The sequence below is a fragment of the Coregonus clupeaformis genome, chromosome 31, assembly GCF_020615455.1.
Source record: "Coregonus clupeaformis isolate EN_2021a chromosome 31, ASM2061545v1, whole genome shotgun sequence".
Lineage (NCBI taxonomy): Eukaryota > Metazoa > Chordata > Actinopteri > Salmoniformes > Salmonidae > Coregonus > Coregonus clupeaformis.
In genome coordinates, this window is record NC_059222.1 from 26437072 (window position 1) to 26725429 (window position 288358).

General features: G+C 42.4%; 11 protein-coding genes and 1 pseudogene across 21 annotated transcripts; 4 read left to right on the forward strand and 8 right to left on the reverse strand.

Moving 5' to 3' along the window:
* Window positions 1-14960: 14960 nt before the first annotated feature.
* hectd2 (HECT domain containing 2) lies at window positions 14961-50138 on the reverse strand. The gene is made up of 21 exons (XM_041858517.1): window positions 49635-50138; window positions 48469-48586; window positions 47363-47507; window positions 47096-47198; window positions 46123-46212; window positions 45963-46027; window positions 45772-45817; window positions 43771-43880; window positions 43271-43419; window positions 41474-41597; window positions 39805-39901; window positions 34665-34772; window positions 32669-32801; window positions 32181-32269; window positions 28130-28288; window positions 26128-26202; window positions 25916-26003; window positions 25654-25760; window positions 19864-19979; window positions 16469-16612; window positions 14961-16309 (listed from the first exon to the last, which is right to left on the reverse strand). The coding sequence occupies exons 1-21, from the start codon at window positions 49728-49730 to the stop codon at window positions 16189-16191; spliced, it is 2283 nt and encodes a 760-aa protein (XP_041714451.1). The 5' UTR covers window positions 49731-50138; the 3' UTR covers window positions 14961-16188.
* A 25991-nt stretch (window positions 50139-76129) lies between these two features.
* On the reverse strand, window positions 76130-96340 carry LOC121547321 (polycomb group RING finger protein 5-B). Of its 4 annotated transcripts, none has more exons than XM_041858518.2 (10): window positions 96170-96340; window positions 94624-94949; window positions 92704-92800; window positions 86779-86834; window positions 84458-84517; window positions 83674-83819; window positions 83497-83568; window positions 82362-82460; window positions 80430-80519; window positions 76130-76746 (listed from the first exon to the last, which is right to left on the reverse strand). In XM_041858518.2, exons 2-10 carry the CDS (start codon window positions 94733-94735, stop codon window positions 76699-76701), a joined length of 780 nt encoding a protein of 259 aa, XP_041714452.1. In that variant the 5' UTR covers window positions 94736-94949; window positions 96170-96340; the 3' UTR covers window positions 76130-76698. The 4 variants fall into 4 exon arrangements, with proteins under 4 accessions (XP_041714452.1, XP_041714453.1, XP_041714454.1 ...); XM_041858519.2 differs by having other exon boundaries at window positions 96119-96340; XM_041858520.1 differs by having other exon boundaries at window positions 96102-96176.
* A 20418-nt stretch (window positions 96341-116758) lies between these two features.
* LOC121547323 (ankyrin repeat domain-containing protein 1-like) lies at window positions 116759-122213 on the forward strand. Of its 2 annotated transcripts, none has more exons than XM_041858523.1 (9): window positions 116759-116839; window positions 119331-119480; window positions 119773-119901; window positions 120056-120163; window positions 120271-120369; window positions 120549-120647; window positions 120740-120838; window positions 120968-121066; window positions 121454-122213. In XM_041858523.1, exons 1-9 carry the CDS (start codon window positions 116816-116818, stop codon window positions 121550-121552), a joined length of 906 nt encoding a protein of 301 aa, XP_041714457.1. In that variant the 5' UTR covers window positions 116759-116815; the 3' UTR covers window positions 121553-122213. The 2 variants fall into 2 exon arrangements, with proteins under 2 accessions (XP_041714457.1, XP_041714456.1); XM_041858522.2 differs by lacking the exon at window positions 116759-116839 and adding an exon at window positions 118825-118946.
* Window positions 122004-128903, reverse strand: LOC121547324 (ribonuclease P protein subunit p30-like). Of its 3 annotated transcripts, XM_041858524.2 has the most exons (11): window positions 128781-128903; window positions 128520-128575; window positions 128354-128410; window positions 127013-127078; window positions 126848-126916; window positions 126647-126736; window positions 126436-126552; window positions 126312-126341; window positions 126165-126202; window positions 122782-122861; window positions 122004-122534 (listed from the first exon to the last, which is right to left on the reverse strand). In XM_041858524.2, exons 1-11 carry the CDS (start codon window positions 128860-128862, stop codon window positions 122413-122415), a joined length of 807 nt encoding a protein of 268 aa, XP_041714458.2. In that variant the 5' UTR covers window positions 128863-128903; the 3' UTR covers window positions 122004-122412. The 3 variants fall into 3 exon arrangements, with proteins under 3 accessions (XP_041714458.2, XP_041714459.2, XP_041714460.2); XM_041858525.2 differs by lacking the exon at window positions 128354-128410; XM_041858526.2 differs by lacking the exon at window positions 127013-127078.
* A 114-nt stretch (window positions 128904-129017) lies between these two features.
* LOC121547325 (ribonuclease P protein subunit p30) lies at window positions 129018-131475 on the reverse strand. The gene is made up of 11 exons (XM_041858527.1): window positions 131343-131475; window positions 130993-131048; window positions 130845-130901; window positions 130658-130723; window positions 130499-130567; window positions 130295-130384; window positions 130040-130156; window positions 129916-129945; window positions 129752-129789; window positions 129544-129623; window positions 129018-129298 (listed from the first exon to the last, which is right to left on the reverse strand). Exons 1-11 carry the CDS (start codon window positions 131422-131424, stop codon window positions 129183-129185), a joined length of 801 nt encoding a protein of 266 aa, XP_041714461.1. The 5' UTR covers window positions 131425-131475; the 3' UTR covers window positions 129018-129182.
* A 76-nt stretch (window positions 131476-131551) lies between these two features.
* kif20bb (kinesin family member 20Bb) lies at window positions 131552-159254 on the forward strand. Of its 5 annotated transcripts, none has more exons than XM_045209821.1 (28): window positions 131553-131633; window positions 131738-131786; window positions 131877-131991; window positions 132186-132275; window positions 132564-132701; window positions 132813-132951; window positions 133170-133354; window positions 133465-133519; window positions 133667-133876; window positions 133974-134157; window positions 134242-134388; window positions 134499-134661; window positions 134758-135039; window positions 139953-140092; window positions 140184-140313; window positions 140440-140644; window positions 142439-142491; window positions 142597-142716; window positions 142874-143024; window positions 143139-144296; window positions 144394-144521; window positions 144666-144833; window positions 148947-149102; window positions 149980-150168; window positions 153606-153671; window positions 154088-154223; window positions 157383-157516; window positions 158615-159254. In XM_045209821.1, exons 3-28 carry the CDS (start codon window positions 131881-131883, stop codon window positions 158696-158698), a joined length of 4722 nt encoding a protein of 1573 aa, XP_045065756.1. In that variant the 5' UTR covers window positions 131553-131633; window positions 131738-131786; window positions 131877-131880; the 3' UTR covers window positions 158699-159254. The 5 variants fall into 5 exon arrangements, with proteins under 5 accessions (XP_045065755.1, XP_045065756.1, XP_045065757.1 ...); XM_045209822.1 differs by having other exon boundaries at window positions 131555-131633; window positions 131738-131749; XM_045209820.1 differs by lacking the exon at window positions 131738-131786 and having other exon boundaries at window positions 131552-131633.
* Window positions 159255-186271: 27017 nt separating this feature from the next.
* LOC121547003 (5-hydroxytryptamine receptor 7-like) lies at window positions 186272-191354 on the reverse strand (the record flags this gene model as incomplete). Its single annotated transcript, XM_041858114.2, has 3 exons — window positions 190924-191354; window positions 189650-190410; window positions 186272-186291 (listed from the first exon to the last, which is right to left on the reverse strand). Coding segments are annotated over exons 1-3 (1212 nt in total), but the record flags the coding sequence as incomplete, so codon positions are not given.
* A 2342-nt stretch (window positions 191355-193696) lies between these two features.
* LOC121547328 (pantothenate kinase 3) lies at window positions 193697-203542 on the forward strand. The gene is made up of 7 exons (XM_041858533.2): window positions 193697-194276; window positions 197146-197498; window positions 197817-198076; window positions 198599-198775; window positions 198891-199014; window positions 201286-201411; window positions 201603-203542. The coding sequence occupies exons 1-7, from the start codon at window positions 193979-193981 to the stop codon at window positions 201660-201662; spliced, it is 1398 nt and encodes a 465-aa protein (XP_041714467.1). The 5' UTR covers window positions 193697-193978; the 3' UTR covers window positions 201663-203542.
* A 5811-nt stretch (window positions 203543-209353) lies between these two features.
* LOC121547960 (monocarboxylate transporter 12-B-like) lies at window positions 209354-232911 on the forward strand. The gene is made up of 7 exons (XM_041859361.1): window positions 209354-209423; window positions 212597-212819; window positions 218986-219089; window positions 229660-229803; window positions 229971-230559; window positions 231574-231833; window positions 232656-232911. Exons 2-7 carry the CDS (start codon window positions 212692-212694, stop codon window positions 232856-232858), a joined length of 1428 nt encoding a protein of 475 aa, XP_041715295.1. The 5' UTR covers window positions 209354-209423; window positions 212597-212691; the 3' UTR covers window positions 232859-232911.
* A 3794-nt stretch (window positions 232912-236705) lies between these two features.
* LOC121547004 (interferon-induced protein with tetratricopeptide repeats 5-like) lies at window positions 236706-237804 on the reverse strand. The gene has a single exon (XM_045209701.1). It carries the CDS (start codon window positions 237728-237730, stop codon window positions 236858-236860), a length of 873 nt encoding a protein of 290 aa, XP_045065636.1. The 5' UTR covers window positions 237731-237804; the 3' UTR covers window positions 236706-236857.
* A 19506-nt stretch (window positions 237805-257310) lies between these two features.
* Window positions 257311-260084, reverse strand: LOC121547329 (interferon-induced protein with tetratricopeptide repeats 5-like). Its single transcript, XM_041858534.2, has 2 exons — window positions 259978-260084; window positions 257311-259312 (listed from the first exon to the last, which is right to left on the reverse strand). Exons 1-2 carry the CDS (start codon window positions 259980-259982, stop codon window positions 257863-257865), a joined length of 1455 nt encoding a protein of 484 aa, XP_041714468.2. The 5' UTR covers window positions 259983-260084; the 3' UTR covers window positions 257311-257862.
* Window positions 260085-268706: 8622 nt separating this feature from the next.
* On the reverse strand, window positions 268707-270228 carry LOC121547330 (annotated as a pseudogene).
* Between the last annotated feature and the right edge of the window lie 18130 nt (window positions 270229-288358).

Sequence of the window (288358 nt, forward strand, 5' to 3'; positions counted from 1 at the left end):
CCAAGGTAACCTGTCTAAATGACTATCGCCCCGTAGCACTCACATCTGTTGCCATGAAACACCATCATCCCAGACACCCTGGACCCACTCGAATACCGCCCCAACCATTACATAAAAAAAAAACATTTTAGTCATTTAGCAGACACTCTTATCCAGAGCGACTTACAGTAATGAATATACATTTTTGTACTTATTCCCGCACCAGTCCCCTGTGGGAATCGAACCCATAACCCTAGCGTTGCAATCACCACGCTCTACCAACTGAGCCACACGGGATCCACAGATGACCCTGTGACTGAACCCCTCTCTCTGCAACTGGATCCTGGACTTCTTGACGAGCAACCCCCAGGTGGTGAGGGTAGGCAACAACACATTTGCCACGCTGACCCTCAACACGGGGGCCCCTCAGGGGTGCGTGCTTAATCCCCTCCTGTACTCCCTGTTCACCCATTAAGTTTGCAGACGACACAGCGGTGGTAGGCCTGATCACTGACAACAAGGGAGAAGGTCAGAGACCTGGTAGTGTGGAGCCAGAACAACAACTGCTCCGTAAACGTCAGCAAGACAAAGGAGCTTATCGTGGACTACAGAAAATGGGGCTGTAGTAGAGCGGGTCGAGAGCTTCAAGTTCCTCGGTTTCCACATCACTAAGGACCTATCATGGTCCAAACACACCAACACAGGCGTGAAGAGTGCACGACAATACCTCTTCCTCCTCAGGAGGCTGAAAAGATTTGGCATGGGCCCTCAGATCCTCAAACAGCTATACAGCTGCACCATTAAGAGCATCTTGACTGGCTGCATCACCGCTTGGTATGGCAACTGCTTGGCATCCTACTGTAAGGCGCTAGAGAGGGTAATGCGTACGGCCGAGTACATCAGTGGGGCCAAGCTCTCTGCCATACATGACCTCTATACCAGGCGGTGTCAGAGGCAGACCCTAAAAAAAAGACTCCAGCCACCCAAGTCATAGACTGTTCTCTCTGCTACCGCAAGTTAAGCAGAACCAGAGCGCCATGTCTGGGACCAAAAGGCTCCTGAACAGCTTCTACCTCCAAGCCATAAGACTGCTGAACAGTTAATCAAATGGTTACTCTGACTATTTGCATTGACCCCCTCTTTACTTGCACTGACTCTCTTGCACCGGCTCTATGCACACTCACTGGACTCTACCCACACACCGACAATCCAACACTGATAGATTAATTATTAATGACTAATTATTACACCCTGAAACTGTGTGAAATATGTTAGAATGTGTGAGTGTAGGACCAGTAAAGACTATGACATTGAGCTACTATTTAGCAATGTGAGTAAGAGTTAGACCAGACAACAAAGGACAAGGAGAACTGTCTACAGACAACTGAGAAACCAAGATAAAGGGGCCTCCCAATTTAGGGAGGAGAGAAACTGTTAGGCTTTTTAAGGAGTATGCAGGATATTGTGAGGACGGCGATAACTAAGGAATGCATGTGTGTGTGTATGTATGTGTGTGTGTATGTATGTGTGTATGCATGTGTGTGTGTGTGTATGTGTGTGTGTGTGTGTATTTATGTGTGTGTGTGTATGTGTGTGTGTGTGTGTGTGTGAACTGATGGTCAGGAGAGCAGTTTTGTATGACGTGTGAGTATAAAAGATGGACTCTGAAATTGTGATGGGAGAATTCTCAATGAATACATCTCTGACTATGCAGACCGGGACTCTGTCCGTTTCTCGATTTTGGGAGACGCACAGAGACACTGAAATAGTTTGTTAAATAATTCACATAACAGCTTGGTCCTTCTGAGCCGGAATCCAATACCTGCCTCTGTCATTCCAGGTAACTCTGAAAACCGTTGACGGGCGAATGATACATTCGTAAATAGAAAGTCCTGCCCTTTGACATTAAGGGTTAAGACAGGCCAGAGGACACCTGATTAATGACAGAGACGGTGACGGAATCCAAACCTACATTGAATCTCGGCTGCAAGGATAAGGTCAGTAGTCTTTATTCATTTATTGGGGCAATCTGGGATTGCTCAGGGTGGGTCCGTAACGATTCACGGTAATAGGCCATTACCAAAAGGAACTACCCTGTATTCAGAGAACCTGTAGTAGATTATAGAACAGTATTGTTCAACAAATAATCCGGGATAAAGAAATACAGTGAGGGGTGTACACCAGAAGGAATTAAAATAGCATGTGTGAGAAATAGAATATTAGTAAAGTCAAAAGTCACAAACAACTGTAGATTTTGCCGTAACTCTATCAGTTTCATGAAACTGGAGCCTTACAAACTCTGGGTTACCGATGGTGTTAACCAATAATCATGTAAGGTTGTATACGTGTGAGACCTAATATTTGCTCAAAAGTCACATCTATGAATAATTCCAGGTGGTTGTATAGAGAAGAGGGAGAACCCATTCCTGTTGTATGGTACTGTCAGGAATTATCAAGATTAGGAGATAATTCTGGGGGACTAGTCAACCTGTTGTACCTATACAGGAAGGGGTGATTCCAGGTGTGGTGTGAAACTGTTTTGAATAACTTGTTATATAGAAGAGGTGGCTAAGGGATTTTTAACAGTACCAACCATGGGAGGCAAATCCTCACAAGAGGTCCCAGAATTTACTGGGGACGAGAAATACATGGAAATTAGAGACAAACGAAATGTGTATTATTTACCTAATTGGAGAAAAAAAAATGGCTTTACTGGGCGACTTGATGTAATTAAACTGGAATCCATGATTAAACAAATGCATGTAAATTGTGGTAATGATCTAAAGAAACAGAAAAGAGAGGAACAGGAGGATTCAGAGCTAAGCTCAGGAGGGAGTCAGTATGAGTCAGGAGATGAGAGAGTAGGAGGGGGCCAGTACCCACTGATAGCCTTACCTAATCTATTGGCGGGGAATGAAAGGGGCCCCAGCAGCCTTAGATGTATACAGTAATAATAATAATAAAATGCCATTTAGCAGACAGGCCATGAACACAGAGGACGTGGCCAGAGCGGTAGAAAGAATGACCCTGAATGCCGTTAGAGGGCAGTGGGTTTCAGGGGATGCCCAGAGGGCACTTTTGCCATGGGCCGATCTCGGAGAGTTGGGAAAATAACTGAAATGTGTAATAGCCTCAGAGAACATTACCATCGTCATGCAGACTTCTCTAAAGTACATAAGTGTAAACAAGAGGATAGTGAGACTGTCAGCCAGTACTTAGAGAGGGTTAAAGATGTGTTTAACGCAAACAGTGGCATTCCCGAGCCAGACCAGAGACAGGGGAATGATACGCCCTACCATCAGCAATTAAAAATATAGCGTTCCTCAGTGGAATGAGACCAGAGATAAGCAGGACCATTAAACATACTTTGATAGGGTGGAGAAAAGCACAGCAACACATATTGAGGTTAAAAAAGTATGCAGTTTACCAAGAGCAGATTGGGAGAGAGAAAGAGGAGTAAGAGAGACCTTAAGGGAGTGCCAACTCTCGGAGAGATAGTGAGGCCAGAACAAAGGAGCAGTGTCCTGGAAATCACAGTCTGTTTTTTTCTTCTTCAGTTCTGCTGGGAGTATATTTGATGATGGGAATTTGTGTTGAATGAGAGGCTAGAGACTTCATAAAATAATAATTGGAATAATAATTGTATATTAACTTGCTCACCCAAACGTAGACATTCGTCATGCGTGAGACATAATTAATATAATATTGCACAAAGCCAATTTAGGGTTTCCATTAAGGAACGTCAATCACTACATTGGATATTAATACTATGGAGATAAATTAAATATATGCTGGTCAACTACGGCATGTGTTTGGTGTTATTTGTAGCCTACTTAGAAAGGACAGTTACCTATATCTGCTGTATTCTAAACAATGACAGATTGGGGGTTTCATAAGAGGTGGCTATAATTTTAGTTGATAACAGAGGTAATTAGATTTGAGAAATGTTGAAAAGTAATGTTAGATGGAAATTCAGCAATAGAGGATAGAGATTGTACAGGGTTTCCTGTGTGAAAAAAAATTAGTTATAGAAATTGGGTGATGAGAAATGTTGAATTGCATTGTTTAAGCAAGAATGGCATTACATTCATGCTTTCTAGTTATGTGTATGCAAATATGTGATTCGTTTTGGATAGAATTGACTAATGCCAGGTTTAGTAAACGAAGCAGAGAGATGTAGTGAGAGCAGTGGAAGGGATACCCCACCCTAAAACGGGGGTACACCAGTTCAGAAGAGATATGGAAGGGCTGACCGCCAGCTTTAAGCTGAATACAGGGTAACTAGAGAGGGCAGTCAGACAGTGCTAAAGGACTGGGCGGCAGTGAGAGGAAACTGGGTTCCCGGAGATGGGAATGTGCCGGTTCTAGAGTGGGCAGCAGGAGGGGCTTATGGAGATAAATTGGCACAACTCTGTGATAATCTGAGAGAATATTATCACAGACATACCGACTTCTCCAAAGTCCACGAGTGTAAGCAGGGAGACAGTGAGACTATTAGTCAATACCTAGAGAGACTGAGAGATGTGTTCAATGCAAACAGTGGATTTATTAAACAATAGGTTTATATTTTTAAAACATAAATGCAACAGGTTGCGATGATTAAATTAATAGAAAGGGGTTATAGGTTTATATTAGAAGGTGTAGTGAACTTAATGAAACGTGGCATTATATAGTGTCTTCCAGGATTGATGGAAGTCTCCTATAGCATTATGTTAAGGGAATGCCTGGGATAAAATATAATGTCTTACTTACACGGAGTTGTGATTGTATTGGCTAATGAATTAAATATTACATTTACAGGGGCGACAGGAACAATAGAAGGGGAGACAGATTTTCCTATGGTGTTGATCAAATAATTGATAATGGATCATTTGAGATGAGATCACATGGAGCAGATTTAGGGGTTCAATAATCATTGTGAGATTTAAAGAGGATATGATCTGAAGGGTAATCAATTAAACATAATCATTGTATACTCGAGGAATTTTGAGTGGTTTTATGGATTAGTTATGAGGAATTAGATTGATACAAACGATTATTGATGAGTTAGGACTGGGGATATCTGTATCATGTTTTGTGTGTACTTACCATCTTTAGATTACTGATGGTAATTGAAGGTTAACAAAATGAATAATTTCTCTTCCAGGAGAAAGAGATTCGCTTATCTAATTGGAATGTTGCCCAGGGATAGGGGGAGCAGTTTAGTGGAGTTAGGCAGTATTTAGGTCGTAAAAGTGAGCTACCAAATTAAGTGGGGCCTGGCTATTTTTGGTTGTTGTTTTTTAATTGGGGTTTTCAAATAAAAAACAACACACCTAGTATGATGTTTATAAAGCCTTGTTATTTTGATTTTAGAGGGTTTTCAACAGGTCAAAGGTGATAAGTCTTTAAGGAGCACACACAGTGAATTTTATGGAGTTTTTCTGTTTTGACTGAGTTTAGGGTATACATGATTTCTTATGAGAATAAATGTCATGAGGACTTAATGAACACCTGGGATAAGTAACATTTATGAAATATTTAGAATGATGGTAATGTTTAGTATACTATGGGATGGAACAGTTTGTTGAATGATTTCAATTGCCTCTGAACTCTGTTTTGACTTTCTGGTGTTAATTGATCATCCACACTGGTAAATTCTAAAGGCATGAGAGGAGGACTTTAAGATAGTTTATTTTACCAAGTTGAGGGTAATTTATAGTACTGTGAAAAGTGTGAAGAAATTTATAATTTGGTAATAATATATATGATTCAAACCATAAAATAACAGAAGAGAGGGAGAGTGTTCCCTGAATGAGGGATACCTGTTGCTAGTAAATTGTACTAATCTTGGATTACTTTTACAGGATAGAAGTAAGTTGAGGTATTATCAAATGTTGTCAGCAGGGTTAAAACACTTCTCTGGTCCCAGTCAGCTGTCAAAAGAGGAAGTTTCGATAGATAGAGTTCTACTTATAGTTCTACAGTAGGGCCCCAATTAAGGAAGTTCACAGATGGGTGAAGCAAGGCGCAGTAAATAAGGAAGGAATATGGGTCAAAGACAGCTTACCAATTCTCCCGAAATTACTGTTTAGATATGCTGCAATATTGACACACGGGCAGAGCCATGTGTCAACGCGAGGGATGGATGGTAGAGCAGATTAGACAACACTTTGTTGCATATGGGATTACTAATTATAAATAAATAAACTTTTGTTCAAGATGTGTTATCTGTGCTCAAAATAATCACCAGGGCAGACAAAGGGCACCTCAGGGTGAGTATCCTCCGGCTAAGTACCCCTTCCAGCAATTGGAAATGAATTTTATAGAGTTATCACGGAGTGAAGGGAAGAAATTTAGAGTAACCCTAGATAAAGATGGGTTATCCCCCTTTGAGAAAGGTTTTGGGGGCTTTGGTAAGAAGGGGGCGTGTACAAGAAAGTTAGGTCCTAGAAGGTATGGTAAATACATTTGCACTGGGGAACGCTCATGTCTTTGGGCAAGGGTGTTTAAACATACCTGGGGAACATACTATGAGAATGGAATGGACGCAGTACACCGATGGGGAATTAAACAAACCCATGATAAATGTAAAATGGAACTGGTGATAACGGTAAAGTCAATTATGCAAGATGACATAGCAAGGAACTATTGGGCCTGTGTTGATGATTTCGGGGCAGATATATGTTTGAGGTTCATTTTTCAGGAGATAAATGAATCTTCCACCCCCGAGACAGAACAGCAGGTAGATCTAATGTTATCACCAGAGGTAAAGACTATGACATTGAGCTACAATTTAGCAATGTGAGTAAGAGTTAGACCAGACAACAAAGGACAAGGAGAACTGTCTACAGACAACTGAGAAACCAAGATAAAGAGGCCTCCCAATTTAGGGAGGAGAGAAACTGTTAGGCTTTTTAAGGAGTATGCAGGATATTGTGAGGACGGCGATAACTAAGGAATGCATGTGTGTGTGTATGTATGTGTGTGTGTATGTATGTGTGTATGCATGTGTGTGTGTGTATGTGTGTGTGTGTGTATGTATGTTGTGATGTCACGAGAGGCTACACAGCTTTCAGCGGGATTGCTCAAGTAGTGTAAGGAGACCAGGTTCAACCAAAACAAGGATTTTATTAAAGGTCTTGGGAAACTAACGAAAGTATAACACAATTCTGTTCTCTGGTGGCTCTTTAAGGGTTAACAGTTCAGGGATGTCTCTTCCACATCCAAAATCATAACTCTCCCTCGCTCAAATAACTTTTCCCCAGTCTTACTGTATTCCACGTTGCAGCTAGTGGCCAACCCAGCAAAACGTCCTTCCAAATGTCCCACACGTATTTCCACAGGTGCATATATCCAAAGGTGAGTATTTCCCAAAGGTAAGTATCTCCAAATCCTTATATTCCTCATGGAAGTGGACGTGCAGCACTCTTGTCCTCCAGAGAGCCCAGGTTGGAGACTGTGTCTCTTCCCTTCCCCAACCTTCAGCTCATCAGCTCCTCATTTGTTTCAGCTGCGTGGGAAGATTGGCCATAGAGGGGTGGAGTTCCCGACCATACCAGCAGATGGAGCCATAGCTGTCTGGGTTTGCAGCCACCTCAGGGGGATGTAACGTCCCTCCAGGACACAGCCTCTCGTGACATCACAATGTGTGTGTGTGTGTGTGTATGTGTGTGTGTGTGAACTGATGGTCAGGAGAGCAGTTTTAAAGTGGAAAACTACAGCCCGCCTAAAGAGGGGAGGGATTTTTGTATGACGTGTGAGTATAAAAGATGGATTCTGAAATTGTGATGGGAGAATTCTCAATGAATAAATCTCTGACTATGCAGACCGGGACTCTGTCCGTTTCTTGATTTTGGGAGACGCACAGAGACACTGAAATAGTTTGTTAAATAATTCACATAACAACACACATACACACACATAGACTACATACGACTATATACACTCACACACACAAAACACACATGCATGTTGACTCCACGCACGCACACACACACACAGACTCGCACACACTCACACTCACATATAGACACACTTTCACACTTTTTCACACTCTTCTCATATGCTGCTGCTACTCTGTTTATTATCTATCCTGATTGCCTAGTCACTTTTACCCCTACCTACATGTACATATTACCTCAATTACCTCAACTATCTCGTACCCATGCACATTGACTCGGTACCGGTACTCCTTGTATTTAGTCTCGTTATTGTTATTTTATAGTGTTACTATTTCATTTTTTAACTCTGCATTGTTGGAAAAGGACTCGTAAGTACGCATTGTATGGTAAAGTCTACACCTGTTGCATTCGGTGCATGTGACAAATACATGTTTATTTTATTTTAGTAACAAGGAAGGAGGAAGTAAGGATTTGATGGACACATCCAGTCTCTGTTAGGAGCCAGAGCCTGTAACCTCACAATCTATGTGGAGCAGATCTCTGTGAAAAAAGTAAGAAAGGGTCAAGCCTACGCATATCCAAAAGTGCAGGTGTTGGATACCCCAGGAAGGGTTAACTTACTGAGAAAAGAAGCTGCCCCGTTTAAATACTGCAGGGAATGCATCAAATAATATCTTATCATGGCTATTAATTTTACTTTTGATCTGTTTAACTGTGAGAAACTGATTTGTGCCCTATCATGCCCAGAAGAATGGATGACTCAGCTAGCAGTGAAACCACCAAATGTCAAATGATAACGCCTGATCATGCAAACATCACCTGACAAATTGACCTTACTATCCTTTAAAGACGCATCAAAAGTGGCCAATGCCAAATACAGTTTATTACCAATATGTTGTAACATTTCCATTACCATTTTTCATTTAGAGACTGTGGTTAACTGACATATTAATGCTTGAGCAATACTACAGCATTAGATTGAGCAAAATAAAAAAATAGTGCCACCAAGACTCAGTATAAACACTTTTTTGACCCTGAAACGTTTACATTGCAGTAAAGGCATGTAACTTATGGACTGGAAAGTGGAAACATTCATAATTTACATCCTATTGCGCTGGCCCTTCTCCTTAATTTAGGAATTCTATTTTGGAATAAATTATTTTTGTAAAAACTGTTAAACTATGGTCTTTCTCTCTCTTTGAGTCAACTACTCACCACATTTTATGCACTGCAGTGCTAGCTAGCTGTAGCTTATGCTTTCAGTACTAGATTCATTCTCTGATGCTTTGATTGGGTGGACAACATGTCCCCACAGTGACCGTACGAACATATCCCAACCAGAAGCCATGGATTACAGACAACATCCGCACCGAGCTAGAGCTGCCGCTTTCAAGGAGTGGAACACTAATCCGGACGCATATAAGAAATCCTGCTACGCCCTCAGACGAACCATCAAACAGGCAAAGCATCAATACAGGACTAAGATTTAATCCTACTACACCAGCTATGACGCTCATCGGATGTGGCAGGGCTTGCAAACTATTACGGACTACAAAAGGAAACCCAGCCGCGAGGTGCCCAGTGACGCGAGCCTAACAGATGGGCTAAATGCCTTTTATGCTCGCTTCGAGGCAAGCAACACTGAAGTATGCATGAGAGCACCAGCTGTTCCGGATGACTGTGTGATCATGCTCTCGGTAGCTGATGTGAGCAAGACCTTAAAAAAGGTCAAAATGTACAAAGCCGTGGGGCCGGACAGATTACCAGGATGTGTACTCAAAGCATGCACGGACCAACTGGCAAGTGTCTTCACTGACATTTTCAACCTCTCCCTGACCGAGTCTGTAATACCTACATGTTTCAAGCAGACCACCATAGTCCCTGTGCCCAAGGAAGCGAAGGTAACCTGCCTAAATGATTACTGCCCTGTAGCACTCACGTCGGTAGCCATGAAGTGCATCAACACTGTCACCATCATCTCAGAAACTCTAGACCCACACCAATTTGCATACCGCCCCAACAGATCCACAGATGATGCAATCTCTATTGCACTCCACACTGCCCTTTCCCACCTGGACAAGAGGAACACCTACGTGAGAATGCTATTCATTGACTACAGCTTAGCGTTCAACACCATAGTGCACTCAAAGCTCATCACTAAGCTAAGGACCCTGGGACTAAACACCTCCCTCTGCAACTGGATCCTGGACTTCCTAACGGGCCGCCCCCAGGTGGTAAGGGTAGGTAACAACACATCTGCCACGCTGATCCTCAACACGGGGGCCCCTCTGGGGTGCGTGCTCAGTCCCCTCCTGTACTCCCTGTTCACCCATGACTGCATCAGGCACGACTCCAACACCATCATTAAGTTTTCCGACGACACAACAGTGGTAGGCCTGATCACCGACAACGACGAGACATCCTATAGATAGGAGGTCAGAGACCTGGCCGTGTGGTGCCAGGATAACAACCTCTCCCTCAACGTGATCAAGACAAAGGAGATGATTGTGGACTACAGGAAAAAATTATAATCGACGGGGCTGTAGTGGAACAGGTTGAGAGTTTCAAGTTCCTTGGTATCCACATCACCAACAAACTATCATGGTCCAAACACACCAAGACAGTCATGAAGAGGGCACGACAAAGCCTATTCCCCCTCAGGAGACTGAAAAGATTTGGCATGGGTCCTCAGATCCTCAAAAGGTATGGCCCAGTACATCACTGGGGCCAAGGTTCCTGCCATCCAGGACCTCTATACCAGGCGGTGTCAGAGGAAGTCCCTAAAAATGGTCAAAGACTCCAGCCACACTAGTCATAGACTGTTCTCTCTGCTACCGCATGGCAAGCAGTACCAGAGCGCCAAGTCTAGGTCCAAAAGGCTTCTTAACAGCTTCTACCCCCAAGCCGTAAGACTCCTGAACAGCTAATCATGGCTACCCGGACAAATTGCATTGCCCCCACACCCCACCCCAATCCCCTCTACGCTGCTGCTACTCTGTTTATTATTTATGCATAGTCACTTTAACTCTACCCACATGTACATATTACCTTAATTACTATTTTGTACTTAACACCTTTTTTTTTCTTTTTTTTAAACGGCATTGTTGGTTAAGGGCTTGCAAGTAAGTATTTCACTGTAAGGTCTACACCTGTTGCATTCGGCGCATGTGGCAAATAAAATTTGATTTGATTTGATGTGACAAATACAATTTGATATGATTTGATAGGTTGGAGGACGTCCTCCGGAAGTTGTCATAATTACTGTGTAAGTCTATGGAAGGGGTGAGAACCATGAGCCTCCTAGGTTTTGTATTGAAGTCAATGTACCCAGAGGAGGACAGAAGCTAGCTGTCCTCCGGCTACACCATGGTGCTACCCTAGAGAGTGCTGCTGAGGCTACTGTAGACCTTCATTGCAAAACAGTGTGTTTTAATGCATTATTTGGTGATATGTGAATATATTTAGTATAGTTTTATCTAAAACGGATAACTTTTTTAATGTTTCACTATTTTGATTTTTATGAAATTCACTGAGGTCCTCCTCTTCCTCCTCTGAGTTTTGTTGAAAAGGAAATACGTCATATAAAATATTTCATATTTGTATCATATTTGTACTATGTACTTGAGCTTGTGTCCTCAAAAGTGAGTACACCTCAGAAATGTATAACTATTTTCACCAGAACGGTTTGATTGTAATCTTTCTGGCAGTATAAACATTGCTAGTTATTGTTTATGGCCCTCTCATGATAAATAACTACTTTTAGGTATGTCTATTTAGGTGGAAATCTACATTTTAGATTACATCTAACAAGTTTAGTCAATAAAATGGCTAAAAATGAGCTATTGTGGAGAGCTGGGACACAGCAGGCTATACAGTAGGACTACAGTAGCAGGCAATAAGAAATTAAAACAGACACTTGTGGATATACTGATTTAAATAAGACTATTTTTTTGCATGATGTGGAGAGGTTTCAGTGACCAAACTTCAGACATATGATTCTGATACTCTTCTCTATCTGAGCGCAATCAGTGTTTTTAAATTAATCTACAATTTGTGGCACTTGGGAAATGTATAGTGCTGTCCCAGCTAGCAAATTTGGTTCACTGGAAGATGTAGGAATGTACGTTTTTGATTTCCCATTGGTTCTGGGAGTGAAGCCATAAGTTTCCCCTGACTAGTAATGAATTGGTGCAGGATACCCAGTCAGCACATAACGTTCTGAGAACCATATGTTTCTTAGGTGGGAATTTCAGTACTTTCAGTGAGAACGAAAGTGAACATTTCACATGTTCTGGGAACATACATTTTTAGGTTGCAGGGAGGTTCTGAGAACGTTTTACTATGATTCCCTGAAAGTTTTCCTGGGAGGTTTTATTAACATTCTGAGAACGGAATTTATAGGTTATTTGAAGGTAATTAAATAACGTTCTGAGAACATGTTTCAATAAGACTTTTAATAAAACTGCTAGCTTAGTTTGGGTTAACTGTTTTGAACTCCAAGCACAGATAGGACATATGGAAATCAATTTGCTTATCATGCAAACACATTTCTTTTTTATTGTGGCACAGCATCAGTGAAATTCAAACCTATGATCTTCTGTTCTCTAATCCATGGAATTAGTCCACTGCACCAACAGGATGGAGGTAGCATGCTATACTTTTTTAACTGATACAAAGCTGTTCATTTGAGTCTATTCAAACAGAGCCCAAACAAGCACTCATTAAGAGCAGGTGTGGCCAATTAGTGGGCGCGGCCAACATACCTGAACACACATAACAAGATAGAGGAGAGAGTTTTGTTGACGCTAAGAATGGAATGTATATGTTTTTTAAATACAATTCTTAGAACGTTATTTGAATGTTACTAATGTCTTCTTGTGGTTTTATGGAAAGTTTTCTTCATGTTCTGAAAATATGACTTTAAATAGAAGCAGAAAACATTATGCTGAAGTACTGAAATTCCCACAGAAGAATGTCGTTTCTTAACGTTCTCTGCACGTTCTGAGAACATTACTTTAAATAGAACCATGAGGAAACCTGTAGGAAACTTTATGCTGAAGTACTGAAATTCCCACCTAAGAAACATGTGGTTCTCAGAACGTTATGTGCTGTCTGGGTTAGGTTTGCCAACCTGTGCCAGTAAAGTGGGTTATGAGAGCCAAGGAACCACAGCTGAGATATTGAACAGCTATTACGAATGGGCATACCTAGGCCTACAGTAGCTGCCCTACTGTGACCTCCATTACTGCTACTGTACGTCTTAGTATTTTATTAGGATCCCCACTCTTCCTGGGATCCAAACAGGAAACAAAACACAACAAAATACATAAATACATAATATACATGACACTACAAAATACAATACATAATACAATGCAAAAGACAATACAAAATATATAAAAATGTATGCGTCTCTTCACAGTCCCTGTCATGCTGAAAGGTGTTATTTTATCTTCTTTTTTATCTGGTTTTATTGCTAGCTTCAGTTACCTGGGGTGGCAGAGAGTTCCATGTAGTCATTGCTCTACTTAATATTGTGCGTTTCCCAGCCTCTGTTCTGGACTGTGAAGTGACTTCTGGCTGCATGTCTTGTGTGATGCCGAACTGTGTGACAACTGCTTGAACAGACAGTTCAGTCCCTTTAACCCATCAACACCTCGCACAAAGACCAATAGTGATGCAGTCAATCTCTCCTCAACTTTGAGCCAGGAGAGATTGACATGCATACCACTGACATTCGCCCTCTGTGTACATCTAAGTGCAATATGTGCTGCTCTGTTCTGGACCAACTGCAATTTTCCTATGTCCTTCTTTGTCGCACATGACTACACAACTGGGCAGTGGTCCAGGTGCGACAAAACTAGGGCCTGTAGAACCTGCCTGGTTGATTCAGATGCCAAGGGTGGCAGTATTTTTGGACCTGACTGTCCATGTGTCTAAAATCACCAACAGGCCACATTGACTTGGGCTCACATGATTGGTACGTTTTCTACAATTCAGGATATGACTAAATCCTCAAATGTGTCCAACTTATACATTCAATTATGAAATGTTAATTTTATCTACACACTATGCGTTCAACCTGGACTCAGGGGTAGACATAACATAGTATACGAAAATCCGGGCCACTCAAATTAGTATGCTATGTTAACGTTTGGTAGGGTATGTATTAATTTATGATATGTTACAAATTGCAATTCATACCATATGTTTCACATTTGCAATATATATTATATGTTACGAATTTCCAATTTGTTAAGACTAACGTTATCTAGGTGGCTAACTCTAACATTAGCTAGGTGGCTAACGTTAGCTACTGTAGGCTAGGGCTTAGGGGTTAAAGTTAAGGTTAGGAGCTAGGTTAAAGGGTTAAGGTTAGGGTTAGGGGAAGAGTTAGCTAACATGCTAAGTAGTTGCAAAGTAGCTACAAAGTTGTAAGTAGTTGTAAAGTTGCTAATTAGCTAAAATGCTAAAGTTGTCCGTGATAAGATTCGAACATGCAACCTTTGGGTTGCTAGATGTTTTTGTTATATGCCCAGCCATCCACCCCCCTTTTGTTGTTGCCTTAACTAACCTTCTGTCTTATGTAACCATACCAAACGTAACATATCAAACTAATTTGAGTGTCCCAGATTTGTTTACTATGTTAGTCTAAACCAAGCTGATACTTTAAACAACGTCCATTACATCACAGTCGGTGGTATGCATTGCAACTTCACTTTCTCACTGTTGGGGAGAACTATAAACAGCTGACATGGGCCCATAAATCAAAATAACAGCTTGCTCCTATGATAGAAGCACAGGTAGTCCATTCCCGGAGGAGAGAGTGATGAGGGAGGCCTCAATGTATGGCAAGATCTTCTAAGCCTGGTAACCTTGGTTACTATACATTTACATGTACATTTACGTCATTTAGCAGACACTCTTATCCAGAGCTATGACACTCCATGCAACAGGAGCGACACTTACATAACAGATCTGTTTAAACAAAGCCCTTTTTTTTCTTCAAATATATTTTATTTTATATTTGATCAACAATACAAAATATACACATACAAACGACAACATCATACAAACATCCACGACATCACCCCTGCCCAGACCCACTAGCACACAGCCCCATCTCCAGCGCCCGCATCACTTTCTGTCACATGGCCTCAAACTGCACCATTTTGATTCTCTCCGTCGCCCACTTACTTTCAATTTTTAGATAATAAAGCAGTTTACCTTTTCATTGTGTTAACAAGGACCACATTTTTATTATCAAGATCATCATTTCAGAAGAATCGTACAGTACATGCAATGTGGACATCCTGAGAGTGAGCTAACTACTACAACACAAGAGGTGTCACTTTACAATAACGATCATTTTACAACCGCATTAAATTATATAGTTCCCGATACTGTACAATTCATACACCCGTTTTATCATTCTAACCTGCAGGTGTGTGAGGTCCATAGAACTCTTATTTGCCTTGATATCAATCATGATCTTATTGGTGTTTTGTAACTATTTCATACCTCTCCATACAATATGCCAATTGTAACAAGAGTATCAAGAGACGTAATCTGTATCGAGAGGCATCACCGACAATTGGGGAGCAAAAGAGGTATACCGTAAGTTCTCACATCAATAATAGTCATATACCAGCACAACTACTGTAACATGATAAACCCTAATGAAGCTTGATTCCCTTTCAGGCTCTACATTAAAACATCCTGAAAGGGTCGTCTAAAAACTCTGCTCACAAACATAACAGAAACTTCTTCCAAACCACAGAGACCTCTGAAAACAAAATATATTAGTATAAATACCAACGAGACAATCTCTGTGTTCATAATTTACATCAGCCTCAGAATGAGTTAAATCTTAGGCCTGAAAAGGCCTTTGTCAAAGAGAGACAGTACAGGGACTCTGTTCAGGAAGAGAGATGGGCTCTGTCACTAAGAACCTACACCTCAGTACTGACAGACTGTCTAGCTATTTTATCACAGTCCAAACCAGCCCTAATCTAACCTACATTAAATCCCTTACTTTAATTAACTACTTAATTGTTACTGGACTGGGCAGAACCTTTTCCATGTCCATTTCGATATCCAAAAGGCAAAGGTATTTAGAGCACAAACACAAGTGCTCTGAAAGCTTGCTTGTAATATAACTTTTCATTCATATTTCTACAGAAACAGATTGGCTAAGTTAATTGCTAAGAACATTTGAAGCGGAGAGCTTACTGGTATACCAATAGCATGTCTGAACATGTCTAAATGTACACACCCTAAAACAAGATAAATTACAATTTCACCATTGTGGTTTGTAGATCAGAGTTCACTCCAGTCCAAACCCCTCTGCGTTTGAAATGGCAATAGTTAACTTCTGCTTCAGTTCTTTTTTATTTTTGTATGGTGGCAGGCAGATCTGGTTGAAACAAGTGTGAGATATAGGCAACCTGGAGAGGAAGAAAAGGTAAATGATAAATTCACATTTGTTCACAGTTGCTGTTCTGTCTAAATCAAATGGGACAATAGCAACTGATTAAAGGGTCTGCTTTTTTCAACATGTTTAAAATGAATAAGAAAGAACACTGAGGACATCTGCAGTATCTCACCAGTCGGTGGATGCATCAATCTTGGAGATCTTGAAGTTGAGGTCGGCCATTCCTCCCACGGGGACGCGGTCACTTCCGGTTGAGAAATGTAGCAGCTTCTTCTGGAGCTCCAGAGGGAAGGCCAGCACCACATCCCAGAATGCCCTGACCACAGAGACAGACAATTGAACTCATTAGGTGCATTACTTTAGGGTTAGGCACAACTATTATTAATTTGAATCAGGGATGGGCAACTGGCGGCCCTCCTTTTGAAGGCCCTCAGATCAATCCCCCGAAAAAAGATCTATCTATCTATCTATCTATAGTGCCTTCAGAAATTATTCTCACCCCTTGACTTTTTCCACATTTTGTTGCGCTACAGCCTGAATTTAAAAAGGATTAAATTGAGATGTTTTTGTCACTGGCCTATACACAATACACCATAATGTCAAGGTGGAATTATGTTTTCAATTTTTTTTAAACAAATTAATTAAAAACGAAAAGCTGAAATGTCTTGAGTCAATAAGTATTCAACCCCTTTGTTATGGCACCCCTAAATATGTTCAGGAGTAAAAACTTTCTTAACAAGTCACATAATACGTTGCATGGAAATAGTGTTTAACATTATTTTTGAATGACTGCCTCATCTCTGTACCCCACACATACAATTATCTTTAAGGTCCTTCAATCGAGCAGTGAATTTCAAACACAGATTCAACCACAAAGACCAGGGAGGTTTTCCAATGCCTCGCAAAGAAGGGCACCTATTGGTAGATTGGTAAAAACCCTTGAATGAGTAGGTGTGTCTAACATTTTGACTGGTACTGTATACTGAACAAAAATATAAACGCAACATGTAAAGTGTTGGTCCCATGTTTCATGAGCTTAAATAGAAGATCCTAGAAATGTTCCATATGCACAAAAAGCTTATTTCTCTCTTTCGCTCTATTTTGTGCACAAATTTGTTTAAATCGCTGTTAGTGAGCATTTCTCCTTTGCCATATCCACCTGACAGGTGTGGCATATCAAGAAGCTGATTAAACAGCATGATCATTACACAGGTGCACCTTGTGCTGAGGACAATAAAAGGCCACACTAAAATGTGCAGTTTTGTCACACCACACAATGCCACAGATGTCTCAAGTTTTGAGGGAGTGTGCAATTGGCATGCTGACTGCAGGAATGTCCACCAGAGCTGTTGCCAGAGAACTGAATGTTAATTTCTATACCATAAGCCACCTCCAATGTCATTGTAGAGGATTTGGCAGTACGTCTAACCGGCCTCACAACCGCAGACCACATGTAACCACGCCAGCCCAGGACCTCCACATTCGTCTGACACCAGCCACCCGGACAGCTGATGAAACTGAGGAGTATTTCTGTCTGTAATAAAGCCCTTTTGTGGGGAAAAACTAATTCTGATTGGCTGGGCCTGGTTCCCAGTGGGTGGGCCTGGCTCCCAAATGGGAGGGCCTATGCCCTCCCAGGCCCACCCATGGCGGCGCCCCTGCCCAGTCATGTGAAATCCATAGATTAGGGCCTCATTAATTTATTTCAATTGACTGATTTCCTTATATGAACTGTAACTCAGTCAAATCGTTTTGGGGAGGGGGAGGGGGTAGATCAGCTTTAATACTGCAGATAGATTGTAGCGTCCATCAATGTAATTGGCTGCATCATTTCCAATCCCCCATATATATTTTTGTAAATATATATACAGTGCCTTCGGAAACTATTCAGACCCCTTGACTTTTTCCACCTGTTGTTACGTTACAGCCTTATTCTAAAATGGATTAAATATTTGTTTTCCCTCATCAATCCACACACAATACCCCATAATGAGAAAGCAAAAACAAGTTTTTAGAAATGTTTGCTAACTTATTAAAAATAAAAATGGTAATATCACATTTACATAAGTATTCAGACCCTTTACTCAGTACTTTGTTGAAGCACCTTTGGCAGCGATTACAGCATCGAGTCTTCTTGGGTATTACACTACAAGCTTGGCACACCTTTATTTGTGGAGTTTCTCCCATTCTTCTCTGAAGATCCTCTCAAGCTCTGTCAGGTTGGATGGGGAGCGTTGCTGCACAGCTATTTTCAGGTCTCTCCAGAGATGTTAGATCGGGTTCAAGTCCGGGCTCTGGCTGGGCCACTCAAGGACATTCAAAGACTACATCTCTCTGTACTTTGCGTCGTTCATCTTTGCCTCGATCCTGACTAGTCTCACAGTCCCTGCCGCTGAAAAACATCCCCACAGCATGATGCTGCCACCACCATGCTTCACCGTAGGGATAGTGCCAGGTTTCCTCCAGGCGTGACACTTGGCATTCAGGCGAAAGAGTTTATTCTTGGTTTAATCAGAACAGAGAATCTTGTTTCTCATGGTCTGAGAGTCTTTAGCTGCCTTTTGGCAAACTCCAAAGGGCTATCATGTGCCTTTTATTGAGGAGTGGCTTCCATCTGGCCACTCTACCATAAAGGATTGATTGGTGGAGTGCTGCAGAGATGATCGTCGCTCTGGAAGTTTCTCCCATCTCCACAGAGGAACTCTAGAGCTCTGTCAGAGTGACCATCAGGTTCTTGGTCACCTCACTGACCAAGTCCATTCTCCCCCGATTGCTCAGTTTGGCCGGGCGGCCAGCTCTAGGAAGAGTCTTGGTGGTTCCAAACATCTTCCATTTAAGAATGATGGAGGCCACTGTGTTCTTGGGGACCTTCAATGCTGCAGACATTTTTTGGTACCCTTCCCCAAATCTGTGCCTCGACACAATCCTGTCTCTGAGCTCTACGGACAATTCCTTCGACCTCATGGCTTGGTTTTTGCTCTGACATGCACTGTCAACTGTGGGACCTTATATAGACAGGTGTGTGCCTTTCCAAATAATGTCCAATCAATTGAATTTACCACTGGTGGACTCCAATCAAGTTGTAGAAACATCTCAAAGATGATCAATGGAAACAGGATGCACCTGAGCTCAATTTCGAGTCTCATAGCAAAGGGGCTGAATACTTATGTAAATAAGGTATTTCTGTCTTCTAAAAACCAGTTTTCGCTTTGTCATTATGGGGTATTGTGTGTAGATTGCTGAGGATTATTATTTTTTAATCCATTTTAGAGTAAGGCTGTAATGTAACAAAATGTGGAAAAAGTCAAGGGGTCTGAATACTTTCCGAAGGCACTATATATATATACAGTGTGTGGGGGGAATGTGGGAATGTAGACCCGCGAGCAACTGCGGCCCCTCAGATTTTTTGTGGCCCCCATCAACATTGTCCATCCCTGCTTTAATGCACCATCTCGAATATTTCCTGCTCTTCAATGGTCATTTAGAAACTCAGGATTATGACTTTAATATCTATGAGAAATCAGGCCTTTTTACAAAATGAATGACATGATGATGGGTTTACAGTACCTGATGGTGGGATCAGCCTTGCTATAGCCTTCGTACTGTGCTGCCTTCTGCAGAGTGTTCATGTCCAGGTTGGGACTGCCACACACCAGGATCTCCACCTCCTCTGGCCTCAACAACTACAACAAGAGGGACAAGACAAGGAGTCAATATCATGGTAGTCTGACAAGTAAAACTACAGGATATGAAACTACAGGACACATGGGATTCCAGTGAAACTACAGGATTTCACAAGACAACCAGTCACTACCATCCTACTTGGCACAGACGTCAATTCAATGTCTATTCCACGTTGGTTCAACATCATTTCATTGAAATGATGTGGAAACAACTTTGATTCAACTAGTGTGTGCCCAGTGGGATGGGATTTTGTCCATTAAAGAGCAACTGCCCCTTAAAACCAACTTCTCATTTACAAAACAGCCTGGGTGGCATCAATATGAGTCAGAAAGAGTTATTCTACTGTCAAAATTGACTACAAAGTGTAAATAGGATAATTCTGGTCATAAAGTCACTCTTGTTTTGGACGAGCGTAAATGAAAGTTGAGTTTGAAAGTTGAGTTTGTTTAAATTCTGCCCACATGCCCACAGCTGGCAGCACACAAGTAATCATCAATTCGGAGTACAGCTGCACGCGACCTGATCGTAATGCTTGTGGTCAATTTGGGTTAACTTTGGATATCCCTATAGGGCTGGTTAGGGACCATCTGTAAAATTATACAATGTAAATGGAAAATATGTTTAAAAAAATCCAATAGCTCCACATTTCAATGACTTAAAAACCTCAAACCAACTATAAATTGTAGAAATTCATATACAAATATTGAAAGCAATTCATGAGAAAACTAAAAGGTGTGCAACATGAAAATATTGTCTCATTTACATTGTGTAATTTATTGACGGTCCCTAACTAGCCCCAGAGCTAGGCTATCCAAAGTCAAACCAACCTTGCCACAGTTGCCTGAAACTAATTGCTAGCTTTTCTTATTAATGAACCAAATATAAAACGAGGCGAAATCAGGAAGTGCAGTTGCCCTTTAAAACTAACCTACTGCATGACACAAGACAATTAGTTACTACCATGGTAGTCTGAATCATGAATCCCTGTTCATTGCACCAGTGCTGCACAAAAATGTTCACTTAAACAGTAAGGGCATGGGGTGCATGATCAGAGTGCCATATGCATGGTTCATCGTGTCACACACTGTCTAAACTGTATTTATCAGATACAGTATCCAATCTGTTGCTAACTTGATACATTGGTCCTCATTTTGCAAACCCTATTTGACATAGTTGCATATTTTCTCTGTATCACTCTGTCCTTGACCACTTTCACTCCCATGCACTCTTCACATCCGTGACTCCACCTTATCAAAACACACCCAGACGGCTGTGTCAGGCAGTGCACGGAGTGCAAACAGAAATACAACCCGGTGACTAGCTAGAGCAAGCCAAGCCAACGGCAAGATCCAGCTGGGATATAGAGTTACAGAAGAATCTGGGACGATCCAAACCTTGTCTGCCACACCCCCTCTTCCCTCACCCCACCAGGCAGCCAGTGAGTTATAACTGTCACAGCAGCGTTGCATAACCAATGAGAGGGTAGACAACTGTTGCATAACTGTCACAATGGGCTGGTTTGAAAGTCGATTGCTTTCGCTGTCGTGGGGCCATGTGGTGGGCTATAGCTGACTTTTCCTACATGTACATTACATGTTTCCATCCCACTGTCACACTATCATTGACCAGCATGAACATACATGTATAGTATGAGCCTGTTTATATGAGAAAACACTGCCTTGGAAAGCAAAGAGGGAAAATCTCCTGATTTGCAAGAACTGAGTGGACTAATACAGATGTAGGATCTTAATTTGAGCCAGTTTGCTACAGCAGCAACATAATCCTGCAGCAACAGGAAATGTGAATTATTATGTGGATGATAATTTATGGATATGTTTGTAGGGGTTGATACATTTTTTGTGATGGAAAATCAAGTCTGAAATTTTAAAGTGGAAATTACAAACTTCAGATGCCTTTTTAAACCTCAAATACACTTCAAGTTTTTAAATGTCCTGCATTGCAGGAAAGTTCTCCTGCAACAGGTTGATCAAATGTAGATCCTACATTTGTAGATAGCACTACTAGAACTAAAAATAGAACCAGGTCTGCACATATCTACAGTGGGGAGAACAAGTATTTGATACACTGCCGATTTTGCAGGTTTTCCTACTTACAAAGCATGTAGAGGTCTGTAATTTTTATCATAGGTACACTTCAACTGTGAGAGAAAATCCAGAAAATCACATTGTATGATTTTTAAGTAATACATTTGCATTTTATTGCATGACATAAGTATTTGATACATCAGAAAAGCAGAACTTAATATTTGGTACAGAAACCTTTGTTTGCAATTACAGAGATCATACGTTTCCTGTAGGTCTTGACCAGGTTTGCACACACTGCAGCAGGGATTTTAGCCCACTCCTCCATACAGACCTTCTCCAGATCCTTCAGGTTTCGGGGCTGTCGCTGGGCAATACGGACTTTCAGCTCCCTCCAAAGATTTTCTATTGGGTTCAGGTCTGGAGACTGGCTAGGCCACTCCAGGACCTTGAGATGCTTCTTACGGAGCCACTCCTTAGTTGCCCTGGCTGTGTGTATCGGGTCGTTGTCATGCTGGAAGACCCAGCCACGGCCCATCTTCAATGCTCTTACTGAGGGAAGGAGGTTGTTGGCCAAGATCTCGCGATACATGGCCCCTTCCATCCTCCCATCAATACGGTGCAGTCGTCCTGTCCCCTTTGCAGAAAAGCATCCCCAAAGAATGATTTTTCCACCTCCATGCTTCACGGTTGGGATGGTGTTCTTGGGTTGTACTCATCCTTCTTCTTCCTCCAAACACGGCGAGTGGAGTTTAGACCAAAAAGCTCTATTTTTGTCTCATCAGACCACATGACCTTCTCCCATTCCTCCTCTGGATCATCCAGATGGTCATTGGCAAACTTCAGACGGGCCTGGACATGCGCTGGCTTGAGCAGGGGGACCTTGCGTGCGCTTCAGGATTTTAATCCATGACGGCGTAGTGTGTTACTAATGGTTTTCTTTGAGACTGTGGTCCCAGCTCTCTTCAGTTCATTGACCAGGTCCTGCCGTGTAGTTCTGGGCTGATCCCTCACCTTCCTCATGATCATCGATGCCCTACGAGGTGAGATCTTGCATGGAGCCCCAGACCGAGGGTGATTGACCGTCATCTTGAACTTCTTCCATTTTCTAATAATTGCGCCAACAGTTGTTGCCTTCTCACCAAGCTGCTTGCCTATTGTCCTGTAGCCCATCCCAGCCTTGTGCAGGTCTACAATTTTAACACTGATGTCCTTACACAGCGCTCTGGTCTTGGCCATTGTGGAGAGGTTGGAGTCTGTTTGATTGAGTGTGTGGACAGGTGTCTGTTATACATGTAACGAGTTCAAACAGGTGCAGTTAATACAGGTAATGAGTGGAGAACAGGAGGGCTTCTTAAAGAAAAACTAACAGGTCTGTGAGAGCCGGAATTCTTACTGGTTGGTAGGTGATCAAATACTTATGTCATGCAATACAATGCAAATGAATTACTTAAAAATCATACAATGTGATTTTCTGGATTTTTGTTTTAGATTCCGTCTCTCACAGTTGAAGTGTACCTAAGATAAAAATTACAGACCTCTACATGCTTTGTAAGTAGGAAAACCTGCAAAATCGGCAGTGTATCAAATACTTGTTCTCCCCACTGTAACTACTGGCAAAATTATATGTTAGTGCTGGTGCAACAAAAGCTGAGAAGACCATATAAAGTAGCAAGTCCTACCAAGATTGACACAGGGATTTCTGTTTTAGTCTCAAGGCAAAAAGAAAAAGCTCAGGGCAATTTGTAATTGGAGACCCCATTCAGTTTAGTCATCGTGACAAATTATATTGTATTGTATGCTGTTGAAAATGATATTGCTGGTTTCTATTTTTGTGTTTCTTTTCTATCTACAGTATCCAAAATGGATGGAATCAGCATGCTAAACTTGCTGCAAAGGGAAAAGCATTTAGGATAATTAATGTTTAACTGTGGTTTGTGGTGGGGTTGGTTAGGTTGTGGTGTACAGTAAATACCAACTCTGGCATTCACTGACACGTACACCAAACAGATAATTGAACAGTCAAATATTTGTTTTTGCTGGTGCAGCATAATCCTTGTCCAGACAGATACTAATGACAGCAATAAAACAATGAGGGAAATGTTCATCCCTGAGCTCACTGCTGTCAGCTCATCTGACAGTTCACTGCACAGTTAATTGCAGTACCCTAGTCTATTTTAATCTTGTCCATTTTAATTGATTCTAATTGATTGATTACTCCAGGGGTACTGAAATACTATTTGAAAGGGTCCATTCACACACATTTCCTAGGTGGCAAAAGTCTGGATGTATATTGCCAATAATGGAAACACTTGAGTAAATGAGGGATACAAAGTATATCGATAGCAGGTACTTCCACACAGGTCTGGTTCCTGAGTTAATTAAGCAATTAACATCCCATCATGCTTAGGGTTATGAATAGAAATGCTGGGCAGGCCATTATTTTGGCTACCATGGCTGAGCCCCCATACGATGACAATGCCCCCATCCACAGGACACGAGTGATCACTGAATGGTTTGATGAGCATTAAAAAGGTTTAAACCATATGCCATGGCTGTCTCAGTCACTAGATCTCATCCCAATTGAACACTTATGGGAAATTCTGGCGCGGCGCCAGAGACAGCGTTTTTCACTACCATCAACAAAACAACAAATGATGGAATTTCTCATGGAAGAACGGTGTCTCATTCCTCCAATAGAGTTCCAAACACTTGTAGAATCTATGCCAAGGTGCATTGAAGCTGTTCTGGCTCGTGGTGGCCCAACGCCCTAGTAAGACGCTTTATGTTGGTGTTTCCTTTATTTTGGCAGTTACCTGTATATATTTCACTCCTTGCTAGTTACACAGTACGTTGATAGGTTTCTGTCAGCAGATCAGTGAGGATACTCACAGGGCTCACAGAGTCTAGCAACAGTTAAGGAACTATTGGGAAACCAACTGACAACGACCAGAGTGATCCAGCTCCTCCCATGTTAAACCATGCAAATCTAACCCTAAAGCTGGGCTGGTTCTGCATCAATACAGCAGCTTTGTGGTCTGTCTGATTGATATTCATGGTGTATGTCAACCCTGCCACTGTGGTTCCCTACGTACTCTTTATATAGGCCACTCATACGAGCCTCCCCCTTTTGGCCCAAAGAGCTCTGGTCACTGAGTGGAGACAGAGCACACACACAACACCCCCGTTAGGAGGCCTGTGCCAAGAGAGGGGGTGGGGAGCTCCTGTGAACAGGCAGCGAGGAACAGTAGACTCACTCACACACATGCATGCACTCACAGTTGTGTGTGTGTACACACACACACACACATCACACGTGCACACACAGCTGAGGTTCCAATCCTGCACTCCTCGTTGCCTCTCTGGGCCTCACACTCCCTATGTTGCCTAATCAGGAACTTTCTACAAGAGTTGACTAAACTATCGGCTCCTGACACTTCAAACAGGACCAGCTGGCACTGAACTGCAGCACAATAAATGATGTCCTCTCACTTTCTCAGTGATAGTGATATACTGTATTCCAAAAACCTATAATGACAGTTGGAATTCATAATGTTTTTCTACAGTTGGTCACACCAATTATAACTAATTTATTCATTCATTTTGACAGTAAAAGTCTTGACATTCTTACCATCAAAGCGTCGGAGGCACACACACTGTGGAAGCCATAGTAGAAGGCAGCAAACTGCCTGTAAATGGACTTATTCAGCAGGAAATCTATGTACAGCTGGACATACTCTGCAAAGACAAGAATAATCAAACAATCATTCAACTATGAGAGAACAAACAAATGCCACATAGTCTGAAAGGCAGTGTACTGTTAGATATCACATGCTACTGCAGGACAGTTGTCTTTTCTCTGGTCTTTGGCAGTCTGTCTACTCCTCACTTACCCTTCCTGTTCTGGTTGGTGACAGGAATCTTATCTCCTCCTGGTTTCAGATTGTAGGACTTCATCACACCTAGTTCTTCCTGCGACACCTAAAATGATCATCACATTAGTGGAGCACTTCCCTTGTGCTGTGACAGTATGTATTATGGTGACGTCAAAGATATTATGTTTCAAAAGTGTTATTGTGAACAAGAATGAGTGTGTTTTCCCAACCTGAAAAGTTGTGCAGAAGTCCTCCTCCACGTTGCCTTCATAGCTGAGAAGTTCTGCCAGCCCATGAGCAAGATCCTGAAACAGACCAAATCTATAAGCATTGCTTTTTATATAGATTGCAACCAATATTTATGAGGTATATGTCTTCTTCTAAATCTGTGAAGGACTAATAGAAAAAGTGCCAAGGTGGGAACGTCTATACAGCACATTACACTATGTTCATAGAATGTTTTATGGAGGAAAATCTGACTTCATTTTATTATTGACATCTAATGACTGACTTTTCTTTACTGAATTACTGTAATGGCATTGTAACACAAAACAACAAGAAAATCATGTAAAGCCTTTGCCACTACACAATCTAGGAAACGTATTGAGGAAACAAAATAACCATTGTATGCTATATGTATTGTACATGACATCACTGCGATTATGGTTTTCCAATCCATACCTCATCAAATTAAGTAAATTTTACAATGCAAAATCATTTGAAGAACAATTGCATGTGTTTGACGTCAGTGCTGGGCACTCCTGGCATGTCTTTTTAAAGAGTTGCAGTAGCTTTTTCCCTGTCCTCCACCAATTTAGGAAAAAGTATTCAACAGGGACCAAATAAACTCCCAGAGGCTGTTATGTAAGCAAAGAGAAGGCCAACTGCCCAGTAAAAAACAACATCTGGCCTCAGCAAGGCTGACTCGACAAAACGCAGCGCAATGAGATGCATACTGCATAAAAAGCTATACAATTACACCAAAAGCAGGTAAATACTAGTCTTAGTGACAGTAATGTATTGTATGTGCATAAAGCATTTTTATATGATTAACATACATTTGGTTTGTTCTTTTGAATTTGTAGAGTTCAAACATGCAAGTGGCGATGTGCAAAAGTTAGGCTTAACAGCCCTCTGCTGGTGAATATTGGAAAATGTCAATCACTGACTAGCAAATGAAAAATCAACATATGAGGAACTACAGGATGATATAAGGAAATATTATATCAACAAAGCATAACTTTGATGGCAATTGCAGAATATTAATTTGCAGTTCATCAAAAAAGATAAAGAAAAGCATGTTATGTCACGTGAACTGTATCTCTCCTCTCCATCTCTCCTCCTAGACAGGTTACAAACTACAGCTAGCCTGGCATCCTTGAATCTTCCTGTTCAATAAAAAAGCTGCCTTCACCAGGAGATCTTAATAAGCAGTGTTGGGCTGCTATGTGTGACATCTATGGGCAGGGATCTATCACTGGTGTGTCTGAGGTGATGATGGGAGTAATGACACCTCTGAGACCTAGCTGCAGCTGCAGCTCAGTGCCATCTCACCTTGGCTGCAGCCATACTGTTATAATTAGACTGGTGGCAGGGTGAGACTCTGGGACTGTATGGAGTGTGAACCTGGTTGATTATTTCACACTCCTGTGACGCACAAGCATTTCCTTAGATCCCATGCATCAATAGTGCAATGTATGCACTATGACTCCCATAATTAGAAGTACATTATTTATGTTTATTGCATGTATTCCTGTACATTTAGCTATAAGTAGGAACAATAGCATATTGCAGTTAATTCTAACACAGTCTATATAACATCTTAGTCTAGCAACCATACATCCCCCACTAGGTACAGACATCAATTTAACGTTTATTCCACGTTGGTTCAACGTCATTTCATTGAAAACTAAGTGGAAACAACATTGATTCAACCAGCCATATTCATATACCGATCAACACTATACCCTTCAGAGACAATGTTAACCTTTCTAAAACAGGGCAGTCCTCTCATAAGCATCACATCCATTAATTTGATTGTATAAATTATTATAATTGAAAAGCGGAGTACTTTGCAAGTACAAAAATGTTACTTTCCCATGGTTTTTGACCACTGCAAGCAATATTCTTGTACTTGTGATCCTTACAAGAAGAGTGCAGTGTAATTGGAAAGAATGCCAGTGAGAGAGGGTAACTAAGACAGCTGAGTCATAGCTTGTGTTGTGTACATACAGGCATGACCTGCTGCAGGTCGTCCAGGGTGAGGGTCGCCATGCCAACGGGGGTATCGGGGTCACACGGCACCACGGGCGGGGTCAGCAGCTTCTTGTAGACACAGGGGGGGAAGCGGATGTCCAGGGTGATGCTGTTGTACACGGCCAGGCCCATGAGCTGACACACATACAGTTAAGTGTGTAACAAAGTCTGTATAGAAAGCAGCAGATCCTTTACAATAGAAAGCAAGTATCTTAAACACCAAATAACTCACGGTTATAATCATATACACCACTAGAAGAACAGATTAAAATGTGGTTAGTTATATTCATTTAATGTAGCATAGCATTCAGATGAAAACCTTTTCACATCATTGCTACAGTATTCTGCTTCTGAGCTCTCCATACTTCGTAACAATGATAGCATTTTATATCAGCTTCACAGACCCTGCAGCATGTGTTAATGATCCCAATCATTACTCTATTATCACTGCATTTTGCCATGTACTGTATATTGGCTTGTAGCAGATCTGAACAGGGAATATAAACAGTAGGTGTATTATGCATTTAGAATGAAATTGGAGGGAGCCTGAACTCCTAAAGTGCTACCAGCTGCTTTTGGCAGATCTTACTCCACGTGTCGTCCATATGGAACTTCTGTGGGAGAGGCTGAGCTGCAGAGCTCTCTCGCTCTCTCTATGAGCTCCCTAGCTTGCTAAATAGATAAATAGAGTTTGGAAAAATGCTTAAAGTTATATTGGCGAAGGCTTGGGGAAAATTCCATGAGAACTGACAGGCGGAGGATGAAACGCAGTCCGCTCCAGACCTGCAGCTCACAAAATAAGACAACAAAACCTTCCGTTTCTATTACCATTTCTCTCTTTGTCTCTTGCTCCGTTGTGCCACGCCATTTTTCGTCACCCTGCCCTCCCTGTGGTTTTCGCTTCAGATAGAGACACATAGCCACTTCAGTGTGTCAGCGTGCTGTAATTCTAGCCGAGTGGCAGACAGACTGGTGAGGTAGAAGGTGTGCGAGTGTGGGGGTATGTGGGTGGACTGACTCAGGCTGTCAGTCCACCCACATAACATACAGTGCATTCGGAAAGTATGCACTCATCAATCTACACACAATACCCCATAATGACGAAGCAAAAACAGGTTTTAGACATTTAAAATAAATAAAAAACTGAAATATCACATTTACATAAGTATTCAGACCCTTTACCCAGTACTTTGTTGAAGCACCTTTGGCAGCGAATACAGCCTTCGAGTCTTCTTGGGTATGACGCTACAAGCTTGGCACCCCTGTATTTGGGGAGTTTCTCCCATTCTTCTCTGCAGATCCTCTCAAGCTCTGTCAGGTTGAATGGGGAGCGTCGCTGCACAGCTATTCTCAGGTCTCTCCAGAGATGTTAGATCAGGTTCAAGTCCGGGCTCTGGCTGGGCCACTCAAGGACATTCAGAGACTTGTCCCGAAGCCACTCCTGCGTTGTCTTGGCTGTGTCCTTACGGTCGTTGTCCTGTTGGAAAGTGAACCTTCGCCCCAGTCTGAGGTCCTGGGCGCTCTGGATCTCTCTGTACTTTGCTCCGTTCATCTTTCCCTCGATCCTGACTAGACTCCCAGTCCCTGCCGCTGAAAAACATCTCCACAGCATGATGCTGCCACCACCATGCTTCACCGTAGGTATGGTGCCAGGTTTCCTCCAGACGTGACGCTTGGCATTCAGGCCAAAGAGTTCAACCTTGGTTTCATCAGATCAGAGAATCTTGTTTCTCTTGGTCTGAGAGTCATTTAGGTGCCTTTTGGCAAACTCCAAGCGGGCTGTCATGTGCCTTTTACTGAGGAGTGACCATCGGGTTCTTGGTCACCTCCCTGACCAAGGCCCTTCTCCCCCGATTGCTCAGTTTGGCCGGGTGGCCAACTCTAGGAAGAGTCTTGGTGGTTCCAAACTTCTTCCATTTAAGAATGATGGAGGCCACTGCATTCTTGGGGACCTTCAATGCTGCAGAAATGTTTTGTTACCCTTCCCAAGATCTGTGCCTCGACACAACCCTGTCTCGGAGCTCTACGGACAATTCCTTCGACCTCATGGCTTGGTTTTTGCTCTGACATGCACTGTCAACTGTGGGAGCTTATATAGACAGGTGTGTGCCTTTCCAAATCATGTCCAAACAATTGAATTTACCACAGGTGGACTCCAATCAAGTTGTAGAAACATCTCAAGGATGATCAATGGAAACAGGATGCACCGTAGCTCAATTTCGAGTCTCATAGCAAAGGGTCTGAATAGTTATGTAAATAAGGTATTTCTGTTTTTGCAAAATGTTCTAAAAACCAGTTTTCGCTTTGTTATTATGGGCTATTGTTTGTAGATTAATGAGGAAATGTTTTTATTTAATCAATTTTAGAATAAGGCTGTAACGTAACAAAATGTGGAAAAAGGGAAGGGGTCTGAATACTTTCCGAATGCACTGTAACTACCCACTGGGAACAAAATGGTTAAATTAACGTTGTTTCATTGTAATTTGTCAACGTATTGTGATGTGGAATCTACGTGGAAAATACATTGGATTCAAAAAAAGTCATCAACGTAGTAAACTGTTGTTTTGAGGGTAAAATTTCAACCACAGGATTATGTCATCATAACCAATTTTCAACATAGACAAACCTTGTATAAAATATGTTGAATTTGTACATTTGAAATGTCAGATCTTCACCTACTACTGGAGAGTTGATCTATCTACATCTATTAATTTGGTCTCCCATCCAGGGTTATAACCAAGCCCAGCGCTGCTTAGCTTTGATATTTGTCACTGACTATTAACAATGTACTATCATGAGAAAGATTTTTGAGAAATCTCTGCTTAATAGATTCACTGTTGCTATCGAAGTCATTCCAAAGGGTAGGTTCAACAGAGCAAATTAAATGTAACCATACTTGATCAATCATATATCATCAATGATGCTATTTAGGCCTTTCAAATGGAATCTACAAGTTAATAATAAATATGTTGGATTCACGTCTCCATCTCAACCAAAAATGTAAGTTAAAGAATATAATTAAATCAAATCAAACTGTTTAAAGTTTGCTTTGATTTGATTTAGTCCTATTCTTTAACTTCGCTTTTTGGTTGAAATGGAGACGTGAATCCAAAATATAAATTATTAATTTGTATACAGACTGGAATTAAAGCCAGACTCAGTGGCACAGATGGAGCTATCCAAGCAGAAGATATATCTCCTTCAAAAGTTGATATTTAGTTGAGTTGACAACCCAACACAATTCCATATCACTTTTGCAATACGGTAAATAACCTATTAACTTGTCGACAAGTTAACAAATTATATGTTGGATTCACGTCTCCATCTCAATCAAAAATCTATGTTAAAGAATAGGACTAAATCAAATCAAAGCAAATGTTTAATACAGTTTGATTTGATTTAATTATATTCTTTAACTTACATTTTTGGTTGAGATGGAGACGTGAATCCAACATATTTATTATTAACTTGTAGATTCCATTTGAAAGGCCTAAATAGCATAGGATTAAGCCAGTGGCTCAGATGGAACTATCCATGCAGCAGATACCGTAAAACTCCTTTAAATGTTGATATTTGGTTGCGTTGTCAACCAAACACAATTCAATATTACTTTTATAAGACAGTAAATAGCCTAATGTTAAGGCTATCTTACAAACTAATATAACAGTATTTCAACCTTAAAATGAGTAACACATCCATGGCCACATTTTGAGGTTCCTGTAACAATAAATGTATTCTTATGTAATCATAGAAAGCATTCAGGGTCTCAGGTCTGTGGAAATATTTACAATTGCTATAATAATCTGCACAAAATCTCAAACGGCATTGATCACTTGCACCATGTACTTTAATGTAATCTCAACTAACTGCAATCCAAGTTATTTGGTTGTGCTACGTGACCTGACTAAAACTCCAGGCACCAGTTAAAGGGTACAACATGAGGACTGCTGCTGTACGTTGAGAATCTGTTTACAGTTCACCACAGGCTACATGGTACCATAAATCACGGTATGGTACAAAAGGATACGGCTCCGACCAATCGGAACTCAGAGTAGTTGTCACACTTCCAGCTGCTGAACCAGTGACAGTGGGAATCCTTGAAGAATGTAAACATGCCTTCAGAGAGTAGACACAAATAAACTCTGCTTAAACACAACTCCGGCCCAGAATAGAGTACATGGGAATTTCCTTTTTGGACTGCTAGGTCCCAGACTAAATGGGAGTTACTGTAATTGAATGGTTATCTATTATTGCAGTGCTATATGGCCCAGAACATGAACACGTTTGAGTTTTTTTCTTAATTCATGGCTAGGTCAACATTCTTAGTCTGGGTACTTGTTGAAACTTTAGGATGAGATATAGAGAGCTAGGGCTAAAGGAGAAGTAACTCCCATAATCTTATACTGTTATCTATGGAGAAACATATTATTGTTGCAAACAAAACAGCTGTAACATCTGTATCTCTATGGCTCAGAGCAACACATATGCCTGATCTGTTTGTCCCATATGTCTCACCGTAGTCTGTATGAAAGATCTGTCGGATGAGAAGGAGAAACCACTCCTTGGTCAGACCGCCCATGTCTAAACCAGCCTCCCCCACAAACGTCACTTTCAGCTTCTTCTTCAAGTCTGCACGGTTTCTAGCAAGCTAAAAGCAAGAGAACAAGTTAAGCTGTGGCCAACTTTCTTGAACTCATCAGACCTAGGCATGCTGCATGTCTTAACTTATACACTGCTCAAAAGAATAAAGGGAACACTAAAATAACACATCCTAGATCTGAATTAATGAAATAATCTTATTAAATACTTTTTTCTTTACATAGTTGAATGTGCTGACAACAAAATCACACACAAATTATCAATGGAAATCAAATTTATCAACCCATGGAGGTCTGGATTTGGAGTCACCCTCAAAATTAAAGTGGAAAACCACACTACAGGCTGATCCAACTTTGATGTAATGTCCTTAAAACAAGTCAAAATGACGTGTGTGTGGCCTCCACGTGCCTGTATGACCTCCCTACAACGCCTGGGCATGCTCCTGATGAGGTGGCAGATGGTCTCCTGAGGGATCTCCTCCCAGACCTGGACTAAAGCATCCGCCAACTCCTGGACAGTCTTTGGTGCAACGTGGCATTGGTGGATGGAGCGAGACATGATGTCCCAGATGTGCTCAATTGGATTCAGGTCTGGGGAACGGGCGGGCCAGTCCATAGCATCAATGCCTTCCTCTTGCAGGAACTGCTGACACACTCCAGCCACATGAGGTCTAGCATTGTCTTGCATTAGGAGGAACCCAGGGTCAACCGCACCAGCATATGGTCTCACAAGGGGTCTGAGGATCTCATCTCGGTACCTAATGGCAGTCAGGATACCTCTGGCGAGCACTTGGAGGGCTGTGCGGCCCCCCAAAGAAATTCCACCCCACACCATGACTGACCCACCGCCAAACCGGTCATGCTGGAGGATGTTGCAGGCAGCAGAACGTTCTCCACGGAGTCTCCAGACTCTGTCATGCCTGTCACATGTGCTCAGTGTGAACCTGCTTTCATCTGTGAAGAGCACAGGGCGCCAGTGGTGAATTTGCCAATCTTGGTGTTCTCTGGCAAATGCCAAACGTCCTGCACGGTGTTGGGCTGTAAGCACAACCCCCACCTGTGGACGTCGGGCCCTCATACCACCCTCATGGAGTCTGTTTCTGACCGTTTGAGCAGACACATGCACATTTGTGGCCTGCTGGAGGTCATTTTGCAGGGCTCTGGCAGTGCTCCTCCTGCTCCTCCTTGCATAAAGGTGGAGGTAGCAGTCCTGCTGCTGGGTTGTTGCCCTCCTACGGCCTCCTCCACGTCTCCTGATGTACTGGCCTGTCTCCTGGTAGCGCCTCCATGCTCTGGACACTACGCTGACAGACACAGCAAACCTTCTTGCCACAGCTCGCATTGATGTGCCATCCTGGATGAGCTGCACTACCTGAGCCACTTGTGTGGGTTGTTGACTCTGTCTCATGCTACCACTAGAGTGAAAGCACCGCCAGCATTCAAAAGTGACCAAAACATCAGCCAGGAAGCATAGGAACTGAGAAGTGGTCTGTGGTCACCACCTGCAAAACCAGTCCTTTATTGGGGATGTCTTGCTAATTGCCTATAATTTCCACCTGTTGTCTATTCCATTTGCACAACAGCATGTGAAATGTATTGTCAATCAGTGTTGCTTCCTAAGTGGACAGTTTGATTTCACAGAAGTGTGATTGACTTGGAGTTACATTGTGTTGTTTAAGTGTTCCCTTTATTTTTTTGAGCAGTGTACATATCTTGGATGTTTCAGTTTTGAAATGCACTGCATTAAAAACAGTGAAACAACTGCTGCAAATTAATTGGCTCTTGTGTGATTCAAAAACACAATAACAGAAATAGCTATCAAGCCACTCTACCAGGGCTGGGCTGTCTTCTTAAGTAATGCTTTTGTGTGTCTGTGTGTAATGTGCCCAGATTTAGATGGGAGATGGTATTACCTCATCCAGTGAGTCACTGACCAGCTGCGGCCGCCTGACTTTGATGTTGAGAAACAGCAGGCTCATGTCAACTCGCTGTCTGCGAGACACTTTGTCCACTAGGCTTTGCTGCAATAAATTACAAGAGGCACTCTTTATTTGCAGTTGCTCCCACAGTACATGCTGTTGGCATTAGACCACTGCTTGCTGTCAGAGTGGGAGAGTGTATGTTTTCAGGCTGATGCCGTGAGATACACACTGTAAATATTGTATACTTATAGATCTGGGTTATTCCTGACTACAAGACCTGACTGGGAAAAACTCTGGGTCCAACAAACTTCAATTATATAAAATAATAATAATAATAGTAATAATAATATTATATATATATATACAGTTGAAGTCGGAAGTTTACAAACACTTAGGTTGGAGTCATTAAAACTCATTTTTCAACCACTCCACAAATTTCTTGTTAACAAACAATAGTTTTGGCAAGTCGGTTAGGACATCTACTTTGTGCATGACACAAGTAATTTTTCCAACAATTGTTTACAGACAGATTATTTCACTTATAATTCACTGTATCACAATTCCAGTGGGTCAGAAGTTTACATACACTAAGTTGACTGTGCCTTTAAACAGCTTGGAAAATTCCAGAAAATGATGTCATGGCTTTAGAAGCTTCTGATAGGCTAATTGACATCATTTGAGTCAATTGGAGGTGTACCTGTGGATGTATTTCAAGGCCTACCTTCAAACTCAGTGCTTCTTTGCTTGACATCATGGGAAAATCAAAAGAAATCAGCCAAGACCTCAGAAAAAAAATTGTAGACCTCCACAAGTCTGCTTCATCATTGGGAGCAATTTTCAAACGCCTGAAGGTACCACGTTCATCTGTACAAACAATAGTACGCAAGTATAAACACCATAGGACCACGCAGCCGTCATACCGCTCAGGAAGGAGACGCGTTCTGTCTCCTAGAGATGAACGTACTTTGGTGCGAGAAGTGCAAATCAATCCCAGAACAACACTAAAGAACCTTGTGAAGATGCTGGAGGAAACAGGTACAAAAGTATCTATATCCACAGTAAACGAGTCCTATATCGACATAACCTGAAAGGCCGCTCAGCAAGGAAGAATCCACTGCTCCAAAACCGGCATAAAAAAGCCAGACTACGGTTTGCAACTGCACATGGGGACAAAGATCGTACTTTGTCCTCTGGTCTGATGAAACAAAAATAGAACTGTTTGGCGATAATTACCATCGTTATGTCTGGAGGAAAAAGGGGGACGCTTGCAAGCCGAAGAACACCATCCCAACCGTGAAGCACGGGGGTGGCAGAATCATGCTGTGGGGGTGCTTTTCTGCAGGAGGGTCTGGTGCACTTCACAAAATAGATGGCATCATGAGGAAGGAAAATTATGTGGATATATTGAAGCAACATCTCAAGACATCAGTCAGGAAGTTAAAGCTTGGTCGCAAATGGGTCTTCCAAATGGACAATGACCCCAAGCATACTTCCAAAGTTGTGGAAAATGGCTTAAGGACAAGACAGTCAAGGTATTGGAGTGGCCATCACAAAGCCTGCCTCGCCTGGTTCACCAACTACTTCTCAGATAGAGTTCAATGTGTCAAATCGGAGGGCCTGTTGTCTGGACCTATGGCAGTCTCTATGGGGGTGCCACAGGGTTCAATTCTTGGGCCGACTCTTTTCTCTGTGTATATCAATGATGTCGCTCTTGCTGCTGGTGACTCTCAGATCCACCTCTATGCAGACGACACCATTTTGTATACATCTGGCCCTTCATTGGACTGTGTTAACAAACCTCCAAACGAGCTTCAATGCCATACAACACTCCTTCAGTAGCCTCCAACTGCTCTTAAACACTAGTAAAACTAAATGCATGCTCTTCAATCGAATGCTGCTGGCACCCGCCACCCGACTAGAATCACTACTCTAGACGGGTCTGACCTAGAGTATGTGGACAACTACAAATACCTAGGTGTCTGGTTAGACTGTAAACTCTCCTTACAGACTCACATTAAGAATCTCCAATCCAAAGTTAAATCTAGAATCGGCTTCCTATTTCGCAACAAAGCCTCCTTCACTCATGCTGCCAAACATGCCCTCGTAAAACTGACTATCCTACCGATCCTTGACTTCGGCGATGTCATTTACAAAATAGCCTCCAACACTCTACTCAGCAAATTGGATGTAGTCTATCACAGTGCCATCCGTTTTGTCTCCAAAGCCCCATATACTACCCACCACTGTGACCTGTATGCTCTTGTTGGCCGGTCCTCACTACATATTCGTCGCCAAACCAACTGGCTCCAGGCCATCTATAAATCACTGCTAGGCAAATCCCCGCCTTATCTTAGCTCATTGGTCACCATAGCAACACCCACCCGTAGTATGCGCTCCAGCAGGTATATCTCACTGGTCATCCCCAAAGCCAACACCTCCTTTGGCCGCCATTCCTTCCAGTTCTCTGCTGCCAATGACTGGAACAAATTGCAAAAATCTCTGAAGCTGGAGACACTTATCTCCCTCACTAACTTTAAGCATCAGTTGTCAGAGCACCTTACCGATCACTGCACCTGTACACAGCCCTTCTGAAATTAGCCCGCCCAACTACCTCATCCCTATATTGTTATTTATTTTGTTCATTTGCAACCCAGTATCTCTATTTGCACATCATCTCTTGCACATCTATCATTCCAGTGTTAATACTAATTGTAATTATTTTGCACTATAGCCTATTTATTGCCTTACCTCCATAACTTGCTACATTTGCACACACTGTATATATATTTTCTGTTGTATTTTTGACTTTATGTTTTGTTTTACCCCATATGTAACTCTGTGTTGTTGTTTTTATCGCACTGCTTTGCTTTATCTTGGCCAGGTCGCAGTTGTAAATGAGAACTTGTTCTCAACTGGCTTACCTGGTTAAATAAAGGTGAAAAAAAAAAAAAGCCCTGACCTCAATCCTATAGAAAATGTGTGGGCAGAACTGAAAAAGCGTGTGCAAACAAGGAGGCCTACAACAAACCTGACTCAGTTACACCAGCTCTGTCAGGAGGAATGGGCCAAAATTCACCCAACTTATTGTGGGAAGCTTGTGGAAGGCTACCCGAAACGTTTGACCCAAGTTAAACAATTTAAAGGCAATGCTACCAAATACAAATTGAGTGTATGTAAACTTCTGACCCACGGGGAATGTGATGAAAGAAATAAAAGCTGAAAGAAATCATTCTCTCTGCTATTATTCTGACATTTCACATTCTTAAAATAAAGTGGTGATCCTAACTGACCTAAGACTGGGAATTTTTACTAGGATTAAATGTCAGGAATTGTGAAAACCTGAGTTTAAATGTATTTGGCTAAGGTGTAAGTAAACTTCCAACTTCAACTGTATATATACATACTGTATACACTACCGTTCAAAAGTTTGGGGTAACTTTCCTTGTTTTCGAAAGAAAAGCAAATTTTTTTGCCCATTAAAATAACATCAAATTGATCAGAAATACAGTGTAGACATTGTTAATGTTGTAAATGGCTATTGTAGCTGGAAACGGCTGATTTTTTATGGAATATCTACATAGGCGTACAGAGGCCCATTATCAGCAACCATCAGTCCTGTGTTCCAATGGCACATTGTGTTTGCTAATCCATGTTTATCATTTTAAAAGGCTAATTGATCATTAGAAAACCCTTTTGTAATTATGTTAGCACAGCTGAAAACTGTTGTGCTGTTTAAAGAAGCAATAAATCTGGCCTTCTTGAGACTAGTTGAGTATCTGGAGCATCAGCAATTGTGGGTTCGATTACAGGCTCAAAATGGCCAGAAACAAAGAATGTTCTTCTGAAACTCATCAGTCTATTCTTGTTCTGAGAAATGAAGGCTATTCCATGCGAGAAATTGCCAAGAAACTGAAGATCTCGTACAACGCTGTGTACTACTCCCTTCACAGAATAGCGCAAACTGGCTCTAACCAGAATAGAAAGAGGAGTGGGAGGCCCCGGTGCACAACTGAGAAAGAGGACAAATACATTAGAGTGTCTAGTTTGAGAAACAGACGCCTCACAGGTCTTCAACTGGCAGCTTCATTAAATAGTACCCGCAAAACACCAGTCTCAACGTCAACAGTGAAGAGGCGACTACGGGATGCTGACCTTCTAGGCAGAGTTGCAAAGAAAAAGCCATATCTCAGACTGGCCAATAAAAAGAAAAGATTAAGATGGGCAAAAGAACACAGACACTGGACAGAGGAAGATTGGACAAAAGTGTTATGGACAGACGAATCGAAGTTTGAGGTGTTCGGATCACAAAGAAGAACATTTGTGAGACGCAGACCAAATGAAAACATGCTGGAGGAGTGCTTGATGCCATCTGTCAAGCATGGTGGAGGCAATGTGATGGTCTGGGGGTGCTTTGGTGGTGGTAAAGTGGGAGATATGTACAGGGTAAAGGGGATCTTGAAGAAGGAAGGCTTTCACTCCATTTTGCAACGCCATGCCATACCCTGTGGACGGCGCTTGATTGGAGCCAATTTCCTCCTACAACAGGACAATGACCCAAAGCACAACTCCAAACTATGCAATAACTATTTAGGGAAGAAGCAGTCAGCTGGTATTCTGTCTATAATGGAGTGGCCAGCACAGTCACCGGATCTCAACCCTATTGAGCTGTTGTGGGAGCAGCTTGACCGTATGGTACGTAAGAAGTGCCCATCAAGCCAATCCAACTTGTGGGAGGTGCTTCCGGAAGCATGAGGTGAAATCTCTTCAGATTACCTCAACAAATTGACAACTAGAATGCCAAAGCTCTGCAAGGCTGTAATTGCTGCAAATGGAGGATTCTTTGACAAAAGCAAAGTTTGAAGGACACAATTATTATTTAAATTAAAAATAATTATTTCGACTACATTTCCTATTCATTTGGCTATATTTCCTATTCAAACTCATTTCATGTATGTCTTCATGGAAAACAAGGACATTTCTAAGTGACCCCAAACCTTTGAACGGTAGTGTACATACAGAAGGGTAAGGGTTAGACTGAGACTGTGAGGCACTGTCTGTGCTGTCTTGCAATACAATGACACTGTCATAGATGGACGACAAGGACCTATGTGAGCAGTGACCTCTGTCTCACCCTGGCCATGCTGATCATCTGCTGCTCCGAGTCCTTCTGGATGATTGCCTTCTTCACCACCGTGGATAGAATGAAGGGGAACTGGCAGAATGTAAACCTGTGGATGGGGAGGAACCGGTAGGAACGGGGATGTTTGGTTATCATAACTTATCACATGGAAAGAATGTTTTGGTTTAATCAGGGATTGTGTTCTCTTGGTGTATGATACTCATTGGAGATTGTATCGTAGCTGGATGCTATGATATGTCTGGGTTTGAAATATACACTACATGACCGAAAGTATGTGGACACCTGCTCGTCGAACATCTCATTCCAAAATCATGGGCATTAATATGGAGTTGGTCCCCCTTTGCTGCTATAACAGCCTCCACTCTTCTGGGAAGGCATTTCACTAGATGTTGGAACATTGCTGCGGGAACTGGCTTCCATTTAGCCACAAGAGCATTAGTGAGGTCGGGCACAGATGTTGGGCGATTAGGCCTGTCTCGCAGTCAGCGTTCCAATTAATCCCAAAGGTGTTCAACGGGGTTGAGGTCAGGGCTCTGTGCAGGCCAGTCAAGATCTTCCACACGGATCTCGACAAAACCATTTCTCTATGGACTTTGCTTTGTGCACGGGGGCATTGTCATGCAGAAACAGGAAAGGGCCTTCCCCAAACTGTTGCCACAAAGTTGGAAGCACAGAATTGTCTAGAATGTCATTTTATGCTGTAGCGTTAAGATTTCCCTCCACTGGAACGAAGGGGCCTAGCCCAAACCATGAAAAACCGCCACAGACCATTATTCCTCCTCCACCAAACTTTACAGTTGGCAGTATGCATTCGGGCAGGTAGCTTTCTCCTAGCATCCGCCAAACCCAGATTAGTCAGTCTGACTGCCAGAGGGTGAACCGTGATTCCTCACTCCAGAGAATGTGTTTCCACTGCTCCAGAGTCCAATGGCGGCAAGCTTTACACCACTCCAGCCAACACTTGGCATTGCGCATGGTGATTTTAGGCTTGTGTGCGGCTGCTCGGCCATGGAAACCCATTTCATGAAGCTCCTGACGAATAGTTATTGTGCTGACGTTGCTTCCAGAGGCAGTTTGGAACTCGGTAGTGAGTGTTGCAACTGAGGACAGACGATTTTTACGCGCTACATGCTTCAGCATTTGGCGGTCCCGTTCTGTGATCTTCTGTGGCCTACCACTTCGCAGCTGAGCCATTGTTGCTCCTAGAAGTTTCCACTTCACAATAACAGCACTTATAGTCGACCGGGCAACTCTAGCAGGGCAGAAATTTGACGAACTGACTTGTTGGAAAGGTGCCATCCAATGACGGTGACACGTTAAAAGTCACTGAACTCTTCATTAAGGCCATTCTACTGCCAATGTTTGTCTATGGAGATTGCATGGCTGTGTGCTTGATTTTATACACCTGTCAGCAATGGGTGTGGGTGAAATAGCCGAAATTTGAAGGGGTGTCCACATACTTTTGTATATATCGTGTATCTGATGTTGCAATCTTATATCATAAACAATCAATCTGTTGTTATAAAGCTGAAATCTGGCACAAGAGGGAGCTCCATTTATTTACAGGGAAACACAGGAATCATAACAACAAGGGTTACGGGCAGAATTGAACAGCACTGGTCAACATAAGCTTTGCTCTGATAATATTGTCCTGCCTCACCTGGTAAAGTTTCCCTGAGTCTGCCATGTGCGATAATCCTCCATGAAGTCAGTGTGGTCCAGTGTGAGGTTATAGAAGTCAACAAAGGGCATGATGGGAGTGCAAGAAATGCTATTGGCTGCATCTACAATGAAGAAAAAGTATACAAATAAAAATGTATCAAGGTCTCTTAGACTGATGTTTGCTTGAACCTTGACCCCTCTGAACTTCTCCTGACCCTCAAACTACGTGTACCCCAGACAAATATCGATAGGAGGTCCAGACATACAGTGCATTCGGAAAGTATGCAGACCCCTTGACTTTTTCCACATTTTGTTACGTTACAGCCTTATTCTAAAACTGATTAAATTGTTTTTTTCCCTCATCAATCTACACACAATACTCCATAATGACAAAGCAAAAACTGTTTTTTAGAAATTGTTGCAAATATATTAAAAATAAAAAACTGAAATATCACATTTACACAAGTATTCAGACCCTTTACTCAGTACATTGTTGAAGCACCTTTGGCAGCGATTACAGCCTCAAGTCTTCTTGGGTATGACGCTACAAGCTTGGCACACATGTATTTGGGGAGTTTCTCCCATTCTTCTCTGCAGATCCTCTCAAGCTCTGTCAGGTTGGATGGGGAGCGTCGCTGCACAGCTATTTTCAGGTCTCTCCAGAGATGTTAGATCGGGTTCAAGTCCGGGGTCTGGGTGGGTCACTCAAGGACATTTCAGAGACTTGTCCCGAAGCCACTCCTGCGTTGTCTTGGCTGTGTGCTTAGGGTCGTTGTCCTGTTGGAAGGTGAACCTTCGCCCCAGTCTGAGGTCCTGAGCTCTCTGGAGCATGTTTTCATCAAGGATCTCTGTACTTTGCTCCGTTCATCTTTCCCTTGATCCTGACTAGTCTCCCACTGAAAAACATCCCCACAGCATGATGCTGCCACCACCATGCTTCACCGTAGGGATGTTGCCAGGTTTCCACCAGACATGACGCTTGGCATTCAGGCCAAAGAGTTCAATCGTGGTTTCATCAGACTAGAGAATCTTGTTTTTCATGGTCTGAGAGTCCTTTAGCTGCCTTTTGGCAAACTCCAAGTGGGCTGTCATGTGCCTTTTACTGAGGAGTGGCTTCCGTCTGGCCACTCTACCATAAAGGCCTGATTGGTGGAGTGCTGCAGAGATGGTTGTCCTTCTGGAAGGTTCTGACATCTCCACAGAGGAACTCTAGAGCTCCGTCAGAGTGACCATCGGGTTCTTGGTCACCTCCCTGACCAAGGCCCTTCTCCCCCGATTGCTCAGTTTGGCCGGGCAGCCAGCTCTAGGAAGAGTCTTGGTGGTTCCAAACTTCTTCCATTTAAGAATGATGGAGGCCACTGTGTTCTTGAGGACCTTCAATGCTGCAAAAATGTTGTGGTACCCTTCCCCAGATCTGTGCCTCGACACAATCCTGTCTCAGAACTCTATGGAAAATTCCTTTGACCTCATGGCAGCTGACCTCAATTTCGAGTCTCATAGCAAAGGGTCTGAATACTTATGTAAATAAGTAATTTCTGTTTCTAAAAACCTGTTTTCTCTTAGTCATTATGGGGTATTGTGTGTAGATTGATGAGGAAAACATTTATTTAATCAATTTTAGAATAAGGCTGTAACGTAACAAAATTTGGAAAAAGTCAAGGGGTCTGAATACTTTCCGAATGCACTGTATATGGACAGCAGAATTCAATGTCTGTAGAAAGTGTAGTTCAATCCATCACAACCCCCCATTACCTCAGCTCCCTGTAGGGGTGGATATAGAAGACGTCCTACTCACTGAGGAGGGAGAGGACCTTGGTGGCGGAGGGGATCCACCAGGAGCACTTGGCCATGGGGGGCAGCTCCTCAGGCTTGGCAGGGAACAAACGGGTGGAGATGAAGAGGTGGAGCCGCTCCACCAGCTGTTTGAACCGCTTCTGGGACAGCCTGGGAGAGGAGGACACGAGTTAGATAATCATCATAAAAAATCAAGGCATTATCATGATCACCATCATCATCAGAATTATATAATCGAAAACACTGAGTACATGGCAAGGAATACATTTTAACTGTCAAAATAGATTGTCTTGGTTTGAAAGCTACAGTATGACTGCTCAATCTCTACCAACTGTTACTAAAACAATTTCGAAAACGTATTTTTAACGTTATTGATTTAACTTTCCTGGATAAAGAATAACAACAAAGGTTTCTTTCTTAGGACTGTGTTTACTTTGGGGATAACAACTATACTGGCTTGAAAATATATATATAACGCAGAGGAACAATTCAGACTCTTACTTCTTAAACCAGTGCATCAGGAAATAGTGGTCTGCTTCAGCCAACGCGGCTATTTGCCTCAGTAAGTGTGCATAGATGACATATGTGGCTGGGCTGGTGCACTGAGGGTTCTGCAACAAAGAGGAGCTTTTTCAGCAGTGGCAGTGCACTTCAAAAAGGAAATATAGCTTTTCATTTGGAGCAGCAGCTGAAGAAGTCTGGCTTTTAATAAAGACTGGCATTACAGAGGAAACCAGACTTTTCCATTCCAAACATGACCTCATCCGTTCCCTTGGCAGAGAGAGAGAGAGAGAGAGAGAGAGAGAGAGAGAGAGAGAGAGAGAGAGAGAGAGAGAGAGATAGAGAGAGAGAGAGAGAGAGAGAGAGAGAGAGAGAGAGAGAGAGAGAGAGAGAGAGAGAGAGAGAGAGAGAGAGAGAGAGAGAGAGGGAGAATAATACCACTTGTATTACCAGGAGCTGACTGACATCAACCAAGTCGGACAGACACATCTACTTAGGCTACTTCCCAAATGGGGCCCTGGTCAAAAGTAGTGCACTATATAGGAAATAGGGTGCCAATTGGGATATAATCCCAATAATTGCCTTGTGCCTTTCAATTTCACAGGATCTGCCACCGAAATATTGGTCAGAGAGCCTATCAACAGCCCAAAGAAGAATGTATGTCATCATACACTAAATTTGGATGAAAGAAAGAACTGTAGAGGCTCAATAGCCACAAAAAGTTGTTGGCAAGAAAGCGATAGAAGAAGTGCTTTTTAATTTACTGCCCTATAAACCCCATAAAACATCTGAAACAATAATAAAACCATGAATGGGATAGAAACCAGAAGTCTCCAACCAAAGTCTCACTTTTTAGTAGACAGAAATCCTCCCAGTTCTATTCAACCATTTCCCAGTCTGTCTCCCAAGTCTTTACCAGACTCTGTGTCTAATAGTCGTGTCCATATTTGGCTGGTGCCAAGCCTGCCTCTAGTCTGTTGCTCATGTGTGAAGTAAACACTGTGCTCTCATTATATCCAGAGCCTGACTGAGACTGACTAACTGCCTGGGCTATGACTGGAGTCAATGGGCCATGTGGCGAGGTAGCAGATCAAGAGTTTCCTGTGTTTCTGATTTGACTTTAGACTGATGGCTGCTGTGTTTAACATACTGAGGCCCCAAAACAAAAATTCATTTTGTAAGATGGCTGTGGAGCACATGCGTGCGTGTGCCTGCGTAATGCATACATTTGCATGCAGAAACTGTCTCACTTCTAATGAGGAAATTGCCGTTGTTACTGGAAAGTACACAATGTTCTCTTGTTACGTAATGAAAGGGTTTGCTATTTATAGCGTGGAATTAAGTATTAGCGGTCAAAAGAGCACCTTGGCCAAATCTGTTCGTAATTTCTCCACTCCCAGAGGACCTGAGCCCTAGGACCATGCATCAGGACTACCTGGCCTGATGACTCCTTGCTGTCCCCAGTCCACCTGGTCGTGCTACTGCTCCAGTTTCCACTCTTCTGCCTGCGGCTATGGAACACTAACCTGTTCACCGGACGTGCTACCTTGTCCGAGAGCTGCTGTTTTCAACTCTCTCTCTCTCTACCGCACCTGCTATTTCAACCTCTAAATGCCCGGCTATGAAAAGCCAAGTGACATTTACTCCTGATGTACTGACCTGTTGCAACCTCTACAACCACTGTGATTATTATTTGACCCTGCTGGTCATCTATGAATGTTTGAACATCTTGGAGAAAAATCTGGCCTTAATGGCCACTATTATAATCTCCACCCGGCAAAGCCAGAAGGAGACTGGCCACCCCTCAGAGCCTGGTTCCTCTCTAGGTTTCTTCCTAGGTTTCTGCCTTTCTAGGGAGTTTTTCCTAACCACCGTGCTTCTACATCTGCATTGCTTGCTGTTTGGGGTTTTAGGCTGGGTTTCTGTATAGCACTTTGTGACATCTGCTGATGTAAAAAGGGCTTTATACATAAAAATTGATTGATTGATTGATGAGGTTACCTGAACTAGAATGAAATACGCTCTCAGGTCATCCTTCGTCCGTCGACTGCAAAATAAAGCAGACAATATGAAGTTAATTTCATTTCTCATCCAGTATGTAACGTTTGCATTAATATTCAAGTCACAAAGTATAGAGCTTTACTATGTAGATAGGAATTGTTTGATTTGAATGAAAATATAAGAGCACTCACCCCTTCCATTCTCTTAACAAGCTGTTAATGATCCCCTTCAGCACTGCTCTCTGGGTATCAGGAGGCTGTTGAATCAATGTTGGATCAATGTTAGTGAGAGGTTTTCATTTCAACAACCTAATATAAACATGGCTATTTGTTGCTCTATCATTCTACATACCGTGAGCAATAATGTGTCATAGACAGCATTGATGAATTTGGTATTGATTCCTGAGTCTTCAATCGTGTTGAATGGAGCGTTTGCTTCTTTCTGAAAAGAGAAATGAAGAACACTTTCAGATTAGGACTAACACTAGTTTAGTCTAATTTTATTGGTGATTCGCTCAGTTCAAGTCTGGTTTACACTCTTAAAAAAAGGGTTTCAAATTTTTTTTTTTTCGGCTGTGCCCATAGGAGAACCCTTTTTCGTTCCAGGTCAAACCCTTTTTGGTTCCAGGTAGAACCATTTTGGGTTCCATGTAGAACCCTCTGTGGAAAGGGTTCTACCTGGAACCAACAAGGGTTCTTCAAAGGGTTATCCTATGGGGACAGCCAAATAACTGTTTTAGGTTCTAGATAGCACCTTTTTTTCTATGCATGTACTTTGGGAGAAGGCTAACACTCCATATTAGACTTTGTTATGAAATATCCTAGACCCTCTTGCTTCTAATAAGCTCCATCATCTCTAGGAAGTCATGCAGACCGACCATCACATGTGCTAAACATTTACCCAACTGTTCCTTGCCATATATGACCATACGTTCTCTTATAGGTTCTGCTCTCATGTATAATACTCTCCATGGAAACCACACACAGGTGCTCTTTTTTTTTTTTACAACCTTCTGAATGACTTCATTCATTCATTTACAGACTCAAAAACAACTCTCCAAATTCCCCTTTTCCTGGCTCCCAGAAAGACTCTATTCACCGACTTTAAACACTAAAACAATGGTCACCTTTAATTTGCATTGATCAGTCATATTTCAAAATTAACACTGTTACTTTAGCAAGTTTACCATCACACTTATCCATACAAAATAATTGATATAGTGTAATAAGTCATTTAAAAACATTATGTATAACTAGCACTGGCTTGACTGACGATACAAATATGAAACCGCAGGATTGGATATGGCACAATCAGGATCACCCACCTTAAAGGCAGCATTCAGTTCCAAAAAAGAGTCAAACGTGGTCAAGTAGAAATCATGGACGTGTTTCCAATCGCCGGAGACTGTTGCCTTCTCAATGTCCTCCCTAGTAGAAGTTAGATGAATATTAAGAGATGTTTCTGTTTGAGTATAATACTGATGATAATGATGACACAGTGTGTGTGTGTGTGTGTGTGTGTGTGTGTGTGTGTGTGTGTGTGTGTGTGTGTGTGTGCGTGCGTGCGTGCGTGCGTGCGTGCGTGCACTTACTGAAACTCTTTGGCAGTCTTGGTGCGGAGGGGGATAACAGGGTCGGAGGCAAAGCGAGCCCTGACCTCAGGAGGCAAAATGTCAATGGTGATGCGATGTTGATGCTTCTGTCTGACATCAGGACAGATGGGGGGAAGATCTCTACCTGCAAGGGGAATAAAAACACATGTAACCACATATAAAAACACACAAATACTCACACATAAATATACCATCCTAGAAAATACTATTTTATATTAACCAATTCCTAATTAAAATGAAGGCGGTAATTAATATGAACTCTACTTACTGGCAAGGTACCAGTGTATAAGGTGTATAAAACAGGTGCTCTAATCCACAATATTATAGTTTAACTATCTCAGTTAACTTTTATATAACAAGACGGACAGACTTGCAACCTTGGACTTTTTGAGCCATTAGAGGAAACCTGCATAAAAAGTATAAGTGACAACAACATATTAACATCTTGTATTTTGAAAACACAACAGTTGTGCTCATTTCACCCAGAACAAGTTCTCCCTGTAAAGGATGAGCAGCTCTGAATGGCCCTTTGTCTCCCTCATCTGCATCAATCATTGATCCTCAAGTCTCCTCCAACATCTTTGATCTCAAGAATAGGAAGCCACGACAACACATCTGCCTGGTGTATTGTTCATGATTTCAAAGCAGCCTGTATGGGTCACTTTGAAATTGAAACAAGCCTTTCTTTTGTGAGCGCTGTGAAAATGATTTCCTTGTAAACCTCTCAGTTATATTTCTAAGTCTCAATGTGTTCCTCTTGAAAACTTTGTTCATACTCAGCAAAGGTGCAGTCTGTCCCAGGAGGGTACTGTTTATCAATTAGAGATTATTGATGCCACAGACAATATCTGTTCATCAAATCAGCTTTGTTAGACACCCTGTACCTGAAGGTAAGAATATCAAAAATGTGTTAGGTAGCCATACTGATAGCTCATGTTGAATATGCTATTGGGATCAAACTTGAGTAAGTGCTTCATGCCTGCACTTTGATATAGGTTCACTATGAGCTTCACAATCTCAGTTTACAAAAGACTGACTCTTGAATGAAGTAATGTGTACATTAGGGTTACCATGACGGGACCTACCATGCCGTATGCCAGGAAGGATAAACTGGGAGGAGAGGCCGTGGCTACCAGCCTCCTTTTTGTGGTTTGAGATGAAACTGAGGGACGGATATGGCAGCTTTGGTCCACGATCAGTACCCTATGACAAAAAAACAGAATTCATATTACAGACATCATGGAGTCTTGGATGTCCAAAAATTGACATTAGGTCCTGGATTTAATTATAATTTTAACAGTATAGATCAGAACTATGACAGTACTGGCTTTGTTTCAGTGATAATGTGTTGGGGAGTAGTGAACTACATGTAGTTCAACTAGTAATGAACAACATTTTGCAGTAGCTTGGTAGTAGTTGAACTAAATTCAAATATTGGTAGTGTTTTCAGTAGTTAATAACTTTTTTTGCCATGTAGCGGTGTAGCTGACTACTGGAACTACACACTAGTTTTTTTTTTGCTAAATAGAAAGAAAATATGGGTGCCAGTAGGCAATAATTTATTTTATTTTTCGACATCAGACCTGGCTAATTCTCACTTGAAACTTAAAAAGCTAAAATACACATTCTGTTAACTCCAGAGTGATCTGTTTGTGCAATTAGTTTTCTATGACATTTTAGATTTATATGATATGATCATTTTTCACAAAGTAGTTTGGATGTAGTGAACTACTTTTTCATAGTAACTTTAATTAAGTAAACTATATTTTTCTGAAGGGTAGCTTTGGTATAGCTTAACTTCTTTCATGCAGTGTGAAGTAATTGGTAGCTTGGTGAACTATTTTCTGAGTAGCTTCCCCAACACCGCATATTAGCACTCATTACTCACAGAGCTGCTATGCTGTTTTATAGCATAATAGGGTTAGGAAGAGCTGTCCAAAAGGTTCCACCCTTAGTCTGAACATTAACACATTTCCCCAAAAAGACAAGCTCTGAGATAATTGAAATGGTAATGTTAGTACGTTACCATTATGCATTGGAGAAAAAAAACACATTCTAAATCTAAACCTTTTTCTAAACCTTTATTTTATTTTATTTTTACATTTTAAGAATTAATTGTATGACATTGATCACACATGAAAATTATTTTAAAAAACAGAATTTTATTTTATTTATTTGTTAATTGAACATGGAAACATTTATTTGTCATATTTAATTTAATTAGAAACATTGAAAAACATGTAATACTCACAGAGGTGGAATTATTTGAAATTGGAGGGAGTCTATCTCTCTCCCTTTCCCCCTGGTGCAGTTGTGTGTTGTTTTCTCTCATAACGTTGAGTAACATTTCTTCATCCGTTGAAGTCTGGTTTAGGTCGCAGTCACATAGCTTTTTAATTTTTTCTTAACTAAAACAAGTTAAAAGACCTCACAATACCCGCATACACGGTACCCGCAGTAACAAAACATTCAATCTGAAACTAAGTAACGGTTCAGGACCTGAAAGGCTTTCTCGTCTTCATGGTAAACAGGTGAGCTCGCGCAAAGTTGTCAAAGCGCGCAGAGACGGATGCTGTCCAAGTAAACAGGCACGAGCGTCTGCATCAGATAGTGTCGCCGAAGTCTAGTTTAGGTGCTAGCTGAGCATAAATTACTTATTTTCCACCTAACTGGATGTATCGTCTATATTTGCAGTGCAGCTGTACACATGCGCCATGTTGTTTAAGAGGAGGTTCATAGTTACAAGCTTGGATACCATGGATGTCCTTACGTAAGTGCGCGGGTTTGCTGTGCGCACTTCTCCCAGCCAGGGTCTGTTTAGACTTCGAGGAAACGGCTCGAGAGATGAATTTATCACTATGTACTCTATACAGTAGGCTACTTAATGACTACATTTGAGTTTTTTCTCTGTAGGTCTATTCAAGGAATCCAAGTGATAAGATATACAGTGCTATGAAAAAGTATTTGCCCCCTTTCTAATTTTCTCTACTTTTGCATATTTGTGATACTGAATGTTATCAGATGTTCAACCAAAACCTAATATTAGATAAAGGGAACATAAGTGAACAAATAACACAACAATTACATATTTATTTCATTTATTTCATAAACAAAGTTATGCAACACCCAATTCCCCTGTGTGAAAAAGTAATTGCCCTTTTACACTCAATAACTGGTTGTGCCACCTTTAGCTGCAATGACTGCAACCAAATGCTTCCTGTAGTTGTTGTTCAGTCTCTCACATAGCTGTGGAGGAATTTTGGCCCACTCCTCCATGCAGAACATGGTTTAACTCAGTGACGTGTGGGTTTTCAAGCATGAACTACTCGTTTCAAGTCCTGCCACAACATCTCAATTGGGATTAGGTCTGGACTTTGACTAGGCCATTCCAAAACTTCAAATTTGTTGCTTTTTAGCAATTTTCATGTAGACTTGATTGTGTGTTTTGGATCATTGTCTTGCTGCATGACCCAGCTGCGCTTCAGCTTCAGCTCACAGACGGATGGTCTGACATTCTCCTGTAGAATTATCTGATACAGAGCAGAATTCATGGTTCCTTCTTTTAAGGCAAGTCGTCCAGGTCCTGAGGCAGCAAAGCATCCCCAAACCATCACACCACCACCACCATGCTTGACCTTTGGTATGATGTTCTTACTGTGGAATGCAGAGTTTGGTTTTCGCCAGGCATTACTGGAACCATGTCATCCAAAAAGTTATACTTTTGAATCATCTGTCCATAGAACGTTCTTCCAAGAGTCTTGATGATCATCCAGGTGCTTTTTGGCAAACTTGAGTCAACTTTTAGGACGAGATGGGTCCCATTATGCCATTATGCCATAATGAGATGGGTCCCATTATGCCAAACAGAAGGAACCATGAATTCTGCTCTGTATCAGAGAATTCTACTGGAGAATGTCAGACCATCCGTCTGTGAGCTGACGCTGAAGCGCAGCTGGGTCATGCAGCAAGACAATGATCCAAAACACACAATCAAGTCTACATGAAAATTGCTAAAAAGCAACAAATTGGATGTTTTGGAATGGCCTAGTCAAAGTCCAGACCTAATCCCAATTGAGATGTTGTGGCAGGACTTGAAACGAGCAGTTCATGCTTGAAAACCCACACGTCACTGAGTTAAAGCAGTTCTGCATGGAAGAGTGGGCCAAAATTCCTCCACAGCGACGTGAGAGACTGATCAACAACTACAGGAAGCATTTGGTTGGAGCCATTGCAGCTAAAGGTGGCACAACCAGTTATTGAGTGTAAGGGGGCAATTACTTTTTCACACAGGGGAATTGGGTGTTGCATAACTTTGTTTATGAAATAAATATGTAATTGTTGTGTTATTTGTTCACTTATGTTCCCTTTATCTAATATTGGGTTTTGGTTGAAGATCTGATACCATTCAGTATCACAAATATGCAAAAGTAGAGAAAATTAGAAAGGGGGCAAATACTTTTTCATAGCACTGTAGACTAGGCTTACTACCCTGCCCTACTCGCCTACTTTATAAACTCAACACGTTATTATAACTGTGTTATTACACATGATGACTTGGCCCTGCTTTTGCCTTTTCTAATCATAATACAGTACTACAAAGTTGATGGTGAAAATAGAGACACTTTCAGCATCTCAGCAGGCTACTGGTAAGTTTGACTGGTAAGATAACCAGAGCAGAGGAGCCTTCTCCACCCTTTACCACAACTCTGTCATTAGTGCCAACACAAACTTCAGATGAGCACAAGGCACATCCTGAGCATGTACTAAGCTTTAAATAATCTGGCAGATGAGTAATGAGGAGGATAATGACAGCCTCTTCATCAGTGTAGCTTGGGGTGATTGTTGTTGATGCAAACAAATTGCTGTTATGTTATGGAACTTCTCGCTGACAGAGAGGGATCCTCACAGCTTCATCACTGGGCACTGAGTCAGTCGTATATGCTATAGCTATTCCCCCATCCACATGTTCAAGCCACACGTTTGAGATGACTGTGGAGTGTTTTCCAACACAGCCAGAGTGGGGCCAGTGATCAGCACCACTCGGTGGTGAAGATCATGGACACTGGACAAAGCAATCAACTGCTGCTATCTGAGGAGGACTATGCCACATCATATTGATTACATTACTGGTGCATATTGCTCTAGATTCTCCACACAGAGTCCAATTTCATTTACTATATGATTATTGGGGGCTATCGTTTCTTTTTCTCTTTGGGATGCTGAATGACAAAATAGTTGAAGAGACAGAAATGTGTTTATAATAATTCCTAATGAAGATAGTTGATCAGTCAAATAATATATCACAAATGTACAGAATACAATTGCACTGCAGTGCCACATGCCACACACGCTATGGTGCAAGTGACTGACTCAACCAGTAGGTGGTAGAAGCGATCTGTTTTCAAATGGTTCCAGGCCTACTGTATTTGGACTAGGGGATTTGTCTATGTTGCAGTGCTATGCATTACCTCATTCTATTCATTGAACAGTTATTCTGTAAGGAAGACAAGGTCAGCAGAAGCATTTTGAACCGACTCCTCCAGATGTATCTTCTCATTATAAGAGCTCCATAGGCAGGGAAATGCAATTATTTTCCAGCCAAGAGATTGATCATTCACTCTCAGTTGACCCCCCTGCTGAAATACAGAAGGTAAAACCTGGCTGTTCTTCCATAACATTACACATGGAACTGCACGACCGGATTTCCATCTGTGAAATCTAGAAAATAAATCTAGGAAATCTATGATGTCATTACAAACAAATGAGTCATTGTTTGTATACTAGGTAAAATACATAACCTCACTTTATCCATCTTATCCAATTGTTGTCAAATGTCATCATTTGCGGTGAATAACACACACGCTTCAGGTTACAATAACTGTTATATAATCATTACAATCACATCACATTTTTTAAGCATATAATGGTTTCTGTCTATTTTTTCAAGCAAACCTACACCAAGGCTTTGCGGAATGACTCACACATCAGTAATAAAGAGGTGATGTCATATCATTGCATGTTTCTTGTAAAGATGTGACTCACACATGATGTTCCCGCATGCCTCGACTGATACGTAAACATACCTAAGTGATGTTCAGGCAGCTACTGTAAACTGTTCAGAGTGCTCCATGTGTGCACCTATCCCCGTTCCACCCTGACCAATACACAACACTACCCACCTGTCAGTATCCAGTAAGTCAGACAGACATTTCCAACCGTAACATGACCGTGTGTGTACATGGCCAAGACCCTTGGTGCTCGCTGGCGCTGGCTCGGATGACACTGCCACCTTTTCTCAGCGGGATACAAATCCCTGTGGAATGACTCCCGACTGTCACCATGACTTAAGCCTATCTGTAGGGTCCTAACACGGTACTTTACGATTTGATATGTTTATGGCCTCAGATTACCATGTTTTAAAACCTTGGCTCTTAGGTAGTCAGACGCTGAAACTGGATCATTACGTTTTAATTAACAAGACAGGCTTTATTGGTGCTTTCCACAAAGACACCTGAGAGGTGGGGACTGGAGGGCCATGTTTGGGAACATACTTTTGTTTAGAGCCTGTTTTAATGGGGCTAAATGCACTTGCCGCCATTGACTATGGACTAAGTCAGCATGTCCTGTGATTTTACAAGGCAGAGTGAGTCCTCAATGTTCTTGGCAGAGCTGGAATTTTAATGAAGTCCTAGCAGCAGCATTGACGAGGTTGGCTTTTGTGAGGCGCTGACTATTCAGAGTCAATGTGGGAAAGACGCCTGCGACTCACCACAAGCCATACTGAGATCTGAAGCACTTTCAATCTGTATTCCCTAAACTTCTGCATACTGTACACACCTTATGAGGTGTACAGGAAATATGACAACTCATATTAGTGACAACACCAAAGTAACTTTAATGTGGTTGAATGGTTTTACCATTACCTCTGCCCTGACTTGTTGAGTTGGTCTGAGACTGGACTGAAATCCACATTGGGTAAGGAATGTGCTATCAATGCACAAAAGTCAAAACAATTTCCAGGACAAAGAAAATAGAGCATGTTCAAATGTCAACATAGCTTTTGTTCTTCACATTCCAAATAAGCATTTTGAAGCCTCCTCTCTCACTCCCACCAAGGCCCCTAAAGCTTATAAATAACTTATCAGGTGCCAAAATGGGGAACTGAAAGCTGGAGGTGTAGTCTCACAGCAACAGGAAGTCTGTTTATCACAGATTATAATTATTCTGTGTTAATATGAATCTGTGGTTTGAATAGTGTATGGAAGTCTTGAAGGCAAAATTGATTTGAACAGTGTTTACTGTAACTAGGGCAAGGAGTTTTGGTCAGACCAGGAAAAACTCTGGGTCATAGTTCTAGAAACAGTGTTTCCTATAGGGTTAGGACCTGACCTGACGTTACATAACTATAGCTACTGTAATCTCCCAGTAACACAATACATTATATGGATATGGTCTCATATCAAGTTCAACTCTGATAGGTGAGCTGTCTATGATTAGTTATTATAGGGATACCAGAAAGTCATTGAAAGGGATCACTTCTTCAGCTTGGTTTGAGTGCCTCTGTCCTGCTTCCTATCTCTACTCACATCCTTGATGCTTAGCAACGGCTGTGGAAAATCACATGATGTATGAATCATTCTCTTCGCCTCCTAGAGGTGTGTGTTAATCTCCACCTGCATTTGGCAGCTCTATGCTTCAACATAATTGTCTGTTTTATTTTAACTCTGTGCTGTTTCCCTAACAGTACAGAGAGGTACCACTCTAACCACTGTACTTCTGGTAAATTTGATCAATATGGTCTAGCTTTAGCCAGCCTGTAGTTGGTGTCTGCACTGTATTCATTACTTAAAGCTAGAAAATATTGGAAAATGTCTACTGAACCTGTGCATGGGGCACATTGATCCAAATCACCTGATTTCACATACTATTAACATGACACTATAGCCACAGTGTCACCCACGCGCCACCGGTGTTAATAATGGGAAGGATCAACTTTACAGGCTGACCAGGCGGGGAATGTTGTCACCATGTCGGACGGTACATGTACAGTGAGGGAAAAAAGTATTTGATCCCCTGCTGATTTTGTAAGTTTGCCCACTGACAAAGACATGATCAGTCTATAATTTTAATGGTAGGTTTATTTGAACAGTGAGAGACAGAATAACAAAAAAAAATCCAGAAAAACACGTCAAAAATGTTATAAATTGATTTGCATTTTAATGAGGGAAATAAGTATTTGACCTCTCTGCAAAACATGACTTAGTACTTGGTGGCAAAACCCTTGTTGGCAATCACAGAGGTCAGACGTTTCTTGTAGTTGGCCACCAGGTTTGCACACATCACAGAAGGGATTTTGTTCCACTCCTCTTTGCAGATCTTCTCCAAGTCATTAAGGTTGAGGCTGACGTTTGGCAACTCGAACCTTCAGCTTCCTCCACAGATTTTCTATGGGATTAAGGTCTGGAGACTGGCTAGACCACTCCAGGACCTTAATGTGCTTCTTCTTGAGCCACTCCTTTGTTGCCTTGGCCGTGTGTTTTGGGTCATTGTCATGCTGGAATACCATCCACGACCCACTTTCAATGCCCTGGCTGAGGGAAGGAGGTTCTCACCCAAGATTTGACGGTACATGGCCCCGTCCTTCGTCCCTTTGATGCGGTGAAGTTGTCCTGTCCCCTTAGCAGAAAAACACCCCCAAAGCATAATGTTGCCACCTCCATGTTTGACGGTGGGGATGGTGTTCTTGGGGTCATAGGCAGCATTCCTCCTCCTCCAAACACGGCAAGTTGTGTTGATGCCAAAGAGCTCAATTTTGGTCTCATCTGACCACAACACTTTCACCCAGTTCTCCTCTGAATCATTCAGATGTTCATTGGCAAACTTCAGACGGCCCTGTATATGTGCTTTCTTGAGCAGGGGGACCTTGCAGGCGCTGCAGGATTTCAGTCCTTCACGGCGTAGTGTGTTACCAATTGTTTTCTTGGTGACTATGGTCCCAGCTGCCTTGAGATCATTGACAAGATCATCCCGTGTAGTTCTGGGCTGATTCCTCACCGTTCTCATGATCATTGCAACTCCACGAGGTGAGATCTTGCATGGAGCCCCAGGCCGAGGGAGATTGACAGTTCTTTTGTGTTTCTTCCATTTGCGAATAATCGCACCAACTGTTGTCACCTTCTCACCAAGCTGCTTGGCGATGGTCTTGTAGCCCATTCCAGCCTTGTGTAGTTCTACAATCTTGTCCCTGACATCCTTGGAGAGCTCTTTGGTCTTGGCCATGGTGGAGAGTTTGGAATCTGATTGATTGATTGCTTCTGTGGACAGGTGTCTTTTATACAGGTAACAAGCTGAGATTAGGAGCACTCCTTTTAAGAGTGTGCTCCTAATCTCAGCTCGTTACCTGTATAAAAGACACCTGGGAGCCAGAAATCTTTCTGATTGAGCGGGGGTCAAATACTTATTTCCCTCATTAAAATGCAAATCAATTTATAACATTTTTGACATGCGTTTTTCTGGATTTTTTTGTTGTTATTCTGTCTCTCACTGTTCAAATAAACTGTTACGAACCCCGTGGCTTTAAACGTCTAGGGTGGATGGACAAGAGACCCGTAACATAATTCATGCAAATTAGAATCGTGACATGGAACAGTGAGAACAAAAACTACACGACAACCATAAACTACCCTCAAACATAAAGTTTATTTTTGAACACACGGTAAAGGTTTGGGAAAAAGGGCTGAGCAGGACCCAGGAAAAGAAACAATAGTGTAAAAAAAAACTAAACTGATCTTGCCTGCCTCAAGAACCGCTAAGCTACTGCTAATCATACAAAAATTACAGTGGGTGGTCCGCTCAGGTCTAACTAGTGTTTTTAGACAGTTTTCTTCCTACGGGTAATGTATGCCCAAGGGTAAGTTGCTTAAATTCCCCTTTTCCCAGAAACACACAACAAAGTTACCAAACAGAGTAACCAGCAAATGAGTGAGTACACAAAACACAGGACACCACAGTATCCATACTCACATACGGAAAATTGTCTCTCTCTACAAACACAACTGACCGGCTTTTAAACAATGGGATGTGTGATTGAAAATCCAGAAACAGGTGGTGCAATGCAGAGGAATGTCCACTGATTGGTCCACCTCAGCAATCAGCAGACACCCCAACGACCACCAATCAGGAACATACAGGACACCTGTGATTAGGGCAGAAGGAGAGGAAAAACACAAAAAGACACAGGATACCTGTATCCGTAACATAAACCTACCATTAAAATTATAGACTGATCATTTCTTTGTCAGTGGACAAATGTACAAAATCAGCAGGGGATCAAATACTTTTTTCCCTTACTGTATATCTGTCACTCATGACTTTGGCATATTTTACCAGGTCTGCCAGGCTAGGCTGAAGTATAGTAGGTCTAACCCAGTTTAAGGTACCGCCATCTTCAATAGTCTACATTTTGTGAGCTTCATTTTGGGACCTGTTCCCAAACAGTGAGTGATGTCATGGCTGAGCGTGGATTGCTTTAAAAGAAATGACATTCTGTGACTAAGCGATGCTGACTGAATGCTAATTTTAGCCCTCCTGGCTGGGTTGCCATCATGGTTTCATAATGAGATCTATTTGTCAGAATTCACTCTGAAGGTTTTGCTGATTTACAGTTGCAGAAGTAAGGTGAGACTTAGCATCGGATTCTTAGGCTAATTATAATATTTTCAAAGAGTCAGCTCATAAATGGGAAGAATGATAGCCTACAGCCTTATCTACAAGGCTATCCGATTATCAGGTTTTATGTAATCAATGACTTTTTGATTTCGGCACACCCTTACACACCATTATGTGGATGGCTTACTTTCTAAGCCTTTTACTATGTCTGACTTATGATGGGAAACTCCAAACCTCACATAAGTTTGTGAAATTAAAGAGAGAAAGAAAGAGAGAGCGAGAGAGAGAGAGAGAGAGAGAGAGAGAGAGAGAGAGAGAGAGAGAGAGAGAGAGAGAGAGAGAGAGAGAGAGAGAGTGTGTGTGTGTGTGTGTGTCTGTCCATCCGTGTGTGTCTGTGTGAGCGTGTGTGTGTGTGGGCATGTGCGTGTGTGCACACATTTATGTGTGTCTGTGCATGTGTGTGTGTGTGTTGAGGGCCCAGGCACAAAGCTTTTATTTTCCTTGGCTGGCTCTCACACCCCTGAGAGCAGCTGAAAGGGAGGCAGAACAGAACTCTTTGACCAGTGGTATGGCCCGGACCCAATGCCTTCATTTATGCCCTTTCCGTTTTTCTGCCTTGTTCCTGAACAAAGGGTGATTGAGACAAAGTTTCACAGACTGGCCTCAATCCTGTTAGTGACAATAGTATGAAGAGTGAAAAGGCACAAGCACTTTTTTTTTTCTATAATGGATTTTACTTGGACTTCCCACTAATATTACAGCCCAGCGCATTAAAGTGAAGGACAAATGATGACCACTACATTATATTTGAAAAAAGTATCATCACAATTTAACTGTTGTCTTCAGCACTGTGGGAATAGGTGGGGACTACAATGCACAGCCCCCACCCTCAATTAATACTATCCCCCAAAAAATGCTGGGCTGAAAACAACACAATTTGGGTTATTTGGTAACCCAGCGCTCTGTAAATATTGGACAGAACACACGCTGGGTTATTTTGACATGTTGGGTTGTTTGGATTACCCAAACATGGATTAATTTAACCGTCATGTGTTTTTTTTTACTGTCAGTTGGGTCAACGCAGCAGCTGGGACTTTTTTTATGTAATCAATTGGTTATTTTCGGGAGGCGTGGTCTATTAGGGGCGTGGCTCAGCATATGTGGGAACTCCTTCAAGACTGTTGGAAAAGCATTCCAGGTCAAGTTGGTTGAGAGAATGCCAAGAGTGTACAAAGCTGTCATCAAGACAAAGGGTGGCTATTTGAAGAATCTCAAATCTCAAATATATTTTGATTCGTTTAACACTTTTATGGTTACTACATGATCCCATTTGTTTTATTTCATAGTTTTGATGTCTTCACTATTATTCTTCAATGTAGAAAATAGTAAAAATAAAGAAAAACCTTGAATGAGTAGGTGTTCTAAAACTTTTGACCGGTAGTGGGGAGAACAAGTATTTGATACACTGCCGATTTTGCAGGTTTTCCTACTTACAAAGTATGTAGAGGAAAACCTGCAAAATCGGCAGTGTATCAAATACTTGTTCTCCCCACTGTATATACAGTGCCTTCGGAAAGTACTCAGACCCCTTGACTTTTTCCACATTTTGTTACTGTCACGACTTCCTCCGAAGCTGCCTCCCCTCCTTGTTCGGGCAGGCTTCGGCGTCCGTCATCACCGAGCCGCTCCATATCTCATCATTCCATTTGTCTTGTCTTGTCAATTACACACACCTGGTTCATATTCCCCTCATTCACGATTGTTCATCGTGAAGATTAGTAGCTCGGTGGAGCTCAGTATTTTGTATTGTTGGGGTATTTTCCCCTTGTGCATGTTTGTTCCAGTGCGCCTGTTTTGCGCACTGGACTGGTTACGCTGGATTACGGAATAAACTTTGTATACTTTGATTTACCCTCCTGTGCCTCTCCTTCAAATCACGCATCACAGTTACGTTATAGAATTATTCTAAAATTGATTTTTTTTTAAGCATCCTCAGCAATCTACACACAAAACCCCATAATGACAGGCGAAAACAGGTTTTTAGATTTGTTTGCAAATGTATTTAAAGAAAACAGAAATACCTTATTTACATAAGCATTAAGACCCTTTGCTATGAGACTCGAAATTGAGGTCAGGTGCATCCTGTTTCCATTGATCATCCTTGAGATGTTTCTACAACCTGTGGTAAATTCAATTGATTGGACATGTTTTGGAAAGGCACACACCTGTCTATATAAGGTCCCACAGTTGACAGTGCAGGTCAGAGCAAAAACCATGAGGTCGAAGGAATTGTCCGTAGAGCTCCGAGACAGGATTGTATTGAGGCACAGATCTGGGGAAGGGTACCAAACAATTCCTGCAGCATTGAAAGTTCCCAAGAACACAGTAGCCTCCATCATTCTTAAATGGAAGAAGTTTGGAACCACCAAGACTCTTCCTAGAGCTGGCCGCCCGGCCAAACTGAGCAATCGGGGGAGAATGGACTTGGTCAGGGAGGTGACCAAGAACCCGATGGTCACTCTGACAGAGCTCTCGAGTTCCTCTGTGGAGATGGGAGAACCTTCCAGAAGGACAACCATCTCTGCAGCACACCACCAATCAGGCCTTTATGGTAGAGTGGCCAGACGGAAGTCACTCCTCAGTAAAAGGCACATGACAGCTCGCTTGGAGTTTGCCAAAAGGCACCTAAAGACTCTCAGACCATGAGAAACAAGATTCTCTAGTCTGATGAAACCAAAATTGAACTCTTTGGCCTGAATGCCAAGTGTCACGTCTTGAGGAATCCTGGCACCATCCCTACGGTGAAGCATGGTGGTGGCAGCATCATGCTGTGGGGATGTCTTTCAGTGGCAGGGACTGGGAGACTAGTCAGGATCAAGGGAAAGATGAACGGAGCAAAGTACAGAGAGATCCTTGATGAAAACCTGCTCCAGAACGCTCAGGACCTCAGACTGGGGTTAAGGTTCACCTTCTAACAGGACAACGACCATAAGCATACAGCCAAGACAACACAGGAGTGGCTTCGGGACAAGTCTCTTAATGTCCTTGAGTGGCCCAGCCAGAGCCCGGACTTGAACCTGATCGAACATCTCTGGAGAGACCTGAAAATAGCTGTGCAGCAACGCTCCCCATTCAACCTGACAGAGCTTGAGAGGATCTGCAGAGAACAATGGGAGAAACTCCCCAAATACAGCTGTGCTAAGCTTGTAGCATCATACCCAAGAAGACTTGAGGCTGCAATCGCTGCCAAAGTTGCTTCAACAAAGTACTGAGTAAAGGGTCTGAATATTTATGTAAATGTCATATTTCAGTTTTTGATATTTTTATTAGAGCATGTTGGATGACTGTCATTCATATTCCATTCACCCAGTTCAATGTAACATCGATAGAGGTATAGGCTACTACATGATACTCAAATTTTCCCTATACCTATCATGAGGTTGCTACAACCTAGCCTATGAATGAAAGTTTACAAGGTAGGTGCACACAGGTCGAGATAAAAATTTGAGATGATAGACAGTGACACATGGACAGACAGTGACACATTCAATACCGCCTTGCACTCTCTTGCCAACGTCTAGCTTATCTAGGGTGTAATCATTAGTCCAACAGTAGCAAATGAAAGTTTCTATTGGACAGATTCAGGTATTTCTATCCCTGTTTCGTTTGCTTCCATTTAAGAAACGTTTTCAACAAAATCGGCAGAATGAATACACCCCTGATCACGCATAAATACAGTTCACTTTCATAGCAGCCACTTTGCATTCCTTCTCACCTCAATGCACTCTCCTCCTCTCACCCTTTCCCTTCGTTTGTGGACTTCAATGAACAACACATCAGCTGTATGTGACCAGGCGAAAAAACCTTTCCAAGCCAAACCATGTCATAACCGCTACACACAGCCTACATCGTTGTCCCCATATTAGCTAAAGTAATGTCCTAGTCAACATAGCTAATAGAACTAATGCGTTAGTAAACCTGCTACAATCATGCAGTAACATTACAGTGTATAGTCAGTAAGCAATAAATTAATAAACCAAAAGCTTAACTTGACTTGGAAGAGTTCCAGTGTTGTGTTAGATAGTCATAGCCAGCTAGCTAACATAGCATCCCTCTGTTTGAGTCGGGTGTTTAAGTAACTAAACTAGCCAGCTGCATTTGCTAGCTAAGTAAGTGAAACTGAAAGTGAAAAATAATGACGAAATCTCTCTCTCGCTTCTCCTTCATTTTTGAAGAAATTAATTTGTTAAACACTGTTCAAGTATTGTCTTTCTCTCTTTTTGAGTCAACTACTCACCACATTTTATGCACTGCAGTGCTAGCAAGCTGTAGCTTGTGCTTTCAGTACTAGATTAATTCTCTGATCCTTTGATTGGGTGGACAACATGTCAGTTCATGCTGCAAGAGTTCTGATTGGTCGGAGGACGTCCTCCGGAAGTTGTCATAATTACTGTGTAAGTCTATGGAAGGGGGTGAGAACCAAGAGCCTCCCAGGTTTTGTATTGAAGTCAATGTACCAAGAGGAGGACAGAAGCTAGCTGTCCTCCGGTTACACCATGGTGCTACCCTACAGAGTGCTGTTGAGGCTACTGTAGACCTACATTGCAAAACAGTGTGTTTTAATCAATTATTTGGTGACGTGAATATATGTTGTATAGTTTTATCTAAAAATGATAACTTTTTCAATATTTGACCATTTTTATTTGTATGAAATTCACTGAGGAGGATGGTCCTCCGCTTCCTCCTCTGAGGAGCCTCCACTGATATATATAGACAGTACCAGTCGAAAGTTTGGACACACCTACTCATTCCAGGGTTTTTCTTCATTTTTCTATTTTCTACATTGTAGAATAATAGTGAAGACATAAAGACTATGAAATAACACATATGGAATCATGTAGTAACCAAAAAAGTGTTAAACAAATCAAATAATATTTTATTTTTGAGATTCTTCAAAGTAGCCACCCTTTGCCTTGATGACAGCTTTGCACACTCTTGGCATTCTCTCAACCAGCTTCATGAGGTAATCACCTGGAATGCATTTGAATTAACAGGTGTGCCTTGTTAAAGTTAATTTGTGGAATTTATTTCCTTCTTAATGTGTTTGACCCAATCAATTATGTTGTGACAAGGTAGAGTTAGTATACAGAAGATAGCCCTATTTGTTAAAAGACCAAGTCCATATTATGTCAAGAACAGCTCAAATAAGCAAAGAGAAACGACTTTAAGACATGAAGGTCAGTCAATCCGGAAAGTTTCAAGAACTTTGAAAGTTTCTTCAAGTGCTGTTGCAAAAACCATCAAGCGCTATTATGAAACTGGCTCTCATGAGGACCGCCACAGAAAAGGAAGACCCAGAGTTACCTCTGCTGCAGAGGATAAGTTCATTAGAGTTACCAGCCTCAGAAATCGGCAATTAACTGCACCTCAGATTGCAGCCCAAATAAATGCTTCACAGAGTTCAAGTAACAAACACATCTCAACATCAACTGTTCAGATGAGACTGGGTGAATCAGGCCTTCATGGTCGAATTGCTGCAAAGAAACTACTACTTAAGGACACCAATAAGAAGAAGAGACTTGCTTGGGCCAAGAAACACGAGCAATGTACATTAGACCGGTGGAAATCTGTCCTTTGGTCTGATGAGTCCAAATATGATATTTTTGGTTCCAACCGCTGTGTCTTTGTGAGACGCAGAGTAGGTGAACGGATGATCTCCGCATGTGTGGTTCCCATTGTGAAGCATGGAGGAGGAGGTGTGATGGTGCTTTGTTGGTGACACTGTCAGTGATTTATTTAGAATTCAAGGCACACTTAACCAGCATGGCTACCACAGCATTCTGCAGCGATACGCCATCCCATATGGTTTGCGCTTAGTGGGACTATCATCTGTTTTTCAACAGGACAATGATCCAAAACTCACCTCCAGGCTGTTTAAGGGCTATTTGACCAAGAAGGAGAGTGATGGAGTGCTGCATCAGATGACCTGGCCTCCACAATCACCCAACCTCAACCCAATTGAGATGGTTTGGGATGAGTTGGACCGCAGAGTGAAGGAAAAGCAGCCAACAAGTGCTCAGCATATGTGGGAACTCCTTCAAGACTGTTGGAAAAGCATTCCAGGTGACTACCTAATGAAGCTGGTTGAGAGAATGCCAATAGTGTGCAAAGCTGTCATCAAGGCAAAGGGTGGTTACTTTGAATAATCTAAAATATAAAATATATTTTGATTTGTTTAACACTTCTTTGGTTACTACATGATTCCATATGTGTTATTTCATAGATTTGATGTCTTCACTATTATTCTACAATGTAGAAAATAGTAAAAATGAAGAAAAACCCTTGAATGAGTAGGTGTGTCCAAACTTTTGACTGGTAGGGTATATATATACAGTGGGGAAGAAAAGTATTTAGTCAGCCACCAATTGTGCAAGTTCTCCCACTTAAAAAGATGAGAGAGGCCTGTAATTTTCATCATAGGTACACGTCAACTATGACAGACACAATGAGAAAACAAATTCCTGAAAATCACATTGTAGGATTTTTAATGAATTTATGTGCAAATTATGGTGGAAAATAAGTATTTGGTCAATAACAAAAGTTTCTCAATACTTTGTTATATACCCTTTGCTGGCAATGACACAGGTCAAACATTTTCTGTAAGTCTTCACAAGGTTTTCACACACTGTTGCTGGTATTTTGGCCCATTCCTCCATGCAGATCTCCTCTAGAGCAGTGATGTTTTGGGGCTGTCGCTGGGCAACACAGACTTTCAACTCCCTCCAAAGATTGTCTATGGGGTTTAGATCTGGAGACTGGCTAGGCCACTCCAGGACCTTGAAATGCTTCTTACGAAGCCACTCCTTCGTTGCCCGGGCGGTGTGTTTGGGATCATTGTCATGCTGAAAGACCCAGCCACGTTTCATCTTCAATGCCCTTGCTGATGGAAGGAGGTTTTCACTCAAAATCTCACGATACATGGCCCCATTCATTCTTTCCTTTACACGGATCAGTCGTCCTGGTCCCTTTGCAGAAAAACAGCCCCAAAGCATGATGTTTCCACCCCCATGCTTCACAGTAGGTATGGTGTTCTTTGGATGCAACTCAGCATTCTTTGTCCTCCAAACACAACGAGTTGAGTTTTTATTTTGGTTTCATCTGACCATATGACATTCTCCCAATCCTCTTCTGGATCATCCAAATGCACTCTAGCAAACTTCAGACGGGCCTGGACATGTACTGGCTTAAGCAGGGTGACACGTCTGGCACTGCAGGATTTGAGTCCCTGGCGGCGTAGTGTGTTACTGATGGTAGGCTTTGTTACTTTGGTCCCAGCTCTCTGCAGGTCATTCACTAGGTCCCGCCGTGTGGTTCTGGGATTTTTGCTCACCGTTCTTGTGATCATTTTGACCCCACGGGGTGAGATCTTGCGTGGAGCCCCAGATCGAGGGAGATTATCAGTGGTCTTGTATGTCTTCCATTTCCTAATAATTGCTCCCACAGTTGATTTCTTCAAACCAAGCTGCTTACCTATTGCAGATTCAGTCTTCCCAGCCTGGTGCAGGTCTACAATTTTGTTTCTGGTGTCCTTTGACAGCTCTTTGGTCTTGGCCATAGTGGAGTTTGGAGTGTGACTGGTTGAGGTTGTGGACAGGTGTCTTTTATACTGATAACAAGTTCAAACAGGTGCCATTAATACAGGTAACGAGTGGAGGACAGAGGAGCCTCTTAAAGAAGAAGTTACAGGTCTGTGAGAGCCAGAAATCTTGCTTGTTTGTAGGTGACCAAATACTTATTTTCCACCATAATTTGCAAATAAATTCATTAAAAAAAAATCTCAATTTGTCTGTCATTGTTGACGTGTACCTATGATGAAAATTACAGGCCTCTCTCATCTTTTTAAGTGGGAGAACTTGCACAATTGGTGGCTGACTAAATACTTTTTTTCCCCCACTGTATATACGAGCGAGACTTACATCTATCTGCATGATCTGAATGTGTGATAGCACACTCCATGTTTCAGCGGAATACTATATAAAGATCTGTTAATTTTAGAGGGAGGCCTAGCCGGTGTGGTTGCACTAAATACTTGCGGTGTACAGCTTGAGTTGCTGCTGAAATGCACCATTGCAATAAATTGTTGAGAGGGGACTTAACTGCCAAACAAACAAAATACCTGTGCAGGACAGAACTTTATGTTCTTGTCAACCTGCAATGCATCCATCTACACTGAGTGTACAAAACATTAATAACACCTTCCTAATATTGAGTTGCACCCCCTTTTGCCCTCAGAACAGCCTCAATTCATCTCTACAAGGTGTCGAAAGTGTTCCACAGGGATGCTGGCCCATGTTGACTTCAATGCTTCCCACAGTTATGTCAAGTTGGCTGGATGTCCTTTGGGTGGTGGACCATTCTTCATACACATGGAAAACTGTTGAGCGTGAAAAACCCAGCAGCGCTGCAGTTCTTGACACACTCAAACCGGTCAAAGGCACTTAATCTTTTGTCTTGCCAATTCACCATCTGAATGGCACACCAGGGACGGCTTGTTCAATAGGGCGATATGGGCGACGCACTGCCAAACGGGAAAAGGAAGGGATTTTTTTTCTAATCAATTATATCACGGCAACAGCAGTTATCAGTGTTCACGTCTGATCTGCTAGCCACTAAATGTCAAATCAGGCTAAAGTCGTGCTTCAAATGGCCCCGCCCGTTTTTGGGGCGATTTCAGTCAAGTTGAAAATCGCCCAGAAGTCTCTCATAGCCTGTCATGTAAAATCAATTTTTTTCACATTTCAAAGCTTTCAATACATTCTCTATGGGTGTCTGTGGGCTTGCACTTCACGCTTTCGTTATACGTGACGTAACGTTGAACGTAACTAAGACAATGGCGGCTATCAGCGTCTCTGTTGCGACCTGCAGTGCGGCGTTATTTTATGTTTTTAATTTGTAGACTTAGTTTACAAACATTCTGCCAACCATGGATTTCCAGTGGTTGGTTTTGGACTGATCTTGTTGATCGTGTACATACCCGCTACGAACGGACTAAATAATGAAAACGCTGCTGGCAGCTGAATCCCAATACAGCTGGGAGACTTGGCTGGATGAGTCCCGGACAGAGAAGTGGAGCCGGCCACCTTCACCCTGGTCAGAGCGGACCGCGATCCTGGTAAGAGAGCGACTCTGTACCCGACATTGAACTGCTTTCTGTGTCATTGCGACCTTACTATCAATTCAATTCAATTTAAGGGCTTTATTGGCATGGGAAACGTGTGTTAACATTGCCAAAGCAAGGGAAGTAGATAGTAAACAAAAGTGAAATAAACAATAAATATTAACAGTAAACATTACACTCAGAAGTTTCAAAAGAATAAAGACATTTCAAATGTCATATTATGTATATATACAGTGTTGTTACAATGTGCAAATAGTTAAAGTACAAATGGGAAAATAAATAAACATAAATATGGGTTGTATTTACAATGGTGTTTGTTCTTCACTGGTTGCCCTTTTCTTGTGGCAACAGGTCACAAATCTTGCAGCTGTGATGGCACACTGTGGTTTTTCACCCAGTAGATAAGGGAGTTTATCAAAATTGGGTTTGTTTTCGAATTCTTTGTGGATCGCTGTAATCTGAGGGAAATATGTGTCTCTAATATGGTCATACATTTGGCAGGAGGTTAGGAAGTGCAGCTCAGTTTCCACCTCATTTTGTGGGCAGTGTGCACATAGCCTGTCTTCTCTTGAGAGCCAGGTCTGCCTACGGCGGCCTTTCTCAATAGCAAGGCTATGGTCACTGAGTCTGTACATAGTCAAAGCTTTCCCTTAAGTTTGGGTCAGTCACAGTGGTCAGGTATTCTGCCACTGTGTACTCTCTGTTTAGGGCCAAATAGCATTCTAGTTTGCTCTGTTTTTTTGTTTGTTCTTTCCAATGTGTCAAGTAATTCTCTTTTTGTTTTCTCATGATTTGGTTGGGTCTAATTGTTGTTGTTGTTGTTGTTGTTGTTGTCCTGGGGCTGTGTGGGGTCTGTTTGTGTTTGTGAACAGAGGCCCAGGACAAGCTTACTTAGGGGACTCTTCTCCAAGTTCATCTCTCTGTAGGTGATGGCTTTGTTATGGAAGGTTTGGGAATCGCTTCCTTTTAAGTGGTTACTATCTGCCCCGTGAGTTCCCCCAATTGTTTGTTACCGTTGTGTACTGTTGATAATCACAAGTTTACTGGAGAACTGAGACCAAGTAGAGACTTTGGACAGGGTGGATATGGTATAATAAAGGCAGTTTATTCAGAGGTAAAGATATCTGGAATCGCGTGCACGGACTCGTGCACGTGTGTAGGTCACCTAAATCATCAGAAAAATTGCCCCTCCTGAGAATTTTTTCAGGAGCCGCCACTGTGGCACACATACACAATCCATGTCTCAATTGTCTCAAGGCGTAAAAATCCTTCTTTAACCTGTCTCCTCCCCTTCATCTACAATGATTGAAGTGGATTTAACAAGTGACATCAATAAGGGATCATATCTTTCACCTGGATTCACCTGGTCAGTCTATGTTATGGAAAGAGCTTAATGTTTTGTACATTCAGTGTATGTGACTGTTGTTCAGCGTCACAGATCAGAATCCTAGTTGTCATTTCACCAGGGTGACATTTCCCAAAGATGCTCCCATGGGAGAGAGATGCACAGACAGTGAGCTGTCTCCATTTTGCTAAATTCATTTTGAAGAATTAAACTAGGTTAACTTGAGATTACATGAAATCCTGAGATATTAAACAGCTGATAGTTTTATTACTTAAATAGGATAGAGGCCTCAAATGTTATAACACGACACCTTTCTCATGTCCCCGCTCTGTTTAAAAGTTTCCCAATCGTCTATGCGTCACAGTCTGGTTTCTCAGAACCATAAACACTTCTAAATTTCCCAGCTCCCACACAATATTACAGTTCATATGTTCTATCACTAATTACCCATTGAAGAGAAGGGGCAGCTGTATCGTGGGGCCTTGGCAGCATTTACTGTATAACAGTACAGAATTAATGAGGCAGCTAAGCAATATGGTCTCAATATAGGCTACACAGATTCTCACTAGACTTGGCCTCCCCTGTACTCTCTATGTGGGCAGGGACAGAGAAGCACAAGCTGGATTTACAAGATAACATGTATTCAGGTCATGGGAAAACATTATGAAAGTGAGACTTCATAAAGAAAGAGAAACAAAATGACAAAACATTAAAATCATTACTCAGATCACATCTAGGAAAAGGGCAATACCCTTTTTATCACAAGACAAAGTGTTATTAACATGTTACTAACATTATTAAGTGTTATTAACGGATGACTAACTGCAAAGGGTCCTTATCTTAAAGATGACACTGTATTCAGTAGTTATGGGCTACTGTACGACAGTTGAGTGTGATTTGTAACCTCTGGGGCTCAAGCCTCACAGCATTCCCAGATGAAATAAACAATTGATGACAGAAAGACATGCTATGAGTGCCTGCCTTTCCATGACAACCCACCCAGGCAACACAGATTGCATTCTTATCTCATATTTCAAACTGGGCTTGGACATCCTCATCAATCATTTCTCAGGCCATGTTGTATGTTGTATGTTTGTCTAAGTCCTCCTGTTGAATTGCAAATTTCCTAACCTTCAGCTGGCAAGCCTGATAGTCTAATCTGTATTCACAACAAGGCAATAATATTCTAAATGCTACCACTATGATCACTGACATAAGTGGGCTTGGGTCTCACCCTAAGGCAATGATTGAATAATATCACAGAGCATCTCTCAGATATATAATTGCTGATTGTTTTGATATAGGACCACCCACTGCCCAGAGTGGATAGAATGAAGATTACTCACACAAACAAGCACTGTTTTTAAACAGTAGGAAACCACATAGGCCACAGCATGTTAAGTGAAATGTAAAGGTTTAGTGGCACAGGAGCTCTTTTTCTTCAGAATTAGCCACAGACTGTTGTTTTTAAGTATTTCTAATGGCAATCTGAGACAGTGATATCAAAGTCCTTCCTCACGCAACCACTCCTGGCAAAACATGAATTCATAGTGTGTGTCTGTATCAGTGGCGGTCAGTGCCGTTTATGATGAGGGAGGACGATTTTTTTTTCATGGCCTTATTTCCATTAGAGCATGTTGGATGACTGTCATTGATATTCGAATTTTCCCTATACCCATCATGAGGTTGCTACAACCTAGCCTATGAATGAAAGTTTACAAGGTAGGTGCACACAGGTCGAGATACAAATTTGAGATGACAGACAGTGACACATGGACAGACAGTGACACATTCAATACTGCCTTGCACTCTCTTGCCTGCATCTAGCTTATCTAGGGTGTAATCATTAGTCCAACATGTATTTTTATCCCCGTTTTGTTTGCTTCCGTTTAAGAAACGTTTTTCAACAGAATCAGCAGAATGAATACACCCCTGATCACGTATAAACACAGTTCACTTTCATAGCAGCCACTTTGTATTCCTTCTCGCCTCAATGCACTCTCCTCCTCTCACCTTTTCCCTTCGTTTGTGGACTTCAATGAACAACACATCAGCTGTATGTGACCAGGCGAAAAAACCTTTCCAAACCATGTCATAACCGCTACACACAGCCTACATCGTTGTCCCCATATTAGCTAAAGTAATGTCCTAGTCAACATAGCTAATAGAACTAATGCTTTAGTAAACCCACTACAATCATGCAGTAATGTTACAGTGTACAGTCAGTAAGCAGTTACACCGGCGGGCCCCGGTGGCAATAAATTAATAAAACCAAAAGCTTACCTTGACTTGGAAGAGTTCCAGTGTTGTGTTGGATAGTCATAGCCAGCTAGCTAACATAGCATCCCTGTGTTTGAGTCGGGTGTTTGAGTAACTAAAGTAGCCAGCTGCATTTGCTAGCTAAGTAAGTGACACTGAAAGTGAAAAAGAATGACGATATCTCTCTCTCTTGCTTCTCCTTAATTTTTGAAGAAATTAATTTGTTAAAAACTGTTCAAGTATTGTCTTTCTCTCTCTTTGAGTCAACTACTCACCACATTTTATGCACTGCAGTGCCAGTTAGCTGTAGCTTATGCTTTCAGTACTAGATTCATTCTCTGATCCTTTGATTGGGTAGACAACATGTCAGTTCATGCTGCAAGAGCTCTGATAGGTCGGAGGACGTCCTCTGGAAGTTGTCATAATTACTGTGTAAGTCTATGGAAGGGGGTGAGAACCAACACCCTCCTAGGTTTTGTATTGAAGTCAATGTACCAAGAAGAGGACGGAAGCTATCTGTCCTCCAGCTACACCATGGTGCTACCCTACAGAGTGCTGTTGAGGCAACTGTAGACCTTCATTGCAAAACAGTGTGTTTTAATCAATTATTTGGTGACATGTGAATATAGTTAGTATAATTTTATCTAAAAACGATAACTCTTTCAATATTTAAAATTTTGTATTTGTATGAAATTCACTGAGGAGGATGGTCCTCCCCTTCCTCCTCTGAGGATTCTCCACTGGTCTGTATGCAAGCAGAACACCAGTAGTAAATGTGACCTGTATAATGTGAAAACATTAGGGGGACTTTGCATAGACATGTAAATGTTTGCAGCTGAGTAAATACTCCTCCAATTATAGCCAGTCAGTGGAGGAGCCAGCCACTTGCAGAGGGAGACAAAAGTGTAAAAATGGACCCGAATGCATTGAGCTTAATTTAAACCCAGCTGGTGCATCGGAGATACTGCTCCTCTCAGCACAGATAAGAATGCCACAGCTTGCAGAACTTAAGCCGGGTTACAGCAGCTCCCTATTGTCCACAAGGAGGATAAACTTAACTCAGGTCAGCCAAGTTTTTTTTTCGGCCTCACAATCATGGCCATTTAGTAGTGGAAGTCTCCAGACAGAGAGAAGAAAGGAAGGGGGCCGGTGGAAAATGTGACAGTTTGGCTGAGGGGCTGAATGGAAATCCAGAGACAATATTTTGGGCCAATCCAAGGAAAGCAACCGTTTTTTCATAGGGATCAGGATTCAGACAGTGTTGGCCACCAGAGGGATGGTCCTTTCAGGGGATCATTCAAATAGCAACACTGACCCCAAAGTTAGCGTGCCTCTGTCTGGCAGTCAACAGCTTTTGTACTGTGTGCTGTGTGTCTGTGTGTGTGTGTAACCAACCTTCACTTTCTTCAAACAAATGCAAAAGCTGGCCTGGACAGCTGTGGTTGTCGACAGTACAGCCCCCCTCTCCTCGCCCCTCCTCGCCCCACTCCAAAACAGCATTGGCACTTCTTCAGCACATGGGTTTTTTCCTGCCAAAAGCAGTATTCAAGTATTCAAGTAGTCAAAATTGGTTGATTGGTTTTAATATAGGAGAAACGTTGTCATTGGCAGATAAAGCACTGATGAAATCATGGTGAAAGTATGAGACTCTGTCTGAGGGCCTCTTCACACACGGTAAAGCTACGGTTGCAAAGGGAGGGTATATTACTGGAAGCTTTCAAAGTTTAGCAGTAAACTACCAGAATTGTTGTATCTTTCAAGGATTTTATGTAATCTATCACAAGACATCTAGAGGCCCTTTTGGGTACTTCAGATTATCACAGGTGTCTGTAATTATCTCTGGCCCTCTGTGTGGCCTTATCACTTGTAAAATATATAAAATAAATTATTAAGATGATTTGAAAATAAAACAATTGAATGAAAAAGCTGTAAAACATTATCCTAAATATAAACCATAAACTTAGTGAATACCATTGGTGTTTAATATGAGGGTGAAATATCCGTACATGAAATATCCGTACATTTATTTTAAACCCTTATATTTATTTTACAATGTCAGTATGTATTTGTTGTCAGTGTTTTGCCGTCAAACTGGTGGCAGTTGTGAAAAAAGTAAATAGTTGGAAGAGTTAATTGAAAATAATGCCATTGGTGATTAGATACTTTTTTCATTAATTAGGCTATTTTTTCTTGAACCATTTGGTCTATCTACTAGAAACTCATGGACAATATGGACACAGATATAAAAAAGGAATACTATATATTAATATATATATATATATTTTAAAGTTATTCAAGTATAAATTACCAAAGTTATGATAGATTGCCATAGATTTTGTGTTAATTACCAAAATGACTGAAGATTCTGGTAACTTTGGTAAATGACCGGTAGCTTTGCAACTCTAGGTAGAAGAGCCATGTTCGTCCAGGAGAGGCAGAAGGTTTAGGTCGCTCTTTGTCAGGATGAAAGACGGCACTGAAAGGAACTGGGATACCGTTTGGGATCCTTGGATTTGGGAGTGAATCAGAAAGATCAACTATGCCTCCATAAGAAAGAAAGACATTTAGAGGGAGTCAATGACAATCACAAAATGCAGACCATTCCTATTATTAAGAAAAGTAGTCTTGAAACCAAATGTTTGAAACTTAAAAACTTGAAAACAAATCACACATTTGACAGATAACAATAAGTAACTTGTCAATTATGAAATGACACCAAGTTAATTCAATGAGTTCTGTATTTCTGTATTTCTGTTGTCATGTCACATATAGAGCAGCTCTTGCATATGTACAGTTCTAATCTCTCTAGGAATGCTTATAGGCACAGTGACATTGAAAAATATAATAGATTATTCTAAGCAGCATTTTAAGTTTGTAAAATGTACAACAAACAATTTCATTTTTAAAGATCAAATATCTACAAGTGCTTCTTGTTACAAAAATACATATTGTTCATTGCAGCACAGAGACGTTTCAAAGATTATTCGGTCTAAACATTTACTTTGCTAACATTTAAAACCACTACAGCTGGGTTTTTAGGGAAAATAAGAGATACCATTTCAAACAGGAAAAAGCACATGTGTGTAACAGGAACGTACACAAGAATGCTAAGTAGGCTTCAAAGTTTTACTTGTGGAGATTTGTAAAGACTTTTAGGCCCTTCCAGAAATTGGTGTCCAATCTGTCCATTGATTGGTTCGCACATAACTGCAAATGAACATCAACTAACTATTGACAGACATTTACTGTATGGAAAGTCCTATTACAGTGGCAAATTGCACACCAAGTTTTGTTTCCTACCAAGAAGACTTCAGTATGTTAGGATAATTATATCTCTGTTAAAATGTAACAGATAAAATACAACCACTGCTGTCTCTCTCTGCTCTTATTCTTTGGTGTTTCGAGGAGAGTGAGAAAAAGATGAATGGTATACAGTGCCTTCAGAAAGTATTCATACCCCTTGACTTATTCCAAATGTTGTTGTGTTACAGCCTGAATTCAAAATTGATGAAATAGTTTTTTTTTTTTTTACACAATATCCCATAATGACAAAGTGAAAACGTATTTTTAGACATTTTAGCAAATGTATTGAAAATGAAATACCGAAATATCTTGTTTACATAAGTATTCAAACCCCTGAATCAATACATGTTAGAATCACCTTTGGCAGCGATTACAGCTGTGAGTCTCTAAGAGTTTTCCACACCTGTATTGTACAATTTGCACATTATTCTTTTTTAAATTCTTCAAGCTCTGTCAAGTTGGTTGTTGATCATTGCTAGACAGCCAGTTTCAAGTCTTGCCATAGATTTTCAAGCCGATTTAAGTCAACACTGTAACTAGGCCACTCAGGAACACTCAATGTCGTCTTGGTAAACAACTCCAGTGTATATTTGCCCTTGTGTTTTAGGTTATTGTCCTGCTGAAAGGTGAATTTGTCTCCCAGTGTCTGTTGGAAGGCAGACTGAACAAGGTTATCCTCTAGGATTTTGCCTGTGCTTTGCTCTATTCCATTTATTTTACTCCCTAGTCCTTGCCGATGACAAGCATACCTATAACATGATGCATCCACCACCATGCTTGAAAATATGAAGAGTTGTACTCAGTGATGTGTTGTGTTGGATTTGGCCCAAACGTAACGCTTTGTATTCAGGATATAAAGTTAATTTCTTTGCAAATTTTTTTGCAGTTTTACTTTCGTGCCTCATTGCAAACAGGATGCATGTTTTGGAATATTTTTATTCTGTACAGGCTTCCTTATTTTCACTCTGTCATTTAGGTTAGTATTGTGGAGTAACTACAATGTTGTTGATCCATCCTCAGTGTAATTATAACTTCACCATGCTCAAAGGGAAATTCAATGTGTTTTGTTTTTTTACCCATCTGCAAAGGCATAGGAAAACCTCCCTGGTCTTTGTGGTTAAATCTGTGTTTGAAATTCACTGCTCGACTGAGGGACCTTACAGATAATTGTATGTGTGGGGTACAGAGGTGAGGTAGTCATTCAAAACTCATGTTAAACACTATTATTGCACACAGAGTGAGTCCATGTAACTTATTATCTGTCTTGTTAAGCACATTTTTATTCTAGAATTTATTTAAGCTTGCCATAACAAAGTGGTTGAATACTTATGGACTCAAGACATTTCAGCTTTTGATTTTTTATTAATTATAATTTTTTTCTGAAAACATAATTCCACTTTGACATTATGGGGTATTGTGTGTAGGCCAGTGACACAAAATCTCAATTTAATCTATTTTAAATTCAGGCTGTAACACAACAAAATGTGGAAAAAGTAAAGGGGTGTGAATACTTTCTGAAGGCACTGTATGTCAAGGGGAAAAAAGCATTTAAAGCACTTGTTTACTGATCCACCATTAGAGACAAATGGCAAGGGTTATGGGACCCTGTAACGACAGTCTGGACAGTTTCTATACGGCAACAACAATAAATTAATGTTAAGCCACACAGTAGGACATACAGCATAGTAGTAAACAGTCTATACAAATCTCTGCTATGTACAAGTCAACAATAATGCCCAATACGTTTACATAGTGCACAAACACACAGCTACACATTTCAGACAGTGTAGGTGATACTCTGTTTTTTCTAACCTTCTTCCAGCAAATCTAGTCTTACAGTACTTGTATTGCTTTATATGCGGTAATAACATCAAAATGGCATGGAATGGAAGAATATAGCTTATTGAGATAAGGATATGGTAGGTATGGTATCCATAGCTTCCTTGTAGTTGTATGTAGGCTATACGTTGGGGCTGTTGAATCCACTATTAGGGATTTCATATGAAAAGCAGTTTGAATTTCGAAGGGCTCTGCACTGAAAGAGGCATGTGGGGAAAGGCACTACCGTAGTTAATGATTAAAAAACAGGAGTAAGGGAGGGAATCATGTAAGACACTAAATCCAGCATAGATAAGGTGAAATAATTATGGGCCGTTTGCCAGTGCACACCTTTGTCTTGGAATATCTATTTTGTGTTGCGTAACAACGGACTTCTAGTAATTTCACCTTGTGTTATTAGGGACACTTCCATGTGCTGTAGAATTAAAGGGCATGTCTTCACTCTTCAATCAATTACATTTCGGTGCTTGTTTAAGAATCAATACGTCATGATGGAATGTTCTTAAACCCTTGATGCGTAAAAAAAATAAAAATGAAACGCAGATATTGAAACTGAAAGATAACGTACGAGAACAGAATGAGATTAGAGGCAATAACAGATTACTGCATGCAGATGATAAGAAGATGTGTGGTCCTTGTCTCTTGTGCCAGGCACATCCATTCATTGTGTAGTCTGTCAATGGGCTGTTAGTTAGTACAGGAGTAGTCCCACGTCTCCCTCCGTCAACCAAAGTCTATCCGTGGGCGATATTCTAGTACCATTGGGTAGGCCTGAAAGAGAGAGATGGCATTGGTCACCCTTGGACAGAATCCACTACAATGGAGACAGTAATCAGAGAATAAGGAACGTAGATGATCTAACATTGTAAGAATACAATATATACAGTACACTTACAGGGGAACTTGCTAGTTAGAACACAAAAACAACACAATCTGATGTGTTCCTACAGATTGTAGCTTCGTAGCTAAGATGTTCTGCAGTGAGAGAAGAGCACTAATGCAGGTGAGTACAGAGCAGAGCGGTGGGAGTGTGATGAGGAGAGAACGAGTCTGATGCCAGAGCAGGTGAAAGTGAAAGACACACTCCACAGACATCTCATGCAGTAGCCCTATTTTTAGACAAGCAGGCAAGCAGACAGCAGCAGTAGGCAGGAGACACTTATGTACAATCCCAACGAGAACGGAAATGAGTCGGCCCACACTGACCCAGTTCCTGGTCATTTGGTCCAGGGGAGGACAGGAATTCATGCTAGGCATCACAGAGCTGTCACATATTCTGCACAGATAGAGAATTCTTAAGAGACCAATCAGAAAATCCCTTTCTGGTACAATCAAAGTGGGACGATCTGCCCCTGATGCCAATAGTAATAATGTCATCTGATTTTTTTTTTGCTTCAACATGGATGTCTACACTGGATATAGTTCTTCTAAGCTAAAAGGCCTTTACTGATTCCTTCCTGGGACTCTGTTCTTGGCATCAGAATGTTCTGCATAAGGACTGAGGACAAGGGTATTTTAAGCTTGCCAAAACCTGTTTTTAATGCAAGCCTAAATTAGGAGGAAAATTTCAATATTTCTCAGTGTTTTAGAATTAGTTGCTTATTAGGCTATATAGCGATGTGTGCATGATGCCGCCCCTCACCTCTGATTCTCCTCTGGGCGGCAATATCAATTACGTCTATAGGCTATTTAGTGTGGTCTCAATCAAATGATCCATAGTCTTTAGGTTATAGGCTATGAAGTGCATGCTCCGATAAGCACAGAACAAAGTTATATTCCTAAGATAGCTGCTGGGATGGTGTAAATAAAACTAGGCTGCATTGCACACCGCAATGGATATTCCAATCCTGAGCCCCAGCCTGCTCTGCTCTTGCTGATCAAAAACGTGTTTGAATGCTGCTTAACCAATGGCTGTGCTGTGTAGGGCTACGGTGGCAGTTCAGGAGGAGACTCAAAGGTTTCTTCTGAAGATAATTGTTGATTAAGCCTAGTCCAAAAAATACAATATCTTGCAGGCGGACCAGCCCATACCCTATGCTCTGTTCAGTTTGGGAAGGAGACAGCGAAGATGAGTAGGACCGGAGTCAACTTTGATAGCTTGCTACTACTATAATTTATCATTATTAAAAACAATATGTTTCTTGCCCATTATGTATTTATCAGAGTTCGAGTTCAAAAAGTCAGATTCGAGTAACTTACATTGTGGTGCTGAAACTTGAAGCAGCAGCCGCAGCACAATCAATCAGAAATGGACAGCTCATGGTGCTGAAAGTTGGCAAATTCGAGTAGGCATAACTAATTTCAACATTCTTCATTTTAATTAGACATTACTAACAACAAGAGGGATTTGCGTTGGAGACAATTTCTTCCTATTTAAGAAATAAGAGGTAGGCCTACCTGTTTGACAGAGTAGGCTATAGGCTGCTATATCCATAGATTTGCCAGCCAATTCCTCCACCCACCATGCACTCTTTAAATAGCGTACCTCCATATCAGTGAAGGGCTGTTAAGTTAAAACCAATACTCGAGGGATTATGAGCGGGTATGCCATAGGCCTACCTTTTATTAAAGAAAATGGCAAAAAGCACAGGCCCACCCATTGTTAGCTTAAGATAAAAAAAAAGAAAACAACGGATCCGATTATATATAATGATCTATAACAGCCCTTTCGTCTGCGATGCTTTACGCTAGAAACAAGCTTTAAAATACTTTGGAAAAAAATGACTCCGATGCATATGGGGATATCATTGTTTCATTTCTTTGACATTCAGAGGCTGACTTTGCTTGCGAAGTAATCAAATTGTGTCACTATCAATTGATTAAGCTATTCACTTTCTGTACAATAGAAGATGTTTAAACCCAGACAGCTTTTAGGGAAACACTTGTGACCTTCTCTCGTTGGGTTAAGCCACGGAAGAAGAGTAGCCAGCAGTTAAAGCTTACATTTTTCTGCGTCGGTAGGCCTACTCTGTCTGGGGTGGAAAGGTAGGCCTAACTTTTGAAAGTACCATGCTCAGATTCCTAATGACGTCTCGGATTTAATTATTTGCAAACAGGGACAGTTTCATTGCAAACAAGACACACTGATTTGGCATTGGAGAAATATGATAAGATGATCACATAGGCCTATCACTCTGTCCATTCTTAGCTGGTAATTTCGTTAATTTGTGTGGTATTAAAAAAAGATTCCGCTAACATGTAAAATTACGTAGAATTGCACGTAATGTTTATAAAAAGACATATTCTCTGCTATCCACTTTGTTTTAATTATTATTTTTGGTATAGGGGAGGGTCACTTTTTTTTTTCAAGCGTTCAGGGAGGGTTTAGGTAAAATATATTTAGCTGAAGGGAGGGCCATCCATTTTCATTTCAAAGAGGTCCGATTTCCTCCATGTAACCCTTATTATAAATAACATTCACTCCCTTAGCAGAGTATCATTTCATAACAGGGGAATCAATTGAACAATTAAAACTGTACAGTTTATGAGGCCTTGGGTGCGTTGTACTGTATGTTGCAACCAAACCAGGACAGAAATGGTCTTTGCTGCTGCTAACAGGGCGCCTTCATTAAAAGACCCCTCTTTTGATGCAGTGGTGATGAGCTATGGCTGTGGAAGGGGAGAGTGTCAGGCAATGAGCCCAGGAACAGGCACCCTGCTGGGTCAGTTGTCAGGGCCTTCACTGCTTTCCTCACCTGTCTCCCTGGACCAATACAGAGATTCATGACCTGACCCCGTGCTGCCGGAGCGCAGACCAGCCCATCCAAAAGTGACAATCATCAGCAATGAAATTAGCAGCCAAGGCGCCCGGCCAACGTGCTTTTGAGGTCAAGCTGAAGTGTGTTAGATAGCCTAGCAGACTGTGCAGAGGACTTGGGGTGCTTGATTAAGTTTATGCATGGTTGACTGAAGTTCAGGTCCAGATATAGCAACCACAATGTGTATTTTTGGTGAGGTGAACAAGAGGAAAGTGGTTAATTCTGAATTCATTGAGGAAGAGAGGCAGAAATAGAGAATGTACTGTACATCAACTGCATTTTACCATGAGCTACCAATACCATACTAGCCTTGCAAATGTCTCCAATAGTGTATAGTACCATTATAACACATGAACCACCAACTTAATTCACCATACTTTTGATGTGAACCTATAGAACCAGACAAATTCTACAAGTGGCCTGTAATCAGCTCTCTTTACCGTGCCACTGGCACTTCCTGCTTGCTGTGGCAGATTACACAGTAGAGTGGCACATGAGTAGCGGTGGCACTTCAGACGTCTAACCAGCTAATCGGCTTAAAGCCAAGCAAGCCGTGACTCTCATGGAGACTAGACTCCAGGACCGTCATTCAGCAGCCACATCTTATCCCCATGGCTAGAAAGGTACAGGGCTTAGCATCTTTCAAAGTGAGGGGAACAGGGGGGTGGGCATTGATATCATTGGGGGCTTACTTACAGTTTCACCGCGAAGTCTCCATCGCGTCATGTAGATGAACTCCATGGTGTGGTCTTTTCCCATGATCTCCCCGTTGCATAGGACGTCTAGCTGTGAGGGGACACAGAGGCTGGTGACTAAGAGGTAGACTGTGGGACATAGTGAGAGTATACGCTGCTTGAGAAGAAGACTAGAGCTAGACAAATCTTCCTTTCTCATACCGTTCAAACAAGCAGAAAAAACAAAAGGACAAGGACTCAAATAAGGGGCGTCATTTCAGCTAAACCTAGGAATTTTTATAAAACTGAAGCTCATTTAATGCATTTGTACACAATTAAAAAACAAAATAAATGCAATTTGAAGATCAGTAAAAACAAGCAAAATTGACTCCAGCTATTATCACCTTGGCTGCTGTAGGGGACTCAGTCAATAGGGGACTTAAAATTCTACAAACACGTCATACAGCAATTAGCTGCTACGCACTAGCTCAGCACTGGGATTAAAAACTCTAGTTTAGTTTCATGTCAAGTCAAACAGAAGTTACCTACCCATAAGCCATCTACTACAGCCATCTTCCACCTCTGCACTGTTTTGAGAGAAAAGTTGCGCTGTTCAGTGCAGCTGCGTCGATGCGCTCTCAGCCATACCTCAGTGCTCTCAGCCAGAGAGGAAGAGGCGAAGCGAGAGGTTTCACTCTCTCCAAAATCTGTCAAAAATAAGCCCAATGCATTTCTATGGACTTATTTTAGACCTAAGCTTGTCGCCTGCCTTACCGCCTTTGGGACAACGACTCCCATTGATAGTGTGGAGACATGAGCATCTCATCATTATGTACAGATCTCTGTCTCAGCCAGTTGGGCAAATAGCCTGCCCGTCAGCTCTGAGCCATCCACATGGTCCTAAAGCCAGCCCGCTAATCTTGCTAAAATGCATTTGCCTTTTAATCAGGATTGGAATGATTTTAGTAGCCTATTTTAAATAGTTGGTGTTGAGCCACTGGCGTATCGGACACCCCCGCAGCCCCCGCAAAGCGGGGGGGCCCACGAGCTCTGGGGTCCCATGTGCCTGTCATCAATGTCAATTTTTTTTTTATTGAATAAATCATTTTGACAGTAACCTTCAAAAAAGTAATTCATAAACCTTTTTTATTTCCATATGTACTAGGAAGCTAAGTGTTTGTTTCTTGGGCTTCAGGAATGTGACTGAAAAAGTGCCCCAGGCCTTGAAAAAATGTTTTACTGATTGAAAGTAATTGGAGATCTGTGAACGAATGGGCGCCAGTGAAAGTGCTAGTAGATACCCATTGACTTCCATTCATTGCGCTAACGCTAGTTATCATTGGCTCGCGAAACAACCTCTAACTTCCTTCATACTGGACACAGAGACATAAAAATAGAATCCACAAGTTCATCTGACACTGGGGAAGTAGATTAAGGTCCTCATTGCCAAAATCCCGAAGTATCCCTTTAATGAGTCAGAAACAACAATACCTTGCACCCACTAGTGGTCAAAAGGTTTTTGGCGCGCCAAAAATACGGTACGGTACTGTATTCTGTGGGGTGGAATTACAGTACCATTGGAAATACATACATTATTTCCCCGCCCACAGTATGGTGCAGTATGGTGCCCACAAAAAAAGTATATGCCCCCTTGTTGGTCATTGGTCAAGAATAGCATTCTTCAATGAAGTGTGTGTTGTCATTCAACGAGCGACGACTCGTTTTCATGCAGATTTTTTCACTAGCCTAGCCTTAAGGACAGCTTCAGTACAGCAGGGGGCCTGCTAACAAGGCCAGCACTTTTACCCACAACACTAAACACACAGGAGAGACTCTGCAGGAACAGCTACTGTATGTGAGGCCCAAACAAAACCACATATATGGGTTTAATATCTGTCATACAGTAGATACATACGAAAGGGTATAGAGTACATACAAAAGCTTAATTTGTTACCTCATAAGAACTTGGAAGTTTTAACTTCAAGCTGAGAAACTTCTTGATTGTTCCGACTGTCACTCGAGTCGAGCAGCGTATAAATTTCTTCATTAAGCCCTAGAGTGGAGGATCAGAAGATTACTTTAATGATTCAGGCACATCTCCCATTTTTTCAAACTTGTGTGAAGAGCATGCAAATCCAAACATTCAAAGAGCCATTTTATGGCAAAAAATATGTTTAAAAACAAATGCATAATTAAGAATAGTTAGTGCATTTAATACCAATAGCAACCTTTTGGCAAAGAGAAACTCCGTCTATACACACTATACACACTAAAAACAAATGGTCCTATATAGCACCAAAAAAGGGGTCCGCTATGGTTACAACCCTTTTGGGGGCTAAATAGAACCCTTTTTTATGGTTCTTTATAGAACCTTTATGGAGAATGGTTCTATAAAGAACCTTTTTCAATCTCAACATTTTTTGTAGAACCATGCAGGGTTTATTAGCCATATTAAATTGTTAAAATTCCATTAATTGTATTATTGTGTTTATTAACAAGTTGAATCAGGTTGCTAGCTCTGGAATGGCTGGGGGTCCCTGAGGAGAGAATTGAGATTTAGTCAACCGTTCTCAATTGACACGAGGCCTTACATGAGTCTCTCACAAGACACTATTACTGGCCATAGTCATACTTAACATGAAATGACATAACACAACAGATGATATCAACTGGAATGACATTCACTCACAGTTGCACAAAAAGAGCTGTGCACAAACCACGCCCAAACATATCACTAAAAGATGAAATAACCCTTTTTAAAACTGCAAATAACCATTTAAGGGTTCAAAGGGTTCTTTGGGTCAGTATGGTTCCACATAGAACCACCACCCTTCGCAAAGAACCCTTGAGGAACCCTTATGAGCCTCTCCTCTCTCCACATATTCACTGTTCTGCCTACCAATTATGAACAGCAACACCACTGTTATAATGAGGACCACTATTTTAATGAAAACAACTGCCTAATTAGTGATGGGCTGGATTATCACCTGCTGATAGAGGAGCGTGTCTGACTGAGTGACCTGCTTTCAATGACAGCCCAGGAAATAAAGGAAAACCACAGCATCATCGTCCATCTATATTCTACTCACATTCTGAGGTGTTAGGCAGTTGGAGGGACATAATGGAGTTAGCTTCATAATACTGTACCTAACCCAATCAGCCTAAAAGAGGGGGAGGAATGAGGTTAGGGAGACAGGGAAGACGGTGAACATGAAGAAAAGAGCAGTAGGGAAGAGCTACAGATAGAGCTCTCCACCACGACTTACTCGAACAATGTTCTCTTCCACCAGGCTGTTGTTGCGTAGACAATCCAGACAGATGGCTATCTGAGGGTCACTCCTGTGGTAGTCTCCATCCCCACCATCATCATCCTCGTCATTCAGCCTAGATCTCTTTGATCGGGGGCCATCTTCTATTACAAAGAAATGGAGAAGTATGTTATACTAATGTGTATGGGCAAGAGCATACACTGTGTGGATACAAGTTGAGCTTGTTTTCCTTGAATTCATATAAAACTGTGAAAAGACACTTCACAATAGGATGGATTTGATTGATACTGATGTCTTTCGCGTTTCACCTAGAAATGCAAAATCATAAGGTAAGACCTTTGGGACACATTGTCGATCATCACATTGTCATGGAGATGGCATTTCAGTCTGGAGGACTGAATCCATCCACCTTTAGTCATTCTGTGGTTTCCATTTTATTTATTCCCCACCTCTATTATACCTCATAAACAGGGTCATCTTGTCAATGCCTTGTAGAGTGTGCTATCCCCCCCCCTCCTCCTCCTCCTTCTCTCTCTCTCAGCCTCATATGACTCACAGCCACCTACAGTCGTGCACCACTGCAACAATAGAACCTGAGTCATACTGTAACCCCTTCTCTCTCTTTGTCGCCTTGCTGATCTGTCTCCCACATAGAGCCTCCTTACCTTTCACCTCAATAACAAATCACAGCCCACCTCTGCACACCTAAGCCCCCCGAGTGGGTTCATTCTGGTCCCCCTGAGGGTCTTGGTCTTCATGGACACTAATACAGATATTTTACCTTCTCCGTTCTCCTTTGACTTTCGACTCCTCCAGAACTCAATCTCCTGCTGTTGTTCCTCTAGTCAATAAACAAAAACAGAATATATGAATACACAGGGCAGGGCTCCATGATTAAAAAAATTACAAGGAGCACATGTGCTCCTAAGTTGAAAAATATATGAGCACACAAAGAAATGTAGGAGCACAATGAAAAATATTTTAGGTATTAAAGCGGCAATCTGCAGTTGAATGATAACAAAGCACTCCCCGCCACTGTTTCAGTAAAAGGTTGAGGGATGGGGCTGGAGCAATGACTGTATATATAAATGGACAAAACCATTGATCATGTGACACCATTCATTCCTATGTGAAGAATCAGTAGCGCATTGAAGCCAAATTAAGTCGGTTAAGATGGCATCTCACTTAACATGCGCAGTTTGAGTTACTCCAGGAAGTGATGTTGCAGGCTAGCTCAGTGCGGCCCCCTCTCAGGATACTTCTTCTACGTGCCATTTTCAAATAATCGGTTCAAGGACATAATGTACATCTGGTATATTAGAAGCAATTATTGGTACCATGATTGTCTTAAAAAAATATATATATTTACACGAAGATTGACCACGAAAATTGCCAACTTTTCCATTCACTATAATGGGGCGATGCTGTTTCCTGCTAACAATGCCTGCAGTACCACGGTTGGCCTTGAACTTCCATGGCTTCAAGGAGAGGGGGCAGTCGTCTCCCCTAGGCTGGAGAAATGTAACCACACTCAAATTCATAGACAGAGCTACGGATGCAAGGATTATAGTTTTAACCATGTTTTGAGGCTGTACAGTGTAACTTTGTTTACAAACATTGGAAAAACAAGCTTATATGACCCTGGACAACACCCTGTCGTTCTCCGCTAACATCAAGGCGGTGACCCGATCCTGCAGGTTCATGCTCTACAACATTCGGAGAGTACGACCCTGCCTTACACAGGAAGTGGCACAGGTCCTAATCCAGGCACTTGTCATCTCCCGTCTGGATTACTGCAACTCACTGTTGGCTGGGCTCCCTGCCTGTGCCATTAAACCCCTACAACTCATCCAGAATGCCGCAGCCCGTCTGGTGTTCAACCTTCCCAAGTTCTCTCACGTCACCCCGCTCCTCCGCACACTCCACTGGCTTCCAGTTGAAGCTCGCATCTGTTACAAGACCATGGTGCTTGCCTATGGAGCTGTGAGGGGAACGGCACCTCTGTACCTTCAGGCTCTGATCAGTCCCTACACCCAAATGAGGGCATTGCGTTCATCCACCTCTGGCCTGCTGGCTCCCCTTCCTCTGCGGAAGCATAGTTCCCGCTCAGCCCAGTCAAAACTGTTCGCTGCTCTGGCACCCCAATGGTGGAACAAGCTCCCTCACGACGCCAGGACAGCGGAGTCACTCACCACCTTCCGGAGACATTTGAAACCCCACCTCTTTGAGGAATACCTGGGATAGGATAAAGTAATCCTTCTACCCCCCTAAAAAAAAAGAAAGAAAGAAAGAAAAACAAAACAAACAAAAAAAAATTGTAAAGTGGTTATCCCACTGGCTATAGGGTGAATGCACCAATTTGTAAGTCGCTCTGGATAAGAGCGTCTGCTAAATGACGTAAATGTAAATGTTAATGTATATTTTGGCTTCTGATGGGGTACAACAGTTGAACTAAGCTCATGTGGCATTTATAAGTTATACTCTTCAAGAATCAATGGGTTTATATCATTAATTTATGAGTCCAAAAATTTATGTAGTAACTGCAGATTGCCCCTTTAATGATACGAATTGCCAGCAATTACAAAATACAGGGTTTAGGAGCACCAGAACAATCGATTTTTAAGATTGAGATATAGCCTACATTGGGCTTTATGAATCCTAGCTACTTTTGAAGCTCATCTCCCGAAAAAGCGCTCCCTTTTACTTCCTTTCTGTGCCACCACATGTTTGCATACTACTGAAGAAGCGGGACAGCAAAGAAATCATGACAATAATTATTACCTGGGTGATTTTTTTTCTAGGGGCACTGGTGCTCCCAAATAGAAATTCCAGGTAGCACAGCAAAATATTTATATTTACATTTACATTTTAGTCATTTAGCAGACGCTCTTATCCAGAGCGACTTACAGTTAGTGAGTGCATACATTTTTCAAAATTTATATCTGATTGATATGCCCCCAAAATGGTAGCACTGTAGAGCCCTGCAGGGCAGGAGTTATATCATTCAAGTCAAATGGAAAACAGCTTGAGTAACTCTTAGGCCTACTATAAAAGGCAAGATTTATATCTGATGTTGGTGGATACTAAAATGACATCACTCACTTTCTCTTAGCCCAGGCACGAGTTTGAAAATGATTTCCTCTAAAGTGTTGTCCAACCTGGCGATAGAATGAGACGTAAAGGAAGAATAAAAGTAAGTACACTTACACATACTTACACACACACACACACACACACACCCACACATTCCCAGACATTGCATCTGTGGGCTGGGTAGCTGGGTGGCTGGGCACTGGGTGAGGTCTTCAGCTGAGACCTTGGCTGTCACAGTTCCCTCAGCCAGAACCCAGAAGCAGACCAGGACAAGGAGAGTTGAACGAAAGTGAGGGTTTATTCAGATATAACAAAAGGTGCAGAATAATCCAGGGACAGAGCGGGCGGCGTGGGTGAGTAGTTGGGGGTGCAGTACTTGGTCCAGTGATGGCTCGGCAGCCGCCGACCATCAGGCAGGGGTGGGGTGAAGGTTCCGGACGTGTGACTGCAGGTGGAACAAAAACGGAGGTAAGGACACAAAAACTCGACAAAGTACAAAACAACAAACACTCACGCTAGAACTCAAAACTGCTACACAGATACACCTACTGTTCATGGCTAACGATCCGGCAGGAACTGGATGTTGGGCCAGAGCCTAAGAAAGGTGCTGATTAGGCCCAGGTGTGTAGATTGCTAATGGGAAGCAGGTGCGGAAACCAGAGCGCTCCCTCGGAGCGTTCCCGAACCCTCGGGAAACTGGGGATTACGACCAGGGCCCGACTCAGACAGCCGGGATCGTTACAGTACCCCCCCTCCGACGAACGCCACCGGGCGGACTCCCCGGAGCGCCAGGATGGAGGCGGTAAAAGTCCCTGATAAGATCCGCATCTAGGACCTGTCGCCGCGGAATCCAACTCCTCTCTTCAGGACCATACCCCTCCCAGTCCACGAGATACTGGGAAACCCCGGCCCCGCCGTCTGGAATCCATAATGCGACGCACCGTGTAGGCAGGACCACCTCCGATCATCCGAGGAGGAGGAGGAGGAGGCGGAGGAGGCAACAGAGGACTGAGGAAGACAGGCTTGAGGCAGGAGACATGAAAGGTGGGATGGACTCTGAGCGTCCTCGGTAGTTTGAGTCGCACTGCCACTGGATTGATCACCTTCTCCACCACAAACGGACCAATAAACTTCGGTAACAACTTCCTAGACTCAGTCCGTAACGGAAGATCCCGTGTGGCCAACCAAACCCTATCTCCGATGGTATAGGTGGGAGCGGGGTCCGCGACGATTCGCCTGGAGCTGATACCGGTCCGAACCTCTAAGGAGTGCCTTTCTGGCCTGATGCCAGGTCCGGTGGCAACGGCTGAATATGGGCCTGAACAGAAGGCACAGAGAGCTCCTTCTCCTGAGAAGGGAACAGGGGAGGTTGGTAGCCATACAGGCACTGGAAGGGAGACATCCCAGTGGCAGATGTAGGGAGAGTATTGTGGGCATACTCAACCCAAGGCAACTGAGAGGCCCAGGAGGTGGGGTTGGAAGAGACCAGACAGCGTAGCGTGGATTCCATCTTCTGGTTGGCTCTCTCCGCCTGACCATTGGATTGGGGGTGAAAACCAGATGTGAGACTGACTGTAGCTCCAATGGCCAAACAGAAGGACTTCCAGACAGCAGAGGTAAACTGAGGGCCACGGTCGGAAACGATATCACTGGGCAAACCGTGGACCCTGAAAACCTCCCCTGACCAGGATCTCGGACGTCTCCGAGGCAGAGGGAAGCTTGGCAATAGGCACAAAGTGGGCGAACTTGCTGAACCTGTCCACGATAGTCAGAACGACCGTGTTCCCCTCAGAAGCGGGCAACCCCGTGACGAAGTCCAGGGCCAGATGCGACCATGGACGCCGGGGAATAGGAAGGGGGGTGAAGTAGTCCAGAGCTGGGCCGATTGGTACTCTTATTCTGCGCACACACTGGACAGGCAGCAACAAAACCCCGAGTATCCTCGGCCATGGCAGGCCACCAAAACGTCTGCGAAGAAACGCCATTGTCCGAGCCACGCCAGGGTGACAAGCCATCTTACTGGCGTGGGACCATTTGAGAACAGCAGGACGAACCGACTCAGGCACAAACAACCGACCGGGTGGGCCGTTACCGGGTCCGGGCTGAGTCCGAAGGGCCGCCAGCACCTCCTCCTCAATCTTCCACATAACTGCTCCCACGACGCAGTTCCGGGGGAGAATTGTCTCGGTCTTGGACCCACTCTCCTCCGTCTTGGAGAACATCCGGGGACAAGGCGTCCGCCTTGCCGTTCTTAGATCCAGGTCGGAACGTCAGGACAAACTTGAATCGTCCGAAAAACAACGCCCACCTGGCCTGACGGGAGTTGAGCCGTTTAGCCGATTGCACGTAAGCAAGATTCTTGTGGTCAGTCCAGACAATAAACGGTTGCTCCGCCCCCTCCAACCAGTGGCGCCACTCCTCCAAGGCAAGTTTCACCGCGAGAAGCTCCCGGTTACCCACATCGTAATTCCTCTCCGCGAGCGAAAGGCGACGAGTAGTAGGCGCAGGGATGGAGTTTACTGTCCGTGGAGCATCGCTGCGACAGGATGGCGCCAACTCCCACATCAGACGCGTCCACTTCAACGACGAACTGACGGGCCGTGTCTGGTTGAGAGAGAATCGGTGCGTTGGTGAATCGCTTCTTCAAATCCAGAAACGCTCGATCCGCCTCCGGATTCCACTTGAAGGTCCTGATGCTGGAAGTCAAGGCAGTTAATGGAGCGGCCACACGGCTGTAATCCCGGATGAATCTGCGGTAGAAATTCGCAAACCCCAAAAATCTCTGGAGCTGCAATCTCGTACCGGGCTGGGCCCATTCCAGAACCGCTCTAACCTTCTCCTGGTCCATCCTAATCTCACCCCTGGAGATGATGTACCCGAGAAAGGATGTCGTGTGGGCGTGAAACTTCGCACTTCTCGGCCTTCACGAACAGGCGATTCTCCAATAATCGCTGCAGAACCTGCCGGACATGCTGGACGTGGTCGGAAGGTTCCTTCGAGAAGATCAGAATGTCATCCAGGTAAACAAACACGAAGAGACCGATCATATCTCTCAGGACGTCGTTCACCATACTCTGGAATACCGCTGGAGCATTGGTCAGTCCAAACGGCATCACCTGATACTCGAAGTGCCCCATCGGTGTATTGAAACCCGTCAACCACTCGTCCCCCTCTCTGATCCGGACCAGGTGATATGCATTGCGTAGGTCTAACTTGGTGAACACCGTAGCACCCTGTAAGGAGTCGAAGGCAGAACTCATCAAGGGCAGGGGATACTTGTTCTTGACCGTGATGTCATTCAACCCCCGATAGTCAATACATGGTCGAAGAGAGCCATCCTTCTTACCCACAAAGAAGAATCCTGCCCCCAGGGGTGATGACGAGGGACGAACGAGACCAGCAGCTAGGGACTCCTTGATGTAGGTCTCCAACGCCTCACGTTCAGGTCGGGAGATACTGTATAACCTTCCCTTGGGGTAGACAGCTCCAGGGACCAGGTTGATGGCACAATCATATGGTCGGTGGGGGAGGGAGTGACAGAGCCTTCTGCTTACTGAAAACCTCCCCAAATCGTGATATGTCTCGGGAACCAGGGACAAATCTGGAGGTTTAGCCTCAATCACCTGACTGGGAACCGAATGGGGGCAGGCAGTCTTGAGACAGTTAGCATGACAATCCAGGCTCCAACTCGTTACCTTGCCCGTCATCCAATCGAACGTGGGATTGTGTTCCTTCAGCCAGGGGTATCCAAGGACCAGAGGAACATGGGAAGACGGCAGAATGAAAAATGAAATCATCTCAGAATGATTCCCTGACAACCGCATCTTAACCGGTTCAGTCCTCATCGTGATACGTGCCAGACTACTGCCGTTCAGAGTGGTCGCTTCAATGGCTTCCGGCAATTGCTCCTTGGAAAGCCCCAGCTGTTCCACCAACTCGGCATCAAGAAAGCTTCCATCGGCACCTGAATCGATAAAAGCGTTAAGCGCTAAGCTCTGATTCCTGTTCACAAGGGTAGCCGGGAAGCGGGGTCTGACAGAGGTACTGAGAGGTTGAAACTGGCTCGCTAAAAGTCCTCCCAACTTTAGCGAGCCGGGCAGTTTGACGACCGCCGGGAACCAGTGGAGATGTAATGTCCCGAGCGACCACAGTAGAGGCAGCAGTTGGTCTTACGTCTATGTTGACGCTCCTCCTTGGTTAACCCGTGCCGCCCCACTTGCATGGGTTCAGAATCGGGAGAGAGGTCCTCTCCACTAATCCTTAGTGGTGGAGAATGATCGACGTGTTCTGATCCACCACCCGACCCGACTGGGAACTGAGAAGCTGATCGATTGGACGGACCCCATTGCTTCTCCCTCCTTCGCTCTCGGACTCGATTATCCACCCGAATAGACAAGGCTACCAAGCTGTCCAGGTCACTAGGCTCCGGATAGGAGATCAACTCATCCTTGAGCTGCTCCGACAGGCCCTGGTAAAAGGCCGCTTGCAAGGACTCCTCGTTCCATCCACTCTCCACAGCCAACGTCTTGAACTCGATCACGAGTCGGCCACGCGAGCGAGTTCCTTGGTGAAGAGAAAACAGACGCCTAGCTGCGTCCCTCCCTCGGACGGAATGGTCGAAGAGCTTCCTCATCTCGGCCGTGAACCCCTGGTATGAAGCCATGCAGGGATCCTGTCGTTCCCAAACGGCTGAAGCCCACTCAGCGCTCGACCACGCAGCAACTCAATCAAAAAGGCTATCCTAGCCTTGTCAGTGGCATAAGAGTAGGGCTGTAGATCGAACACTAATCCACACTGCATAAGGAAGGAACGGCATCTTCCCAGCTCCCCCTCATATTTATCCGGCGTCGGAACCTTGGGCTCACGGAGGGACACAACTTCAGAAGCGGCAGGCGAGATCGGTGAAACCGGTAGTGGGTCCTCCACCGGACACTGGCGTTGGTTCTGGACCTCCGTCAGGCCGGTAGAAAGGTTCCGAACTGACAACGCGATCTCCTGTAGTACCATGCTATGATGGCCCAACATCTTCTCCTGCTGGGTAATGGCATGGCGAACAGAGTCCAGGTCCGCTGGGTTCATAATTGGCCGGATCGTTCTGTCACAGTTCCCTCAGCCAGAACCCAGAAGCAGACCAGGACAAGGAGAGTTGAACGAAAGTGAGGGTTTATTCAGATATAACAAAAGGTGCAGAATAATCCAGGGACAGAGCGGGCGGCGTGGGTGAGTAGTTGGGGGTGCAGTACTTGGTCCAGTGATGGCTCGGCAGCCGCCGACCATCAGGCAGGGTGGGGTGAAGGTTCCGGACGTGTGACTGCAGGTGGAACAAAAAACGGAGGTAAGGACACAAAAAACTTCGACAAAGTACAAAACAACAAACACTCACGCTAGAACTCAAAACTGCTACACAGATACACCTACTGTTCATGGCTAACGATCCGGCAGGAACTGGATGTTGGGCCAGAGCCTAAGAAAGGTGCTGATTAGGCCCAGGTGTGTAGATTGCTAATGGGAAGCAGGTGCGGAAACCAGAGCGCTCCCTCGGAGCGTTCCCGAACCCTCGGGAAACTGGGGATTACGACCAGGGCCCGACTCAGACAGCCGGGATCGTTACATTGGCTCCAGAATGGTGTCCAGCTGTTGCCTGGATCTCACCCCAGCCAAGCTCAAGTTCACTCTATCCTCCCCCAGCCCAGCCCAGCCCAGCCCAGCCCACACCAGCCTTACAATCTCACAAGTCAAGTAGACAACTGAAGAAAAACTGACAAAATCCGGCTAGGGCTAGTTCAGTAGTGCAAAGGCCAGCATGTTTTTACTTTACTGATGGTTTTGATATATTAATCTATTCAATAGTATTCATTACGATTCTGTGATTCTCAAAAGGAAAATATGAATGCACATAAGATTCTGTCAAAGATATAAAATGAGGTGTATTACCTTAACATCTCTAGGGGGTTGGTTTCATGGACTTGGATACCACATTTGGGGCAGTCGTTGCTGTCTTCAAAGTGTTGGACAATGCAGCTTTTACAAACTGTTGACAGAATAAAGGAGATAGAGAGAAAGAGAAGTTTACCATCTCGAAATACAGACCTAAAGTAAATATGGATTTTTATCACACCATTCCGGTGTTAAATAAATGCCAAGATGACTGCATTTTCTCTTTTCGTATCCCTTTCTCTCAGATAATCTTCACAATAAAAGGATTTTGATTTGAAAGTAATGTTTAAAACCAAAAGGAATAGCATTCTAATATCTAATTTCTACAGTTTCAACTGGATAAACATCAGAGTATATGTTGAGCCTTGAAGCATGACTAAAAGCTCAGGCTTGCAATTGAAATTGAAACTGTGGACTGGCAGGGAGATAAGGAAATAGTGGGTATAGCCTGGCCAGTTCTAAGTGCATCTATCACACAGCCAAGGACAGCTGCAGCCAATACTACAGAGCACACACACATGCATGTACACGTACTGTATGTGCGATAAGGCGCACATGCACACACACAAACACACACACACACATACACCATCTATGAGGTGGTATATAATGTACAGTCTTATCTTTCTTTTAAGAACACAAACCAATTCCATACAATACAGAGCTGAGGATTAGGCCTATATCCTATGATGTGATTTCACCAAATCGTGAGAAAAAATCTGATCAACAATATCTGCAGAAATACAGGGCACAGTCTCCCCTCTAGCAACTGCCATGTAAACCCAACACATACTCTATGTACTTGTGCACTATGCACTGGCCTATAGCCTACATAACAATCCTCACAAACATACAGTAGTTAGCTGCTGTCATACTGAATCAACCATAACTGCCAAGGGAAATAATATGTCAGAACAACATATGAAACGTTTGAGACAGACCTCACTGTGCACAGTTGTGTATAACAGTGGCAGATGTTCTCTTCAAACATTTCCTATACATATACAGCCTTTTACAAGTAATTGCGTTCTGACTACTTTACTATAGTAGATGCTACAACGAAAACAGTCTAAACTAATGTAAAATATATATTTTGCTGGGGATCTCTGAAATATAATGGCATACACACTGAAATAAATCATACAACAGCATAAACGTACTGTACTAGGCAGCTGCTGATATTTTTCATTATTGAGATTATGGCTAGGGGTCAATACAACCTCTATGACAGTAAAGAAGTGACTTTGCTCTCAAACAAACAAATAAATTGGACCCAAACAGCTTATTCTGTGTGGAGGATATTTGTTGTCATGGTGACTGAACCCACAGATGACTGTGTTTCACCCTGATCACTTGAGATGTGTCATTCCTGGGAGTGAGATCTGCCATTCTCCTCCAATAAAACATTCAGTTCAGATGGAGAGGGCAGAAATGGAGAAGGATGCCATGTAATATGACATGTAAATCATGCAGGATATGACATCGAGGAGATCGACAGAGGGCTTTAAAAAAAATCATAGCTGTGACTGTGCAAGGCTGTGGTATAAAACAACAAATAAGACAGCCAATTGATTATGTGAGCTCTAAATTCCAGCTACTCTAGCACTTTTTAGTGGTGCAATAGATGCCGTAAAAAAAACATTATAATAAAGTCACACTACACCAAAAAAAGCCAGAGGACATTTCTGCATAAAATCATTGTTAGATATAATTTATAGTAGCGGAAGTTAGGTATAATGCATATATATTAGGCAGAGCTAAATAAAAATCATACAGATATGCCTGGAGATAGTGTAGCCTATGCATAGTGAAAATGTGTTTTCTGAGAGAGAGAGAGAGAGAGAGAGAGAGAGAGAGAGAGAGAGAGAGAGAGAGAGAGAGAGAGAGAGAGAGAAAGAGAGCGTGGGGGGGGCTTACAGGTGTGCAGGCACTCTGTCACCGTGGTGGGCTTGATCAGGTATCCTTTACACACGTAGCATGTGATAAAGTGGTTGAAATCCTTGACCAGGTGCTTTCTCGGCGAGGTCATCTTGGACCAGAGCAGGAGTGTTGATGGATGGGAGTGTTGTGTAATGGGGAAAGGAATGATGGCAGATGGGGGCTGGAGGTCAGAGTTCACAGGACTTTCTGAAATGCTCCACACTTCTGGGTTTTCCCCTTCAGTCGCTTCATCTTAATTCAGGCTTCCCCTCCAGTGAGATATCAAGTGTGCTGCATTTTCATCTCTGTGGTGCTGTGGGAGTCTGTGAATGAAAGTAGAAAACAGTGCTACATGCTTGATATTTGAAAATGTGTTACCACAAAATCAAATGCAAATTCTAAAGTTGCATTATTTCATGAAATAGAATCAACTTTAACATTTACCAAGACATCACTGCATCTTCAACATGTTTGACCAAAACAAATATCATGGACAGGCTACAGGCAGTGGATGACTTGGACAGGAGCTAACCAGCGCTAAGTACCAGCACCTCAAATGTTCTACTGCTTGAGCTCCTGTTCCTCTTATAGAATATTATCTCAAAAGTATTGTGGAGCTCCTGCACCTAAATATAAACAGTACCTGCACCCAAAATGAGTACCGACACCTATTTCAGTCCAAGTCAAACACTGGCTACAGGTGCATGTAACGTTTCACCTTTATGCCCCGCCCCCTTAATGCTTTTTTAAAATCGAAAGCAACTTTAGTTCCTTCCAAAGATTGTTATGGCATTAAGTGTATAACCCCTTCATTGTCACATTAATATAATTGAAATAGTATTTTCAAATCCAAAGTTTGAAGAGAGGCTACTTTGGTTAGCCTCCTCAAGCGGAACAACAGAATATCGAGATCTATGCTACAACGTAACCATTGTATTTGTTACATATTTTCGCTAGTAGCTAGCTATGGTCATTACGCTGTTGCATGATCCCAGAGTTCAATACTAGCCTTGACACTGACTAGCTTAGGCAAACCTTTTAATAGTATATTCTGAGAAGAAATGTCATATGATATAATTGTCATAAATTTGATTGCTGAAAAATCCTCAATTGGCAGCAAAGAAATAAATCGAGGATGGTCCCCTTTACAGTGACAAAATTGGGGCTTATGTCCCTCATCATCACCAGGAAATCATACGCGTCATTCTGTCAACCACGGTATTGCGCGAATTACATTATGGATGGTGAGTTTACCATACCCTGAAAAACTGACTTAAGATTCAAGTTGCTGCCATTGAAGTCAGCCTAACTGTGGGGACCGTACACAGATACTTCGATCACTAAGATAAGAAATAAACGAGCGCCACCGCACAGACTTGACTATGACCAAAACGCACATGTCTAGAACTTGATAGCCCGTATGACACATGATCGCATTCCCAACCCACCCCAAACTTTACTATCACAGCACCTACGGAAAAAGGATACGCACAAGCATCGTTTTCTCGGCTTCTGAGTAGCGAGTAGTAAACGCATCTCTTACATTCCAGTTCAAGGCTCCATGGTCGAGATGGTGTGATCTTTTCCGACAATTCTACCTATATACGCTGTATGATGTGGGCGCCGATGTTACATTAATGTAGGCTAGCACTGAATACGGAACTGGTTTCAGAATAGATGATAGGAGAGAAGCGGAGGAGGATCCAGCGCTTGTTTACGCATTGCTGCTTTATTCGTTCCATGGCAGATACACTCTGATTGGACACAAACTAGGGCGCAGCCTTCAATTACCAACTACTGTAGTCCAGTAACGTGTAGTCTATATAATATGATAAACACAAGGCTCCTGAAAACCTGTTCATCAACCGAGCAGAGGCATGGTATTGATTGATGGACCTGTGGACCTATATATCTGAAGTAGCCTAGGCTACCTAGCCTATAAGGATTAAAACAAATATTCACCAACATACAAAACAGATTTAGCCTACATATCCATTTGTCTTCATACGTTCATATAGTGTTAGTGTGATAAGTAGCCTGATATTACCATGTTATTACATAGTTTTAGTCCGCTAGATATAAAATAGGACTGGCCAGTTTCCAGTTATTCAACACATGTAAATGGAACATATAGTTTGCTATATTTCAGGAGTAACTCTCCTAGTGAATTCATTATTGTAGGTATCAATAAATAGGTTGATATGTGTCAGCCACCTTTCAGTCTTAATAGACAGGACATGCCCTCCATTCTGTCCAGGGGTGTGTTAGGCTACATGTGGGTGGATCATGCCTTCATAAGGAATCAAAAGAAAACAGCTGAGGTTGAAAACAGAGATGTAATTACTCTCTAACAGCTGTGCTGTCACATTTGATATACTAGAACTTACATTTCTGTCACGGTTTACTACGCCAGAACCCAGAAGCAGACCAGGACAAGGTACTTAGAGGAAAAGGTGAGTGTTTATTAATTGACTCCCGAGTGAGGCTGAATAATCCAGGGACAGAGCGGGTGGCGTGGATGGGTTGTTGAGGGTGCAGTGGTAGGTCCAGACATGGCTCGGCAGCCGCCGACCATCAGGCAGAGGTTGGGTGAAGGTTCCGGGTGAGAGACTGCAGACAGAACAAAACGGAGGTGAGTACACAGCAAATCAACAAGGTGCAAAACAACAAAAACTAACGCTAGAACTCAAGGCTGATACGCTGACAAACATACTGTTCATGGCTAACGATCCGGCAGGAACTGGATGTTTGGCCAGAGCCTAAGAAGGGTGATGATCAGGACCAGGTGTGCAGATTGCTGATGGGATGCAGGTGCGGAAAACAAGAGAGCTCCCCGGAGCGTTCCCGAACCCTCGGGAAACTGGAGATCACGAACAGGAAAAACTAGTCACCAGACAGGACCCGACTCAGACTGCCGGGATCGTTACAGTACCCCCCTCCGGCCAAACGCCACCGGGCGGACCTCCCGGAGCGCCAGGATGGAGGCGGTAGAAATCACTGATGAGGTCAGCATCTAGGACCTGTCGCCGCGGAATCCAACTCCTCTCTTCAGGACCATACCCCTCCCAGTCCACGAGATACTGGAAACCCCGGCCCCGCCGTCTGGAATCCATGATGCGACGCACCGTGTAGGCAGGACCACCTCCGATCATCCGAGGAGGAGGAGGAGGAGGCGGAGGAGGCAACAGAGGACTGAGGAAGACAGGCTTGAGGCAGGAGACATGAAAGGTGGGGTGGACTCTGAGCGTCCTCGGTAGTTTGAGTCGAACTGCCACTGGATTGATCACCTTCTCCACCACAAACGGACCAATGAACTTCGGTAACAACTTCCTAGACTCAGTCCGTGAAGGAAGATCCCGTGTGGCCAACCAGACCCTATCTCCGATGGTGTAGGTGGGAGCGGGGATCCGGCGACGATTCGCCTGGAGCTGATACCGGTCCGAAACTCTAAGGAGTGCCTTTCTGGCCCGATGCCAGGTCCGGTGGCAACGACGAATATGGGCCTGAACAGAAGGCACTGAGAGCTCCTTCTCCTGAGAAGGGAACAAGGGAGGTTGGTAGCCATACAGGCACTGGAAGGGAGACATCCCAGTGGCAGATGTAGGGAGAGTATTGTGGGCATACTCAACCCAAGGCAACTGAGAGACCCAGGAGGTGGGGTTGGAAGAGACCAGACAGCGTAGCGTGGATTCCATCTTCTGGTTGGCTCTCTCCGCCTGACCATTGGATTGGGGGTGAAAACCAGATGTGAGACTGACTGTAGCTCCAATGGCCAAACAGAAGGACTTCCAGACAGCAGAGGTAAACTGAGGGCCACGGTCGGAAACGATATCACTGGGCAAACCGTGGACCCTGAAAACCTCCCTAACCAGGATCTCGGACGTCTCCGAGGCAGAGGGAAGCTTGGCAATAGGCACAAAGTGGGCGAACTTGCTGAATCTGTCCACGATCGTCAGAACGACCGTGTTCCCCTCAGAAGCGGGCAACCCAGTGACGAAGTCCAGGGCCAGATGCGACCATGGTCGCCCGGGGAATAGGAAGGGGGTGAAGTAGTCCAGAGCTGGGCCGATTGGTACTCTTATTCTGCGCACACACTGGACAGGCAGCAACAAAACCCCGAGTATCCTCGGCCATGGCAGGCCACCAAAAACGTCTGCGAAGAAACGCCATTGTCCGAGCCACGCCAGGGTGACAAGCCATCTTGCTGGCGTGGGACCATTTGAGGACAGCAGGGACGAACCGACTCAGGCACAAACAACCGACCGGGTGGACCGTTACCGGGACCGGGCTGAGTCCGAAGGGCCGCCAGCACCTCCTCCTCAATCTTCCACATAACTGCTCCCACGACGCAGTTCCGGGGGAGGATTGTCTCGGTCTTGGACCCACTCTCCTCCGTCTTGGAGAACATCCGGGACAAGGCGTCCGCCTTGCCGTTCTTAGATCCAGGTCGGAACGTCAGGGCAAACTTGAATCGTCCGAAAAACAACGCCCACCTGGCCTGACGGGAGTTGAGACGTTTAGCCGATTGCACGTAAGCAAGATTCTTGTGGTCAGTCCAGACAATAAACGGTTGCTCCGCCCCCTCCAACCAGTGGCGCCACTCCTCCAAGGCAAGTTTCACCGCGAGAAGCTCCCGGTTACACACATCGTAATTCCTCTCCGCAGGCGAAAGGCGACGAGAGTAGTAGGCGCAGGGATGGAGTTTACTGTCCGTGGAGCATCGCTGCGACAGGATGGCGCCAACTCCCACATCAGACGCGTCCACTTCAACGACGAACTGACGGGCCGTGTCCGGTTGAGAGAGAATCGGTGCGTTGGTGAATCGCCTCTTCAAATCCAGAAACGCTCGATCCGCCTCCGGATTCCACTTGAAGGTCCTGATACTGGAAGTCAAGGCAGTTAACGGAGCGGCCACACGGCTGTAATCCCGGATGAATCTGCGGTAGAAATTCGCAAACCCCAAAAATCTCTGGAGCTGCAATCTCGTACCGGGCTGGACCCATTCCAGAACCGCTCTAACCTTCTCCTGGTCCATCCTAATCTCTCCCCTGGAGATGATGTACCCGAGAAAGGATGTCGTGTGGGCGTGAAACTCGCACTTCTCGGCCTTCACGAACAGGCGATTCTCCAACAATCGCTGCAGAACCTGCCGGACATGCTGGACGTGGTCGGAAGGTTCCTTCGAGAAGATCAGAATGTCATCGAGGTAAACAAACACAAAGAGACCGATCATATCTCTCAGGACGTCGTTCACCATACTCTGGAATACCGCTGGAGCATTGGTCAGTCCAAACGGCATCACCTGATACTCGAAGTGACCCATCGGTGTATTGAAACCCCGTCAACCACTCGTCCCCTCTCTGATCCGGACCAGGTGATACGCATTGCGTAGGGTCTAGCTTGGTGAACACCGTAGCACCCTGTAAGGAGTCGAAGGCAGAACTCATCAAGGGCAGGGGATACTTGTTCTTGACCGTGATGTCATTCAACCCCCGATAATCAATACACGGTCGAAGAGAGCCATCCTTCTTACCCACAAAGAAGAATCCTGCCCCCAGGGGGTGATGACGAGGGCGAACGAGACCAGCAGCTAGGGACTCCTTGATGTAGGTCTCCAACGCCTCACGTTCAGGTCGGGAGATACTGTATAACCTTCCCTTGGGGTAGACAGCTCCAGGGACCAGGTTGATGGCACAATCATATGGTCGGTGGGGAGGGAGTGACAGAGCCTTCTGCTTACTGAAAACCTTCCCCAAATCGTGATATGTCTCGGGAACCAGGGACAAATCTGGGGGTTTAGCCTCAATCACCTGACTGGGAACCGAATGGGGGCAGGCAGTCTTGAGACAGTTAGCATGACAATCAAGGCTCCAACTCGTTACCTTGCCCGTCACCCAATCGAACGTGGGATTGTGTTCCTTCAGCCAGGGGTATCCAAGGACCAGAGGAACATGGGAAGATGGCAGAATGAAGAATGAAATCATCTCAGAATGATTCCCCGACAACCGCATCTTAACCGGTTCAGTCCTCATCGTGATACGTGCCAGACTACTGCCGTTCAGAGTGGTCGCTTCAATGGCTTCCGGCAATTGCTCCTTGGAAAGCCCCAGCTGTTCCACCAACTCGGCATCAAGAAAGCTTCCGTCGGCACCTGAATCGATAAAAGCGTTAAGCGCTAAGCTCTGATTCCTGTTCACAAGGGTAGCCGGAAACGGGGTCTGACAGAGGTACTGAGAGGTTGAAACTGGCTCGCTAAAAGTCCTCCCAACTTTAGCGAGCCGGGCAGTTTGACGACCGCCGGGAACAGGTGGAGATGTAATGTCCCGAGCTACCACAGTAGAGGCAGCAGTTGGTCTGACGTCTATGTTGACGCTCCTCCTTGGTTAACCCGTGCCGCCCCACTTGCATGGGTTCAGAATCGGGAGAGAGGACCTCTCCACTAATCCATTGTGGAGGAGAATGATCGACGTGTTCTGGTCCACCACCCGACCCGACTGGGAACTGAGAAGCTGATCGATTGGACGGACCCCATTGCTTCTCCCTCCTTCGCTCTCGGACTCGATTATCCACCCGAATAGACAAGGCTACCAAGCTGTCCAGGTCACTAGGCTCCGGATAGGAGATCAACTCATCCTTGAGCTGCTCCGACAGACCCTGGTAAAAGGCCGCTTGCAGAGACTCCTCGTTCCACCCACTCTCCACAGCCAACGTCTTGAACTCGATCACGAAGTCGGCCACGCTGCGAGTTCCTTGGTGAAGCGAAAACAGGCGCCTAGCTGCGTCCCTCCCTCGGACGGAATGGTCGAAGAGCTTCCTCATCTCGGCCGTGAACCCCTGGTATGAAGCCATGCAGGGGTCTTGTCGTTCCCAAACGGCTGAAGCCCACTCCAGCGCTCGACCACGCAGCAACGCAATCACAAAGGCTATCCTAGCCTTGTCTGTGGCATAAGAGTAGGGCTGTAGATCGAACACTAATCCACACTGCATAAGGAAGGAACGGCATCTTCCCAGCTCCCCCTCATATCTATCCGGCGTCGGAACCTCGGGCTCACGGAAGGACACAGCTCCCGAGCGGCAGGCGAGATGGGTGAAACCGGTAGTGGATCCTCCACCGGAAACTTGCGTTGGTTCTGGACCTCCGTCAGACCGGTAGAAAGGTTCCGAACTGACAACGCGATCTCCTGTAGTACCGTGCTATGATGGCCCAACATCTTCTCCTGATGGGTAATGGCATGGCGAACAGAGTCCAGGTCCGCTGGGTTCATTACTGGCCGGATCGTTCTGTCACGGTTTACTACGCCAGAACCCAGAAGCAGACCAGGACAAGGTACTTAGAGGAAAAGGTGAGTGTTTATTAATTGACTCCCGAGTGAGGCTGAATAATCCAGGGACAGAGCGGGTGGCGTGGATGGGTTGTTGAGGGTGCAGTGGTAGGTCCAGACATGGCTCGGCAGCCGCCGACCATCAGGCAGAGGTTGGGTGAAGGTTCCGGGTGAGAGACTGCAGACAGAACAAAACGGAGGTGAGTACACAGCAAATCAACAAGGTGCAAAACAACAAAAACTAACGCTAGAACTCAAGGCTGATACGCTGACAAACATACTGTTCATGGCTAACGATCCGGCAGGAACTGGATGTTTGGCCAGAGCCTAAGAAGGGTGATGATCAGGACCAGGTGTGCAGATTGCTGATGGGATGCAGGTGCGGAAAACAAGAGAGCTCCCCGGAGCGTTCCCGAACCCTCGGGAAACTGGAGATCACGAACAGGAAAAACTAGTCACCAGACAGGACCCGACTCAGACTGCCGGGATCGTTACAATTTCACTTGAACTTGGTCAACTCCCCAGCCCTCCTGCATCAATTAACATAATATGTATCATTTTGGGTTGCTGCAATTCAGTGTTGTGGCACTCCAACTTTGCCCACTCAGAGGGCTGTAAGAAAACTCAAAATCAGTCACCAAAAATATGGGATAAAAGGCAGGAATGCAGTTGGTGAGGGATTAATATGGCAGCATTCCTGTTAGTAGAGACCTTGAATAGTAGGAATATGAAAATAAATAGCTCACATGTAAAAAGGTGAAAAAGCAAGAATTTTGGAAAGATGTGCTCCACCAGGCGGTTGATATGTCAGCAAAAAGTATGGTGGACTAAGAATAGGGTAAATTCGTTTTTTATTAAAAATACATATTCTGGTGAAAAAAAATGATTGAATTGTTGACAACCCACTATAATAGGCAACATACATTGGTTAAACCACATTTCATGAACCATAGGCTCAATTAATCAATATTCAGACTTAAGGTTTCCTATAAAATAATGCCTATATTAGTAATAAAAAACTGCACTGTCATATTTTATCTCTAAATGTAGTCTGAACATGTAGTAGGACACATGGTGGAAGAACCTGGATCATTTGAAATTTAAGAAAACCATTTTGAGGGACATTGCACTATACACCACCTGAAAATGCCTTAATTTCAATGTAATTTAATATTCATGTTTCAACATACAACATAACCATAATTTGTTAAAATTTGACATTAATCCTCATTTAACAATGCTAACCTGTAAAAGCCATTGAAGCAGACCTAAAGTATTTTTTGTAATATTGTTGAGATACAGTGGGAGAAAAAAGTATTTAGTCAGACACCAATTGTGCAAGTTCACCCACTTAAAAAGATGAGAGAGGCCTGTAATTTTCACCATAGGTACACGTCAACTATGACAGACAAAATGAGAAAAAAAATCCAGAAAATCACATTGTAGGATTTTTAATGAATTTATTTGCAAATTATGGTGGAAAATAAGTATTTGGTCACCTACAAACAAGCAAGGTTTCTGGCTCTCACAGACCTGTAACTTCTTCTTTAAGAGGCTCCTCTGTCCTCCACTCGTTACCTGTATTAATGGCACCTGTTTGAACTTGTTATCAGTATAAAATACACCTGTCCACAACCTCAAACAGTCACACTCCAAACTCCACTATGGCCAAGACCAAAGAGCTGTCAAAGGACACCAGAAACAAAATTGTAGACCTGCACCAGGCTGGGAAGACTGAATCTGCAATAGGTAAGCAGCTTGGTTTGAAGAAATCAACTGTGGGAGCAATTATTAGGAAATGGAAGACATACAAGACCACTGATAATCTCCCTCGATCTGGGGCTCCACGCAAGATCTCACCCCGTGGGGTCAAAATGATCACAAGAACGGTGAGCAAAAATCCCAGAACCACACGGGGGGACCTAGTGAATGACCTGCAGAGAGCTGGTACCAAAGTAACAAAGCCTACCATCAGTAACACACTACGCCACCAGGGACTCAAATCCTGCAGTGCCAGACGTGTCCCTCTGCTTAAGCCAGTACATGTCCAGGCCTGTCTGAATTTGCTAGAGTGCATTTGGATGATCCAGAAGAGGATTGGGAGAATGTCATATGGTCAGATGAAACCAAAATAGAACTTTTTGGAAAAAACTCAACTCGTCGTGTTTGGAGGACAAAGAATGCTGAGTTGCATCCAAAGAACACCATACAGTGGGGATAAAAAGTATTTAGTCAGCCACCAATTGTGCAAGTTCTCCCACTTAAAAAGATGAGAGAGGCCTGTAATTTTCATCATAGGTACACGTCAACTATGACAGACAAAATGAGAAAAAAAAATCCAGAAAATCACATTGTAGGATTTTTTATGAATTTATTTGCAAATTATGGTGGAAAATAAGTATTTGGTCAATAACAAAAGTTTCTCAATACTTTGTTATATACCCTTTGTTGGCAATGACACAGATCAAACGTTTTCTGTAAGTCTTCACAAGGTTTTCACACACTGTTGCTGGTATTTTGGCCCATTCCTCCATGCAGATCTCCTCTAGAGCAGTGATGTTTTGGGGCTGTCGCTGGGCAACACGGACTTTCAACTCCCTCCAAAGATTTTCTATGGGGTTGAGATCTGGAGACTGGCTAGGCCACTCCAGGACCTTGAAATGCTTCTTCTAGAAGCCACTCCTTCGTTGCCCGGGCGGTGTGTTTGGGATCATTGTCATGCTGAAAGACCCAGCCACGTTTCATCTTCAATGCCCTTGCTGATGGAAGGAGGTTTTCACTCAAAATCACACGATACATGGCCCCATTCATTCTTTCCTTTACACGGATCAGTCGTCCTGGTCCCTTTGCAGAAAAAACTGCCCCAAAGCATGATATTTCCACCCCCATGCTTCACAGTAGGTATGGTGTTCTTTGGATGCAACTCAGCATTCTTTGTCCTCCAAACACGACGAGTTGAGTTTTTACCAAAAAGTTCTATTTTGGTTTCATCTGACCATATGACATTCTCCCAATCCTCTTCTGGATCATCCAAATGCACTCTAGCAAACTTCAGACGGGCCTGGACATGTACTGGCTTAAGCAGGGGACACGTCTGGCACTGCAGGATTTGAGTCCCTGGCGGCGTAGTGTGTTACTGATGGTAGGCTTTGTTACTTTGGTCCCAGCTCTCTGCAGGTCATTCACTAGGTCCCCCCGTGTGGTTCTGGGATTTTTGCTCACCGTTCTTGTGATCATTTTGACCCCACGGGGTGAGATCTTGCGTGAAGCCCCAGATCGAGGGAGATTATCAGTGGTCTTGTATGTCTTCCATTTCCTAATAATTGCTCCCACAGTTGATTTCTTCAAACCAAGCTTATTTTCCACCATAATTTGCTAATAAATTCATTAAAAATCCTACAATGTGATTTTCTGGATTTTTCTTTCTCAATTTGTCTGTCATAGTTGACGTGTACCTATGATGAAAATTACAGGCCTCTCTCATCTTTTTAAGTGGGAGAACTTGCACAATTGGTGGCTGACTAAATACTTTTTTCCCCCACTGTACCTACTGTGAAGCATGGGGGTGGAAACATCATGCTTTGGGGCTTTTTTTCTGCAAAGGGACCAGGACGACTGATCCGTGTAAAGGAAAGAATGAATGGGGCCATGTATCGTGAGATTTTGAGTGAAAACCTCCTTCCATCAGCAAGGGCATTGAAGATGAAACGTGGCTGGGTCTTTCAGCATGATCCCAAACACACCACCCGGGCAACGAAGGAGTGGCTTCGTAAGAAGCATTTCAAGGTCCTGGAGTGGCCTAGCCAGTCTCCAGATCTCAACCCCATAGAAAATATTTGGAGGGAGTTGAAAGTCCGTGTTGCCCAGCGACAGCCCCAAAACATCACTGCTCTAGAGGAGATCTGCATGGAGGAATGGGCCAAAATACCAGCAACAGTGTGTGAAAACCTTGTGAAGACTTACAGAAAACGTTTGACCTGTGTCATTGCCAACAAAGGGTATATAACAAAGTATTGAGAAACTTTTGTTATTGACCAAATACTTATTTTCCACCATAATTTGCCAATAAATTCATAAAAAATCCTACAATGTGATTTATTTTCCTCATTTTGTCTGTCATAGTTGACGTGTACCTATGATGAAAATTACAGGCCTCTGTCATCTTTTTAAGTGGGAGACCTTGCACAATTGGTGGCTGACTAAATACTTTTTTCCCCCACTGTAAGTAAAATGCTATAAATTATACAGCAGGGGGTTTGGAATTCCCATTGTTATAGCCTATCCTGCCAATCTTATACTAGACAACATAGGCCTACACATGGCCAGTACATTCATAAAAAGTGCCATTGTTCACATCGTTAACTTGCAACGCCCTACTACTACTAGGCTTCTACTTTTATAGATCCACTGCCCAGCCATGCAATTTATAAACTTGATATCGGAAAGGTTGTTGGTTTGAATCCCTGAGCCGACTAGGTGAAAAATCTGTCGATGTGCCCTTGAGCACTTAATCCTAATTGCTCCTGTAAGTCACTCTGGATAAGAGTGTCTGCTAAATGACTAAAATTTGAATGTGTAGCGGCGCTATGGAAAGCCACTGGGGGGCGCTGGTGGTGTGTAGGGCAGAGGCAGTCGGTGCCGTTTAAGAGGAAGGACGATCATTTTTTTTCATGAGCATGGCCTTTTTTCTATTAACGCATATTGGATTACTGGCATTCATATTCCATTCACCCAGTTCAATGTAACACAGATAGGATTAGGCTACTGCATGATACTCTCATTTTCCCTATACCCACTCATGAGGTTGCTACAACCTAGCCTATGAATGAAAGTTTACAACGTAGGTGCACACAGGTCGAAGATAAAATGTTGAGGTGACAGACAGTGACACTTTCAATACCGCCTTGCACACGCTTGCCTGCATCTAGCTGATCTAGGGTGTAATCATTAGTCCAACAGTTGCAAACGAGAGTTTCTATTGGACAAATTCAGGTATGTTAATCCCTGTTTCATTCAATTTGCTTCCGTTTAAGAAATGTTTTTCAACAGAATCAGCTGAATAAATACATCCCTGATCATGCGTAAACACAGTTCACTTTCATAGCAGCCACGTTGTATTCTTTCTCGCATGTATGCGCTCTCCTCCTCTCACCTTTTCCCTTCGGTTGTGGACTTCAATGCACAACACATCAGCTGTATGTGACCAGGCAAAAAAAACTTTACAAGCCAAACCATGTCATAACCGCTACACAAAGCCTACATCGTTGTCACAATATTAGCTAAAGTAACATCATAGTCAACATAGCTAATAGAACTAACTCGTTAGTAAACCCGCTACAATCATCCAGTATCGTTACAGTGTACAGTCAGTTACACCGGCGAGCCCAAGTGGCAATGAATTAGTACAACCAAAAGCTTACCTTGACTTGGAAGAGTTCCAATGTTGTGTTGGATAGTCATAGCCAGCTAGCTAACATATTATCCCTCTGTTTGAGCAGGGTGTTTGAGTAGGCTAAACTAGCTAGCTGCATTTGCTAGCTAAGTAAGTGAAACTGAAAGTGAAAAAAGTGATGAACTCTCTCTATCACTCTCTTGCTTCTCTTTCATTTTGGAAGAAATGAATTTGTTCAAAACTGTTCAACTATTGTCTTTCTCTCTCTTTGAGTCAACTACTCACCACATTTTATGCTCTGCAGTGCTAGCTATCTGTAGCTTCTGCTTTCAGTACTAGATTCATTCTCTGATCCTTTGATTGGGTGGAAAACATGTCAGTTCATGCTGCAAGAGCTCTGATAGGTCGGAGGACGTCCTCCGGAAGTTGTTATAATTACTATGTAAGTCTATGGAATGGGGTGAGAACCATGAGCCTCCTAGGTTTTGTACTGAAGTCAATGTACCCAGAGGAGGACGGAAGCTACCTCTCTTCCGGCAACACCATGGTGCAACCCTACAGAGTGCTGTTGAGGCTACTGTAGAGCATTGCAAAATTATTATTTGGTGACGTGAATATATTTAGTATTGTTTTATCTAAAAAGGATAACTTTTTTAATGTTATATCATTTTTATTTTTATGAAATTCACTGAGGAGGATGGTCCTCCCCTTTTCCTCTGAAAAGCCTCCACTTGAAAGCCATTGGGGTGCAGGGTTTCTGTTAGCTGGTAATTGCCAGCTTTTGGCTTATAAAATAAATGAAAAGCCAATAGATAAAATTGTCCGGGGCTGCGCTGCTGCTGAGGAGAGAGAGAAAGCGAGAGAGGAACCTTGGCCTAGGCTAGCCTACTGTTGATTGTGAAGATGGAGGCCTTTTTCATTGAAGTAAAACGAAAATTAGAGAGTAAGCTAGCCTAGGCCAAGGGGAGGAGGGGATGCTCCGGGAGAAAGTGTTCTGATTGTATAACATTTTATAATCCAATTGCTGGGAAAACACAGCTATCCTGTTGTCACAGATGGAGAGAATACCTTTTGTAGGTATACCTTCTTTCATTCTGTTGAGACATTTTCATTGGCTAAATTAAGTTTGATCAGTCTTTTTAATTGTGTGCTCTGTATTTAGTTTAAGATAGGTTATAAGTAGGCCTGTTGTAAAATAAATATCATCAGCGTATTGGTGTCATTTGTTGGGTACGGTAGGCACTAGCCGTTCTTGGTAATTCAGTTTATCAGTCAACCTACCAGGGTGGTTACAAACAGTACAGGAATTAAATCTTTACTAATGCTGCAGAGATTTGTTTGAAAGCAGTATCCAAATCCATTGGATGTACAGCTCACAATATAGTAGCCATATCTAGGAAAACTAAGTTGAATGCACCAATTTGTAAGTCGATCTGGATAAGAGTGTCTGCTAAATGACTTAAATGTAAATGTAATTGCTGCGATATACAGCCTGTTAAAAACTTTTGTGGAGGTTTAAACCAGTTCGCAAGTGTTTTGTTTCATTCTGTTGAGCCATGTTCTTTGGCCAAATTAAGTTCCAACCGTAATGTTGTGTTTGCCGCAATATAATATCCTTCTCGTATTTTCCTTAATAAAGTTTATAAACTTTTGTGAAGGTTTGGTATGGTGTGGTTATTAGCCTATTGTACTGCAGGCTTATGGTATGAAGGCAGTGCGCACAGGCACTCCAAATGACTCGGACAGTTGAACTTGAGGTGTGAAATAATGTTTTAGGCCTACCAGAGTTACTCCTATAATCTAACAATATAATGCTTATATTTGTAAAATATATTTGAATAGAAAATTAACGAATTAGCCTCCGTCTGTACATCTATACAATGAGGGAAAAAAGTATTTGATCCCCAGCTGATTTTGTATGTTTGCCCACTGACAAAGAAATTATCAGTCTATAATTTTAATGGTAGGTTTATTTGAACAGTGAGAGACAGAATAACAACAACAACAAAAAAACAGAAAAACGCATGTCAAAAGTGTTATAGATGTATTTGCATTTTAATGAGGGAAATAAGTATTTGACCCCCACTCAATCAGAAAGATTTCTGGCTCCCAGGTATCTTTTATACAGGTAACGAGCTGAGATTAGGAGCACACTCTTAAAGGGAGTGCTCCTAATCTCAGCTTGTTACCTGTATAAAAGACACCTGTCCACAGAAGCAAACAATCAATCAGATTCCAAACTCTCCACCATGGCCAAGACCAAAGAGCTCTCCAAGGATGTCAGGGACAAGATTGTAGACCTACACAAGGCTGGAATGGGCTACAAGACCATCGCCAAGCAGCTTGGTGAGAAGGTGACAACAGTTGGTGCGATTATTCGCAAATGGAAGAAACACAAAATAACTGTCAATCTCCCTCTGCCTGGGGCTCCATGCAAGATCTCACTTTGTGGAGTTGCAATGATCATGAGAACGGTGAGGAATCAGCCCAGAACTACACGGGAGGATCTTGTCAATGATCTCAAGGCAGCTGGGACCATAGTCACCAAGAAAACAATTGGTAACACACTACGCCGTGAAGGACTGAAATCCTGCAGCGCTCGCAAGGTCCCCCTGCTCAAGAAAGCACATATACATGCCCGTCTGAAGTTTGACAATGAACATCTGAATAATTCAGAGGAAAACTGGGTGAAAGTGTTGTGGTCAGATGAGACAAAATCGAGGTCTTTGGCATCAACTCAACTCGCCGTGTTTGGAGGAGGAGGAATACTGCCTATGACCCCAAGAACACCATCCTCACCCTCAAACATGGAGGTGGAAACATTATGCTTTGGGGGTGTTTTTCTGCTAAGGGGACAGGACAACTTCACCGCATCAAAGGGACGATGGATGGGGCCATGTACCGTCAAATCTTGGGTGAGAACCTCCTTCCCTCAGCCAGGGCATTGAAAATGGGTCGTGGATGGGTATTCCAGCATGACAATGACCCAAAACACACGGCCAAGGCAACAAAGGAGTGGCTCAAGAAGAAGCACATTAAGGTCCTGGAGTGGTCTAGCCAGTCTCCAGACCTTAATCCCATAGAAAATCTGTGGAGGGAGCTGAAGGTTCGAGTTGCCAAACGTCAGCCTCGAAACCTTAATGACTTGGAGAAGATCTGCAAAGAGGAGTGGGACAAAATCCCTCCTGAGATGTGTACAAACCTGGTGGCCAACTACAAGAAACGTCTGACCTCTGTGATTACCAACAAGGGTTTTGCCACCAAGTACTAAGTCATGTTTTGCAGAGGGGTCAAATACTTATTACCCTCATTAAAATTCAAATCAATTTATAACATTTTTGACATGCGTTTGTCTGGATTTTTTTGTTGTTATTCTTTCTCTCACTGTTCAAATAAACCTACCATTAAAATTATAGACTGATCATGTCTTTGTCAGTGGGCAAACGTACAAAATCAGCAGGGGATCAAATACTTTTTTCCCTCACTGTAAATACTTTACTCCACTGACTGTAGGTATTTGATCCCTAGCTGTGATACTGTGAATCTGTTCACAGCACTTTCAGTCATGCTATTAATTAGTTGCCAAATTTGGCAAACCACAACATGTGGACTTACATACTAGATCATTTTGTATTGCTTTATAAGATGTAGTAAAATAAGAAATTAATGGATGTTGTGGAATATCTGTGTCCATGATGAAACAACAATGACTTGGGAATTAAAAAATGGATTTAAATACATTACACAACCCTATGCAGGGTAGTTGATGCTCTATTGATCATACAGACAGGTCAGTAAGTTAACTGGGACTGCCTTGTTTACATTGTTTGTGAAGTTAATCAAATGGAAAAATTGCACATACAATTCAAATCAGTTTTTTCCCTGGAGTCTGAACAGCACATGGAATCAGATATTTCAAGCCACATTTCAAACCACCTTCGTAGGTGGTTTGAAATCAGATACAAATCTGATTCCTGGCCATGCGACTTGTGTCTGAACAGTCAAATCTGATTTATTAGCCCTCAAGTTTTTTAGACTTATTTGGCATATCTTGTCGCTTGCTAGCTACTCTGTTAACAGTTTGACAAGGACATGTGGTAGCTAACTAGCTTGTTAATTGTTTACAAACAAATTAGTGAATGTGCCAGAAAGCTAAACAGCTACCTTGCTAGCCAGTTGACTGCTGTGGCTAGTCAAAACGGACTTGTTTTGAAAGTTGGATCATCTTATCCTTTGAGGCTTTAAAAATGTTCTTACACTATGATTTTTAACATTCAAAGCAACTGGGAGACGTCCATGGCAGGCATTGTTGTCGCCTTAGCATGCTACATAACTTCTGAGTGATAGGAAGCAGGAGCACCACCACCAATCAACCTACACCACTGTGAGCACACACCCGTCATTACTATGACAACTAGCATAGCCATGTCAGCAAATGACTGCTGAATGAACACACACAAATCCGATTTGTAACTTGCTGTTTGGACAGTCAGTATTCCAAAACGGATTTGAAAAACAAAACTAATTTGAGCATTAAGGCCTGCAGTGTGAACAAGGCTTCAGAGTCACTTGGTATTGACAGGTCCCTAAACAGATTAGGGCTGAAGCAAGTTCAAGTCACCGCTGTAGCTCATGTCAAGGAGAGAAAAAGGCCTGGCTCTTTCAATCAGTGGGTGGGAGTGAATCTGACACTTACTGTATAGGCCTTATACATTACCCTGGTCCCTGAAGATTCCTAGTGTTGTCCACTGTGGGTTATGACTGCAAAGGGAGGTGTACTATACTCAGAGGAACATTCAACCATCATTATCCAAAGAGGTAAAGCAAACTTGTTTGTGAAGAATAGCCACAATGGAGATGCAAAGGTGAGATGATAAAAATGACAAATCAATTTTCATCTTTATTCTCATTTTTACTTAGTAATAATAGGAATGTAGGCTTTTATTTGATGTAAAAAGTAACATAAATTGAGGGTGCAAATGCGTCATGATGAGCTCCTCAGAGGGCCTTTATGAAATGGTGAGAGTGTTACATCATTGGTTCTGAGCTAAACCAGCTGCACAGTAGGCTGTGATTGTCAGGTTTTAGATTAGGCTATCTGACTTAAGGCTATGTCACTCTACATCCAGCAAATAATTGCACTATAAACACTGCAAATCAATGAAAATATAATGAAAGTCTATAGAATACGTTTTGTGTGGGTTTCCATATTGAATATCCATAAATTTAGATGAATACTGGATTTTAAACACCTCTTAGTGAATGTTTGTTGATATTCCCTTATTGGAATGAAGTTGCAGAATACTTAAGAGTCAGTCTTATTTACCTCATTCTGTGACGGGAGCTCTTCTCTTCCCAGCCCTGTTGGCAGAGCTCTTATTAAGACATGTGCCTCACATTCCTGTCCATTCCCCACTGCACATTCAGCACCTCTGGCCTACTTATGTCAATAGAATTCATAGGCGAAATTGCCACAGGGGATATGGGGACATGTCCCCCCCAATATTCAGAACAGGTCGATTCGTCCCCCACAATAAATAAATAAATGTGGGGGTGGGGGGGGCTTGGGGGGGGGGTGATCGGGGGCCCCCCAGATAGCATTTGAACACGTCATAAGCAATGGCGAAATGTGTAGAATTGCAGGAAATTAGATTTAAAACTGCAACGTTTTCTCTCATCCTCATGACAAAATGTGTAGAATTGCATTATAAAACTGCACATTTTTCTCCCTGAAATATGATTGGCCACCCTTGGTGTTTTTGCGGATTGTAGTATACTGTAGTATTTACTGTAGTGTTTTTGCAGAATGTAATATACTGTAGTATTTACTATAGTGTTTTTGTTTAATTATCTTTGACATCGAAGTGGAGTCTTTCTCCTTGAGAAAACCTTCTGGAGAAAGACAGAAAGAGCACATTTTCCATAACCTTTAGGTATAGTACTGGGGTCTGAACAGATCGTTCAGCACTTCTGCTCTTTTCTATAACCTGTATGGAAGACAATATGGTCTATACTTGGCATGTGTGGTCCTCTGTAGCTCAACTGGTAGAGCACGGCGCTTGTAACGCCAAGGTAGTGGGTTCGATCCCCGGGACCACACATACACAAAAATGTATGCACGCATGACTGTAAGTCGCTTTGGATAAAAGCGTCTGCTAAATGGCATATTATTCTTATGTAGGTTTTTCACTTATGCGTGGCACAAATTAGGATATGGGGGAGGGGAATGTGCAGGGTATATGCAAATCAATTTAAATACTGTAGTATTTACTATGATAAAAAAAGTGGAGTCTTTTTGCGGACTGTAGTGTTTTTGCGGATATTACTGTAGTATATACTAGAGTGTTTTTTTTGCGGATAATACTGTTGTATTTACTATAGTATTCTACGGTATAATACAACATTCTATAGTAAGTACTACACATGCTTGAGGAATACTGCAGTGTGTAGTATAGTATTCTACAGTATACTACATAATTCTATAGTAAGTACTGTAGTATTCTACAGTAAATAGTAGTCTTTTTTCATGTGGGCTGTTAGGGTATATTATGAAACCTTCATACAGTGGGGAGAACAAGTATTTGATACACTGTCGATTTTGCAGGTTTTCCTACTTACAAAGCATGTAGAGGTCTGCAATTTTTATCATAGGTACACTTCAACTGTGAGAGACGGAATCTAAAACAAAAATCCAGAAAATCACATTGTATGATTTTTAAGTAATTAATTTGCATTTTATTGCATGACATAAGTATTTGATACATCAGAAAAGCAGAACTTATTATTTGGTACAGAAACCTTTGTTTGCAATTACAGAGATCATACGTTTCCTGTAGGTCTTGACCAGGTTTGCACACACTGCAGCAGGGATTTTGGCCCACTCCTCCATACAGAACTTCTCCAGATCCTTCAGGTTTCGGGGCTGTCGCTGGGCAATACGGACTATCAACTCCCTCCAAAGATTTTATATTGGGTTCAGGTCTGGAGACTGGCTAGGCCAATCCAGGACCTCGAGATGCTTCTTACGGAGCCACTCCTTAGTTGCCCTGGCTGTGTGTTTCAGGTCGTTGTCATGCTAGAAGACCCAGCCATGACCCATCTTCAATGCTCTTACTGAGGGAAGGAGGTTGTTGGCCAAGATCTCGCGATACATGGCCCCCATCCATCCTCCCCTCAATACGGTGCAGTCGTCCTGTCCCCTTTGCAGAAGGTTCACGGTGCAGTCGTCCTGTCCATGCTTCACGGTTGGGATGGTGTTCTTGGGGTTGTACTCATCCTTCTTCTTCCTCCAAACACGGCGAGTGGAGTTTAGACCAAAAAGCTCTATTTTTGTCTCATCAGACCACATGACCTTCTCCCATTCCTCCTCTGGATCATCCAGATGGTCATTGGCAAACTTCAGACAGGCCTGGACATGCGCTGGCTTGAGCAGGGGGACCTTGCGTGCGCTGCAGGATTTTAATCCATGACGGCGTAGTGTGTTACTAATGGTTTTCTTTGATACTGTGCTCCCAGCTCTCTTCAGGTCATTGACCAGGTCATGCCGTGTAGTTCTGGGCTGATCCCTCACCTTCCTCATGATCATTGATGCCCCACGAGGTGAGATCTTGCATGGAGCCCCAGACCAAGGGTGATTGACCGTCATCTTGAACTTCTTCCATTCTCTAATAATTGCGCCAACAGTTGTTGCCTTCTCACCAAGCTGCTTGCCTATTGTCCTGTAGCCCATCCCAGCCTTGTGCAGGTCTACAATTTTATCCCTGATGTCCTTACACAGCTCTCTGGTCTTGGCCATTGTGGAGAGGTTGGAGTCTGTTTGATTGAGTGTGTGGACAGTTGTCTTTTATACAGGTAACGAGTTCAATCAGGTGCAGTTAATACAGGCAATGAGTGGAGAACAGGAGGGCTTCTTAAAGAAAAACTAACAGGTCTGTGAGAGCCGGAATTCTTACTGGTTGGTAGGTGATCAAATACTTATGTCATGCAATAAAATGCAAATGAATTACTTAAAAATCATACAATGTGTGTATCAAATACTTGTTCTCCCCACTGTATGTAGGAAGATAGTCCGTGATCATTAGACAGTATGCAACACCACATTGAGCAAGTGTTAAACATATCAAAATATATTTTATAATTGAGATTCTTCAAGTAGCCACCCTTTTTCCTTGATGACAGCTTTGCACACTCTTGGCAACACCACCTTGCCAAGAGTGTGCAAAGCTGTCATCAAGGCAAAGAGTGGCTACTTGAAGAATCTCAAATATAAAATATATTTTGATTTGTTTAACACTTTTTTGGTTACTACATGATTTCATATGTGTTATTTCATAGTTTTGATGTCTTCACTATTATTCTACAATGTAGAAAATAGTAAAAATAAAGAAAAACCCTTGAATGAGTAGGTGTGTCCAAACCTTTGACTGGTACTGTAGATCTGGACAATGTCTGACTTTTAATTTCTGAAAACAGATAAATCCTACTAAAAACCTTTTTCAATGGAGATTCTCTATTTAAAGTGCTTTTTAGTCCACGTCGAGTAGGCTTCATCTAGGTCTAGGAAACCAGCCCTGTATATTTTAAATCCCGTTATCACTAGGATGTACCTGTTTAAGTTGGAAGACAGAGCACTGTTTTCTTTAATTTAAAAACAACGAAACCTTTACAATTATTAAATTCCCTAAATAGGGGAAGGTTTTACAGCTGCAAGATGTTTTTACTAGAAAATATTTTTGCTGCAGTCTCAAAGCAAGAGACCTAACTAACCTGGATAAATAAAGGTTGAATAAAGAAAATGACCTTTTTTACAGCTTTCTTACCTTTATGTCATTATGAGAGGCGGATCAGGGGTATTGTTTCTGTTCGGCTGCTTGCTCGTATTCTATTCATGCTGTGGCTCATGAATTTTACAACTTGTATGTTGTTCTGAAACTGTATCTCAGTCCTTATGTACATAGATGTCCTGTCGTTTGTTTATGTTCATAGCTCACTCCTGCCTTGTTCATTTGTTCAGCTACCTTCAGATTCAATTCCTCAAAGATAAGTGTCTTCAAGTCCTTTTTTGCTGTAACAAAAACAGTATGTCACGGTATTAAAAAAGTGAATAAAATAAAACAAAATAAATAAAAACACCAAGTGGAGATTAAAGGTAGTGTGAGAAATGCTAATAATAGAATAACTTGCCTCATTAAATGTTATGCTATGATGGACCACGGTATGAACTAAGCTAAGGATGGAGTTAAACCGGAGTGACGTATATCATGATCGTTCTAGCGTTAGAGATACAGTGACAGGGAGGGATGTGATTGGGTGGTGGTAGCAGACAGGTTGTTAAGCAGTGTTTTCAAGAGGGCCAACCTCCCTGTAGGAGTAAGATATTGACCTGAGCACAAGAACACCCCCCTCACCTGTCAATATTGGGCTGAACTGAGAAACTACCATCAGGTAGAGACCCTGGTAGGGACGACTAGAGGCCATGGATCCTGCCACTGCAGACAATGTAAATATACTGTATTCATATATACTCATATAATGACAATAATGATGTGCAATGTTGGTTGATGATACAATGATAAATGATGTAAAGGTGCTCAACAGTAGCTGTGTGGGGTTTGGTACACACATGGAGTATTTGGTCACTTAAGAATATCTACTGCATTCCAACTGTAATCAAAGATTGATACTGATAATATCCATGGCACTCATTGAAAGCATGTTGAACTTTAAGCTTTTGGATGTTTTGATATTTGCTTTTTAGTGTTTGTTGGTCTTTTTTTCTAGCTTGGTGAAATAGAATGGTAAAAGCAGCAATCAGGCTGGTTCCACCAGGCTGGATTTGTTTTCATCGTCATGCGTGCAATTATATTACAAAATAGTGCAGATATTTCTCAAGTTCCATTTGTTTTGAAATAATGTGCTTTGTGAAACAAGCAGGAGTTTAAAAAAATATATTTCCACTCTCTGAACATTTATGGAATGGATTTGTTTTATTATTAATTGAAACCATTATCATTATTATTATAATAGTAATGCAATTGGTTCGTCTTCTACAGTATATTACATTTTTGCATTGTGAAGTTTGATTTGAGGTGCAACCATGTCCACCCACTGCTCTGTAAACACATGTAGTTAAATAATGGTATTATATCAACAGGATAGACTATTCAATTTCCAATCAATGTGAATCAACAGGCACTTTTTTGGCATCATTTTCACTATGAGTTATAATAAAAATGTTCTCAATCATGGAATCTCACTTCCATGAAAAGTGAAATAATTAAAGGCCTACTTCACCAAGTTTAAGGAAATAAAATGTAGTGTATCTTTGGGAGCAGGCAACATTTTTGAAAAAGTGATAAAGGTCTGTTTGTCCTTTAGAATGAATGTGACATGTAAGAGGAATGGTATGGCCTTTCCAGACATCGTGTGGTCCTCTGTAGCTCAGCTGGTAGAGCACGGCGCTTGTAACGCCAAGGTAGTGGGTTCGATCCCCGGGACCACTCATACACAAAAAAAAAAAATGTATGCACGCATGATTGTAAGTCGCTTTGGATAAAAGCGTCTGCTAAATGGCATATTATTATTATTATTATTATTATCGTCAAGGTCCTAATAAAGTATTCTCTTCGATGTCAGGGCCAGAGTCATTATAGGTGTAATGGTTACATCTTAATGTCCTGTGTCATTGAAATATTCCTTGTATAGTCAAGACATGCCCGAATACTGCGCCACCCACATTGCTAAAGATAGCATTTATGGTGTTATTTACCAATTGGACATCGAAATAAGGTGATTGTGACAGGCTGGATTTGTCCTGTGTAACCATAAAAAATTAGCTGTTTCATTTGTTCATTTTGAGCTCTACAGCTTAGTGTGTGCTCTTTAAAAAACAACAGCTGTCAAACACGTAGCCCATCCATGTGACTCGTTAGAAAGATTATTTATCACTGGCTCCATTAAAAATAGTTTCAGGTAGTAATGGTTTTATTGCCCATAAACAACCACTTATATCAGACGGTACATCATTTGTCACAGGTAGTAGAATACAGAACACAAGTCAATGATTTGTATAAATAGACATTTGGATGCTGTAAGCCTACTAAGTAATCTCTTCCTGTCCTGTCTGTGTCATAGAATGTAGTTATGTTCTATGAGGCTACAGGGCCCGGAGCAAGCAGTTGGTGGGAAGTGTAGGAGAGGGGGTGGAGGGCCATTACATGGCTGGAGCCTTTGGTCATCGTGCATGGCGGCATGGTCATAGAGGTAGTGACACTCAGATTTCACCTCCATTCCTAATACTGACTGACTGGAGGCGATGGCAGCCAAAGGCATCTCACTCACTCCCATGGATTTCTCAGCTCACCCCTTCCTTCTCCCAATCGTGCCAGCTGGGCCGTGACAGGAAACCTTGCCCTGTGGTGGGGGCAGGCGAGACACCCAGGCTGGAACATGATCTCATTCCTTGCCGGCTCCAAACACATATAAAATGTTGAACTGAGGCCTGCAACCGTAGAGCACAGACAGTTGACACTGGCTATTGACTGGAGATCTGAGCTGCCACATATACTTGACAAATGATGATGGGTATTCTACGAGTACAAGAGCTGGTAGATCTTTACGTCTTTATCTCTTTTTCAAAATCTAGAGACTTTCATTGTGGATTCCACTTGATTTGTATTGCAATCCACAGAATAACCACAGTTGCAAGGAATTTAGGGTTGAAATTAGGATTTCAGGTGTTGGACTATGTTCACAGCTTTCATGATGCTTAGCTGCAACCTCAACAACCCTTTGAGATTAATATGAATTTCTACAGCAACAGTTTGAGAATGATAATCACACGAAGACTGAAATTCTTCATACACATGCTGCTGGGTGTCTTTAACTTACTCCCTCTATCACAGATGCCAATGGGCATGGGGGCATAGGACACACAGGATTGTCTCAGTTGCTCACATATTCCTAATACAGTCTTGTCTTTCATGTTCAAGGTTTCCGGCAAGAAATGTGAGGGTAAAGAATCCGGAGATGTGCAGTATTCAGAGGGAGAATACGAGACATCAGTCAACCAGGAGAAACAAGATGACCTGAGATCTCACAATGACAACCTGGCTGACACAGATGTCCCAATGAATTTAAATGTAAGTCGAATACTATCTTAGTGTCCTTAGTACAATGCCAGCAACCCTGTTAAGAGGTTTAGACCTGATGATCATGTGTTGAATTGACAGACATAAGGTTGCAGTTTGAATCTTGGTTGGGCAACCCTCTGAATTTGCTGCAGTAGCCATGACACTAACTTCAAATAAATCTGAAATCAAAAAGTGTAATCATAGAGATAATGGCACCAAGGGCTAAATCCTCAATTGGGAAGCCGCTTTATAGGAGTGCAAGATGTATAACATCTCTCTCCTTGAAATGTTTGGTTGGCAGGTAGACAAATCTGGACATCTGCGGTTAGAGACAATTGATGACCTCCAGAATATGCTGCAACTGAGGAAGTCGAGAAAGAGAGTGAGAAGAGTACAAGTTCGCAAGCCACCACCCGCACCAGAGACTGTGGTAAGACAGGCCTACTAGCTGAGTAGGGTGATAAAGTATCTAATTTGAGACATAGGAATAGAGGCAATTTACTTTAAGATTTGACCCTTCATAAGAAGACAAATAATTACTAAGTAACTGCTACATTCAGCTAAATAACCATCTCTCTTTCCAGCCTTACTATGTGGATGAGGTGGACTTCTTCAAGGCCTGTGAGGAGAACAAACTGCCATTGATCGAGAGGTATCTGGAAAAATCGGGAGATGTCAATGCTTGTGACAATGTGAGTGTTTAGATAATACCAACCAACCTGAAGTTTGCCAATGCACCTCAGCTGTGTCATCACATGTAGTGTGTGTTGTAATGCAATGTGTCCTGCTTCCTTTACAGTTCAGACGTACAGGCCTGCACAGAGCTTGCACACAGGGACATGTGGACGTTGTAAAGAGGCTACTGGAGGCCGGATCTTTAATTGAGAACAAAGACAAGGTACTTTAATGGAAAAACTCAAAATAACTGCAGGTCCACGGGAGCCAAGCTCTTGGCAATATATTGCAGTCTTTGATCCTTTACTGTAAAATCATTTTGAGTGTTGATGAGAGAAAGGAACAGATAAAAACAAGGTGGATTTTTTGAAATGTATAATCCCATTGGTTGTCTACCTTTAGCTGGATGCCACTGCTGTCCATTGTGCCTGCCGAGGAGGAAGCATGCTTGTGTTAAAACTGCTGCTCAACCACGACGGCAGCTTCTCTGCCAGGGATAAGGTAAGCCTACAGAACACTAAACTAGCAATCCAGACTTGGATCTGAGATTATGTTAATTGTGATTGATCTTGAAATGTTTCTTTGTCCCTAAGCTACGCAGCACTCCCCTTCATGTTGCAGTGAGAACCGGACACTATGAATGTGCTGAACATCTCGTCCACTGTGGAGCGGACATCAATGCCAAAGACCGAGTGAGTTATTCTCATTCAGTGTAGGAATTAAACCTTTGCTCTGATAGACAGTATATACCCCTTAGAATCTAATCAGAAATATGAAACACCAATGGGTCTTTAACTATGAGGGGTTTTATTTTCACACAGGAAGGTGATACCCCCATGCACGATGCAGTAAGACTGAACAGATTCAAAATCATCCAACTACTCCTGCTTCATGGGGCCAATCCAAAACTCAAGAATTGTGTAAGTACTTGACTAACATGGCCAGCAAACTTGTTACCTCAATCTATCATAGTATAGAATGTCGTATTTTGTTTGAATAACACAATGATTTTAAAATGACTTATTTGCTTGTAAGGCTTCCATTATCATGTATTCAGAGAATCAAACTAGTGATAGCAAAGGTGACAGGATTGATACATGACCACAGTGCCATCCTGTGGTGATGCATAAGATTGAATCTGAGTACAGAAGAAATAAGGCCCATATCAACTTTACATTTTTGTCATTTAGCAGAAGCTCTTATCCAGAGCGACTTAGGAAAACATCACATAGTCAAAAGTGATTGATGTAACATAACACTAACTACTATTGAAATATTGAATATAACTTTGTTTTTCTCCAACACAGGAGGGGAAGTCACCATTGGATAGCACTCTGGAGTGGCAGAGTGGGGCTAAATCTATTCTCAGCAACTTCAAGGATGATGCAAAAACTCCAGTCAAGTAAAGTCCAGTTCAGTTAAATTGCATTTTACACAAGTCTCAAACTCAGAATAAGTAGATAACAGCAAAGACTAACCCAGTTCCTTTGTGGAGAGTGGTTGTCAAAGTGAGTCTATCTGTTGATTATGGACATACAGCTTCTAAGGTTTCAATGAACGCTAGGCTGACTTCAAGACCGGAGTCATTTCTTGCGAACTAGCAGAGGTTTGTGCTGAAACAAGTAACTTTGCATTTGCTTCCAAGGATGTTTGTTTCTTTATATGCAGTTTATTGGAGGTCTGAGATGCTCAAGAAGGTTGAAAAGGTTGACAAATAACTATATGGGGAAAGAGAAAGTTGAAAGTTTGGAAAATGTAGATGGGACTTGACTTATGACATCAGCATGACTATACTATGCATTCAGTTAAGTACTAAATTGTAGTTTAATTGTTGAAAAAAAATACTTTGAATCAATATATTCTTAATTTCTCTTTAATATAAAAGAACAGTGAGCTGGTGGCTTCAAACTGATTTAGTGGTAGTCAGTGAGAATACAGGATTTGAAAATGCTTGTATGATTCTAATGCACTTCCTGAAGTAATTTTAATTGTTCTACTACATGTTTACCTTTAACATTTTGCTTGTTATTTTACATTACGTTATGAAATAAACAGCATTGCCGTTGCCATCTGAATTTGTTTGCTATGTCTAAAAGGAACAAGCATCATCATAGTTGCTAATCCATGACAAACTACATGACCACTGACCAGTTATTAGAAAACCGTCACATTTCCACAAATAAGGATATTCATAAAAGTGCATTTACATAAACACATTCTCTATCCATAAAGAAAAAGTATTACAATTCAAACAAGTGATTACTTTCTACTTCGCCATCTCAATCTTAGCCCTCTTTGATGCTGGAACATCCTCTTTCTCCTGTCTCTCAGTCAAAGGCTGCTCATTCTTCATAGTGTGTACTATACCCAAGGCAGTCTTTCTCTTTTCTGTAATGACAACACTGCATATTAATTGATTTCCTTGTGGCACAAACACTGCTTTGAGAATGATAGACAAGTAATAAATGTTGTTCAATGACACATTGTGTTACATGATAATCACAACATTCACATTCCATGGATGGCCTACTCTTACTTGGCCTTGTAACCAAGTGTACATACCTGCCTGGCATATGACATTTGACACAATGTATTCAATTGATCGACCAATGTGTAAAAACAGCAGCCTATTTACCTCCATGTAAGTGGACAGCTCGACAGTTGGTGGAGATCGCAGCTTTGCCATCTCCTTCTGACAGGCCAAACAGTAGGCCTCTGAATACATTCAGGATAATAGCAGTGACACAGGTTGGCCTCATCACACCTGCATATAGTCTATCTGTAATACTGTACCATATTCTAGAAGCCTAGATCAAGTACTGTACTAGCTACAGTTGAAGTCAGAAGTTTACATACACTTAGGTTGGAGTCATTAAAACTCGTTTTTCAACCACTCCACAAATTTCTTGTTATCAAACTATAGTTTTGGCAAGTCGGTTAGGACATCTACTTTGCGCATGACACAAGTCATTTTTCCAACAATTGTTTACAGACAGATTATTTCACTTCAATTTCACTATATCACAATTCCAGTGGGTCAGAAGTTTACATACACTAAGTTGACTGTGCCTTTAAACAGCTTGGAAAATTCCAGAAAATTATGTCATGGCTTTTGAAGCTTCTGATAGGCTAATTGACATCATTTGAGTCAATTGGAGGTGTACCTGTGGATGTATTTCAAGGCCTACCTTCAAACTCAGTGCTTATTTGCTTGACATCATGGGAAAATCAAAAGAAATCAGCCTTGACGTCAGAAAAAAAATTGTAGACCTCCACAAGTCTGGTTCATCATTGGGAGCAATTTCCAAATGCCTGAAGGTACCACGTTCATCTGTACAAAAAATAGTACGCAAGTATAAACACCATAGGACCACGCAGCCGTCATACCGCTCAGGAAGGAGACGTGTTCTGTCTCCTAGAGATGAACGTACTTTGGTGCGAGAAGTGCAAATCAATCCCAGAACAACAGCAAAGGACCTTGTGAAGATGCTGGAGGAAACAGGTACAAAAGTATCTACAGTGGGGAGAACAAGTATTTGATACACTGCCGATTTTGCAGGTTTTCCTACTTACAAAGCATGTAGAGGTCTGTAATTTTTTATCATAGGTACACTTCAACTGTGAGAGACGGAATCTAAAACAAAAATCCAGAAAATCACATTGTATGATTTTAAAGTAATAATTTGCATTTTATTGCATGACATAAGTATTTGATACATCAGAAAAGCAGAACTTAATATTTGGTACAGAAACCTTTGTTTGCAATTACAGAGATCATACGTTTCCTGTAGGTCTTGACCAGGTTTGTACACACTGCAGCAGGGATTTTGGCCCACTCCTCCATCCAGACCTTCTCTAGATCCTTCAGGTTTCGGGGCTGTCGCTGGGCAATACGGACTTTCAGCTCCCTCCAAAGATTTTCTATTGGGTTCAGGTCTGGAGACTGGCTAGGCCACTCCCTGGCTGTGTTTCGGGTCGTTGTCATGCTGGAAGACCCAGCCACGACCCATCTTCAATGCTCTTACTGAGGGAAGGAGGTTGTTGGCCAAGATCTCGCGATACATGGCCCCATCCATCCTCCCCTCAATACGGTGCAGTCGTCCTGTCCCCTTTGCAGAAAAGCATCCCCAAAGAATGATGTTTCCACCTCCATGCTTCACGGTTGGGATGGTGTTCTTGGGGTTGTACTTATCCTTCTTCTTCCTCCAAACACGGCGAGTGGAGTTTAGACCAAAAAGCTCTATTTTTGTCTCATCAGACCACATGACCTTCTCCCATTCCTGCTCTGGATCATCCAGATGGTCATTGGCAAACTTCAGATGGGCCTGGACATGCGCTGGCTTGAGCAGGGGGACCTTGCGTGCGCTGCAGGATTTTAATCCATGATGGCGTAGTGTGTTACTAATGGTTTTCTTTGAGACTGTGGTCCCAGCTCTCTTCAGGTCATTGACCAGGTCCTGCCGTGTAGTTCTGGGCTGATCCCTCACCTTCCTCATGATCATTGATGCCCCACGAGGTGAGATCTTGCATGGAACCCCAGACCGAGGGTGATTGACCGTCATCTTGAACTTCTTCCATTTTCTAATAATTGCGCCAAACAGTTGTTGCCTTCTCACCAAGCTACTTGCCTATTGTCCTGTAGCCCATCCCAGCCTTGTGCAGGTCTACAATTTTATCCCTGATGTCCTTACACAGCTCTCTGGTCTTGGCCATTGTGGAGAGGTTGGAGTCTGTTTGATTGAGTGTGTGGACAGGTGTCTTTTATACAGGTAACGAGTTCAAACAGGTGCAGTTAATACAGGTAATGAGTGGAGAACAGGAGGGCTTCTTAAAGAAAAACTAACAGGTCTGTGAGAGCCGGAATTCTTACTGGTTGGTAGGTGATCAAATACTTATGTCATGCAATAAAATGCAAATTAATTACTTAAATATCATACAATGTGATTTTCTGGATTTTTGTTTTAGATTCTGTCTCTCACAGTTGAAGTGTACTTATGATAAAAATGACAGACCTCTACATGCTTTGTAAGTAGGAAAACCTGCAAAATCGGCAGTGTATCAAATACTTGTTCTCCCCACTGTATATCCACAGTAAAAACTAGTCCTATATCGACATAACCTGAAAGGCCGCTCAGCAAGGACAAAGCCACTGCTCCAAAACCGCCATAAAAAAACCAGACTACGGTTTGCAAATGCACATGGTGACAAAGATCGTACTTTTTGGAGAAATGTCCTCTGGTCTGATGAAACAGAAATAGAACTGTTTGGCCATAATGACCATCGTTATGTTTGGAGGAAAAAGGGGGATGGCTTGCAAGCCGAAGAAAACCATCCGAACCGTGAAGCACGGGGGTGGCAGCATCATGCTGTGGGGGTGCTTTGCTGCAGGAGGGACTGGTGCACTTCACAAAATAGATGGCATTATGAGGAAGTAAAATTATGTGGATATATTGAAGCAATATCTCAAGACATCAGTCAGGAAGTTAAAGCTTGGTCGCAAATGGGTCTTCCAAATGGACAATGACCCCAAGCATACTTCCAAAGTTGTGGCAAAATGGCTTAAGGACAACAAAGTAAAGGTATTGGAGTGGCCATCACAAAGCCCTGACCTCAATCCTATAGAAAATGTGTGGGCAGAACTGAAAAAGCGTGTGCGAGCAACGAGGCCTACAAACCTGACTCAGTTACACCAGCTCTGTCAGGAGGAATGGGCCAAAAATCACCCAACGTATTGTGGGAAGTTTGTGGAAGGCTACTCGAAAACGTTTGACCCAAGTTAAACAATTTAAAGGCAATGATACCAATGTGATTTAAGAAATAAAAGCAGAAATACTCTCTCTACTATTATTCTGACATTTCAAATTCTTAAAATAAAGTGGTGATCCTAACTGACCTAAAACAGGGAATTTTTACAAGGATTAAATGTCAGGAATTGTGAAAAACTGAGTTTAAATGTATTTGGCTAAGGTGTATGTAAACTTCCGACTTCAACTGTAGGTAATGTTTAAGAAAGGATACAAATTGGAAATGTCGTAGGGTCCTCTCAACTCAAGGGGCTGATTGAACAAAACACACATTTACAGTAGTATGGTTAATTTCAGCAAGATGTTAATATCAGTATGTTCAATGCTCATGGTATGACTGGTATCTAAGTGGGTAAGATACCTTTTCTGCCCCACTGGTCACGATTACATTCTGTTAAAAAAAACATTGCTGTTACACGGACTGTATGAAAATGGCAGGTTGATTGACAGGTGAAGTGAAGTTGAACCATGTTGGGTCTATTTACCTTTCCTTTGCACGTCTCCATAAGACTGAGAGCATTTGCAATGGTGTATCTTCTCATGGTGGAGTCTCGGATTGCAGGTGTGTAACTTATCTCAAAAAACACACCCCTTTCAATTGCCTGATACAAGCACAACATACATTACCTACTGTATATCACTTACAAATTACCAAGCAATCTGTTCATTCAAATACACAGAGAGCAAGGGTCTTACCCCACTGACTGAAGATCTTTTGAAAAAAAAGGGCAGTTTTTCTGTCACTGCTACACAGATGATGTCAATAGTAAATTCCATGCAGGCTGCCTATTGAAACAAAGAGAATACCAACATTAGCAGAAAGTCATCCATACATTGCCAGTGTAGTCAACAATAATACAGTACATTTTGTTGACGGTGCTGAACAAATGTACTTACATGAAACAACTTCTCAGTTTTAGGATAGGCAGCCACTAAGTCATAGGCTTTGTACTCTCTTAATGGTTTCTGGGAAAGGATAAATTACATTAGGCCTATTTGAGAAATTATGCAATATGAATACTGTCAGCAAATGTTCAAACTTCTACTGTATATTGGACTCACAAAGTGTGCTGCCCTTGAGGCCACAACTGTCAGTCGGTTCAACACCTTTATTGGTCTGGATTTACCCTGTACAAAATGAGGGGGACATACAGTGCCTTCAGAAAAGTATTTTCAAGTCTTGCCATAGATTCTCAAGACGATTTAAGTCAAAACTGTAACTAGGCCACTCAGGAACATTCAAAGTCGTTTTGGTAAGCAATTCCAGTGTATATTTGGCCTTGTGTTTTAGGTTATTGTCTCCCAGTGCCTGTTTGAAAGCAGACAACCAGGTTATCCTCTAAGATTTTGCACATGCTTAGCTATATTCCGTTTCTTTTTATCGTAAAACACTCCCTAGTCCTTGCCGTTGACAAGCATACCCATACCATGATGCAGCCACCATAATGCTTGGAAATATGAAGAGTGGTACTTGTGTTGTTTGCCCCAAACATAACACTTTGTATTCAGGACATAAAGTACATTACTTTGCCACATTTTTTGCAGTTTTACTTTAGTGCCTTGTTGCAAATAGGATGCAGGTTTTGTAATATTTGTATTCCTTCTTTTCACTCTGTCATTTAGGTTAGTATTGTGGAGTAACTAAAATGTTGTTGATTCATCATCAGTTTTCTCTTATCACAGCCATTAAACTCTGTTACTGTTTTAAAGTCACCATTGGCCTCATGAAATCCCTGAGCAGTTTGCTTCCTCTCCTGCAACTGAGTTAGGGAGGAAGCCTGTATCTTTGTAGTGACTGGGTGATTGATACACCATCCAAAATATAATAGTAACATCACCGTTCTCAACAGGATATTCAATGTCTGCTTTAAAAAATAAAAATAAACCATCTACCAATCGGTGCCCTTCTTTGCAAGGCATTAAAAAACTTCCCTGGTCTTTGTGGTTGAATCTGTGTTCGAAATTCAATGCTCGACTGAGGGACTTTACAGATACATGTATGAGGGGTACAGAGATGAGGTAGTCATTCAAAAATCATGTTAAATATTATTATTGCAACGTATTATGTGACTTGTTAAGCAAATATTTACTCCTGAACTTATTTAGGCTTGCCTTTACAAAAGTGTTGAATACTTATTGACTCAAGACATTTCATCTTTTCATTTGTAACAATTTTGAAAAACATAATTCCACTTTGACATTATTGGGTATTGTGTGTAGGCCAGTGACATCTCAATTTAATCCATTTTAAATTCAGGCAGCAAGACAACAAAATGTGTAAAAAGTCGAGGGGTTGTGAATACTTTCTGAATGCACTGTAATTATCCCAAGGTATGGAGAAATGGGATAGCTAGCTTCAACAATATTACATAATGTAGCAACATTATTATTACACCACATTACCTGCACTATGGGAAATGTATCAAAAAGCTCAGACACACACTTCGGTTTGCCAATTTCCTGTAAACATACGCAAACAACAAGGTTGACAGTCACTCACTAGGATATGTACAAGGATAGACCTCTTGACTTCATGATGAGTCATAACTGGGTACAATCAGTAGCCTACCTGTTTATTTTGTTCCAAATCAACCACATAATTAATGGCAACGGTGGAGTATCCAACTGAGACATGAAAACATCAATGGATTAGTACAAATCAATCAAGACATAGTTCAGCTAGCTCTGGTCCATCGCGCAACAACAACAGCTGCTGCCAGTAATGCCATTGCCCAGCCCTTGAAGTTAGCAACGAAAGACGATGTCAATATCTTTGAAGTTTGTGCTAGCTAAACAGTTTTGCAAATGGAACAAGATAAAACATAATTACGATGAGCTGCTGTTTCAATAACACTCTGAAGTCGTTTTTTGTCGGTTGTGTAGCTAATATTCAAGTCCATGAATACAGCCATGTTTCCATGTGAGTTGACCGAAATGCCTTATGGGACATAACGTTTTTATTTCTCGCATCCGGTTGTTGGATACGACAAGGCAAGTTCTCTGATTGGTTCAGTTATGCATCAGATTGTAGTTTAAATTAACTTGAACAAATTGACTTTGAATCCAATACATTTCAAAATTCTCTTTAATATAAAAGAAAATGTCACAAAACAATAGTCTACAAATAAGGAGTATATATCCATAAAAGGCGATTTACATAAACATATTCTCTTTCCATAAATAAACAGTATCAAAATCAAAACAAGCCACCACTTTATACAGTATTACCAATCTACACAGTCTCAATCTTAGCCCTCTTTGATGCTGGAACATGCTCTTCCTCCTGTCTCTCAGTCAACTGGTCTTTCTTCATAGTGTGTACGATACCCAAGGCAGTCTTTCTTGTTTCTGTAATGACAACACGGAACATAAATTGGTTATCTTGTGCCGCCCACAAATATTGACTTGAGACTGATACCCAAGTAATATGTAGTTAAATTACACATTGTGTTACATGATAGTCACAACATTCACATTCCATGGATGGGCTATTCACTTGCCCTTGAAAACCAAGTGAAGATACATGGCATATGACATTTGACACAATGTATTCAATTGATCGACCAATGTGTAAAAACCAGCAGCCTATTTACCTCCATGTAAGTGGACAGCTCGACAGTTGGTGGAGATCGCAGCTTTGCCATCTCCTTCTGACAGCCCAAACAGTAGGCCTCTGGTCACCATTCAGGATAATAGCAATAACACAGGTTAGCCTCATCACACCTGCATATAGTATGTACCATATTCTAGCAGCCTACATCAAGTACTGTAGTAGGTAGGTAATGTTTTATGAAAGGATACAAGTTGGCAATGTCGTAGGGTCCTCTCAACTCAAGGGGCTGAATGAGAATGAGAGACAAAAAACATTTACATTGGTAAGGTTCATTTCAGAAAGATGTTAACATGCTCAATCTTCATATGATTGGTATCTAAGAGGGTAAGACAATATCTAATTTCTATCTTACCTTTTCTGCCCCACTGGTCACAATTACATTCTGTTTGAATAAAAAAACATTGCTGTTACACGTACTGTTTGAAAATAGTAGGTGGATTAAGAAGTGAACAATAAACCATGATGAGTTGATATACCTTTCCTTTGCACGTCTCCATGAGACTGATGGCATTTGCGATGGTGTATCTTCTCATGGTGGAGTCTCGAATAGCAGGTGTATAACTTATCTCAAAGAACACACCTCTTTCAATTGCCTTACACAAGCACAAGTAATATCACTTTTACTACATAAGAAGTATCCAGTCCAACCAAAACAAACAAGTTGTAGGCAAGTCTCCAAATCACTACAAAGTAAGTTGTTAATTCAAATACTGAGAAATATAGATACTTACCCCATTTACTGGAGATCTTTTGAAGAAGAAGGGTTGTTTTTCTGTCACTGCTACACAGATGATGTCAACATCAAATGTCATGCAGGCTGCCTATTGAAACAAGTAGAAGGCCAAAATTAGCAGAAGGTCATCCTATTCCTAACATACATTGTTAGTAGTGGATGGTAATACACAGTGATAATGATCCTGAACAAAAGTACTAACATGAAACAACTTCTCTGTTTTAGGATAGACAGCCACCAAGTCATAGGCTTTGTACTCTGCAGTTGGTCTCTGGAAAGGGATAGATGTAGTTATTTGAGAAATTATGCAATATGAATACTGTCAGCAAATGTTCAAACTTCTACAGCATATTGGACTCACAAAGTGTGATGGGTCAGAGGCCACAACTGTCAGTCGGTTTAACACCTTGATTGGTCTGGATTTACCCTGTGCAAAAGGAAAGGGATATTACCTATTATCCCGATTCCCAATGCACGGAGAAATGGGATAGGTAGCATCATGAAAAAGTATAACATTATGTGTCAACATTATTATTATGCCACATTACCTGCACTATGGGAAATGTATCAAACAGCTCTGAGACACATTTTGGTTTGCCAATTTCCTGTAAACATAAGCAAACAAACGTTAACAAGGGTGAGGAATAGTTATCTTTGACTTCCTCACTCATTAACTGGGAACACTGAGGAGCTTACCTGTTTCTTTTGTTGCAAATCAACCACATAATTGATGGCAACTGTGGAGTATCCAACTGAAACATGAAAACATTAGCTACTTGATAAGCAAATCAATCAAGACATATTTTAGCTAGCTCTGGTCCTGCTACATATATGGCTGCCTAGCCTAGAAGTTAGCAAAGACGATTCAGCGAATCTGAAGTTAGTGCTAGCTAAACAGTTTTGCAAACGTAAACAAGATAAAACAGCTATTTACGGCGAGCTGCTAGCCAGCTAGCCAAGTTGAGAGCCATGGTATTCTTTATGAGGTTAGTGGAAGCTAGTTAAACAATTTAGCAAATGTGACCAAGATAATAAAACATAGTTACGGTGAGCTGCTGTTTCAATAACACTCTGAAGTCGTTTCTTGTCGGTTTTGTAGCTAATATTCAAGTCCATGAACACAGCCATGTTTCCATGTGTAAAATGCTAAACTTGCATGTGGACGGTGAGTTAACATAATTCCTTATGGGACATGTAGTCCGCATAGGTTGTTGGCTATAACAAGTTCTCTGATTGGTCCAGTTTGAAAATAAGACCGCGGCCAGCTTGTTCAAAAACGAATGGAGAGGAATGTAGCTAGCTACGTCAATGTTTCGATGATTAAAAACACACAAAACGTGAGTTATTATAGTAGTTAAACGTTTTTATCAGTATACAAAAGATGGATGTATAACTTTTTTACTCTGTCTGTGCCAACGTGTTTGCTCTTCTCTCTTTCCAGCGAGACAGAACGGTAACGTAGCTGGCTAGCTAGCCTAGCTAACATAACGGTTAGCCTTGCCCTTGGCTAATTTATTGTAGGCTAGCTAAAGAGTAAAGGACATCATTATAAACAATGTGAAATGTCTGTCTTTTTTTAGAGTGATGGATACGTGTTTGGACAAGAAACCAGAGAGAGTGGGGCCTATTGTTGTTGATGATTTGAGAAAGGACTTGTTTGCAGATTTTTCTGCAATTCCATCTGTTCTGCCACAGGTTTGATTTTGTGAACTTTGTACTGTATTGGGGTGTTTTTTGATGTGACAAGCTAGCTAACTAGGGGATTTTTGTTATCGGATGTTTTAATGTTATTAGCTATATAACTAGCTAGATTTAGTAATTACTTTTCTTTTTTTTTTTTTTTATCACAAAATCCCCCAAGAAAGGCTGTATATTTTCTCTCCCTACAGGATTGTGTATTATTTGAGAAAGAGCATCTGCGGGTCTACCTCAGGATACGTCCCTTTACCACAGTAGAGAATGAAGGTGGTGAATCTCAGGTATGTTCCCATGACGCAAACAGGACACTGAGATGAGGATCATGATGATTGATCTGCCACAAAAGGACCTTGATATACTGTAAAGCTACAGTCTGTATGATTTCCAGTAATTACAACCAGTGAAAAATAACCTTGGATTAGATGAATATGATTTAGAAAAATCTCAGTAGGATTACACCTGTGTCAAGACACTAACCGCAGTAGCAAGGGGCAGGATGGTCAGTCAGTGGTCCTTTGCTGATCAGAGTGCATTTGTTGACATGCTCCTTTTCCTCTGTTTAAATCCAGGAATGTGTGTCCATGGAGCCACCAGACACCGTTTTACTCAGGGCTCCTAGAAGCTCTTTATCAACCAGACGACAAACCAGTCACTCAGACGGTGACAAACCAGTCAGTCAGACCGCCCAAAGATTTCATTTCTCTCAGGTAAGGCCTTCTCCAGCTGTTTAATTAGTAGCTATTTGTAAAGATTGGCTTTACAAAAAAAATTGTGTGGAGCGTGACCATTTTTCCTACACTCTTTATCCCTCCCTCCAGGTATACGGCCCTGACACTACACAGAGGCAGATGTTTGATGGCACAGTGAAACGTCTGGTCAGAGATGTTCTAGAAGGAGGGAATTCTATTGTCTTCACATATGGAGTCACCAACGCCGGGAAGACATTCACATTCCTTGGTCAGAATTATTTGAGCATGTTTCAATTTGCATTTAACATTTGACATTTTTAACGTTGGGTTATTTTCGACAATGTTTTATATGGAGACAAATTTGACCTTTCTCTGTTTCATATCAGATGCTCACCACAATAAAAACAACTGTGTGACAGCTACGGGTTCATGTTAAACACTTTTGGCATCATGCATTTTTAACCCTTTGTCTATTTTTACTTCCAGGCCCTGAGAGTGATGGTGGAATTCTTCCAAGGTCTTTGAACGTGATCTTCAACAGCATCGAGGGCAGGGTCTACGCACAGAACAACATCAAACCACATCGATGCAGAGACTTCACTAGGCTCACAAAGGACCAGCAGGATGAAGAGTCTACTAATAAGCGAAACCTCATGAGACTGTCAAAGGAGGTGAGGTTTAACAATAAAACCTCTCGCACAATTCCCCCCCTGCTTTGCTTTCTTACTGAAATGTAAATTAGTCTCATCCTACTTTCTTTCCCGCTGTTTGTTTTCTTCAGAGTGATTTTCTGAAAAGCACGATGAGCTCCACTTGCAGGTCAACAATACTGGAGGGTAAGAAACTTGTTGCAGGCCTTAAGTATGCAAAGTACAGTAGCTATGTATTTTATGAGTTTCTTGAAACTATATTTGACACCATATAAACATCTTATTGTTACACTGTTTTTTTAATCAGTGTAAGATTTGTTGTTTGATTGACAGGTTCCTCCTTGAGCAACATCAGTGATCAGGGGGAAGGAGACAGTTTCTGTCTGGATGTGGACTCTCACACTAAATACTCTGTGTGGGTTTCCTTCTGTGAAATCTACAATGAGAATATCCACGACCTACTGGAGCCCATTCCTAATGGCTCACATAGGAGAACCGTCCTTCGGCTGTCCCAAGACATCAAAGGAAACACCTTTGTGAAAGGTAATGTCACTTTGATTGAATATGTGATGAATTAGCCTAGATGCTATGGGATTGCAGTTGATACAAAACATTCTCATACACATGGTTTCTCTTGTAGATTTAAAGTGGGTTCAAGTAAATAATTCCGAGGAGGCTTACAAAGTCCTGAAGATTGGAAAGAAGAACCAGAGTTTCTCCTGCACAAAGCTCAACAACGTCTCAAGCCGAAGCCATAGCATATTTTCCATTCGTGTCTTGCGGATTGAAGATGTTGGTATACCCAGAGTCCACACAATTAGCGAGTAAGTGACCAAGTTATTACATTTTTCCCCCTGCTTTTCTCTATATTGTCTTGTTTTAATTCATGGTTGTGTGTTATGTCTAAGGTTGTCGTTGTGTGATCTGGCTGGATCTGAGAGATGTGCAAAGACTCAGAATAAAGGAGTGCAGCTAAAAGAGGCTGGCAATATTAACACCTCATTGCTCATTCTGGGCAAATGCATCAATGCTCTGAGGCTCAACCAACAAGCCAAGTGAGTATTTTAACCTGTATACAGATTTATTATTTTACACACACTGACTGCACGTTTGTTTATAACAAACCAATATAATGCTGCTTTTATCCTATGTAAATATTGTCCAGGTTCCAACAACATGTGCCCTTCAGGGAGAGCAAGCTCACACACTACCTCCAGGGTTTTTTCTGTGGTAGAGGGAAAGCCTGCATGATCGTCAACATCAACCAGTGTGCCTCCATGTACGACGAGACGCTCAACGTCCTCAAGTTCTCCGCAGTCGCCCAAAAGGTCAGTCAGTGGAGCTTTATAAGGAAAAGTAAGCTTGTGGTTGGTAATATAGGTGACCAAATTGCTCATTTATTTAGTTTCTTTATAACCTCTCAGGTGGTGGTCCTCAACATCAAACCAGTTCCTGCCATTGCTCCAAAGAGATCTGCCAGAGATGTGTCCCTCATCATCAACAATGCTGGCCGCAAGAACCTGTGGAGTAGGAGGGAGAGCTCCATGGTGGCTTGGGAAACAACTCTAGAAGATGTGCAGGAAGATGGGGATGACGAAGAGGAGGATGATTATGAAGAAGAGGAAAGTTGCGATGAGAGCATGGCAGAGGAGACCATTCTGGAGGCGGGAGAAGAGGACAAGACGACGCTTGAGGACTTCAATAATGTAGGTTTTGTTCATATTCAATATGTTTATATGTTTGGTTCTTTTTCACTGACTGTGCGAAATCCTCCTTTTATAAGGAGGATGGGATCCACTTGAATAATTTGGGTTCCTGGATCCTTTCACAGCATTATAAGGTTGCGTTGAGACAATGACTTATCAATGGCCCAGCTCAGTTAATCCCTACCATTGTGTCGCTGAGTTGTCATAATACTTCAGCAAATGTACATTATCCCAGGGGCGTTGGTAGACACAATGTAAGTAACCTAATTTATGTCCCTCTAACTGCCCTGAATGCCTCTGCTGTTTATGCTACAGCTATTATATGCAGTAATCATGTGCCTATGAACCAGAGTTATATTGTTAGCGCTGAGGCGGTGTGCCCTAGTAAGAAGTCCACTGTGTGCAGCTGACCCTGCACTAACATAAATAACATGAGCATGTCTACTTCTACTAAGCTTCCCAGTAAAGCAATGAAAACAAACATCCCAGAAAAGTGCTAAAAATAGCCCATGTTAACATGTGTAGCTTAAGAAACAGGGTTCATGAAATCAATAACTTGCTAGTAACAGATTATGACTATCTCTGAAACTCACTTAGATAATACATTTGATACATTGGTAGCAGTACATGGTTATAACATCTACAGTACAGAAATGCCAGTGGTGGAGGTGTTGCTGTTTTATATTCAGAACCACATTCTGGTAAAGCTTAGAGAGGATCTCATGTTAAATACTGTTGAAGTAGTATGCTACAGGTTAATCTGCCTCACCTAAAGCCCATTCTTATATAATAATAATATGCCATTTAGCAGATGCTTTTATCCAAAGCGACTTACAGTCATGTGTGCATACATTTTTGTGTATGGGTGGTCCCGGGGATCGAACCCACTACCCTGGCGTTACAAGCGCCGTGCTCTACCAGCTGAGCTACAGAGGACCACGTGGGAAGCTGCTATAGACCACCAAGTGCTAACAGTCAGTATCTGAATAAAGTGTGTGAAATGCTTGATAATGTATGTGATATCAACAGAGGTATTTTCTGGGTGACCTAAATATTGACTGGCTTTCATCAAGCTGCCCACCCAAGATAAAGCTTCAAACTGTAACCAGGTTCAGTCAACCTACCAGGGAAGTTACAAACAGCACAGGAATGAAGTCATCAACATGTATTGATCACATCTTTACTAATGTTGCAAAAATTTGCTTTAAAGTATCAAAATCCATCGGATGTAGTGATCTCAATATAGTAGCCATATCTAGGAAAACCAAAGTTCCAAAGGCTGGGCCTAATATAGTGTATAGAGGTCATACAATACGTTTTTGTAGTGATTCATATGTTGTTGATATAAAGAATATGTGGTGTGTAATGAGGAGCAACCAGACACTGCACTTGATACATTTATGAAATTGCTTATTCCAGTTACTATTAAGCATGCACCCATAAAAAAAAAAAGGACTGTAAAGACTGTTAAATCTCAGTGAAATGTGTATGGTTGAGAGGGATAAGTCAAAAGTAATGGCAAATAAGTCTGGCTGCACAACTGATTGGCAATGTACTGCAAATTGAGAAATCGTGACTAAACGGAATAAAAATTTGACAAATGATTCTATGAAACAAAGATGAATTATACACTGCTCAAAAAAATAAAGGGAACACTTAAACAACACAATGTAACTCCAAGTCAATCACACTTCTGTGAAATCAAACTGTCCACTTAGGAAGCAACATTGATTGACAATAAATGTCACATGCTGTTGTGCAAATGGAATGGACAACAGGTGGAAATTATAGGCAATTAGCAAGACACCCCCAATAAAGAAGTGGTTCTGCAGGTGGTGACCACAGACCACTTCTCAGTTCCTATGCTTCCTGGCTGGTGTTTTGGTCACTTTTGAATGCTGGCGGTGCTTTCACTCTAGTGGTAGCATGAGACGGAGTCTACAACCCACACAAGTGGCTCAGGTAGTGCAGCTCATCCAGGATGGCACATCAATGCGAGCTGTGGCAGGAAGGTTTGCTGTGTCTGTCCAGCGTAGTGTCCAGAGCATGGAGGCGCTACCAGGAGACAGGCCAGTACATCAGGAGACGTGGAGGAGGCCGTAGGAGGGCAACAACCCAGCAGCAGGACCGCTACCTCTGCCTTTGTGCAAGGAGGAGCAGGATGAGCACTGCCAGAGCCCTGCAAAATGACCTCCAGCAGCCCACAAATGTGCATGTGTCTGCTCAAACGGTCAGAAACAGACTCCATGAGGGTGGTATGAGGACCCGACGTCCACAGGTGGGGGTTGTGTTTACAGCCCAACACCGTGCAGGACGTTTGGCATTTGCCAGAGAACACCAAGATTGGCAAATTCGCCACTGGCGCCCTGTGCTCTTCACAGATGAAAGCAGGTTCAAACTGAGCACATGTGACAGTCTGGAGATGCCGTGGAGAACGTTCTGCTGCCTGCAACATCCTCCAGCATGACCGGTTTGGCGGTGGGTCAGTCATGGTGTGGGGTGGCATTTCTTTGGGGGGCCGCACAGCCCTCTATGTGCTCGCCAGAGGTAGCCTGACTGCCATTAGGTACTGAGATGAGATCCTCAGACCCCTTGTGAGACCATTTGCTGGTGCGGTTGGCCCTGGGTTCCTCCTAATGCAAGACAATGCTAGACCTCATGTGGCTGGAGTGTGTCAGCAGTTCCTGCAAGAGGAAGGCATTGATGCTATGGACTGGCCCGCCCGTTCCCCAGACCTGAATTCAATTGAGCACATCTGGGACATCATGTCTCGCTCCATCCACCAATGCCACGTTGCACCACAGACTGTCCAGGAGTTGGCGGATGCTTTAGTCCAGGTCTGGGAGGAGATCCCTCAGGAGACCATCCGCCACCTCATCAGGAGCATGCCCAGGCGTTGTAGGGAGGTCATACAGGCACGTGGAGCCCACACACACTACTGAGCCTAATTTTGACTTGTTTTAAGGACATTACATCAAAGTTGGATCAGCCTGTAGTGTGGTTTTCCACTTTAATTTTGAGGGTGACTCCAAATCCAGACCTCCATGGGTTGATCAATTTGATTTCCATTGATAATTTTTGTGTGATTTTGTTGTCAGCACATTCAACTATGTAAAGAAAAAAGTATTTTAATAAGATTATTTCATTCATTCAGATCTAGAATGTGTTGTTTAAGTGTTCCATTTAATTTTTTTGAGCAGTGTAGTATATAAAAAAAAGCTTTGGAGCACCTTAAATTAAATGTTAGGCAAAAAGGCAAACTCAGCGCCATCATTCATTGAATCAGATGGCTGATTCATCACAAAACCCACTGATATTGCCAATTACTTTAATGATATTTTCATTGGCAAGATTAGCAAACTTAGGCATGACATGCCAGTAACAAACGCTGACACTACACATCCAAGTAGAACTGATCAAATTATGGAAGACAAGCATTGTCATTTTGAATTCCGTAAAGTGAGTGTGGAAGAGGTGAAAAGTATTGTTGTCAACAATGACAAGCCACCGGGGTCTGACAACTTGGATGGAAAATTACTGAAGATAATAGCGGGCGATTATTGCCCCTCCTATTTGCCATATCTTCAATCTAAGCCTACTAGAAAGTGTGTGCCCTCAGGCCTGGAGGGAAGCAAAAGTCATTGCACTACCTAAGAATAGTAAAGCCCCCTTTACTGGCTCAAATAGCTGACCAATCAGCCTGTTACCAACCCTTAATAAACTTTTGGAGAAAATTGTGTTTGACCAGATTCAATGCTATTTTACTGTAAACAAATTGACAACAGACTTTCAGCACACTTGTCCTAGAGAAGGACATTCAACATGCACAGCACTTACACAAATGACTGATTGGCTGAGAGAAATTGATACAAATATTGTGGGAGCTGTTTTGTTAGACTTCAGTGCTGCTTTTGACATTATCGATCATAGTCAGCTGCTAAAAAAACGTATGTGTTATGGTTTTACATCCCCCTGCTATATTGTTGATAAAGAGTTGCCTGTGTTCTTTAATGGAAGCCTCTCCAACATAATTCAGATAGAATCAGGAATTCCCCAGGGCAGTTGTATAGGCCCCTTTACTTTTTTCAATCTTTACTAAGCCAGTGTGTCTGTATGCGGATGACTCAACACTATACACGTCAGCTACTACAGCGAGTGGAGTCACTGCAACACTTAACGAAGAGCTGCAGTTAGTTTCAGAATGGGTGGCAAGGAATAAGTTAGTCCTAAATATTTCAAAAACTAAAAGCATTGTATTTGGGACAAATCATTCACTAAACCCTAAATCTTGTAATAAATAATGTGGAAATTGAGCAAGTTGAGGTGACTAAACTGCCTGGATTGTAATCTGTCGTGGTCAAAACATGTTGATACAACAGTAGCTAAGATGGGGAGAAGTCTGTCCATAATAAAGCGCTGCACTGCCTTTCTAACAACACTATCAACAAGGCAGGTCCTACATTACCTAATCTTGTCACACCTGGACTACTGTTCAGTCATGTGGTCTTCACAAACCCCAAGTCAAAAACAGACTATGGGAGGCGGACAGTACTACGTAGAGCCATGGCTACATGAAACTCTATTCCACATCAGGTAACTGATGCAAGCAGTATAATCAGATTAATATAAAAGATACAAATACACCTTATGGAACAGCGGGGACTGTGAAGAGACACACACAGGCACAGACACACGTATATACATACACATTAGACACACACACTACATGCATGTACACATGGATTTTGTATTGTAAATATGTGGTAGTAGAGTAGTGGCCTGAGGGAACACACTTAATATGTTGTGAAAAGTGTTATGAAATGCAATTGTCATGTAAAATCTTAAATTGTGTATATAACTGCCTTAATGTTGCTGGACCACAGGAAGAGTAGCTGCTGCCTTGTGTATTTTAGGGCCAGTTTGCTCTGGTGGAGGAACTGAGGGAGAAGCTTCTGAAGGAGGAAGCTGAGAAATTGGCTTTGGAGTCTCATATCCGTGAAGAGGTCACCATTGAGTTCATGGAGCTATTCTCCAAAATGGAAAGTGATTACAAGTAAGTCGTCTATTTCGCTCTTTTTAAAAGATCTGTCAATCTTGGCCATTGTCTGTAGATGCATTGACTGAACAATGCTTCTGTCATGCAGTGAGCGTCTTGCCAAAGAGAGGGAGATCATCGAGGACAGAGCGGAGAAGAGGTTGGAGATCCTGAAGAATTTAGTCAGCAAAAGTGTCAGCGAGTGTGCAAGTGTCACCGGTGACGAGGAAATGACAAAGGTAACAGTCTTATTCAGATCACAGGTCATAATATCAGATCATGCAGAAAATACAACTTCACCACTAATATCTTTACCTGTCCTTGTTTAATGAGTTGAGTTCTGATATCTTTGTTTTCCATCACAGGAGGATAAGGTAGAGCTCTTGGATGGGATCATTGAAGCTATGCGAGACGACCTGGCTAGAATCAGGAGGGATGCGGAGACTGCACAGACCTGTCTGGTGGACCTGCCTGAGTCTCCTGGCACTGTAGCCAGCCTGAGGAAGCAAGTGGACGACTTATCAGAGGAGCTCCTCAAGACCCAGCAGCAACTCAAACTCAAAACCAATGGTGTGTGTATAGTATGTCTGAACTACTGTGATTTGGCCATGTCTGCTAAATATTCAGGATTTAGCTTAAAGGGATACTTCGGGATTTTAGCAATGAGGCCCTTTATCTATTTCCCCAGAGTCAGATGAACTTGTGGATTCCATTTTTATGTCTCTGTGTCCAGTATGAAGGAAGTTAGGTAGTTTTGCGAGCCAATGCTAACTAGCGTTAGTGCAATGACTAGAAGTCTATGGGTATCTGCTAGCATGCTTCCTTCATACTGGACAGAGACATACTTTTTTTAAATCCACGAGTTCATCTGCATCTGGAGAAGTACAGTAAATTCGGGAAAGTATTCAGACCCCTTGACTTTGTCCACATTTTGTTACGTTACAGCCTTATTCTACAATGGATTAAATAAAAAATTTTCCTCAGCAATCTACACACAATACCCCGTAATGATGATATGAAAACAGGTTGTTCGAAATTTTTGCACTTATTAAAATAAAAACAGAAATACCTTATTTCCATAAGTATTCAGACCCTTTGCTATGAGACCCAACATTTTGCTCCGGTGCATCCTGTTTCCATTCATCATCCTGGAGATGTTTCTACAACTTGATTGGAGTCCACCTGTGGTAAAATCTCTATTGATTGGACATGATTTGGAAAGGCACACACCTGTCTATATAAGGTCCCACAGTTGACAGTGCATGTCAGAGCAAAAACTAAGACATGAGGTCGAAGGAATTGTCCGTAGAGCTCCGAGACAGGATTGTGTTGAGGCACAGATCTGGGGAAGGGTACCAAAAAATGTCTGCAGCATTGAAGGTCCACAAGAACACAGTGGCCTCCATCATTCTTAAATGTAAGAAGTTTGGACCCACCAAGACTCTTCCTAGAGCTGGCCGCCCGGCCAAACTGAGCAATCAGGGGAGAAGGGCTTTGGCCAGGGAGGTGACCAAGAACCCGATGGTCACTCTGACAGACTTCTAGAGTTCCTCTGTGGAGATGGGAGAACCTTCCAGAAGGACAACCATCTCTGCAGCACTCCACCATTCAGGCCTTATTGGTAGTGGCCAGACGGAAGCCACTCCTCAGTAAACGGCACATGACAGCCCGCTTGGAGTTTGCCAAAAGGCACCTAAAGACTCTCAGACCATGAGAAACAAGATTCTCTAGTCTGATGAAACCAAGATTGAACTATTTGGCCTGAATGCCAAGCGTCACGTCTGGAGGAAACCTGGCACCAACAGGAAAACGACCCTAAGCACACAGCCAAGACAACGCAGGAGTGGCTTCGGGACAAGTCTCTGAATGTCCTTGAGTGGCCCAGCCAGAGCCCGGACTTTAACCCGATCGAACATCTCTGGAGAGACCTGAAAATAGCTGTGCAGCAACGCTCCCCATCCAACCTGACAGAGCTTGAGAAGATCTGCAGAGATGAATGAGAAACTCTCCAAATACAGGTGTGCCAAGCTTGTAGCGTCATACCTAAGAAGACTTACATGCTGTAACAAAGGTGCTTCAACAAAGTACTGAGGAAAATAATATGTATGTAAATGTAATATTTCCGTTTTTTATTTATAATAAATTTGCTAACATTTCTAAAAAACCTTTTTGCTTTGTCATAATGGGGTATTGTGTGTAGATTGATAAGAAAAACATTTTAATCAATTTTAGATTGAGGTTGTAACGTAACAAAATGTGGAAAAGTCAAGGTGTCTGAATACTTTCCGAATGCAGTGTAGATAAAGGGCCTTATTGCCAAAACTCCCAAGCATCCCTTTAAGTGTGTTTTCTCTCGGTTTACAGAAATGAGCATGGAATTGAAACAATTGTTTGGGCAGCTAGAGGATGCGAAGGAGGTAAGCCTGGCTTGATATTGATATCTGATGTGTTTTGTTGCATCTGAACACTGAATCAAAGTTTGTGTTAGAGTTGATGGTTCTCCATATTTTGGTTTTATGCAGAATTTGGAATCTCAGACACGGAAGTTTGAGGCCTTAATGGAAATCTGCCATGAGAAAGATGATGTGATAACCAAGCTGCAGGAAGCAATGGACCAGAATAGTGAGGCTGCAACTAGGGATGTAAGTAAATTACTTGCTTGAACTAATGATTTCATACTTGCACCTGCATTAATTGCGCATATGGGGGCGCTTTGTAATCTGTCCAAGTGTATTTAGTATTAATCATCACATAACCTCTATGATAATATGCATTCCCTTTCACTGTTTTTGTCAACAGAAGGCCTTGGTTGACTCAATCAAGGAGGAGATTCTGAGCTTGAAACAGAATTGTAAGTGTATGAGCCGGGACGGTCCCAGTGCTGAGGAGGGCAGGAACCGCCATGCTGATGTCCTGGAAGACCTTGATGATCAGCCTGCCCTGAAGAAAGGTAGTCATAAAAAAAAGATGAAAAGAGTTACATCTTGTATCGGGGATATTGGTCCTTATGTTTCCATTTACTTTTAGAGTTCTGTGTCTGTCTGACCAGCTCCTCTCTCTCCAGGGAGTCTTGAGGATGAGCGTATCATTCGAGCAGATGAGTTGGAGAAACTCCAGGCTGAATGTCATCAAAAAGACTTGACGATTTTGCAGTTAAAAGAAGAACACGAGGCGATGGTTCAGAAGTTGGAGACGGTCAAAGGAGAGATAAAAAGAAAGAACGAAAATGCCGATGAGCTCAAACGCGAGAGGGTTTCGTTCGAACAGACCGTACAGAAGCTCACCGATGATTTGGAGGAGCAGACAGATGACTGTGAAGCTGTGATGGCCTCGCTGGAAAAAGAGAGGAAGGAGACAGCCATGCTCTCCAAAGACAACAAAGCACTGGTCAGTGGCATCTTCCAGCTCCAGCAGACATCACAGAAAGTGGAGTCTTCTGTGAAAACTCTCCAAACAGAACTTATCGAACAGACTGAGAGGTCCGCCAAGCTTTTAGAGGAGCTAGAAGCAGCCAGAGTACTCCTGAAGGGGCTCGAAGACGAATCCAACGAAAAATCCAAAACCATTGAATCCTTGACTTTGGAAACTGAACGACTCCGGAAGGAAGCGGAGGAACTGAAGGTCTCTTCTGTGCAGAGCAACAACTCCAAGTTCCATGACACCATAGATGCAATGAAAAGGGAGTGTGAGTGCGTGGTGGAGAAGTTGCTCCAGAAGAGCCAGTGGATAGATGTCCTGGAGCAGGAGCTCAATCAGGTCAAAGAGCAGCTCTCTGGACGGGAGGAACTCTGCAGCCAGCTGAGACATGAGTTAGAGACACAGCGGTCAGAGGCCCAATTCAACCTACAGGGCTACGAATTAGAGAAAGGGGCTTACAATGAAATTACGAAGAGTTACTCTGACCTTGAAAAAATGGCAGGTCACCTGAAGGAGCAAATCGTGGACCTGGAGGTTCAGGTGCAGGCCTCTGGAGGCAGCTCTGAGAGGGTTGTGGAGTTGGAGAAGCAACTGGCTGAGAGGGAGGCCCAGTGCGAAGCTCTGCAAGCAAGACTAGAGGAGGCTCAACAGAAACTGGCCCAGGTGGAGGAAAGTCATAGCAATAAGTCCAAGGAGAAGGTGATTGAAGACATGCGTCTTGCTCTGACAGAGCAGGAGAGGACACAAACAGAACAAGATCAGATTCTGGAGGCTAAGGAAAAAGAGATTGAGGCTTTAAGTGAAGGTGAGTGGTCACACGCTTAAATCAGTTTTGTTTTTTTAAGCAAGTCTTCATTCAGATTTTTTTGGGGAATTGGCACTGTCTCAATTTTGGATTTCAGAGCTGACGAGTTTGAAGGACTGCTGCCTACCAAAAAACACGAACAGTGCAAAGTTCTCTCATGTCCTCAACAACTGTCCTGGCGAGAATGTGAAGCAGGAATGTCAGCGGACTGAAGAGAGCTTGAAGGTAAGAGCTGCCGTTTGATCAAAGATGCTCACATTCATTCTCAACGTCCCTCTGAAACTCTAGCAATTTAAGGTTCTGTTTGAGACGGGACGGTGTACGCACGTGTGGTGAGGGAAGTAATCATTCCTTTTGATGTCCTCCTAGCTGGTTAATGAGCAGAATGAGATGGAGAAGCAGAAGTGGCTTGAAGAGAGGGCCATTCTGATGAAGAGACCCAAAGGGCCAGAGCATGAAGAGAGTCGGTGCCCGGCTCCAGAGTTGATGAGGGAGTGTTCAGAGGAGCTCTGCCGTAGCACGCTGCAGACTGTAGAGGTAATACTGACTCTGATTTAATAAACACATTAGAACTGCTGGGCTTAATGGCGTCTCTGAATGAGAGGAAGTAATTAATGGAGTTTCAAAGTGCGTAGGTAGTGAGTGTGCAGCAGGAAGTTGATGAATGACGTTCAGAATAGGGTTTCTGTGACCTAATCCCTAATTTCTGCTTAATTTAGTGGGATATTGCTAACTTTTTACCTCTCGTTTTATCTCTGAGGAGCACATAATTTCTAATAGCATTAACTCTGTGTATATCAATGATGTCGTTCTTGCTGCTGGTGACGCTCGGATCCACCTCTATGCGGACGACACCATTTTGTATACATCTGGCCCTTCATTGGATTGAACACTGTGTTAACAAACCTCCAAACGAGCTTCAACGCCATACAACACTCCTTCCGTAGCCTCCAACTGCTCTTAAACACTAGTAAAATTAAATGCATGCTCTTCAACCGAACGCTGCTTGCACCCGACTAGACTAGAATCACTACTCTCAGCGGGTCTGACCTAGAGTATGTGGACAACTACAAATACCTAGGTGTCTGGTTAGACTGTAAACTCTCCTTCCAGACTCACATTAAGCATCTCCAATCAAAAGTTAGATCTAGAATCGGCTTCCTATTTCGCAACAAAGTCTCCTTCACTCATGCTGCCAAACATGCCCTCGTAAAACTGACTATCCTACCGATCCTTGACTTGGGCGATGTCATTTACAAAATAGCCTCCAACACTCTACTCAGCAAATTGGATGTAGTCTATCACAGTGCCATCCGTTTTGTCTCCAAAGCCCCATATAATACCCACCACTGTGACCTGTACGCTCTTGTTGGCTGGTCCTCACTACATATTTGTCGCCAAACCCACTGGCTCCAGGCCATCTATAAATCACTGCTAGGCAAATCCCCGCCTTATCTTAGCTCATTGGTCACCATAGCAACACCCACCCGTAGTCTGCGCTCCAGCAGGTATATCTCACTGGTCATCCCCAAAGCCAACACCTCCTTTGGCCGCAATTCCTTCCAGTTCTCTGCTGCCAATGACTGGAACAAATTGTAAAAATCTCTGAAGCTGGAGACACTTATCTCCCTCACTAACTTTAAGCATCAGTTGTCAGAGCACCTTACCGATCACTGCACCTGTACACAGCCCATCTGAAATTAGCCCGCCCAACTACCTCATCCCTATATTGTTATTTATTTTGCTCATTTGTACCCCAGTATCTCTATTTGCACATCATCTCTTGCACATCTATCATTCCAGTGTTAATACTAATTGTAATTATTTTGCACTATAGCCTATTTATTGCCTTACCTCCATAACTTGCTACATTTGCACACACTGTATATATATGTATTTCTGTTGTATTTTTGACTTTGTTTTGTTTTACCCCATATGTAACTCTGTTGTTGTTTTTATCGCACTGCTTTGCTTTATCTTGGCCAGGTCGCAGTTGTAAATGAGAACTTGTTCTCAACTGGTTTACCTGGTTAAATAAAGGTGAAATAAAAAAAATAAAAAATAAAAAAATAATTCGGCGATGTCATTTACAAAATAGCCTCAAACTCTACTCAGCAAATTGGATGTAGTCTATCACAGTGCCATCCGTTTTGTCACCAAAGCCCCATATACTACCCACCATTGTGACCTGTACGCTCTCGTTGGCTGGCCCTCACTACATATTCGTCGCCAAACCCACTGGCTCCAGGCCATCTATAAATCACTGCTAGGCAAATCCCCGTCTTATCTTAGCTCACTGGTCACCATAGCAACACTCACCCGTAGTCTGCGCTCCAGCAGGTATATCTCACTGGTCATCCCCAAAGCCAACACCTCCTTTGGCCGCAATTCCTTCCAGTTCTCTGCTGCCAATGACTGGAACAAATTGCAAAAATCTCTGAAGCTGGAGACACTTATCTCCCTCACTAACTTTAAGCGTCAGTTGTCAGAGCAGCTTACTGATCACTGCACCTGTACACAGCCATTCTGAAATTAGCCCACCCAACTACCTCATCCCCATATTGTTGTTTATGTTGCACCCCAGTATCTCTATTTGCACATCATCTCTTGCACATCTATCATTCCAGTGTTAATACGAAATTGTAACTATTTTGCACTATGGCCTATTTATTGCCTTACCTCCATAACTTGCTACATTCGCACACACTGTATATATATTTTCTGTTGTATTTTTGACTTTATGTTTTGTTTACCCCATATGTAACTCTGTTGTTTTTATCGCACTGCTTTGCTTTATCTTGGCCAGGTCGCAGTTGTAAATGAGAACTTGTTCTCAACTGGCTTACCTGGTTAAATAAAGGTTAAAAAAAAAATTTGATCCATATATCTGATGTATTGAAGAGAAGTTATCAGCCTATATATTATCACTTCTTTCCAACTAAATGATATGTATGTACAGTTGAAGTCGGAAGTTTACATACATACACTTAGGTTGGAGTCATTAACTCGTTTTTTAACCACTCCACAAATGTATTGTTAACAAACTATACTTTTGGCAAGTCGGTTAGGACATCTACTTTGCATGACACAAGTCATTTTCCAACAAGTGTTTATAATTCACTGTATCACAATTCCAGTGGGTCAGAAGTTTAGATACACTAAGTTGACTGTGCCTTTAAACAGCTTGGAACATTCCAGAAAATGTTATGGCTTTAGAAGCTTTTGATAGGCTAATTGACATCATTTGAGTCAATTGGAGGTGTACCTGTGGATGTATTTCAAGGCCTACCTTCAAACTGTGCCTCTTTGCTTGACATCGTGGGAAAATCAAAATAAATCAGCCAAAAAATTGTTGACCTCCACAAGTTGACCTCCACAAGTCTGGTTCATGCTTGGGAGCAGTTTTCAAACGCCTATAGGTACCACGTTCATCTGTACAAACAATAGTATGCCAGTATAAACACCATGGGACCACGCAGCCGTCATACCGCTCAGGAAGGAGACGTGTTCTGTCTCCTAGAGATGAACGTACTTTGGTGCGAGAAGTACAAATCAATCCCAGAACAACAGCAAAGGACCTTGTGAAGATGCTGGAGGAAACAGGTACAAAAGTGTCTATATCCACAGTAAAACGAGTCCTATATCGATATAACCTGAAAGGCCGCTCAGCAAGGAAGAAGCCACTGCGCCAAAACCGCCATAAAAAAGCCAGACTACAGTTTGCAACTGCACATGGGGACAAAGATCGTACTTTTTGGAGAAATGCCCTCTGGTCTGATGAAACAAAAATAGAACTGTTTGGCCACAATGACCATCGTCAGGGGGTAGCTTGCAAGCTGAAGAAAACCATCCCAACCGTGAAGCACGGGGGTGGCAGCATCATGCTGTGGGGGTGCTTTGCTGCAGGAGGGACTGGTGCACTTCACAAATTAGATGGCATCATGAGGAAGGAAAATTATGTGGATATATTGAAGCAACATCTCAAGACATCAGTCAGGAAGTTAAAGCTTGGTCGCAAATGGGTCTTCCAAATGGACAATGACCCCAAGCATACTTCCAACGTTGTGGCAAAATTGCTTAAGGACAACAAAGTCAAGGTATTGGAGTGGCCATCACAAAGCCCTGACCTCAATCCTATAGACAATTTGTGGGCAGAACTGAAAAAGCGTGTGCGAGCAAGGAGGCCTACAAACCTGACTCCGTTACACCAGCTCTGTCAGGAGGAATGGGCCAAAATTCACCCAACTTATTGTGGGAAGCTTGTGGAAGGCTACCTGAAACGTTTGACCCAAGTTAAACAATTAAAGGCAATGCTACCAAATACTAATTGAATGTATGTAAACTTCTGACCCACTGGGAATGTGATGAAAGAAATAAAAGCTGAAATAAATCATTCTCTCTGCTATTATTCTGACATTTCACATTCTTAAAATAAAGTGGTGATCCTAACTGATCTAAGACAGGGAATTTTTACTAGGGTTAAATGTCAGGATTTGTGAAAAACTGAGTTTAAATGTATTTGGCTAAGGTGTATGTAAACTTCCGACTTCAACTGTAGTTGCAGGGAAAGCGGGTGCACTTCACACAGCAATTGACAGTATTTCTCACCGTAAGGATTGTCTGCCTTTTATGCTAATGTCTGTTTTCCAGGCGCAATTGTCAAAACAGCCCTCCGAGAAAGAAGAGGAGAGTGGCTCTGTTGTTGAGGACCTCAAATTAAAGATACAGAATCTCCAGGAGAGAAACGCAAAGAAAGAGCGCAAGCTCAGGGAGCTCCACGACCACTCCAATTTCCAAACACAAGAGGTCAGTATAGATCAGATAATCATTTATACTGAACAAAAATATAAACGCAGCAATTTAAACGATTTTACTGATTTTACAGTTCATGTAAGGAAATCAGTAAATTGAAATAAATTCATTAGGCCCTACTCAATGGATTTCACATGACTGGGCAGGGGCGCAGCCATGGGTGGGTCTGGCTCCCCAGTGGGTGGGCCTATGCCCACCCATGGCTGCGTCCCTGCCCAGCCAATCAGAATGAGTTTTTTTCCCACAAAAGGGCTTGATTACAGACAGAAATGCTCCTCAGTTTCATCAGCTGTCCTGGTGGCTGGTCTCAGATGGTCCCGCAGGTGAAGAAGCCAGATGTGGAGGTCTTGGGCTGGTGTGGTTACACGTGGTCTGCGGTTGTGAGGCCGGTTGGTCGTACTGCCAAATTCTCTAAAACGACGTTTGAGGCGACTTATGTAGAGAAATGAACATTCAATTCTCTGGCAACAGCTCTGGTGTACATTCCTACAGTCAGCATGCCAAATGCACACTCCCTCAACTTGAATTATCTTGGCAAAGGATAAATGCTCACTAACAGGGATGTAAACACATTTGTGCACAAAATCTGAGAGAAATAGGTGTATGGAAAATTTTTAAGATCTTTTATTTCAGCTCATGAAACATGGGACCAACACTTAACATGTTGCATTTATATTTTTGTTCTGTATAGCTGCTTCTTATGTTTGACTATTCTTGTCATTTTTTTGCGATTTCAGCCACAAAATCAGGGATGGATTCATTTCAACATGGGTGTAAAGAAACATTCATATTTGATGAATCAGATAATAAATAGTGTTGTGTGTGTGTGTTTATGCCTGTGTGTATAATGTTGGCCTGTCTGTCTGGGCAGGTACTGGACTCCTCAGAGGTGTCCACAGATGGCAGGCAAGAGCGTCGCTTCCCCAAACCGGAGCTGGAGATCCAGTTCACCCCTCTGCACTCCAACAAACTGAACGTCCGGAGGCAGGGAGAGAACAAGTCTGTGACCATCAAAATCCCCCGTTCAGCCAAGAAGAGGAAGAGCAACGAGATGGAGAAGGTACAGTTCAAAGTGTGTGTGTGATAGGATAACAGATAGGTCCAGAAGACATTTGACTGAAAACCATAACATTTTAAATAATAATTGTTTTATTGTCACATACACCAGATAGGTGCAATTGTTGTCATGATACCAGAATTTTGACTTTGATACCGATACCAGGTTTAGTATCACAATACTGGATACCAAAACGATACCACGGGGGAAAAAGGTGTATTAGCCGAAGTCACAGAATGGCACATCATCCAGACAGATCTTTTGAGTTCAATATCATTACATTTACATTTAAAATGTCTGATTTTTGAATGTATGCATTAATGAATCAATTATACAATCAATTTGACTTTGTTTTTTACCAATCCAACTACATACCAACATTATGGTAATCATTTATTTGACTGGTAAAGCTCTAGTCTATTGATGAACTGGGTAAATCAAGATGAAGCATAGGCCTGTTCACAATAGCGGTGAATGCATATTCAACAGGAGTGTGTGCATGTATTGAGTTATTGAGCTTGTTTTGACTGATTTTTCATGGGCCTACAGATGAAAAACAATATTTCCCTTCCACTTGCGACGTATTCTATTGTACTGATCAACAACAGTTGCATAGAAGAAGCAATCTCTTCTTTTATAAAAGTGTGCGCTCTCACTAAGACCCATGCCTTCATTCTCTCACACACACACTCAGTTTGAGGCTCGAGCGAAGATAATGACTGGGAGAGACGAAAGGCAGGCGGGGAAGATGACGTGAATTAATACAGTTTTTAGTGACATTCAGCTTTGAAATGAGCAATATTTTGCTTTATGGTTTGCATATTATCACAAACAAGGTACTAGGGTAGTGAATTGATGTTAGCTTCAGCTGTAAGCTAGCAAGGAAAGTTAGCCTACAACGCTGGAAGCTACCTGTATCTTCTTGCATTGTGAAGTGTTCTAGCCTGTAATGAACATTTTTGTTTTGCGAACCGTAATTAACATTTTCAACATTTCTACATTCCGTGTTGCATTATTCAAGTACAGTTGAAGTCGGAAGTTTACATACACTTAGGTTGGAGTCATTAAAACTAGTTTTTCAACCACTCCACACATTTCTTGTTAACAAACTATAGTTTTGGCAAGTCGGTTAGGACATCTACTTTGTGCATGACACAAGTACTTTTTCCAACAATTGTTTACAGACAGATTATTTCACTTATAATTCACTGTATCACAATTCCAGTGGGTCAGAAGTTTACATACACTAAGTTGACTGTGCCTTTAAACAGCTTGGAAAATTCCAAAAAATGATGTCATGGCTTTAGAAGCTTCTGATAGGCTAATTGACATTATTTGAGTCAATTGGAGGTGTACCTGTGGATGTATTTCAAGGCCTACCTTCAAACTCAGTGCCTCTTTGCTTGACATCATGGGAAAATCAAAAGAAATCAACCAAGGCCTCAGAAAAAAATGTGTAGACCTCCACAAGTCTGGTTCATCCTTGGGAGCAATTTCCAAATGCCTGAAGGTACCATGTTCATCTGTACAAACAATAGTACGCAAGTATAAACACCATGGGACCACGCAGCTGTCATACCGCTCAGGAAGGAGACGCGTTCTGTCTCCTAGAGATGAACGTACCTTGGTGCGAAAAGTGCAAATCAATCCCAGAACAACAGCAAAGGACCTTGTGAAGATGCTGGAGGAAACAGGTACAAAAGTATCTATATCCACAGTAAAACGAGTCCTATATCGATATAACTTGAAAGTCCGCTCAACAAGGAAGAAGCCACTGCTCCAAAACCACCATAAAGCCAGACTACGGTTTGCAACTGCACATGGGGACAAAGATCGTAGTTTTTGGAGAAATGTCCAAAAATAGAACTGTTTGGCCATAATGACCATCGTTATGTTTGGAGGAAAAAGGGGGACGCTTGCAAGCTGAAGAACACCATCCCAACCGTGAAACACGGGGTGGCAGCATCATGCTGTGGGGGTGCTTTGCTGCAGGAGGGACTGGTGCACTTCACAAAATAGATGGCATCATGAGGAAGGAAAATTGTGGATATATTGAAGCAACATCTCAAGACATCAGTCAGGAAGTTAAAGCTTGGTCGCAAATGGGTCTTCCAAATGGACAATGACCCCAAGCATACTTCCAAAGTTGTGGCAAAATGGCTTAAGGACAACAAAGTCAAGGTATTGGAGTAGCCATCACAAAGCCCTGACCTCAATCCTATAGAAGATTTGTGGGCAGAACTGAAAAAGCATGTGCGAGCAAGGAGGCCTACAAACCTGACTCCGTTACACCAGCTCTGTCATGAGGAATGGGCCAAAATTCACCCAACTTATTGTGGGAAGCTTGTGGAAGACTACCCGAAACGTTTGACCCAAGTTAAACAATGTAAAGGCAATGCTACCAAATATTAATTGAGTGTATGTAAACTTCTGACCCACTGGGAATGTGATGAAATAAATAAAAGCTGAAATAAATCATTCTCTCTGCTATTATTCTGACATTTCACATTCTTAAAATAAAGTGGTGATTCCAACTGACCTAAGACAGGGGAATTTTTACTAGGATTAAATGTCAGGAATTGTGAAAAACTGAGTTTAAATGTATTTGGCTAAGGTGTATGTAAACTTCCGACTTCAACTGTATCTATTCAATCTCATTACACTTCCTCCAAAATGTAGACATGGAGAGCCAGTTCTGTGACACTGGGTTGCCTTGCATTTGATTTTGATTTTGATTTTAATGCTTGTGTGAGAGATTGAGTAAGAGGTGGAGGGGTGAGAAAACATCTCAACAAACAGACCGGATATTACCCAGCCCTTCCAGAGACCAAGCCGCAGATAGACCACTATAAACACAACGTCTGTCCTCTTTCTCTGCACTGCACTAACAAACTACCTCAAAGCAACCCTTCTCTCTGTTCAGCAGGATTATGGTCAGAGTGAACAATAATAACACCCCTACAGAAGCTGAATTGTATAGATAGTGGCTTTGAGTTGAAGTTCAGTCCACCACTCTTTTTAAGAGAAGCTTTCCAAACATTCTTATTGTAGTATCTTGCTAAATCAACCCACCATTTGGCTATCACTAACATACCTATGCCAAAGGAACAAGAGCAATGTCAACAGATAAGAGGCTTATAAACAGTTGTGGGAACCTGAAACTACAGCCACAATCCCTTCAGTCCCTTCACATTTCAGACTGATGCCAGATTGAACAGTATTAAGGTCCTGGTTGCTTTTATTAGTTTTTTTGGAAAAAGTGATAACAGATTTAACCAGATCCCTTTTGAAATTAGATCCCAATTATGCTATACATATAGCAGATGAAGGGGGGCACCATTTTGACTTGATGTCCTGAAGAATTGATCCCTTCGTTGTAATACAACACAGAACGTGTGTGCGTGTGTCACTAATCCTAAAATGTTCTCTCTGTGCCTCAGGACCCTGTGGAAAGTGAGAACAAAAAGAATATAAAGTTGAGGGGGAACAACAGAGTGAACATGCAGGTGAGAAGAGAATCTAGACTTATAAACCTATTTTAATGTCACTAGTTCAGCTTATCCTGTGTATATACTACCGGTCAAAAGTTTTAGAACACCTACTCATTCAAGGATTTTTCTATTTTTACTATTTTCTACATTGTAGAATAATAGTGAAGACATCAAAACTATGAAATAACACATATGGAATCATTTAGTAACCAAAAAAAGTGTTAAACAAATCAAAATATATTTGAGATTTTTCAAATAGCGACCTTTAGCCTTGATGACAGCTTTGTACACTTTTTTGGTTACTACATGATTCCATATGTGTTATTTCATAGTTATTCTACAATGTAGAAAATAGTCAAAATGAAGAAAAAACCTTGAATGATTAGGTGTTCTAAAACTTTTGACCGGTAGTGTATATGTCATGTCAACAGTCGCCGACAGTGCTCGGTATAAAAACAGACCAGAAGAAGCAACAGACACCAGCAAGTCTGAAAGGCAAATACGATGGAACCCTCCAGAAGATTGGAGACTTCACCCAGAGTTCCCCAACTCTGCTCGGGAGTAAAGGTTAGCAAGACTTTGCTTTTCTCCTTTACTGATGTCAATGTTCTGCACACATCAGACATTCAGCATATATCTATATATCAGTCAAAAGTTTTGACACCTACTCATTCAAGGGTTTTTCTTTATTTATACTATTTTAGAATAATAGTGAAGACATCAAAACTATGAAATAACACATATGGAATCATTTAGTTACCAAAAAAGTGTTAAACAAATAAAATATATTTTATATTTGAGATTCTTCAAAGTAGCCACCCTTTGCCTTGACGACAGCTTTGCACACTCTTGGCATTATCTCAACCAGCTTCATGAGGTAGTCACCTGGAATGCATTTCAATTAACAGGTGTGCCTTGTTAAAAGTTAATTTGTGGAATTTCTTTCCTTAATGCGTTTGAGCCAATCAGTTGTGTTGTGACAAGGTAGCGGGGGGTATACAGAAGATAGTCCTATTTGGTAAAAGGCCAAGTCCATATTATGGCAAGAACCGCTCAAATAAGCAAAGAGAAACAACAGTCCATTACTTTAAGACATGAAAGTCAGTCAATACGGAACATTTTCAATAACTTTTTAAGTTTCTTCAAGTGCAGTCGCAAAAACCATCAAGTGCTATGATGAAACTGGCTCTCATGAGGACTGCCACAGGAAAGGAAGACCCAGATTTACCTCTGCTGCAGAGGATAAGTTCATTAGAGTTACCAGCCTCAGAAATTGCAGCCCAAATAAATGCTTCAGAGTACAAGTAACAGACACATCTCAACATCAACTGTTCAGAAGAGACTGTGTGAATCAGGCCTACATGGTCGAAATGCTGCAAAGAAACCACTACTAAAGAACACCAATAAGAAGACGACTTGCTTGGGCCAAGAAACACCTGCAATGGGCATTAGACCGGTGGAAATCTGTCCTTTGGTCTGATGAGTCCAAATTTGAGATGTTTTGTTCCAACCGCCGTGTCTTTGTGAGACGCAGAGTAGGTGAACGGATGATCTCTGCATGTGTGGTTCCCACCGTGAAGCATGGAGGAGGTGGTGTGGGGGTGCTTTGCTGGTGACACTGTCAGTGATTTATTTAGAATTCAAGGCACACTTAACCAGCATGGCTACCACTGCATTCTGCAGTGATACGCCATCCCTAGTTTGGGCTTAGTGGGACTATCATTTGTTTTTCAACAGGACAATGACCCAACACACTTCCAGGCTTTTTTAAAGGCTATTTGACCAAGAAAGAGAGAGATGGAGTGCTGCATCAGATTACCTGGCCTCCACAATAACCAGACCTCAACCCAATTGAGATGGTTTGGGATGAGTTGGACTGCAGAGTGAAGGAAAACGGCCAACAAGTGGGAACTCCTTCGAGACTGTTGGAAAAGCATTCCAGGTGAAGCTGGTTGAGAGAATGCCAAGGGTGTGCAAAGCTGTCATCAAGGCAAAGGGTGGCTACTTTGAAGAATCTCAAAAAATATATATATTTTGATTAGTTTAACTTTTTTTTGGTTACTACATGATTCCATATGTGTTATTTCATAGTTTTGAGGTCTTCACTATTACTCTAAAATGTATAAAATAGTATAAATAACAAAAAAACCTTCAATGAGTAGGTGTCCAAACTTTTTTGACTGGTACTATTGGGCTACAGCCATATTCTAAAATTGATTAAATTGTTTTTTCCCCCTCATCAATCTACAAACAACAGCCCATAATGACAAATCAAAAACAGGTTTGTAGACATTTTTGCTAATTTATAAAAAATAAAAAACGGAACTATCACATTTACATAAGTATTCAGACCCTTTCCTCAGTACTTTGTTGAAACACCATTGGCAGCGATTACAGCCTCGAGTCTTCTTGGGTATGACGCTACAAGCTTGGCACAACTGTATTTGGGGACTTTCTCCCATTCTTCTCTGCAGATCCTCTCAAGCTCTGTCAGGTTGGACGGGGAGTGTTGCTGCACAGCTATTTTCAGGTCTCTCCAGAGATGTTCGATTGGGTTAAAGTCCGGGCTCTGGCTGGGCTACTCAAGGACATTCAGAGACTTGTCCCGAAGCCACTCCTGCATTGTCTTGGCTGTGTGCTTAGGGTCGTTGTCCTGTTGGAAGGTGAACCGTCACCCCAGTCTGAGGTCCTGACCGCTATGGAGCAGGTTTTCATCAAGGATCTCTCTGTACTTTGCTCTGTTAATCTTTTCCTTGATCCTGACTAGTCTCCCAGTCCCTGCCGCTGAAAAACATCCCCACGGCATGATGCTGCCACCACCATGCTTCACCGGATGGTGCCAGGTTTCCTCCAGACGTGACGCTTAGCATTCAGGCCAAAGAGTTCGATCTTGGTTTCGTCAGACCAGAGAATCTTTTTTCTCATCGTCTTAGTCTTTAGGTGCCTTTTGGCAAACTCCAAGCGGGCTGTCATGCGCCTTTTACTGAGGAGTGGCGTCCGTCTGGCCACTCTACCATAAAGGCTTGATTGGTGGAGTGCTGCAGAGATGGTTGTCTTTCTGGAAGGTTCTAACATCTCTACAGAGGAACTCTAGAGCTCTGTCAGAGTGATCGGGTTCTTGTTCACCTCCCTTACCAAGGCCCTTCTCCCCCGATTGCTCAGTTTGGCCAGGCGGCCAGCTCTAGGAAGAGTCTTGGTGGTTCCAAACTTCTTCCATTTAAGAATGATGGAGGCCACTGTGTTCTTGGGGACCTTCGACCTCTGCTTGGTTTTTGCTCTGACATGCACTGTCAACTGTGGGACCTTATATAGACAGGTGTGTGCCTTTCCAAATCATGTCCAATTAATTGAATTGACCACAGGTGGACTCCAATCAAGTTGTAGAAACATCTCAAGGATGATCAATGGAAACAGGATGCACCTGAGCTCAATTTCTATTCTCATAGCAAATGGTCTGAACACTTATGTAAATAAGGTTTATTTATAGTAATTTTTTTTATTTGCTAAAACTTCTAAAAACCTGTTTTCGCTTTGTCATTATGGGGTATTGTGTGTAGATTGCTGAGGATAAAAAAATATATATATATATATATCAATTTTTAGAATAAGGCTGTAACGTAACAAAGTGGAAAAAGTCAAGGGGTCTGAATACTTTCCGAAGGCTCTCTCTGTGTGTGTGTGTGTGTGTGTGTGTGTGTGTGTATATAACTACATGTCTGTCCATAGCTAAGACAATTCTGGGGATTGTAAGTGGAAGATCTACCGAGCGAGAGAAAGCCAAAGCAGTGAAACCGAAGAGGACCAAGAGGAAACTCTACAAGACAGACATCTCCTCTCCTCTGGACATCCCATCTCATCCGGTGAGTGGCAACTGGGTGGAACTTGGCCTCAGAAGCCCAGGCTTCTTATGTTCTGTTCGAAAGCCTTGGAAAGTTCTCCTCAGGAAGCCGATTTAAAAAAGGGTAGAGTATGCTTCCCTGCAAAGGCAAAACGCGGTAACTGTGCCAACTGTGAAACTGAGAAAATTGGCTTTAAAGTTTTTTTGCTAGCCAGCCAAATATGTTGTAGGTAGACAAGTGATAATACATCAGTGGATTATCACTTATCTTATTATGAAGTCATTTTTATGCAAATCAACCATGACCACTGATTTAACCTATGACCCCTAAAATGCAGATGCTGCACTGTGCCTTTGTATGACCTTAAACAAAGGCAAAGCGCAGTATCAACAATCTCTAAATGTGTTTATCCAACTTTATTGTTATTTTTTTGTTTGATGGAAACTGTTTGAGAGTTCTAATTACATTCCAACTGCATTTAATGGTTTTATGTAGTTATGTCTTCATGTTTTGAATGTTGTAGTAACCCTCAAGCATTTTTTCGCCATAAGGTAAGGACTATTTTATCACGCAGAATGTTTGTACTGCACAGTCAAATATTTTTTAAAGTATAATCTAAATGTGTTTATCCATCTTTCTTGTTGTATTTCTGTTTGACTTGTATGGTCATTTATTTGACTTAGTGGTCATGGTTGATATGCATAAAAAATGACTTCATAATAAGATAATACATCAGTGTATAATCACTTGTCTACCTACAACATATTTGTCTGGAAAGCAAATAAACTTTAAAGCCATTTTTCTTTGCCTTTGTATGGCAGAGCTGGTAACTGCAGTCAAAACATGGTGGACCAAAGCCAAGGTGTTTGCCTTGGTTTTTACTTGTATTTTGTAGTTACTGCAAATTTCACACTAAATAATGCTATATGGAAAAACAAGGAAATTCCTCTCCTGGGGTGAAATGTAATTTCTACTTAGAGCTTGGTGGGACTTGGATGGTTTGCTTTAGAAAATAACAATACAAAAAGAGACTGAGATTGTGTAAAATCTTTATCTATTTAGGTGGTACTAACAAACCACTGGTGCAAGCTAATATTGCATTGTTTTGTTATGTTGCAGATCATTGGTCTTGATCAAGATGAGAAAGAAAGCGACCATCTCATTATCAAGAGGCAGCTTAGATCAAGAACCGCAAGGAAATGACTCCAAACTTAGTCAACAGTGGCCGAGAGTTGGTATTGCTTACTTGATTTAATAACTATTTTGTGTTAGAAAACTAGCCATGTACATATGTGAATATTTTCATATTTTGTTTCTCATTCTATTCCATTATGTTTGAAAAACTTTCTCAGAGATTCTTTTTTAAATTGAAAATAGTGTACACACTATAGAGAACTTGGAAAGTACCAAACAGTTTTGTAAATGTACATTGGAGACGCAGCCCGTGTTTGGAGAGCAGTAGACAAGGGACACATTGGAGGATAGAGTATTGTTTTGTCCTGCTCGAATGTGGCCAAAAGTGTGTAATGTCATATATTTTAATGGCAGCTGTCAGGGGTGGTTGTCATCTGAGTAGAGTAAATAATCTAATCTCTCACCCCCTCTCTCTGTGGTGGGCCCCTGACAGGTCCCACTCACAGCCAGTCGGGTTCAGTCTCAGGTGGGCAATTAATGGGACATTCGCCAGTGTTTAGCTACGTCATTGGCGTTGTCATTGAAAACATGTCTCTGATGATTAAATGCTTTTTGTTCTCTGCAATGCCTGGCTGTTTTTTGTAAACAATAGAAAATGCATTAATGAGAATTCATAAGAGCCTACAGTATACATAGATGTGATTTGTCTCAAGAAAACCTTGGCTTTTGCATTGCAAAACTGCCTATTTAATGGCATTTAGTTGTTCAGAGTTAATGCATTACCTCTGGTGTACCTCCCATTTGATGGTTCTTGTGCATGCTGTGGAAAGTGGTCACCTTTTTAATTGAAGTAGGGTTAGAGGCCACATTAAGAGAAAATGGGGGGCAAGATGGTGCCGATAGACATGTCCTCTCTGTTTCTGTCTCTTAAGCAACTTTGCAGTATTTTGTTTTTTTGTGTATTATTTCTCACATATTACTGCACTGTTGGAGCTAGGAACACAAGCATTCTGCTACACCCGCAATAATATCAGCTAAATATGTGTATGCGACCAATAAGATTTGATTGGACCATCTGTTTAGCAGGGTATCAAGAGACCATTGATTTATGTTGTTTACTCCCATCAGCACTTTTTAAAAACCGTTAGATAGCAATCTGTCTCAGGACCACGTGGAGAGAGATCAAGAAGAACATCCAGTTGAGGGGGAACAGAGTGCAGGTGAACCGAGAATATGGAATCTACACTCAACTATATTGCTATGCTACAAATTGATGCATCTCATCTGAACTGCACTTGTTAAACTTCTACTGTATCTTGTCCCATGTCATCAGCCCCCTACAGTTGTCAATGTAAAAGCAGACCACAAAGAAGCAACAGACCCCACTAAGTCTGATAGGCGAAAAGGATGTGACCCTTAAGAAGACAGTCTTCCTTCGGTGTTCCCTAACTCTGCTCAGCAGTAAACGTGAGCAAGGCCATTTGGATAACAACAATACTCCCCAAATGACACTAAGTATATTACAACTACCCTAATCAATTGGCATTGTCCTCCCTAAACTCTGAGGCAATGGTTAATACAGGGATTAGTTGGCCTTTCTGTTTGTCTCTGAGTGATTGATTGACAGCTCAGCTCTGACATGGCTGTTCATCAGGCTCCTCTCTGTGCATCTGAGTGCAGAGCAGAGTGACGACCACAGCAACACAGTAAAGACACAACATGACGGGGGGGGCGGCATCTTATTCTTAAATAATTAGAGGGTGGTTGTTTTTCATGACACTTTCGCATCTAACATTGTGGTGGGCCAAGGCAGGAAGGGCTGCATTATAACGTCCTGCACATTGTTGTTTGTATGGGTTGCTTGTCTGTACATTATTAGGCTTGTGGGGCCATCCTTCCAATAGAAGGTGAGACACTTGGGCTCCTGAAACTAGTACATTATAATGCCATAAATATGCCAGTCCAAGTTGTCATGCCTTGGGCTGTGGCGGTCACAATTTCATCAGCCAGTGATTGTCAAGCATATAACTGTCGTTCTCACGGTAATTGACCGTTTAATTAACATAAACACATTTAGCATCTCGGGCTTCCACTCACAGCCGACAAACCACTGATGGAGACCTTTGGAACATCTACATTTTTAAAAAGTCTAATAAATCCATATAATATAGCCTACACGTTCACAAAAAATCCATTATGTATTTTAGACAGGTCTGAAGAAACATGATATGAAGAAAATGTAGTCTATTCCAGAAGAACAGAATAGCATACTCTGAGTTGTCCTGATCTGGCTATGCCATATGGCTGTGGGCTACACTAGTTCATTTAGCAGACAATATTTGGATAGAATTCCGTGGAATTATTTTATGGTATGAAGAATACAATTGAACAAAGCTGAATAAAATGGAAAGGATATTTTTGCCAAACGATTTGAGGAGTGCGCACATGCGGCTATTCTGTGTTGATCGGTTAACAAATAAATAGGTACTCCTATATGCTTAATTTAGAGTTATTAATGTAATTTTTGTCGTTCTACGAACGTTGGGCTATATGTTTTAGATTTTTAATACATTGTAAGGCTGCATGGTGCAACTAATGAGGATTTGAAAAAAGTCGCTTGAAAGGCATGAGCTCTGCTTTGTTTTTTGTGCAGGCTGTACACACTTAATCAGTCTCATTCACAATTTGACAAGCACTTGATAATGCCTCGAATTTCCTGGCGGCATCCACTTTGTGTGGCCGTAATGCACCCTAAAAAAGTCCATGCCTTTGTGCCCTTCTCCCTGAGTGCTGCATGCTCCGAAGCCCCTCTTACTCAGAAGGTCCTCCTCTCACAGGCTACAAGTGAAGAAAGACACTTCGGGGACGCAACTGCGCAAGTCCTTATCCAATTCCGAGGTGCATATTGAAGATATTGGAGGAACTGTCCACATGTACTTTTCATCAGCCAACAAGATGAGTAGGCCTAATGAACAGCAAAAGCACTAGCCTATGGCAATCTACTATCCCCATAGTACAGAAGTTGACCTATTCTGTGCGAGAAATAAATATTCCAAACATAGTCTGGGACAGTTGTGGGATGTGATAGATCCCAAATTATTACAACAGCTATCATGAGGCTGACGCAACAGATCAGAAGGTTTAGCTCAAAATGTGATAAACTATTAGGCTATTTCATCACATTATAAGCTCAGCAATGCGCACACGGCAGTAGGCTATAAGAGCGAATGTTCCATTAGCGGAAAACACCATTATCAAAAGTGACCGCAAATGTGATTATGCATGTAATTATAATATTATAAAGGTGCATTTTTATGGTGAAAAGTATCTTCTCCAAACTTGAAACTCACACGCTGCTTATGTATGCCAGTTAGGGTCTACACCTCTTGTAAAGCGGATTAATGTACTGAATTTTTAAGAAGTTATTTGGCCACTTTAGTTGTGAAACAAACCTTATCAAAACATATATAGGCCTATTTTATTTTAATTTTATTTTACCTTTATTTAACTAGGCAAGTCAGTTAAGAACAAATTCTTATTTACAATGACGGCCTACACCGGCCAAACCCGGACGACGCTGGGCCAATTGTTCGGCGCCCTATGATACAGCCTGGAATCGAACCAGGGGGTCTGTAGTGACACCTCAAGCACTCAAGCATTGAGCACTGAGATGCAGTGCCTTAGACCGCTGCGCCACTCGAGAGCCCAATGGGCTAGGCTACATGAGGTGTGTGACTCTGATTTTGAAGAAGTCACACAAAAAAGGCATTGTTTCTTGCCTTACGCTGGGCGTCATTCACAAGTGATAATATATCATTCACAAGTGATAGGCTAATATTGTCACCCATCAGACTATTCTTGATGTAATCTTGTCTTTACATATACTAAATAATAAATGTGTAACATTTGTTTTGATTTAGAATGGACCATGATCATGGGGCAGGTGGAAAAAATACAAGTCATCTATGCACTTAAATAGCGAATGGAGGACGCTTTTCCCGTGGTTCATTTTCATGCAAGCCAGGTAGGCTATACTCCTGTTGTAAAGATAAGCAATGTGTTTAATATTAGGAAAGTTGAGAAATAAATATAGTAGGCCTAGCCTATAGAAAGCTGATGGAATCCTCCTCTTTTTAATAGAGGCCATCACTCTGTTTTCTCTCGCAATTGCATAGCCTATAGAAATATTGTTCAACATGAGCTCATGGGCTCTCATTAAGTGTTTAATTAAATGTTTGAATACATTTTTACATTGATGTCAGTGATTAGAGGGACAATAGAGTGCTGAGTACCAGGCAGTTAGCAAGTTTGTTAGGCTGCTAATGACCATCAGCAGCATCGGAGCTTGGAGAAGCCTAATTACCATGACTAAATGGTCACGTGGAATTTGACTGCCTTCATGACTCATGACCACTGGTGTTGTGGTAATACGGTCACCGCAACAGCCCTAATCATGCCTATGTACTTCAAAATCAAATTGTATTTGTCTCATGCGCCAAATACAACAGGTGTAGACTTTACCGTCAAATGCTTACTTAGGAGCCCTTTCCCAACAATGCAGAGTTAAAAAGTATGAATAATGAACACAAAAAAATAATATAATCATTACAAAAGTCTGTTTGTATTGACTGCTATGTGGGTGTAAATACGTTCACATTTGTTTACCTACTGTTGAGAACCAACCAATGACTCTTCCTATATATTAAAACAGTGGAGTAACCGAAAGGTCGCTGGTTCTAATCCCCGAGCCTACTAGGTGAAAAATCTGTTGATGTGCCCTTAAGCAAGGCACTTAACTCTAATTGCTCCTGTAAGTCGCTCTGCATAAGAGCGTCTGTTAAATGACTAAAATGTAAATGAAATATCTATCACCATGAATTATAGGTGATCGCCTGTCTTTTCCCATGGGAATAAGCATCTCAAGGAAGTGTCATCTTAGTGTTTGCTCCCTGTTGAGTTTGCCTATTTTACTATCCTTTCCTGTCCCATCCAATTGTCAGGATGAAATAAAAGGATTCCAAGAAGCAACTCTGATTTGGCTCCCTGAGTGTGAAATACCTCATTGTATTGGTCACATGCGCCAAATACAACAGGTGTAGACTTTGCCGTGAAATGCTTACTTGCAAGCCCATCTCCAACAATGCAGAGTTAAAAAGGACAAAAAATATATATTTTTAAAAGACGTAACACAATTACGAGGCTATATACAAGGAATACCAGTATCGAGTCAATGTGCAGGGGTACGAGGTAGTTGAGGTAATACAGTATGTACGTGTACTATAAGTAGGGGTAAAAGTGACTAGGCAATCAGGATAGATGATAAACAAAGTAGCATTGGCTCTATGCACAGTCACTAGACTCAACCCACACATACTACACTGACACACACATGCATGCATATTGTGGCGTCAATATGCATTTTTGTGTGTGTATGTCAGTGTAGTATGTGTGGGTAGAGTCTAGTGACTGTGCATAGAGCCAATGCAAGAGAGACAGTGCAAAAATAAATAATAAAGGGGGTTAATGTAAATAGTCATTTGATTAACTGTTAAGCAGGCTTGAGGGTAGAAGCTGTTCATGAATCTTTTGGTCCCAGACTTGGCGCTCCGGTACCGCTTGCTGTGCGGTAGCAGAGAGAACAGTCGATGATTGGGCTGGTTGGAGTCTATGACAATTTTTAGGGCCTTCATTTGACACTGCCTAGTGTATAGGTCCTGGATGGCAGGGAGTTCGGCCCCAGTGATGTACTGGGCCGTACGCACTACCCTCTGTAGTGCCTTGCGGTCGAATGCCAAGCAATTGCCATATTAAGTGGTGATGCAGCCAGTCAAGATGCTCTCAATGGTGCAGCTGTATAACTTTTTGAGGATCTGAGAGTCCATGCCATATCTTTTCAGCCTACTGAGGGGGAGGAGGTGTTGTCGTGCCCGACTATGTTGGTGTTTGGACCATGATAGGTCCTTAGTGAAGTAGACACAGAGGAACTTGATGCTCTCAACCCGTGTTCGGCCCTTCGTTTGTCCACGATCATCTCCTTTGTCTTGCCCATGTTGAGGGACAGTTTGTTGTCCTGGCACCACACTGCCAAGTCTCTGACCTCATCCCTATAGGCTGTCTCATTGTCGTCGGTGATCAGGCTTACCACCGTCATGTTGTCGGCAAACTTAATGATTGTGTTGGAGTCGTGCGCGGCTACGCAGTCGTGGGCGAACGGAGTACAGAAGGGGACTAAGCACGCACCCCTGAGGGGTATTGGAGTCAGTCCAGGGTTTCTGGGATGATGGTGTTGATGTAAGCCATGACCAGCTTTTCAAAGCATTTCATGGCTACAGATGGGAGGGCTACTAGGCGATAGTCATTTAGACAGGTTTTCTTGGGCATAGGGACTATTGTGGTTTGCTTGAAACGTAGGTATTACAGACTGGGTCAGGGAGTGGTTGAAAAAAATGTCAGTGAAGACACTTGCCAGCTGGTCAACGCATGCTCGGAGTACACGTCCTGGTAATCCGTCTGGCCCTGCGGCCTTGTGAATGTTAACATGTTTAAGGTGTTACTCACATCATCTACAGAGAGCGTGATCACACAGTCGTCTGGAACAGCTGGTGCTCTCATGCATGGTTCAGTGCTGCTTGCCTAGAAGTGAGGCAAAGACCTGAGGCAAAAACGGTTTAATGCAGCTTCTGCAGAGAGAGGGGAGGACAGGAAATGTAGGACATCATTTGCCATCTTGAGGTATGTGGACACAATGATGATTATTATGAATATGACATACAATCCCACCGCTGTCTTTTTTTAAGGTGCATGGGTGGACAGGACTAAAAGCTTTCTGTTTTCGTCATACCTTTGTGGGAATGTAAGCCATTTCAAATAACTAGGTATTGACATTTATTTGTCCTTAGTAGTGATCATCACCACCAATTTAGCTAGTGTTTATAATCAAGTAGTGTCAGACATACAAAGGTGGTCTCAATGCACAAACTCAAACTATTTTCAGACATGTATTTCCATCATTTAAGATGACAATACTTCCTCGGATAAACTTTTACAGCTCTATGATTCCCCTTTCTCCGGCGCTGGGATATTGGAAGAAATGGCACACTTTGATTTCCAAATTTAAATGGAGGGGAAAGCGCCCTCGGATCAAAAAGTTTCCTGCAGGCCTACATTTAAATTAAATTTATTGGCCTTTATTCTGCGCCCACTACATGTGGTTGAACCACAATGTCCCAGTGGCCTAGCGCCCCCTAAAGGAGAATTTAGCAAAACCTTACAGGGTCCACGATCTGGCATATTCCAACATCTCTATCAAAAAAGCCAAACTCACCTTTGGCCCTATCATCAAGCATATGCTTACAATATGGCGTTCAATGGGGAGCCATTGCAAATATATTATGAATCATCACCCCCATATGCCATTGTTTAATAATTACAGTCTCCTCTTGGGTGGCCAGACAATGTATTTTCCAGCTACAGCAGCATTTGGTTTTTGATTAAAGTCCTGTGTGTCAACTCTGGCCAATAGGTGTGAGAAATGACACACAGAGAGGTGTCGTTGTTATGGAGCCCTTGGCAGGGGATGTGATTTGTTATTGGATAACTTTTATTTCCAGTTTTAAAGGCCCAATGCAGCCATTTTTGAATAATTTCTGGGTAACAATTAAGTACCTTACTGTGATCGTTTATTTTGTACCATTTTGATTGAAAACAAATACCTTATACATTTTTATTTGTCACATGCTTCATAAACAACAGGTGTAGACTAACAGTGAAATGGTTACTTACAGTTTATTTTCCAACAATGCAGAGTTAAATAAAAGAAAATAGAAACAGTAACACGAGGAATAAATACACAGTGAATAACAATGAGTAAAAATAACATGGCTATGTACAGGGAGGACCAGTACCGAGTCGATGTGCAGGGGTACGATGTAATTGAGGTAGCTGTGTACATATACACTGAGTGTACAAAACATTAGGAACACCTGCTCTTTCCATGACAGACTGAGCAGGTGAAAGCTATGATCCCTTATTGATGTCACCTATTAAATCCACTTCAATCAGTGTAGATGAAGGGGAGGAGTCACCTTAAAGAAGGATTTTTAAGCCTTAAGACGGATTGTTTATGTGCGCTATTCAGAGGGTGAATGGGGAAGACAAAATATTTAAGTGCCTTTGAACGGGGTATGGTAATAGGTGCCAGGCGCACCAGTTTGAGTGTGTCAAAAACTGCAATGCTGCTGGATTTTATATGCTTAACAGTTTCCCATGTGTATCAAGAATGGTCAACCACCCAAAGGACATCTGGCCAAATTGACACAACTGGGTTAGGGTTAGTGTTACCCTAACTCTGGGCCAACATCCCCGTGGAACGCTTTCGACACATTATAGAAGCCATGCCCTGACGAGTTGAGTCTGTTCTGAGGGCAAAAGGGGGTAACTCAATAGGTGTTCCTAATGTTTTGTACAGTGAGTGTATGTAGACGGTTGGGTAGGTGACTTTCTAAATGTAATGTTAGTTACATGTAATCAGTAACGTAACTTTTGGATTAACCAAACTCTGTATCGTAATCTGATTACTTTAATTTATTTTTAGATTACTTTCCCCTTAAGAGGCATTAGAAGACAAAAATGAATATTACCAATTGAACAACATCTATTACAGGATTAATCAATGTTAGAGTTTACATAGCTGGCCATAAATGGATGTTGCATTTCACTTTATGGGTTGGTTTGCAGGTTTATTCTAACCCATTGTTTTCCACTACAGATAATAATATGATTAGGAAATATCTTTACATAAAAAACCAAAGTCTGTCAGATTTCCAGTCATTCCAATTAATTTACACTGAACAAAAATATAAACACAACATGTAAAGTGTTGGTCCCATGTTTCATGAGCTGAAATAAAAGATCCCAGAAATGTTCCAAAGGTTATTTCTCTCAAATGTTGTGCACAAATTTGTTTATATCCCTGTTAGTGAGCATTTTTCCTTTGCCAAGATAATCCATCCACCTGACAGGTGTGGCATATCAACAAGCTGATTAAACAGCATGATCATTACACAGGTGCACCTTGTGCTGGGGACAATAAAAGGCCACTCTAAAATGTGCAGTTTTGTCACACAACACAATGCCACAGATGTCTCAAGTTTTGAGGGAGCGTGCAATTGGCATGCTGACTGCAGCAATGTCCACCAGAGAATGTTGGCAGAGAATTTAATGTTAATTTCTCTACCATAAGCCGTTGTTTTAGAGAATTTGGCAATACGTCCAACCGGCCTCACAACCGCAGACCACGTGTAGCCACGCCAGCCCAGGACCTCCACATCCGGCTTCTTCACCTTTGGGCTCGTCTGAGACCAGCCACCAGGACAGCTGATGAAACTGTGAGTTTGCACAATCTAAGAACTTCTGCACAAACTGTCAGAAACCGTCTCAGGGAAGCTCATCTGCGTGCTCGTCGTCCTCACCTGACTGCAGTTCGGCGTCGTAACAGTCTTCAGTGGGCAAATGCTCTCCTTCGATGGTCACTGGCTCGCTTGAAAAATATGCTCTTCACAGATGAATCCCAGATTCAACTGTACCGGGCAGAAGGCAATTTGAATGCACAAAGATCCAATGACGAGATCCTGAGGCCCATTGTCGTGCCATTCATCCGCTGCCATCCCCTCATGTTTCAGCATGATAATGCACGGCCCCATGTCGCCCCAAGAATCAGTACATCATTCCTGGAAAATGTCTCAGTTTTTCCATGGCCTGCATACTCAGACATGTCACCTATTGAGCATGTTTGGGATGCTCTGGATCGATGTGTACGACAGCGTGTTCCAGTTCCCGACAATATCCAGCAACTTCACACAGCCATTGAAGAGGAGTGGGACAACATTCCACAGGCCACTGTCAACAGCCTGATCAACTCTATGCAAAGGAGATGTGTTGCGCTGCATGAGGCAAATGGTGGTCACACCAGATACTGACTGGCTTTCTGATCCACTCCCCTACCTTTTATTTAAGGTACCTGTGACCAATCGATGCATATCTGTATTCCCAGTCATGTGAAATCGATATATTAGGGCCTAATTAATTTATTTCAATTGACAGATTTCCTTCTATTAACTGTAACTCAGTAAAATCTTTGAAATTGTTGCATGATGCATCTTATATTTTGTACCCAACATCGAATCACAATAAAATCACAGTATAAAATCACAATACATATAGAATCATGAGAATCACAATACATATCGTATCGGCACTTAAGTATCGTGATATCGTATCGTGAGGTCCCTGGCAATTCCCAGCACTAGCGCCCACGCAGTCGTGGGTGAACAGGGAGTACAAGAGGGGACTAAGTACACCCCCGAGGGGCCCCCGTGTTGATGGTCAGCGTGGCAGATGTGTTGTTACCTATCCTCACCGCCTGGGGACGGCCCGTCAGGAAGTCCAGGATCCAGTTGCAGAGGGAGGTGCTCAGTCCCAGCGTCCTGAGCTTGGAGGAGACTATGGTGCAAGAGCAATTTCTCCAGCAATGACTTTCTGGGAGTGGTCTGAATGGGGAGGGGAAAACTGGAAATTAGCTGTTATTGGCAGAGAGGTTTGGAACTCTCTTTCTTATTGGTCCATTAACTAATTAACCGCCTAGTGCCAGGCCAAAACCCCATCCCACCAAAACAGGCTGAATTTCAGTCTTTTCAAACAGCTCTTACATTAAAGGGCATTATCATAATTTTCACTATTTCACAGTATTATTCCAACCTCATAGTGTGGAAATATATATAAAAGCTAGTTTTTGACTGCACTGGGCCTTTAAGACATCAAAGGCAATATTGCTGTTTTTGTTGCTGATTCTCGGGTCCCTTATTAAAAATGCATGAGCTATGTGGTTGGAATTTGTTTTTGACTGACTGCTTTTCAGGCTTAGAAAAATCGATGTAGGCGTTTCAATGTTAAGAGTGTTTGTTAAAGACCCAGTGCAGTCAAAAACGTGATTGTCCTGTGTTTTATATATATTTCCACACTTTGAGGTTGGAATAATACTGTGAAAATTATGAAAATGCCCTTTTAGTGTAAGAGCTGTCTGAAAAGACTGCCTGCAATTTCAGCCTATTTAGGTGGGATGGAGTTTTGGCCTGCCTGATGCCATCACCAGGCATCAAATTAGTTAATGGACCAATAAGAAAGGGTTCTGATTTGAAATGCAATACTTGACTGCAGGAGCTAACATATGTTGGGGGACAGATGAAGGGTTAGTCATTCAAAAATCATGTCAACCCTTATTATTTCACACAGTGAGTCCATGTGATTGATTCAGCCACATTTTACTCTTGAACTAATTTAGGCTTGCCTAAACAAAGAGGCTGAATACTTATGCAAATACTATTTTAGTTATGAATTTTGTATATTAAAATAATTGTTCTTCCACTTTGACAGAGTATTTTGTGTAGATTGTTGACATAAAAATTACACATTTTAATCCTACTTTGTAACACAATAAAATGTGAAGAAATCCAAGGGGTCTGAATACTTTGCAAGGCACTTTATTTGCACTTGATAATGTATTTTTTTTTATTCCCACCCTACTGAAATGTTAGGGAAAATCAAACATGAGTGAAAAAATTGCAATTTCAGTCCCTTGATGAGCATCCCAGGGTAAATATATAGAAGGCCTGGTTTACTCTGAATATTGGATTGCAATAGCTGCATACAGTATATCCTGTCTTACATCCAATAAATAAACAAGGTATTAAATTGTCCTTTCACGTTCAACAGGGGGAAAATGCATTCAGAGTTGAGTCATATCCTCGTCCTGAGTTCTGGGATGCAGTTTGATTCTCTCATCTTATTTGCCCAGTCATTCCATTTCGTAATTGAAAATCTGTCTCAATTCTATTACCAGGTAACTCCCTGACAGTTATATGAACATACAGAGGAAATGTTTGCTGATGCATTTGAAAGTGGGTTGAGGAAGCTTTGGAGATTTTTATTTTATGGACAGCTAAATTGAAACATTGAGATTGCTTATGGCATTAAGGATGTGCTAACCTTGTCATTAACATGATGGCCATCTGAGACCTAATTACCTTACCCTAATTCCATTTCCCAATTGACCTCAGTAGTGGTCTATTGATATGAAGTCACTTGGAGGACTTTATAAAAGTAGCCTTGTACTGTAGCTATAAAGGATGCTTCAGCTATGGAACTGATCTGTTTTTTATCGTGAATCGATTGAATCAAATCTGCTAAATCTAGTCTATCCTCGGAGCAACATTGCGGGCCTCCCCATTCATACTTTTGGCTATAGCCGCAAGCCCACCAGTATCGGTTGTTAGAATCGCTCACTCACTGCGATAATCTCTAGGACAGTGTCTTCTAAGCATGATTTCAAGCTTTCAGTTGGCTCATGGGACTGATTGAGAGAATTGTTTGACCAAATACAATGCTATTTTTCAGAGAACAAGTTAACTACTGACTTTCAGCATGCTTATAGAGAAGGGAACTTAACTTGTACTGCACTGACTCAGATGACGACGGATGATTGGTTAAAATAAATGGATAATAAGATGATAGTTGGAGCTGTGTTAGATTTCAGTGCAGCCTTTAATGTTATTGATCATAAATTGTTATAAAAAAAAAAGACTTGCTATGGCTTTACACCACCTGCCATCACATGGTTGGAGAGTTACTTATCCAATAGAACTGAGAGAGTATTATTCAATGGAAGCTTCTCTAACATCATGTGTACAGTGCGGTATTCCTCAGGGCAGTTGCCTTGGGCCGTTATTCCTTGGGCCGATGTAGTAGGGAGTTCTAGTTTCCAACAGGCCAATGTTATACATAATTTAGCGCAGAAAACGTGATAATTAACTACAATGACCATAATCCATTGTGCGGCTACTTGTCCGGTCTGTGTTTCTTTTATTTCTGCTACGCAAGAGACAGAAGAATGTGAGATCAAGAGGGCATACATAGAGAGCAGTTGCTTTGTGAGGTATTGGTATTCAGTAGTCATAAAAGTATGCCTTATTTACTTTGAAGAACTACTAAAATAGGGGTTTTGTCAGACCGAATAGGCAGCAGCTCTATAGAGATGATGACTTGGAATGAAATAATAAAGTCATCAAATAAAACAAATGTAATATTCACAACTGAAATATTTTAATAAAGTAAAGGAATGTGAATAACTGATGGTTAATAAGTGATAAGCAGTCATGGGCAGTCACTAGCACCCTGGGACTTTATTAATTGTTTTATTCTGTTTTGTTACAGCATTCAAACCACATTATGCATTATCAAAAAGTATCAAAATCGGAAATTGTGTTTTTTTTATTTTTATAATCTAACCGAAACCGAACCGACCTCAAAAAGCACTAATCGCTCAGCACTCCCATACATATCACACAAGACATGCCACCAGGAGTCTCTTCACATTCCCCAAGTCCGAAAACGAATTCATGGCAATGCACAGTATTATCCAGAGCCATGATCCCATGGAACTCCCTTCCATCTCCAATTACTCAAGCAAACAGCAAAATTACCTTAAATTTTTTTATAAAACAACATCTTATGGCGCAATAGGGACTGTGAAATGACACGCACACACAGACACACTATCACACTTTAACACACGCAATCTACACACATGGAAAAAATGTACAGCATTGATGCATTTAATCACCATTTTATTTCAGCGTTCTATCTCTTTGAAATAACTTCTAAGCCTATTGACAATGATATTGGGCTGGATGCTGATAAGGGAAACTTGCTCAATGATCAGAGAAATTATAGTCAAAGCTTTTCTTTTAGGCCATTTACAGAAAAAATAAGTCCTTGATGCTTTGCTAGCAACAAGAAATCCACAGGGGCTGACCAATTGGATCTGGTCTGCTTAAGTCTGCAGCGCCCATCATTGTTGGCGCCCACATGTTTTATTTAACATTTATCAGGAAATATTCCAAAAGTATGGAAATCAGCTCTTGTGCTGCCACTCCATAAGGGCGGGGATAGTAGTGATAATAATTAATCACCCCATTTCAAGGCTTCCTTGCTTAGCTAAGATTGAATCCTTGGTAAATGTACAACTCTTTTTTTTATCAGAGACATTTATTTTGAATGTAAACCAATTAGGGTTTAGGCCTGGGTATAGCACTAATACATCAACCACTTTTAGTTGTTAATGATCTTGTCAATGCTTTAGACACTAAAATGAAATGTGCTGCTTTGTTTGTGGACCTGTCAAAAGCTTTGATACTGTTGATCATGCTACTCTGTGCATCTTATTTTTGGTGTCATCAACAATCCTTGGTTCCTGCCTGTGTCTGGTAAAGATATGAGGAGGAGCCGTCATGACCCCCTCCGGAGGACCATCTGGCAGAACGCCCAGAATATGTTCTTTAAGTTAAGATAGAAGACGGAGCCAGTCACATGTAGGAACCAATCCAATGAATCATGTTTATGTAGGTTTTTATGTAGCCGTATACAGTGGGGGAAAAAAGTATTTAGTCAGCCACCAATTGTGCAAGTTCTCCCACTTAAAAACATGAGAGAGGCCTGTAATTTTCATCATAGGTACACGTCAACTATGACAGACAAATTGAGAAAAAAAAATCCAGAAAATCCCATTGTAGGATTTTTAATGAATTTATTTGCAAATTATGGTGGAAAATAAGTATTTGGTCACCTACAAACAAGCAAGATTTCTGGCTCTCACAGACCTGTAACTTCTTCTTTAAGAGGCTCCTCTGTCCTCCACTCGTTACCTGTATTAATGGCACCTGTTTGAACTTGTTATCACTATAAAAGACACCTGTCCACAACCTCAAACAGTCACACTCCAAACTTCACAATGGCCAAGACCAAAGAGCTGTCAAAGGACACCAAAAACAAAATTGTAGACCTGCACCAGGCTGGGAAGACTGAATCTGCAACAGGTAAGCAGCTTGGTTTGAAGAAATCAACTGTGGGAGCAATTATTAGGAAATGGAAGACATACAAGACCACTGATAATCTCCCTCGATCTGGGGCTCCACGCAAGATCTCACCCCGTGGGGTCAAAATGATCACAAGAACGGTGAGCAAAAATCCCAGAACCACACGGGGGGACCTAGTGAATGACCTGCAGAGAGCTGGGACCAAAGTAACAAAGCCAACCATCAGTAACACACTACGCCACCAGGGACTCAAATCCTGCAGTGCGAGACGTGTCCCCCTGCTTAAGCCAGTACATGTCCAGGCCCGTCTGAAGTGCATTTGGATGATCCAGAAGAGGATTGGGAGAATGTCATATGGTCAGATGAAACCAAAATATAACTTTTGGGTAAAAACTCAACTCGTCATGTTTGGAGGACAAAGAATGCTGAGTTGCATCCAAAGAACACCATACCTACTGTGAAGCATGGGGTTGGAAACATCCTGCTTTGGGGCTGTTTTTCTGCAAAGGGACCAGGACGACTGATCCGTGTAAAGGAAAGAATGAATGGGGCCATGTATCGTGAGATTTTGAGTGAAAACCTCCTTCCATCAGCAAGGGCATTGAAGATGAAACGTGGCTGGGTCTTTCAGCATGACAATGATCCCAAACACACCGCCCGGGCAACGAAGGAGTGGCTTCGTAAGAAGCATTTCAAGGTCCTGGAGTGGCCTAGCCAGTCTCCAGATCTCAACCCCATAGAAAATCTTTGGAGGGAGTTGAAAGTCTGTGTTGCCCAGCGACAGCCCCAAAACATCACTGCTCTAGAGGAGATCTGCATGGAGGAATGGGCCAAAATACCAGCAACAGTGTGTGAAAACCTTGTGAAGACTTACAGAAAACGTTTGACCTGTATCATTGCCAACAAAGGGTATATAACAAAGTATTGAGAAACTTTTGTTATTGACCAAATACTTATTTTCCACCATCATATGCCAATAAATTCATTAAAAATCCTACAATGTGATTTTCTGGAATTTTTTTTCTCATTTTGTCTGTCATAGGTACACGTCAACTATGATGAAAATTACAGGCCTCTCTCATCTTTTTAAGTGGGAGAACTTGCACAATTGGTGGCTGACTAAATACTTTTTTTCCCCACTGTATAAGGAACACCCTTTTAGAGCTCACTTCAGACCGGTACTTTTCCATCTAAGTTTGACTGTGACGTCTCCAGCTTGCTGACAATAAAGAGTGATTCATTTAATATTGACTTTGAGTGTCCATTATAAGAAATTCCACAACACTATTTATCAAAGTGCAGATGCCTCTACTCTTAATCCCTTGGATGCTGTTTTTCATAGCGTCCTTCGCATTATCACAGGAGACTCATCACTGTATTCTTTACCAAAGGTTGGCTGGACCTCTTTGTAGTCACGTCGATCACATCATTACGCTCTTTTTGTTTACAAAGCCCTGCTCCACAAACTTCCGACATACCTAACATTAAGTTATCAAACTCGTTCACAGGGTTGGTTAACTCTGGAGACTCCTTTGGTGTCTAGAGAGTTAGGTAAATCAGCCTTTAATTTCCTTTCACCTTACGTGTGGAATGATCGGAATTGGTGCCTCTGGCATTTCAGACGGTTGATAGGGGACCTTTTTACTGAAGAATGTGTCTGTTTTTTATGATTGTGTTTTGCTTTTCGTGTATTGTTGTGTATAATAACGTGTCTTATTGTGTATATGAATGTGTAGTTTAATGTGTTTATTGTATTTTGATGTGCTGCAATACAGGGCTCACCTGGAAAAGAGACCTTGGTCTCAGCATTGACTCCCTGTCAAAATAAAGGTATTTAAAAAATATATAGTTGTATTGTTTGCATATCGTTGAATTTTACATTTGTGTGACTGTTCTTGTCTATCAGTGTATCAGTGTTTTGTTACTTGTCATGTTTTATGTTTTTGTGTGTACCCCAGGAAGAATAGCTGCTGCATTGGCAAAAGCTAATGGGGATCCGAATAAAACAAACCAATAATCACACCCCCTGCTGTCTTGAAAAGTATGTATGGAGAGGATGTTTTATAGAGGTGTCTGATTTACACTATAAACCTGCCAGCTGTAATCCTGGACATAAACCCTGTCACCTTGTCAGTCTGGGCACAGTCCTTGGGGAGGTGAGAGAGAGCAGGTAAACAAGAGCTCCACACCAATGAGGGTTAGTTACAAGTCTACAAAGTAGGGGGGGTCTGTAACAACCTTGTCATGCTGTCTGGTCTGGGGTCTGCAGCAACCTTGATGTTCTGATTAGGATTCCACAGGGTGTGTGTGAGAACCGGCTGGTGTGTGGAGGTCCTCCTCTGATCGGCTCAGTTTGCTATGGCCTCATTAAAATGATACTCTAGTGATGAAGACGTACTACTTTCCATTACATTGTTTTCATTTACTGTACAGATTTGATATGTACCTTTTTATCGGCAATGTCAATGTGGTAAAAAAGTAGTAGAGCTCGTCACTGAAGATCTATATTTGAGCTCAGTAGCCTGCAGTGTCTCAGTTGATGGGGCTGTCCAGAGACCTCAATGAAGTAAGAGTGTGGTAATATACACTGAACAAAAATATGAACGCAACATGTAAAGTGTTGGTCCCATGTTTCATGAGCTGAAATAAAAGATCCCAGAAATGTTCCATCTGCACAAAAAGCTTATTTCTCTCAAATTTGGTGCACAAATTTGTTTACATCCCTGTTAGTGAGCCAGGATAATCCATCCATCCATCCAATAAAAGACCACTCTAAAATGTGCAGTTTTGTCACACAACACAATGCCACAGAAGTTTTGATGGATCATGCAATTGGCATGCTGACTGCAGGAATGTTCACCAGAGCTGTCGCCAGAGAATTTAATGTTCATTTCTGTACCATAAGCCGCCTCCAACATCGACATTGATTGGTCCCACGGTTGACAGTGCATGTCAGAGCAAAAACCAAGCCATGAGGTCGAAGGAATTGTCCGTAGAGCTCCGAGATAGGATTGTGTCCAGGCACAGATCTGCGGAAGGGTATCAAAACATTTCTGCAGCATTGAAGGTCCCCAAGAACACAGTGGCCTCCATCATTCTTAAATAGAAGAAGTTTGGAACTACCAAGACTCTTCCTAGATCTGGCCGCCTGGCCAAACTGAGCAATCGAGGGAGAAGGGCCTTGGTCAGGGAGGTGACCAAGAACCCAATGGACACTCTGACAGAGCTCTAGTGTTCCTCTGTGGAATGGGAGAACCTTCCAGAAGGACAACCATCTCTGCAGCAATCCACCAATCAATCCTTTATGGTAGAGTGGCCAGACAGAAGGCACTCCTCTGTAAAAGGCACATGATAGCCCGCTTGGAGTTTGCCAAAAGGCACCTAAAGACTCTCAGACCATGAGAAACAAGATTCTCTGGTCTGATGAAACCAAGATTGAACTCTTTGGCCTGAATGCCAAGCGTCACGTCTGGAGGAAACCTGGCACCATCCCTACGGTGAAGCATGGTGGTGGCAGCATCATGCTGTGGGGATGTTTTTCAGTGGCAGGGACTGGGAGACTAGTCAGGATCAAGGCAAAGATGAATGGAGCAAAGTACAGAGAGTTCCTTGATGAAAACCTGCTCCAGAGCGCTCAGGACCTCAGACTTGGGAGAAGGTTCACCTTCCAACAGGACAACGACCCTAAGCACACAGCAAAGACAACGCAGGAGTAGCTTCGGGACAAGTCTCTGAATGTCCTTCAGTGGCCCAGCCAGAGCCCGGAAATCTCTGGAGAGACCTGAAAATAGCTGTGCAGCAACGTTTCCCATCCAACCAGCTAGAGCTTGAGCGGATCTGCAGAGAATAATGGGAGAAACTCCCCAAATACAGGTGTGCCAAGCTTGTAGCGTCATACCCAAGAAGACTCAAGGCTGTAATCGCTGCCAAAGGTGCTTCAACAAAGTACTGAGTAAAGGGTCTGAATACTTATGTAAATGTTATATTTCAATTTATAAATTAGCAAAAATGTCTAAAAACCTGTTTTTGCTTTGTCATTATGGGGTATTGTGTGTAGATTGATGAGGGTAAAAAACTGTTTAATCAATTTTAGAATGAGGCTGTAACGTAACAAAATGTGGAAAAAGTCAAGGTGTCTGAATACTTTCCGAATGCACTGTATATGCGTGCTCGTCATCCTCACTAGGGTTTTGACCTGACTGCAGTTCGGCATTGTAACGACTTTAGTGGGCAAATGCTCACCTTCAATGGCCACTGGCACGCTGGAGAAGTGTGCTCTTAACAGATTTTCAACTTTACCAGGCAGATGGCAGACAGCGTATATGGCATCGTGTGGTCGAACGGTTTGCTGATGTCAATGTTGTGAACAGAGTGCCCTATGGTGGCGGTGGGGTTATGGTTTGGGCAGGCATAAGCTACAGACAATGAACACAATTGCATTTTATTGAAGGCAATTTGAATGTACAGCGATACCGTGGCGAGATCATGAGGCCCATTGTCGTGCCATTCATCTGCTGCCATCGCCTCATGTTTCAGCATGATAATGCAAGGCCCTATGTCGCAAGGATCTGTACACAATTACTGAAAACTGAACATGTCCCAGTTCTTCCATGGCTTGCATACTCACCAGACGTATCACCCATTAATCATGTTTGGGATGCTCTGGATCGATGTGTACGACAGCGTGTTCCAGTTCCCGCCAATATCCAGCAACTTTGCACAGCCATTGAAGAGGAGTGGAACAACATTCCACAGGCCACAACCAACAGCCTGATCAACTCTATGCGAAGGAGATGTGTCGCGCTGCATGAGGCAAATGGTGGTCACAACAGATACTGACTGGTTTTCTAATCCACGCCCCTACCTTTTTTTTAAAGGTATCTGTGATCAACAAATGCATATCTGTATTCCCAGTCATGTCAAATCCATAGATTAGGTGCTAATGAATTTATTTAAATTGACTGATTTCCTTCTATGAACTGTATCTCAGTAAAAAACTTTGTTGCATGTTTACAGTTACGTCATTTAGCAGACGCTCTTATCCAGAGCAACTTACAGTTAGTGAGTGCATACATTTTTCATACTGGCACCCCGTGGGAATCGAACCCACAACGCTGGCGTTGCAACCGCCATGCTCTACCAACTGAGCTACAGGAGGGCGTTTATATTTTTATTCAGTGTACTTCCAACCAGGCATCTGCTGGGCAGGTGAGATGACATAATGGGATAATTAGAACTGTGATCTCTGCTATCCAACATACATAGTAGGACCTTGAAATACACTGAAGGACCTATAATTTATGTTGGTTCTCAGTTGATCATGCTTTCTAAAATTGATTAGTGCCTGACTACCCACCAATGCTCAGCATTTGACATTGAATTTGCATGAAGTGCTATTGCCATGAGGAAATTATTATCTTGGAACAGTACATGTCATTATTCTCTCTCTTTCTCTGAATAGGGTGAAATAACTTGTCGTATTTGACTCATCACAAATCTGAACTATTCAATCTAGTCTAGCAGTCCCTTGTGTATTACAAGAAGTCATCCAATGATCCTGTTTGCAGCTACAAGAAAAAAGCAATGGAAATGTATAGATTTAATTCAATCTCATCTCCAAGTGTGATGAATTCAATGCAGATGAATTACAGCTTTGCTGAGTGCATTACCTTCAGCAGATGAGAAGAGCAAGTAAATCAGAGAGGATCTACTCTTTTCTTTTTAAGTTGTTGTCAGCCATTTATCCCTGACTTCCGTCCTTTGGAATTAATCACATTGTCACACTTTCTCTCAATGTCCTTCCCAGTCCGCAGGGAGGGGACACTAATGATGACACCTCAGGGCAGAGGACAGAGGTCTGGGTGGCAGTGAGACACTGGACAGATGGACAGTCACAGGGAGGCCTGGGAGGTGTCAGCCATGTTATATAATTTACAGAGATTTCCCTCCATTTGAGTAATGGTCAATTGAATATCTCAATGGCAATGCATAACCCCTACAGTGGGGAGAACAAGTATTTGATACACTGCCGATTTTGCAGGTTTTCCTACTTACAAAGCATGTAGAGGTCTGTAATTTTTATCATAGGTACACTTCAACTGTGAGAGAAAATCCAGAAAATCACATTGTATGATTTTTAAGTAATTAATTTGCATTTTATTGCGTGACATAAGTATTTGATACATCAGAAAAGCAGAACTTAATATTTGGTACAGAAACCTTTGTTTGCAATTACAGAGATCATACGTTTCCTGTAGGTCTTGACCAGGTTTGCACACACTGCAGCAGGGATTTTGGCCCACTCCTCCATACAGACCTTCTCCAGATCCTTCAGGTTTCGGGGCTGTCGCTGGGCAATACGGACTTTCAGCTCCCTCCAAAGATTTTCTATTGGGTTCAGGTCTGGAGACTGGCTAGGCCACTCCAGGACCTTGAGATGCTTCTTACGGAGCCACTCCTTAGTTGCCCTGGCTGTGTGTTTCGGGTCGTTGTCATGCTGGAAGACCCAGCCACGACGCATCTTCAATGCTCTTACTGAGGGAAGGAGGTTGTTGGCCACGATCTCACGATACATGGCCCCATCCATCCTCCCCTCAATACGGTGCAGTCGTCCTGTCCCCTTTGCAGAAAAGCATCCCCAAATAATGATTTTTCCACCTCCATGCTTCACGGTTGGGATGGTGTTCTTGGGGTTGTACTCATCCTTCTTCCTCCAAACACGGCGAGTGGAGTTTAGACCAAAAAGCTCTATTTTTGTCTCATCAGACCACATGACCTTCTCCCATTCCTGCTCTGGATCATCCAGATGGTCATTGGCAAACTTCAGATGGGCCTGGACATGCGCTGGCTTGAGCAGGGGGACCTTGCGTGCGCTGCAGGATATTAATCCATGACGGCGTAGTATGTTACTAATGGTTTTCTTTGAGACTGTGGTCCCAGCTCTCTTCAGGTCATTGACCAGGTCCTGCCGTGTAGTTCTGGGCTGATCCCTCACCTTCCTCATGATCATTGATGCCCCACGAGGTGAGATCTTGCATGGAGCCCCAGACCGAGGGTGATTGACCGTCATCTTGAACTTCTTCCATTTCCTAATAATTGTGCCAACAGTTGTTGCCTTCTCACCAAGCTGCTTGCCTATTGTCCTGTAGCCCATCCCAGCCTTGTGCAGGTCTACAATTTTATCCCTGATGTCCTTACACAGCTCTCTGGTCTTGGCCATTGTGGAGAGGTTGGAGTCTGTTTGATTGAGTGTGTGGACAGGTGTCTTTTATATGGGTAACGAGTTCAAACAGGTGCAGTTAATACAGGTAATGAGTGGAGAACAGGAGGGCTTCTTAAAGAAAAAACTAACAGGTCTGTGAGAGCCGGAATTCTTACTGGTTGGTAGTTGATCAAATACTTATGTCATGCAATAAAATGCAAATTAATTACTTAAAAATCATACAATGTGATTTTCTGGATTTTTGTTTTAGATTCTGCCTCTCGCAGTTGAAGTGTACATATGATAAAAATTACAGACCTCTACATGCTTTGTAAGTAGGAAAACCTGCAAAATCGGCAGTGTATCAAATTCTATTTCTCCCCACTGTACATGTTGTCCACTGTTCACAGAAGGTGCTGCTACCAAGCTGGTAATGATGACGACCCTCTATCTGACGATCCCAACACCCAGTGTCACCTTCTTCCTTCTCCACCTAATGAGAATCTTCAGCGAGCTTCATGTCCAATTTGTGTCAGAACTCCGCTAGCGGTGGTCTATTCATACACACGCCTGCTTCTCTAAATGCATGGGGGAATATTCCACTGGACTGTATGATTTATTGGACCTGAGACTCCTTTGTCTCTGAGCACCACGGGCCTGCCCATGTTTACCTCACCATGGGTGGAGGGGAGTAGACGCTGCTTCAAGACATGGCCCACGGGAGCACCATGCACCACGTGTCTGCTGGCTTTTTACTCAAGTTAAGCCCCAACTTCCCCTCTACTACTTGACAGCTTTTAATACAATTCTTAAGTCTAATTAGAATAAGGTCTGATTTATTAGGATGTCTATTAGACTGAGAAATTAGAGAATAAAAGTCTACCCTAGAACAGGATTTTGTGATGCTGCCCGCCCGTGGACATTCCAGGGGCCATCTCTGCCCTATGAAGTGGAAGGTAAATTAAAAAGAGAGGAGGATATTCCAGAAAGGATGCAAATATTCAAAGATCCACCTAAAAACAATATGTGCATTTTCCCACCAGAGATGTGTTTCCATCAAATTGACTTGTTGTGGATAAAAGGCTGTGCATGATGAAGTAGTGAACATAAAAATAGGGTTTCATCGCATTTTCAACTCTACTGATGGTTTTCTCACAATTTCTTTTGTTATATAGCCAGTGTGCCCACTCTTTTATTGGTACGTGTGCTTTAGCCTACAGCTCACAGTATGAAAATGTATGCACTCACTAACTGTAAGTCGCTCTGGAAAAGAACGTCTGCTAAATGACTAAAATGTAAAATGTATAGCCTACATTATGAGATTATTATGAACAAAAGAGCAAGAATATTTTTATTTGTCAAACAGCAGCCAATCATCGATGATCATGTCACCAGAATAAGACCCTCAATATTTATTGGAAAGATGCATCAAGCTCATCAACCTGCACTTTCACCACCACCCTGTGAAGTTCATCATAACTTCAAATAAAATACAATTTTATTTGTCACATGCGCCAGGTACAACAGGTGTAGACCTTACCGTGAAATGCTTACTTACAAGCCCTTAACCAACAATGCAGTTGAAGAAATAAGAGTTAAGAAAAATATTTGCTAAATAAACGAAAGTAAAAAATCTAATAAAAAGTAACACAATATGATTACATAACAATAACGAGGCTATATACAGGGGGTACCGGTACCAAGTCAATGTGCGGGGGGTACAGGTTAGTCGAGGTAATTTGTATATGTAGGTAGGGGTACAGTGACTATGCATAGATAATAAACAGTGAGTAGCAGCACTGTAAAAACAAAGGTTGGGGGGGGAGTCAATGTAAATATTCTGAGTGGCTGTTTGGTTAATTGTTCAGCAGTCTTACGGCTTGGGGGTAGAAGCTGTTAAGGAGCCTTTTGGACCTAGACTTGGCGCTCCAGTACCGCTTGCCGTGCGGTAGCAGAGAGAACAGTCTATGACTTGGGTGACTGGAGTCTTTGACAATTTTTTGGGCCTTCCTCTGACACCGCCTAGTATATAGGTCATGGATGGCAGGAAGCTTGGCCCCAGTAATGTATTGGGCCGTACGCACTACCCTCAGTAGCGCCTTACGGTCGGATGCCGAGCAGTTCCCATACCAGGCAGTGTGCAGTATTTAATCTGTAGCCTAATAAACTGCACACTTTCCCGATGAGTCATAGTGGGAGGACAACACAATATGTCATCACATGACTCCAAGTTTACTTGCCCATAAAAACATTTCCACCGACATTTCTCGCATAATTAAGTTAACGACACAAAAATATCCGACCTTGTCTAGCGTATTTAGTTTTGTCGACATTTTGATAGTTTACCGACAAATGTTCTGTTTCCATCAGGCCTGTCATTTTTTTAAAAATTATCTGACATGCACTTTACTCGCACTAAAAGATTGGATGGAAACCTGGTTAGTAGTAATGAGCAATATCTTGTTATTTTTCCCACAGAGGATTTAATGTGACATGCTATTTCATGTTATGCTATTTATCATACTCCAGTTATACCTTGAATGTGCATATCTGTGCTGTAGTTCAGTGTGGACTGTAGACCACCCGGAATTCAATGTTTTGATTGAGATAATTATTAACAGAAGTTTAAAAAAGGACCCACCAGGTAGAGCAATTTCTCAAGAATGCAATGTCCATCCAGCACTCCCACCCACCCACTATCACTGAGCATTACCCCTAAAAGAGGCACAAGAGGAAACAACTTCTATCCTTAGCTCAATTATGTGGCTTTCCTTCTCTCTCTAACACTGATCAACTTAGCATTGGGTCGTTTAAGAGGACAAATCAATCAATTTTCTAGGATAATTCAAAGAGATTTATGGTGCAAGTGCATCTAGGAACAAGACGAACAATAAACTCAAGGTCATTTTTTGCACTCCTTGGTTCCATTATCCTCACTGTCTCAGTGATGCTACTGTCACTGTAGCCAAAGATACATTTAATTTACTCAGAAGGCACACACCCTGATGTCTGCTTTGGCAATAAAAGGCTGGAGAGAGTACAAAGCCTGCTTATTGTCAGAGACAGATTAATTGTACTGGCTCTAGCTATATCATTCAAACTCTATTGCTGTATTATTGTTTGTCCTCATGCAATCTCACTGCATTTTCCTCTCTGTATTTCCTTTGGAAAGCTATGTAAATAGCTTAATAGTTATCCCATGTGGTTTTCAAGTTGTGGTAATATCGTATTTTAGTTCCACTGTCTCATCATGATGCCATTGTTGTTTAAAGGTCACATGTGCATCAATGGTAGCTCTGTTCACATCTTAGCACAGGAGATATCTAAAATTCTTCCATACAGCAGATTTGCTTTTTATTATTGATCTAAAGGGTGCACCACGGGATAATAAAAATGCTGTAAATTAAGCTGTCACTCACTGGTCTATGATTCACACCTCAAAACAAATACCACTTTAAAGAACCAGCCAAGCCAATTGCTTTAGAAGCAGTGATCCATCTGGCAGCTGAGTCCCCTGAATTCATCCCCCCCCAATCTTAGACTCATTATACATCCAGTGGTCAAAAACAAAAATACCTCACCAGGTGAATCCAGGTGAAAGCTATGATCCCTTATTGATGTCACCCACTTCATTTCACTTCATTCAGTGTCGATGAAGGGGAGGAGACAGGTTAAAGAAGGATTTTTAAGTCTTGAGACAACTTAGACATGGATTGTGTGTGTGCGTCATTCAGAGGGTGAATGGGCAAGACAAAAGGTTTAAGTGCCTTTGAACGGGGTATGGTAGGTAGTAGGTGCCAAGCACACCGGTTTGAGTGTGTCAAGAACTGCAATGCTGCTGGGTTTTTCACGCTCATCAGTTTCCTGTGTGTATCAAGAATGGTCCACCACCCAAAGGACATCCAGCCAACTTGACACAACTGTGGGAAGCATTGGAGTCAACATGGGCCAGCATCCCTGTGGAAGGCTTTAGACACATTCTACTGTAGTCCATGCCCCGACGAATTGAGGCTGTTTTGAGGGCAAAAGGGAGTGCAACTTAATATTAGGAAGGTGTTCCAAATGTTTTGTACACTCAGTGTACCATCCCATTGAATTCTGTGACACAACCCTGCCAGGGAAAGTGCCCACGTCTTACTGTTACAGTCAGCACGACCACCGCTTGTTTGATTTACTGGCTGCCATCTGTTGTTTGCAGATGTTTTGCAGTGGCTTGCAAAAGTATTCACCCCCTTGGCATTTTTCCTATTTTGTTGCCTTACAACCTGGAATTAAAATGGATTTTTTGGGGGTTTGTATCATTTGATTTACACAACATGCCTACCACTTTGAAGCTGCTAAATATTTTTTATTGTGAAACAAACAAGAAATAAGACAAAAAAACTGAAAACTTGAGCATGCATAACTACATTACATTACATTTACGTCATTTAGCAGACGCTATTCACCCCCCCAAAGTCAATACTTTGTAGAGCCACCGTTTGCAGCAATTACAGCTGCAAGTCTCTTGGGGTATGTCTCTATAAACTTAGCACATCTAGCCACTGGGATTTTTTCCCATTCTTCAAGGCAAAACTGCTCCAGCTCCTTCAAGTTGGATGGGTTCTGCTGGTGTACAGCAATCTTTAAGTCATACCACAGATTCTCAATTGGATTGAGGTCTGGGCTTAAACCACTTGAGTGTTGCTGCTGGAAGGTGAACCTCCGTCCCAGTCTCAAATCTCTGGAAGACTGAAACAGGTTTCCCTCAAGAATTTCCCTCTATTTAGCGCCATCCATCATTCCTTCAATTCTGAACAGTTTCCCAGTCCCTGCCGATGGAAAAACATCCCCACAGCATGATGCTGCCACCACCATGCTTCACAATGGGGATGGTGTTCTCGGGGTGATGAGAGGTGTTGGGTTTGCGCCAGACATAACGTTTTCCTTGATGGCCAAAAAGCTCAATTTTAGTCTCATCTGACCAGAGTACCTTCTTCCATATGTTTGGGGAGTCTCCCACATGCCTTTTGGCGAACACCAAACATGTTTGCTTATTTTTTTCTTTAAGCAATGGCTTTTTTTCTGGCCACTCTTCCGTAAAGCCCAGCTCTGTGGAGTGTACGGCTTAAAGTGGTCCTATGGACAGATACTCCAATCTCCGCTGTGGAGCTTTGCAGCTCCTTCAGGGTTATCTTTGGTCTCTTTGTTGCCTCTCTGATTAATACCCTCCTTGCCTGGTCCGTGAGTTTTGGTGGGCGGCCCTGTCTTGGCAGGTTTGTTGTGGTGCCATATTCTTTCGATTTTTTAATAATGGATTTAATGGTGCTCCATGGGATGTTCAAAGTTTCTGATATTTTTTTATAACCCAAACTTGATCTGTACTTCTCAACAACTTTGTCCCTGACCTGTTTGGAGAGCTCCTTGGTCTTCATGGTGCCGCTTGCTTGGTGGTGCCCCTTGCTTAGTGGTGTTGCAGACTCTGGGGTCTTTCAGAACAGGTGTATATATACTGAGATCATGTGACAGATCATGTGACTTCTGAAGGTAATTGGCTGCACCAGATCTTATTTAGGGGCTTCATAGCAAAGGGGGTGAATACATATGCACGCACCACTTTTCCGTTATTTATTTTTTAGAATTTTTTGAAACAAGTTATTTTTTCATTTCACTTCACCAGTTTGGACTATTTTATGTATGTCCATTACATGAAATCCAAATAAAAATCAATTTATATTACATGTTGTAATGCAACAAAATAGGAAAAACGCCAAGGGGATGAATACTTTTGCAAGGCACTGTGCATACTGTGCAACGTGTTCCTTCTTGTTATCACACAAGTCCAAAAAAGCTGATATAAATGAACAAATGAACAAACGTGCATGGTAAATTTAACCAAATGTCCATATCACCAGCTGTCATACTATTCAGATATAAATAGGTTACTAACATAATTGTATTGCATGACTTTCTGATATTGGTCAACATTCTATACATAATAATGACAATTTCACATGGTTTCGAAGATTGTTCCTTGAACACACCATAAAAGGAATAATTTCCCTGTTACTCAATACCCATAACTGGAACCATGACTCAGCATCTGTGACGGATGTTGTTTAACTCTGACATTATTATATAATTTTTTTGCAACCAAGTACATTACTCACACAAACATTATGTATAAAGAATGATTTTCAATTTCAAGTACCAAATACATTGTCATATATAAAACAAAAAAACATGACAGCATCATTTTGTCCTGTCACGGTCAAAGACTATTATTTGCTGTGTCATCAAATACAATAGTGTGCTATGTTATCTACAAATGTTATCTGCATTTCAGTTAGGGCCGGGACGATACTAGTATCACAATACTCATTAGTATCGTGGCAAGGTAACAAAACACAAACCGGATTAAACTTTTTTAGGAAAACAGCCCTAATGTTGGAAACAAACATCATTATGTTGTCATCCAGAGTCACATTTATTTATTTTCCAAGCTATAGCACACAATATTTTACATAGAGCAGGTTTTTAAAGGACCGAAGAGTTTGATCTGCTTCGTGTTTTCTTTTTTGAATGAGGGACCATTGTGTTCTGAGGGACCATTGTGCTCTGATGCATTGTTCGAGTCTGTCCCTACACAGGCCCGTGTTGATTTTTCAGTGTAACATTTCTACTGTTGATTCAGGAGTTAAAGCTGCAATATGTAACTTGATGGGCGACCCGAACAAATATTTTTATGCTTCCCGTTTCAAGTTTATTTTTTGCGGTTTTTTTGCCACCCGCTATTGCTATGCTTCCCGTTCTTAAGTTTAGTTTTTTGGTTATTGAAAATACATTTCACAGCGGTTTAGATGGTACAATGATTCTCTACAATATACTTGCTTGTTTTGTCACATAAACCGAAATAAGGCGATTTATAATTTTAGCAACCAGGAAAAGGTGGAGCGATTTCTGCATCCTTTAAATTCCCTCTGTTAGAGTGAAATTAACACTCATTGGTGTAATAGAACCCCAGTGTTGGTGTTAATAACCAGAGTTATTGTTTTACACTGTGGAGAGTAAAACAGTCCCATCAAAACCACACCCATCATTATCATATTTCCCAGCATGCTATGCAGGTAGATTTTTTTTAGGATTGTTTTTAATATCTGTGTTCTTGATTGAATCATATTTTTTTATTTTATTTTTATTTTTTTGTTGTTGTACTTTTTACCCCTTTTCTTCTCCCCAATTTCGTGATATCCAATTGGTAGTTACAGTCTTGTCACATCGCTGCAACTCTCGTACGGACTCGGGAGAGGCGAAGGTCGAGAGCCATGCGTCCTCCAAAACACGACCCTGCCAAGCTGCACTACTTATTGAAACACTGCTCGCTTAACCAGGAAGCCAGCCGCACCAATGTGTCGGAGGAAACGCCGTACAACTGGCGACCGTGTCAGCGGGTATGCGCCCGGCCCGTCACAGGAGCCGCTAGAGCGCGATGGGACAAGGACATCCCGGCCGACCAAACCCTCCCCTAACCCGGACGACGCTGGGCCAATTGTGCGTCGCCTCATAGGTCACCCGGTCGCGGCCGGCTGCGATACAGCCCGGGATCGAACCCGGAGCACTTCGATGCAGTGCCTTAGACCGCTGCACCACTCGGGGGGCCCCTGATTGATTAATCTTATGCTACACAAAGCCTTAAGTAACCATCTGTCTTATGTAACCACACCAAACGTAGCATATCATACTAAATGGAGTGTCACGGATTTACATACAGAATTATACGAAATGCTCTGAGACCAGGTTGCTAACCTTGGTAGTCATTCTGAATGCAGGTTGAGGGTAAATAGAAATTCCAACTGTTGGATATCTTAACTCTGTCTGGATTAAAAAAGGAATTACACATCACTTTGCCAGTCAGCATAATATGATTTGCAGGCCTGATGTGGCCTGTAATTTGTAAACCAGGATTTGTTAGGGTAAAACTAGGCCATCAAAGTAAAGCCTTATGATATATGTAAAGTATTGTCATAAAGTTACATTTTTTATGATAACATTCACCTAGATAGTCATTTGGTGAAAGCCACAGGCCTTTAAAAGGAAAGAATTAATCAACCACATCTTTGTCACTAACAAATACAGTCATGGGTGGTAACTCTACAATTCAATCAGAAAGAAAAGGCACCATGGGAAATATGCAAATTAGGCTTTACACCAAATAGTGTTAAAACAACACCCCAATTCACTTACTGTAACAGTGGCAAGTGTAATGCAGTGTTAATGTTTTACACTATGAAGTGTTACATTAACACTCAAAATGTAACACTATACTTAGAGTACTTTTTACACTCTGTAGAATGGGACTATATGTTATCTGAGGTAGTGTTAAAATTAACTCTTTAAGTGAAATTAATACTGCAAAATGTACTGTGTATAACTTGACAAGATGTGGATATAATGTTATTGTGTGTGCCAGGTGTGAACAATAATGTAAGTTATTCTATACACATTCATATAGCCTTCTCTACTCATGAACTGAATAGGATTCCTCAGTCTAGAGTAGTGTTTGTCAACCCCCGGTCTGTGGACCTGTGGACCATAGATTGTTATCTGCTCCAATTTAGTCATATGTCAAGCCCAAGGTTTCATCTAAACCAGGGGTGTCAAACTCATTTTGCCCCATTTTGCCCCTTGTTTTTGTAATTTTGATGCTCCCTGACTGTTTAGCTTTCGTTTTGATGATTGTTAACAAGATGGACTGAGTGAAGAGACTGTAAAAATGTAGGTCCATTATCATTACATTGAGGACATTTTTTTACTCAAACCACCCACAGACCGCGGCCGTACGTTTGACACCCCTGATCTAAACCATAGGTTGCCAGTCCCTGTGTAACAGTGTTAGAGAAGTTTAAGAAACACTGTTCTGGATCTCCAGCTCTGGTCTCTCAGCCAGTTTGAGGGCCTCGTGCATGCTGGCGGCGGAGAGTTTGCGGTTAATGTTCCTGTACCTGCAGAGCAAGATGTTACGGTAGGTGGTCCTCAGGTCCCTGTTGAAGAAGGCGTAGATGAATGGGTTTATGAGGGAGTTGGCGTAGCCCAGCCAGAGGAGAAACCTCTCCACCCAGAGGGGAAGGCAGCTACACTCTACCCCACAGATGAAGGGCCTGGCCGTGGACAGCAGGAAGAATGGCAGCCAGCAGACAGAGAAGGCCCCCACCACAATGCCCAGTGTGGCAGCCGCCTTCTGCTCCCGCTTGAAGATGGAGATGTTTTTCCTGTCGTTCTTCAGTAGATGAGAGAAACGGGCGCACTCCTCCACCTCCTTCTGGAGCTTCAGGGCCGGAGCCACGCTGTCAACACTGTTACGCTCGTCCTCCGCCTTGGGGAAGCCTTGGATGGTGTGCTTGGCGGCACTCACCTTGGCCGCTCGGTAGATGCGGTAGTACATAATCAACATTACCGACATGGGGATGTAGAACGCAACAGCGGTGGAGTAGATGGTGTAGCCCACGTTTTGGGTGATGAGACACACCTTGTCGTCGTTGACGTTCTGGGCCCAGCCAAACAATGGGGGAAGGGTGATGGAAGCAGACAGCAGCCACACAGAGATAACTATTTTGCCCATGCATCTCCCACTCTGTCGTACAGGGTAGGTCAAGGGTTTAGTTATGCCTAGGTACCTGTGACAGCAAAGAGATTAGTTTAAAATATTGTGAAGTCGCTGATGGAAGTAATGTGATTGACATAAAGCACCCACAGGATCGTATAGATCAAGGGGTGTCCAACTGTCTTCCTGGAGAGCTGCTGTGCAGGCTTTTGCTACAGCCCTGCTCTAATGCACCTGATTCTGCTAATCAAGATCCTGATGAGCAGCTCATTAGAAGCAGGTGTGTTAGAGCAGGATTAGAGTAAAAACCTGCACACCCCAGTAACTCTCGAGGAGGAGGGTTGGCCACCCCTGGTATAGGGTTGATAGGGTTGGGTATAGATATGATAATACATTCTTAATTATTCATCAATGGTATAATAAAACAATTTAAGCAAGTCTGTACTTTGGTGTTAATTGCTGTTGACATATATTTTTTTATAAATTAGACTAACCTGCATAGATAATGGTTTTGGGAAAAAACAAGAACATTTGCAATAATTTAAAGATTTGTTGGTTTATCATTAGGGACTGCATCTTGACTCACCTGTCTATGCTTATTACACACAGGGTCATGATCGAAGCAGTGCAACACATCACGTCCATGGCAATGAAAATGTTGCAGAACACCTGTCCGAAGATCCACTGCCCCCCGATGAGGTCCGTGATGCTGACAAAGGGCATCACCGCCACTGCTATGGACAGGTCCGCCACGGCTAGGGAGACAATTAGATAATTGGAGGGCTGCTTCAGCTTCTTCACAAAGCACACGGATATCACCACAAGTAAGTTCCCGCAAATAGTGAACAAAGTGAGCACAGTGAGAACTCCTCCGATAAGCACCTTCTCCACATTCCCGTGGATAAGAATCTGCTCCCCGCAACTGGTGTCATTTTCCGTGGGGCTCAGAGTTGGCAAAATTGCGATGGTTGTTTGGTGCGCTCTCAGAAGACGCAGATCCATCCCCGCTGTAGTCATGCTGGTCCTGGCAAATTCTTTCATCAGGTCTTTGGTCAAAGATGATCTCATAAGATTAATTTCATTCGAAGCATTCTTCTAATGCCCATTAATCCGTTATTAATAATGCATTGGGTATCCATCAAATCACAATAATAATTTCCTCCCAACTAAATTGATACCTTTGTCTTTTCCACAACTTCCCCAAATTACCAGTCCCGGTAGTCCAGTTATCCATCCACCGGCGCCAAGGTAGCAGGTAAATGGGATAGAGTAGATTAATAGGATTAACAGACTCCGGTTAACAAGCTTGGTTTGTAATACATTGTAAAATGTAATGCGATTCATTGGTGACCATCACGCGAGTGGCTACCGCAGCAAATAACTCACTGAGAGAAAATGTTGTATTGGTGAGAGGGGAATATACCGGGATGACGTCAGAAGAACCCGCACAGATGTAGCATAGCCTGGTTGGACATTATTCTATCAAAATAAAGTATATTCATAGGTCTATCACAGAACTTCATGCTTTATTTGTGTTTTATAACGGAGCAACACATTTTTAGCATTAATTTACCATTTATAGCTTGTGTGTGTGTGTTTGTGTGTGAGAGTGAGAGTGAGAGAGAGAGAGAGAGAGAGAGAGAGAGAGAGAGAGAGAGAGAGAGAGAGAGAGAGAGAGAGAGAGAGAGAGAGAGAGAGAGAGAGAGAGAGAGAGAGAGAGAGAGAGAGAGAGAGAGAGAGAGAGAGAGAGAGAGAGAGAGAGAGAGAGAGAGAGAGAGAGAGAGAGAGAGAGAGAGAGAGAGAGAGAGAGAGAGAGAGAGAGAGAGAGAGAGAGAGTACAGAAGCTGGATTGATGCACTTTGAAACATATCCTTTGGCGCCATCCTGTGGCTTTATTCTAGATATATGTAACAATATCCACATTTTTTCACATAGACTAATATAGGGCCTAGCCTATTTAGGATTAATCTATTTGAATGGCAAGGGACAACTTGGGTAGGCTAAATCTATAAATGTAGGCCTAATCAAATGTAGGCTAGCTATTTTTTCTATTTATATTTTTGAAAAATATACTGGACACACATTTTGTTCTAGCAATACTGGATTCTTATTAGGCCTACTTGTAGGTGTAATGTAGGTGTAATGAGGCTTGTTACATTGTTCCTAAGTAGACCTAATGTGTAACAATGTAAAATAATTAGCCCAATTATTGATAGGCTACACTACAAGAATAATTACACAGTAATACGCTGTTCATTTAGCCTAGTCAGTTCATCAAATCAAATTGTATTGGCTGGGTACACAAATTTGCAGATGTTATCGCAGGTGCAGCGAAATGCTTGCGTTTCTAGCTCCAACAGTGCAGTACGCCTAATACCTAGCAATAATACTTTAAAAAAGCAATACACACATAATCCCGAAAAATTAAGAAAGATCAGAACGAGCAATGTCAGAGACCGTGTAACAATATAACAGTAACTGATTTGGGCAAGGGAGATAGCAATAAGAGTCGTTTAGAAATGTAATAATTTCTCCCCAGGGGAAATTGGGTGGGATGTACGAAACCAACCTGGTCTCAGAGCATTTCGTATTATTCTGTACATAAATCCGAGACACTCCATTTAGTATGATATGTTACGTTTCATATGGTATGCATTAATTTGTGGATGTCCATCACCTATTTCGTACGATAGAATTACAATTCTTATTATATGTTATGAATTTGCAAATCGTACAATATCTTACGAATTTGCAAAACGTATAATATATTACAAATTTGCAAAATGTATGATATTTTACAAATGTGCATAACATATGATATGTTACAAATTCTAGCTAGGTGGCTAACGTTAGCTAGGCTAGGGGTTAGGGTTAATGTGAAGTTTAAGAGTTAGGTTAAAGGGTGGGGTTAGTGTTAGCCAAAAGGGTTAAGGTTAAGGTTAGGTGAAGGGTTAAGGTTAGGGTTAGGGGAAGAGTTAGCTAACATGCTAAGTAGTTTGCAAAGTAGCTAAAAAGTAGTACTAGTTGAAAAGTTGCTAATTAGGTAAAATGCTAAAGTTAGATTTGAACTCTCAACCTTTGGGTTGCTAGACGTTGGTGTTATATGGCCACCCCATCCACCCTAAAATTATGTAACTATACCAAATGTAACATATCATACGAAATGTAGTGTCTCGGATTTATGTACAGAATAATACAAAATGCTCCAAGACCAGGCTGACGAAACAGCCTGTACAATGACATAGGCTTACGGCTGTTTTAACTCGGAAGCTGTCGCAAGAGGAGCACGATAAAGCAATGTAATAATTTACCCCCAGGGGAAATTGGGGGGCTGTAAGAAACAGCCTGCATACAATGACGTAGGCTGCCGGCTGTTTTAACTCGGAAGCTGCCGCAAGAGGAGCATGATGAAGCAAGATGACCGACAGTGACCCATAGATTGTATAAAGGCAGTGACTTCAGCCAAACGTCCTAGCAGTTGTTCCATTATCTACTTCGACCCAACATCATTATTTTTTGCCGTCGTAATAGATCTTTACCAAATAGCTTGACATTCTTTTGAAGAATCATCGCCGAGGAAAGCGGACTCATTTCGCCTTTCTGAGACTGCCCGCTAGTGCTTTCCCTGCGCAAAAAAAAAAATGGATAATGGCAAGGCATCGGATCAGAAAAGAACAGGCGCTTGCCAAGAGAATGGTTTGATAAATGGATTCAATCCTACACAAACTGAAAACGGGAGCTGCAATACTTTAGGTTTTAACGGAACCAGTAGCAGTGGTAGTGGAGGGTGTAGTAGTAATAGTAGTAGTGGTGGTGGTTGTAGCCATAATGGAATTGAAAATGTCCACCATCTTCACGAGGATGTCTATAATAATGGGTCGCCTCCAAAGCGGTGCAGACTCAGGAGAAGAATGGATTCTGGCAAAAAGAACCGACCGCGTAAGTAGGATACAATATTGATAGGCCCACACTGTTTCAGTTTCGATGCTGTCAATCATGTCGGCTGTCTAAAATCGGCTACTTGTGTGCATTATGCAAATTATATGACATTGAAACTACACATTCGGTGAAATCTGCCCTACACAATTTCTAAGCATCCTCTCAGGAATTAAAGGGATAGGAGGGGTTTCGGTCTAAGCCACAGGTGTCAAACTCATTCCACGGAGGGCCTAGTGTCTGCGGGTTTTCACTCCTCCCTTGTACTTGATTGATAAATTAAGGTCACTAATTAGTAAGGAACTCCCCAAACCTGGTTGTCTAGGGCTTAACTGAAAAGAAAAACCAAAAACCTGCACACACTAGGCCCTCCATGGAATGAGTTTGACACCCCTGGTCTAAGCATTGATTGCACATAGCTCTGGGTGTCCAAAGTGACAGTCGCCTAGATTTTCTATGGTGCCATCTCTAGGCTATTTGCATGACACAATGAACCAGTTTGACTTTCTGCTGCAGAATAGAATATCGCTTTGTTGCGAGGCTTTTCCAAGAATGTCAATAAGGAAGGCTATCCGCCCAATTCTCCCATTGATACTGCTTCTGTAATGAATAATGGGCCTGTACGCCTATGTGGAGAAATACTTTGTATTCCTGTATCCTACTACATTCCATAAGGTATTAATGTCTATGAGAAATGCACAATTTTGCAACCAATAAGAATCAAGCACCATATTCTGTATTGTTTATACATGTTTTAATCATACTATGCAATTCTAATTGTTCTTTTACACGAATGTAACCCTCCTGGTAATAGAGATGTAGCCTCTATTTCTCTCCTCCCCTTTGTTATTGTGAGATCTTTGATGTTGTCTGTCGAGCCATTTTTTCATTGGTCGTTCCAAAGTCATGAGGTGTGCTGAAATCGCTGCTGATATGAGAGCCAGGTAATTTCGACCAATCAGCCGTCAGTACTTGCCTAAGGAGGTTGGCTGAAGAAACTGACAGAGTAGCCAGCCCCATGAACAGAACAGATCTTTCTCTGTCTCCAATATAACACTGTAAAACAAATTAATGTCACTATGTCAGGGAAGTGTAGTCTGCCTTATTGCTGTGATGACATCATGCCACAATTCAATAGGACTGAGTGATACTACTTATAAGTCTTGGAGTGAAGAGTATTTGACCATAAGCACCTTGACCTGAGGATCACAATTAAGTTTGTTGTTAAAAAGCCAGGTACGAGTTTCTACTCTACTGTATTTTAAATGGCTGAAATATACTTATTTGCTTACTTTAATTTATTCGTTTATTTAAATCTCCTGCTACCTCGGCAGAATCAAATCTAAGCAAACAAACAGCAATTTGACTAATTTCTTGAATACTGCATTGCTCTACACTTTGGCATCTGGAACTATTTGGCTGGTGTAGTAAGAAGCGGTCTTTATCTGTCTTGTATGCATGCAACCCAGCCATTTGAAATTTGCTCTCTGGGCCTTGTGGTGGGGGAATAAACAAACCTTTCACCTATAAATGCTGCCAGTCATAGTGCCCTGGCTTCCAGGTTACAGCACAGGTTCTTACTACACTTCAGCAGCCATTAGACCACCAGTCCTGAGCATGTATGGACCTGCTGGCTGCTCCTCGATTGACATGTCAGGCCTCTGTTTGGGCTGTCTGTTTGTTTGTTTTCCTACCACACTCCTCGCTTAGTCTACTGAGGATGGGCTCGGACATCACCTGAGAAGGAGTGGAAGTGTGGTATTAACAGAAACATAAGCGCTACATTGAAATGATAGGAAAAGCAATATAGCTCAGCCATTACTTGAGAATGAGTGGCGGAAAATCAAACATTCAGTCCTCTGTAAAATTACTGTGAAATCATTGCAAAGCAGGATTTGTCTGTAGCACCACTGACTGAAGATATTGAAAGCAGGTGATTAAGTCAGTGAAGATTCCAGAGTAGACACTCACACATTTGCTGAGATCAATATATTAATGTTATGTCAAGTTCCTCTATGATAAATTGATTGTCCAACCCAGATTACACCACCAGTACACCTCTGATATCTTGGATTAACCATATATCAGAGGTGTAATGGTGTTGTAATCTGGGTATCATTGCAAGCCAGAACCAAATCAACAATTACATCTCAAATTTGACTATTGTAAGCAACTCAAGCATGTCTTTTGGTTACTGCTTTTCTGTAGCTTCACACAGAGTTGAATGTAACCAGGCTGGTTTGTGGAATGAGCCATTAGGGACTACACACCCCACTGTCAAATGAAGTGCCGTTAATTCAAAAGCCAGGAGGAAGGAACCAGTTTGCCTGCCGATGTATTGACTACATATTCATTGTACTGTACACTCAAGAGTTCATTGAGAGTTAGGCAGGATATCCAGGCAATCTTTTCTCCATGCTGGTATTTCCATGGCAACAAAGCCCTCATCTTTTGTTGCAGAACAAACACACTGTTGTGAATTTAAGACAACCCTCTTCCTCTCCCTTCTTCCCTCTCTCCAGAAAAGAGAGAAAAATGTCACAATGATCTACTAATATGAAGACATGATGTGTGCATAATATGCCATAATGCTTTTGTCTTCAGTGAAATCAAGTTAGAAAATGCAACATAGGTTTGAGTAAGTTTCAGTTAGCACAGTTAATTGGTAGGCTTATATAGAGCAATAGCTTAGTTGTGACATAGACAGAACACTAGAGTCCTCTGTTTTGAGAGCTTGTGTATCCATTTCTCCAAAGAGAATTTAGCACAATTTCAAAAGAGCTTAACAGTGCTTTTCTACGGGCAACGGTGACCAAGCTGTTCCTGAAACCTCTAACTCATCTCTCAAAACACCTTTTGTTTTCTGTTCCAGCCTTCCCCTGGTTTGGGATGGACATCGGCGGCACCCTGGTGAAGCTGGTCTACTTTGAGCCCAAGGACATCACGGCAGAGGAGGAGCAGGAGGAGGTGGAGAGCCTGAAGAGTATCCGTCGCTACCTGACCTCCAATGTGGCCTACAGCGACACGGGCATCCGCGATGTCCACCTAGAGCTGAAGAACCTGACCATGTGCGGCCGGAAGGGCAACCTGCACTTCATCCGCTTCCCCACCCAGGACATGCTGGGCTTCATCCAGATGGGCAGAGACAAGAACTTCTCCAGCCTGCACACCACACTCTGCGCCACCGGCGGAGGGGCCTACAAGTTTGAGGAGGACTTTAGGACAGTGCGTGGTGGTTGCTAGAACGATTGGGTGTTGTCAGCCAGGGAGAATGACTGAAAGTGACAAACGATGTGAATTAATGTCGTATTGCATGTTATTACATGTCATTAGTCAGTTAAATATATTGTGGCATGATCATTACAGGCAACATGGTTTCTCATGTGATTAGATGGGAGTAGATGTGGATGGTTCAGGCTTGCCTGGTCTAGGTGTGTTATAGACAGTTCATGCTCTTGGAGGAGTTACCATTGCATATCAAAACCACTCCAGTTTCTCTTTCTCTCCTATAGTCTTATAGATATTCTGTTTTCCATCTCCCAGATCGCCAACCTAGAGCTACAGAAGCTAGATGAACTGGACTGTCTTATCCAGGGGCTTCTCTATGTGGACTCAGTGGGGTTCAATGGCCATCCAGAGTGCTACTTTTTCGAGAACCCCTCTGACCCCGAGAGTGAGAACTGTGTCAAGAGAACGTGTTGCCTTGACAACCCCTTCCCCATGTTGTTGGTAAACATTGGCTCAGGGGTCAGCATCCTGGCAGTCTATTCGAAGGACAACTACAAACGGGTCACAGGCACCAGGTAAATAAATGTAATCTGTTGCTGTTTTAGTGTAGGCAAACAGAGATAATCCTGTGTCACTCCACGTCATGATAGCTGTATTTATTTGATCTGTCATTGGCAACACAGTTCTGTCATTGCTCGCATCCATCTGTATTCGATGTAGTCTTGTTTTGAGACTAGATAATAGTTATCATGGTAACTAATTAATAACTTCTTAGTCAAATACAACTTTCTCACTGGGCAAAAACAGGTTTTATCAATGTTGTTTCCACATAATTTCAACAAACAAAAAATACAATGTGATAAAAGAAAAAAGTCATCAACGTAAGGGAATTTCGTATTTTTTTCACCAAACGTATAACCTAAATCCAATGACATGGTGACATTTTTTGTTGAATTCACGTTAGTTGACAACTCGATCAAATGTAAACCAAAACTAGACGTTGAAATTATGTCTGTGCCCAGTGGGTTGTTTCCTGCAAGCTAAACAGTGGTACAACCCATAGAGTAGTAGGTCACATAATTGCCTGTCCCCCACAGTTTGGGAGGTGGTACTTTCCTAGGCCTGTGCTGCTTGCTGACTGGCTGCGAGACGTTCGAGGAGGCCCTGGAAATGGCAGCGAAGGGGGACAGCAGCAACGTGGACAAACTGGTGAAGGACATCTACGGAGGAGACTATGAACGCTTCGGTCTCCAGGGGTCTACTGTTGCATCTAGGTGAGGTCTAAGTTAGCTGATACATGACACATGTTGTAACCTCAAGACTTCCAGTAACAGTATGCTTTGAATACTGAGTATTATGGAAACTAACCCAGTGAATAATTAATTGCAGTTTTGGTCATATGATGAGCAAGGAGAAGCGTGACAGCATCAGTAAGGAGGACCTAGCCCGAGCCACTCTCGTCACCATCACCAACAACATTGGTTCTATTGCTCGTATGTGTGCGGTGAATGAGGTACAAAGTAGATGTATTTACTTCTGTTTCAGTGGAAGTCTTACTTTGATGAGACATTCTAACCTGTGTTAATTTCGTCAACAATAACTCTGACTAAAAATACTGGTCGACAACCTATTTTTCCTGACTAAAACTATGACGATAATGAGATGCCCTGAAAAAACCCTGATAAATATTACAAATTGCTTTTCATTTTAGTCTACGGAAATGTGATGAGATGAGAATTCCACATGAGACTAATTAACATTTAATTTGACATGAAGCATACATGCACGCAGAGTATTTCATGCTATCCTCTCATTGGGCTCCCGAGTGGCGCAGCGGTCTAAGGCACTGCATCTCAGTGCTTGAGGCGTCACTACAGACCCCCTGGTTTGATTCCAGGCTGTATCACAACCAGCCGTGATTGGGAGTCCCATAGGGCGGCACACAATTGGCCCAGGGTCGTCCGGGTTTGGCCGGTGTAGGCCGTCATTGTAAATAAGATTTTTTTCTTAACTGACTTGCCTAGTTAAATAAAGGTAAAATAAAAGAAAAAAATGGCAGAATTAACATCTTTCAGTTGCACGGTCTGATTGAGCTGATCTGCCCGGCTTTCCCACACAGTTCCCACAGTCACTCGTCTTTTGAACTGATGCAAAGCCAGGACACTTGACATGTAACTAACCTCAACTAGAAACAATAATGTTTACTCTCTCTCGTACTTTCATGTAGGCTATTTTTGGTTTGATCACATCAGAAGCTCTATTTTCCCATGTGCGCAGTTATTCATTAATCTGTGCTGCCGCTCTCACGCTGCAGTGTGCGAGTTGCGGTTGCTTTTACCCTATGGGAAAAACAAATGCTATTTGTTGGATATTAGGAGTAAGGTAATACTGCTAGCATTTTTGGAAAGTTCAAATTCTCCTATTTTCAAGGAAACCACTGTTATTTACCCCCCTTGACGATTATGATGGCGAGAAAATTAGAGCTCTAAATTGATTAAGCTGTATCCAAGGCTTTATAGCCTACATGGTTAATTATGGCTGGCATTGGTTACAATCTGCCACAATATCAATGTAGCCAGCTAAGGTATACATGGGGATAGTAGGCCTAGTTGGAAAAGCCTATCTGAATGTGCACATGATGGAAGTTAGAGGGAGGCTAAATATTTATTATTTAATAGTCTAGTTTTAGTCGACTGATAATAACTAAAACTAACGAAGGATGAAATGACTAAAATGTGACTAAGACTAAAAGGTATTTTAAGACTAAAGCTAAGACTAAAACTAAATCTAAAATAGCTGCCAAATTTAACACTGATTCTAACAGTGAGCATATACCACACTGTGTTGTGACTGTAACATAAGGGTAAACCTTCTCAAAGTTATTTTCTTTCACCATAAAACAAAGGAGTGAAGTGGATTCAGTAGCCAATATGATGGATGATGGGAATGGACTCTGTGTGCTTTCAGCTTCTTTACAGTGTTGCCTTGTGGCATGGAGATCAAGCAGCATTGTACAGGGCTATCAAAGCACATAGAACAACAACAGGATGCTTTCTATACAAATATCAAGTGGGCAAATTATCTTCCCCTTGAGTAACCCCATTTTAATGTTTTGAGCACGAGGTACACAAATGTACATTTGATTCAGCTTTCTAGCTACCAATGCATGTAGAGTACAGTGTATGAATTGGGTGAAGTCTTAAAACGTCCCTGCAAAATGGCCCGCTTTTTTTTACTTAGAATGAGTGGTCTTGTTACTCTGTTAGCCCCGCAACTATGTCATTCACAGGAGTTGAGCTGTTCATTGCTTGTCTATTGCACAATCTTTTTCTCCCTTGCTGCTGAGTCACTGAAGCGTGAGACAGCTCCTCCCACTGCTGTAATGTCAGGTTCTCTCCCCTAGATGGCAGCCAGACATCCATCTATGCCACGTGTCAAACTCATTCCACAGAGGGTCGAGTGTCTGCGGGTTTTCGCTCCTCCCTTGTACTTGATTGATGAATTAAGGTTACTGATTAGTAAGGAACTCCCCTCACCTTGTTGCCTAGGTCTTAATTGAAAGGAAAAACTAAAGCAACAGACACTAGGTCCTCCATGGAATGAGTTTGACACCCCTTATCTATGCTATTAGTCTGCGGGAGCCGGCCTAAGGTCTTTAAACAAATCTTTTTTTAAAAATATATCTTACTTTTAAAATATCTAATTCTGTCTTGCTTTGTGAAACAGTCATTCTTGCAAGCTCTAAGAATTTCTGGTTTACCAATGGTTCAATGTTGTCTTTCAGAAAATTGAAAGAGTGGTGTTTGTTGGGAATTTCCTGAGAATCAATACAGTGTCAACGAAGCTGCTTGCGTATGCCATGGACTTTTGGTCCAAAGGACAATTAAAAGCTCTCTTCTTAGAGCATGAGGTATGTGTTATATGAGGAACGTTTCTATGCTCCGCACACTTGTTGTTTTAGTCTAATTGTACAATAAAAAGGGTAAACAACAGATCATCTGCATTATTTGGGTAGGTTACAATTGGGCGCCGAGTAGGAATATCAAGGTTGCTGATGATAACCTGGTCAGATAAAACCCGAGCCCCCTCTGTGTTTTTCAGGGTTATTTCGGGGCCGTCGGTGCCTTCCTGGAGCTACTGAGGATAACGGATGACCTTTGAGAGAGACAGATGCAGACGAAACCCTAACTCTGACAGTGCTGCTCTACAGTTTCGGAAAAGCTACTGACTGGACGAAATTCATTTGAATAATTTAACTGTTTTAAGAGGTTCTACTAATTACCCTCCTCGTCTGCTGATGTTTTAGAAAATTGATTTTTAATATTATGAATGCAGGCTGGAGGAGATGAGGTTGGTATTTTATTTGCCACTGGAAAGAAAACCTTGGTACTTATTGTTTATAAAAACCCTAACTGTATATTGAATGTGTGATTAAGCCAAATACTACTGATCCCCGATCCTGTGCGTGTTTTTGCTTTTGTTTACTTATTTGTGATCTGAGACCCCCCAAAAAATAACTTATTGGTTCCTTATTTGTTCTAATTTGTTTATTTTGTATTATGAAGTACTTACAAGATGTAAGTAGATACATTGATCTTTAACTTATAGCATTAGCTTACAACTAGCTTTTGCACTTTTTTCTAATCAATCATCCTAGCCCAATGTTCTGTGATATGATTTGCGATATAATCAAATGTATTATCCTACTGTACACGTGAATCGTTACTCTTATCAACCCATTCTGTCAACCCGTCATCTATGGTTTTGACAATTTGTGGAATATGGAGCATTAAGCAATAGCTAAATTTGGCTGAAAATGTTGCAGGTTGATTTTGCGTAATGATATGCTGCAATACCTTAGAACATTTTACATAATGGATCTATTTTATCAGTAGCAGTAGAATGACCAGTACCCAAAATCCTCCCTCTGTATTCACTTGAATCCAGTATTATGTCTAGCCTTTCCTGTCCCATGCCTTATAATTCCATTGCTGTTTTACTGAAACAGTTAACTTTGGAACCAAGCCTTCGGTACTAAATTATCCTTAGAAACCTCACAAAATAGACCCTGTCCGTGACTCCACTCTCTGGGGGACTTGGGATATGCAAAAAACACATTTTCAATTCACACACGCGTATTAATACATGTGTGAAATAGGACAAATATAAACACCCACCTAATAATAATAATTATTATTATTATTATTAAGTAGATGTTCCTCAGCAAAGCCAAATCACTGACTCACTAAGCAGTGCTACGTAAAGTGTCCATTGTGAGTCATTAGATTCCAAACCTCTATGTGAAGAGACTTTAAGAGTTTTACTTACTACAGTTATGTTTTCATTGTCATCAAAGATGGGGACCATTTCTGCCTGCCTTCCTACCTGTAATAATCAGTATGTGCTTCATGATAGTAATTTAATATTTGTTTTGGATGTACTGTATTGAGTACTCTAGTCGAAAGGAGATTTGACTCTCCTACTGTATTTCTTGGTTAAATTTCATGACATTTCATGATGGAATTTGGTTTCAAGTGAAACTGCATGCTGGCCTGTGAACCGCTGTGAGCTGCATAACCCTTCTGCCTTCCTGCCCTCTTCAGAGGGTCCCACGACCAATCTCCTCAACCAAACCATACACCAATGCTGCGTCTGAAATGGCACACTATTCCCTTTAGTGCAATACTTTGGAACAGATCACGCTTTCCCCTATATAGTGCACTATTTTGACCAGGGCCCATGATTTTGGTCAAAGGTAGTGCACTATGTAAGGAATATAAGGTGCCATCTTGGACTCATCCCCACACTGACTTCGCTAACATCATACGTTTATTTTTTATCCCAATTTAACCTGGGGGAGTTTTCAGCTATACATTGACAGATTTTCAAATGTGCTTTATGAATTGAACTACTGAATAGGACATGTCATGGCGAATAAAATATGTAACTCTGAACCTGATTCAACTGGATTACGGAGCTGGGTCTTGCTATAGATTCAGCCTTGCTTCAATGTCATCATTAAAACTGTTCTCTGAGCTGTGTTTTGTCTAACCTGATGATATGTTGAGTTTGTTGCATTCACTTTCTGATGTACTGCCTTGTCCTGTTGTGTGTGTCTATAAGACTTGCCTAGTGAAGACTTGGTACAAAACATTAAGAACAACTGCTTTTTCCATGCCATAGACTGACCAGGTGAATCCAGGTGAAAGCTATGAGCCCTTATTGATGTCACTTGTTAAATCTACTTAAATCAGTGTAGATGAAGGGGAGGAGACAGGTTAACCTCTTAAGGATTATAACCTTTTTTCCAGTTTTCGCCTAAAATGACATACCAAAATCTAACTGCCTGTAGCTCAGGACCTGAAGCAAGGATATGCATATTCTTGATACCATTTGAAAGGAAACACTTTGAAGTTTGTGGAAATGTGAAATTAATGTAGGAGAATATAACACATTCGATCTGGTAAAAGATAATACAAACAAAAAAACATGCGTATTCTTAATTCTTAAGGTCTTCTTAATATTTTGTACACTCAGTGCCTAGTTAGTCTACACACACCTGCACAGTTTTCACATTTTGCTGCCTTAAATTTCAATCTAAAAAGGGGTTACATTGGGATTTCCTCCCACTGATCTACACAACCTACTCCACATTTTCAGTGTTTTTTTAATGTTCTGAAATGATTTTTTAATTTTTTTATGTATTAGTCTTGATTGCAAAGGTCCTCACTACCCTTGCTGTGGCACATAAAAAATACGTTTAAGATACGTAACGTAGTGCTTCTCATGATTCAAGAATAACTCCCCCTGTCTGTGTAAGGTCCTTCAGTTGGATAGTGAATTTTAAAAAATGATTTAACCTCAGAGCCACCAATGAGATTCATGAGAATGACTGGGATACATGTTTAGGCAGTGATAGATCAGGGGAGGTTAAGAAATAATTCCAAGACACTGAATGTCCCTTTCAGTATGGTCAAGTATGGTAATTAATCTATGGATGGTGTATCATATCACCCAGACACTGCAAATATCTGGCCATCCTAACTGAGCAGCGGGAGAGAATGTAAACTGCTTAGGGATATCACTATGAGGTTTAAGATTATTTTAAAGCTGACATAATTTATTGGCGGAGCTGAGAGAACTGCATGGATCAACAACACTGCATTCACTCAACATTAATGGCCTGTATGACAAAGTGAAAAGAAGGAAGCCTGTGTTTAAAAATATATAGATTCCAAATCATCCAATACTAAAAGACAACATTGCAAATAAATTAACTTTTTTTGCCTAAATAAACATTTCAGGTATGGGTCAAATCACATTAGAGTGAAACCCTCTGTATTTTCAAACATTGTGGTGGCAGCCATAGAATTAGGAAGTAGAACATTTCATTTAATGGGATATCTATGGTGGCAGCATCTTGTTATGGGTATGCTTGTCACAGACAGGGACTGGGGAGTTTGTCAGGATCAAAATAAATATAAAAGGAGCAAAGTCCAGGGAAAAACATAGAGGAAAATCTGCTTCAGTCTTCTGAAGACCTAACCCTGGGTTAGAGTTTCATTTTTCAGCCGGACAATTACAAAAATTCTAAGGCCAAAGACACACTAGAATGGCTTTCCAAGAGGTGTTGAAGGTTCTTGAGTGTTCCAGTCTCAGTGCTGACTTAAATCTGCTTGAAAATCAGAGACAAGATTTGAATATTGCTGTCCATCAATGATTCCCAACAAAATTGACTGAGCTTGAGCAATTTTGACAAAATGATTCACAGCTTTAATTGCTGCTGAAGGTGCTTCCACCACAAATGAACTCTGGGGTGTGAAGACCTACGCAATCAAGACATCCTTGTTTTTCATAAAAAATCAAATGTAATCCTTTTAAATATTTATATTTAAATAAGGCAGAAAAATGTGTGTATCCTTTCACTACACACGGTAGATTGCTACATATAGCGCACGGGTCTCCAACAGGTAGATTGCTACATATAGCGCACGGGTCTCCAACAGGTAGATTGCTACATATAGCGCACGGGTCTCCAACAGGTAGATTGCTACATATAGCGCACGGGTCTCCAACAGGTAGATTGCTACATATAGCGCACGGGTCTCCAACAGGTAGATTGCTACATATAGCGCACGGGTCTCCAACAGGTAGATTGCTACATATAGCGCACGGGTCTCCAACAGGTAGATTGCTACATATAGCGCACGGGTCTCCAACAGGTAGATTGCTACATATAGCGCACGGGTCTCCAACAGGTAGATTGCTACATATAGCGCACGGGTCTCCAACAGGTAGATTGCTACATATAGCGCACGGGTCTCCAACAGGTAGATTGCTACATATAGCGCACGGGTCTCCAACAGGTAGATTGCTACATATAGCGCACGGGTCTCCAACAGGTAGATTGCTACATATAGCGCACGGGTCTCCAACAGGTAGATTGTTACATATAGCGCACAGGTCTCCAACAGGTAGATTGTGAGCTACACACTCTAAACATAAATGGTTCCTGGAGTATCCTTCAGGGGTTCTTCAAATTGAAACTGTGAGGGAACCCCTATAAGTTCTTCAAAGAACCCCTTTTAATAGATCCTTGAAGAATCTTTTAACTACCCCTCCCTCATATTATTATAATACTTATTATTCATAATAATAATAATACTATGAATAACAATAACACAATATTTTAGTTGTCAGTGTTTATTATGATTTTAGTGGCAAAGCAGAATAAAAAAATCTAAATATGAGGTAAACTCCCAGCAGAGCCCCAAGTCCAATGGGTATATCCTCTGGCGTGTTGATGTTAATGTATTGATGTTCTCTGTATCCATAGCCAGAATGATTTTGCAGTGCATGGTAATCAAACAGGTATCCTGTTATATTCATCAGAGGTGTAGGGAGGGTGAAGTCTGTGAATAAAAAAATAAATAGTAATTATACCGTTTTTTTATTTTTTATGCACAGGCCAGTATTCATACCTTGGTTTTTGTAGTAAATGTGAACTGTTTTGATAATGGTTTTCATACACATACCTTGTCCATAATGTAGAGGCCAATGGAATTTTCATTGAAGAGGTAAGGGAGGAGGATGGTACATGTGATCTGCATAACATATACCTGCGGACACAGACACAAAACTGAGCAGTTCAGTCATCTGTGCCCAATACAGCTAGCTTTCAACATATTCTTATAGCCTACATATTCTTACCTCTTTGTTGATTGATATCCATTGAATTTTGTCAATTTTCTGTTTTAGAAAGATTTGCACAAATATGAAAAGATAGATGGTATCATCATAAAATAATATCAATTTAGACCATACAAGGGACAAACCTTACCTTAAATTGAGGAGATCTTTAAAGGTTTCATTTAAGTGCTTGCACCTGCTGTCCTTTCAAATCCAAATGTTTCAGTTGGGGAGTTAGGTTCCTGCTAGAAGCACCACCAACTAAGGACATTCCTCGATGAACCCAACCTCCTATGTGGTTCTTGGAAGAACCTTTTGGGGGCAATTTTCAGTGCCAAGAACCCTAAGGTTCTTTGAAGAACTTTGAGGATCTTAGAAGAACCCTTGTTGAACCCCACATTTTTAGAGTGCAGTAGCCACACCCGTCGCTATGGGCGGGCCATAGGGGGCCGGGCCCGCCCCCAAATATGCTTGTTCGTATTTACAGATGGCATTCACGTTTGTTATTAAGGCACATGAAAGTTCACTCCCAGAAGGCTTTTCACCAAAAAAACGCATGATTGATAAAAAAAAAAGGTTTACTTTCAAATGCCTCTCCTGTGAAGTAGTGATGCGCAATATACGCCTAGTTTCCTGAAACTAGTCACATATGTTATGTTTAGTATAGTTACAGTGAGGGAAAAAAGTATTTGATCTCCTGCTGATTTTGTACGTTTGCCCACTGACAAAGAAATGATCAGTCTATTATTTTAATGGTAGGTTTATTTGAACAGTGAGACAGAATAACAACAAAAAAATCCAGAAAAACGCATGTCAAAAATTTTATAAATTGATTTGCATTTTAATGAGGGAAATAAGTATTTGACCCCCTCTCAATCAGAAAGATTTCTGGCTCCCAGGTGTCTTTTATTCAGGTAACGAGCTGAGATTAGGAGCACACTCTTAAAGGGAGTGCTCCTATTCTCACCTTGTTACCTGTATAAAAGACACCTGTCCACAGAAGCAATCAATCAATCAGATTCAAAACTCTCCACAATGGCCAAGACCAAAGAGCTCTCCAAAGATGTCAAGGACAAGATTGTAGACCTACACAAGGCTGGAATGGGCTACAAGACCATCGCCAAGCAGCTTGGTGAGAAGGTGACAACAGTTGGTGCGATTATTCGCAAATGGAAGAAACACAAAATAACTGTCAATCTCCCTCGGCCTGGGGCACCATGCAAGATCTCATCTCGGGAGTTGCAATGATCATGAGAACGGTGAGGAATCAGCCCAGAACTACACGGGAGGATCTTGTCAATGATCTCAAGGGAGCTGGGACCATAGTCACCAAGAAAACAATTGGTAACACACTACGCCGTGAAGGACTGAAATCCTGCAGCGCCCGCAAGGTCCCCCTGCTCAAGAAAGCACATATACAGGCCCATCTGATGTTTGCCAATGAACATCTGAATGATTCAGAGGAGAACTGGGTGGAAGTGTTGTGGTCAGATGAGACCAAAATCGAGCTCTTTGGCATCAACTCAACTCGCCGTGTTTGGAGGAGGAGGAATGCTGCCTATGACCCCAAGAACACCATCCCCACCGTCAAACATGGAGGTGGAAACATTATGTTTTGGATGGGTATTCCAGCATGACAATGACCCAAAACACTCGGCCAAGGCAACAAAGGAGTGGCTCAAGAAGAAGCACATTAAGGTCCTGGAGTGGCCTAGCCAGTCTCCAGACCTTAATCCCATAGAAAATCTGTGGAGGGAGCTGAAGGTTCGAGTTGCCAAACGTCAGCCTCGAAACCTTAATGACTTGGAGAAGATCTGCAAAGAGGAGTGGGACAAAATCCCTCCTGAGATGTGTGCAAACCTGGTGGCCAACTACAAGAAACGTCTGACCTCTGTGATAGCCAACAAGGGTTTTTCCACCAAGTACTAAGTCATGTTTTGCAGAGGGGTCAAATACTTATTTCCCTCATTAAAATGCAAATCAATTTAGACTGATCATGTCTTTGTCAGTGGGCAAACGTACAAAATCAGCAGGGGATCAAATACTTTTTTCCCTCATTGTACATAAGACAGAAGGTTACTTAAGGCAAAAATGAATGGAGGGTGGTTGGTCGGGTGTATAATGCGGACATCTAGCAACCCAAAGGTTGTGTGTTCGAATCTCATCACGGCCAACTTCAGCATTTGAGCTAATTAGCAACTTTTCAACTACTTACTACTTTTTAACTACTTAGCATGTTAGCTAACCCTTCCCCTAATCCTTTTAGCTAACCCTTCCTCTAGCCCTTTATCCTAACTCCTAACCTTAACCCTAACCACTAGCCTAGCTAACGTTAACCAGCTAGCTAACATTAGCATTATCAACCCAGCCACCTAGCCAATGTTAGCCACAACAAATTGGAATTCGTAATATATCATTATTTTTACAAATTCGTAACATATTGTATGATTTGAAAATTAGTTAGATTTTGTACGTTATGAAAATTCGTAACATATAGTACGTTTTACAAATTTGTTACATATCATACGAATTGTAATTTGTAACATATCAAACGAAATGGCTGATGGACATCAACAAATGAATACATACCATACGAAACGTAACATATCAGGCCAAATGCAGTGTCTCGGATTTTCCTAACGAATAATACGAAATGCTATGAGACAAGGTTGGCTGCAAATTACTTGACTGAGCTATGCAATTCGACAGCAGCTGCTGTGTGTGTCTGGAAAGGTAAGAACCTTATTGCTCCATCTTAGAAACTGTGAGGAAAATAATGTTTATTGGAAATATTTTCAAATGTTTTTACTCTGTGTATTAATTCCAATTGATTGTTAAAAAAATTGTTTGTAGCCTTTGATGTTCTAGTGGCGCTTTGACGGATACTGATTAGAAGAACAGAACATTACAAAGTCACCTAAATTGTTTATTCTGATGAACCGTCGCTTTCTGATTCACATGTTTTGTTTGATATAAACTGAAAATTCTTGCACGCTAAGATAACAAAAAGAGAAAGGAAGTTCTGAAAAAGTTTTACTCAGTATACTTTACACGTTTCACCCCTGCACGTTTTTGAGATATTGCCATTTCCTGAGGAGGAAATATGGTGAACATGTCTACTGTTCCAAATTTGAGATATTTCATTACAGACCCAGTTCACATTGTCGATAGTTCAGCCGCGTGAACCCACCATACAATGTCCGCGTTCTGTGATGTATCAATTGGACACATACTGTGTAGACTATAAATTGTGCGAGATGCGCTTGCGTTGTCTTATATTTTCTGCAGCCTAAATTATATGGGTCTCAAACATATTATTGGATGATCCCATGTTTTCACGTGGTACATTTCAAGTGCAATATTGAATCTCCTAAACTTCAGAATCAAAACTTTGCCGACTGTGGCAAATGCCCGACTGTGGCAAATGTCTAAGCTCCTAGGTTAACAAAACAATGATAAACAGCAGCTGGACCTATGGAGTCAGACAGGTTTTAACCAACTAGAAATGCAGGAAATTATGCAACTTCAGAAAGTATTCACACCCCTTGACTATTTCCACATTTGTTGTTTTACAGCCTTAACATTTATTAAATCGAGAGATTTTTACTGGCCTACATACAATACCCCATAATGTCAAAGTGGAATTATGTTTGTACACATTTTTACAAATTCATAAAAAATGAAAAGCTGAAATGTCTTGAGTCAATAAGTATTCAACCCCTTTGTTATAGCAAACCTAAATTAAGTTTAGGAGTAAAAATGTGCTTCACAAGTCACATAATACGTTGCATGGACTCAATCTGTGTGCAATTGTAGTGTTTAACATGATTTTTGAAGGACTACCTCATCTCTGTACCCCACACATACAATTATCTGTAAGGTCCCTCAGTTGAGCAGTGAATTTTAAACACCGATTCAACCACAAAGACATTGGAGGTTTTCCAATGTCTCGCAAAGAAGGGCACATATTGGTAGATAGGTAAAAAAAAAAACAGACATTGAATTGAATATCCCTTTGAGCATGGTGAAGTTATTAATTACACATACACCCAGTCACTACAAAGATACATGGGTCCATGGGTATGAAAAAATTATATAAATGTATGCACTCACTAACTGTAAGTCGCTCTGGATAAGAGCATCTGCTAAATGACTAAAATGTAAAATGTAAATGTCCTTCTTAACTCAGTTGCCAGAGAAGAAGGAAACCGATCAGGGATTTCACCATGAAGCCAATGGTGACTAAAACAGTTACAGAGTTTAATGTCTGTGATAGGAGAAAACTGAGGATGGATCAACAACATTGTAGTTATACTCCACAATACTAAACTAATTGACAAGAGTGAAAAGGAAGCCTGCACAGAATCAAAATATTCCAAAACATGTATCCTGTTTGCAACAAGGCACTAAAGTAATACTGCAAAAATGTGGTAAAGCAATTCACTTTATGTCCTGAATGCAAAGTGTTATGTTTGGGGCAAATCCAATACAACACATTACTGAGTACCACTCTCCACATTTTCAAGCATAGTGGTGGCTGCATCGTGTTATGGGTGTGCTTGTAATCGTTAAGGACTGGTACGCTTTTCATGATAAAAATGAAATGGAATGGAGCAGGCAAAATCCTAGAAGAAAACCTGGTTCAGTCTACTTTCCACCAGACACAGGAGATTAATTCACCTTTCAGCAGGACAGTAACCTAAAACACAAGGCCAAATCTACACCGGAAGAAGATAGTGAATGTTCCTCAATGGCCGAGTTACAGTTTTGACTTAAATCTATGGCAAGACTTGAAAATGGTTGTGTAGCAATGATCAACAACCAGTTTGACAGAGCTTTAAGAATTTGTTTAACAATAATGGGCAAATGTTGCACAATCCAGGTGTGGGAAGCTCTTAGAGACTTACCCAGAAAGACTTTCAGCTTTAATTACTGCCAAAAGTGCTTCTACAAAGTATTGTCTCAGGGGTGTGAATGCTTATGTAAATTAGATATTTCTGTATTTCATTTTCAATAAATCTTCAAAGATTTCTAAAAACATGTTTTCACTTTGTCATTATGTGGTATAGTGTGTAGATTGATGAGAAAACAAAATCAATTTAATCAATTTTGAATTCAGTCTGTAACACAACAAAATGTGGAAAAAATCAAGGGGTTTGAATTCTTTCTGAAGGCACTCTATATCCTCCACATTCTTATTTTAAAATGTGAATTCTTTATTTAGTTTCCATATAAAGATATCATAGAGCTAGTGCGTTTGGATTACTGATTTAAATCACACTGGATTACTGATTAAGATTACTGATTTAAGTACTGACATTAACTGACATTCATCAGTCAAAGCCTTTTTTGCTGCATGCAGGAGTACATTTAAGGGAAATAGAGGGTAGCTAAGTCAAGTGGCCAATGGCCATCTGACGAACCAAAGCTTCAGATATGTTTTTCCATGGAAGGTGTTTTAGGGTAGCACGCCACAGCTTTTCAACAGGGTCAGAGGTCATGCCAGCAGACTGCAGCTAGTGTCTGAAGTTAATATTGTACCACCCCGAGTTAGCCCTGACACCCTTCCAGTAAACGCCTCCTCTCATGGACTCCTATGTCATTACCCTGTCGCCTCACTGTGCTGCTTGGGCCGGGGGAGTAAAGTATTTCAACATGCACATCAGCAGTGACTAGCCTTGTTTGTAGGCTAGCTCCTCAACAAATGCTGAATGGGCTGGACATGTTTTAGACCCAGAGAAGATGTCAGAGTTTTTTTGGTTTATGGTTAATGCATTCCAATTGATGCCTGTTAATGATTCCGAGCCTCCTTTTGACTTATTCATAGAGTCTTAGCTAGTATCTTTGCTTCTCCCTGTGTTCTACAACAGTGTAACTGAAGTGAACTGAACAAGATCCCATTCTAGGTGTGACTGTGTGAGGCTGTCTGTCTGCGAGGTGTACCTGGGGTTTCTTGGCTGAGAACAGGAGGAAACCGAGTGAACAGAAAAAGGATCTGAGCATGGTTCATGCTGCGGCTATGGCTCAAGGGAAGAAGAGACCAGCGGTCCCCCCTCCTGATGGGGGCTGGGGCTGGGTGATCGTGGCCGGCTGCTTTGTGGTCACTGTCTGCACACGTGCCGTCACTAGGTAAGTCTGGCAGCTGGAGAGGGTCACTGCAGTTCCCCTGGGACCTGACCCAACTCTGGGAACTGTGGAGTGATAAGCCTGTGTGTTTATTTTACAGTATAAGTGGGCATCCTAACAAATCAGTCTATTAGCAATTTTATTACACGTTTGTGTACAGTTAAGTTTGTGGGACAAATTATGATTTCAAACAAAACTCAACAATAATTTTAACCAAACTTGATGCAGATTATCAATCCATTCTATAATGGTGGGCTATGTACTTAATAAAGTGTGTGAGTTGAAAGGTATTCAAAAATTATTACACAAACATTGTATGTCCTTTAAAATACATCCGAAAATTATTTTCAAACAATAACACGGTTATGGTATGATTAAATGTTTATGATATATGTAATATAGGTCCAGGTCAACTCTATATATACCGCAACTTGGACTGAGTATGACTTGAGAACAAGACTCCGGTTTACTAAAGTGGCAAGAGGTATCTTGTGTTGCTGCCATCACACTTACTAGTTCAGGTTACACTGGGTGCCTGGTAAACAGCCTGCAGGTCAGGAGCAGGCCTTCAGTATCGAACTACAGTGAAGCGCCATACACCCTGACTGAGGATGGTTGTGTTTTAACATCTACCCTTACCGGAAAAAAACAGGCTTAGTTCTGGCAAACAGTTGTGACAAATCTTTGACCAATTTGCCGCAAATTTGCAGCAAGCTCATATTTTCACATGCAAATTAGTTTTGTGGCAAACTGTTGCGGCAAATTTGCGGCGACTTGTGAACTTCTGGCAAACAATTCTGGGAAACATGTATGCAAATTATATCAGGTTTTTGGATACTTTGTGTATTAACAACATTGCTCCACCCACATCCATTCAATGCATTGAATGGGGTTAGAGTCGAGGGAAAATAAGCAAGTATTACCAAATATAACAATGTGCTTTTCATAAGTATTCTAATAATGTGTGTACATAATGCATTAAACAAGTCTGTAAAACCACAATGAGGACATTGACCTATCAAGTAAGTTTTCATAACTGATTGGGTACAGTTCAAGACAAAACATCAGAGTAATCTGAAGTGGTGGCATTAATTCATATTCACATTTACCACATAAAATGCATGGGCATTTCATCATTAAGACCTTTTGGGAATTTCCCTTGACTCCAGCCCCATTCGATGCATTGAACGGATGTGGGTGGAGCAACGTCTACATAAGGGTGCAAATTATAAACACTCACAAAAGCTCTGACAGAGGCCTTGAGGCCGATATGTAAAGCTTAATAAAGAGCAGTGATACTAGCAAGAGCAGTGTGCAGGTTTCTTTTTTAACATACGCTAAGTTGACTGTGCCTTTAGACAGCTTGGAAAATTCCAGAAAATGATGTCATGGCTTTAGAAGCTTCTGATGGGTTAATTGATATAATTTGAGTTAATTGGAGGTGTACCTGTGGATGTATTTCAAGGCCTACCTTCAAACTCAGTGCCTCTTTGCTTGACATCATGGGGAAATCAAAATAAATCAGCCAAGACCTCAAAAGAAAATGTGTAGACTTCCACAAGTCTGGTTCATCCTTTGGAGCAATTTCCAAACGCCTGAAGGTACCACGTTCATCTGTACAAACAATTGCACGCAAGTATAAACACCATGGGACCACGCAGCCGTCATACTGCTCAGGAAGGAGACGCGTTCTGTCTCCTAGAGATTAACGTACTTTGGTGCGAAAAGTGCAAATCAATCCCAGAACAACAGCAAAGGACCTTGTGAAGATGCTGGAGGAAACGGGTACAAAAGTATCTATATCCACAGTAAAACGAGTCCTATATCGACATAACCTGAAAGGCCGCTCAGCAAGGAAGAAGCCACTGCTCCAAAACCGCCATAAAAAAGCCAGACTTCAATTTGCAACTGCACATGAGGACAAAGATTGTACTTTTTGGAGAAATGTCCTCTGGTCTGATGAAACAAAAATAGAACTGTTTGGCCATAATGACCATCATTATGTTTGGAGGAAAAGGGGGTAGGCTTGCAAGCCGAAGAACACCATCCCAACCGTGAAGCACGGGGGTGGCAGCATCATGCTGTGGGGGTGCTTTGCTGCAGGAGGGACTGGTGCACTTCACAAAATAGATGGCATCATGAGGAAGGAAAATTATGTGGATATATTGAAGGAACATCTCAAGACATCAGTCAGGAAGTTAAAGCTTGGTTGCAAATGGGTCTTCCAAATGGACAATGACCCCAAGCATACTTCAAAACTTGTGGCAAAATGGCTTAAGGACAACAAAGTCAAGGTATTGGTGTGGCCATCACAAAGCCCTGACCTCAATCCTATAGAAAATTTGTGGGCAGAACTGAAAAAGCGTGTGCGAGCAAGGAGGCCTACAAACCTGACTCAGTTACACCAGCTCTGTCAGGAGGAATGGGCCAAAATTCACCAAACTTATTGTGGGAAGGTTGTGGAAGGCTACCCGAAACGTTTGACCCAAGTTAAACAATTTAAAGGCAATGCTACCAAATACCACTTTTTCCACATTTTGTTACATTACAGCCTTATTCTAAAATGGATTAGGAAAAATAAAATCCTCAGCAATCTACACACAATACCCCATAATGACGAAGCGAAAACAGTTTTTAAAGAAATTTTAGCAAATGTATATAAAAAATAAATAACAGATTTACATAAGTAACTTATTTACATAAGTATTCAGACCCTTTGCTATGAGACTCGTAATTGAGCTTAATTTCATCCTGTTTCCATTGATCATCCTTAAGATGTTTCTACAACTTGATTGGAGTCCACCTGTGGTAAAATCTATTGATTTGACATGATTTGGAAAGGCACACACCTGTCTATAGAAAGTCCCACAGTTGACAGTGCATGTCACAGCGAAAACCAAGCCATGAGGTCGAAGGAATTGTCCGTAGAGCACCCCCGAGACAGGATTGTGTCGAGGCACAGATCTGAGAAAGGGTACCAAAAAATGTCTGCAGTACACAGTGGCCTCCATCATTCTTAAATGGAAGAAGTTTGGAACCACCAAGACTCTTCCTAGAGCTGGCCGCCGACCAAACTGAGCAATCAGGGGAGAAGGGCCGTGGTCAGGGAGGTGACCAAGAACCCGATGGTCACTCTGACAGAGCTCTCAAGTTCCTCTGTGGAGATGGGAGAACCTTCCAGAAGGACAACCATCTCTGCAGCACACCACCAATCAGGCCTTTATGGTAGATTGGCCAGACGGAAGCCACTGCTCAGTAAAAGGCACATGACAGCCCGCTTGGAGTTTGCCAAAAGGCACCTAAAGACTCTCAGACCATGGCAAACAAGATTATCTGGTCTGATGAAGCCAAGATTGAACCCTTTGGCCTGAATGCCAAGTGTCACGTCTGGAGAAAACCTTCTCCAGAGCACTCAGGACCTCAGACTGGGGCGAAGGTTCACCTTCCAACAGGACAACGACCCTAAGCACACAGCCAAGACAATGCAGGAGTGGCTTCGGAACAAGTCTCTGAATGTCCTTGAGTGGCCCAGCAAGAGCAAGGACTTGAACCCGATCTAACCTGAAAATAGCTGTGCATCAACGCAGAGAAGAATGGGAGAAACTCCCCAAATACAGGTGTGCCAAGCTTGTAGCATCATACCCAAGAGGATTCCATGCTGTAATCGCTGCCAAAGGTACTTCAACAAAGTACTGAGTAAACGGTCTGAATACTTATGTAAATTTGATATTTCCGTTTTTTATTTGTAATACATTTGTACAAATTTATAAAACCCTGTTTTTGCTTTGTCATTATGGGGTATTGTGTGTAGATTGATGAGGGGGAAAAAACAATTTAACAATTTCAGAATAAGGCTGTAATGGAACAAAATGTGGACAAAGTAAAGTGGTCTGAACATTTTCAGAAGGCACTGTACATGCATTGGACAAACGTGTAGTGTAGGGTGCGACATGCGACTGAAATTTTGCGGGTGAGGAGAGGACTGGGCATGAAGCGCTGGGCATGTTGTTGTTGTGACATGCATTATCTGAAGTAGGCCCAAATAATTATACCTACGGAGGAGCGGCTTCTATGAAGGAACTTTGAACTTCAGGGAGTTGGCTAAAACAAAGTTGGACCAGAGCTAGCCCTTGATCAATACATTACAGATAATGCCGCCTAGAGTTTTCGAGAGCTAAACCAGCATTGAAAAAGTTAATCCATTATTCTCTAATAAAAAATCGCTCTCCCTAATTTCTGAATCACGCCTGTAAAATCAGTAGCTACAGTAGACTATGCATGCTTCGGAGGGAGGGGGAGGGGCAAGTAGACCGAACACACACACTGGCAAAGATTTTCAGCTGGCAGGCACTGGAATACGTTTCTGAGTGAAAGTGAGGGCTTTGCATAGGCACTTTGTTGCGTTTTTTTGTGGGACTGAAAAAAAATGCACGGAACATCAAATAATGCTATTAACCGGTTCCCATGCTTTTAAAATAATGGTTCTGTTCCGGAACAGTATAGATCACTTTATTTCTCGGTTCTGGTTCTGTTCCTTGAAAAATTGTCCTTATTTTCCGGTTTCCGGTTCCAACCCCTGCTCACCAGACAACTTTGGTAGGTAGCTAGATAGATAGCTTGGTTTCCACTTTCAAACTGATTTTTATTTTCCCCCTGATTGGTCGCCAACGGTTACTGGTCTTGGAACTCATGTGTTCACCGGAAACGGCTTCTGGTAAACTGTTTGTCACTCGTGTCAATAAATATTGTTGCCACAGGTTTGCCACAGATTCAAAAAGAATCGTGAGAGAATTGCTTGCCAGAAAAAAACCTCTGGCGAACTGTTTGCCAGTGCCACTGTGCCACTATATTAGTATTGCCAGACGTTTGACCGCAGATTCACCACTGGCAAACATTTGCAAACTTCTGTCAACATTTTGTGGCAGACTATTTAGTTTCCAGCAAATTTGCCACAAACTTGCAGGAAAGTTGCATGCAACAATTTTTTTTTTTAGGTATCCTCTAAAATGTTGTTTTTCAAGGTTTCACAATGTTTCATGCTTTGTTACGCAGTTAAAGGGGGTTTAATGAATTGCGTTACTGAAAAAAAAGAGTTCAGTCAGGTGAAAACCTGTTGGGTGAGGGATAAAGAAGGAGATTATAGTCTCACATTTCCATCGGGCAATCCTTTGTGTAGATTAGAATTGGAAAATAATCAAACAAGGACTAGCATGTTGGAATGTCCCTCCAACATTATTCAATCATTTTCAACCAGCAACCTGGTCACTGATGGTTGTAAACTGATAATGCCTGCCCAGATCGTCACCTTGAACCTTTACCCTATTGCACATTGCGACTCTGCCAGAGATAATCTAAAGTAGTATTAGGTCAGAATTGGAAGGAATGGGGGACATTTTACCAAGGGTTTGAGAGTAACCAAAGGTAATAAGTCTAGGCAGTGAACTCCTGATCCTCTACTTTCTCGATATGCATCAGTGATTCCAAGGTCCTTTGAGGTCTAGTGAGTGAGTTTAAACCCTTAAACCAGCTGTAGCAGACAGCGTGTGTATACACGTTTTTGTGTGTGTGTGTGAGGAAACAGCAGGCTGACGGAGGCCTGCCCTATGATAGGTCACCCCATCTGCGTTCTCTGGCCAGTGCTGGAGAGGACATGAGGATCAGATGGCCGTCACATTCACACAGTGATCTGGGCCTTATCGCCTGCCTGGTGCTATTCCTCTGTTTGTACAGGTGCAGCCTCGCTACAGACTCGAACGTAGGAGCTTGTAGTTCATTACCCCCCAAGCAGGCGTTCTTCCCACACGCCCCAGGCTTTTTACAGCTCTCCCCTCAGCTTCATGATTACACAATTCATTACAGTTGCATCACTCCCTCTGACCGCTCAGGTCATCACCATGTCTAGCTGGAGAAGAGTAATTACATAATTGAAGGAACCTCAGTGTGTTCCGAGAACATGTGCTGTATACACAACAAATGGTGTGTTTGTGTGTGTGTGTGCGTGTAAGACTGTGTGTGTGTGTGTGTGTGTGTGTGTGTGTGTGTGTGCGTGTATGCGACAGATACACTAGGAAAACATATATTTTTTAAATTCTGAGCCATTTTGAAATATGCAAGATAATCCTTATTTGTCATGATTTCTCTTCATCTTGACCTTTTTCTTCTGTTCCAGATGCATCTCTATTTTCTTTGTGGAGTTCCAGATGCACTTTGGTGGGGACTATTCAGGGACAGCCTGGATCCACAGTCTGGTGGACTGCACCACTATGCTGTGTGGTAAGTCATCATGTTAAATACTGTTGAAGTAATATGGCTACAGGTTCATCTGCCTCACCTAAAGCCCATTCTTGTGGGAAGCTGCTATTGACCACCAAGTGCTAACAGCCAGTATCTGGATAGCATGTGTGAAATGCTTGATCATGTATGTGATATCAACAGAGAGGTATATTTTCTGGGTGATTTAAAAGCTTCAAACTCTAACTAGTGCCTGCAACCTGGTTCAGGTTATCAGTCAACCTACAAGGGTAGTTACAAACAGCACAGGAATGAAATCATCAACATTGTCATGACTCTCCTGACAGTGGATCAAAGGACTCAGATCAGCTAGGCAAATGGCTGATAACAAACAGACCCTCTCACCCACAGAAGAGGGGAGGGGGGTCTGGGCTGGGTTTTGACATCTTAACACTCTGCCGTAAATTAGGGAGGAGGGTAATCTCCCTTAATCGAGTGACAATTAAACATAGTTAGTTGATTCGATAAATAACAGTCATCATATTAATGAATGTCACGTCACGACAACACGTATTGATCACATCTTTACTAATGCTGCAGAAATGTGCTTGAAAGTGTCACGATCGTTATGAGATGAAGCGGACCAAGGCGCAGCGTGATAAGCTTACATATTTCATTGATTGTACACAACACAAACCAAAACAACAAACGATACGTGAAGTCCTAGGTTAATAACACAAACCTTTCGGATCAAGATCCCACAAAACTAAAATGCCAAAAGGCTGCCTAAGTATGGTCCCCAATCAGAGACAACGAGCAACAGCTGTCTCTGATTGGGAACCACCCTGGCCAACATAGAAACTAAACGATCTAGAAACTAAAACATAGAAAATGAAAAAATAAAACCTACACACCCTGGCTCAACATTAAAGAGTCCCCAGAGCCAGGGCGTGACAGTACCCCCCCCCCAAAGGCGCGGACTGCGACCGCGCCAACCAAACACAACCGGGGAGGGGCCGGGTGGGCATTCCGCCTCGGAGGCGGATCCGGCTCCGGACGTGACCACCACTCTCTTTCTACCCCCCCGTAGCGCCCCTGGTCTGGTCCCGCTGGCCGGAGCTGGACTGGACACCGGTGGAGCGGATTACTCTGGCTCCGGAGTGGAGCAGCTGACCGGTGCAGGACCAGGCACCGGTGGAACAGTCCAGCTCCGGAACGGGCCGGACCGGGCTGACGACGCGCACCACAGGCTTGGTGCGGGGGACAGGAACAGGCCGGACCGGGCTGGCGACGCGCACCACAGGCTTGGTGCGGGGAGCAGGAACGGGCCGGATCGGGCTGACGACGCGCACCACAGGCTTGGTGCGGGGAGCTGGAACGGGCCGGACCGGACTGGCGACACACACCACTTGCTTGGTGCGAGGAGCAGGACTGGGTTTCCTTATGAACCTCCGCTCCTTCTGCTGCCTAACCAGCTCCTCTCGCCGTGCCTCTACACTCTCCTTCTGCTCCCTCTGCACCAATGACCCCCTTAATCTGGCGGCCTCCTCTGCTAACCGGCTGAACCGCTCTATTGCGGCCTCCTGCTGCCTCGTCGTCCACGGCGTGAGCCCCCCCCTAAAAAATTATTGGGCTTGTCTCTCCCCCGTGATCATAGCCTCCATCCCTCTCGCCAGACTCTCTCTCCTCTCCTCCCAAGTCCATCCTCTCTCCTTGTCACGCTGCTTGATCCAGTCATGGTGGGATCTTCTGTCACGATCGTTATGAGATGAAGCGGACCAAGGCGCAGCGTGATAAGCGTACATATTTTATTGAGTGTACACAACACGAACCAAAACAACAAACGATACGTGAAGTCCTAGGTTAATAACACAAACCTTTCGGATCAAGATCCCACAAAACTAAAATGCCAAAAGGCTGCCTAAGTATGGTCCCCAATCAGAGACAACGAGCAACAGCTGTCTCTGATTGGGAACCACCCTGGCCAACATAGAAACTAAACGATCTAGAAACTAAAACATAGAAAATTAAACAATAAAACCTACACACCCTGGCTCAACATTAAAGGGTCCCCAGAGCCAGGGCATGACAGAAAGCAGTATCCAGATCCATTGGATGTAGTGATCACAATATAGTAGCCATATCTTGGAAAACCAAAGTTCCAAAGGCTGGGCCTAATATATTGTATAAGAGATCATACAATAAGTTTTGTAGTAATTCTTATGTTGTTGATGTAAATAATATTTGTTGGTCCGTGGTGTGTAATGAGGAGCAAACAGACGCTGCACTTGACACATTTATGAAATTGCTTATCCCAGTTACTAATAAGCATGATCCCATCAGGAAAATGACTGTAAAAACTGTTAAATCCCCGTGGATTGATGATTGGCAAACGTACCTCAAATTGAGAAATCATGTGACTAAAATGAATAAAAAGAAGAAGAAACTACACTATGAAACAAAGATAAATGACATAAAGAATAATAGTAAAAAGCTTTGGAGCACCTTCAATGACATTTTTGGGGAAAAAGCAAACTCAGCTCCATCATTCATTGAATCGGATGGCTCATTCATCACAAAACCGACTGATATTGCCAACTACTTTAATTATTTTTTTCATTGGCAAGATTAGCAAACTTAGACATGACATGCCAGCAACAAACACTGACACTACACATCCAAGTATATCTGACCAAATTATGAAAGACAAGCATTGTAATTTTGAATTCCGTAAAGTGAGTGTGGAAGAGGTGAAAAAAATTATTGTTGTCTATCAACAATGACAAGCCACCGGGGTCTGACAACTTGGATGGAAAATTACTGAGTATAATAGCGGAAGATATTGCCACTATTTGCCATATCTTCAATTTAAGCCTACTAGAAAGTGTGTGCCCTCAGGCCTGGAGGGAAGCAAAAGTCATTCCACTACCTAAGAATAGTAAAGCCCCCTTTACTGGCTCAAATAGCCGACCAATCAGCCTGTTAACAACCCTTTGTAAAGTTTTGGAAATAATTGCATTTGACCAGATACAATGCTGTTTTACAGTAAACAAATTGAAAACAGACTTTCAGCACGCTTATAGGGAAGGACATTCAACAAGCACAGCACTTACACAAATGACTGATTATTGGCTGAGAGAAATTGATGATAAAAATATTGTGGGGGCTGTTTTGTTAGACAGTGCGGCTTTTGACATTATCAATCATGATCTGCTGCTGGAAAAACCTAGGTGTTATGGCTTTACATCCCCTGCTATATTGTGGATAAAGACTTACCTGTCTAACAGAACACATAGGGTGTTCTTTAATGGAAGCCTCTCCAACATAATCCAGGTAGAATCAGGAATTCCCCAGGGCAGCTGTCTAGGCCCCTTACTTTTTTCAATCTTTACTAATGACATGCCCTTTGAGTAAAGCCAGTGTGTCTATGTATGCGGATGACTCAACACTATACACGTCAGCTACTACAGCGACTGAAATGACTGCAACACTTAACAAAGAGCTGCAGTTAGTTTCAGAATGGGTGGCAAGGAATAAGTTATTCCTAAATATTTCAAAAACTAAAAGCATTGTATTTGGGACAAATCATTCACTAAACCCTAAACCTCAACTAAATCTTGTAATAAATAATGTGGAAATAGAGCAAGTTGAGGTGACTAAACTGCTTGGAGTAACCCTGGATTGTAAACTGTCGTGGTCAAAACATGTTGATCCAACAGTAGCTAAGATGGGGAGAAGTCTGTCCATAATAAAGCGCTGCTCTACCTTCTTAACAGCACTATCAACAAGGCAGGTCCTACAAGCTCTAGTTTTGTCGCACCTGGACTACTGTTCAGTCGTGTGGTCAGTTGCCACAAAGAAGGACTTCAGGGCGCCCCAGAAAGTCCAGCAAGCGCCAGGACCGTCTCCTAAAGTTGATTCAGCTGCGGGATCGGGGCACCACCAGTGCAGAGCTTGCTCAGGAATGGCAGAAGGCAAGTGTGAGTGCATCTGCACGCACAGTGAGGCAAAGACCTTTGGAGAATGGCCTCGTGTCAAGAAGGGCAGCAAAGAAGCCACTTCTCTCCAGGAAAAACATCAGGGACAGACTGATATTCTGCAAAAGGTACAGGGATTGGACTGCTGAGGACTGGGGTAAAGTCATTTTCTCTGATGAATCCCCTTTCCAATTGTTTGGGGCATCCGGAAAACACCTTGTCCGGAGAAGACAAGGTGAGCGCTACCATCAGTCCTGTGTCATGCCAACAGTAAAGCATCCTGAGACCATTCATGTGTGGGGTTGCTTCTCAGCCAAGGGAGTGGGCTCACTCACAATTTTGCCTAAGAACACAGCCATGAATAAAGAATGGTACCAACACATCCTCTGAGAGCAACTTCTCCCAACCATCTAAGAACAGTTTGGTGACGACCAATGCCTTTTCCAGCATGATGGAGCACCTTGCCATAAGGCAAAAGTGATAACTAAGTGGCTCGGGGAACAAAACATCGACATTTTGGGTCCATGGCCAGGAAACTCCCCAGACCTTAATCCCATTGAGAACTTCTGGTCGATCCTCAAGAGGCAGGTGGACAAACAAAAACCCACAAATTCTGATAAACTCAAAGCATTGATTATGCACGAATGGGTTGCCATCAGTCAGGATGTGGCCCAGAAGTTAATTGACAGCATGCCAGGGCGGAATGCAGAGGTCTTGAAAAAGAAGGGTCAACACTGCAAATATTGACTCTTTGCATAAACTTTATGTAATTGTCAATAAAAGCCTTTGACACTTATGGAATGCTTGTAATTATACTTCAGTATACCATAGTAACATCTGACAAAAATATCTCATATCACTGAAGCAGCAAACTTTGTGAAGACCAATACTTGTGTCATTCTCAAAACTTTTGACCACGACTGTACATAGATCCATGACTACATGGAACGCTATTCCACATCAGGTAACTGATGCAAGCAGTAGAATCAGATTGAAAAAACTGATAAAAATACACCTTATGGAACAGCGGGAACTGTGAAGCAACACAAACATAGGCACAGACACGTGTATACACAAACACGATAACATACGCACTATACACACACGTACACATGGATTTTGTGTTGTAGATATGTGGTAATGGAGTAGGGGCCTGAGGTTGTGAAATATTTTATGAATGTATTGTAATGTTTTTAAAATTGTATAACTGCCTTACTTTTGCTGGACCCCAGGAAGAGTAGCTGATGCCTTGGCAGCAGCTAATGGGGATCCATAATAAATACAAATACAAATGGCCATCAGTCAAGTGCTGCTTCAGCAACAGTGATCTGGCTTCACACTCGGCCTGGTACTGGCTTGCAATGTGTGGTCTAGACAGGTTGTTCAATGCCAAGGGTAGTCATTAAATGGATTTGGTTAATTGGATGTAAACATATAAGCTGTTAAAAGACAGTTAAGTAGAAGTTAAGTCAGTTGACAACTAAGACAACTAGGTTTGATATTTGGTGAATAATTTCGCTTCCAATTAGGACACATAATGAAGACAATGTCATGTAAATGTGCTTTTTACAATCACACAGTGAAGTTACAGTATGCTTAAGTTGATAAAGTCACAGGCCGCTGACTGGCAATGTGTCCTTGCAACTCAGCCAACCCATTGGTCAGTTTTTGCTGCTTCTCTTAGATTGGGATGTGCCCTGTTTGACCCCCTTACATAGAACAAAAGTGATGTTTTAGTGTTTTTTAAGTGCGTGTCCCACCTAACCCTCCAGCACATCATGAGACTAGTTTATCTGATTTTCAGACTGGCTGAACAAGTGGATCTTCTATGGATCTTTTGGACATGTTGATTGCTCTTCAAAAACCTTTTTGGTTGAATCATAGGATTGTATTTTATTAGTAGGTACACATTAGCGCAGTAGCATTTAAGAACAAAGCACTGACAACCCCATGTCTGACTAAAGCAGACATCAGACAGAGGAGTTTGCTTCTTTTCCTGTTGATTTAGCTCTTGAGAGAACAAAGTCAGCCACTCACAGAGAACATCTTGAAATACCAAAACAGTGTCACAACATTATGACCCAACATAGAGGGAGTTTATTTATTTCACTTGCGCTCCGTGAAATTTGACATCATGATAGAGACTGTTTTGAAAAAGCATGTAAAAATAGACCCATAAGCTGACTCATAGCAGACTCTATCAAGGCTGACTTAGGTAACATGTTCAGGCAGGTGTATGCCAAGGCTAGTCAGCACGGGTCACAGAGGACTGCTGCGGATCACAAACCCCTCTCAAAGGTTCGCGTTTTGCAACACTTGGTATTGTGTTAACTCACAGTATCAATGGTCCAAAGTGACAAAAAAAAAAAGTGGCAAAAGAGAAACATTTACTTGCAACTATTTATACGTGTTTAAACTAGCAGTGAGGTACACTATATATAGAAAATGTATGTGGACCCCCCTTCAAATGAGTAGATTTGGCTATTTCAGCCACACCCGTAGAATGGCCTTACTGAAGAGCTCAGTGACTTTCAACGTGGCACCGTCATAGGATGCCACCATTCCAACAAGTCAATTTGTCAAATTTCTGCCCTGCTAGAGCTGCCCCGGTCAACTGAAAGTGCTGTTATTGTGATGTGGAAACGTCTAGGAGCAACAACGGCTCAGCCGCGAAGTGGTAGGCCACACAAGCTCACAGAACGGGACCGCATAGTGCTGAAGCGCCTAGCACATAAAGAATGGTCTGTCCTTTGTTGCAACACTCACTACGGAGTTCCAAACTGCCTCTGGAAGCAACGTCAGCACAATAACTGTTCGTCGGGAGCTTCATAAAATGGGTTTCCATGGCCGAGCAGTCGCACACAAGCCTAAGATCACCATGCACAATGCCAAGCGTCGGCTGGAGTGGTGTAAAGCTTTCCGCCATTGGACTCTGGAGCAGTGGAAACGCGTTCTCTGGAGTGATGAATCACGCTTCAATACCTGGCAGTCCGACAGACGAATCTGGGTTTGGCGCATGCCAGGAGAACGCTACCTGCCCCAATGCATAGTGGCAACTGTAAAGTTTGGTGGAGGAGGAATAATGGTCTGGGGCTGTTTTTCATGGTTCCAGTGAAGGGAATTCTTAACACTACAGCATACAATGACATTCTAGACGATTCTATGCTTCCAACTTTGTGGCAACAGTTTGGGGAAGGCCCTTTCCTGTTTCAGCATGACAATGCCCCCGTGCACAAAGTGAGGTCCATACACAAATGGTTTGTCGAGATCGGTGTGGAAGAACTTGACTGGCCTGCACAGAGCCCTGACCTCAACCCCATCGAACACCTTTTGGATAAATTGGAACGCTGACTGCGAGCTAGGCCTAAACACACAACATCAGTGCCCGACCTCACTAATGCTCTTGTGGCTGAATGGAAGCAAGTCCCTGCAGCAATGTTCCAACATCTAGTGAAAGCTTTCCCAGAAGAGTGGAGGCTGTTATAGCAGCAAAGGGGGGACCAACTCCATATTAATGCCCATGATTTTGGAATGAGATGTTCGACAGGCAGTTGTCCACATACTTTTGGGAATGTAGTGTATCTTATCGGAGTTTAACTTTATGCTGAATTGGTGTTCCACCCTTTTTTCCTGTATCTACATGTGTTTTATCATGTCAAGGTGTGAGAGGTGTGAGAAAATTAAATAACTGGTAGCCCATAGTCCCCCTGGCCTACAAATCATTCATATGCTGTGGTGAATTATTATTAATGAACTGTAAAGTTTAATGGACTATGAGGTAGAACTGGGTTAATCAAGAGCATAAAGTTAGAATTCTTTGTTACTGGGCCAGGAATTTTATTGGGTCATTTTAATTTCACTGTGTGGGTGAGTAGAGAGGGGATCTGCCCTAGGGTCAGATTGCTTGCTCTTACTTAGATCCATGGTTGTCTTATCATTTGTTTTTGTCTTCAAACACAGTGAAAAGAGCCAGGGTTGAACAGAGTTTAAACTAAACATGAGTGTTTTTGCAAGATAAGGATTGATTGATTGTAGTACTCTGAACTTAATGAAAGTTGAGTTTAGCCGCTCTGAAGAGGACTATATAAGATGGAGGGAGACCAAAAGGGGGTGTGCCACTTTAATAAAGTCATTTCTTGATGCAACAAAAATTCTGTGAGACCTTATTTGTAATAAAGTATAGTGGTTATTTTCCACAACAACGCCTGTCTTTTGGCAGCAGTTTGCCAGACATTTGCTAGGGTAAAAACAAGTAAGACACACTGTACTGCTTTAGTGCAGTACACGATCCCAAGGGCGTTTACTATCATTACGTGTTTTACTTTTCTATTATTTCTCTATTTTCTTTCTCTATACATTGTTGGGAAGGGCCCGTAAGCAATATTCCCTCTAAAAATTTTCAGGACTGAGTAAATTTCAGGTCTGCTGAGCACAAACTTGAACATTGTGATATTTCTGTGCAACTTAAGGCGCGCGTTTACTATGAACACTGAGGCTGTACCCGCTTTAAGTTATAGTTTTAGCAGTGGCCAAGTAGGCTACTGTGGCTATTTGATCATAATGTAGGCCTACCTGAGTGGCCTAACATAAAAGACAATGAGAAAAAATGCATCCCATAACATTTGAACATGGAAATAGCTGTTCTATCATTCAGCCTACAGTAGCAGCAAATGTGGTGTTCAATGTAGGCCTACATTCCATGAGACTTTTGAAAATAACATGCAGGGCTTGACATTAACCTGTTTATCCACTTGTCCTTCAGACAAGGTGACTGAAAATGTTGTGTTGTTTGATGCAAGAAACCACTTGCTTTTCAAAGATGTCTAGAAATGCACACATTTTGTGCTCTTGTAGGAAGCAACCACTCCTCCATTGTTGACTAGAAATTAGCTATAACTGGGCTAATAACTAACTAACTAGCAAAGAATACAAACAAATGTACACAGATGGTTACATGCAGTTCTCGCTTTGATCTCAAAACAAGCACATCTACTCGTGACTGCTCATGCTGTCCAGTTCAAAGGAATGGCACAGATCCATATATGGCAATGGCTATTTGCATATAGGCCTACTGCAGCCTGAGTCGCACGCATGTCAATGCAATAGAATCCTACTCTAATGCGCTCTGCCTACAAGAAAATCTCTTGCACAGTTAGTTTTGCATAGTTCATTTTGTTTTGGTATGTTACATTGAAAGTGTCTCATATTGTGTTGATTCGAGCACTATTCCCACAGTAGAGCGAAACGTTTATAGTGTTAACTAAATGGGAAAACTCTAGAAAGTTAAGTGAAATTCAATCTCATGATTGTGTGGCAGCCTGAGGCGTAGCTCAGTTTAGAGGGAAAATTGCCTCTAAGTAAGCATTTCATTGTTAGTCCAAACCTGTTATGAAGCATGTGACGAATATAATTTGATTTGATTTTGATTTACAGGACTCTGCACTCCCAAAAAATGATCTTAAGCCCTGCACTTTTCTCCTCTTTGATGTTGGCACCTCCATTAAGGGCGTTAGCTACTTTTTCTGTTGGGTGAACACTGACTCACTAAGTGCTGCTCATCTCAAACTGCAATTCAAAAGGAAAAGATCCACATACTGTGCTTTGGTGCAAACTTAAGTAGCTAGCTAACGTTAGCCTAGCAAAAATACCCAACCTAACATTACATGCATCAGTATCACTCGGTATAACACTCTTTTTACACAATGTTATCTCATCACCAATAGTTCGCTAGTTACTGTCAGTGTTTGAAGTGGATGTGGTGTTGGAGTCAGGCGCAGGACACAGAAGCTTAGTCCAACAGACTTTACTAGTCAAAAATATGACAATAAAAAAGAACGGGCCTCAAACAACGGAGGCGAGCGATACGCAAACAGTGCGTAAAACACAAAATATAAGCGATGCGCAAACAGTGCGTCAATACACTTAAATACACCAGAGCAAAATCCAAAACCCCAACGGACAGGCGGACAACACACAACTACAAACAAAACCAAAGGAAACTTATAGGTGACATAATCAATAAGTGATAAGACACAGGTGCACCAAACAGACAAAACCAAACAAACATAGAGAACATCAAACGGTAGCAGCTAGTACTCCGGGGACGACGAACGCCGAAGCCTGCCCGAACAAGGAGGAGGAGCAGTCTCGGCGGAATTCGTGACAGTTACACAACAACATAGGAATAAATGTATGAAATCTTAATGAACTTTTACTCGTTTTAAACTTTCAAAACATGTAGCTACCTCGCCTCAGCAAACACCACAAAGAGAAAGATAGAGAGGGGTAGTGTGTGCTGCTGAACTGTTACTGTAGACCAAAGCAATACATGCAGAAGAAATTGCGCCTTTCGCCGTTATCCTTGCTCAGCTCTTTTTCCCTGTGTTTTTCCTTTTACTGTGAACGGGTTGGACGGCGCTGGAGACTGGGTGCAACCAAAACTAATTTGGCGGCAGGGGGAGCCAATCATGAAATGAGGAACTGAGTCACTGTGGTGCAAACCACATAAAGCTTTACAGTAGGGATTTTTTCCCCAATCAATAAAACTCATCATGGTATATACCACCACCCCCCCAGCTCAAGCGACGCGCCTGCACAGCCCCATACTAACTTGTGTACTGTGTTGTGATTGAAAGCTCCTCTAGGCAGCTTCATTGGGAACCGTCTCTCGTGCCGCATCGCTGTGATCCTTGGGGGCTTCCTGTCCTCCATCGGCCTGGTCCTCAGCTCTTTCGCTACCAGCCTGGAGTACCTGTACATCACCCTGGGGGTCCTCACAGGTGGGTCCCACCTGACATCCTCCTGACCCACTGCAGTATCATTAGGAACCCCTATAAATCACACATCATATAATTTAGGGATACTGGGTAGACATACTGTACCAAAAACATGCCCTAGAATGGATCATAGCATACCAACAACAACCTTTTCCTCTTTTGATTTGCAGGTATTGGATTTTCCCTCTGTTATACCCCTGCCATTGCCATGGTGGGGTCTTATTTCTGTGAGAGGAAAGCCCTGGCGTACGGGATCGCCATGTCAGGCAGTGGCATCGGGACCTTCATCCTGGCCCCTGTGGTCCAGCTGCTCATAGAGCACTACTCATGGCACGGGGCCCTACTCATCCTGGGGGGCGTTGTCTCCAATCTGTGTGTCTGTGGGGCCTTACTGCGCCCTATCACTCTGAAAGAAGAAGAGGATGCCCATGGTCCGGTTCCGTTGGACCCCGAGTGTGGATATGGGGTGAAAGCTCAGGTGGTGAGCACGTTAGAGGAACCACTGGCAATCAACAACAGCAAAGACAGCCGCTGCTTCCAGTCTATGCAGGAGTACCGCTTCCTGCTCATGCCTGACTTCCTGATGCTGGCGGTGAGCTTCTTGTTCTTAGCAAGCGGCTGCAGCCTGCCCTTCGTCTACCTTGTGCCCTACGCACTGGATGTGGGCGTAAGCCACCACAAGGCCGCCTTTCTCATGTCTATCCTGGGGGTCATAGACATCGTGGGGAACATCACCTTCGGCTGGCTCGTAGACAGGAGGTAGGCCTGAGTTTTTTAAATTGTGTTCCATTGAACATGCCACCACAACAAAGGTATTTTAATTCTATGAAGAGTGCCTCTGTCCTGCCTTGCTCTTTGATAGGCAAGCATTCCTTTATTTGGACTGGAAGACAGGTCCAAAACATACCTGTATTTGTTGCATTGTATCTTTCTGTAGGTCTTCCTCTACAACATTCCACTTGGAGTTTGTGTGAAATCAGAAGCAATGCTTTAACATAAATATGGATCCAGCCTTTTCTTATTCAGTTTTCACTCGTTTTTTGCAGTATCACTATTTACTGAGCTGTTACCTAGTTTTTGTAGTCTCACCTTTCAGTGAACTGTCTGTCACCCAGTTTTACTCTAAAGCAGGGATCTCCAACCCTGTTCCTGGAGAGCTATCATCCTGTAGGTTTTCGCTCCAATGCTAATCTAGTGCACCTGATTCTAACAATTAGCTGAATCAGGTTAGTTACAACTGGGTTTGGATTGAAAACCTACAGGAAGGTAGCTCTCCAGGAACAGGGTTGGAGAGCCCTGCTCTAAGAAATGGAGCTGTTACCCAATTTTATCTTGAAGGTGAAAAACAGCTGGTTTCATCTTACAAGCCACCCTTACGGAAAAACCACATGAATTTCACGCGATCACATGTGAATTGTTCCAAAAACACATGTTTTCATGTGATCAATTGTGATCTTATGTTAAGTTAATGTGATAACGTGACAACATGTAAAGCAACATGTGATAACGTGACAACATGTAAAGCAACATGTGATAACGTGATATTCCACCTGAAATCATGTGGTTTTTCTGTAAGGGCATTAACAATTGAGCTACAGATCATTCAGATGGTCAATATGGGAAATATCCCACTGGGCACAGATGTCAACGTCTATTCCACGTTGGTTCAATGTAATTTCATTGAAATGATGTGGAAACAACGTTGACTCAACCAGTGTGCCCAGTGGGATGTGTTTTTAGACTGATTGTATGCACTATTATTCTTCCCCCCAGGTGCCTGAAGAAGTATCGTAATGTGTGCTACATGATTGCAGTGGGCATGGAGGGACTGTGCTGCCTCTTCATCCCTCTCCTGCGGACGTTCGCCCTGCTGGTGCCTTTCTCTGTGCTTTATGGGTACTTCGATGGCGCCTACGTGGCCCTCATACCTGTGGTGACCTCAGACATTGTGGGGACAGCTAACCTCTCCTCCGCTCTGGGGATTGTGTACTTCCTACATGCCATTCCTTACCTGCTCAGCCCTCCAATAGGAGGTGAGTGTCCTTGTGTTGAAAGGGGAGGAATGAAGTACTAACCAATCACAGCACAGGAGGTGGACAAAAGAGATGGCATGAAATGTCCACACGTTGTTTGCTGATCGCAAAAGTGGTCTTTATGAAAGCATTTAGTGGTACAAAAGCCATGTTTGGGCCATTGTTATTGCTTCACTAAAAGCTTTGCCAAATACCACATTTGCGAGCAGGAAACAATGAGCAGACATTTACCTCCCACTGGGCACAGACGTCAATTCAACGTATATTCCACGTTGGTTCAACGTCATTTCATTGAAATGACGTGGAAACAAAGTTGATTCAACCAGTGTGTGTCCAGTGGGCTTCTTTCCAGACCGCTCATATACTCCCTCTCATCAGGTAGAGCAAGCCTGCTGTTCTCTTTAAGAAAATGCAACAGAAAACAATCTCACTTACAGTAACCTTATGTCATTCTAAAGTGACCCACTTATTCAGTCCTGATTCGGAAATGATTTGTAGTTGAGTTATTAAAGAACGCTTGTGTCATGAATGGCTGGTTTCCTGGGAACAGACTAAACCTAGTCCGGGAAACTGGCCCGAATAGTACACCATGGATGTTTCATTAGTCCATTAATTACAAATGTTAGATGTTCACGTTACTTAAAAAAATATTTTGTCATGGATGCAAAAATTTTGCATTAAGTGCAGCAATAGCTTGTTAAATTACCCACCAGTGTACTTTATTTTGTATTTATTAACACATGCATTATAGTCAGCATGTCTTCCATCCATCAAGTTAAAGCCTAAGTGAATGTTCATATCTCCTTCCTCCTCCCTCCGCAGGCTGGCTAGTTGACACCACAGGCACCTACACGGCCACTTTCTTCCTCAGTGGCTTTGCCCTCATCTCCAGCTCCCTGGTTATCAGCACAGTGACTGGGATACGCCACTGTCGTAGGACCCAAAAGCACAGAAAAAACAATAAAGACACAGACCCCAAACAGGAGCCTTGTCCAGGCAGCCGATCAGACTTCTACATACAGTGAGGGAATTAAGTATTTGATCCCCTGCTGATTTTGTACGTTTGCCAACTGACAAAGAAATGATCAGTCTATAATTTTAATGGTAGGTTTATTTGAACAGTGAGAGACAGAATAACAACAACAAAAATTCAGAAAATCGTATGTCACAAATGTTATAAATTGATTTGCATTTTAATGAGGGAAATAAGTATTTGACCCCTCTCAATCAGAAAGATTTCTGGCTCCCAGGTGTCTTTTATACAGGTAACGAGCTGAGATTAGGAGCACACTCTTAAAGGGAGTGCTCCTAATCTCAGCTTGTTACCTGTATAAAAGACACCTGTCCACAGAAGCAATCAATCAATCAATCAGATTCCAAACTCTCCACCATGGCCAAGACCAAAGAGCTCTCCAAGGATGTCAGGGACAAGATTGTAGACCTACACAAGGCTGGGCTACAAGACCATCGCCAAGCAGCTTGGTGAGAAGGTGACAACAGTTGGTGCGATTATTTGCAAATGGAAGAAACACAAAATAATTGTCAATCTCCCTCTGCCCGGGGCTCCACGCAAGATTGCACCTTGTGGAGTTGCAATGATCATGAGAACGGTGAGGAATCAGCCCAGAACTACACGGGAGGATCTTGTCAATGATCTCAAGGCAGCTGGGACCATAGTCACCAAGAAAACAATTGGTAACACATTACGCCGTGAAGGACTGAAATCCTGCAGCGCCCGCAAGGTCCCCCTGCTCAAGAAAGCACATATACAGGCCCATCTGTTTGCCAATAAACATCTGAATGATTAAGAGGAGAACTGGGTGAAAGTGTTGTGGTCAGATGAGACCAAAATTGAGCTCTTTGGCATCAACTCAACTCGCCGTGTTTGGAGGAGGAGGAATGCTGCCTATGACCCCAAGAACACCATCCCCACTGTCAAACATGGAGGTGGAAACATTATGCTTTGGGGGTGTTTTTCTGCTAAGGGGACAGGACAACTTCACCGCATCAAAGGGACGATGGACGGGGCCATGTACCGTCAAATCTTGGGTGAGAACCGCCTTCCTCAGCCAGGGCATTGAAAATGGGTCGTGGATGGGTATTCCAGCATGACAATGACCCAAAACACACGGCCAAGGCAACAAAGGAGTGGCTCAAGAAGAAGCACATTAAGGTCCTGGAGTGGCCTAGCCAGTCTCCAGACCTTAATCCCATAGAAAATCTGTGGAGGGGAGCTGAAGGTTTGAGTTGCCAAACGTCAGCCTCGAAACCTTAATGACTTGGAGAAGATCTGCAAAGAGGAGTGGGACAAAATCCCTCCTGAGATGTGTGCAAACCTGGTGGCCAACTACAAGAAACATCTGACCTCTGTGATTGCCAACAAGGGTTTTGCCACCAAGTACTAAATCATGTTTTGCAGAGGGGTCAAATACTTATTTCCCTCATTAAAATGCAAATCAATTTATAACATTTTTGACATGCGTTTTTCAGGATTTTTGTTGTTGTTATTCTGTCTCTCACTGTTCAAATAAACCTACCATTAAAATTATAGACTGATCATGTCTTTGTCAGTGGGCAAACCTACAGAATCAGCAGGGGATCAAATACTTAATTCCCTCACTGTAGCCTCAAGTAAAGATGTGAACCCTTCAATCAACACAGCACATTTTTAACATTGGACGCTTTTGCATAGTTTTGCATTTGTTTTGTTGGAATACCAAAGTATATTGAAGATTATGAGAAACGATGATCAATTGGTACACCTAATCTAGCGTGATAGTTCAGGACTGGGAATGACTTTCCTCAGAAAGAGCCATTATAAACTGACACAAAATGGAATGTAAATAATTCTGCCGGAACCAGAAACGCTTCAGCCAAAATATGGACTTTTCTTTATCATCTCTCTATCATAACTGTGATATTATTGCACATTTTATGTGCCTTTCTCTTTCAGGGTTGCCATGTCTGTCAATCAAAATGTAACTGAAGAAGTTGATCAATTTCAATATCACTGAAGATTCAGACAGGGTGTTTGTAATAGATTATTTCTGAAGACGACAGTCTTCCGGTTGTTTCGTAATACTTTATATTGACATGGGGGAAGTCATAGTCGTTCACTCCTTTGTGAATTAGTCATTATTAATTTATAAAGGTATATTCATTTTCATACCAATTTCATATACAATAATTGATGATATTAAAAGACAGGATGATTTGCTTTATATGTGTACACCAAATGTATAGTTTTGTAAAAATATACAAAATGTATTATTACATGGCCACTTGATGCAGCATGTTACTTTGTAGTTACAACAGAGGGCTAGGAGGACAATTCTCTTGTTCTATATTAGAACAACCCTTGTCGGACCTTTCTGAGCTTAACGTAAAAGCTATAGGCCTACTCAGCCATATGACATCATCATACACATTGGACCCACTTCGGAAAAAAAGGTGAAAAAGGTGGAAAATATAGATAAACGCAACATGTAAAGTGTTGGTCCCATGTTTCATGAGCTGAAATAAAACATCCCAGAAATTTTCCATACACACAAAAAGCTTATTTCTCTCAACTTTTGTCCACAAATTTGTTTACATCCCTGCTAGTGAGCATTTCTCCTTTGCCAAGATAATCCATTCACCTGACCGGTGTGGCATATCAAGAAAGGAAAGGCAAAGGGGGATACCTAGTCAGTTGTATAACTGAATGCATTCAACTGAAATGTGACTTCCGCATTTAACCCAACCCCTCAAGAAAGCTGATTAAACAGCGTGATCCTTACACAGGTGCACCTTGTGCTGGGGACAATAAAAGGCCACTCTAAAATGTGCAATTTTGTCACACAACACAATGCCACGATGTCTTAAGTTTTGCGGGAGCATGCAATTGGCATGCTGACTGCAGGAATGTCCACCATAGCTGTTGCCAGATAATATAATTTTTATTTCACTACCATAAGCCGCCTCCAACGTCGTTTTAGAGAATTTGGCAGTATGTCCAACCGGCCTCACAACCGCAGACCACGTGTAACCACGCCAGCCCAGGACCTCCACATCCAGCTTCTTCACCTGCGGGATCGTCTGAGACCAGCCACCCGGACAGCTGATGAAACTGTGGGTTTACACAACCAAAGAATTTCTGCACAAACTGTCAGAAACTGTCTCAGGGAAGCTCATCTGCGTGCTCGTTGTCCTCACCAGGGTCTTGAACTTACTGCAGTTCGGCATCGTAACTGAATTCAGTGGGCAAATGCTCACCTTCGATGACCACTGGCACGCTGGAGAAGTGTACTTTTCACAGATAAATTCCGGTTTCAACTGTACCGGGCAGATGGCGTCGTGTGGGCGAGCGGTTTGCTGATGTCAACGTTGTGAACAGAGTACCCCATGGTGGTGGTGGGGTCATGGTATGGGCAGGCATAAGCTATGGACAACAAACACAATTCAGTTTTATCGATGGCAATTTGAAGATACTGTAGCCTATGTATCATAAACACAGTAGAGCTGCATTTATTGAGGAATACTAACCATTTAATAACAATTTATTATAATATAAAAAGGATGTTGGCCATAATACAAAAGTTGTCATCAGATGATTATAGTCAGCATACCATTTGTAATGTCACTGTCACAGAGCCTTATTTTCCCTGTCTGATTGCGTAACACTCTACAATAGTTCATATCTGTAATAAAATATATTGAAAGTAGTCAAGGAATACACAAGCAATGTTGACTTTTGGAAACAAGTAGAAGGAATGTTAACCAGCTCAAAGATCATCCAGATTTTGGTTATATGTTTTATTATCTCTTCACAATGTTACTGTCAGTTACAAGAGCAACAACAGTTGAATGGTCATATCGTTCAACCTGAAATTGGACACATCCAAGGACATTCTAATTATATTTAAATCTAACTTAAGAATTGTACACAGTACTTAGTTACAGTTACACAAAAACATGCAAATGCATACAGCAGTATTTCTATGTAAGCCATGCGTTGTGTTACAGTAAGGTTTATCATGTACATTTCATTCCTTTGCTGAAAGCATCTGTAAGGCCATTTGTGTTTGCGGAGTGTACTCCTCAGCCTTCCTCTCGTCTTTGTCCTCAGTGGCGAGGAACGGCAAAATCTCCAAGGCTTCGCAGACTCTCTTCTTGTTAGCCTGACACCTGTCTGCGATCTGCTTCAGCTTCTTCCCAGCCTCCTTCCTGTCCCAACTCTCAATTTGAATCTGGTAGGCGTTTTTTAACTGTGTCACAGCACCATCCTCGTCTTTCTTCTTATAGAAAAGAAACAGGCCAAAGCCGGTGTAGCAGCGCTGCTTGACTGATTCACTGAGGGACTCGTCTTTCAGCAGGTTGATGAAAATCTTAATCGCCTCCTCCAGCTGGTAGTTGTTCCCGTAGGCGTCAGCCAGGTTCACCCTTGCGTGGATGTTGGAGGGCTTCAGCTCCACAGCTCTGGAGAAGTGACGGATGCAGACCTCCACCTTAGCTTTTATCTGGCCCCCATTGACTCGTGCCCCTTTCCTCTTCTGCTCAAACATCTGGATGAGCTGCTGTTTGTGACACAGGCCGATTTGGTGATGGAGGAAATGGGAGTTTGGAGACAGCTCCAGAGCTTTCCCCAAAATGTGTAGGGACTCATTGATGGAGCCCTCATATCTGAAATACTTGGCAACACAATGCATGACATGAGGCACGTCATGAGACAGTCTGAGGGCCTCTTTGATGAGTTTCATGGACTCTTGTTTATTTTTGTTTTGAAGCTTCAGGGCTAGGAGGACCATAACCTCAGAGTTATCAGGCTCCAAGGATTTCCTTAGCTGGTTGGCACCTGCAGTTATCACTGACCTCACTCTCTTATCCCTGACCATGCCCTCCAACCTGTACAGGACCATGGCATAGCCCACATTAAAGGATGCATTGTCTGGTTCCCCCTCAAGAGCTTTCTGGAAGCTCTCTTTTACCCACTTATAAAATAATCCCCCAAGCCTAATAAGGCTCCAACCCTTCTCACCATGTATCGAAGGTAAGCTGTTTTATTGATGTTTTCCAGTTTATCAAGGTAAGCATTCACATGATCAATGTTCCCTGAGTGATAGTGAACCATGCAAAGTTAGCATAGGTCACCAGTAACTCTGTATCATTCTGTCTGTCCTTCAATGCACTCTCAGCCTTGTGGAGATACTTAAGAGCACTAACATTATTTTCATCTAGGTGGCTCAGTAAGTTGAAATATGAATATATGAATATGAAATATGTGGCATGGTATTTCGGAGCGGTAAACCTCATAATGCGATCCAGGAGTTTTTCAGGGTGTCACGCCTGCTCCCGCTCCCCCCCCCCCTGGCGCTCGAGGGCTGGCGCTCTAGGGCCCCGGTCTGCCCATCATTGCGCACGCCTGTCGCCATCGTTGCGCGCATTTGCGCTCATTGGACTCACCTGGACTCCTTCACTTTGTTGATTGCCCCTTCTATATCTGTCTGCTCCCCAGTTTGATCCCCATGTCTGCAGTGTTTGTTTGTTGTTTCGTTTCCCCTGTCCAGACGCTGTCTGTGTTCCGTTCCATGTCTTTTATTTATTAAATCATCACCCTGTACTTGCTTCCCGTCTCCCAACGTCTGTCGAACCGAGATCGTCACACAGGGAGGCTGTCCCGGTCCTTAATGTCAGCCTTCCTTATGCCCCATGTAAAGTGTGCTTTCAGCTTGACTTCCATATCTACTTTGACAGAGGTACTGTGAGAAAACAGAAAAATACCAATTGTTATTATTATTAGGCCATCATTGTTGTTGTGATCAGTCATCATCCTCATTATCAACAAAACCATCATCTCACAACAGCATTGTTTATTATTGTGTTATATTAAGTCGTTCAGCAAGATAGATGATCTGCATGTAATTCAGTTACGTAGCAATTTCTGTAAAATTGTTACCTAATTTTGCAGTCGATAGCAGAGAAGATGGGGCTACAGTATTGAGCTAATAAAAATCAGAGACTAGTGCACACTACCCACAAAGTTGTTTATTTGGCAGAAACGAAAACGAAACTGTTATGCTTGCCGCAAGTTTCCAATCTGTGACTGAAAAACAGTACCATCAACAACTGAATCGAAACTTACCTAGAATGTGCATGCACCATCCTAATGGCATGCATCTTTTTCATGACACGTTTTAACCACCTGATGGCGCTTTGCACTAGCTAGAGGGGCAAAGGAGATGCTGTAAAAACAGAATTGGGCTTCATCCATTGCAAGTGTCCAGTCAAAATAGACCAGAAAACACAGCAGCATTCTACTTCTGATATTACAATGCTGAAGTGGCGATCTGCAGTTGCTACATACATCTTTGGACTTATATATTAATGATATGTACTCATTGAAAGTCGCTCTGGATAAGAGCGTCTGCTAAATGATGTAAATGTAAATGTAATTTAATATTGAAGAATATAACTTATAAATGCCTCATGAGCTTAGTTCAACTGTCGTACACCATCAGAACCCCAAATATTATCTTGTTTTACTCCAATGTTTGTAAACAAGTAAATGTAAACAAACACTATATATCCTCAAAACATGGTTAAAACTATAATGTTGATATCATGGATGGCTAGTCCTTGCATCCATAGCTCAGTCTATGAATTTCAGAGTGGTTACATTTCTTCAGCCCCATCGCTCAGCTTTTTACTAAAACAGCGGTGGGGGGAAATGCTTTGTTCTTGTTCCAACAGCTGATTGCCTCTAAGACAAGAGACTGATTGGTGATGTCTCACTTTGACTTTAATTCTGATGCAAGCTTTATTTTATTCATTGCTTTTGAAGAATTCCCAGGGACGTTGCATCCTACATACAATATCCAAGTAGGGACATTTTCAGCCAGTTGGCTATACGCATATCCCATCAGTTTGTTTACACGCAAATCTTAAATTAGGCTGGTCAATGCCTTTTATTTTCATTTAATGATGTTGGCCATGATAATATCTGTCTTCAGATGGTGATAGTCAGCACTACAATTTCACTGTCACAAGATACATAACCTACCCCCTTATATGTAACCAACTCACTACACTTGTTAATATCTGTAATGAAATATGTTTTATTTCGTTAAGAAATATATCTTTAAAAGTGAACAACTTCAACATATTTTTGTTTCTTATTGTTCCTTTTCGACTAAGTGGAAGGTAAACTCACTGCCAAACGTTGAGGGAGTCCCTCCAAACGTCTGTCAAAGTGCAGTATCTGGAACAATAAGAAATGTAAATATTTGGCGTTTATGTTGGTTTTTGGAACAAAGTAGAAAGAAACAAGTTAACCAGCTCAAAGATCATCAACATTTTTGTTGTATGTATTGTTATCTTGTCACAAGGTTCATGTCAGTTCAACCTGGTCTCAGAGCATTTCGTATTATTATCAATGTAAATCTGAGACATTTCATATATTATGATATGTTATGTTTCGTATGGTGTGTATTAATCTGTGGATGTCCATCATCCATTTCATATGATATGTTATGAATTACAATTCGTATGATACAGTGGGGAGAACAAGTATTTGATACACTGCCGATTTTGCAGGTTTTCCTACTTACAAAGCATGTAGAGGTCTGTAATTTTTATCATCGGTACACTTCAACTGTGAGAGATGGAATCTAAAACAAAAATCCAGAAAATCACATTATATGATTTTTAAGTAATTAATTTGCATTTTATTGCATGACAGAAGTATTTGATACATTAGAAAAGCAGAACTTAATATTTTTTGTGTTTTAAAATCTCAATATCAAATCATTTCTGGGTAACAATTAAGTACCCTACTGTGATTGTTTAAAATTAAAATGGTCAAAAAGAAACAAAAATAGCAAAGAGCAATTTCTAAAAAAAGATGGCCAAAACTCCATCCTACCAAAACAGGCAGAAATGTCAGGCAGTCTTTTCAAACAGCTCTTACATTAAAAGGGCAGTATGATCATTTTCACAGTTTCACAGTATTATTCCAACCTCATAATGTGGAATTATAAACTGGGTGGTTCGAGCCCTGAATGCTGATTGGCTGACAGCCGTGGTATATCAGACCGTATACCATAGGTATAACATTTTTTTTACTCCTCTTATTACGTTGGTAAGCAGTTTATAATAGCAATAAGGCACCTCGGGGGTTCGTGATATATGGCCAATATACCACGTCTAAGGGCTGTGTCCAGGCACTCCGCATAGCGTCGTGCGTAAGAACAGCCCTTAGCCGTGGTATATTGGCCATATACCACACCTCCTCGGGCCTTATTGCTTAAATATACACTCACTGGCCAGTTTATTAGGTACACCCATGTACCGTATGTACTGGCCCAGACAATATTACAGTAAATGAGATATGGGTAAACTAAGCTATAGTATAGAGTTAGGAAGCAAGCCAGATGACCCAAACCACTAATGTTTCTGATGATACCAACAGATTTCATCACTTTGCTACAGACAAATTGAATATGATCTTTCCAGGATAACTTTTCATCAATTAGAACTCAGAGGAATCTAGTGGATGTGACTTGTTCCATTTCATTCCCACCAATTGAGATTCTGGCTCTTTTTTTAAAATTAGTTTTTACAGTATTTCTTATTCTTACTAGTGAATACAATAGAGTTGGATTTTTTAACATTTAAAGATAATTTGTTTCTCTTGAAACATTCAGAAAATTTGGCCATACCTGAGTTGGCTTCCTTAATTAGTGAATCAAAATGATTGTGTGATCAAATGTAATTGGTATCATCAGCAAACAGGCTGGGAAGTACGATAGAAGACACAGCAGCAATATCATTTCTACGCATTGCATTAGGAAAGTATTCAGAACCCTTGACTTTTTCCCCATTTTGTTACATTACAGCCTTATTCTAAAATTGATTCAATCAATGTTTTTCCTCATCAATCTACACAAAATACCCCATAATGACAAAGCGAACAGGTTTTTAGAAATCTTTGCAACAAAAAAAATATCCTATTTACGTAAGTATTCAGACCCTTTGCTAAGAGATTCGAAATGTAGCTCAGGTGCATACTGTTTCCATTCATTTTCCTTGAGATGTTTCTACAACTTGATCGGAGTCCACCTGTGGTAAATTCAATTGATTGGACATGATTTGGAAAGGCACACACCTGTCTATATAAGGTCCCACAGTTGACAGTGCATGTCAGAGCAAAAACCAAGACATGAAGTCGAAGGAATTGTCCGTAGAGCTCCAAAACAGGATTGTGTCGAGGCACAGATCTGGGGAAGGGTACCAAAACATTTCTGTAGCATTGAAGGTCCCCAAGAACACAGTGGCCTCCATCATTCTTAAATAGAAGAAGTTTGGAACCACCAAGACTCTTCCTAGATCTGGCCAAACTGAGCAATCGGGGGAGAAGGGCCTTGGTCAGGGAGGTGACCAAGAACCCGATGGTCACTCTGACAGAGCTCCAGAGTTCCTCTGTGGAGATGGGAGAACCTTCCAGAAGGACAACCATCTCTGCAGCACTCCACCAATCAGGCCTTTATGGTAGAGTGGCCAGACGGAAGCCACTCCTCCATAAAAGGCACATGACAGCCCGCTTGGAGTTTGCCAAAAGGCACCTAAAGACTATCAGACCATGAGAAACAAGATTCTCTGGTCTGATGAAACGAAGATTGAACTCTTTGGCCTGAATGCCAAGCGTCACGTCTGGAGGAAACCTGGCAACATCCCTACGGTGAAGCATGGTGGTGGCAGCATCATGCTGTGGGGATGTTTTTCAGCGGCAGAGACTGGGAGACTAGTCAGGATTGAGGATAAGATGAATGGAGCAAAGTACAGAGAGATCCTTCATTAAAACCAGCTCCAGAGCGCTTAGGACCTCAGACTGGAGCTAAGGTTCACCTTCCAACAGGACAACGACCCTAAGCACACAGCCAAGACAACGCAGGAGTGGCTTCGGGACAAGTCTCTGAATGTCCTTGAGTGGCCCAGCCAGAGCCGGGACTTTAACCCGATCTAACATCTCTGGAGAGACCTGAAAATAGCTGTGCAGCGACACTCCCCATCCAACCTGACAGAGCTTGAGAGGATCTGCAGAAAATAATGGGAGAAACTCCCCAAATATAGGTGTTCCAAGCTTGTAGCATCATACCCAAGAAGACTCGAGGCTGTAATCGCTGCCAAATGTGCTTCAACAAGTACTGAGTAAAGGGTCTGAATACTTATGTAAATGTAATATTTCCGTTTTTAATCTTTTATAAATTTGCTAAAAATTCAAAAAATCGGTTCTTGCTTTGTCATTATGGGGTATTGTGTGTAGATTGATGAAAAAAACCAATTCATTAATTCATCCATTTTAGAATAAGGCTGTAACGTAACAAAATGTGGAAAAAGTCAAGGGGTCTGAATACTTTCTGAATGATTAAAAGTCAAGACAAAATTACAAACAACCATAAATACATTGATTTATATTGGCATCCTAAAAAGTGGCACTATTCACTGCACTTTTCCCTAACCTTAAAAATCAACCATAATAATTTTACATTAAAACATCTATTCATTGCACATCATACCTATCATTCAAGTAAATACACCTGACCAGCACTAGGGGGCACAAGGGGCAGTGGAGTGGTTTATCTTACTTAGACAACCTTGTCCAAATGAAAACCTTTGCCTGCTTTTTAAAGCTATTTCTACTTTTGATCTCCAAGGGGAGGCTATTCCATAGACAAATGCCTATATAGAAAAACGTGCTCCTCGCAGTACTGTTAACTCTTGGGATTTTACAAGATATAACACTAGCTCTGGTATTGTAACTGTGTTGGTTATAGACCATATCAATGTGGTTTTTCATATAACCTGGGGCACAATCATTTAATGATGTGTCAAACATATGTCAAACATATGATTAAGTTTAAGTTTGTCCACTCCTGGAACTCCTGTACCCCTATATGGGTCCTAGGGGGGAAATTAGGCATATTTATTTATTTATTTATTTATTTCACCTTTATTTAACCAGGTAAGCCAGTTGAGAACAAGTTCTCATTTACAACTGCGACCTGGCCAAGATAAAGCAAAGCAGTGCGATAAAAACAACAACACAGAGTTACATATGGGGTAAACAAAACGTACAGTCAATAACACAATAGAAAATATATATACAGTGTGTGCAAATGTAGTAAGTTATGGAGGTAAGGCAGTAAATAGGCCATAGTGCAAAATAATTACAATTTATTATTAACACTGGAATGATAGATGTGCAGAAGATGATGTGCAAATAGAGATACTGGGGTGCAAATGAGCAAAATAAATAACAATATGGGGATGGGTGGGCTAATTACAGATGGGCTGTGTACAGTTCCAGTGATAGGTATGCTGCTCTGACAACTGATGCTTCAGAGATTTTTGCAGTTCGTTCCAGTCATTGGCAGCAGAGAACTGGAAGGAATGGCGGCCAAAGGAGGTGTTAGCTTTGGGGATGACCAGTGAGATATACCTGCTGGAGCACATACTACGGGTGGGTGTTGTTATGGTGACCAATGAGCTAAGGTAAGGCAGGGATTTGCCTAGCAGTGATTTATAGATGACCTGGAGCCAGTGGGTTTGGCGACGAATATGTAGTGAGGGCCAGCCAACGAGAGCGTACAGGTCACAGTGGTGGGTAGTATATGGGGCTTTGGTAACAAAACGGATGGCACTGTGATGGACTACATCCAATTTGTTGGAGGCTATTTTGTAAATGACATGGCCGAAGTCAAGGATCGGTAGGATAGTCAGTTTTACGAGGGCATGTTTGGCAGCATGAGTGAAGGAGGCTTTGTTGCGAAATAGGAAGCCTATTCTAGATGTAACTTTGGATTGGAGATGCTTAATGTGAGTCTGGAAGGAGAGTTTACGGTCTAACCAGACACCTAGGTATTTTTAGTTGTCCACATATTCTAAGTCAGACCCGCCGAGAGTAGTGATTCTAGTCGGGCAGGCGGGTGCATATACCTGATAACATTATTTTTCATGACCTGCATTCTCTTTTTCAGCTTTTTTGATAGTCCACTACACCAAGCAGAGCAGGCATAATCAAAATGACACTGAATCAAGGTTGAGACCAGCAGTTTCTTAACATTGATGTTAAAATATCTAGTGTTAGAATATAAAAATGTCAATTTGTTCGCCATTTTAGAAATAATTTTAGTGGCAATCAGGTCTACAGAAAGGGATTGATCTAGGGACACACCAAGATAAGTTACACTTGTTTTAGATTCAATCTCATTGCCTGCACAGTTTACCTTTATTTTTGTCAGCCATAAGCAATCTACATTTTGTTCCAAACAAAATCGATTCAGTGTTTCCCAAATGAAGCGACAATTTGTTGTCAGTCAACCAATCTCTAACAAAATGCAATTCTTTACTCAGGGTCTCCTCTATGTAAACTGTATCCTTCCCTGATACCAGTATGGCTGAGTCAGCAGCATGAAGCAGGAGTTTGCACTTTATTGTATCTGGCATATCATTAACATATATAAGAAATAAGAGAGGCCCTAAAATGTATCTCTGTGGTTCTCCACAGGATATTTATTTGGCCTCTGACAGAACATCACCAACATGACATACTTGTGTTCTGTTGGTCAGATAAGACCTAAACCAATTCACTGCTACATCATTTAGACCCATGCATTTCAGTTTCATCAGGAGAATATCACGGTCCACAGTGTCAAAAGCTTTCTGCAAGTCTAACATGACCATACCTGTATAGTTCCCCTTCTCACTTTCCTGCTGGATGTGGTCAAAAAGGTGGATAAGGCAAGTATCAGTGGAATGACCTGTTCTAAAGCCAGATTGGTACAAGTTCTTAATGAAAGACTGGCCATAGTGTCCAGAGCAGGTCGGTAAAGTTTTAACCAGAGATGAGGCTATAGTGGTAAAAAATGTGGTAAAATAATTTGCAACCTTTGCCTGGTCATTGCATAAAACATCATTAATATCCAGGCCAATACTACAAGATTTTACCTTATGGGGAGTTTTTGAGCCAATGTCCTTTAACATTTTCCACAGTTTATGAGGCTGATGTAAGTTGTCATTAACAGCATCTATGTAATGTTGGGATTTGGCCTTATCCATTTTGTATCTTGCCTGGTTTCTACAGTTGAAACCATACCAAACATAACATATCATAATAAATGGAGGGTCTCTTTAGCACATCATAACCATATTATTATAAGTATCAGGACCTGGAAAAGGTTGTGCCACAGATTATTTTCAGAAGGAGGAACTGTGGTTACAGTCATAGGTAGAGATGGGTGGGTTGTGTGTGTATGCAGGTATGTGTGTGGGCGCTAAAAGTAGAGTCAAAACAAACAAATGGCCATCAATCTAATTATCTAATACACTTGTTCAAACAGGCGTCACTGCGCACTCCCGTTTATCAATCTAATGATCGAATGACTCGTAGACTCGCACACACACACACACACACACACACACACACACACACACACACACACACCATGTTTCCCCCTGGCAATTTCAGACTATAGCCATAAACTCTTCTAACGGCCACGGTGCATTATGAGCACAAACAAAACGCCTTTTTGGCACTGTCACTGAATGCGAAGTGAACTGGGGTTGAGTCCTAGTCAGTCTGCCCTTCGAATTCGCTATACAACGTTGTGCTTCGTAGCCTAGGCGAACACCTTGCTAAAAATCTGTGCATAATGGGAACTATTAACGACCTTATTCATGGTGCTTTACTAACGGTAGTATTTCCCCCTTTCTTCAAATAATATTAATGTAAATATGCCTATTAGATAATGATGGTAGGCCATAAAGAAATAATCACTAATCTGGCATGACTTGGTTGGTAGCCTAGCGTAATATCTAATTTCACTATCCATCTATCGATCTTCAAGGATGGGAGGAATGAAAGATGCATAGGTTATCCCAAAACAGTGGCATCTTCTCCGTTATATAGGCTATTTGTCACAGTTATATCGCTTAGGCTGCCACCTGTTCACCTTATAGAGGCTAGTGGCTAGACCTGTTGGCTGTTAGATTATAATAGTGGAATGTAAAATTACTGTCTCAGACGGGGCTTTACCCAAACACTTGCAACCTTGCTCCGTGGCAAGGTCCATGAAAGGGTTTAGGGGGCAGCGCTTGGGTCCGACAGGACGCACAATCCTTCTCCACGCAATCTGTAACCTACACTCAAAAGATAATACCATAGGCCTATGAGGTTACTTCATTGGAAGTGTAGCGTACATAAAACACCATGCCATTACGTACAAACGTGTTAGTTAACCTTTCGTTTCAACATATAGGCTGCTGGCCTGTTACTCTCTAAAATATACAATGCACGGTGTTGGCATATGCAGGGGATTGAGGATAAATAACATTGTTGCGAATTCGAAGGGCACCATGTCTCCACGCAACTCCATGTTTCTTCGCAGACTGACAACGCACCATGGCCGTTAGAAGGGTATTGCTTTGGGGATACCGTGTGTATGTGTGTGTGTGTGTGTGTGTGTGTGTGACACCTGCATACACACACAACCTACCTGTCTCTACCTACAATATGTATGTAACCACACGGACTTGGATTAAATACCTCATCCAATTCCGTGTGGTTCCTCCTTCTAAACATAATCGGTGGCACAACCTCTTCCAGGTCCTAAAAGGCCTACTTATAATAATATGGTTATTATGTGCTAAAATATCAAATATTTCCTTGTTACTGAAGCCAATTCTAAAGTATAGTTTCACCAGGTCACCAGGTGCGCAGTGACGCCTGTTTGAACGAGTTATTAGATCATTAGATTGATAAGCGTGAGTATGCAGTGACGCCTCCTTGATCCCGTGTATTAGATCATTAGATTGATGGCCATTTGATTGTTTTGCCCCTACTTTTTACCGCCCACAAACACACACTGCATACCCACACAACCCACCCGTCTCTACCTATTTATGTAACCACACGGACTTGGATGATATACCTCTACCAAATCCGTGTGGTTCCTCCTTCTGGAAAGACCCAATCTGTGGCACTGTTACGGATACAGGTATCCTGTGTTTTTGTGTGTTTCTACTCTTTCTGCCCTAATCACAGGTGTCCTGTATGTTCCTGATTGGTGGTCGTTGAGGTGTCTGCTGATTGGACCAATCAGTGAACATTCCTGTTAATTGCACCACCTGTTATTCGTTTGTTCAATCACACATCCCATTTTATAAAAACCAGTCTTGTGTTTGTTGAGAGAGAGAGATTTTTGCCATATGTGAGTATGGACACGGTGGTGTCCTGTGTGTTGTGTACGCACTAAGTTGTTGGTTACCCTATTGGTAACTTTGAGAGAGACTTTTTGCCATATGTGAGTATGGACACGGTGGTGTCCTGTGTGTTGTGTACGCACTAAGTTGTTGGTTACCCTATTGGTAACATTATTAGAATATATTTCTTTACCTGAGTGTGAATACTGTTGTATCCTGTGTACTTATTTAATTGCTGAGTACCCTGTTTAGTGTTTTGTGTGTTTTTTGGGAAAAGGGGGGGTTAAGCTAGTTGCCCTTGGGCGTACATTACCCGTAGGAAGAAATCTGTCTATAAACACCAGTTAGACCTGAGCGGACCACCCACTGTATTTTTGTATGGTAGCAGTAGCCTAGCGGTTCTTCAGGCAGGCTAGATCAGTTTAGGGGGTTTTACACTATTGTTTCATTTCTTGGGTCCTGCTCAGCCCTTTTTCCCAAACCCTTACCGTGTGTTCATAAATAAACACTTTGTGTTTGACGGTAGTTCATGGTAGTTGTGTCTTATTTGTTCTCACTATTCCATACCACACTTATAATTTACATGAATTTATGTTACGGGTCTCATGTCCATCCACCCTAGATGTTTAGAGCCACGGGGTTCGTAACATAAAGTGGGGGCTCGTCCGGGATCCTATCTATCCCATGCTACTCATGTAAATTAGTTAGTGTCTGGTTCAGTGTTGAGCTTAGCAGCTGTAACTACCTGTTTTTTTTGTGTGTTCAGTAGTCGACGGCTCGTGTTGCTAGTAGGATGGCTACTTTTTGAGTTGGAGGCATTTTTGGAAAACCCTACGTGGGAGGTTTTTGATAATTGCCGTAGAGTGGATCTACAGGCTTTGGCTGACCACTTTTCTGTACCCATACCGAGGGGTTTAGTGAAAGCAGAAGTTAGGGAAGTAGTGTTAGCGATATTGTTAAACGAGCGAGTGCTTGAGTTACCGCCGCCTGAGTCTGCTGCTCCTGTAGGGGATGTGGTTGCTGTTCCTGTAAGCCCATCAGTGTCTGAGGACGAGGCTAAGGCTCCAGCCACATTGCCCCGTTATGACCCACTCTCCCCACTGACTGACAGTGATGCCAGGATCGATGTCCGCTCGACGCGGCTCCAAATGGAGGCGGAAGAGCGGGCACACATCAGGCAAGACAAGCTGGAGATGCGTAAAATGGAACTAGAGGCAGAACAGGAGACGCGTAAGATAGAACAGGAGACGCGTAAGCTAGAGGCAGAACAGGAGACGCGTAAGATGGAACTGGAGATGCGTAGGCTTGATCAAGAACTGGAGATGCGTAGAATGGAACTAGAGGCAGAAACAGCGAGGTTAGTCTCTGCTAATACTATGCCTGCTAGTGAGCCATCTCACCAGCTGTGTCATCTGCTACGTTTGATATTAGTAGACAGATCACCTTGGTACCTGTGTTTAGGGAGTCAGAGGTTGATTCCTATTTCAGTGTGTTTGAACGTATAGCGGTAGCATTGAAATGGCCCGAAGAGGTATGGTGCCTATTACTTCAGTGTAAACTGACAGGTAAAGCCCAAGAGGTTCTGGCAGCGCTACCTCTTGAAGACAGTTTGAATTATGAAGTGGTCAAAGCTACTGTTCTTCGTGCCTATGAGCTTGTTCCTGAGGCATATCGACAGAGATTTAGGTCTCATAAAAGTCTCCTACTCAGACTTATGTGGAGTTTGCTAGAGACAAAGGAAATCTGTTTGACAAATGGCACAGTGCAAGTAAGGTAACTGATTTTAACTCTCTACGGGAGTTAATCTTGTTAGAAGAGTTTAAAAATTGCTTACCGGACGCATTGTAGTTTATCTGAACGAACAGAAAGTATCCTCACTGTCGGAAGCGTCTGTATTGGCAGACGAGTTTGTGTTGAACATAAGAGCGTGTTTTTCGCGCTCGTACGGAGAGCAGGGCTGCGGAGTTGCTAACTTCTAGTCCTAGTCGACCAGCAGTACATCCAGCACGCCCAAAAGATGTGCGTCACTGTTTCTATTGTCATAAGGTGGGACATTTGGTTAGTGATTGCTTTTGCTTAACGCAAAGCCGGGGATGACTCAGCACGCCAGGCCGCCAACGGGTGTTGGGGCTGATTCGTGACGGTTGTAAGGCCGGAATCAAGACAGAAGCCTCATAGTGAATGTGGTTTGAAAGTCCCTGTCCTAGATCACAGTTATGAACCGTTTATTTTTGAGGGGTTTGTTTCTATATCGGATGACGAAGCGTCTCAGCGTCCAGTTAGAATCCTCAGAGATACTGGTGCGGCGCAGTCGTTCATACTAGCTGATGTGTTGCCCTTGTCTAATAATACATATTGTGGTTCCAGTGTGTTAGTACAAGGAATTGAAATGGGTTTCGTCCCAGTGCCATTGCACTTTGTGAACGTACACTCTGAGTTAGTCAGTGGATTGTTCAGAGTTGGCGTACGTCCGATGTTGCCAGTAAAAGGGGTGACCTTTATAATGGGCAACGATATTGCCGGAGGAAAGGTAATACCCATATTGGAGGTATTGGATAAAAGTGACCAGTCTCTCTCCGAGGAGCTGGCACAGGGTTATCCAGATGTGTTCCCCGCTTGTGCTGTCACACGTGCTCAAGCACGACAAGTGGGTGAAGTGGTAGATTTGTCAGACACGATTCTATTCAGAGAGTGTGACCCAGAGGATAGTTCGGTGCTACCTCTGGTAAGCTGGTGCAGTCTGACCAACAGCCCAGAGAAAGGAAGAAGGATGTGGAACTTGTTGCTGAAGCAATACAGTTACCAGTTACTCGTGAGCAGCTGATCGCTAACCAACAGGTTGACATTAGCCTGGCTAAATGTTTTTCTAGTGTTGTCTCAGAGGACGAGCTAAAGAAGAAAAACATGGCATACTTCATTGATGGTAATCTCCTCATGCGTAAATGGACATCCCATGTTGACGCTGGCGGAGATTGGAATGCTGTTTACCAAATAGTGATTCCTACAGCCTTTCGACAAAATGTTTTATCCCTCGCTCATGATCACCAGTGGTCCGGACATCTGGGAGTCACCAAGACTTATGATCGAGTTTTGCGACATTTCTTTTGGCCTGGCTTAAAACAAGATGTGGCTCAGTTCTGTCGGACTTGCCACACCTGTCAAGTAGTTGGGAAACCGAACCAGGTTATTTTCCCCGCGCCTCTTTGTCCCATACCGGCCATAGGTGAACCATTCGAACATGTGATGGTTGATTGTGTTGGACCATTACCAAAAACAAAATCTGGTAACCAGTTTATGTTGACAATTATGTGTGTGGCCACCAGGTACCCAGAGGCCATTCCTCTGCGAAGGATTACTGCTCCAGTGGTGAGTAAAGCGTTGATCAAATTCTTCTCAACTTTTGGATTACCTAGGGTGATACAAACTGATCAGGTACAATTTCCTTTCTAAACTTTTCAAACAAGTGTTAAAATCCTTGTCAGTTACACACCGTGTGTCAAGCGCATATCACCCAGAGTCTCAGGGTGCGCTTGAACGTTGGCATCAGACCCTGAAGTCTATGCTCCGTAAATATTGCTTGGAATCTGAGAAAGATTGGGATGAGGGAGTTCCTCTAGTGTTGTTTGCTGTCCGTGAGACAGTACAGGAATCCCTAGGGTTCAGCCCAGCTGAACTGGTGTTTGGACACACCATGAGAGGACCTATGAAAGTCCTTAAGGATCAGTTTTTGTCACAAGAGTTGTGTGTGAAAGAAAATGTGTTGGACTACGTTAGTCGCTTTCGTGAGCGCCTACATGCTGCCTGTGCTCTAGCAAAGGAAGCGCTGTCTTCCTCACAGAAACGGATGAAACGACACTATGACACACAGGCTGTTTTCGTTCACTGCAGCCAGGTGACCGAGTTCTTGTGTTGTTGCCTGTGCCAGGAGCGTCATTGTCAGCACGTTTCTCTGGTCCTTATGTCATTGAAAAGAAACTAACTGAAACTGACTACGTGATACAGACTCCTGATAGAAAACGCCAATCTCGTGTGTGCCACGTTAACATGTTGAAGACATACCACAACAGACCCGTCACTCAGGTAGACAGTCCAGAGAAACTGGCCGAGTCGGCTGTCTCTGTTGCTGCTACGGCTGTAGTGGGAGGTCATGTTAATGATGTGGACGGAGATGGTTTGGAGTTGCGCAATACTCAGCAGCAGTGTGCTAGATTGCCCAATTCGGAGATGCTGCTGTCTCTCCCGTCTAGCCTGATTCATTTAACGGACAGACAGTCAGATGATATTGTGAGACTATTACACAGCTTTCCATGTCTTTTTAATGATGTTCCTACATGTACAAATGTGTTAGAACATGACATTAATGTTGGAAACGCTGCACCTATCAAGCAACATCCTTATCGTGTCAACGTCGCTAAGAGAAAGATAATGAGGGGGTGAGGTCGGTTATTTGCTGGAGAATAACCTGGCTATGCCAAGTTCAAGTCCTTGGAGTTCTCCGTGCATTCTGGTTCCTAAACCTGATGGGACATCCAGATTATGTACGGACTATCGGAAAGTCAATGCTGTCACAGTGCCCGACTCGTTCCCGTTACCCAGACTGGATGACTGTATTGATACTGTTGGTGCTGCTACCTATGTAACCAAACTAGATCTTCTAAAGGTTACTGGCAGGTGCCGTTAACCCCACGTGCCTCAGACATCTCTGCCTTTGTGACCCCAGATCACTTCCTACAATATGCTGTCATGGCATTTGGGATGCGGAACGCACCAGCCACTTTCCAACGCCTGGTTAACACAGTATTGGCTGGAGTTCCTAATTGTAGTGCTTACCTTGATGATCTGGTAATTTATTCAACTGAGTGGTCTGATCATGTTAACACTCTAAGGGTAGTGTGTGAACGTCTAGCAACCGCTTCTCTAACCCTGAACTTAGCAAAGTGCGAGTTTGGGAAGGCCACTGTTACGTATCTTGGTAAACAGGTCGGCCATGGTCAGGTGCGCCTGTAGATGCCAAGGTCTCCGCTTATAAACGCATTTCCCGCACCTACCACCAGAAGAGAGCTACGCCGTTTTTTAGGGATGGTTGGCTACTACCGTAGTTTCTGTAAAAATTTCTCTGCGGTAGTTGCTCCATTAACGGATTTGCTCAGTCCGGCGAGAAAATTTGTATGGTCTGAAGATTGTTGTACTGCTTTCAACACTGCTAAAGCACTCTTGTGTAGTACTCCTGTTCTTGCTGCGCCAGATTTTGAACGACCGTTTAAACTGGAGGTAGATGCAAGTGCCAGAGGTGCTGGTGCTGTTCTACTGCAGCAAGACCAGAGTGGAGTGGACCATCCTGTCTGTTATTTTTCACGGAAATTTAACAAATGTCAGACAAACTATTCCACCATTGAACAAGAAGCTCTAGCTTTGTTGTTAGCTTTGCAGTACTTTGAAGTTTATGTTGGTTCCAGTGCATTACCAGTGGTAGTGTATACTGACCATAACCCCTTAGTTTTTCTCCACCGAATGTACAACCAGAACCAACGCCTTATGCGTTGGGCACTTGTCGTGCAAAATTATAATTTGGAGATCCGCCACAAAAAGGGGTTAGATAATGTGTTGGCAGATGCTTTGTCTCGTGTGTAATGATCTAGGTTTTTTTTGTTATCCCGATAGGATGATTTGTGAATTTGGGTGTTGTGATAGTACGTGTGTCGCAAAACCATTTTGGTTTGCTCTTTTAAGGGGTGGGAGTGTTACGGATACAGGTATCCTGTGTTCTTGTGTGTTTCTCTCCTTCTGCCCTAATCACAGGTGTCCTGTATGTTCCTGATTGGTGGTCGTGGAGGTGTCTGCTGATTGGACCAATCAGTGAACATTCCTGTTAATTGCACCACCTGTTATTCGTTTGTTCAATCACACATCCCATTTTATAAAAACCAGTCTTGTGTTTGTTGAGAGAGAGAGAGATTATTTCTTTATGTGAGTATGGACACGGTGGTGTCCTGTGTGTTGTGTACGCACTAAGTTGTTGGTTACCCTATTGGTAACATTATTAGAATATATTTCTTTACCTGAGTGTGAATACTGTTGTATCCTGTGTACTTATTTAATTGCTGAGTACCCTGTTTAGTGTTTTGTGTGTTTTTTGGGAAAAGGGGGGTTTAAGCTAGTTGCCCTTGGGCGTACATTACCCGTAGGAAGAAATCTGTCTATAAACACCAGTTAGACCTGAGCGGACCACCCACTGTATTTTTGTATGGTAGCAGTAGCCTAGCGGTTCTTCAGGCAGGCTAGATCAGTTTAGGGGGTTTTACACTATTGTTTCATTTCTTGGGTCCTGCTCAGCCCTTTTTCCCAAACCCTTACCGTGTGTTCATAAATAAACACTTTGTGTTTGACGGTAGTTCATGGTAGTTGTGTCTTATTTGTTCTCACTATTCCATGCCACACTTATAATTTACATGAATTTATGTTACGGGTCTCATGTCCATCCACCCTAGATGTTTAGAGCCACGGGGTTCGTAACAGGCACAACCACTCACAGGTCCTTATACTTATAATAATATGGACATTTGGAATATAAACTCAGCAAAAAAAGAAACATCCTCTCACTGTCAACTGTGTTTATTTTCAGCAAATTTAACATGTGTAAATATTTGTATGAACATAACAAGATTCAACAACTGAGACATAAACTGAACAAGTTCCACAGACATGTGACTAACAGAAATTGAATAATGTGTCCCTGAACAAAGGGGGGGGGGGGTCAAAATCAAAAGTAACAGTCAGTATCTGGTGTGGCCACCAGCTGCATTAAGTACTGCAGTGCATCTCCTCCTCATGGACTGCCCCAGATTTGCCAGTTCTTGCTGTGAGATGTTACCCCACTCTTCCACCAAGGCACCTGCAAGTTCCCTGACATTTCTGGGGGGAATGGCCCTAGACCTCACCCTCCGATCCAACAGGTCCCAGACGTGCTCAATGGGATTGAGATCCGGGCTCTTCGCTGGCCATGGCAGAACATTGACATTCCTGTCTTGCAGGAAATCACGCACAGAACGAGCAGTATGGCTGGTGGCATTGTCATGCTGGAGGGTCATGTCAGGATGAGCCTGCAGGAAGGGTACCACATGAGGGAGGAGGATGTCTTCCCTGTAACGCACAGCGTTGAGAATGCTGATGCTGTGACACACCGCCCCAGACCATGATGGACCCTCCACGTCCAAATCAATCCCGCTCCAGAGTACAGGCCTCGGTGTAACGTTCATTCCTTCGACGATAAACACGAATCCGACCATCACCCCTGGTGAGACAAAACCGCGACTCGTCAGTGAAGAGCACTTTTTGCCAGTCCTGTCTGGACCAGCGAAGGTGGGTTTGTGCCCATAGGCAACGTTGTTGCCGGTGATGTCTGGTGAGGACCTGCCTTACAACAGGCCTACAAGCCCTCAGTCCAGCCTCTCTCAGCCTATTGTGGACAGTCTAAGCACTGATGGAGGGATTGTGCGTTCCTGGTGTAACTCGGGCAGTTGTTGTTGCCATCCTGTACCTGTCCCGCAGGTGTGATGTTCGGATGTACCGATCCTGTGCAGGTGTTGTTACACATGGTCTGCCACTGCGAGGACGATCAGCCGTCCGTCCTGTCTCCCTGTAGCGCTGTCATAGGCGTCTCACAGTACGGACATTGCAATTTATTGCCCTGGCCACATCTGCAGTCCTCATGTCTCCTTTCAGCATGCCTAAGGCACGTTCACGCAGATGAGCAGGGACCCTGGGCATCTTTCTTTTGATGTTTTTCAGAGTCAGTAAAAAGGCCTCTTTAGTGTCCTAAGTTTTCATAACTGTGACCTTAATTGCCTACCGTCTGTAAGCTGTTAGTGTCTTAACGACCATTCCACAGGTGCATGTTCATTAATTGTTTATGGTTCATTGAACAAGCATGGAAAACAGTGTTTAAACCCTTTACAATGAAGATCTGTGAAGTTATTTGGATTTTTACAAATTATCTTTGAAAGACAGGGTCCTGAAAAAGGGACGTTTCTTTTTTTGCTGAGTTTATAACATTCTATTGGGTGCAAGAATGTTATATACAAATGTATTATTATTTAACCCCCTTTTTCAATCTTGTCTCATCACTGCAACAGGCTTGGGAGAGGCAACGGTCGAGTCATGCGTCCTCCGAAACATGACCCGCGCTTCTTAACACTCACCCGCTTAACCCAGAAGCCAGCTGCACCAATGTGACAGAGGAAACACTGTTCAAGAGACAACCGAAGTCAGCCTGCAGGCGCCTGGCCCGCCACAAGAGCACGATGAGCCAAGTAAAGCCCCCACGGCCAAACCCTCCCCTAACCAGGACGAGGCTAGGCCAATTGTGCGCCGCCCTATGGGACGCCCGGCACGGCCAGTTGTGACACAGCCTGGGATCGAACCCAGGTCTGTGGTGACGCTTCAAGCACTGCGATGCAGTGCCTTAGACCCCTGCTCCACTCAGGAAGCGATACATTTTTTAATTCGGTGTTGTTTATTTACGTTTACATTTTAGTCATTTAGCAGACGCTCTTATCCAGAGCGACTTACAGTTAGTGAGTGCATACATTTTTCATACTGGCCCCCCGTGGGAATCGAACCCACAACCCTGGCGTTGCAAACGCCATGCTCTACCAACTGAGCTCTCGTTTATGTATCAGTTCATAAACCATATGCCATGGAATTGGTACATTGAAAATCTCTTCCTAACTATTGTAGAACCTGTATGGCAGCACAACAATTTGCAATTTTACTGTCACCAGAGCCATAGCCTAACCCCTTATATGTAGCCTACTCACTAAACTTGTTAAAGGCCCAGTGCAGTCAAAAACGTGAATTTCCTGTGTTCTATATATATTTCCACACTATGAGATTGGAATAGTACCTTGAAATTGTTAAAATTAGTGTAAGAGCTGTTTGGAAAGAAATGTCAGCCTGTTTTGGCCTTCCATGGTGACATCACCATGCGGTAACTTAGTTAATAGACCAATAAGAAAGAGTTCCAAACATCTCTGCCTATAACAGCTAATTTTCAGTTTTCCCCTCCCTGCTCAAACCACTCCCAGACAGATCTAGCAAAATTCTTGCTTGAGAAATTGCTCTTTGCTATTTTTGTTTCTTTTTGACAATTTTAATTGAAAACAATCACAGTAGGGTACTTCATTGTTACCCAGAAATGATTTGATATTGAGAAGAAGAAAAAACAGCTGCATTGAACCTTTAATATCTGTAATGAAATACATTTTATTTTGTTTTAAACAAATCAAAATAATGACATTTCTTATTGTTCCATGTTAAGTCAGTGGTAGCTAGACTCACTGTCTGTCAAACTCCCTCCAAATTTAAATCAAAGTGCAAGCATGGAGATACTTAGAGGGAGCAATAGGACACTTAAATATCTGACGTGGTTCCATTTATTAAGCAATGTTGGCTTTAGGAAATAAGTAGAAAAAACAGTGCAATTTAACAAGCACAAAAGATAATCAAGACTTTGGAACAGTGTTTTATTATTTCTTCACAATGTTAATGTCAGTTTAAGCAACAACAGTTTCACAGTCAGTGAAGATATCTAATCAACTACACGACAGGGGACACATCCAAAGACATACATTTTTTTCTCGCAAAAGTAATACATTCTTACTCAAATCTTTACACAAAATCAAACTTAAGAAGCATACACGCAACTTGAAGTGAATGTTACTCCACGATTAAAACCATTAAAATGCATTTAGCAGTATTCCTATGTAAGCCATGCGTTGTGTTACAATAAGATAAATCATTTGAGTTTCATTCCTTTGCCTAGGGCATCTGTAAGGTCATCTGTGTCTGGAGAGTGCATATTGACTCTCCTTGGCTCTTTATTTTTTTCAGACATTCTCCCCTCTTTGTCTTCAGTGGCGAGGAACGCCAAAATCTCAGAGGCCTCGCCAACTCTCTTCTTGTTAGCCTGACACCTCTCTGCGATCTGCTTCAGCTTCTTCCCAGCCTCCTTCCTGTCCCAACTCTCAATCTGAATCTGGTAGGCCTTTTTGAACTGTGTCACAGCCCTGCCATCATCTTTCTTCTTGTGGAACAGAAACAGGCCGAAGCTGGTGTAGCAGTGCTGCTTGTCTGAGTCAATGAGTGATTCATCTTTCTCCAGATTGATGAAGATCTTCATCGCCTCCTCCAGCTGGTAGTTGTTCCCGTAGGCGTCAGCCAGGTTCACCCTTGCGTGGATGTTTGAGGGCTTCAGCTCCACAGCTCTGGAGAAGTGACGGATGCAGACCTCCACCTTGGCTTTTATCTGGCCCCCATTGACCTTTCCCCCTTTCCTCTTCTGCTCAAACATCTGACTGAGCTGCTGTTTGTGACACAGGCCAATTTGGTGATGGAGGAAATGGGAGTTTGGAGACAGCTCCAGAGCTTTCCCCAAAATGTGTAGGGACTCATTGACGGAGCCCTCGTATCTGAAGAACTTTGCCACGTAACGCGTGACGTGAGGCACGTCAGGAGACAGTCTGAGGGCCTCTATGATGAGTTTCATGGACTCTTGTTTATTTTTGTTCTGAAGTTTCAGGGCTAGGAGGACCATAACCTCAGAGTTATCAGGCTCCAAGGATAACGCCTTCCTTAGCTGAGTGGTAGCTTCACTTTCCTCTGACCTCACTTTCGTATCCCTGACCATGCCCTCCAACCTGTACAGGACCATTGCATAGCCCACATTGAAAGATGCATTGTTTGGCTCCCCCTCAAGAGCTTTCTGGAAGCTCTCTTTTACCTTTTTATAAAAGAATCCCCCAAGCCTGATAAGGCTCCAACCTTTTTCACCATGTACTGAAGGTAAGCTACCTTGAATCTTTGAGGCCCTCGGAATACCCTTATTGATGTTTTCCAGCTTTCCAAGGTAGGCATCCACATCATCCATGTTCCCAGAGTGATAGTGAACCCAGGCAAAGTTAGCATAGGTTACCAGTAACTCTGTATCATTCTGTCTGTCCTTCAATGCACTCTCAGCCTTGTGGAGATACTCAAGAGCACTAACATTATTTCCCTCTAGGTGGCTCAGAAACGCTAGCAAGTTGAAATATGTGGCATGGTATTTTGAAAGGCAGAACTTCATGATTCGATCCAGGAGTTTTTCAGGGATGCTGTCCAGTTCCTTAATGTCAGCCTTCCTTATGCCCCATGTGAAGTGACACTCAAGTTCTTTCAGCTTGACTTCCATATCTGCTTTGACCGAGGCACTGTGAGAAAAAGGCAAAAAATACTATTATTAACACCCAGCATTTTAACTGTTGTTGTCACTTCCGCCTCCTAAGGTGTCGGACCATAAAGCTGAGGGTCACATAATCCCAATTGTACCCAAGGTCGTCAGGTTGATCAACACCCCTGACCAGCACTATCTGCCTCCTCTCTATCCTTTCACACACTTACACTAATGTCTAGCTCCCTTTACTGCCCAAGCATTAATATTGCACTAACACTATCGAAGTTGCTGTGTGTGACTATACGGTATGTCCTATTTCTTCTTGATGTTTAAAAATATATATATTGTGGTAATTATATTAATCATTTTTCATGTGTAGTCAGCCTGTCAACTGTCACCTTTAATTTCCAGCAATACTTGTCCCTCTGGATAAATCAAATGTACATTGAATTGAACTGAAGCAGCACACCACACGGTTTATTAGTGTGTTATGTCAAGTCGATTATACAAATAATAGGTATTATTATCAATACGAAATTACACAAATGGTAGTATACGCTAAATAAATCATGATTTCAAGGAGAAATATCACAGGTGATGCCAAAGTGTGCCTTCAATTCATTGATGAAATACAATAAAAATGTAACATATATTTATATCGCACCAAGTGATCCTGTCTAATTTTCGGAGGAAAATTCTTACCTCATCTTGTTGAATACAGCGAGTTGTTTTTCGTATTGCCCAAGTACATGGACGTAGCCTACACAGCCGAAACTTACTCACTCCATGGCAATATATAGCCCTGCAGCTCGTTCAAGTCAGGAAACCGAAACTGAGGCGTAGCTGTATTGCCAAAGTTTCGATTCTGATGAGTGCCAATACGTCATTTATTAATTTTGCACTGTAGCCTACCAAAGATGGTGGTATATAGGCTATTGACTTGCGATCATCATGTGACAACGTTTTTAAACCGTGAATAGAAAAGCAGTGCCATCAACAACTTATTCAATAAGAATGTCTGCTTAAAGATAATTCCTGTGCTGCAATATTGACCATGTACTGGCGCTGTGTACTATTAAAGGGGGAAAGGAGAAGGTCATATCAGGGGTAGAGAGGAGAGGATTGTAGAAATATTATTTTCCAGCGAGTAAATATTCAAATTGATTTTTCAACACTAGTGACTCTACAATCACTAGTTGTTTTTTGAACAATGCTTATTTACGTGATGAATAACCAACTTTAGAAATTAGAATAACATTTACACGTTTTTATTGTAAGCGATACGGTCTTCCTTAGCTGGTTGGCACCTGCAGTCATCACTGACCTCACTCTCTTATCCCTGACCATGCCCTCCAACCTGTACAGGACCATGGCATAGCCCATATTGAAAGATGCATTGTCTGGTTTCCCCTCAAGAGCTTTCTGGAAGCTCTCTTTTACCCTCTTATAAAATACTCCCCCAAGCCTGATTAGGCTCCAAACTTTCTCACCATGTACTGAAGGTAAGCTGCCTTGAATATTTAAAGCACTTGGAATATCCTTGTTGATGTTTTCCAGCTTTCCAATGTAGGCATCCACATCATCAATGTTTCCTGAGTGATAGTGAACCCATGCAAAGTTAGCATAGGTTACCAGTAACCCTGTATCATCCTGTCTGTCCTTCAATGCACTCTCAGCCTTGTGGAGATACTCAAGAGAGATAATATTGTTTTCTTCCAGGTGGGTCAGAAACGCTAGTAAATGTAAATATGTGGCATGGTATTTCAGAGTGCTGAACCTCATGACGCCATCCAGGAGTTTTTCAGGGAGGCTGTCCCGGTCCTTAATGTCAGCCTTTTCTATTCCCTATGTAAAGTGACACACAAGTGCCTTCACCTTGACTTCCATATCTGCTTTGACAGAGGCGCTGTGAGGAAAGAGAAAAATACCCATTATTATTTGTTATTATTATTGTTATTATTCACATCGACAGGGCTGTAGTGGAGCGGGTCAAGAGTTTCAAGTTCCTTGGTGTCCACATCACCAACAAACTATCATGGTCCAAACACACCAAGACAGTTGTGAAGAGGGTACGACAACACCTTTTCCCCCTCAGAAGACTGAAAGGATTTGGCATGGGTCCCCAGATCCTCAAAAAGTTCTACAGCTGCACCATCGAGAGCATCCTAACTGGTTGCATCACTGCCTGTTATGGCAACTGCTCGGCATCCAACCGCAAGGCACTACGGAGGGTAGTGCATACGGCCCAGTACATCACTGGGGCCAAGCTTCCTGCCATCCAGGACCTCTATACCAGGCGTTGTCAGAGGAAGGCCCTAAAAATTGTCAAAGACTCCAGTCACCCAAGTCATAGACTGTTCTCTCTGCTACCGGAGTGCCAAGTCAAGGTCCAAAAGGCTCCTTAACAGCTTCTACCCCCAAGCCATAAAACTGCTGAACAATTAATCAAATGGCCACCCGGACTATTTACATTGACCCCCTCCCCCCTTGTTTTTACACTGCTGCTACTTGCTGTTTATTATCTATGCATAGTCACTTTACCCCTACCTACATGTACAAATTACCTCGACTAACCTGTACGCCTGCACATTGACTCAGTACCGGTACCCCCTGTATATAGCCTCGTTATTGTTATTTTATTGTATTACTTTTTAGTTTATTTTTTACTTTAGTTTATTTAGTAAATATTTTCTTAACTCTATTTCTTGAACTTCATTGTTGGTTAAGGGCTTGTAAGTAAGCATTTCACGGTAAGGTCTACACCTGTTGTATTCGGCGCATGTGACAAATACAATTTGAAGGCAGAGGACATGTATGTGTAACCCATGTATCTGATGCTGTCTGGCCAAGAAGAGTATGGCATGTCATGCACTTTTTGGCCAGACAGCATCAGATACATGTGTTACATATAGTAAGACAGAGGGGCGCTGTTTCACTCCCTCAGATGCTTTCTCCGATGAGATAGTGTCAAACACTGGCGAATTGAGTTGAAGGATAGTTGGCAGGTGAATAGTGCCCTGTTCAGATGTTAGAATTAATTTGGATGAACGTGCGGGGCGGCAGGTAGCTTAGTGGTTAAGAGCGTTGTGCCAGTAACCGAAAGGTCACTGGTTCTAATCCCCGAGCTGACTAGGTGAAAAGTCTGTCTGTGCCCTTGAGCAAGGCACTTAACCCTAATTGCTCCCGTAAGTCGCTCTGGATAAGAGCGTCTGCTAAATGACTAAAATGTAAATGTAAAATGTGAAGTGATTTGTCTGACAATCGGACAAAAACATCATGATTGGTTATGTTCATGGCACGTTAAAAGGTAGTACATTTTACAGTTAAATTACATGTCTTTACTATAAAAGCCATAAAACATTTTCAGACTGGCCTATGCCTGGGGCCTCCAAATCACTAAGCCTGCCCTTGCCATACAAATGCATAGCCCCCTGTCTCCAGGATCCAAGATAATTTGTTTCATTGGGTGTGCTCACGTAGCCTACTACCCTATAGACGTTAGAAGGATAGTTGCCATAAGGGGTAAATACTATTGTTAGTAAAACACCATGGATAAGGTTGCTAATAGTTGCCATTACGCACATACGTTTTGTTTCCCCTATTTATTTGTTATGTTTCATTTTACCTTTATTTTAGCAGGGAGTCCCATTGAGACCAATATCTCTTTTACAAGGGAGCCCTGCATATACAGTACACAATTTACAAATACAAATATACAAGATTACAAAACATACTTATATTCTGAATGTCCCTTCTCTATTCTGAACCTTTGCTTTTGTCATCGCCCTAGCTGTTAGACTCTCTAAGCTATAGGTTAACCTCTATGGGACCGGTGTCCCGTATACGGGACGGTTGAGCTAACGTGCGCTAATGTTGTACATTTTGTATTAACATATATTTTTTGTATGTTCTCTATAGTTATGTACTTGAAAATGTATCAATTGACCAATTTGGCACATATGGGCAGACTTGATACAAAATAGTCCAGTATTGCAATGCTTCACTGGATCAATCTGAAACGTTGCACACACACTGCTGCCATCTAGTATGTAGTGTGCAATGCAAATAGTCTGGGTAGCCATTTGATTAGATGTTCAGGAGTCTTATGGCTTGGGGGTAGAAGCTGTTTAGAACCCTCTTGGACCTAGACTTGGCGCTCTGGTACCGCTTGCCGTGTGGTAGCAGAGAGAACAGTCTATGACTAGGGTGGCTGAAGTCTTTGACAATTTTTAGGGCCTTCCTCTGACACCGCCTGGTATAGAGGTCCTGGATGGCAGGAAGCTTGGCCCCAGTGATGTACTGGGCCGTACGCACTACCCTCTGTAGTGCCTTGCGGTTGGAGGCCGAGCAGTTGCCATTCCAGGCAGTGATGCAACCAGTCAGGATGCTCTCGATGGTGCAGCTGTAGAACCTTTTGAGGATCTGAGCACCCATGCAAAATCTGTTCAGTCTCCTTAGGGGGAATAGGTTTTGTCGTGCCCTCTTCATGACTGTCTTGGAGTGCTTGGACCATGTTCGTTTGTTGGTGATGTGGACACCAAGGAACTTGAAGCTCTCAACCTGCTCCACTACAGCCCCGTCGATGAGAATGGGGGCGTGCACGGTCCTCTTCTTTTTCCTGTAGTCCACAATCATCTCCTTTGTCTTGATCACATTGAGGGAGAGGTTGTTGCCCTGGCACCACACGGCCAGGTCTCTGACCTCCTCCTTATAGGCTGTCTCATCGTTGTCGGTGATCAGGCCTACCACTGTTGTGTCATCAGCAAACGTAATGATGGTGTTGGAGTCGTGCCTGGCCATGCAGTCATGAGTGAACAGGGAGTACAGGAGGGGACTGAGCATGCACCCCAGAGGAGCCCCCGTGTTGAGGATCAGCGTGGCGGATGTGTTGTTACCTACCGTTACCACCTGGGGGCGGCCCGTCAGGAAGTCCAGGATCCAGTTCCAGAGGGCGGTGTTTAGTCCCAGGGTCCTTAGCTTAGTGATGAGCTTTGAGGGCACTATGGTGTTGAACGCTGAGCTGTAGTCAATGAAGAGCATTCTCACATAGGTGTTCCTTTTGTCCAGGTGTGAAAGGGCAATTTCAGACTATAGGCATAAACTCTTCTAACAGCACAAACAAAACACTTTTTTGGCACTGTCACTGAATGCGAAGAGAACTGGGGTTGAGTCCCTGTCAGTCTGCCCTCCGAATTCGCTATACAACGTTCTGCTGCGTAGTCTAGGTGAACACCTTGTAAAAAATCTGTGCATAATGGCAACTGTTAACAACCTTATCCATGGTGTTTTACCAACAGTAGTATTTCCCCCTTATGGCAACTATCCTTCTAACGACTATAGGCTAGTAGGCTACATGAGCACACCCAATGAAACAAATTATCTTGGTATCCTGGAGACCAGGGGCTATGCGTGTGTATGTCCCATGTCAAGCTGCTCTCCAAATTCGCTACAACACCGCTATTTTGCAGCCCATTATAAACCTATATTGAGTACCCTAACCTGTAGGCTTATCGTAAATTACAGTGGGCAAGTGAAATTATAGGCCCATCCAATGGCTGTGGGAGGAATGAACAATGAAGCAGGGGTTTTACGCAAGTGTCTGTGGGAGGAGAGGTAACTCAAGGATCACTCCTGCATGCGCAAACCAGCTAATCTGAGGTACTGTTTGAATATATTAATGGAAGCATTCTCCCTTTCTTATATAGGCCTATTAGATAATGATGAAAGGCTATACAGGCTATAAAGAAATAATCACTAATCTGGCATGACTTGGTTGGTAGCCTAGCGTAATATCTCATTTCACTATCCATCTATCGATCTTCAAGGATTGGAGGAACGAAGAATACAGGGGCATCTTCTCCATTATATAGGCTATTTGTCACAGTTATATCGCTTAGGCTGCCACCTGTTCACCTTATAGAGGCTAGTGGCCAGGGGCGGCCTGTTCAATAGGGCGATATGGGCGACGCACTGCCAAACGGGAAAAGGAAGGGATTTTTTTTCTAATCAATTATATCACGGCAACAGTAGTTATCAGTGTTGTAATCTATACGTCTGATCTGCCACAGTGCCACACTGCCACTAAATGTCGAATCAGGCTAAAGTCGTGCTTCAAATGGCTCCCCCCCCTTTTGGGGCGATTTCAGTCAGGTTGAAAATCGCCCAGAAGTCTCTCATAGCCTCTAATGTAAAATCTATTTTTTTCAAATTTCAGAGCCTTCAATACAATCTCTATGGGTGTCTGAGGGCTTGCACTTACGCGCTTTCGTCATACGTAACGTAACGTAACCATGAACGTAACTGAGAAAAGAGCGGATTGTGTCTTTGAAAGAAGTTCCTTTTTGTCGGCGAACAAATGAAGATAAATTGGCAACGAAACAATTAGGACCTCCCAGACCAAATTTAATAATTCAACAGGTTTCTACTAAAGGCGGAAAGTCCTACACCCGAGGATTTTCCAAAAATTGGTACGAACGGAAAAATAACATTGCCACTCAACTTGATGAGGGATACAGGCTAGCTGTCCGCCGCCACAACGATGAGGTTAGTGTTGATAATCACAAGTTTACTGGAGAACTGAGACCAAGTAGAGACTTTGGACAGGGTGGATATGGTATAATAAAGGCAGTTTATTCAGAGGTAAAGATATCTGGAATCGCGTGCACGGACCCGTTCGTCAAACTCTTAGGGAGCTATAAATTAAGCCCCATTACTTACCATATCAGATAAGAGAAATTGCTGCAGCTACATATATTTTACATCCTGGCCCTACATAGTTCACTATTTGCATCACTTACCAAAATATTACATGTGGTCATATATGCTTGGAAAGTGGAGATGCCATAGAACGTCAAAAAAGTAAACATTGCTGGAGACACATTGCCGTTTTGGAGAAGACATCGCGTTTGCTAGCGAAGAGATTTGTTGTGGCAAATTAACTTGGGCTGGGAATTGCCAGGAACCTCACGATAAGATATATGCATCAGCATTACGTAGTCTCATGATTCTATACGTATGCGATTCGATACTGTGATTTTATTGCGCACCATATGTCTGTTGCAGAGGGATCAGAAAGCCATGAGAACGAGTTTTGATCAGTCATGGAAATAAAAGTGCTGAAAACAAATTGGCTCCCAATGTGAAAAGATTGAGAACAAGCTATGAAGGAACAATAATGGTGTTTTGGTGCAGGTACAGCCAACTAGCGCTAAAATATTGCGATATTGTCAATACAGTATATCGTAAAGTATCACTATGTAACTCGATTTCTTTCACCCCAATCCCTCAAATTAACGGTAAATAACTGAATTGTTTGCCCCACATTTAGCTAAGATGATTAGCTAGCCAGCTAAAATGTTTTATTTAGTTAGCAGTCGCATCTACAACAGTTTACTGTCAATAACATGTCTCCAAAAATGACGTGGTGTCTCCAATTGTGTTGACATTTTACAATTGCGATGCGCATCCATGAGTATCCACTTTCTGTAGCTCAGCTGGTAGAGCATGGCGCTTGTAACGCCAAGGTAGTGGGTTCGATCCCCGGGACCACCCATACACAAAAATTTATGCACGCATGACTGTAAGTCGCTTTGGATAAAAGCGTCTGCTAAATGGCATATTATTATTATTATTATTATTATCTGAAGAGAGCCCCGAAACATTGTGTGCAGACATTTTATGCAATAAATGAAGTAGGTTGAATCTAGTAGTTCTGATCTTCTGATTGGTCCTGATGAGTTGGGCGAGGTCCCCTCCAGGCTACTGTCACTGTTGCATTGGCTCTGAGTCGGGTTCTCTGTCTTCAAATGTTCAGCCTAAGAGAGGGGATTTTTGTGTGTGTGTGTGTGTGTGTGTGTGTTTAACAGTGATGATGTGTGTGTGTGTGTGTGTGTGTGTGTGTGTGTGTGTGTTTAACAGTGATGATGTGTGTGTGTGTGTGTGTGTTTGTGTGTGTGTGTGTGTGTGTCCTCAGAGCAAGAACTCGTGAGTTGGAAGAACTGAGAGGCCTATGGCGTGGGTGTTGTCCTTGGCCACCTGCTGACAAGGCTGACAAGATAGGACCCTTTTGTCCATTGTTATTGGATAGGAACAGAACTTATAACCAGCTCCTGACCTAAATAGATCTTAGCACAACATTTTACTCAACATATCATATTCCATATTCACTATAACAAATATATTTACTACGACATTAGCAAGAACCGCCACATCCTCAGCCGGCTAATCCAGTGTGTGAAGTTTTGCGGAGTGTTTGAGTTAGCTTTGCGAGGCAAAGATGAAACTGAGGGCTCCACCAACCCTGGTAAGCCAACACTTTTGAGATCAGTCAATAAATGCTTCTGGTATTGACTTATATGCTGCCCCTGTCTTCATGTTGTTGCTGGACATATCTTTTTTAAAATGTGTGTAGGTCACCTAAATCATCAGAAAAATTGCCCCCCCTGAGAAATTTTTCAGGAGCCGCCACTGCTAGTGGCTAGACCTGTTGGCTGTTAGATTATAATAGTGGAACGTAAAATTACTGTCTCAGACGGGGCTTTACCCAAACCCCTGCCCCCCTCACTCTAAAAAGAAACCTCAACCTGTATGGCATCACAACAGTTTGCAATTTCACTGTCATAAGAGCCTTAGCTAAACCCCTTATATGTAGCCTACTCACTACACTTGTTAAAGGCCCAGTGCAGTCAAAAATGTGATTTTCCTGTGCTTTCTATATATTTCCACACTATGAGGTTGGAACAGTACTGAGAAATTGTGAAAATCATGATAATGCCCCTTTAGTGTAAGGTTTGGCCTTTCATGGTGACACCAATGTGGTAAATTAGTTAATAGACCAATAAGGAAGAGTTCCAAACCTCTCTGCCAATAACAGCTAATTTTCAGTTTTCCCCTCCCCACTCAAACACTCCCAGACAGTCCTAGCAAAATTCTTGATTGAGAAATTGCTCTTTGCTATGAAGCTATTTTTGTTTTTTTTTGGAACATTTTAATTGAAAACAATCACAGTAAGGTACTTCATTGTTACCCAGAAATGATTTGATATTGATATAAAATTTAAAAAATGCTGCATTGGACCTTTAATATCTGTAATGAAATAGATTTTATTTTCTCATGGAATATCTCTTAAACAACATCAAAATATTTACATTTCTTATTGTTCCCTATTACTAAGTGGTAGGTAGACTCACTGTCTGTCAGACTTCGAGTGAGTCCCTCCAAACTTCAATCACAATGCAAGCATGGAGATACTTAAAGGGAGCAATAGGACACTTAAATATCTGACGTGGTTCCATTTATTAAGCAATGTTGGCTTTAGGAACAAAGTAGAAAAAACATTGCAGTTGAACAAGCTCAAACATAATCAAGTTTTTGGTACTGTCTTTATTATTTCTTCACAATGTTAATGTTAGTTTGAGCAACAACAGTTTAACAGTCAGTGAAGATATCTAATCAACTACGTGACAGGGGACACATCCAAAGACATAAAATTGTTTTGGTTGCAAAAGTAATACATTCTTACTTGAATTTTCTTTGCAATTTTTTACACAAAATCAAACTTAAGAAACATATACGCAACTTGAAGTGAATGTTACTCTACGATTAAAACCATGAAAATGCATTTAGCAGTATTCCTATGTAAGCCATGCGTTGTGTTAAATTAAGATAAATCATTTGAGTTTCATTCCTTTGCCTAGGGCATCTGTAAGGTCATCTGTGTCTGGAGAGTGCATATTGACTCTCCTTGGCTCTTCAGACTTTCTCCCCTATTTGTCTTCAGTGGCGAGGAACGCCAAAATCTTAGAGGCCTCGCCAACTCTCTTCTTGCTAGCCTGACACCTCTCTGCTTCAGCTTCTTCCCAGCCTCCTTCCTGTCCCAACTCTCAATCTGAATCTGGTAGGCCTTTTTGAACTGTGTCACAGCCCTGTCCTCATCTTTCTTCTTGTGAAACAGAAAGAGGCCGAAGCTGGTGTAGCAGTGCTGCTTGTCAGAGTCATTGAGGAATTAATCTTTCACCAGGTTTGTCACGATCGTTTACGAACGAGAAGGACCAAGGCGCAGCTTGATATGCATTCATATTTATTTACGGCTAAACACACGACAAAACAACAAACAAAACGTGAAGTCCAAGGTAGCATACAAACAACATACCTTACACGGAACAAGATCCCACAACTAACAGGTGTCAAACGGCTGCCTAAGTATGGTCCCCAATCAGAGACAACGAGCTACAGCTGCCTCTGATTGGGAACCACCCCGGCCAACATAGATCTACACATTCTAGATCTAAAACATAGAAAACAAACTAGCAAACCCAACACAGAAGATACACACCCTGACTCAACAAATACAAGTCCTCAGAGTCAGGGCGTGACAAGGTTGATGAAGATCTTCATCACCTCCTCCAGCTCGTAGTTGTTCTCATAGGCCTGAGCCAGGTCCACCCTGGCGTGAATGTTGGAGGGCTTCAGCTCCACAGCTCTGGAGAAGTGATGGATGCAGACCTCCACCTTGGCTTTTATCTGGCCCCCATTGACTCGTCCCCATGTCCTGTTCTGCTCGAACATCTGGATGAGCTGCTGTTTGTGACAAAGGCAGATTTGGTGATGGAGGAAATGGGAGTTTGGAGACAGTTCCCGAGCTTTCTCCAAAACCTGTAGGCACTAATTGATGGAGCTCTCATATCTGAAATATTTGGCCACATAACGTAGTACATGAGGCAAGTCAGGAGACAGTCTGAGGGCCTCTTTGATGAGTTTCATGGACTCAAGTTTGTTTTCTAGATTTTTTTGAAGCTTCAGGGCTAGGAGGACCATAAGTTCAGAGTTATCAGGCTCCAAGAATAAAGCCTTCCTTAGCTGGTTGGCACCTGCAGTCATCACTGACCTCACTCTCTTATCCCTGACCATGCCCTCCAACCTGTACAGGACCATGGCATAGCCCACATTGGACATACATAAAATAGTCCAAATTGGAGAAGTGAAATGAAGAAAATAACTTGTTTCAAAAATGTATTCACCCCCTTTGCTATGAAGTCCCTAAATAAGATCTGGTGCAACCAATTACCTTCAGAAGTCACATAATTAGTTAAATAATGTCCACCTGTGTGCAATCTAAGTGTCACATGATCTGTCACACGATCTCAGTATATATACACCTGTTCTGAAAGGCCCCAGAGTCTGCAACACCACTAAACAAGGGGCACCACCAAGCAAGCGGCACCATGATGACCAAGGAGCTCTCCAAACAGGTCAGGGACAAAGTTGTGGAGAAGTACAGATCAAGGTTGGGTTATAAAAAAGTATCCAAAACTTTGAACATCCCACAGAGCACCATTAAATCCATTATTAAAAAATGGAAAGAATATGGCACCACAACAAACCTGCCAAGAGAGGGCCGCCCACCAAAACTCACGGACCAGGCAAGGAGGGCATTAATCAGAGAGGCAACAAAGAGACCAAAGATAATCCTGAAGGAGCTGCAAAGCTCCACAGCAGAGATTGGAGTATCTGTCCATAGGACCACTTTAAGCCGTAAACTACACAGAGCTGGGCTTTGTGGAAGAGTGGCCAGAAAAAAGCCATTGCTTACAGAAAAAAATAAGCACACACGTTTGGTATTCGCCAAAAGGCATGTGGGAGACTCCCCAAACATATGGAAGAAGGTACTATGGTCAGATTAGACTAAAATTGAGCTTTTTGGCCATCAAGGAAAACGCTATGTCTGGCGCAAACCCAACACCTCTCATCACCCCGAGAACACCATCTCCACAGGGAAGCATGGTGGTGGCAGCATCATGCTGGGGGGATGTTTTTCATTGTCAGGGACTGGGAAACTGTTCCGAATTGAAGGAATGATGGATGGCGCTAAATACAGGGAAATTCTTGAGGGAAACCTGTCTTCCAGAGATTTGAGACTGGGACGGAGGTTCACCTTCCAACAGGACAATGACCCTAAGCATATTGCTAAAGCAACACTCGAGTAGTTAAAGGGGAAACATTTAAATGTCTTGGAATGGCCTAGTCAAAGCCCAGACCTCAATCCAATTGAGAATATGTGGTATGACTTAAAGATTGCTGTACACCAGCGGAACCCATCCAACTTGAAGGAGCTGGAGAAGGTTTACCTTGAAGAATGGGCAAATATCCCAGTGGCTAGATGTGCCAAGCTTATAGAGACATACCCCAAGAGACTTGCAGCTGTAATTGGTGCAAGAGGTGGCTCTACAAAGTATTGACTTTGGGGGGGTGAATAGTTATGCACGCTCAAGTGTTCTGTTTTTTTTTTTTTTGTCTTATTTCTCGTTTGTTGCACAATAAAAATATTTTGCATCTTCAAAGTGGTAGGCATGTTGTGTAAATCAAATTATACAAACCCCCAAAAAATCAATTTGAATTCCAGGTTGTAAGGCAACAAAATAGTAAAAATGCCAAGGGGGGGGAATACTTTCGCAAGCCACTGTATATGCTTTGACTGAGGCACTTGAGAAAAAGGTAAAAATACCATTATTAACACCCAGTATTTTAACTGTTGTTGTCACTTCTGCCTCCCAAGGTGTCTGACCATAAAGCTGAGGGTCACATAATCACAATTGTATCCAAGGTACAAAATTCTTACCTCATCTTGTTGAATACAGCGAGTTGTTTTTTGTATTGCCCAAGTACATGGACGTAGCCTACACAGCCAAAACGTACTCACTCCATGGCAATATATAGCCCTGCAGCTCGTAAAAGTCAGGAAACCGAAACTGAGGCGTAGCTGTATTACCAAAGTTTACATTCTGACAAGTGCCAATACGTAATTTATTAGCGTTTTGCACTGTAGCCTACCAAAGATGGTGGTATATAGGCTATTGACTTGCGATCATCATGTGACAACGTTTTTAAACCGTGAATAGAAAAGCAGTGCCATCAACAACTTATTCAATAAGAATGTCTGCTTAAAGATAATTCCTGTGCTGCAATTATTGACCATGTACTGGCGCTGTGTACTATTAAAGGGGGAAAGGAGAAGGTCATATCAGGGGTAGAGAGGAGAGGATTGTAGAAATATTATTTTCCAGCGAGTAAATATTCAAATTGTTTTTTCAACACTAGTGACACTACAATCACTGTTGTTTTTTAACAATGCTTATTTACATGATGAATAACCAACTTTAGAAATTAGAATATCACTTACAATTATTTATTTTTTGACTACCTCTCCTGTTTGAGGAATGCCAAAATCTCAGAGGCCTCGCCAACTCTCTTGCTAGCCTGCCACATCTCTGCAATCTTCTTCAGCTTCTTCCCAGCCTGCTTCCTGTCCCAACTCTCAATCGGAATCTGGTAGGCGTTTTTGAACTGTGTCACAGCACCATCCCTGTCTCTCTTCCTGTATAAAAGAAGCAGGCCGAAGTTGGTGTAGCAGAGCTGCTTTTCTGAGTGACTGAGGGACTTGTCCTCTAAAAGGACAGTGAATATCTTCATCGCCTCTTCCAGCTGGTAATTGTTCTCATAGGCCTGAGCCAGGTCCACCCTGGCGTGGATGTTGGAGGGCTTCAGCTCCACAGCTTTGGAGAAGTGATGGATACAGACCTTCACCTTGGCTTTTATCTGGCTCCCATTGACCTTTCCCCCATTCCTCTTCTGCTCAAACATCTGGATGAGCTGCTGTTTGTGACAAAGGCCGATTTGGTGATGGAGGAAATGGGAGTTTGGAGACAGTTCCAGAGCTTTCTCCAAAACCTGTAGGCACTCATTGATGGAGCCCTCATATCTGAAATATTTGGCCACATAACGTAGTACATGAGGCACGTCAGGAGACAGTCTGAGGGCCTATATGATGAGTTTCATGGACTCTTGTTTATTTTTGTTTTGAAGTTTCAGAGCTAGGAGGACCATAAGTTCAGAGTTATCAGGCTCCAAGGATAAGGATTTCCTTAGCTGGTTGGCACCTGCAGTCATCACTGACCTCACTCTCTTATCCCTGACCATGCCCTCCAACCTGTACAGGACCATGGCATAGCCCACATTGAAAGATGCATTGTCTGGTTCCCCCTCAAGAGCTTTCTGGAAGCTCTCTTTTACCCTCTTATAAAATAATCCCCCAAGCCTGATAAGACAACCTTTCTCACCAGCTGCCTTGAATATTTAAGGCACTTGGAATATCCTTATTGATGTTTTCCAGCTTTCCAAGTTAGGTGAGTTAGCATAGGTCACCAGTAACTCTGTATCATTCTGTCTGTCCTTCAATGCACTCTCAGCCTTGTGAAGATACTCAAGAGCACTAACATTATTTCCATCTAGGTGGCTCAGGAACGCTAGTAAGTTGAAATATGTGATCCAGGAGTTTTTCAGGGATGCTGTCCAGTTCCTTAATGTCAGCCTTCCTTATGCCCCATGTGAAGTGACACTCAAGTTCTTTCAGCTTGACTTCCATATCTGCTTTGACCGAGGCACTGTGAGAAAAAGGCAAAAATACCATTATTAACACCCAGCATTTGAACTCTTGTTGTCACTTCCGCCTCCTAAGGTGTCGGACCATAAAGCTGAGGGTCACATAATCCCAATTGTACCCAAGGTCGTCAGGTTGATCAACACCCCTGACCAGCACTATCTGCCTCCTCTCTATCCTTTCACACACTTACACTAATGTCTAGCTCCCTTTACTGCCCAAGCATTAATATTGCACTAACACTATCGAAGTTGCTGTGTGTGAGTATACAGTATGTCCTATTTCTTCTTGATGTTTTTTTTTCATATTAATTAATGTGTAGCCTGCCTGTCAACTGTCATCTTTAATGCCCAGCAATACTTGTCCCTCAGGATAAATAAAATGTAAATTGAATTGAACTGAAGCAGCACACCACACGGTTTATTAGTGTGTTATGTCAAGTCGATTATAGGTATTATTATCAATACGAAATTACACAAATGGTAGTATACGCTAAATAAATCATGATATCAAGGAGAAATGATGCCAAAGTGTGCATTGAATTCATTGATAAAATACAATAAAAATGTTACATATATTTATATCGCACCTAGAGATCCTGTCTAATTTTCGGACTAAAATTCTTACCTCATCTTGTTGAATACAGTGAGTTGTTTTTTGTAATGCACAAGTACATGGACGTAGCCTACAAAGCCAAAACATACTCAGTAGATGACAATATATAACCCTTCTGCAGCTCGCAAATGAAACGAAACCGAAACTGAATCGTAGCTGTATTGACAAAGTTTCCATTCTGACAAGTGCCAATTCGTCATTTATTAGCTTTTTGCATTGTAGCCTACCACAGATGGTGGTATATAGCCTACAGACTGGCGATCATCATGCGACAAAGTTTTAAAACCTTGAACAGAAAAGCAGTGCCATCAACAATTAACTATTAAATCCTGCATAAAGAGAATTCCTGTGCTGTGATGACTTACCATGTAAGTTCCTTTCCTGAGGATGGCTCACCCCTCACAGTTCTGGGGGACTTCAACCTCCCTACGTCTACCTTTGACTCATTTCTCTCTGCCTCCTTCTTTCCACTCCTCTCCTCTTTTGACCTCACCCTCTCACCGTCCCCCCCTACTCACAAAGCAGGCAATACGCTTGACCTCATCTTTACTAGATGCTGTTCTTCTACTAATCTCACTGCAACTCCCCTCCATGTCTCCGACCACTACTTTGTATCCTTTTCTCTCTCGCTCTCCTCCAACACTACTCACTCTGCCCCTACTCAGATGGTAATACGCCGTCGCAACCTTCGGTCTCTCTCTCCCGCTACTCTCTCCTCTTCCATCCTATCATCTCTTCCCTCTGCTCAATCCTTCTCCCTCCAATCTCCTGATTCTGCCTCCTCAACCCTCCTCTCCTCCCTTTCTGCATCCTTTGACTCTCTATGTCCCCTATCCTCCCGGCCGGCTCGGTCCTCCCCTCCAGCTCCGTGGCTTGATGACTCATTGCGAGCTCACAGAACAGGGGCTCGGGCAGCCGAGCGGAAATGGAGGAAAACTAGACTCCCTGCGGACCTGGCATCTTTTCACTCCATCCTCTCTACATTTTCTTCATCTGTTTCTGCTGCTAAGGCCACTTTCTACCACTCTAAATTCCAAGCATCTGCCTCTAACCCTAGGAAGCTCTTTGCCACCTTCTCCTCCCTGCTGAATCCTCCTCCCCCTCCCCCCCTCCTCCCTCTCTGTGGATGACTTCGTCAACCATTTTGAAAAGAAGGTTGACGACATCCGATCCTCGTTTGTTAAGTCAAATGACACTGCTGGTCCTGCTCACACTGCCCTACCCTATGCTTTGACTTCTTTCTCCCCTCTCTCTCCAGATAAAATCTTGCGACTTGTGACGGCCGGCCGCCCAACAACCTGCCCGCTTGACCCTATCCCCTCCTCTCTTCTCCAGACCATCTCCGGTGACCTTCTCCCTTACCTCATCTCGTTGATCAACTCATCCTTGACCGCTGGCTATGTCCCTTCCATCTTCAAGAGAGCGAGAGTTGCACCCCTTCTCAACAAAAAAAAACACTCGATCCCTCTGATGTCAACAACTACAGACCAGTATCCCTTCTTTCTTTTCTCTCCAAAACTCTTGAGCGTGCCGTCTTTAGCCAACTCTCTTGCTATCTCTCTCAGAACAGAATTACCTTCTTGATCCAAACCAGTCAGGTTTCAAGACTGGTCATTCAACTGAGACTGCTCTTCTCTGTGTCACGGAGGCTCTCCGCACTGCTATAGCTAACTCTCTCTCCTCTGCTCTTGTCCTTCTAGACCTGTCTGCTGCCTTTGATACTGTGAACCATCAGATCCTCCTCTCCACCCTCTCCGAGCTGGGCATCTCCGGCGCGGCTCACTCTTGGATTGCGTCCTACCTGACCGGTCGCTCCTACCAAGTGGCGTGGCGAGAAGCTGTCTCCGCACCACATGCTCTCACCACTGGTGTCCCCCAGGGCTCAGTTCTAGGCCCTCTCCTATTCTCGCTATACACCAAGTCACTTGGCTCTGTCATATCCTCACATGGCCTCTCCTATCATTGCTACGCAAACGACACACAACTAATCTTCTCCTTTCCCCCTTCTGATAACCAGGTGGCGAATCGCATCTCTGCATGTCTGGCAGACATATCAGTATGGATGACGGATCACCACCTCAAGCTGAACCTTGGCAAGACGGAGCTGCTCTTCCTCCCGGGGAAGGACTGCCCGTTCCATGATCTCGCCATCACGGTTGACAACTCTGTTGTGTCCTCCTCCCAGAGTGCGAAGAGCCTTGGCGTGACCCTGGACAACACCTTGTCGTTCTCTGCTAACATCAAGGTGGTGACCCGATCCTGTAGGTTCATGCTCTACAACATTCGGAGAGTACGACCCTGCCTTACACAGGAAGCGGCACAGGTCCTAATCCAGGCACTTGTCATCTCCTGTCTGGATTACTGCAACTCGCTGTTGGCTGGGCTCCCTGCCTGTGCCATTAAACCCCAACAACTCATCCAGAATGCCGCAGCCCGTCTGGTGTTCAACCTTCCCAAGTTCTCTCACGTCACCCCCGCTCCTCCGCACACTCCACTGGCTTCCAGTTGAAGCTCGCATCAGCTACAAGACCATGGTGCTTGCCTACGGAGCTGTGAGGGGAACGGCACCTCCGTACCTTCAGGCTCTGATCAGTCCCTACACCCAAACGAGGGCATTGCGTTCATCCACCTCTGGCCTGCTGGCTCCCCACCTCTGCCGGAAGCACAGTTCCCGCTCAGCCCAGTCAAAACTGTTCGCTGCTCTGGCACCCCAATGGTGGAACAAGCTCCCTTACGACGCCAGGACAGCGGAGTCACTCACCACTTTCCGGAGACATTTGAAACCCCACCTCTTTAAGGAATAACTGGGATAGGATAAAGAAATCCTTCTACCCCCCCTTACCCCACCCCACCACCCAAAAAAAAAACATTGTAAAGTGGTTATCCCACTGGCTATAAGGTGAATGCACCAATTTGTAAGTCGCTCTGGATAAGAGCGTCTGCTAAATGACGTAAATGTAAATGTAAATGTACTGGCGCTGTGTACTATATAAAGGAGGAAAGGAGAAGATCAGATAAGTGGTAGAGAGGAGATGCTTGTAGAAATACTATTTTCCATATTATTTTCCAGTGGGAATATATTCAAATAGTTATTTCAACACTAGTGACTCAAGAATCACTCGTTTTTTCTGAACAGTGCTTATTTATATGATGAATAATCAACTTTAGAAATCAGAGACCAGTGCAAACCAATTATGTATATAAACCCTGGATTGTGAATGCTATGTATTGATCATTGAGAGGCTTTGGAGCCACCAGTTGGCCATATTGGCACTCCCCAGTAGGAGCAGTCCTCCATAGGAATTAATGGAATTTTACAGTATTTCAATTAAATGTTTCAAAGACAAAATTACATGTATTTAAGTATGATTGTTGTTGTAGTGGTAACAGTACATTAGTTATCTAAAAATATATACTTTAAGGAAAATGTTTATACATATGTTTAGCTCACATAATATAATTTCGAAGTATGCATTAAAGTGTCTGCAATATAATACATGTGGCAAAAACGAATGTGGACAATAAATGCATTTCTATAGCTTCCAAAATATGTTTTACAACGGTGGGGCAGTGCCAAGATGGAGGCACGGTAGCTTCAAAACAGCGCCCCTGGATGTCACCTAGTGTATATAGCAATAATTGGCACAGAAACTTGAATCTTGAACTACCCCGCTCCTTGGCATATCATTTTTATTTTGCAGAATGAAAACAAAACTGATACGTGATTGCCATACGTTTATATTCTGCCAAATAGCCATTTATTGTAACAGCACTGTACACACCTGCATAAATTCTCAGGGAAGTTGCATTAGGTCTACATACAATATGTATATAGTAGTGAAATGTATCAGCAAGTGGAGGACCATCCTCCTCAGTGAAATTTCATAAAACTAAAAATAGTGTAACACTAAAAAAGTTAGCCTTTCTAGATAAAACTATACTAAATATATTCATATGTCACCAAATAATTGATTAAAACACACTGTTTTGAAATGAATGTCAACAGTAACTTCAACAGCACTCTCTGAGGTAGTACCATGGTGTAGCCGGAGGACAGCTAGCTTCTGTCCTCCTCTGGGTACATTGACTTCAATACAAAACCTAGGAGGCTCTGTAGGCCTCACCGCCTTCCATAGACCTACATGGTAATTATGATCACTTCTGGAGGACGACCTCCAACCAATCAAAGCTTTTGCAGTATGAACTGACATGTTGTCCATCCAATCATAGGATTAGAATCAGAGAATGAACCTAGTGTGTTGAATTGGGGTTGTGCCGCAGAGCATTATGGGAGGGGGGCATCCATAATAAATACAAATACAAATAACACAATCACTCCGGACAGACACAAAACTCATTACATTACATTACATTACCTAAACATTAGAGATTTGACATGCTGTATGGGATGAAAACGAGACAATTTTTCAGTGTGATCAACTGTAGGCTACTAATAAGAGCAGATGCATACAGCCTTGTTTAACTTGGGTCAAACGTTTCGGATAGCCTTCCACAAGCTTCCCACAATAAGTTGGTTGAATTTCGGCCATTCCTCCTGACAGAGCTGGTGTAACTGAGTCAGGTTTGTAGGCCTCCTTGCACGCACATGCTTTTTCAGTTCTGCCCACACATTTTCTATAGGATTGAGGTCAGAGCTTTGTGATGGCCACTCCAATACCTTGACTTTGTTGTCCTTAAGCCATTTTGCCACAACTTTGGAAGTATGCTTTGGGTCATTGTCCATTTGGAAGACCCATTTGCGACCAAGCTTTTTATTTTTATTTTTAGATTTCACCTTTATTTAACCAGGTAAGCCAGTTGAGAACAAGTTCTCATTTACAACTGCGACCTGGCCAAGATAAAGCAAAGCAGTGCGATAAAAACAACAACACAGAGTTACATATGGGGTAAAACAAAACAAAGTCAAAAATACAACAGAAATAAATATATATACAGTGTGTGCAAATGTAGCAAGTTATGGAGGTAAGGCAATAAATAGGCTATAGTGCAAAATAATTACAATTAGTATTAACACTGGAATGATAGATGTGCAAGAGATGATGTGCAAATAGAGATACTGGGGTACAAATGAGCAAAATAAATAACAATATAGGGATGAGGTAGTTGGGCGGGCTTTAACTTCCTGACTTGAGATGTTGCTTCAATATATCCAAAGAATTTTCCTTCCTCATGATGCCATCTATTTTGTGAAGTGCACCAGTCCCTCCTGCAGCAAAGCACCCCCACAGCATGATGCTGCCACCCCAGTGCTTCACGGTTGGGATGGTGTTCTTTGTCTTGCAAGCAACCCCCTTTTTCCTCCAAACATAACAATGGTCATTATGGCCAAACAGTTCTATTTTTGTTTCATCAGACCAGAGGACATTTCTCCAAAAAGTACGATCTTTGTCCCAGTTGTGCAGTTACAAACCATATTCTGGCTTTTTTATGGCGGTTTTGGAGCAGTGGCTTCTTCCTTGCTGATCGGCCTTTCAGGTTATGTCGATATAGGACTCGTTTTACTGTGGATATAGATACTTTTGTACCTGTTTCCTCCAGCATCTTCACAAGGTCCTTTGCTGTTGTTCTGGGATTGATTTGCACTTTTCGCACCAAAGTACGTTAATCTCTAGGAGACAGAATGCATCTCCTTCCTGAGCGGTATGACGGCTGCGTGGTCCCATGGTTTTTATACTTGCGTACTATTGTTTGTACAGATGAATGTAGTACGTTCAGGCATTTGGAAATTGCTCCCAAGGATGAACCAGACTTGTGGAGGTCTACAATTCTTTTTCTGAGGTCTTGGCTGATTTCTTTTGATTTTCCCATGATGTCAAGCAAAGAAGCACTGAGTTTGAAGGTAGGCCTTGAAATACATCCACAGGTACACCTCCAATTGACTCAAATTATGTCAATTAGCCTATCAGAAGCTTCTAAAGTCATGACATCATTTTCTGGAATTTTCCAAGCTGTTTAAAGGCACAGTCAACTTAGTATATGTAAACTTCTGACCCGCTGGAATTGTGATAGATTATTTCACATATAATTCACTCTGTCTGTAAACAATTGTTGGAAAAATTACTTGTGTCATTCACAAAGTCGATGTCCTAACAGACTTGCCAAAACTATAGTTTGTTAACAAGAAATTTGTGGAGTAGTTGAAAAACGAGTGTTAATGACTCCAAACTAAGTATATGTAAACTTCCAACGTTATTGCTTTACTCCACTTGCTATATTGTGAATACAGAGTTACCTGTCTAACAGAACACAGAGGGTGTTCTTTAATGGAAACATTTTGCATTTTTATTCACATTTTAGTCATTTAGCAGACGCTCTTTTCCAGAGCGACTTACAGTTAGTGAGTGCATACATATTTTATGATTTATTTATACTGGCCCTCCGTGGGAAACGAACCCACAACCCTGGCGTTGCAAACACCATGCTCTACCAACTGAGCTACATCCCGGCCAGCCATTCCCTCCCCTACCCTGGGCCAATTGTGCGCCACCCCATGGGTCTCTCGGTCGCAGCCGGCTACGACAGAGCCTGGATTCGAACCAGGATCTCTAGTGGACCACTGCGCCACTCGGCGATTCATCCACAACCTGAATTCAGATTGACTCCCTGGTTGGGAACACTAAGCTATGAGACTACCTACACCAGTGGTTCTCAACTGGTTTAGCCTCAAGACCCAAATTGAACCAGGTTGTCTCAATCGTTATCCAATATTCACAAAAAACATTTTTTTGTTGCCAAAATGAAATCTGGAAAACTATTTTTAATGCTATATTGATAGTAAATGTACCAATTTTATGACATGGGAGCAACAATCCCACCTTTTCCATCGGCAATAATGCAATTTTGCCCATATACGATTGAGACAACCTGGTTCAATTTGGGTCTTGAGGCTAAACCATATTCTTGATGAAGAATGTTAATCTCACTGGTTTGCAACCAGAAAACCAACCAAATCCGCGAAATAGCGCAGCTAATAACTTTATATTGGAAATATACTGTGATTGAAGACACATTTTATTTATTTTATTTTATTTCACCTTTATTTAACCAGATAAGCCAGTTGAGAACAAGTTCTCATTTACAACTGCGACCTGGCCAAGATAAAGCAAAGCAGTGCGATAAAAACAACAACACAGAGTTACAAATGGGGTAAAAAAACATAAAGTCAAAAAAATACAACAGAAAATATATATATAGTGTGTGCAAAAGTAGCAAGTTATGGAGGTAAGGCAATAAATAGGCTATAGTGCAAAATAATTACAATTAGTATTAACACTGGAATACTAGAAGTGCAAGAGATTATGTGCAAATAGAGATACTGGGGTGCAAAAGAGAAAAATAAATAACATTATAGGGATGAGGTAGTTGGGTGGGCTAATTTCAGATGGGCTGTGTACAGGTGCAGTGATCGGTAAGGTGCTCTGACAACTGATGCTTAAAGTTCGTGAGGGAGATAAGAGTCTCCAGCTTCAGAGATTTTTGCAATTAGTTCCAGTCATTGGCAGCAGAGAACTGGAAGGAATGGCGGCCAAAGGAGGTGTTGGCTTTGGGAATGACCAGTGAGATATACCTGCTGGAGCGCAGACTACGGGTGGGTGCTGCTATGGTGACCAATGAGCTAAGATAAGGCGGGGATTTGCCTAGCAGTGATTTATAGATGGCCTGGAGCCAGTGGGTTTGACGACGGACATGTAGTGAGGACCAGCCAACAAGAGCGTACAGGTCACAGTGGTGGGTAGTGTATGGGGCTTTGGAGACAAAACGGATGGCACTGTGATAGACTACATCCAATTTGCTGAGTAGAGTGTTGGAGGCTATTTTGTAAATGACATCGCCGAAGTCAAGGATCGGTAGGATAGTCAGTTTTACGAGGGCATGTTTGGCAGCATGAGAGAAGGAGGCTTTGTTGCGAAATAGGAAGCCGATTCTAGATTTAACTTTGGATTGGAGATTGTTAATGTGAGTCTGGAAGGAGAGTTTACAGTCTAACCAGACACCTAGGTATTTGTAGTTGTCCACATACTCTAGATCAGACCCGTCGAGAGTGGTGATTCTAGTCGGGTGGGCGGGTGCCAGCAGCGTTCGATTGAAGAGCATGCATTTAGTTTTACTAGTGTTTAAGAGCAGTTGGAGGCTACTGAAGGAGTGTTGTATGGCATTGAAGCTCGTTTGGAGGGCCAGATGTATACAAAATGGTGTTGTCTGCGTAGAGGTGGATCTGAGAGTCACCAGCAGCAAGAGCGACATCATTGATATACACGGAGAAAAGAGTCGGCCCAAGAATTGAACCCTGTGGCACCCCCATAGAGACTGCCATAGGTCCAGACAACAGGCCCTCCGATTTGACACATTTAACTCTATCTGAGAAGTAGTTGGTGAACCAGGCGAGGCAGTCATTTGAGAAACCAAGGCTATTTAGTCTGAAAATAAGAATGCGGTGGTTGACAGAGTCGAAAGCCTTGGCCAGGTCGATGAAGACGGTTGCACAGTACTGTCTATTATCGATTGCGGTTATAATATCGTTTAGGACCTTGTGCGTGGCTGAAGTGCACCCGTGACCAGCTCGGAAACCGGATTGCATAGCGGAGAAGGTACGGTGGGATTCGAAATGGTCGGTGATCTGTTTGTTAACTTGGCTTTCAAATACTTTCGAAAGGCAGGACAGGATGGATATAGGTCTGTAACAGTTTGGATCTAGAGTGTCACCCCCTTTGAAGAGGGGGATGACCGCGGCAGCTTTCCAATCTCTGGGGATCTCAGTTGTTACGAAAGAGAGGTTGAACAGGCTAGTAATAGGGGTTGCGACAATTTCGGTGGCTAGTTTAAGAAAGAAAGGGTCCAGATTGTCTAGCCCAGCTGATTTGTAGGGGTCCAGATTTTGCAGCTCTTTCAGAACATCAACTGTCTGAATTTGTGTGAAGGAGAAGTGGGGGGGGGCATGGGCAAGTTGCAGCGGAGGGTGCAGAGTTGGTGGCCGGGGTAGTGGTAGCCAGGTGGAAAGCATGGCCAGCCGTAGCAAAATGCTTGTTGAAATTCTCGATTATTGTAGATTTATCGGTGGTGATAGTGTTTCCTAGCCTCAGTGCAGTGGGCAGCTGGGAGGAAGTGCTCTTATTCTCCATGGACTTTACAGTGTCCCCAAACTTTTTGGAGTTAGTGCTACAGGATGCAAATTTCTGTTTGAAAAAGTTAGCCTTTGCTTTCCTGACTGCTTGTGTATATTGGTTCCTAACTTCCCTGAAAAGTTGCATATCGCGGGGGCTATTTGATGCTAATGCAGTACGCCACAGGATGTTTTTGTGCTGGTCAAGGGCAGTCAAGTCTGAGGAGAACCAGGGGCTATATCTGTTCTTAGTTCTGTATTTTTTGAATGGGGCATGTTTATTTAAGATTGAGAGGAAATTACTTTTGAAGAACAACCAGGCATCCTCTACTGACGGAATGAGATCTATATCCATCCAGGATACCTGGGCCAGGTCAATTAGGAAGGCCTGCTTGCTAAAGTGTTTTAGGGAGCGTTTGACAGTGATGAGGGGTGGTCGTTTGACCGCGGACCCGTTACGGACGCAGGCAATAAGGCAGTTATCGCTGAGATCCTGGTTGAAGACAGCGGAGGTGTATTTAGAGGGTAAGTTAGTCAGGATGATATCTATGAGGGTACCCATGTTTACGGATTTAGGGTTTTACCTGGTAGGTTCGTTGATAATTTGTGTGAGATTGAGGGCCTCTAGTTTGGATTGTAGGATGGCCGGGGTGTTAAGCATATCCCAATTTAGGTCACCAAGCAGTACGAACTCTGAAGATAAATGGGGGGCAATCAATTCACATATGGTGTCCAGGGCACAGCTGGGGGCTGAGGGGGGTCTGTAGCAAGCGGCAACAGTGAGAGACTTATTTCTGGAAAGGTGGATTTTTAGAAGTAGGAGCTCAAACTGTTTGGGCACAGACCTGGATAGTATGATAGAGCTCTGCAGGCTATCTCTACAGTAGATTGCAACTCCACCCCCTTTGGCAGTTCTATCTAGACGGAAAATGCTATAGTTGGGGATGGAAATTTCAGAATTTTTGGTGGCCTTCCTAAGCCAGGATTCAGACACTGCTAGAACATCAGGGTTGGCGGAGTGTGCTAACGCAGTGAATAACTCAAACTTAGGAAGTAGACTTCTGATATTTACATGCAAGAAACCAAGGCTTTTGCGATTACAGAAGTCAGCAAATGATAGCGCCTGGGGAGTAGGAGTGATACTGAGGGCTGCAGGGCCTGGGTTAGCCTCTACATCACCAGAGGAACAGAGGAGGACTAGAATAATGATACGGCTAAAGGCTTTAAGAACTGGTCTTCTAGTGCGTTGGGTACATAGAATAAAGGGGGCAGATTTCCGGGCGTTGTAGAAAAGATTCAGGGCATTATGTACAGACAAGGATATGGAAGGATATGAGTAAAGTGGAGGTAAACCTAAGCGTTGGGTAACAATGAAAGAGATAGCATCACTGGAGGCACCAATTGAGTCGGTCTCCGCGTGTATGGGGGCTGGGACAAAGGAGCTATCTAAGGCAGGTTTAGCTGGGCTGGGGGATCTACAGTGAAATAGTACAATTAGAAATAACCGAAACAACAATAAGCTAACCATATTGACATGGGAGAGAGGCATAAAGCAATCACAGGTGTAATTTGAGAGAGCTAAGACAACAGCTGGTAATGACGACACAGTTTGGGCTGAGGCTAAACATAAACAGGATGCAGTACCGTAAAAAGGAACAGTCCAGCAGACATCAGCTGTATAGCTGAGTTATCATAAGGTCCGGTGAACAGCAATAGGATAGTTCGGAGGTAGTTCGGGGGCTGCTAAAGCACTAGCGAGCAAGAGGCCACGGTTCAGAGGTTAAATTCTAAAAATATATAGATTCATTATCATTTCTACACAGTTTCTGGAGTATCTACAATTGTACCTGCAATAGGGCATGATGGGAAATATGATAACGATATGCGTGGTTTTGGTTTAACACGAACACTGGGGTTCTTTTACACCAAAAAGTGTTAATTTCACAATTACAGAGTTCATGTAACACCTGAATCAACACTAGAAATACTACACTGCAAAATCAACACTAGGCAACACTGACCAATTTGCTGTGTATAGATCAACATCTGTGTAACATCATCAATGTAAAGTGGTTCACAGAGGGCATTGGGTGAACAGTAGTAGGCAGATTGTGTGACAAAGGATGGAGCCCATATAAACCCACAGATCCAGTCGGCACTGCCACAGATAGGAGCAGAATTGAGATTTGGGAATGTAAACATTGTGTGTGGGGTAAGCTTGGAAACTGACACTGCCTTAAAAGATATGATGACGTACTGTTCAGGAACACAGCCCTAGTTCTGATGAATGGAAAGTTCATTTCGTCACACATTGGAACCTGAGTAGAAGGCAAATGAGTAGAATGGAAATAGAAAGCAATCAACAGCACCACCTACTGTTTGCAAAGCCATTACGCATAGCTCTCAGCGCTCACATTCATTCTGCCACACAGGTTGAGTCATCTGAGGGCCACAGCTCTAGACTGGTGCCCTTTGGGCTCCACGGTGGAGTTCCACACCACGACCTGCACCATCTGAAGTTCAAGTCCAACTATGCTCCATACTTCACACACTGGGACAGGCTTTTTGGGACATTGCACAAGCATTCAGACTGAAGTCATGCACAGAAGAAAGTGCAATTGGACATCTTGAATATCTTTTATGTTAAAAGGATGGGATGCAGAGTGCATGACTTTGTGATATATTGTATTATATGCTGATATTATTTATCATAGTTAAGATAAAGCTGTATTTAATCAAAGTATTTATGTCATTAAATGTGTTATTTATCATGGCGTAGCCTGACTGCAGATTTTCTATGACTGTTGACATTTTCAGGTCAAATTCTGAACCCGGTTACATTAACCAGTTTAGAGCTATGATGCTAGTTTACTGAACTATCAGAATGAATCTGACTGGGATTGAATATCTGAAAACTATTGTGAATGTTTGTGTTGACTTTGTAGCGCTACTGGGTGAGCATCACTGAACAAAATGTTCAGCTGTTTAAAGCTGTATGCAGTTTTAAAAAGGGATGACCCCCAACATTTTAGTTACAAAACAAGGAGCAATAAAACTTATGACAGAAATATTTGTGTGTATCGCTTTCATTAATCTACATTTTTCTGTACATAAGCCTATTTGATTATACGATGTTGTTGATTTATAGAGATGCTAATTTTCAGATACAGAAAAGCTGAATGCAGAACAACCATGATGGTTTTATATGATGCATACATATACGTAAACATAATTTGTACATAGTCATTTGAAACCCATGAATGCGCCAAATAGATTTTTATTGATGCATGTTTCTGCTAGTGGTCCATTAGGTCTTGAGACACTTTTATGAGGAAGATGACTCAAATCATGTGGTCTAAATAGAATGATCTTTCTCAACAAAGTCTTGATGCATTGCAAATTCCCTTTGTCTGGGGACTCAAGCCATGTGTTATTTTGTTAATCATGACCTTGTGAGCAAAAGAGGTCATACTCATTGCTAGATCCAGGAGTTTGTTCTGGACCATGTCACCTGAACAGGAACTAAAGGTTTATACAGTAGCATGTACTCATTTTATGAGTTTCTAACAAACAGTTTTCTTTCTTACTTACTGTATATGGACAATAGTATCCATGTTAATTAGGCGCTTTCCAATGCTACTGGAATCAGGTGAAAGTTGTGCCAAAACCCCTGGTGACAGGATGCAGACATTTCCTGACCTCCCCTTGAGAGGAAATACAGAATAAAGTCCACTACTTAGAAAAGTGCAGTAATCAACCCTGACTCACCCCCATCCACACTTCCACAATCCGAACATCAAAATAAATATGAAGTCGCCAAAGCCTCATCTAAAAAGGGAAAAGGACCACTTCCTGAGATTGACAATTGAGAATTTCCCTGAAATAATTGGAGAATTCCCGAACAGGAGAAGGAACAATACAGACAAAACAGAGTCATCAGAAACTAATTTGCGGGCCTACAGTGAGGGAAAAAATTATTTGATCCCCTGCTGATTTTGTACGTTTGTCCACTGACAAAGACATGATCAGTCTATAATTTTAATGGTAGGTTTATTTGAACAGTGAGAGACAAAATAACAACAAAAACATCCAGAAAAACGCATGTCAAAAATGTTATAAATTGATTTGCATTTTAATGAGGGAATTAAGTATTTGACCCCTCTGCAAAAAAACAGTACTTGGTGGCAAAACCCTTGTTGGCAATCACAGAGGTCAGACGTTTCTTGTAGTTGGCCACCAGGTTTGCACACATCTCAGGAGGGATTTTGTTCCACTCCTCTTTGCAAATCTTCTCCAAGTCATTAAAGTTTCGAGGCTGACGTTTGGCAACTCGAACCTTCAGCTCCCTCCACAGATTATCTATGGGATTAAGGTCTGGAGACTGGCTAGGCCACTCCAGGACCTTAATGTGCTTCTTCTTGAGCCACTCCTTTGTTGCCTTGGCCGTGTGTTTTGGGTCATTGTCATGCTGGAATACCCATCCACGACCCATTTTCAATGCCCTGGCTGAGGGAAGGAGGTTCTCACCCAAGATTTGACGGTACATGGCCCCGTCCATCGTCCCTTTGATGTGGTGAAGTTGTCCTGTCCCCTTAGCAGAAAAACACCCCCAAAGCATAATGTTTCCACCTCCATGTTTGACGGTGGGGATGGTGTTCTTGGGGTCATAGGCAGCATTCCTCCTCCTCCAAACACGGCGAGTTGAGTTGATGCTAAAGAGCTCGATTTTGGTCTCATCTGACCACAACACTTTCATCCAGTTCTCCTCTGAATCATTCAGATGTTCATTGGCAAACTTCAGACGGCCCTGTATATGTGCTTTCTTGAGCAGGAGGACCTTGCGGGCGCTGCAGGATTTCAGTCCTTCACGGCGTAATGTGTTTCCAATTGTTTTCTTGGTGACTATGTCCCAG

What these genes read in the sequence shown, in the direction of transcription:
- hectd2 (XM_041858517.1), bottom strand. Translation starts at nt 49,730, where the DNA reads ATGTTACTCAACGTTATGAGAGAAAACAACACACAACTGCACCAGGGG. An exon ending in CGTATTTCATTCTAGTTCAG is followed by an intron (nt 43,881 to 45,771) that starts GTAACCTCATCA and finishes TCTTTGTTGCAG; the next exon opens with AACCCTCAGTGCACCAGCCC. An exon ending in ACTTCTGCACAACTTTTCAG is followed by an intron (nt 26,004 to 26,127) that starts GTTGGGAAAACA and finishes TGATCATTTTAG; the next exon opens with GTGTCGCAGGAAGAACTAGG.
- LOC121547321 (XM_041858518.2), bottom strand. Translation starts at nt 94,735, where the DNA reads ATGACCTCGCCGAGAAAGCACCTGGTCAAGGATTTCAACCACTTTATC. An exon ending in AACCCCCTAGAGATGTTAAG is followed by an intron (nt 86,835 to 92,703) that starts GTAATACACCTC and finishes TTCTATCGCCAG; the next exon opens with GTTGGACAACACTTTAGAGG. An exon ending in CGTGCCTGGGCTAAGAGAAA is followed by an intron (nt 84,518 to 86,778) that starts GTGAGTGATGTC and finishes TTTATTGACTAG; the next exon opens with AGGAACAACAGCAGGAGATT.
- LOC121547323 (XM_041858522.2), top strand. Translation starts at nt 118,914, where the DNA reads ATGATGATGGGTATTCTACGAGTACAAGAGCTG. An exon ending in TTCTACGAGTACAAGAGCTG is followed by an intron (nt 118,947 to 119,330) that starts GTAGATCTTTAC and finishes TTCATGTTCAAG; the next exon opens with GTTTCCGGCAAGAAATGTGA. An exon ending in CACCCGCACCAGAGACTGTG is followed by an intron (nt 119,902 to 120,055) that starts GTAAGACAGGCC and finishes CTCTCTTTCCAG; the next exon opens with CCTTACTATGTGGATGAGGT.
- LOC121547324 (XM_041858524.2), bottom strand. Translation starts at nt 128,862, where the DNA reads ATGGCTGTATTCATGGACTTGAATATTAGCTACACAACCGACAAAAAA. An exon ending in CCCTACGACATTTCCAATTT is followed by an intron (nt 122,862 to 126,164) that starts GTATCCTTTCTT and finishes GAATGTATTCAG; the next exon opens with AGGCCTACTGTTTGGCCTGT. An exon ending in AGCTGTCCACTTACATGGAG is followed by an intron (nt 122,535 to 122,781) that starts GTAAATAGGCTG and finishes TTGTCATTACAG; the next exon opens with AAAAGAGAAAGACTGCCTTG.
- LOC121547325 (XM_041858527.1), bottom strand. Translation starts at nt 131,424, where the DNA reads ATGGCTGTGTTCATGGACTTGAATATTAGCTACAAAACCGACAAGAAA. An exon ending in TGGAGACGTGCAAAGGAAAG is followed by an intron (nt 129,946 to 130,039) that starts GTATATCAACTC and finishes TTATTCAAACAG; the next exon opens with AATGTAATTGTGACCAGTGG. An exon ending in TGACCAGTGGGGCAGAAAAG is followed by an intron (nt 129,790 to 129,915) that starts GTAAGATAGAAA and finishes ATTCTCATTCAG; the next exon opens with CCCCTTGAGTTGAGAGGACC.
- kif20bb (XM_045209819.1), top strand. Translation starts at nt 131,682, where the DNA reads ATGTATAACTTTTTTACTCTGTCTGTGCCAACGTGTTTGCTCTTCTCT. An exon ending in TTCCATCTGTTCTGCCACAG is followed by an intron (nt 131,992 to 132,185) that starts GTTTGATTTTGT and finishes CTCTCCCTACAG; the next exon opens with GATTGTGTATTATTTGAGAA. An exon ending in GGACTGAAGAGAGCTTGAAG is followed by an intron (nt 144,522 to 144,665) that starts GTAAGAGCTGCC and finishes ATGTCCTCCTAG; the next exon opens with CTGGTTAATGAGCAGAATGA.
- LOC121547328 (XM_041858533.2), top strand. Translation starts at nt 193,979, where the DNA reads ATGGATAATGGCAAGGCATCGGATCAGAAAAGAACAGGCGCTTGCCAA. An exon ending in TTGAGGAGGACTTTAGGACA is followed by an intron (nt 197,499 to 197,816) that starts GTGCGTGGTGGT and finishes TCCATCTCCCAG; the next exon opens with ATCGCCAACCTAGAGCTACA. An exon ending in GTATGTGTGCGGTGAATGAG is followed by an intron (nt 199,015 to 201,285) that starts GTACAAAGTAGA and finishes GTTGTCTTTCAG; the next exon opens with AAAATTGAAAGAGTGGTGTT.
- LOC121547960 (XM_041859361.1), top strand. Translation starts at nt 212,692, where the DNA reads ATGGTTCATGCTGCGGCTATGGCTCAAGGGAAGAAGAGACCAGCGGTC. An exon ending in CACCCTGGGGGTCCTCACAG is followed by an intron (nt 229,804 to 229,970) that starts GTGGGTCCCACC and finishes TTTGATTTGCAG; the next exon opens with GTATTGGATTTTCCCTCTGT. An exon ending in GCTCAGCCCTCCAATAGGAG is followed by an intron (nt 231,834 to 232,655) that starts GTGAGTGTCCTT and finishes CTCCCTCCGCAG; the next exon opens with GCTGGCTAGTTGACACCACA.
- LOC121547004 (XM_045209701.1), bottom strand. Translation starts at nt 237,730, where the DNA reads ATGGTCCTGTACAGGTTGGAGGGCATGGTCAGGGATAAGAGAGTGAGG.